The sequence below is a fragment of the Oncorhynchus tshawytscha genome, linkage group LG33, assembly GCF_018296145.1.
Source record: "Oncorhynchus tshawytscha isolate Ot180627B linkage group LG33, Otsh_v2.0, whole genome shotgun sequence".
Lineage (NCBI taxonomy): Eukaryota > Metazoa > Chordata > Actinopteri > Salmoniformes > Salmonidae > Oncorhynchus > Oncorhynchus tshawytscha.
In genome coordinates, this window is record NC_056461.1 from 36,733,051 (window position 1) to 36,969,102 (window position 236,052).

At 42.2% G+C, this 236,052-nt stretch overlaps 10 protein-coding genes and 9 non-coding genes across 27 annotated transcripts; 8 read left to right on the top strand and 11 right to left on the bottom strand.

The window, feature by feature from the left end:
• The first annotated feature begins 27,991 nt into the window (after positions 1-27,991).
• LOC112231359 (gamma-aminobutyric acid receptor subunit beta-4-like) lies at positions 27,992-76,673 on the top strand. Its single transcript, XM_024398083.1, has 10 exons — positions 27,992-29,101; positions 30,436-30,530; positions 53,488-53,555; positions 56,281-56,501; positions 63,780-63,862; positions 70,666-70,803; positions 72,061-72,213; positions 72,615-72,871; positions 73,501-73,590; positions 73,949-76,673. The coding sequence occupies exons 1-10, from the start codon at positions 29,022-29,024 to the stop codon at positions 74,300-74,302; spliced, it is 1,539 nt and encodes a 512-aa protein (XP_024253851.1). The 5' UTR covers positions 27,992-29,021; the 3' UTR covers positions 74,303-76,673.
• Positions 76,674-88,534: 11,861 nt separating this feature from the next.
• LOC112231360 (V-set and immunoglobulin domain-containing protein 1) lies at positions 88,535-93,136 on the top strand. The gene is made up of 7 exons (XM_024398084.2): positions 88,535-88,766; positions 88,890-89,053; positions 90,346-90,553; positions 91,492-91,650; positions 91,743-91,859; positions 91,965-92,100; positions 92,201-93,136. Exons 1-7 carry the CDS (start codon positions 88,724-88,726, stop codon positions 92,349-92,351), a joined length of 978 nt encoding a protein of 325 aa, XP_024253852.1. The 5' UTR covers positions 88,535-88,723; the 3' UTR covers positions 92,352-93,136.
• A 1,502-nt stretch (positions 93,137-94,638) lies between these two features.
• Positions 94,639-97,261, bottom strand: LOC112230615 (probable G-protein coupled receptor 34). Its single transcript, XM_024396889.2, has 2 exons — positions 97,119-97,261; positions 94,639-96,867 (listed from the first exon to the last, which is right to left on the bottom strand). The coding sequence occupies exon 2, from the start codon at positions 96,778-96,780 to the stop codon at positions 95,782-95,784; it is 999 nt and encodes a 332-aa protein (XP_024252657.1). The 5' UTR covers positions 96,781-96,867; positions 97,119-97,261; the 3' UTR covers positions 94,639-95,781.
• A 22,048-nt stretch (positions 97,262-119,309) lies between these two features.
• Positions 119,310-136,019, top strand: LOC112231362 (55 kDa erythrocyte membrane protein). The gene is made up of 12 exons (XM_024398086.2): positions 119,310-119,732; positions 131,074-131,202; positions 131,355-131,433; positions 131,610-131,695; positions 131,840-131,908; positions 133,251-133,447; positions 133,980-134,083; positions 134,191-134,271; positions 134,387-134,467; positions 134,561-134,763; positions 134,874-134,948; positions 135,128-136,019. The coding sequence occupies exons 1-12, from the start codon at positions 119,610-119,612 to the stop codon at positions 135,302-135,304; spliced, it is 1,404 nt and encodes a 467-aa protein (XP_024253854.1). The 5' UTR covers positions 119,310-119,609; the 3' UTR covers positions 135,305-136,019.
• A 269-nt stretch (positions 136,020-136,288) lies between these two features.
• Positions 136,289-143,760, bottom strand: LOC112231361 (H/ACA ribonucleoprotein complex subunit DKC1). The gene is made up of 15 exons (XM_024398085.2): positions 143,612-143,760; positions 142,494-142,552; positions 142,288-142,374; positions 141,843-141,934; positions 140,050-140,234; positions 139,872-139,936; positions 139,361-139,487; positions 139,131-139,261; positions 138,710-138,853; positions 138,478-138,598; positions 138,161-138,279; positions 137,849-137,952; positions 137,463-137,502; positions 137,166-137,318; positions 136,289-136,741 (listed from the first exon to the last, which is right to left on the bottom strand). Exons 1-15 carry the CDS (start codon positions 143,625-143,627, stop codon positions 136,682-136,684), a joined length of 1,503 nt encoding a protein of 500 aa, XP_024253853.1. The 5' UTR covers positions 143,628-143,760; the 3' UTR covers positions 136,289-136,681.
• On the bottom strand, positions 138,351-138,428 carry LOC112231510. Its single transcript, XR_002950471.1, has one exon. It is a non-coding gene; the product is annotated as a small nucleolar RNA SNORD83 (small nucleolar RNA).
• Positions 138,941-139,073, bottom strand: LOC112231516. The gene has a single exon (XR_002950476.1). It is a non-coding gene; the product is annotated as a small nucleolar RNA SNORA36 family (small nucleolar RNA).
• LOC112231522 lies at positions 139,560-139,744 on the bottom strand. The gene has a single exon (XR_002950482.1). It is a non-coding gene; the product is annotated as a small nucleolar RNA SNORD17 (small nucleolar RNA).
• On the bottom strand, positions 141,716-141,795 carry LOC112231511. The gene has a single exon (XR_002950472.1). It is a non-coding gene; the product is annotated as a small nucleolar RNA SNORD83 (small nucleolar RNA).
• Positions 142,021-142,233, bottom strand: LOC112231521. Its single transcript, XR_002950481.1, has one exon. It is a non-coding gene; the product is annotated as a small nucleolar RNA SNORD17 (small nucleolar RNA).
• Positions 143,761-144,227: 467 nt separating the features above from the next.
• On the bottom strand, positions 144,228-154,313 carry LOC112231363 (trimethyllysine dioxygenase, mitochondrial). 4 transcript variants are annotated; one of them, XM_042311353.1, is made up of 9 exons: positions 154,177-154,313; positions 153,971-154,069; positions 153,619-153,796; positions 149,478-149,654; positions 148,514-148,793; positions 147,602-147,721; positions 145,450-145,686; positions 144,982-145,120; positions 144,228-144,878 (listed from the first exon to the last, which is right to left on the bottom strand). In XM_042311353.1, exons 3-9 carry the CDS (start codon positions 153,788-153,790, stop codon positions 144,747-144,749), a joined length of 1,257 nt encoding a protein of 418 aa, XP_042167287.1. In that variant the 5' UTR covers positions 153,791-153,796; positions 153,971-154,069; positions 154,177-154,313; the 3' UTR covers positions 144,228-144,746. The 4 variants fall into 4 exon arrangements, with proteins under 4 accessions (XP_042167287.1, XP_042167288.1, XP_042167289.1 ...); XM_042311354.1 differs by having other exon boundaries at positions 153,619-153,793; positions 154,177-154,285; XM_042311355.1 differs by having other exon boundaries at positions 149,478-149,963; positions 153,619-153,793; positions 154,177-154,283.
• Positions 154,314-159,587: 5,274 nt separating this feature from the next.
• LOC112231364 (lysine-rich arabinogalactan protein 19) lies at positions 159,588-172,998 on the top strand. Of its 4 annotated transcripts, XM_042311312.1 has the most exons (8): positions 159,588-159,884; positions 160,101-160,162; positions 160,415-160,495; positions 168,027-169,855; positions 170,362-170,419; positions 170,673-170,705; positions 171,693-171,850; positions 172,043-172,998. In XM_042311312.1, exons 4-8 carry the CDS (start codon positions 169,802-169,804, stop codon positions 172,745-172,747), a joined length of 1,008 nt encoding a protein of 335 aa, XP_042167246.1. In that variant the 5' UTR covers positions 159,588-159,884; positions 160,101-160,162; positions 160,415-160,495; positions 168,027-169,801; the 3' UTR covers positions 172,748-172,998. The 4 variants fall into 4 exon arrangements, with proteins under 4 accessions (XP_042167246.1, XP_024253862.1, XP_024253863.1 ...); XM_024398094.2 differs by lacking the exons at positions 159,588-159,884; positions 160,101-160,162; positions 160,415-160,495 and adding an exon at positions 161,650-162,612; XM_024398095.2 differs by lacking the exons at positions 159,588-159,884; positions 160,101-160,162; positions 160,415-160,495; positions 168,027-169,855 and adding an exon at positions 161,750-162,612.
• Positions 172,999-173,204: 206 nt separating this feature from the next.
• Positions 173,205-173,286, top strand: trnal-uag. The gene has a single exon. It is a non-coding gene; the product is annotated as a tRNA-Leu (tRNA).
• Positions 173,287-173,751: 465 nt separating this feature from the next.
• trnat-agu lies at positions 173,752-173,825 on the bottom strand. The gene has a single exon. It is a non-coding gene; the product is annotated as a tRNA-Thr (tRNA).
• A 357-nt stretch (positions 173,826-174,182) lies between these two features.
• On the bottom strand, positions 174,183-174,264 carry trnas-gcu. The gene has a single exon. It is a non-coding gene; the product is annotated as a tRNA-Ser (tRNA).
• A 356-nt stretch (positions 174,265-174,620) lies between these two features.
• Positions 174,621-174,754, bottom strand: LOC112231509. The gene has a single exon (XR_002950470.1). It is a non-coding gene; the product is annotated as a U8 small nucleolar RNA (small nucleolar RNA).
• A 10,161-nt stretch (positions 174,755-184,915) lies between these two features.
• LOC112231365 (vesicle-associated membrane protein 2) lies at positions 184,916-195,776 on the top strand. The gene is made up of 5 exons (XM_024398096.2): positions 184,916-185,236; positions 190,321-190,423; positions 190,671-190,829; positions 191,010-191,061; positions 191,251-195,776. Coding segments are annotated over exons 1-5 (333 nt in total). The 5' UTR covers positions 184,916-185,234; the 3' UTR covers positions 191,268-195,776.
• A 6,672-nt stretch (positions 195,777-202,448) lies between these two features.
• On the top strand, positions 202,449-212,157 carry LOC112231366 (period circadian protein homolog 1). Of its 3 annotated transcripts, none has more exons than XM_024398097.2 (17): positions 202,451-202,629; positions 203,678-204,309; positions 204,442-204,695; positions 204,808-204,929; positions 205,054-205,255; positions 205,370-205,750; positions 205,865-206,018; positions 206,172-206,412; positions 206,582-206,696; positions 206,847-207,116; positions 207,215-207,373; positions 207,481-207,789; positions 207,934-209,054; positions 209,157-209,322; positions 210,076-210,253; positions 210,491-210,641; positions 210,806-212,157. In XM_024398097.2, the coding sequence occupies exons 2-17, from the start codon at positions 203,981-203,983 to the stop codon at positions 211,121-211,123; spliced, it is 4,470 nt and encodes a 1,489-aa protein (XP_024253865.1). In that variant the 5' UTR covers positions 202,451-202,629; positions 203,678-203,980; the 3' UTR covers positions 211,124-212,157. The 3 variants fall into 3 exon arrangements, 2 of the variants coding, with proteins under 2 accessions (XP_024253865.1, XP_024253866.1); XM_024398098.2 differs by having other exon boundaries at positions 202,453-202,629; positions 204,475-204,695; XR_002950437.2 differs by lacking the exon at positions 210,806-212,157 and having other exon boundaries at positions 202,449-202,629; positions 207,934-209,044; positions 210,491-210,632.
• Positions 212,158-221,647: 9,490 nt separating this feature from the next.
• LOC112231369 (procollagen C-endopeptidase enhancer 2) lies at positions 221,648-226,785 on the top strand. Its single transcript, XM_024398099.2, has 9 exons — positions 221,648-221,854; positions 223,540-223,648; positions 223,748-224,006; positions 224,158-224,282; positions 224,465-224,601; positions 225,057-225,433; positions 225,537-225,614; positions 225,984-226,154; positions 226,307-226,785. Exons 1-9 carry the CDS (start codon positions 221,751-221,753, stop codon positions 226,435-226,437), a joined length of 1,491 nt encoding a protein of 496 aa, XP_024253867.1. The 5' UTR covers positions 221,648-221,750; the 3' UTR covers positions 226,438-226,785.
• The last annotated feature ends 9,267 nt before the right edge of the window (positions 226,786-236,052 follow it).

The window sequence follows — 236,052 nt, forward strand, 5'->3', positions numbered from 1 at the left end:
CTCTGTAACCTAGAGGGCAACTAGGGGAACCTAGTTCGTCCTGTCTGTCTGTCTCTATCTGTCTCTGTCTGTCTGTCTGTCTGTCTGTCTGTCTGTCTGTCTGTCTGTATTTCTTTCTCTGTCTGTATGTCTCTCTCTGTCTGTATGTCTCTCTGTCTCTGTCTGTATGTCTCTCTGTCTCTCTCTGTCTGTATGTCTCTCTGTCTCTCTCTGTCTGTATGTCTCTCTCTGTCTGTATGTCTCTCTCTGTCTGTATGTCTCTCTCTGTCTGTATGTCTCTCTCTGTCTGCATGTCTCTCTCTGTCTGTGTGTCTCTCTCTGTCTGTCTATTTTGTCTCTCTGTCTCTCTCTGTCTGTCTGTATGTCTCCCTCTGTCTGTCTGTCTATTTTGTCTCTCTGTTTCTCTGTCTGTTTGTCTATTTTGTCTCTCTGTCTCTCTCTCTCTGTATGTCTCTCTCTGTCTGTCTATTTTGTCTCTCTGTATGTATGTCTCTCTCTGTCTGTCTATTTTGTCTCTCTGTCTCTTTGTCTGTATGTCTCTGTCTGTCTATTTGGTCTCTCTGTCTCGCTCTGTCTGTCTATTTTGTCTCGCTGTCTCTGTCTGTATGTCTCTGTCTGTCTATTTTCTCTCTCTCTCTCTGTCTGTATGTCTCTCTCTGTCTATTTTGTCTCTGTCTCTCTCTGTCTGTATGTCTCTCTCTGCCTGTCTATTTTGTCTCTCTGTATGTATGTCTCTCTCTGTCTGTCTATTTTGTCTCTCTGTCTCTCTTTGTCTGTCTATTTTGTCTCGTTGTCTCTGTCTCTATGTCTCTCTCTGTCTGTCTATATTGTCTCTCTCTCTCTCTCTCTCTGTCTGTATGTCTCTCTCTGTCTGTCTATTTTGTCTCTCTCGGTCTGTATGTCTCTCTCTCTCTCTGTCTATTTTGTCTCTGTCTCTCTTTGCCTGTATGTCTCTCTCTGTCTGTATGTCTCTCTCTCTCTCTGTGTCTCTCTCTGTCTGTATGTATCTTTGTCTGTATGTCTCTCTCTCCCTCTGTTTCTCTCTCTCTCTCTGTCTGTCTATTTTGTCTCTGTCTCTCTCTGTCTGTACGTCTCTCTCTGTCTGTCTATTTTGTCTCTCTGTCTCTAGTCTGTGTGACTCTTTCATTCTCTCTGTCTCTAGTCTGTCTGTCTCTTTCATTCTCTCTGTCTCTAGTCTGTCTGTCTCTTTCCTTCTCTCCGTCTCTAGTCTGTCTGTCTCTTTCATTTTCTCTGTCTCTAGTCTGTGTGTCTATTTCGTTCTCTCTGTCTCTAGTCTGTGTCTCTTTCGTTCTCTCTGTCTCTAGTCTGTCTGTCTCTTTCGTTCTCTCTGTCTCTAGTCTGTCTGTCTCTTTCGTTCTCTCTGTCTCTAGTCTGTCTGTCTCTTTCATTCTCTCTGCCTCTAGTCTGTCTGTCTCTTTCATTCTCTCTGCCTCTAGTCTGTGTGTCTCTTTCACTCTCTCTGTCTCTAGTCTGTGTGTCTCTTTCGTTCTCTCTGTCTCTAGTCTGTGTGTCTCTGCTTGCTTTGCTTCTACATACTCTATTATTTCCTTTTCATGTAGTTTTGATGACCCTTGAGTGGGCTCTCATCTCCACACTGCTTTATATGTGAGTAGTTCCCCCTGGGTCTTACAGGCATGCAGAATACTGAGCCCATTTAGGTTGACAGATTAGTATACATTTAGTTTGACACCACAGGAGAAGGGTTTGTGTTGCCTGCAGTGAGTACTGCTGTATCCTGGGTTGTTTTATTCTGTGTAAAAGAATGCCCTGCTAACAGGAAGAGGAAGGTCCAAACCATGACCCGGCAGGACCTGCCTATGGGTTCAGAACCCATGCCTCTGAAAATATTAGATGAATCATATATATGGGAGTTTATATACCAAGTAAAGCAGAAATAAGCCCAGGGGAAAGTGCTGCTACTAATTTAGTGGCCACTGAAGGCTGCATTACGGAAGAATGCATAATCAGGCTTCAAGAGCGCTTAATTCAACACTGACCAACTTTGAAAGGAATCTCTCTATCTCTCTCTTTCTCTGTACATGTGTGTGGGGGTTATTTATTTATCTGTACAGTGTGTCCTCATTTCAGGAATAAGTATTTTCACATGAGTTCTACCGCATTTCCAATTGTGTAGATGCAGTAGCAGAAATCTAAACTTAATGTGTGCTGTTTACATGTGATAAATAATTTCCCATCTCTGTGTTGCCATCTATAAAAGTGTAGCGCAGCTGCTCTGAGACAGCTCAGGTCCCTCGGCTGAACCCCTCCCCCTGTTCTTTCCTCCTGGAATGGGCACCGCAGCTGTTCCTGTTGGGGAAACCGGGTGGTTTGGACCACCAGGGCCAGAACTAAGTCTACAGGAATGTGGCTAAAACTACAAGGCCTAAGGCAGCAGGCATGAATATGTACTTAGACTAAAGTGGTGGCCATCTTGTTTAGGCAGTTGTGGGATGCACCTTCACAATAGGCTACTTACTATAAGTGGTGGAGATTCAGCTCCAGACCAGGGCAAGGCATTCCCTCTACTGTCCCATGTGTCTATACTAAACATAGATTTGACCAATGCATGCTTTCCAAAATGTAAAGAGATCCTATTTTTACTCCAACTTCAGATTAGACATTTATGATACAATGTTTTTTAAAGTATTACAATCCCGTGGGCCAGTTAAAAGCAGAAAGCCTCTCAGTCCAAATTCTTGTTAAATAATAGATGGTGCCATTCATGCGGGGATGATATTCCAAATCAGTGATTCCTATCTGCAACATATTGTCATTTGATTCCATAACAGTATCACCTGAATGCAATCTGAGTGAAGGCTGGCTCCCAAATGAGTCTTTAATTGACTCAAACTGGAGCTTCCTGAGGATGTCAAAGCAGAGGGAACGAGGAGCCCTTGGATTCATCATCCAGGACCTGATGCCTTGTTATAGTAATGACTTAACGAGACAGCTAAACAAAGAGCATACAGCGACCAATGTTTCAACGCTTCACTGAACACGGAACGGTCAGGCACAGAGTGGTCAAATTCAACCTACTGCTTCACTTCACCACTGTTGTTTATTCTGGCAACAAATTCGAACATTTCATATCACAAGACTATATCGTTTATTTCTACCATGGCATTGTTGAATACTCGTTTCTGATTGGCTTGAAGGGCAGTCTAGAGTGTGCACCTAGTTCTATGTTTGAGCTCCTTTTGAAAGCAAAGGTTGAATTTAAAACATTATTGCCATTGTTGAATTAGATTTTTGTAATAGCAAGCTTGGACTGATGTGTTGGTTAGCTAAACTAGCAAGTCTGTTTGAATGGTTACCACGGCAACTACTGTAGCTATGTAGTCAAATTGCTGCTACCTTCATGTACTTCAGTGGATGTTGAACACATTTCTACCTGCAAATGAACACATTTTAGCGGCAAATGTGTTAAATTATAGCCATGGTATAAAAGGGATAAGCAAATCGAGGCTCTATGCGTTCTCAGGAAAAGAATGCGGACTGCGTGGAAGGTCAGTTCCTCTCCGTTGAGCAACCGCTCATTATTTTCTAGAGAACTCACAGCTCCTCGTTGACTATCCCTTGCATACAGTATACTGTATAGACCCCCGAGTTTGCCTGTGTCCTTTTACTCTTTCGACATCCTCATCCTCTTCCTCTAATCTTGTCCAAGAGTCCAATCCCTCATGCCAAACATTTGGAAATGACTTTCACCTACAGTCAAAACATGGGAAACCACGTGTCATTTCCCACATACAGTGCCTTGCGAAAGTATTTGGCCCCCTTGAACTTTGCGACCTTTTGCCACATTTCAGGCTTCAAACATAAAGATATAAAACTGTATTTTTTTGTGAAGAATCAACAACAAGTGGGACACAATCATGAAGTGGAACGACATTTATTGGATATTTCAAACTTTTTTAACAAATCAAAAACTGAAAAATTGGGCGTGCAAAATTATTCAGCCCCCTTAAGTTAATACTTTGTAGCGTCACCTTTTGCTGCGAGTACAGCTGTAAGTCGCTTGGGGTATGTCTCTATCAGTTTTGCACATCGAGAGACTGACATTTTTTCCCATTCCTCCTTGCAAAACAGCTCGAGCTCAGTGAGGTTGGATGGAGAGCATTTGTGAACAGCAGTTTTCAGTTCTTTCCACAGATTCTCGATTGGATTCAGGTCTGGACTTTGACTTGGCCATTCTAACACCTGGATATGTTTTATTTTTGAACCATTCCATTGTAGATTTTGCTTTATGTTTTGGATCATTGTCTTGTTGGAAGACAAATCTCCGTCCCAGTCTCAGGTCTTTTGCAGACTCCATCAGGTTTTCTTCCAGAATGGTCCTGTATTTGGCTCCATCCATCTTCCCATCAATTTTAACCATCTTCCCTGTCCCTGCTGAAGAAAAGCAGGCCCAAACCATGATGCTGCCACCACCATGTTTGACAGTGGGGATGGTGTGGTCAGGGTGATGAGCTGTGTTGCTTTTACGCCAAACATAACGTTTTGCATTGTTGCCAAAAAGTTCAATTTTGGTTTCATCTGACCAGAGCACCTTCTTCCACATGTTTGGTGTGTCTCCCAGGTATCTTTATGAACTGGCTTTCTTCTTGCCACTCTTCCATAAAGGCCAGATTTGTGCAATATACGACTTATAGTTGTCCTATGGACAGAGTCTCCCACCTCAGCTGTAGATCTCTGCAGTTCATCCAGAGTGATCATGGGCCTCTTGGCTGCATCTCTGATCAGTCTTCTCCTTGTATGAGCTGAACGTTTAGAGGGACGGCCAGGTCTTGGTAGATTTGCAGTGGTCTGATACTCCTTCCATTTCAATATTATCGTTTGCACAGTGCTCCTTGGGATGTTTAAAGCTTGTGAAATCTTTTTGTATCCAAATCCAGCTTTAAACTTCTTCACAACAGTATCTCGGACCTGCCTGGTGTGTTCCTTGTTCTTCATGATGCTCTCTGCGCTTTTAACGGACCTCTGAGACTATCACAGTGCAGGTGCATTTATACGGAGACTTGATTACACACAGGTGGATTGTATTTATCATCATTAGTCATTTAGGTCAACATTGGATCATTCAGAGATCCTCACTGAACTTCTGGAGAGAGTTTGCTGCACTGAAAGTAAAGGGGCTGAATAATTTTGCACGCCCAATTTTTCAGTTTTTGATTTGTTAAAAAAGTTTGAAATATCCAATAAATGTCGTTCCACTTCATGATTGTGTCCCACTTGTTGTTGATTCTTCACAAAAAAATACAGTTTTATATCTTTATGTTTGAAGCCTGAAATGTGGCAAAAGGTCTCAAACTTCAAGGGGGCCGAATACTTTCGCAAGGCACTGTACCTGTGTGATGTGAACAGTGACCAAATAATCTTCTCCTGATCCTAACGTAGGCCTCCCCTTTCTATTTTCATAACAATATTATGCAGAGTGATTTTCCTTGGGGACTTTAATTGACCTTAGGCAAGGTCCCGGAGTCCCCGGACAAAGCAGCAGTAAGATGAATGCGTCAGAATGCTCCATGGGCCAGTGTGTGTCGAGGACACTCAGAGGACTCTACATGCTGAGTCCGTACATCAGAACTCCTCGCCACGGCCTCACACACACACACACACACACACACAAGGCGGAGCCTGAAATGGTGTCACTGTCACTCTGACCTGGCAGGGCCTCCGGTGCTGCTCTGCTGGGGTACCTGCCTCATCCACTCTGTCTCCTGACTTGAACAAAAGACATGGTGGACATTTCCCTCACCTTGAAGTTGATGCTGGATGGTGGAAAAATCTAAAAACCTTTATTGTTTACTGCATGAAGGGGTTCCCAGTTCTCGCATGGGGGAGGATCACTAACTGAAATTTAGCTAGTCAGAAATGATAGTAAAAACATCACAGAACAACAACACAGTATGAAATGTAGGGGGGGGGGTCTCCCTGACTTCTGCTAAAACAACACAGAGCCCGCCCTGTATTCCTCCAATAATCATTGAAAATCACACCTTTGGAAATACATAGATTAATTAAGAAATTCCGTCTGAGTCATTGTGTTTGGCATTATGAGAGTGTTGTTATTGGTATACCAAACAGTTCCAGTAGGGTCTCAATCCCATCACCATGGCATTATGTAAACACTTTACGGTCACATTTGGAAAGCTGTTCATTTGATTGAGTAGGAATATGTCGCTCATTCCCATTATTTGTTTTTCTCTGCACTTGAGGGCTGTTTCAAGGAAGATGGGATCCTTCCAACATTTTTTAAAATAAATACTTTCTCTCTCCTCATCGATATGCTAGCTGTACCCAACACAGACTGTGATTGTTTTGTGTAATCCATCCTTGCTCTGCATGGCCTGTCAAATGAATGAATCATCAGTCATCAGGTATTATGGGAGAAGAGCAGGCCTGTTTAACTGCCCACTCCCCCCCAATCTATCAGTGTATTGATTCAACTGCAATGAACGTGGTCAATGAAGCATAGACAGTACAGTAGATAGACCAGGTTAAAATCACATCTGTCTGAATTCATTTAGGAGCCTCCCTGACAAAAGAAACATTGTATCAGTGGCTCTGACCGTTCCACTGTCCACCTAGATTAGCTGTGGCAGATAGCCCCTACCCCTCCATCTCACACCCCCACCCCCACATCCACAGCGCCACAGAGAAATGTGAAAAGCATGTCATCCCTGAGTAACATCTCCAAATACAGCTAAGCTCACTGTGGGGGCAGATGCATGGATCAAAATACATGGCTGTGTTTTCCTACATGACTCTATCAAGATGCTCAGGATTAGTTGTTTTACATGCTTTATATTCTGATCTTGTGCAACAATGGACCTGCTTACTTTCCCAAAGAGCTTGTAGACATGGTGACCCGCATTACTATAAAGCAAAGTTATTGTGAATTACTTTTGGAGACAACATTATATTTGAGACCATTGGTGTCAATCATCCTGATTTAACCGTATAATGTCAGATTTACATTGAACAGTAAAGAACTGCACACACTGCACCCCTGCCAACAAAACAGAGACCTTGTAAACACAGAGGGTATAAATGTTTACGTTCATCCGCCCTTGTTATAAAATACCAGGCCTCAAATCTAGTCTTACAGCACATTTGCTGGACAACAATATGTACATCATTTTTCAATATGCTGTCCTTCATCTACCGACAAATAAGTCCAGATGGATATTTTATGATGATGGCAATTTACAACAGCCTTCCTGGAAGAAAATTGAATAATATCCTGATCTACGATTTCTGGCGAGGTCATAACAAATTATTAGATTACTTTTGTGTCGGGGTAACCTTGCTGAGCTGTAAATGTACAAGGTGATTCACTACTAAACAAAAACCAGGCTGCGTTTAGTAAACAGCTAATATGGTGGTGTCTGTTTGAAATGTATGGCTGGGACAATTAAGTCTCCTCTCCCCCGTTTCATGGTTTATTCCAATACAAATGATCTTGTCCTAAGTCATTTAGCAAACACTAAAATCAGAATGTGAATTATGGGGGGCCAAGGGGGGTCTCAGACCCCCTGAATGAGACATGAGTCCCCATAAATGCAACAAAGTCAAACTTTAGGGGGGGGGGTCTCTAAATAATGCTAATTATTTAGACACCCCCACCTCTGTGTTATGTTTATTTGTTTTTAGATCCATGTTGCTGCACTTGTCATCTCAGGACAGTCCCGTGACTCAGCCCTTTTCAGGTGGCACCAACTTTTATTTCTACAAAAAAGATCATTTTGTCAGCAAGACGCATCAATTAATTCAGGCTACAAGAGTGCAGACTCTAAGACTATCGCTGAATTACGCTTGTTGGTGTTTTGTAACAGGTGTCTCTTTCCATTCATCAGGTGCACAGTGCACTGTTTGGTTGCTGGAATTATTTTGGAGTGGATGAACATGAGCAGGTAGTCTACTATTTGAAGTATTTTTTTAACGTAGTTTGTTTGACAATCAGATGACAACATCCTGACTGGCTGTGATCGGGGCAAATTAAAAGGCCATTCAAAAAAATACTATAATGCACGTTATTTTTTGGGTGCAAGCGCAAAATTGATACCCCCTGAATGTTATGTTATAATTCGCACTCTGGATATATACTGTACGATGGTGATTGTAATTCTTGTTAACCTCTGTGACCTCTTGATGGCTGCCCTGAGGGAAGACCCTGCGTAGCACAACAGAAGTCTGATCAGGTGATGCATGCTGGTCTTGGTTGCATGTATGACGATGCAATTTCCCTCTCCTACACAATCATAACCTGAAGGCACAGGGAGGTTTTCTACTGTAGCACTGTCAACCGTCAAATGTTGACGATGTTCATTGTACGGAGAAGCGATCTTACCCCCACCTTCCCCTACCGACCATCACCTGGTTGTCCCATAAAGGTTTCCATACATGAAACACACTCATACATCATTATGACAGTACGAGCCGCTGTATGGTCTTTACAACCTACAGTAGACTGTCAGCTCTCTACAGACTAATAGGAGGAGCCTTGGGTCCCCCTTGTTTCTCTGGACCTTGTGATAAACACTAGCCATTATCATATCATACACTCTTAGAAACAAAGGGGCTATCTAGATTCTTAAAGGGTTCTTCCCCATAGGACCCTTTACACAGAGGGTTCTACATGGAACCAAAAAGGGTGTTCCTATGGGGACCGCCGAAGAACTCTTTTGGAACCCTTTTCTCTAATAGTGTGGCCTACTGTACCTGCCAAACAATGTCACAGAGCATCTCTCTCATTTGATGCAATGCTCTGTTTACAGCACCTCCACGATAAGCCACAATAGTAACCTAATCTTGTAACACGGGGCAGCAATGAGCGATCTCGTCAATTAGAAATTCCCACATGAGGATGGGATCCCAAAAGGAACTCTAGCGAATGATTAACCCATTGTGACCTGCCTGCAGCTCTGTAATTACGCCTTCCTAGAGTTCTCTCCTAATGTGTGTCGGAGGCAGATGCTGAAATCCATCCCTTCCTAATTAACCTTGGCTGACACGGCTCAGAAACAGATGTAATGGACGCGCTAGCCTGGGCTCAAGTCATGAATCGACTGATCCGCAGTGAAATTGTGACATTTCTTTGCTGATTGCAATCAATATTTGATACTTTCTTTCTAAAGAAAGAGAGATGAACAATATTTATGATAGCGACATATTGTGTGTAATTTATCTGTGTGCTTGCGTGGATGCATGTCTGTGTTCATGTACACCATGTATTCTCACCTCCTCATTTTGACATAGCAGGCTTTATTGACACAAAGAATCAGGTGGAAGGTTAGGAATGTGGTGGGATGTTAGGAATGTGGTTGAATGTTAGCAAACTGGAGGAAGGCTAGGAATGTGGTGGAATTTTTTATTTTTTATTTTTTATCCTTTATTTAACCAGGTAGGCCAGTTGAGAACAAGTTCTCATTTACAACTGCGACCTGGCCAAGATAAAGCAAAGCAGTGTGACAAAAACAACAACACAGAGTTACACATGGGATAAACAAACGTAGAGTCAATAACACAATAGAAAAATCTATGTACAGTGTGTGCAAATGTAGAAGAGTTGGGAGGTAAGGCAATAAGGCAATAAATAGGCCAATAATTACAATTTAGCATTAACACTGGAGTGATAGATGTGCAGATGATGATGTGCAAGTAGAGATACTAGGGTGCAAAAGAGCAAGAGGATAAGTAACAATATGGGAATGAGGTTGTTGGGTGTGCTATTTACAGATTGGCTGTGTACAGGTACAGTGATTGGTAAGCTGCCCTGACAGCTGATGCTTGAAGTTAGTGAGGGAGATATGAGTCTCCAGCTTTTTGCAATTCGTTCCAGTCATTGGCAGCAGAGAACTGGAAGGAAAGGCGGCCAAAGGAAGTGTTGGCTTTGGGGATGACCAGTGAAATATACCTGCTGGACAGCGTGCTATGGGTGGGTGTTGCTATGGTGACCAGTGAGCTGAGATAAGGTGGGGCTTTACCTACCAAAGACTTATAGATGACCTGGAGCCAGTGGGTTTGGCAATGACTATGTAGTGAGGCCAGCCAACGAGAGCATACAGGTCGAGTGGTGGGTAGTATGAGGGGCTTTGGTGACAAAACAGATGGCACTGTGATAGACTACATCCAGTTTGCTGAGTAGAGTGTTGGAGGCTATTTTGTAAATTACATCGCCAAAGTCAAGGATCGGTAGGATAGTCAGTTTTACGAGGGTATGTTTGGCAGCATGAGTGAAGAAGGCTTTGTTGCGAAATAGGAAGCTGATTCTAGATTTAATATTGGATTGGACACCTAGGTATTTGGACCAGACACCTAGGTATTTGTAGTTGTCCACATATTATAAGTCAGAACTGTCCAGAGTAGTGATGCTAGTTGGGCGGGAGGGTGCGGGCAGCAATCGACTGAAGAGCATGCATGTAGTTTTACTAGCATTTAAAAGCAGTTGGAGGCCACGGAAGGAGTGTTGTATGGCATTGAAGCTCGTTTGGAGGTTTGTTCGCACAGTGTCCAAAGAAGGGCCAGATGTATACAGAATGGTGTCATCTGCGTAGAGGTGGATCAGAGAATCACCAGCAGCAAGAGCGACATCATTGATACATACAGAGAAAAGAGTTGGCCCAAGAATTGAACCCTGTGGCACCCCCATAGAGACTGCCAGAGGTCCGGACAACAGGCCCTACGATTTAACACACTCTATCTGAGAAGTAGTTGGTGAAACAAGCGAGGCAGTCATTTGAGAAGCTAAGGCTATTAAGTCTGCCGATAAGAATGCGGTGATTGACGAAAGCCTTGGCCAGGTCAATGAAGACGGCTGCACAGTACTGTCTTTTATCGATGGCGGTTATGATATCCTTTAGTACCTTGAGCGTGGCTGAGGTGCACCCATGACCAGCTCGGAAACCAGATTGCGTAGTGGAGAAGGTACGGTGGGATTCGAAATGGTTTGTTAACTTGGCTTTCGAAGATTTTAGAAAGGCAGGGCAGAATGGATATACAGTAGTTCTATAACAGTTTGGGTCTAGAGTGTCTCCCCCTTTGAAGAGGGGGGTGACCGCGGTGGCTTTCCAATCTTTGGGAATCTCAGACGATACAAAAGTGAGGTTGAACAGGCTAGTAATAGGGGTTGCAACAATTTCGGAAAGTGAGGGTCCAGATTGTCTAGCCCAGCTGATATGTAGGGATCCAGATTTTGCAGCTCTTTCAGAACATCAGCTGTCTGGATTTGGGTGAAGGAGAAGCGGGGAGTGGGCTTGGGAAAGTAGTTGCAGGGGGTGCTGTGATGTTGGCCGGTGTAGTGGTGGCCAGGTGGAAAGCATGGCCAGCCGTAGAAAAATGCTTATTGAAATGATTGATTATCGTGGATTTATCGGTGGTGACAGTGTTTCCTAGCCTCAGTGCAGTGGGCAGCTGGGATGAGGTGCTCTTATTCTCTGTGGACTTTACAGTGTCCCAAAACTTTTTGGAATTAGTGCTACAGGATGCAAATTTCTGTTTGAAAAAGCTAGCCTTAGCTTTCCTAAATGACTGAGTATATTGGTTCCTGACTTCCCTGAAAAGTTGCATATTGCGGGGGCTATTCGATGCTAATGCAGAACGACACAGGATGTTTTTGTGCTGGGGTGAACCAAGGGCTATATCTGTTCTTAGTTCTACATTTTTTTGAGTGGGGCATGCTTATTTAAGATGGTGAGGAAAGCACTTTTGAAGAGCAACCAGGCATCCTCTACTGACGAGATGAGGTCAATATCCTTCCAGGATACCCAGGCCAGGTCGATTAGAAAGGCCTGCTCGATGAAGTGTTTTAGGGAGTGTTTGACGGTGATGAGGGGTGGTCGTTCGACCGCGGACCCATAACAGACGCAGGCAATGAGGCAGTGATCGCTGAGATCCTGGTTGAAGACAGCAGAGGTGTATTTAGAGGGCAAGTTGGTCAGTATGATATATATGAGGGTGCCCATGGTTATGGATTTAGGGTTGTACCTGGTAGGTTCATTGATAATTTGTGTGAGATTGAGAGCATCTGTCTTAGATTGTAGGACGGCCTGGATGTTAAGCATGTCCCAGTTTAGGTCACCTAACAATACAAACTCTGAAGATAGATGGGGGCAATCAAATCACATATGGTGTCCAGCGTACAGCTGGGGGCTGAAGGGGGTCTATAACAAGCGGCAATGGTGAGAGACTTCTTTCTGGAAAGGTGGATTTTTAAAAGTAGAAGCTTGAATTGTTTGGGTACAGGCCAATTGGTAAAAGAGGTATTGTAGCCCACGAATTGGCTGATGGACCTCTTCGGCTAGCCAGGAGATGGGCCTAGAACCAGGCTAGCTCCAGGCTAACTGGTGCTTGCTTCGGGACAGAGACGTTAACCAGGAGTAGCCACTCAGATAGCAGCTAGCTAGCTGTGATGATCGGGTGTAATGGTCCAGAGCTTGCGGTAGGAATCCGGAGACGTGGTAGAGAAAAAGCAGTCTGATATGCTCTGGGTTGATATCACGCTGTGCAGACTAGCAGCAATTGACCAGGCTGAGGCTGGCTGATGTCCGAGTTAATGGTGATGACCGCTAGCAGTAGCTAACTGACTACTAGCTAGTAGCTAGTTAGCTGGCTAGCTTCTGATGGGGGTTCCGGTTCTAAAGTATAAAAAATAGCAAATCCCTACCACATTGGTTGAGGCGGGTTGCAGGAGAGTATGTTCAGTCCGTAGATGGAAATTGAGATTAAAAATATAAAAAATATATACGAAATATATGCAAAGGAAAACGATATATACACGGGACGGGACAAGACAAAACAGCTACGCCATCAACTGCTACGCCACAGTTAGGAATGTGGTGTGAGGTCAGGAAAGTGGAGTACGGTTAGGATTGTGGAGGAAGGTTAGGAATGTGGTGGAATGTTAGGAATGTTAGCAAAGGGGAGGAAGGTTAGGAATGTGGTGGAATGTTAGGAAAGTGGAGGAATGTTAGGAATGTGGTGGAATGTTAGGAATGTGGTGGAATGTTAGGAAAGTGGAGGAATGTTAGGAATGTGGTGGAATGTTAGGAATGTGATGAATGTTAGGAATGTTAGGAATGTGGTGGGATGTTAGGAAAGTTGAGGAAGGTTAGGAATGTGGTGGAATGTTAGGAAAGTTGAGGAAGGTTAGGAATGTTAGGAATGTTAGGAATGTGGTGGAATGTTAGGAAAGTGGGGGAATGTTAGGAATGTGGTGGAATGTCAGGAAAGTGGAGGAATGTTAGGAAAGTGGAGGAATGTTAGGAAAGTGGAGGAATGTTAGGAATGTGGTGGAATGTTAGGAAAGTGGGGGAATGTTAGGAATGTTAGGAATGTGGTGGAATGTTAGGAAAGTTGAGGAAGGTTAGGAATGTGGTGGAAGGTTAGGAATGTGGGTAATGTCAGGAATGTGGTGGAATGTTAGGAAAGTGGAGGAATGTGGTGGAATGTTATGAACGTGGTTGGGCCACAGAGGGAATTCCGTGGGTCAGGGTTAGAATAGGGGATAGCAAGGATCGGACCCTAACCCCAACCCCTTCAGTCCTCACTTATGGACAGAAAGCCCTGTCTCATGGAGTTCTGCAATTCACCAGAGGGATGGGTTTTTACACAGAACACACTGTGCTCTGTCCCCTCACCCACAAACCCATGCTTTGCCAGACAGTACCAGTCCATATGGACCTAAAAAAGCTTTTCAATTAATTTCAAAAGATTTATGAATCCAAATACATTTATATTGCTGTAAGTACTATACCAACGTTGAATGCTGAAAAATAATATAGGGCCAGATTTGCAGATTGAAGCATAAAAGTCCATTTGGGAAGCACTAGATATGATTAACATAAACATATATAAACATATATATGATTATGATTAACATTAACATAAACATAACATTAACATAAAGTTGAAAACATGTGTTCTTCTGCCTAGAAAGGGTACCAGGTGAGATGGTTATGTGCAGGTCTGATTCCTGTCTCTCATCTCCATTGTACAGTCCTCATCTTTCTTTGTATTTACTTGATGTGATCTATGGCACAGGAAACACACATTCAAGACTTTCAAAATCCACTCAGGACTGTCAACTCTGGACTCTTTTTTAATTCAGATGAGATTTATGTAGCCACTATTGTTTATTTATAATGGAACCCTTAGGAGTATCCATCAAAGTAAAGAATAACAAAAAAAATGTGTGTGTGTGTGTGTGTGTGTGTGTGTGTGTGTGTGTGTGTGTGTGTGTGTGTGTGTGTGTGTGTGTGTGTGTGTGTGTGTGTGTGTGTGTGTGTGTGTGTGTGTGTGTGTGTGTGTGTGTGTGTGTGTGTGCGTGTGTGTGCCCATCTCTCCGCCCCTCTTCACTCACTCTGACTGCCAGGCACATTCCCTAACGTCTCCCTCATAGCCCATGAATTCATTTATCTATCAAGTATTCTGTTATTATTGGCCATGTGTATGAACGCTGTAATTCCACAGCCTATAGTATGCCCACAGAATATAGAACAAAGCATTATGTCCCACCTACTTCTCCACTGCCTGGACCTCGTATTGTGAATGCACTTTGGGTATCTCCATGGTTATCCCCACATACAGCTACAGTCGCAGTCGCACACCTCTGAATCTGAAAGAGACAGAAATGGAGAGGGGGTAGGAGGGGGGAGGTAGTCACTCATGTGGCTGATGCCTCTGAGTTTTTTTTCTTCTTAAATGCAGTTATGTCTGCTGGAAAGCCTATGCTCACTGAATTTTAAAATACCTCCAGCACCATTGTTTTTTTCCTCCTGTGTGTACCGAATACAAGCTGCAAGCAGTCAGCAGCTGTTTCCATGGCAATATCTATCTGTGAGAGGAATTCATTAACCCTTTCTTGCAAGAATACAGTTAGGCAAACAATAGGCAGCGAAGGTTCTCTATTTACAGAAGCCTTCTCACATTTGATATATTCTAGTACATTTGATACATTCTAGTACATTTGATACATTCTAGAACATTTGATACATTCTAGAACATTTGATACATTCTAGTACATTTGATACATTCTAGAACATTTGATACATTCTAGAACATTTGATACATTCTAGAACATTTGATACATTCTAGAACATTTGATACATTCTAGTACATTTGATACATTCTAGTACATTTGATACATTCTAGAACATTTGATACATTCTAGAACATTTGATACATTCTAGAACATTTGATACATTCTAGTACATTTGATACATTCTAGAACATTTGATACATGCTTAATTTTTGGACATGACACATTGCTGACTTCCTTTGATTTCATCAATTTACATTATATTAGCATATAAACACCTTGATGAATTTGTTCAAAATCAAGCTTGAGCTGGAATGAGAGTATGATAACTATCTTTAGTCTAAATGTGATTGAAAGGAAATCCATTAGAATTGTCTTTATTTAACATGGCTGATCCATCCCTTGTGAAATGTGTATCAAGACCAACAGTGTGTTAAACATGCCAGCTGTGAACAGAGGGTTAAGAGGATGTCCAGATGTAGCTCATTGCCCCTTTAAGTCAGGTTCACATCACAGTTAGAGCTCAGCATGTATACTAAACAAAGGGCTGGCTGAAATTCAGCTTGTCAACGAGAGCGAGAGGAGAGAGACTGAGAGAGGAGAGAGACTGAGAGAGAGAGAGGAGAGAGACTGAGAGAGAGAGGAAAGAGACAGAGAGAGAACTGAAAGAGACAGAGAGAGAACTGAGAGAGAGGAGAGACAGAGAGAGAGGGAGAGAGACAGAGAGAGAGAGAGGAGAGAGACTGAAAGATAGAGAGAGGAGAGAGACTGAGAGATAGAGGGAGATAGAGAGAGAGACTTAGAGAGAGTGGGAGAGAGACAGAGAGAGGGGAGACTGAGAGAGAGAGGATAGAGACAGAGAAAGAGAGGGAGAAAGAGAGAGGAGAGAGACTGAGAGATAGAGGGAGATAGAGAGAGGGAGAGAGACAGAGAGAGGGGAGAGAGACTGAGAGTAAAAGCCCTTAAATTGAATTGAATTGAGAGAAGAGAGAAACAGAGAGAGAGAGGAGTGAGACAGAGAGAGAGGGGAGAGAGACTGAGAGAGAGGATAGAGACAGAGAAAGAGAGGGAGAAAGAGAGAGGAGAGAGACTGAGAGATAGGGGGAGATAGAGAGAGAGACTTAGAGAGAGTGGGAGAGAAAAATGTTTCCACAGAAATCACAGGCACACACACAGATAGGTATGTACCCACACACACACACACACACACACACACACACACACACACACACACACACACACACACACACACACACACACACACACACACACACACACACACCTGTCACTTCACTGATGATTGTGCAGCAGTCCCCTGCCTGTTCATCTGGGTCAATAGCCAGTCAGGTGTGTGTGTGTGTGTGTGTGTGTGTGTGTGTGTGTGTGTGTACACATGAGATTTGGCACTTGAGCCTGTTTGCATGTGTGTGAAGTAACTTAACATTACTTGAGTTTGTACTTATACCATTGTGCAAAAAATGTGCTCTATCGACACCACTTTGAATTCTCTGAACGTGGTTAAATAATGATGGACCATTGCAAAGATTTTCCTTCTGTTTGCCCTTTACAAACACTTAATTATGTATGTATTTTGACTTAATAGGTGGCAGGTCTGTATAATGAAAGGTTAATAAATTGATAGGGAACGAGTTGAGTAAAGGGAAGACCCCACAGACATACCATTCTGCACGTTTGCATTGTCTTACTCATTCTCTGTCACTAACAAGAATGAAGTGTTAGGCTGTCCCAGCTCATTTCTGGAGTAGGTCACATGCCACGTGATGCTGTGAGATGTGCAGTGTCCTGGTACAGAGGACAGCTGAGTGTTTGAGGCCAGGTAGTGAGATGCTTGGAGGGAGCTGGGCCTGTGGTCAGGCAGGTATGGGGAAGTACAGGTGGACTAAATGGTGTCTGGAGGGAGCTGGGCCTGTGGTCAGGCAGGTATGGGGAAGTACAGGTGGACTAAATGGTGTCTGGAGGGAGCTGGGCCTGTGGTCAGGCAGGTATGGGGAAGTACAGGTGGACTAAATGGTGTCTGGAGGGAGCTGGGCATGTATGGGGGTTATTGATCACATCACAATAATAACATTCAGGGTTACTGAGTATGGCTGGGAGGGACGCACAGAGACATTTTGGTGTTTTTTTGGCAGTTACACTTGTAACTGCTATTTCCTGCAATTTTGAGAAAAGATTTGCCTTATATGATAACAAGTAAACAAAAAAAATTCAATAAAACATTGGTGTAGGGAAGAGTGAGTAGTGCCAACACCAGCATCAGCACATGCTGTAGGTATTCTGTGTGCCTGACATATACTGTATGTTTCTTCAGTGACAACGTTGTAATGTATTGGCCTCATTGCTGTTCCAGTATTTGTAAGGACAAAATGTTACACAATCAAAAAGTATATAAAAATATCATTTTTAATGACTGCATGTTTTTTGTGCTCCCATTTGGAGCCTATTGAAAATAGTTAGATAGCATGGTAGTTGAATAAATTAATTAGATAGCATGGTAGTTGAATAAATTAATTAAATAGCATGGTAGTTGAATAAATTAATTAAATAGCATGGTAGTTGAATAAATTAATTAGATAGCATGGTAGTTGAATAAATGATTAGATAGCATGGTAGTTGAATAAATTGATTAGATAGCATGGTAGTTGAATAAATTGATTAGATAGCATGGTAGTTGAATAAATTGATTAGATAGCATGGTAGTTGAATAAATGATTAGATAGCATGGTAGTTGAATAAATTGATTAGATAGCATGGTAGTTGAATAAATTGATTAGATAGCATGGTAGTTGAATAAATTGATTAGATAGCATGGTAGTTGAATAAATTGATTAGATAGCATGGTAGTTGAATAATTGATTAGATAGCATGGTAGTTGAATAAATTGATTAGATAGCATGGTAGTTGAATAAATTGATTAGATAGCATGGTAGTTGAATAAATTGATTAGATAGCATGGTAGTTGAATAAATTGATTAGATAGCATGGTAGTTGAATAAATTGATTAGATAGCATGGTAGTTGAATAAATGATTAGATAGCATGGTAGTTGAATAAACTAAGGAGTCAGATAGCATGGTAGTTGAATAAACTAATGAGTGCGATAGCATTTTTTTAACCTTTATTTAACTAGGCAAGTCAGTTAAGAACAAATTCTTATTTTCAATGACGGCCTAGGAACAGTGGGTTAACTGCCTGTTCAGGGGCAGAACGACAGATTTGTACCTTGTCAGCTCGAGGATTTGAGCTTGCAACCTTCCGGTTACTAGTCCAACACTCTAACCACTAGGCTACCCTGCCGCCCCATGATAATTGAACAAACAAATGAGTTAGTTACCATGGTAGTTGCACAAACAAATGCGGTGAGATCTGAAGGCCTCATAACGCAAGATTGGCTGCACCCAGCGTTTTTATTTGTTGTTCTCCCTGGCGATTTCCTTCATTACCCTTTCTGCTCACTTTTTCAAAACTTGCTCATCCATTTGGTTCCGATTTACTGTATTTTACTTTCATCTGCCCCTTAACACACAGACACACACATACACTCTCTCTCTCTCTCTCTCTCTCTCTCTCTCTCTCTCTCTCTCTCTCCAACATTAGCCTGACATAGTGACAGTAACAGCGTACCGACTATAACTATATGTGGCCTAAATGGCTGTGTTAAATGTTTGTCAACGCAGCTTTTAATGGCAGTGGATCTACGTGGATGGGAACCCCCAATCGAGTGACATTGTTTGGCTCACTAAGACTATTCACAGTACTGTACATGACACTTGATGTACAAGTAGCATCTCATAGCATGTATTAAATAACACTGTTCAAATACACTGTGGAAATGTGTCACTGTGGTCATATATTTTGAATTGTAATGTTATTATTCAGACTCAGTCCTCAAAAGGTATTTCATTTTGCAGCAGTCAAAGTACATACAGACAAGATCAAGTCGAAAGTAATTTCTCTCTATCATTTTGCTTCAGTTCCTCTTTATTCACACTAAACATTTTGCCGTACCATTGCATTTATAGCACTCAAACTAATGACCCGATTCTAAACCTCTTCAAAGCAGGTTTTAAGGTCACAGCTACAATGAAGTCCCCTTTAGAGCAGACCCCTATGGGGGGATTCAGCTGGCTGTGGCTGTCACAGGGTTGGCCTACAGTACACCACATTGTTTATTATTGGCCTTTACGATGTCTGTTCTGTCTAAATAAAGTCAACTGAACCCCTCATGTCCCATCAGGCCTTGCAACAGGGACCAGGGAGAGACTAGCGGGGTCAGTGAGTGCATGTGGAAACTCATCAGTGAGATAATACCCTGAGCAGAAAGCCCAGAGCATACATCAATTATACAACCATTGATTTTCACATTACTCTCTTTCTTCCGCCCAGGCGCTAGTTGTCAAGTGTGACTTGAGAAAAATCTGTGTTTTTCAATCCCTGTTTCAATCCCTGTTGCTCCATAGAGGTCTACTGGAATTCTCTGTTCCTTATGGAGGAGAGAAAACTGTAAGACAAATGACAGTCTAACCCTGGAGAGATGGACTAGAGCCCTTTACACAACAATGTGACCCTGCCTATTCCTCTATCGCGCCGATGTAACCCTGCCTATTCCTCTATCGCGCCAATGTCACCCTGACTATCACTCTATCAGGTCAATGTAACCCTGCCTATTCCTCTATCAGGTCAATGTCACCATGCCTATTCCTCTATCAGGCCACTGTCACCCTGCCTATCCAACTATCAGGCCAATGTCACCCTGACTATCACTCTACCAGGTCAATGTCACCCTGCCTATCACTCTATCAGGCCAATGTCACCCTGCCTATCACTCTATGTATCCCTCTATCAGGTCAATGTCACCCTGCCTATCACCCTATGTATCCCTCTATTGGGCCAATGTCACCCTGCCTATCACTCTATGTATCCCTCTATCAGGCCAATGTCACCCTGCCTATCACTCTATGTATCCCTCTATCAGGCCAATGTCACCCTGCCTATCACTCTATGTATCCCTCTATCAGGCCAATGTCACCCTGCCTATCACTCTATGTATCCCTCTATCAGGTCAATGTCACCCTGCCTATCACTCTATGTATCCCTCTATCAGGCCAATGTCACCCAATGTATCCCTCGGGCCAATGTCACCCTGCCTATCCCTCTATGTATCCCTCTATCAGGTCAATGTCACCCTGCCTATCACTCTATCAGGTCAATGTCACCCTGCCTATCGCTCTATCAGGTCAATGTCACCCTGCCTATCACTCTATCAGGTCAATGTCACCCTGCCTATCACTCTATCAGGTCAATGTCACCCTGCCTATCACTCTATCAGGTCAATGTCACCCTGCCTATTCCTCTATCAGGCCACTGTCACCATGCCTATCACTCTACCAGGTCAATGTCACCCTGCCTATCACTCTATCAGGCCAATGTCACCCTGCCTATCACTCTATGTATCCCTCTATCAGGTCAATGTCACCCTGCCTATCACTCTATGTATCCCTCTATCAGGCCAATGTCACCCTGCCTATCACTCTATGCATCCCTCTATCGGGTCAATGTCACCCTGCGTATCACTCTATCAGGTCAATGTCACCCTGCCTATCAGTCTATGTTTCCCTCTATCAGGCCAATGTCACCCTGCCTATCACTCTATGTATCCCTCTATCAGGTCAATGTCACCCTGCCTATCACTCTATGTATCCCTCTATCAGGCCAATGTCACCCTGCCTATCACTCTATGTATCCCTCTATCAGGCCAATGTCACCCTGCCTATCACCCTATGTATCCCTCTATTGGGCCAATGTCACCCTGCCTATCACTCTATGTATCCCTCTATCAGGCCAATGTCACCCTGCCTATCACTCTATGCATCCCTCTATCGGGCCAATGTCACCCTGCCTATCACTCTATCAGGTCAATGTCACCCTGCCTATCACTCTATGCATCCCTCTATCAGGTCAATGTCACCCTGCCTATCACTCTATCAGGTCAATGTCACCCTGCCTATCACTCTATGTATCCCTCTATCGGGCCAATGTCACCCTGCCTATCACTCTATCAGGTCAATGTCACCCTGCCTATCACTCTATGTATCCCACTATCGGGCCAATGTCACCCTGCCTATCACTCTATCAGGCCAATGTCACCCTCCTATCACTCTATGTATCCCTCTATCAGGCCAATGTCACCCTGCCTATCACTCTATGTATCTATCGGGCCAATGTATCCTCTATCAGGCCAATGTCACCCTGCCTATCACTCTATGTATCCCTCTATCAGGCCAATGTCACCCTGCCTATCACTCTATGTATCCCTCTATCAGGCCAATGTCACCCTGCCTATCACTCTATGTATCCCTCTATCAGGTCAATGTCACCCTGCCTATCACTCTATGTATCCCTCTATCAGGCCAATGTCACCCTGCCTATCACTCTATGTATCCCTCTATCGGGCCAATGTCACCCTGCCTATCCCTCTATGTATCCCTCTATCAGGTCAATGTCACCCTGCCTATCGCTCTATCAGGTCAATGTCACCCTGCCTATCACTCTATCAGGTCAATGTCACCCTGCCTATCACTCTATCAGGTCAATGTCACCCTGCCTATCACTCTATCAGGTCAATGTCACCCTGCCTATTCCTCTATCAGGCCACTGTCACCCTGCCTATCACTCTACCAGGTCAATGTCACCCTGCCTATCACTCTATCAGGCCAATGTCACCCTGCCTATCACTCTATGTATCCCTCTATCAGGTCAATGTCACCCTGCCTATCACTCTATGTATCCCTCTATCAGGCCAATGTCACCCTGCCTATCACTCTATGCATCCCTCTATCGGGTCAATGTCACCCTGCGTATCACTCTATCAGGTCAATGTCACCCTGCCTATCAGTCTATGTTTCCCTCTATCAGGCCAATGTCACCCTGCCTATCACTCTATGTATCCCTCTATCAGGCCAATGTCACCCTGCCTATCACTCTATGTATCCCTCTATCAGGTCAATGTCACCCTGCCTATCACTCTATGTATCCCTCTATCAGGCCAATGTCACCCTGCCTATCACTCTATGTATCCCTCTATCAGGCCAATGTCACCCTGCCTATCACCCTATGTATCCCTCTATTGGGCCAATGTCACCCTGCCTATCACTCTATGTATCCCTCTATCAGGCCAATGTCACCCTGCCTATCACTCTATGCATCCCTCTATTGGGCCAATGTCACCCTGCCTATCACTCTATGCATCCCTCTATCGGGCCAATGTCACCCTGCCTATCCCTCTATCAGGTCAATGTCACCCTGCCTATCACTCTATCAGGTCAATGTCACCCTGCCTATCACTCTATGTATCCCTCTATCGGGCCAATGTCACCCTGCCTATCACTCTATCAGGTCAATGTCACCCTGCCTATCACTCTATGTATCCCACTATCGGGCCAATGTCACCCTGCCTATCGCTCTATCAGGTCAATGTCACCCTGACTATCACTCTATCAGGTCAATGTCACCCTGACTATCCCTCTATCAGGCCAATGTGACCCTGCCAAAACAGATGTATCACAGGAATCATTGAGTAGCTTGAAAGAGAAGATGAACACAAGTTAATCTGTGCTGTTTGTTGGAAAGAGAAGAAAATTATAGCTTTTTAGCTAATCAAAGACAGCCTGTAGAAATGTCCCCTATTTTTTTATCAAGCATGATCGAGGGACCTCTCTGTAAGGAATGAGATGTAGTAGCATGTAGATGTTGCCTAGTTTGAAGGCACAGTGCAGTCAAAATGTGGTTTTGTATTATGTTATGTATCATACTGTACAGTGTTATTTCCTCATAGTTGCTGGTTAAAAATACAATTTAGTTTACACAGGACCTTCTAATCAGCAGGTTTTGCATGGGTGGTGTTTTGGCTTGCCAGGTTTTGGCTTGCCAGGCTTTGGCTTGCCAGGTGACATACCACTAGGCGGTATAAGTTAATAGATCAATAACAAAGAGATAACGTCTCGTTTTCAGGTTACTATCCCTCCTGTTATTCCTCTCCAATTAGGTTCCTCACTCAGACCACACCCAGACAGAGTGCTAGCAAAATTCTTAATGAGAAATTGTTTTTACTAGAAAGTTATTTTTCTTGCAATTTGACCATTTTAATGTAAAACTATTAGAAACTATTTGATATTAACATGAAAATGGCTGCATTGGGCCTTTAAAAAATTATGGAGGAATTGTATTCCCTATTCTTTACAATTCAAAAGCTTAACGTTGGAAAGCAATTGAGATGACACAGGCTAGAAAACAGATCAAAGTTCATGGGAAGCCTTCCCCTTCGTTCTTCTTGCTTCTTCCTTCCTGATTAGGCGTTCCTGTATATACAGTGGGGCAAAAAAGTATTTAGTCAGCCACGAATTGTGCAAGTTCTCCCACTTAAAAAGATGAGAGAGGCCTGTAATTTTCATCATAGGTACACTTCAACAAAAAATCACATTGTAGGATTTTTAATGAATTTATTTGCAAATTATGGTGGAAAATAAGTATTTGGTCAATAACAAAAGTTGATCTCAATACTTTGTTATATACCCTTTGTTGGCAACGACAGAGGTCAAACGTTTTCTGTAAGTCTTCACAAGGTTTTCACACACTGTTGCTGGTATTTTGGCCCATTCCTCCATGCAGATCTCCTCTAGAGCAGTGATGTTTTGGGGCTGTTGCTGGGCAACACGGACTTTCAACTCCCTCCAAAGATTTTCTATGGGGTTGAGATCTGGAGACTGGCTAGGCCACTCCAGGACCTTGAAATGCTTCTTACGAAGCCACTCCTTTGTTGCCCGGGCGGTGTGTTTGGGATCATTGTCATGCTGAAAGACCCAGCCACGTTACATCTTCAATGCCCTTGCTGATGGAAGGAGGTTTTCACTCAAAATCTCACAATACATGGCCCCATTCATTCTTTCCTTTACACGGATCAGTCGTCCTGGTCCCTTTGCAGAAAAACAGCCCCAAAGCATGATGTTTCCACCCCCATGCTTCACAGTAAGTATGGTGTTCTTTGGATGCAACTCAGCATTCTTTGTCCTCCAAACACGACGAGTTGAGTTTTTACCAAAAAGTTATATTTTGGTTTCATCTGACCATACGACATTCTCCCAATCTTCTTCTGGATCATCCAAATGCTCTCTAGGAAACTTCAGACGGGCCTGGACATGTACTGGCTTAAGCAGGGGGACACGTCTGGCACTGCAGGATTCGAGTCCCTGGCGGCGTAATGTATTACTGATGGTAGGCTTTGTTACTTTGGTCCCAGCTCTTTGCAGATCATTCACTAGGTCCCCCTGTGTGGTTCTGGGATTTTTGCTCACCATTCTTGTGATCATTTTGACCCCACGGGGTGAGATCTTGCGTGGAGCCCCAGATCGAGGGAGATTATCAGTGGTCTTGTATGTCTTCCATTTCCTAATAATTGCTCCCACGGTTGATTTCTTCAAACCAAGCTGCTTACCTATTGCAGATTCAGTCTTCCCAGTCTGGTGCAGGTCTACAATTTTGTTTCTGGTGTCCTTTGACAGCTCTTTGGTCTTGGCCATAGTGGAGTTTGGAGTGTGACTGTTTGAGGTTGTGGACAGGTGTCTTTTATACTGATAACAAGTTCAAACAGGTGCCATTAATACAGGTAACAAGTGGAGGACAGAGGAGCCTCTTAAAGAAGAAGTTACAGGTCTGTGAGAGCCAGAAATCTTGCTTGTTTGTAGGTGACCAAATACTTATTTTCCACCATAATTTGCAAATAAATTCATTAAAAGTCCTACAATGTGATTTTCTGGATTTTTTTTCTCTCATTTTGTCTGTCATAGTTGAAGTGTACCGATGATGAAAATTACAGGCCTCTCTCATCTTTTTAAGTGGGAGAACTTGCACAATTGGTGGCTGACTAAATACTTTTTTGCCCCACTGTTTTTCCAGGGATTCTTGGCTGGGCTTAGACGTCGCTGTCCATTATCTTGTGGTGCTGAACTTCGGGAGTCCCATTGTGGCACTGTCCATGGTGCTGAATCTCTGATCGCCGCCATAAATTGCTTTTTCCCTTTAGCACCATCAGACCTTTTTCTCTTGTGACAAAGTCACCACCGCTAACCCCACAGAAACATTGCAATTTAATAGTTTATAGATTAACACACCATAGTAAAGGAGATGTTGAGAGAGAAGTGCAACATGGTTTTATGTATGTTATTATGCCTAGGCTAAATTTAAAGTGCAATTAGCAAAACACAGAGACAAGAATATTACGTTCATTCCTCTCTCCACAGGGTGGTAAAATCAGAAAACCGCACATAATCTACCTACAGTAGTTAGGTGATTCCACAGCTTCAATATTTCATTAAGATGCTGTTTGTGTTGTTTTGGTGTGATTTGAATGTTTGGAACGGATGAATAACAAGAGAAAAAGAGAGAGCAAGTACCTGGAAGGCCACAATGCATTAAAAATGTGATACTATTTATATCGGAGGACTGGGGTGACCCAGTAACTCACATGCCTTATGCAACATGTGAGAGAAGGAGAAAACGAGCAGAGAGCATACATATCTCGAGGCTTGGATGGCCCTACCAGGTGCTGTGGTCAGGTGACCCCGCAGCCCAGGGTTCCAGCCTGCATGGATGTGCTTGCGGGAAAAGACAAGTGGACAGAAGCGTTGGTTTTGTGTCCCCCAGAGACGTTGCCCAGGGGGATCCGTCTGCCACATTGTGTGAGATGCTCTCTCGCTCTTTCCACATACTAGCGCTCCAGCGATGCTGACCCTCAACCTTCCTCTGCCACAGCACACAACCCAGCCTGCTGAAGACCTGTTAAGGGTTGTCTGAAAGGACATAAAAGGAAAATCAATTTAAATGAATTTTAAATAGTTCTTTTCCACCTTTTCATTTTTTTGTTGGTTCAGGAACAATATAATTTTCAATGAACTAATCATCTCCTTGCAAGATATCATGGCATAGTGTGTAACAAAGTGACAAGGATATTTTCTTTTTAACGCATATAGTCTACTATATGCCAACCCTAACCATATACCAGCACATACAGTAGTAAGAAACTCATAGGCCTAAATGTAATAAAACACTTGTTGAAAATGTTTGACATAAAAATGTTTGAGATTCAACAACCAAAATGTGTGATGTTTACAAAGTGAAAGTGTGTTGCCAACAATGCATTTCAGTGATGCATGTCTAAACAGCAGGCCTGACTTTGTTCATTGGGTCAGGAAAAATAAGTACCTTGCCTTCTTTCGCTCTCTCTCTCTTTTTTTTCTTCAAGAGTGCCTCTTAAGTTGATATTTTTACAATCATATAGGAAAATTAATTAGTTAAATGGAATTATAAACAATATACATATTCAAGATCTTGGTCTCTTCAAGACTGTATAGCTGAATTAAATTGTTCATGCAACAAATCTAATTAACTTTTAAAATGTAAATGTAGAGGCTGAAATGAAAAGTTACTGAAATGTTTCCAGATGTATTGCCATGGATTAAGGCGGCCTAAGTGTATAAAGGCTTGCTGCTAATTAAGATCTGCGTCAGCTATTGACACATCTGACAATGCGCAGTTCACCACAGGAGGCTGCTGAGGGGAGGACGGCTCATAATAATGTCCGGAATGGAAGAAATGGAATAGCATCAAACCATGTGTTTGATGTATTTGATACCCTTCCACCCATTCTGCTCCAGTCATTAGCACGAGCTCATTCTCCCCAATGAAGGTGCCACCAGCCTCCTGTGCTGTCCACTAATATTGTTTAGCTGTTTTAACATTTGTACTTGATCATCACCAATCAAGTTGATGATGCCGAGAAAGCCCAAATAGTTGCTGGTTTGACCTCAACATCCATCCATCACCACTGACAGAGTGTCTCGCTAGCATAGATCTTCAATACGAACTCTTGTCCTACTTGGTGTGCACATAAGTTACGGTACGTTTGTTCTATTATTTTTGTTCTATTTCAAAGCTCCCCCCATGTATTACACCATGTTACTGTCATAATGATGAGGTGAGATGGGGAGTTGCAAACTGTTTGGTAGCCATAACAGGGGAGGCCAACTAGTTTCATTATTGTGCAATCAAATAACAAGTTTGTCTCTGTTAAAACACTGACAAAACACAAAAGTGTGGTGAGGTTTGAAAACAAGCTGAGACAGAAAGGTGACAAACTGTAGCCATCGCAGCGAGTTTAGTCATCTCTGAAATGCAGGGGGGGCCAAATAGGTGAATTACTGCACAGTGGGAAAACAAGTTTGTCTCTGTTAAAACACTGACAAAGAGAACAAGATGTAATTAAATGAAAATATCATTCACAAGGTATTCCTGACCCATCACATCACTGAACCTTAATTGTTAGTTCAGAAATATGTTAACATTTGGAAGTATGGTTCACACAGGGGCCTATACATCAGTCAAAGTCACCCTCTCTGTCCCAGAGACCACAGGGTAGTGGCAGAGGTCCTTTAAATGAGCCTTTGCACATAGCCTTCAAAACACCACAACTGCATCAGTGGTTGCTGGGTTGCTTAGCAACTGGACAGCACATAAGATCCCTGCAGAAAGCCTACTCTTCTATATAAAATACATATTGTCTGATTGAAGCATGTGATGTGCATATGAGTAATGATATGATTATCATTCAAATAAATACTTTATACAATTGTTTCATGCTATTAAAAGTATTGATGCTCAAGGGGCTGCACGAGTGTGTATGTGTGTGTGTTTCCTTCAGTGAGTAGCCTATGAGTGTTGCTGTGTGTTCAAATATGTGGTAAAGTGGTATAAATGTATGAAAACGCATCGGGACACACTCGCAGCATTCTAATGTGTTGCAGGGGGAATATAATCATATGGGAATCATATCTCTTCATTCATTGGCGATTCAGTGGATAGGCTGCTGCTGAAATTTCTCCTTCGATTTCAGATTTGTTTTATTTCAGTAAACATGAGGATTTTATACAATGCACTAGGAAGAACTTATTTCCCACGAAATAGTGTAGGCTACAAGGGAATTTCAACACTTGTTTTCACCAACAATACTCTTGTGGGTGTTTCTCGATCTGTGTCATTATTTGCTTAGCGCTTCGAGGAGAAGATGAGCGAAACATGTTAAGGTATTCAATCGAGAGATAAGGTTGGAGAACGGAAATGACTGGGCTTTTCAATAGGTTATCCTATTTGACATTAAATCCGATGTTGTGATACATGCATTGGCCGATATATATGACGGGTCATCCATATTTCTCTGGATCTAATGTTTTCACCAGAGGGGTGATATAGCCTGCTCTGACGTCTGCATTAGATATTGCCCAATGCATTTGTTTCTTCTTCAGTGACTTTGAGTTGAGAGAAGCAACTACATCATCATCAACAAAAAGGGAATGAAGATTTCATTTGTCATTTTTTTACCCTCCGCTGCCCCTCACCCCCTAACGTTTACAGCTAAAACAAATCCTTAAACACATCATAGCCTACATTGTGGAACAATCTATATAGCCGGAGCAACGCTGGGACCATGTTTATTCCGCAGGTTTGGACTGGGAAATTGCAACTGCCAATTTAATCAACAAGGCGCTGCTGTTCTTTATAAATCGTCTCTCATTTTTGCCGGAATTTTTAGTTTTTAAGGAAGACGACTTGTTATCACTTTTTGAAAGTCTTCTGTAGGCAGTTTTGAGCAAGATGTCGGATCTTCTGGTGTTGGTTGAGGGGGTCTGTGACCTGCACGGATTTCCATAGCTTGGGAAAACAGCTGGGACCAATTACGAGGTTTAAACACACGCATGTTTTTTTTTACATGACCAAATGTATCATATATATTTTTTCAGCAATTTATTTGAATTGCTTTTTTAAAACTTTATTTTCACAATTTTCTTTGGACCACAGGCGGTTGGATTATTGAAACTATATAAGGATTTGTGGAAATGTTGGGTCCTCAAGAAGATAAATTATGTGGAATTTTCTCTGCTTTGGCGGCTCTGTCCTTCGTTTGCTTTGCTCAAAGGTAAGAGAGCATTCTAAGATGTATTTCCATAAGAGCAAAGGCTTATCATAAAGCTGTTTTTCTAAGCACCGACATTAAGGCGACATTACTCATATTGCACTTATACGAAATCCTTTTCTGCGGCGCACGCGCTTGTGTGTGGGAGCAAGAGGTGCGCGTGCATGCTGTCTATTGTAAAATGCACTCCTTGATCCAAATTGTAAATAGCGGCTAATTGGCTGGGGCGAGTATCAATCCTATTAAATATATAGTCATACTGAACATACCCGATAATTAGGCAGTATTAAGGCTGGATCTATTAAATTAGCCATATCATTGATCAATCAGCATGACTAGCTGTGGATGTTGCCAGAGGAATGTAAGCCACGTCCTTACCTTCATTTAAGACATGAATATTAACTATAGACTGTATAGGCCTACTACCAATTCATAATTGATCAGCAGGAGAAAATCAAACCAAAACGCCTGTCACTCATTTAAAGTAGGTCATCATCACTTCAACACATAAGGTGTTTTTAAATTAGATGAAACCTTTTAAATTAAATATTCACACTACTCTTCAGTCCTTCAATATTGCGTATTTTGAGCACCTGTAACCGCCCTATGGGAGATGGTGAAGTAGGCTTAGCTATAGATGGACGATTTCTTGACCAATATAGGCTTTGTCATGTTCAGTGTAAATGAAGACATACATGTAGGCCGATAAAAATAAGGTCTATATTCACCACGTTACCATGGTATATTCCCAGCTGGGCTACAATGCATTATTTTTTAAAGAGACTGATAACATTCTCACGCTAATCAAGTAGAGTGGGCCCCAAACTGGGTTTTCCATTTTGCCATTTCGATTTCATAGAGGCCTTTCGTGACAGGAAATATACGGGAAGTTCGCATTAATTACACTTCACACGCGCATACAAGCATCGACAAAATCTGCTCTTTGATTTCATACTTGTTATTGCCTAATGAATCATGTGGTTAATTACATTGTTATTCAGTGTTAACAACTAACATATCAGGCCTTTCGTTTAATTAGAGCTATTATCTCAAAATACTTCTGTTTTCTCATGGTCCTACTGACACTGACATGCATTTAGATAGGATAGAGGTGAATAAGAGTGGAATCTTTAGCATGCTAGGTGTCGCCTAATTCAGTTCCCTTCAAGACAACAGGCTTACCAATTATAAATGTTGAAATCATCTTTTAGGTTTGGTATTGAATATTGAGCACGTTGAAGGCTGCAAGTGTATTTTGAAACTGGCTAACTGAGCTTCAAGTTGAATTTCCACTCAAGGCTCCTGACAGGGTCTTAAACTGTGATGTCTTTCCTCAGCACCTCCACTGGACAAACTGGAATATCTGTGGCCAAGGCCACAGTGGACAAGTTGCTGAAGGGGTATGACATCCGTCTAAGGCCTGATTTTGGAGGTATGTGCGATATACTGTACCTGCCCTGTGCTGGGCTTGAAACTGAAACCCCACTCCCCCTTCATCAACAATGTAGGCTATTGGTCATTATTTTCCTGAATCCAGTTGAAATGTTAGCCTTCGGAACAGCAAAGGCAGATGCTTTGAGGTGACTGCAACCATCTCATTGCTATGCATCTATTCATCACCACATGTGGAAGATGGATACTTCTCTAGAAGTGGGGCACACGCATAGAGAACCAGTCTAACACTATGTTTCTTGGCATGGAGCTATATTGAAGGATTGTGAACCAAGGGTTGCCCATGTACACAAAGTCTTTGGAATAGAAAATTACAACAAACTTCAGAAAGAGGCTTTGATGCAGCTTGTGCCAAGAGCAATTAATAGTAGGGTCTAGTATACTGTTATAACCATAGCGAACAACATAATGGGTTGAAACACTAGTCTCTCTCTCTCTCTCTCTCTCTCTCTCTGTCTCTCTCTCTCTCTCTCTCTCATTCTCTCTCTCTCTCTCTCTCTCTCTCTCATTTAGCCTGCTGGTCATTAGTGGGAGCAGAACCTTTGAATGATGCTTAGCTTAATGGTCTACACTTGAGATCACCATAAAAACAGTGCAGGAAGCTTTTTCTCATCCAGCTCTGTCCCTGCTTTGCAGCCCTAGTCAGTTCCTATTGCTCCTCCACACTGCAGCACACTAAGTTGTTAGTCTGAGTGTCCCGGGCAGGCAGTGGCAGTGCCTCTTCCTCCAGCCACGGCTGCCTCAGGCCAGGGAGCTGTAGTCCATCACATCCTGATAACTCCATCATCAGTCAGCCACTTCTCTCCTGACACAACTGCTGATCAACTTCAGCTCCGGAGAGCCAAAAGAACTTGGCCTGCCTTTTAACTGGTTCCCCATGCTGGACTCTGACAGTGTGTCTATTGTGCTGTAAATCTGAACCAGAATAGAGAACTCCCAGCCTGAACCAGAACAGAGAACTCCCAGTCCGAACCAGAACAGAGAACTCCCAGCCCAAACCAGAACAGAGAACTCCCAGTCCGAACCAGAATAGAGAACTCCCAGTCCGAACCAGAACAGAGAACTCCCAGTCCGAACCAGAACAGAGAACTCCCAGTCCGAACCAGAACAGAGAACTCCCAGCCCAAACCAGAATAGAGGAAATTGGCTTAGAACACTATCCTTGTTGAAGATAGAGCCTGTAGTTTAAACGGTTGCCCAGGGTGCTGCCGTGGGAACCAGTTGATATGTGGTGGCCTTAACTTGGTAGCTCCGCATGAAAAGCCCAGGCGGCACTCACTCCACACAGCCCCCTGTCCTCTCTCCTCTTCATTGATCTCTGAGCCAAACTGGAATTCAACTGACAGAGCCCTAAAATGGTCAACACAGCCCAACGCCAGGCTTTCACACACTATCCCCCCACCGCCACCCCAACAACCACCTCCCTCCACTACTAGGGGGATCATATCAATGGGATTTCATTCTCTGTGCTTTTGTTTAAGGACAAACTAGTAAACCTTTACGTTGTAGCTTGAATGATAACTGAAGGGGTGAAGGGCTACTGTGACTTTTCTCTACCTGTATCTGGGTCCAATTTTGCAGATTATTTACATACAGTCCAGAGTACGATTAGCAAGGTAAGCAAAATGGTGAGACCACAGTATGCTAAGATAGTATTATGACACAGCCTAGAAGGTCGTCATTGTAAATAAGAATTTGTTCTTGACCGACTTGCCTAGTTAAGTAAATAAAACAATTGTACCCCTTTATTTTTTTTGTGTAGATGATTGGCTTTGGCTCTTACTTCTCAACAAATAGCCCATGGATGTTGTGTACTGTCTGACTGAGAAAGAGCCTTTGCAAAGCAGAATGCAAACCACCCTGGTGCTCTGTTGATTCTGATTATGCATTGAGGTAACTAGACAGTGCTTGATGATGATGATGATGATGATGATGATGGCCATGGTGGTAAGGTCAGTGGTTGGTTTATAGATGGCATTCAATTCATTGTATTGCTATATTTCTATACATTTTTCTTGATTTGGCTTTGACTAATATTACTTGACAATATAGGAAGAAATATTTAGAGAAGGAAATGAAATAAAGCGATAGAGAGAGTTTATGATGGTAATCATCTCTTGTCTCTGTCCCTTAGAGTAGAAAGTGAAGTCCATTTTAGAAATGTTGTTCATTTGTGTTGTTTCAAGCCTCTTCATTGCCTTTTTAAAATGCTACCAAGTCCATGGGCTATTTGTTTTCACTCAACCGTAAATGCTGTTGTGTAGTCAATATGCAAATGTGGGCCATTGTCAACTGCTGTTTTACATTTAGACAAGAATCTCTTAAATCATAAAGTACACTGCTATCTCTAATTGAACACATGTTTTTATGCACTTATGGACAGATATTGTATGGATTTATATAAAATTCCCACCATAAAAATGAAATGGAATCAGCTATTGTCTCAGCCATGCTGCCACTAAAGTGATTACCTTCTATAAAGGCTTGATTTACAACCTCTATTATCATGTCAGCTTTCAACAACCTTGATTTTTATGAGATTGTGGTTTCTCATTTGTAGCCAGGCCTTTCAACAAAGACTCCCACACACGGGCGGTCTCATGATGACAGAGACCATTTAAGGTAATCTCATACAGAACATATCCCAAAGTTTAATTAGTAAAACTGAAAAGGGAAGCAGTTGCCTGGATACCCAACATGTCACACCCAAGGCCAGGATACACAAAGTGGGATTTTCACCCCTTTAGTTTTGTGGTTTGAAAATAGGGTCTGTGAGAAAGGTGTGGTGTGGTTTCCACAGTGACTAATGTGTTGCACTTTAATATGTTTTAATTTCAACGATGTGAGGACACGTCACCATCCCTCTGTCACTGTAGGGAAGTCACAGCGCTGGGAGCATGTGGACAGTACTAAAGCCCCTCTCACATAAATGCTCTCCCTTTTTCTTGCTCTCCTTTTCTCTCTCTCTCTCTCTCACTCTCTCTCTCTCTCTCTCTCTCTCTCTCTCTCTCTCTCTCACACACACACACACAGAACAAACAGTCTAATTCTAACCCTTTTCATCCACATCTTAGTCACCATACCATCTCGTTCCCTGTCTCACATAAATACATGCATGCATACACACTCCCTCATACACACTCCTGACCACTCTCTCCGTCACACACACGTCACTCATGCAGGGAAGCACACACATGCATACACATACGCACACATGCACACAGACACATACAGACAAATGCATATACACACACGCACACTCCCGTACACACACACAAGCAAGCTCTGACTGAATGAGAGGCTGCCTATCCCTTTGCATCAGAGGATAATTTTGTACGGAGATCTCCTTCCTAGTCGGCTACCACCAAGATTAGAATCTAAAGTGTACATCCCAGATGGCTATATCTCACTTTTCAGTCAACCTTAACCAGGGGGATAGAATGCTACTGTAGCTGCTGAAGTTCAGTACATGTTGTCTTTTGGTGGTTTTAAAATATGTTATGATAAGACACACAATGCAAGTTCAATACTGTTAGGAAGCCAGGACTTCTGACAAACCATTAGGACTGTAGTATTTTTTAAATGTTGTGATCTTCATTGAGGACAGGACAAAAAAATAAAACAATCATTCAAAATCCATCCAAATTCGAAGCTTGACATTGTCTCATGGTCAATAATAACATGATGACCACTTATTAGTTCATTACAATAATGTTGTCTTAAAAAAATTCCAAACCAGGTTGTCCAGTCTGCCAAACCATCATGTGATCACAGTGGTCAGGTGGTGATATCAGGAAATAAGTGCTGAATAATTAAGGCGATGGTTACATAGGGAGAGCCCATAGAAATGACACCATGAACTGAAAACCGCTAATTACATTATCTTTGAGCTGCTCACCATTGGGAGTTTTAAGTGGCCTCAACGGACTGTGTGAAATCTAATAAAAACCAGTGGTCTGTAAATGTACCAGTAAGTGTTTTTCTCTATGTTAGCTACATCCTCTACCATTTGAGCGCCATTGGCAGTTACTTTTAAAAGCTTTGTAGAGTAATTTACAGGCATTTTTGTATCTCACTCTGTTTACATGTCCATCTTCAATATCATTATGTATGTAGACAGCCTTCTGTGTAACTGCATATAGGAATGGATATGGTATTTCTCTACCGTAGCATGTTTTGTCAACTTGATTCTGCTGCAGGGTTTAGCTGGAGATTGTTGAACAGCTTAGTCTGTTGTAGTAATATGTGTGTGTTTATAGAAATGTGTTGTCGTACTATACTTCATGCTTCCATATACTGTAGATAACTGTGTACTATTATCTCAAGGTTGAATGAAGAACTTAAACAAGGTGGACCATACGCATTTGTTTTACGTGTCAATTTCCATTGCAGGACCTATATATAAGTGGAATGGACCTGCGTGTCTCAGACAAATGGCAGCCTGAGGGGAGCGGAACTCATTAGAGATGTGACTTAACAGCCCTAGCCACAGACAGGGGCGGCCAGGCCACAGAACAACACTGACCCAGGGCTTCTGGGTCCTCCTGGTCCCTTCCCACCATGCATCTGTAACACAGATGAGACACCTTTATAAAGCATGAGTCATTTATTAGGCATTATAAAGCACATGGATGTATTCGTATTTTATTAATATTTATTGTGCATTATACATGCCAAATGCAACCTATATAGCATTTATATTATAAAAAAGTACAAATATGGAGGGTATTGTGTAATGCTGTCATAGTCAAGGAGATGACTGCTACAATGAGACCTGTTTTGTAGTATGAGGGCATCACACATTGTTCTCTATCCTCTGGGGATTGTTCTTTCATGGGTTGACTAAACCACAATACCTGTTCTCCCAATACTGTATTTCCAAGAAGTCATTTTCTTTATCACTTTGCTAAATGCTAGTTGACCTCTCAGTGAATACTCGATTTTGTTAAAGACCATGCTGCTATGCTGCCACACATGGAATTTATAGGTTGCTTTGAGATAAATTCTCTCTCTCATGTTGTGTTATCTCTTTCTGTTGCGAATCTCTGTTTAGACTGCTAGTTTGTTATCTACAGCTGTGTAATGATGCTGTTGGATGTCCTGGCTGCTGCTCTCTCCTGTCTGTGGGCCGTGTTGGTGCTTGGCTGTGGATGGGGGACGGGGAGACCGGAGCATGGCTTTGCCTCTGCCTGTGTCTCTCTTGTCTCTCCTACCGTCATTGATTTTGGTAGGTGTGCAGTGTTCTGGATCTTACAGATCGGAATTCAGTGTAATGATCTCTCACAAGAATTGCAAAACAAAAAGCGAAGCCCCGGCCGAGTCAGTGCCAAGCGACGAGAGTGCCCAGCTTAGCAGTCCCCTTCGTCCCACACCCCTCCCCCCAAGAGAACGTACTTTAAATCTAGCTGTCATCACCGCTCGTCTAGGCTTCCACCGCTAACAAAGCTTGAAATGGAGGTGACATATCACTGGTGCTGTGAACATGCCCCTCTCACCCCTGGGCCCAGAGCTAGGCATCCCTGTGTGTGTGTGTGCATGCGTGCGTGCGTGCGTGTGTGTGTGTGTGCCTTCATATATGAGAGCAGACATTGGAATGAAGGTTATATAAAATGGAGTAGCATTGTCTTTAGACAAATAATGACAAGATGGCATGAAAGACTCTGCTATTTAGTGGAAGTTCAGTGCAGAGGCCCAAGGGGTTACTATGTCGTATTTGTCAGCATGCCCACCCTTAGTTTTCATCCCTACAACTGAAAGGTTGTGGGGATGACACGCTCTCTTCCTGTGTAGGTGCCTCTGTTGCCTGGCTGGCCTTCCTGTGGAGCCAGATTCACAAGCTGCCATGTAACAAACCTTCTTTGATGACTCCCCTAAGCATGTACTGGGGGTTGGTCTCAGTCTACTGTAAAGCTCCTGTACTGGGGGTTGGTCTAAGTCTACTGTAAAGCTCCTGTACTGGGGGTTGGTCTAAGTCTACTGTAAAGCTCCTGTACTGGGGGTTGGTCTAAGTCTACTGTAAAGCTCCTGTACTGGGAGTTGGTCTAAGTCTACTGTAAAGCTCCTGTACTGGGGGTTGGTCTAAGTCTACTGTAAAGCTCCTGTACTGGGGGTTGGTCTAAGTCTACTGTAAAGCTCCTGTACTGGGGGTTGGTCTAAGTCTACTGTAAAGCTCCTGTACTGGGGGTTGGTCTAAGTCTACTGTAAAGCTCCTGTACTGGGGGTTGGTCTAAGTCTACTGTAAAGCTCCTGTACTGGGGGTTGGTCTAAGTCTACTGTAAAGCTCCTGTACTGGGGGTTGGTCTAAGTGTACTGTAAAGCTCCTGTACTGGGGGTTGGTCTAAGTCTACTGTAAAGCTCCTGTCCTGGGGGTGGTCTCAGTCTACTGTAAATCTCCTGTCCTCGGGGTTGTCTCAGTCTACTGTAAAGCTCCTGTCCTGGGTGGTGGTCTCAGTCTACTGTAAAGCTCCTGTCCTGGGGGTTGGTCTCAGTCTACTGTAAAGCTCCTGTCCTGGGGGTAGGTCTCAGTCTACTGTAAAGCTCCTGTCCTGGGGGTGGTCTCAGTCTACTGTAAAGCTCCTGTCCTGGGGGTGGTCTCAGTCTACTGAAAAGCTCCTGTCCTGGGGGTTGGTCTCAGTCTACTGTAAAGCTCCTGTCCTGGGGGTTGGTCTCAGTCTACTGTAAAGCTCCTGTGCTGGGGGGTGGACTCAGTCTACTGTAAAGCTCCTGTCCTGGGGGTGGTCTCAGTCTACTGTAAAGCTCCTGTCCTGGGGGTGGTCCCAGTCTACTGTAAAGCTCCTGTCCTGGGGGTGGTCCCAATCGACTGTAAAGCTCCTGAATTGTGGGTTGGTCCCAGTCATTGTAAAGCTCCTGTCCTGGGGGTGGTCCCAATCGACTGTAAAGCTCCTGTCCTGGGGGTTGGTCTAAGTCTACTGTAAATCTCCTGTCCTGGGGTTGGTCTCAGTCTACTGTAAAGCTCCTGAATTGTGGGTTGGTCCCAGTCATTGTAAAGCTCCTGTCCTGGGGGTGGTCCCAATCGACTGTAAAGCTCCTGTACTGGGGGTTGGTCTAAGTCTACTGTAAAGCTCCTGTACTGGGGTTGGTCTAAGTCTACTGTAAAGCTCCTGTACTGGGGGTTGGTCTAAGTCTACTGTAAAGCTCCTGTACTGGGGGTTGGTCTAAGTGTACTGTAAAGCTCCTGTACTGGGGGTTGGTCTAAGTCTACTGTAAAGCTCCTGTCCTGGGGGTGGTCTCAGTCTACTGTAAATCTCCTGTCCTCGGGGTTGTCTCAGTCTACTGTAAAGCTCCTGTCCTGGGTGGTGGTCTCAGTCTACTGTAAAGCTCCTGTCCTGGGGGTTGGTCTCAGTCTACTGTAAAGCTCCTGTCCTGGGGGTAGGTCTCAGTCTACTGTAAAGCTCCTGTCCTGGGGGTGGTCTCAGTCTACTGTAAAGCTCCTGTCCTGGGGGTGGTCTCAGTCTACTGAAAAGCTCCTGTCCTGGGGGTTGGTCTCAGTCTACTGTAAAGCTCCTGTCCTGGGGTTGGTCTCAGTCTACTGTAAAGCTCCTGTGCTGGGGGTGGACTCAGTCTACTGTAAAGCTCCTGTCCTGGGGGTGGTCTCAGTCTACTGTAAAGCTCCTGTCCTGGGGGTGGTCCCAGTCTACTGTAAAGCTCCTGTCCTGGGGGTGGTCCCAATCGACTGTAAAGCTCCTGAATTGTGGGTTGGTCCCAGTCATTGTAAAGCTCCTGTCCTGGGGGTGGTCCCAATCGACTGTAAAGCTCCTGTCCTGGGGGTTGGTCTAAGTCTACTGTAAATCTCCTGTCCTGGGGGTTGGTCTCAGTCTACTGTAAAGCTCCTGAATTGTGGGTTGGTCCCAGTCATTGTAAAGCTCCTGTCCTGGGGGTGGTCCCAATCGACTGTAAAGCTCCTGTCCTGGGGGTTGGTCTCAATCTATTATAAGCCCCTGAATTGGGGGTGGTCCCAGTCTACTGTAAAGCTCCTGTCCTGGGGGTTGGTCTAAGTCTACTGTAAATGTCCTGTCCTGGGGGTTGGTCTCAGTCTACTGTAAAGCTCCTGTCCTGGGGGATGGTCCCAGTCTACTGTAAAGCTCCTGTCCTGGGGGGTGGTCCCAGTCTACTGTAAAGCTCCTGTCCTGGTGGGTAGTCCCAATCTACTGTAAAGCTCCTGAATTGGGGGTTGGTCTCAGTCTACTGTAAAGCCCCTGAATTGGGGGGTGGTCCCAGTCTACTGTAAAGCTCCTGTCCTGGGGGTTGGTCTCAGTCTACTGTAAAGCTCCTGAATTGTGGGTTGGTCCCAGTCATTGTAAAGCTCCTGTCCTGGGGGTGGTCCCAGTCCCTGTAAAGCTCCTGAATTGGGGGTTGGTCCCAGTCATTGTAAAGCTCCTGTCCTGGGGGTGGTCTCAGTCTACTGTAAATCTCCTGTCCTGGGGGTGGTCCCAGTCTACTGTAAAGTTCCTGTCCTGGGGGTTGGTCTCAGTCTACTGTAAAGCTCCTGAATTGTGGGTTGGTCCCAGTCATTGTAAAGCTCCTGTCCTGGGGGTGGTCCCAATCGACTGTAAAGCTCCTGTCCTGGGGGTTGGTCTCAGTCTACCATAAGCCCCTGAATTGGGGGTGGTCCCAGTCTACTGTAAAGCTCCTGTCCTGGGGGTTGGTCTAAGTCTACTGTAAATCTCCTGTCCTGGGGGTTGGTCTCAGTCTACTGTAAAGCTCCTGTCCTGGGGGATGGTCCCAGTCTACTGTAAAGCTCCTGTCCTGGGGGTGGTCCCAGTCTACTGTAAAATTCCTGTCCTGGGGGTTGGTCTCAGTCTACTCTAAAGCTCCTGAATTGGGGGTTGGTCTCAGTCTACTGTAAAGCTCCTGCCTGTGGGTTGGTCCCAGTCTACTGTAAAGCTCCTGCCTGTGGGTTGGTCCCAGTCTACTGTAAAGCTCCTGCCTGTGGGTTGGTCCCAGTCTACTGTAAAGCTCCTGCCTGTGGGTTGGTCTCAGTCTACTGTAAAGCTCCTGCCTGTGGGTTGGTCTCTGTCTACTGTAAAGCTCCTGGACATTAGTGTTATTGGTTCCAGTCCAAGGACCAGTTCCAGGATCCTGTACAGTGTGGAGCGCAGTGAGGGCCTCCAGCCATGTGGAGCAGGAGTCTGAGACGCATCATTCAGCCGTAACTATAAGCACCTGGGCTCCCACTATGGGTGACCCAGGCACACACTCCAACACTCTAACACTCTCAGTGCCAGTTCACCCCACGGCCATGGCATCAGAGACGGCCACCAGTCAGTCCCCCTCCTCCACACGCAACCCTCTTTTTACTGATCTCATTCCCCATTGAGCCCAAATGAGTCCCAGCTGCAGCCTGATCTCATTCCCCATTGAGCCCAAATGAGTCCCAGCTGCAGCCTGATCTCATTTGTAATGGCAGAGCAGTAAATGTAGTAATGAAACAGCACAGTCATTGCAGTGACATTGATGCTCAGTACAGTACAGTATTTATGTACATCTCACTGACCTAATGCAAAAGTTGTTGATGAGATTCAATCGTGTCTTCCATCTGAGAGGGCGAGGACTAGCTATCATAATAGCTGCTGTTCATCTTCTTTGCTATATTATCTGTAACAGTATCCAATAAAACACTCCCCCTCAAGTCTGTTTATGAAAGCAGAATTGCTCACACAGAACATTTACTCTTTACATATAGTGTGTACAGAGAGTGATTCCCATGCTTTGCAGTGTGTCCATTATAAACATGACTCGTATTTAATGCATACGAGCCCATCCGTACGAACTTCATATATCGGCAACAGCCCTTAAATGTTTTATACACATTTTCCCATGATGCTCCGATCTAAATTTCACCCAACACCTCTAGCATGTTGAAGGCAATCTGTTCTTGGTGTGTCTCCGCATGTTAAATGATGGGCCGACTGTAACAGTGCAGAATGAATTCCCATTCAGCACAAAACAGGAGTGAGTTGTCAGAACAGCAGGATGGACGTTTGTGGTGTGCAGGATTGATATCTATCCTGATGAAGAGAGAACAGCAAATGATTTATTGCAGAGGGAGTAGAAGGTGAAAAGGGGTGTGGGGGCAGGGATGGGGGCATGGGTGGGGATCAGGGATGGGGAGCAGGGATGGGGGCAGGGTGTGGAGGTCAGGGATGGGGCCAGGGTGTGAGGTGCATGGATGGGGAGCAGGGATGGGGCCAGGGTGTGGGGGCAGGGATGGGGGGCAGGGTGTGGGGGCAGGGTGTGGGGGCAGGGATAGGGGCAGGGTGTGAGGGATGGCATGCAGGCGATGAGAGTTGCTTCATCTTCAAATTCAGCAACTTTGAACTGGAGAGAGAAAAAAAGCGCTGATGGAAATTACACCCAAATGCATCCCAGCGGACTGCGAAGTACAGAAACCAAAAGTCGCACACTGTCAAGGCATCTTGCACGCAGGGCATTTTTCCCCTTTTCGACTCCCCTCCTCATGCCCCCAGTGATTGATGGGAGATGTGTACTTGAGCGGGCCGGGAGGGACCGGCCAAGGGTGGGATGCAGCTATCCAATTGTTTAGATAGATAAACAAGGAAAGAAATGTCATTTACGGCACCCAGAGATTGATGCCACCAGCCCCAATGCCAGGAAGCATGTTAAAATCCCATCTCATTACTGAAACTCAGCTTTCTGGAGTCATTGGATAGTTTTGTTGGATGGGGCCGGTGTCCTTCTGCATGCTCTGTCTCTCTTTCTCTCTCTCTCTGTCTCTCTTTCTCTCTCTCTCTCTCTCTCTCTCTCTCTCTCTCTCTCTCTCTCTCTCTCTCTCTCTCTCTCTCATGTACTCTGTCTTCACTGTGCCCTCTATGTCTGATGTCACTATATAACTAGTGGAATGATCTCCCTTCATCCATCCACAATCATGTCAACTCAGAAGGCTATTTCATTAGCATTAGTTATGTTAATTGTATGTCTGATCTCTGTGGCTCTGATGAGACAATGTAGCATTTTGGTTTACTAATGCAGTCATTGGTCTGCTTTCCCAGACCCAGATTAAAGTACAGATGCAGGATCTTAATTTGGCCTGTTTCACACAGCCGGAAAATAATCCTGCAGCAACAGGAAATGTGAATTATTGTGTGGATTATTATTGATGTACATTTTTGTAGAGGTTGATACATTTTTGGTTTTTAGGCAAATCAAGTCTGAAATTTGTAAGCTTTTGGAAACCTCGAAAGCACTACAAATGTGCATTTCCTGCCATGCAGAACATTTCCCGAAACAACAGGGTAATCTAATTAAGATCCTACACCTGTAGCTTGCAGATCAGGGGCTTCTCAACGACAGGTGTGTTGGTGATGGAGGTTCTGTTACCATAAGTGGTAGAGGAAAGCAGTGAACATTGTATGAGCGAGAGTCATTTGAAGACATGTATTCCAGCGTGTAAATAGGAATACATTGAGAACTCCACGTATGTAGCACAAGTGTCATTACCAATATACCTCTGCTTTCACTACTGCATCGACTGTCACTACTGCTACTACTAATAATATTAACCAATATACCTCTGCTTTCACTACTGCATCGACTGTCACTACTGCTACTACTACTAATATTAACCAATATACCTCTGCTTTCACTACTGCATCGACTGTCACTACTGCTACTACTAATAATATTAACCAATATACCTCTGCTTTCACTACTGCATCGACTGTCACTACTGCTACTACTAATAATATTAACCAATATACCCTGATAATAACCACAATGAAAAAAGACGATGTGGACTAATTATATACGATCCCGTTGTTCGTCTCCACAGGGCTCTTGATAGTGTGGCTGTTTCTGATGACTATTAAAAGCGTAACGAGCCAACCCTTAATTATGACTCATAGCTTCCAGCTACACATGTTGGAAATGAAATCTATTGATGATGACAAATATCAGGTATGATGGATATTCAATCCCTTGGCCTATGTCTCGGGGAGAGTATGCATCAGTGGAGGCTGCTGAGGGGAGGACGGCTAATAGTAATGGCTGGAATGGAGTGAAAAGAATGGCATCAAACTCATCAAACACGTGGTTTCCATGGTTTCCATGTGGTTGATACCTTTCCATTGACTCCGTTCCAGCCATTACTATGAGCCATTCCTCCCCTCAGCAGCCTCCACTGGTAAGCATGTCGGCACACAACTATAAAGGCATACATTTGATGCATATAAAGCATTGTATGGCAACACAGCATGCAGGTTTATTGGTTTATTGTCTCAAGAAGGAGCTTTTATGACAGCAGTGGCGTTGAACACAAAAGTGAGTGCAAATTCAACACAATGTATGTAAAGCACCGTGCTTCCCTTGTACTGTTATAGTGAGAATGCTTCGCAGTTGCCATGGAACCCTCTGTTGCTAAGCAATGAGTCAATTATTCGTTTTTATATCAGAGGCAGAGTGGTATTTTTTGTGCAATGGCGTTATCCAGCAAATGTGTTTTCAGTGTTCAATTGACTGCATTCATGGAATAACATGATCGACACAAACCTCACAAGTAAATGCAATTACACCAGAGTAACATGAAATGGGCACAAAGCCAAAGTGCAACAACATCAACATCCTGATCATCTAGAAAGACTACTACTGCAGACACCACCTGACAAATAGCAGTGAGATGACATCTTTCAAAGTGATCCCCTATGTAAAGTTGTATTCCTTGTAAGGCATTATACAACACAGTGCTTTTCTGGTGATCAACAGCAAAACAGATGGTAGAAAGGTAGAATCCAGTAGAAGGCACTTCATGGTGTGTACTGTATGTGTACTGTATGTGTACTGTATGTGTATGTACCCATGGGCTCTCTGAAAGTGGGGGTGCCAACAAAAAAAAAATATATATATATATACAGTAATTATTTATATATTTTTAACAATTTCTTTCAATTCTACACTGTTTCTTCACACGGAATTTATATTTATGGTTTTGTCACAATCATTATTGCACACAAGGCCAGAAATTATTTTGCACATTTATCTATATTTCAACAGTGCGCAACAATGCCTAATTTATCATAACCATTACAGATAACAAATCCTAATTGCTAAATTGCCCCATATACAGTATATTCACTCAATAAAAAATGAGTGTAATTTAAGATTGATCCATTGAAACTGTAATATCAACTGGTGATATTATGGAACACAGTCTTCAAACAGGCAGTGGATCTTGCTTAAAGCCTATGTCTGTGCAATGGCATAGCCTTGTATTGTTCATTTTGCAGACAAGACGCTCTTATTTCCTGAGCCCCTATCACAGTCAAGACACTCCTATTTTTTTTATTAAAAAACGTGATGTAATATAACAGAATAAAATATAACAGAATATTTCAACGTTGCTAGTGGCGAGTGATGCGCACCTCACGAGTCTGGAACAGTTATTCCCAAAGAGTGATCATTTGAAACGTGGCTCAATTTGTTGAGTTGAAAGACCATTTTTTCAATGTTATTTTCCATATACAGACATTTGATTTAGTTTATTCTGCCTATTCCTTGGAATTGTCTAAATGGACAATTCCAAATTGGACACTGCATGATGATGAGTTATGGCCACCACATCTGTTTGGTGACTAGGCCTCATGATTCTGATGAAAATAAGCTCTATGTCGTCATCAAACTAATGTTTTTTCATATATTCAGTGAACTTTGCGAACTGCTAGTGTCTATGTTTAGGAGGGTTATAGTCTAGCCCTAGGCTAACCAATTCTAAATGGCACTAGTAGTTCGCAAAGTAGCCTTAGCGGAAAATAGACGGGATCCAATCATTCCTTCAATAATAATTACTTCAATCAACAAGTCCATTTAGCATTTGTCATGAACTGTAGTCATTTGGCAAGGAATGTAGTTGTCTATCCCATCAGTCAGATATGTTTATATCACCATTTATTTCTGTAGGCCTAATGGAAGCTTGTGTATCCCATCAGTCAGATATGTTTATATCGCCATTTATTTCTGTAGGCCTAATGGGAGCTTGTGTATCCCATCAGTCAGATATGTTTATATCGCCATTTATTTCTGTAGGCCTAATGGGAGCTTGTGTATCCCATCAGTCAGATATGTTTATATCGCCATTTATTTCTGTAGGCCTAATGGGAGCTTGTGTATCCCATCAGTCAGATATGTTTATATATTTATTTCTGTAGGCCTAATGGGAGCATTTATCACCATTTATTTCTGTAGGCCTAATGGGAGCTTGTGTATCCCATCAGTCAGATATGCCATTTATTTCTGTAGGCCTAATGGGAGCTTGTGTATCCCATCAGTCAGATATGTTTATATCACCATTTATTTCTGTATGTATCCCATATTTCTGTAGGCCTAATGCTTGTTATCCCATCAGTCAGATATGTTTATATCGCCATTTATTTCTGTAGGCCTAATGGGAGCTTGTGTATCCCATCAGTCAGATATGTTTATATCGCCATTTATTTCTGTAGGCCTAATGGGAGCTTGTGTGTGCACTCGTTGTAGAGGGAGCGGTCAGAATGCAATTGAGTGAGTGAGACACAGAGGAGAAAGGGAATTTAGGGAGCAGTACTGCTTGACGCTTGGCTTGGCTTGGTTTCTTTTTTGTTGTGCCCCGCAAATGCACATATCGACCTACAAATGGAGTCAAAGCAAATTAACGTTGTGAGCGTATTCAGGGCGTAGTGGGAGGTGTGGGCTTTGTACTGACACGTTTAGGTCCTGACGTTCTAATTTCTTATCACCAACATGCATTCCAGCTTCACCACTGGCCCCAGCCCTACTTAGATAATTAGGATCATAAATCTTACCTGAGCTACTGCAAAACCATCACTTTTTTCTAGCATGCAGATATACTGTACCTATTGAAAGTGATTCCTTCTCCGTCCCCATCCTCCTACTGTTATGCAATTTGAGATCATTATTATCGTCTTTACCTGTATGACAGAAAACACTGCCACATCAGGGATAAAAACATACTGAGAAGGGATTGTTGGCCCTGAAGAGGGAGCCAGTCTAAACGGCCCCATCCACCTGAGGTATTCCAGGGACGAGCCCTCTGTTTAACCCTTTACACTCCTACCCATATGCAGGTTGAAAATTTTAGATTTGGGCACTGACAATATCCTAAATTGGAACGTCGTGGCTGTACAGTATCATCCTAAACATGATGTCAGAGCTCTGGCTCTGCGCTTCACAGCTCTGTATGGGTTTTGACTGACAGCTGTTCTGAACTTGAGCACCGCGCACGACAAGAAGTTGCCCCCATCCCTCCCGTGAGTCCAAATGTGCACTTCACATTTCCAAATCATGAAACTCATGTCATATACAGTGTCAACTATTATTGATCACTATTGTTGATGTACAGTTTAGTTACAAGATGACATGGCGTCATAGTCTAGGTTGTTCTGAACAGAATGAGACTGAAGCAAATTTTCCGTTGTACACGGACCTGAATGCATTCATATCTATGGGCACCAAAACTATGATCTGTTGCTCTGAATTGCCTTGTGAAAGACTAACATTGTAAGATCATATTTTATAACTTCAAATCAAATCTTGTTAGTCACATGCGCCGAACACAACCGTACAGTGAAATGCTTACTTACGAGCCTCTAACCAACAATGCAGTTTTTTTTAAAGAAGGAAAAAATAGGATCCCCAATCAGAGACAACGATAAACAGCTGTCTCTGATTGGGAACAAATTCAGGCCACCATAGACCTACATTTACCTAGACAATACCAAAACCCCATAGATATGGAAAAAACCCTAGACAAACAAAAAACACATACCACCCTCATCACACCCTGACCTAACCAAAATAATAAAGAAAACAAAGATAACTAAGGTCAGGGCGTGACAGTAGGTAGAGTTATTAAAGTGACTTAGCTCGTCATGTTGGCAATAGAACAAGCTTTCAAATCATGCCCACCTGACCCAGATTGCGATTTATAATGGACCATTTTTGGATTGCGTAAACAACAACAGTAATTATGTGATGGTGGGGATGCAGGGTTGTGTTTCAAATGAAACAACTATAAGTGTGCTTGCTCTAGTTTCTCAACAGCACAGTTGCTCCAAAAAACACTTTATAGTTGAAGACTCTACTTTTAGTCATAAAAGTGCATTGCAATTACTTAGAAACTGTGTGGCCACAATCCATTTGATTTGTCTTATGCGGCACCTACCCCATATTTTCCGGGAATAGTCTCATCAAGTTATCGAATGTATCCAGAGTCTTTTGATATTTTGTTATCGACAAATGTGGCAAAATGTATCCCACATGTAAAATGCAAATAAAATCAACAGTGTAATGTTTGGATTGAGTCTTGTGTCAGGTGAACTGTTGTGTCCTCACCTTTAGTCTAAGACTTTTCCCATTATCTCCAAACTCTTTCCTTTCAATTGCTACCGTGGTTATGCATATGTTTTGCACATTTCTTCCATAAGAAACATTTCAATTTAGCCCTATCCATAGAGGTCAATTCCCACGAGAGTAAAGGGTTAATAAAGCCCAGGCACTCCATGATGCCACCTGCTTCACCTTTGGCATTTAAATATGGACACAGATGATGGGGCCATCAGGCTGCTGAGTGTAAAAATTGAGGAAAATAACTGAAGTTTTGAGGAAGCAGTGGATCTGCTCAGAGAAGCCCAAGAGCACAACATAAGCAGAGAGAGTAGAGGCAAAATGTCAAACAGAGAAAGGCAGAGAGGTGTGAAGAATCTGTATGCTATGGCTTGGAGGGGTCTACAATGCAGCAGCTCCATTGACAAACAAACAGGTTTTTCTCATTCACTGGTGCTGTCCATAGATGATTCCTGTTCGGTGGCAGACACAGGAATTTAGTGCTAATATTTTCTTCCTGTTTTATCATTGTATGTTAGTGAACTGCAGATGTGTTATAGAAATATGCTTTTTTTCAATGTTGCTGACAGGATTGGTAAATATTTTAATGTTGTTGTCTGTGTCTGCCTTCGCATCGATACTAACCTCAGGGGTGACGAATTTAAACTGAGTTACAGGCTGTGCACTTACTATGCTTCTTGCCATAGGGATATCCATTCTTCTTCTGTTCAAGATTTAAATTAAAACTATGGCCAAGTGGTAGAATTTGTTTGGTTCCTCAGAGGGCTGTGCCCTCCTTGGCAGGGGGAATGTGCTGAGTTCAGAGGGGAGAGAGGAGACTGGCAGACAATCAAAGATCAGGAGATAAAGTGCCTGGATTCTGGACGCGGAGTTGGATTCAAGCCTGACTTTTTTTAAAGGCTCTTTTCTATACTCCACATTCCTTTAATGTGCCACGACAATACCCAGCAAGTTATGAGACTCAGCTGGAAGTAGTCCCTACTCTGGGAGATCAGGTCAGAGTTTGATGTCGGCGAGCAGCATCAGGTCACAGCAGTCAGTGGCTTAGATGCAGCTTATTGGGAAAGCAGTGGAAAGTGCTGACACACTCTGATGGGATAATTGCTAATAGTAGTTTGGGTTTGGCTCTGGACATTGCTATATCCCCATCTCACTCACACACACACATTAGCACACACAGACACACAAGCATGCACAAATGGATGCGCACACCCACACACTAACATATAATTATCTGATTTAATATCCTGCTTGTTCTATTTTCAGTTACCACATTTTCTGAAATGTGTTCCAATGAGAACACGTGAATTGATAAAAGCAGACATATCTGAGCCTCTCAGGCTGCTGTTGCTGAAGCGATATTTCCTTACAGCTCGCAAAAGTGCATCTGCAGGTAAGTGCTTTTCTTTTGAGAAAGCCACAGTGGCAAAGTGGATCCCTCTGTTTCATTGAAGCAGGGTACAACATATGCAGTAAGAGAGAGAGAGATCCTGGTGCTTTCTGTTTACAACCAGCGAACGAATGTACTTTGACATCTCTGGGGGAAATTGTTACTGGTTGCCTTCACAAAGCGCAATGGAAGATGGCCCCACATTTTCCGATTTTTTTTTTTTTCTCAGAAAGAGATGGGTCAGGGAATATGACAAAGCTGCAGGGCATTGAAGAGAGATGTGGACTGCCTTGTCATGGCAGCTGGAGTTGGAGGAGAGGGGGAAAGAAAATAGGATTACAAAAAAAGAGGAGAGATGTGCACTCCAAGTCAAGTGCTATGCTGGTTAATATTTCAGTGCCAGTATTTTGAGAAACATGGTAATTGTCAGATCGTTCGTGAGTAGGCTGGACTGGGAGTCATCTGCAGATTATTTGAAGGAAGGAAAGAGAGTACACATAAACAACAATAAGGGATTTTTAACAGACTCTGAAAATCACTGTTTTCAAGATTCATTTCACTCCCTTGAAAAATTAGCACAAATTGAAAGGCAATGAATTGAATGGCATTCTGAGATGCAGTTACAGTAGCAATATTCTTAGGCACATCTTTCCCACAGTCCTCTCTGTTTCTTTGTCTGGGTGTTGTTTCTCTGGAGGGAAGATGGAACACCTTTTGCTGGATGGGTCTCCTTTGCCTGGCGTAGTTTGAGAGATTATTTTGTTCAATGCCCAACATTGCAGCACTTGTCCTGTTGTGTGTAAACCCCCTCTGAAATATTAATGCAACTAAAAAAACATTGCTGTTGGTGGCAAGCCAGCCATTTCAAAAGCCCGCAGGGAGCTTGTTTCTCATAAGCAAATCTGTGACTCTGTGAGCAAAACACACCTGATGAAGTAGACAAGGCCCAGGTAACTGTTCAAGCAACTCTCCCAAGCACTGGTCTGTGGGAAAAAAATCATTAGTGCAGATTTTTTATTTTATCAAAGAATGAATTTACTGGACCATATTGGCTACTTTGGAAGCTCTAACGATAACGAAGATCATTGAAACAGATGTTGAAGTAAAAAAAAAAATGCTTCAATTGATTGTTTAGGTCCTTACTGTAACAGCTTATCTGCCTATTTGTAAGTGCAAGGTACATGACATGTACATAGCTACACACACGAGCTGTAGGCCTCTTTTACTTACATCACTCTTTGCTCAAGGAAATAGTAGTTTACCTAAATCATACTGTTGTAATAACTTGCATTGAACCCAGTGGTTGAGATGGTTCTTCCCTGGTCACTACTAGAAAAAAGGGGAAGCTTTGGAGAAGTCCCGCAACAAAAGGTTGGATGTTACTCCCTTTTTTTTACTGTTTTTTTTCTGCGTGCATCTGGTCATTATTTTTGTGCTTACACTTCATTCTCCTTCACCTGATCATCATGATTCAGTGGTCTGCTAATTGGGAAATGGATAATTAATTCATTTTGAGGGTGACACATTTCCCTTGTGCAGAGATTTTGGATTTTTACAGATCAAGGAGGGAACATTTGGGGTGAGGGGGGGTGTCCTTGCTTTGAGCTCCAAAGTTGAATTATCGGCAGTTGTCATGAACGTGAAAAACCTACAGTATGAAATAGCCCAACTTCTAGAACGTTTAAAATGCTTTTTTTAATTTACATTTTTTACATGTGTAGGTCTATCCATTTTAATGTCAGGTTACAGATTTAGCTACATTATTTTTCTAACACCTACTTACACCTACTGTATGCAGATAAACGGTATCCTCATGTATGTTCATTGATTAAGCAGATGCTCCTATCCAGAGATAGTCACAAGTGAAGTGACATTCAGAATATATTTTTAGTGTTAGTACTGTCAGTATGTTTCTGCAGTTTTCCAGAACAGTTGCCTGCACATGCCCTCATCTTCTAGACAGAGAGCTCCTAAAGTACAATTTAATCATTTAGCAGACTCACTTATCCAGAGAAATTAGGGTTAAGTGCCTTGCTTAAGCATACATTGACAGACGTTTCACCTAGTCAGCTCTGGGATTTGAACCAGTGACCTTTTGGCCCAAAGCTCTTAACTGCTAGGCTATCTGCCACCTGTGGCACATTGACCATGCCACTATTTCAGCATCACTCTTTGACACAACCTATGAACCTTTTAGATGGTGCATAAAACAGTATATGGACAGGTGAATTTATGTTAAATATGCACACATTTTCAAATCTATTATTAATTGAACACAAGATTATACACAAGATGCACACTCTTCTTGCGCCCTGCAGTCACATGTTCAGCACAGCACTTCTTAAAACCAAAGATTCAACATTAGCTTTGACGAATACACAATGACAACTGCTATTTCTTATGGGAGCAAAGGTCTCTCAACCTGTTTCTTCTAATATCCTTGATTTTTAACGAAGGTTAAAGCACTCCCCGGGGCAAGGCTCTGTACAGGGCTGACTAACTCCTCACTACTAAGACAAAGGCCAAATTGAGTAAATGAGTCATACACAGTAGTTGAGTACACAGTACAGTGCCTTGCGAAAGTATTCGGCCCCCTTGAACTTTGCGACCTTTTGCCACATTTCAGGCTTCAAACATAAAGATATAAAACTGTATTTTTTTGTGAAGAATCAACAACAAGTGGGACACAATCATGAAGTGGAACGACATTTATTGGATATTTCAAACTTTTTTAACAAATCAAAAACTGAAAAATTGGGCGTGCAAAATTATTCAGCCCCTTTACTTTCAGTGCAGCAAACTCTCTCCAGAAGTTCAGTGAGGATCTCTGAATGATCCAATGTTGACCTAAATGACTAATGATGATAAATACAATCCACCTGTGTGTAATCAAGTCTCCGTATAAATGCACCTGCACTGTGATAGTCTCAGAGGTCCGTTAAAAGCGCAGAGAGCATCATGAAGAACAAGGAACACACCAGGCAGGTCCGAGATACTGTTGTGAAGAAGTTTAAAGCCGGATTTGGTACAAAAAGATTTCCCAAGCTTTAAACATCCCAAGGAGCACTGTGCAAGCGATAATATTGAAATGGAAGGAGTATCAGACCACTGCAAATCTACCAAGACCTGGCCGTCCCTCTAAACTTTCAGCTCATACAAGGAGAAGACTGATCAGAGATGCAGCCAAGAGGCCCATGATCACTCTGGATGAACTGCAGAGATCTACAGCTGAGGTGGGAGACTCTGTCCATAGGACAACTATCAGTCGTATATTGCACAAATCTGGCCTTTATGGAAGAGTGGCAAGAAGAAAGCCATTTCTTAAAGATATCCATAAAAAGTGTCGTTTAAAGTTTGCCACAAGCCACCTGGGAGACACACCAAACATGTGGAAGAAGGTGCTCTGGTCAGACGAAACCAAAATTGAACTTTTTGGCAGCAATGCAAAACATTATGTTTGGCTTAAAAGCAACACAGCCCATCACCCTGAACACACCATCACCCTGAACACACCATCCCCACTGTCAAACATGGTGGTGGCAGCATCATGGTTTGGGCCTGCTTTTCTTCAGCAGGAACAGGGAAGATGGTTAAAATTGATGGGAAGATGGATGGAGCCAAATACAGGACCATTCTGGAAGAAAACCTGATGGAGTCTGCAAAAGACCTGAGACTGGGACGGAGATTTGTCTTCCAACAAGACAATGATCCAAAACATAAAGCAAAATCTACAATGGAATGGTTCAAAAATAAACATATCCAGGTGTTAGAATGGCCAAGTCAAAGTCCAGACCTGAATCCAATCGAGAATCTGTGGAAAGAACTGAAAACTGCTGTTCACAAATGCTCTCCATCCAACCTCACTGAGCTCGAGCTGTTTTGCAAGGAGGAATGGGAAAAATTTCAGTCTCTCGATGTGCAAAACTGATAGAGACATACCCCAAGCGACTTACAGCTGTAATCGCAGCAAAAGGTGGCGCTACAAAGTATTAACTTAAGGGGGCTGAATAATTTTGCACGCCCAATTTTTCAGTTTTTGATTTGTTAAAAAAGTTTGAAATATCCAATAAATGTCGTTCCACTTCATGATTGTGTCCCACTTGTTGTTGATTCTTCACAAAAAAATACAGTTTCATATCTTTATGTTTGAAGCCTGAAATGTGGCAAAAGTTCGCAAAGTTCAAGGGGGCCGAATACTTTCGCAAGGCACTGTATATGTGGATAATTGTAAGCCTTGTTTTTTGACCTCCCATTTACTATGACTAGGCCCACAGGTGCACACACATAATGCTGTTTTAAGTTGTTATTTTAACCGACTCAACACAGATCTACAGTCCGTTATAGAATCCAGGCCACTTTATACTGAAGGCCAGTTATATCTGAATGTAACTAAAACTGAAGGAACATTTTCCTTTAATTATTCTCTTTGACATTGCTGAATATCAACACACTTTGACATCCCTTTCACTTTAATGTTTCAGTTTCTTGTAAGGAGAAAGCAGTAGGATGAGATAATACGATTACATGATTTGAGGGGGGCGAGAATATTGAGCGTGAAATTAGCATGGTGTACCTGAATGTCATATAGATTCAAATTTTATGAAGATTAAAGAAAGATTTAGTCCGATTTTATATGGCTGTTTAAACACAGTGACCCAAAGAGACACTCTTTCCGCCCAAAAATTGGATGTTACAATTAATTTGCCTCTTCTGCATTTTAGTCTTTTTGTGCCACTTTATTCTGCCGCCCTTTTGGTCACTTTGCACATACTGTATGAGAAAGGTAAATGGGTTCAAGGTTCAAGTAATGCTGGTCTGTTTCCTTCATGCTTTCCTCTTGTGTCCCCTCTTGTCTATCTCGCTACAATCAATGGCCTACTCATGCTCATATGAGGCTTGTTCCCACAGTTTTCAGAGAATGTTTGATTCAGTGATACTCTCTCCCACATCAGAAATGTCCAGTTCTAGTTTCATGCATAATGCATCCCCCCCCAAAAGAGTTCTATCATGGTTCATGCAGTAATGTCATGATAATTCAATGAGATAACCCACCATGTGAAGAGAATTTGTTTTCCTACGTTATTTTTAAAACAGAGGCCAAAAGTGTATTTCTGGCTCAGTGTAAATAATCTGTGTGAGTTTGTGTGTGACTGCACGGCCTCCTGTGTTCCCCCAGGTGCCCCAGTCATCGTAGGAATGAGCATCAACATCGCTAGCATTGACTCCATCTCAGAAGTGAACATGGTGAGTTACAAAACCCCTTCTCTTACAGTAGCAAAGTCTATACAGTACATCCACTCAATGTGTCAATTCTTATTTATAAGGGTACTGTAATGAATACTCAGGGAGAAAGAGGTGTAGATTCACACGCAGAGCATGGCAGATGTTTATTTGGCCTTCGCAGAAGGCAGGAATCGTGGTCACAGGCAGGCAATGGTCAAACACAGGTAGGCAGTCAAAAACAAACAATACCTTACAACCATATAAACCGAAATAACTGAACTAAATAGGGAGCTGATGAGACCAGGTGAGAAGCGAACGCAGGTGAAATCAATGAACAAAAATGAAAGAGAGGCCTATGTTCTAGAACACAAAGAAACAGGGCTATGTTCTAGAACACAAAGAAACAGGGCTATGTTCTAGAACACAAAGAAACAGGGCTACGTTCTAGAACACAAAGAAACAGGACACAAGGTTGACTAAGAAAAGAAAAGCTGAACCTTACAGGTACTTAGTTGCAAACACTCAAATTGAACTAATTAAATGAACCTTGGACCCTTTCTTGATTTCTTGATTGTTCACAAAATAATATAATAATATAATCTGACCACATAAAGATGATCTAACAATGTGCAAGAGACTATAGTCGAGTTACAGTAATATCAAGAAAGGGTTCAAGGGTCTTTGAGTGTTTGCAACGCAATACCATTTCAATCAGTCATATTTGCCCTTGCCAACATTAGATAACCATAGACATGTTGTGCATCTGTTTTGCTTGATTATATTACGCGTTAACTTGTGTTCATTAGAGAGCGGTGAGAAATCAGGCACAGTCTTGTGCATCCTTAAAGAAGACAATATGGCTGGTGTCTCAGCAATGACATCATTCTGTCGCTCTCCTCTCCGTTGTATTTAAAAATATATAATTGTATTTAGTGTGGCACAGTCACACTCAGAGTTCACTCCACCCACAAGCCAGAAGGGCTTTGCTGTTGGGTTTTGGGTTTGTTATCCCTACAACATTGTTATTTGGGGTCACTAGAGGATTTTCATCCAGTTTCAACAGCAGATATCATCTTTAATTTGTTAGAGGTAGTCACTAATGTATCTAGCTGTTTTCTTTATTTTTAAGCACATGCAAGTGAGGCCCTTTGATTTATTCATCTTGAAGTTATTGTAGAGATTCATGTTGTACTCCTGTGTTTTGAAAGACACAGCGAGTTTTAGCTTATGCTGTATGTTATTTTGGTTTCCCTGGACATTTGAGAAGGCAGCATCAAGTGCAAAGCTGAAAAGGTTGAACAAACTTCTGGTGAACAAAGACAGATCAAAAACATTTGTCAACTTGGAAAACTCTTGATAATCTCAACATGTGTGTTATGTCTAACACCATAACTTGTCTATTTTAGCTGTTAATTTGTGTACTTTGTCAGCAAGCCAACATAGTCATAGCAAAAGAATAACAAATTCCACCCCAAAAATTGCAATCAGACCAAAGCCATGTAAAAACAAATATTTCATGAAAAAAACCATTTCATTTAATTATATTTTTTTCAGGATGCTGCAAATATATATATTTTTTATGGAAAATATGGACTAGCCTTTTCATAGGGTAAGACTGAGAGAATGTAGGTCATGTCCAGCTGAATAACCACTCAGATTAGCTCTCAGTCCGCTTATAATATGTGACGTACATTATGGTTCACTTGTATTTTAAGACAATTATATTGAGATTTCGGGACACTGAGGTTCCCAGAATAATTGGCAGCATTTATCATGCAGAATTCAGAAGGACTGTACTGTCATCGGAGGACGTATTAATCTTAACGTGGCCTTTAAATCACTTCCCTGTATGTCTTTCCTTTCATTATGGGTCCATTGTATCCTAGAAAATCACTGATAGTGCTTTCTGATGTTCTGTGCACATAATGAGTATGATAATACATGTAATAGTACTATGTGTATGGAGTTGGATAGGGCAAGTACAGTAGAGGTAACTTGTACTTCCCATAGTTGGAGCTTGGAGTTGGATAGGGCAAGTACAGTAGAGGTAACTTGTACTTCCCATAGTTGGAGCTTGTTTGATAGGGCAAGTACAGTAGAGGTAACTTGTACTTCCCATGCTTGAGTTGGATAGGGCAAGTACAGTAGAGGTAACTTGTACTTCCCATAGTCGGAGCTTGGAGTTGGATAGGGCAAGTACAGTAGAGGTAACTTGTACTTCCCATAGTTGGAGCTTGGAGTTGGATAGGGCAAGTACAGTAGAGGTAACTTGTACTTCCCATAGTCGGAGCTTGGAGTTGGATAGGGCAAGTACAGTAGAGGTAACTTGTACTTCCCATAGTTGGAGCTTGGAGTTGGATAGGGCAAGTACAGTAGAGGTAACTTGTACTTCCCATAGTCGGAGCTTGGAGTTGGATAGGGCAAGTACAGTAGAGGTAACTTGTACTTCCCATGCTTGGAGTTGGATAGGGCAAGTACAGTAGAGGTAACTTGTACTTCCCATAGTTGGAGCTTGGAGTTGGATAGGGCAAGTACAGTAGAGGTAACTTGTACTTCCCATAGTCGGAGCTTGGAGTTGGATAGGGCAAGTACAGTAGAGGTAACTTGTACTTCCCATAGTTGGAGCTTGGAGTTGGATAGGGCAAGTACAGTAGAGGTAACTTGTACTTTGCATAGTTGGAGCTTTTGTTCATGCATAACAACTAGTTCTTCTCAATCTGACAGTGCTGTCTCCCCTTTTTCACAGGATTATACCATCACAATGTATTTCCAGCAAAGTTGGCGAGACAAGCGTTTGGCATACGCTGAGCTGCCCCTCAACCTGACTCTGGATAACCGCGTGGCGGACCAGCTGTGGCTCCCAGACACCTACTTCCTTAACGACAAGAAGTCCTTCCTGCATGGCGTGACAGTGAAGAACCGTATGATTCGACTGCATCCTGATGGCACTGTGTTATATGGACTCAGGTACAGCTAACTTTCATTGGAATTCTACTGTACCTAAAGTGGTTAAAGCCTGGCCTGTAAGACAGGACTGGAAGAGACCTTGGGAACAGTGAGGCATGGGAGGAAATAGATCTCTGTTTAAATAGTACCACGACCCTCCTGCCTTTTAACGTTCCTTCCTTCCGAGAAATAAACAGTCGAGAATCACTGATGAAAACACAACTAACTTGAATTATTTTTGCTGAATTGCTGAAACCAGAATATAGCCTGCCTTGACAATGACATGACATGCTGATACCTGACATACTGTATACAGTCTGGTCCATAAAGATGAGCAAAAAATACTGTATAAAATAAATTATACAAATACTGAGCGATATTGTATGCTCAAAGAATTGGGATATTATTTTATACTAATACAATTGCTCAGAGAAAGGGATTGTGTTTAACAAGTAATACAACAAAATCTAAAAAAGATAAGGGGGAAAAATGATTGCTACCCGTTTACAGTACTCTAGCGTTCTTCCCTTGTGAGGATAACGGCACTGAGCCTTTTTCTAAAATGTGTTAGGAGATTGGAGAACACGTTGGGAGGGATCTTAGACCATTCTGCCGTACAGAATCTTTCCAGATCCTTGATATCCTTTGTCTGCTCTCTTACTGTAGGTATGAGGTACTTTTTTGTATGTGCTTCTGTTTTTCATGTCATCTGACCATAGCACTGCCTGGAGTTTAGTAAATGCCATTGGCACTTGGATTGGAGCCGGTGCAATGGTCAGACGAAATGTAAATGTAGCTCTTTGGCCACACACACCAGCGGTGTATTTGGTGTTAAAAACAGAAGCATACGCAGAAAGTATCTCATACCTGCGGTAAAATATGGTGGTGGATCTTTGATGTTATGGTTTTTTTTTTCTACTAGTGCTGGATCCCTTGTTAAGGTCAATGTCATCATTAACTTTGCCAAATACCAGGGCATTTTAGCCCAAAACCTGGTTGACTCTGCAAGGAGCCTGAGACACTTGGCTGCAAGCCAATCTTCCAGCGGATCTTCCAGCAAGACAATAACACCAAGCTGTAATCAAAATGGTTCATTGAACACAAAATCAACATTTTTCAATGGCCATATTATTCTCCGGACATGAACCCCATTGAAAACCTGTGGTTAGAATTGAAGAGGGCAGTTCATAAGCACAGGATATTAAGGATTCTGTACGGCAGAATGGTCTAAGATCCCTCCCAACGTGTTCTCCAATCTCCTAACACATTTTAGAAAAAGGCTCAGTGTCGTTATCCTCACAAGGGAAGAACGCTAGAGTACTGTAAACGGGTAGCAATCATTTTTCCCCCTTATCTTTTATTAGATATTTTTGTATTACTTGTTAAACAAAATCCCGTTCTCTGAGCAATTGTATTAGTATAAATAATATAATATCCCCCTTTTTGAGCATACAATATAGCTCAGTATTGTATACTTTATTTTCTACAGTATTTTTTGCACATCTTTATCAAGGGTGTCAATAATTATGGGCCTGACTGTACATATGGTGCACATGTTTGGGTTTTTAAATCAATGAATTTCCATTAACTCTATTTCTGGTGCATCATTTGTCTCTGGTGAATGGAGGCCTTGGAGGACAAGACAGAGAGTCCGTGCTCTTTGGGTTATGTAATGCTGATGTTTGTTGATTTGTTCCACAGGGCAGTCCCATTTTGAAATGTTTCAAAGCTAAAATCAAATTCAGCTGCAAATGTTAATTATAGGAAGCTTACAGCTAAATGCGCAGATGCTGCTGAAATGGCAACATGACTATGTTTTGCCACTGCTATTACCTCATTCCACTCCACAATCAGTAGAGATGGCTTTTAGCTCTTGTCGTGTGCTTTCCTTGTCTAGAATATTAAATATATCTTAGCTAAGCCTCTGGGAAAAGATGTTGTTATTTTCAAGAATGGTGGACCTTGCACATGCCCATTGATATGATATATAATGATAGCATTATCAGTGTCTGTAAGATATGGCAGTCGCCTCCATTCCCACATGAACAAATAGTATAGCATACAATGGTATACATACTCTAGCATTCACTTTTTGTTTTTGCAGACTTTACTGAAGTCAGCAAAAACACTGTAGTGGATACTGTAGTATTTACTGTAGTATAGTTTAGTATTTACAGTTAACTATTGTATAAATACTGTAGTAAAAGAACTGTAGTATATATTGTAGTAATTAATGTAGTGTTTATGCGGAATGTACTATACTATAGTATTTACTGTAGTGTTTCTGCGGACTGGGGTATAATATTGGATTTACTGTATAGTCTTTTGGCAGACATCACTATAGTATTTGCTATAGTGTTTTAGTTACATTATCTTTGACATAGAAGTGGAGGCTTTCTCCTTTTTGGAAACTTACTGAAGAAATACTAAAAGAGGTAATTTTCCATAACCTGCAGGTAGGAAGGTATGAAGGTAGGTAGGACTGGGGTCTGAACGGATAGTTCAGAGCTTCTGCTCTTTTCTATAACCTGTAACAAACACAATCTATACTTGGCATGTAGGATTCTCACTTATGTGTGGCACAAATTGGTATATTGAGGAGTGGGATGGGCAGGCTATATGCAAATTAAATACTGTACTATATACAGTGTCTTCAGAAAGTATTCACACCCCTTGATTTATTCCCAAAAAATGTGTGTTACAAGGTGGGATGAAAATGTATTTAATAGTAATTCTCTGTCACTGAACTACACAAAATAATCTGTACTGCCAAAGTGGAAGAAGAATTCTAACATAAAATTTAAATAAAAACACTAATATATCTTGATTACATAAGTATTCACCCTCTGAGTTAATACATGTTCGAATCACCTTTGGCAGCGATTACAGCTGTGAGTATTTCTGGGTAAGTCTCTAAGAGCTTTACGCCCCTGGATTGTACAATATTTGGAACATTATTCTTTTTAAAATTCTTCATGCTCTGTCAAGTTGGTTGTTGATCATTGCTAGACAGCCATTTTCATGTCTGCCATAGATTTTCAAGCCGATTTAAGTCAAACTGCAACTAGGCCACTCAGGAACATTCAATTACATTTTGGTAAGCAACTCCAGTGTATATTTAGCCTTGTGTTTTAGGTTATTGTCCTGCTAAAAGTTGAATTTGTCTGTAGGAAAGCAGAGTGAACCAGGCATTTCCTCTAGGATTGTGCCTGTGCTTAGCTCTATTCTGTTTCTTTTTAGCCCCCCAGAAACTCCCTAGTCCTTGCCGATGACAAGCATACCCATAACATGATGCAGCCATCACCATTCTTAAAAATATGACGAGTGGTGCTCAGCGATGTATTGTGTTGGATTTGCCCCAAACATAATGTTTTGTAATCAGAACATCAACTTTTCAGTACATAAAGTTAATTTCTTTGCCATATCTTTTTGCAGTTTTACTTTAGTGCCTTATTGCAAGCAGGATGCATGTTTTGGAATATTTCCTTATTTTCAATCTGTCTTTTTTTTAACCTTTATTTAACCAGGCAAGTCAGTTAAGAACAAATTCTTATTTTCAATGACGGCTGAGGAACAGTGGGTTAACTGCCTGTTCGGGGGAAGAATGACAGATTTGTACCTTGTCAGCTCGGGGGGTTGAACTTGTAACCTTCCGGTTGCTAGTCCACCGCTCTAGCCACTAGGCTACCCTGCCACCCCATTCAGGCTAGTATTGTGGGCTAGTACAGTGTTGTTGCTAATCAGTTATCTCCAATCACAGCCATTAAAGTCTGTACCTGATTTAAAGTCACCATTGGCTTCATTCATGGAGAAATCCCTGAGTGGTTTCATTCCTCTCCGGGAAGTTAGGAAGGACGCCTGTATCTTTGTAGTGACTGAGTGTATTGATTGTATGAATACACCATCCAAATTGTAATTAATGACTTCGCCATATTCAATGTCTGCTTTTTTACCCATCCACCAAAAGGTTCTTTGCAAGGCATTGGAAAAACTCTCTGGTCTTTGTGGTTGAATCTGTGTTTGAAATTCAGTGCTCGACTGAGTGACCTTGCAGATCTGTGGGGTACAGAGATGAGGTAGTCATTCAAAAATCATGTTAAACACTGTTGCTGCACACTGAGTGAGACCATGCAACTTATTATTGACTCGTTAAGCACATTTTTACTCCTGAACTTATTTAGGCTTGCCATAACAAAGAGGTTGAATACTTATTGACTCAAGACATTTCCGCTTATCATTTTTTATGAATTTGTGTAAAAAAAAATATATATATATATATATATTATGTATATATAATTCCACTTTGACATTATTGGGTATTGCGTGTAGCCCAGTGACAATTTAAATCTAAATTGAATTAATTCTACATTCAGACTGTAGCACAACAAAATGTGGAAAAAGTCAAGGGGTCTGAAGGCACTGTACTATAGTAATTACTGTTGTGTTTTTGCGGAGTATAGTGTTTTTGCAGACATTTCTGTAGTATTTACTGTCGTGTTTTTGCGGAGTATAGCGTTTTTGCAGACATTTCTGTATTATTTCCTGTACTGTTTTTGTGGTCTGTAGTGTTTACTATAGTATTCTACAGTTTACTACATAATTCTATAGTAAGTACTGTTTGTATTCTATATAAAACTGTAGTATTTTTTTAATGTGGGGACTTTCGTATTAATGAGAGAGTTTGATGATGTTTGGAAGTGAGAGGGGGAACTAATGGGCTGGTAGATGCTTACTTAATATGTCTCTTGGTGGAATCAGTTGTGGGTGCAGGGGAGCGAGGGATGGAGGGGTGGAAGTGGTAGCAGCTTCTCCTGCTGCCCAGAGGGAGTTGGTGAAAAGGTGGAGGAATGAATTGAGGAAAGAATCATAAAGTGAGGACAGAATCCTGTGTAGAGTACAGAGGGACTATAGGGCAGTGCTGTTCAAAGCTGGGGTCATGGGGATTGCCACATTTTAAATTCAAATCAACAAAATAAATGGGGTGGGGTGGGGAGGTATTAAGAGTACAGATTATTTTATGGGACAATATACAAACTTTTTTTGAGAAAGATCATTTGAAAAATAAAGTGTTATTGAGGAAATGTATTTATTGGTTCTCTTAATTTTGATAAGCGTGATGAACATGTAATGAATTAGATCTGGGGTGGGGTGAGCCTCTATGATTTATCGTAAAGACCATGACCCCTTTCACAGGAAGACGTAAAAAAGCCTACTTTCTTGTTAATTTGATTGATTGACATGTGAGCTTCTTTTACAGTATAAACCTGGACTGTTTTCAGCAGGCACGACACAGGGACACAACAATGTTTTTATTGTGCAACAGAACGAATGTAGTAGTCACTATTGTACTGCACGAGACAAACAAATATAGCACACCACTTATTCCTGGCTATTTTGTTTTGCTGGGATGTGAGGAGGAGGAGGAGGTGGCGCACTTCCCATCCAGAATTCTGTGCCCCAGAAAAAGGCAACAAAAAACCTTATAATCCCTCATCACCACAATGTCCCAGTTTCATCAATGAACGAGCCCAGACAGTGAGTCTGCAGTGAGGTTCTCACAGGGACCCACCCAGATGACTGGGGGGCTGCTGGGGGGAGAGGAGCATCTTGGGGCCCTTTCAAAGCAACACAGCAGCCGGAGCCCCAGGGGCCACAGGCTTTGTTTCTTCACCCAACATGTTGCAACTTTGCTTTACAGGAGTCATGTACAGTAAAGCTGTGAGATAGAAAACAATATGCAGTGCAGAGTGAAATGCCCTTCGTCTATGATATAGCCGGAGGGGAGTGATGATGAGGTTATGGTGTGTTGGGCCTTGGGGAGAGTCAGAATACCTTTGCTACGGCATCATGCCTTAACACAACAAAGTGAAGATAGTCAAAAAGTATGTCATCGCAAAAGGTGACTTACTGTATGGAACTGTGTTCTGTTTTCATCATGGTTGTATAGCCCCTGCAGAAAACACTCCACATTGTTTTTCTTTTGCACTCTATACACTTGTGTTTGACAGTAGTTGTAGTGGCTTGTATTAGCCTGCGCACTACAAACCTCTTGCTATATGCTGAATTGTCCAGCAACCTAGAAGACGGCATGGATTTAGGCATCTTAAATTATGGATCCAAAATGTAAAATAGGCTGTTGTAAAGGGTGAACTTCCACACCACTCTCCCTCGCCTCCTAAAACACACAAACTGTGTACCTATCATACTCTCTCTGTGAATGGGCAGTCCATCTAACGCACAGGGGTGATGAGTTGTAACTCAGTTACTTTTTCCATTCAGGCAAAACAGTGACCTCCGTATTTCATTTAAACCAGAAGCCTGAAAACAGGCGAAAGCTCGTATGATTTAACAGAGCAGATGTAATTATTAAAATGTGCTGCACTGGTAAATATATCACACACAAATCATCTGTAACCCGTGGGATTTTCCTAGGCTTCTGGATTTATTGGAATTGAATTTAATGAATATATTTATATATAGCAGTCAATCACAATTTAGTGTGAGATTAAAGCACATACTCAATGCACAGGTGCTAACATTTTACAAAAAATTTCAGCTGATTCAATGTATCCCAGGGGAATAAAACAAGCTTGCTATATTTGACTTTCTGCATTTGGTTGTTGGCTTTGGAGCTTGAATGAATTAGATGTTTACATGAAACACTTAGGATGTACCTATGGTTTTGTTTGAAGTTAGTGGTTTAACAGTTTGAATTCATTCATTGTGTTTCTTCTATGGGTGGAAGTGTAAATATGAAGCTAATATCTCCAGTGCATGAGGTTGCTGTCACAACATAGATTAGGGCTTTCATAAGACCTATGTGAGCACAAAAATGCTACTCACTGAGACACATTCGTTTTGTATTACAACTTCTCTCTATTTGGAATCCACTTGCCTCAGTCAGAACACATTCCCAACAACCTCACCTTCTGCTATTTCATTCATTGAAAATTCATAAAGAGCTGACCACGGCTATTATGGAAGGTCTCAAACAGTTGGCCAGATTATGAGAAACGAACCCACATGTATCTTTCTCTCCTTCCCCCTTCTTTTCTCATCCCTCGCTCCTAAGAAATAGACCTTGGACAGGTCTGTATGCAACACTAGACTGCCAATGATTGCATTTCCTTTTTTCACTTTTTTCAATACGAGACAACTGCCTAACATTACTCATTTAAAGATTCACATCGTGCAGTCAAGGCTAAGCTACAATTTCTTAAAGGTTACCAAGGTAACAGCGGTTCTCTCTACCCCCCTTTTCTCTCACACTCTATGTCTCTGCTCTTCTTTTTTTTCCAGAATAACCACCACAGCAGCTTGCATGATGGACTTGAGGAGGTACCCGCTCGACGAACAGAACTGCACCCTGGAAATCGAAAGCTGTAGGTGGACTTAATACAAACGTCTTCACCCCCATTCCTCCCCACTCTGGCTAAGTAACACCCCCTCCCCCTCTCACAACTGTCTGCCTGGGCTTCTCAGGGATCTCAGCAGGAATGTCACCCTGCCACTTCCACTGGATAGCACAGCTAGGGACAGCCCATGATCCCAGACAGTTAGTGTTTCATTTTTTACATCTCAAGTCTCTCTATACATTTCAAATAAAAGCCAACCTTTAGACCTGTCATACGGTACTGTATGTCTCTAGTAGCCTATTGAATTTAATGTTGTTTACTTCATGTTGTTTCTGTCAATATTTACAAAACATATTTGCAATTTAACCTTTTGCAGTATAGGTTGCAGATGTGTAATTCACATATTTTCTGAAACAAAGTCTTACAATGCATTTTAACTGCATTATAATGTGTTATGCCTGCAGGCTTGAGGTGTTACTGAGAGATGAAACCCAAGTAATTCGACCAGAATTCTCCATACAGTCTAACTTCACCCTCTAGTTTAGACTCCCTGGTGATTCTGATGTAGCTTAGACTCCCTTGTGATTCTGATGTAGCTTAGACTCCCTGGTGATTCTGATGTAGCTTAGACTCCCTGGTGATTCTGATGTAGCTTAGACTCCCTGGTGATTCTGATGTAGCTTAGACTCCCTGGTGATTCTGATGTAGCTTAGACTCCCGGGTGATTCTGATGTAGCTTAGACTCCCTGGTGATTCTGATGTAGCTTAGACTCCCGGGTGATTCTGATGTAGCTTAGACTCCCTGGTGATTCTGATGTACCTTAGACTCCCGGGTGATTCTGATGTAGCTTAGACTCCCGGGTGATTCTGATGTAGCTTTGACTCCCAGGTGATTCTGATGTAGCTTTTCTGGTGTAGTTTTCATTCAATAGGGTTTTCAGTACAATTATCTTAAGCCATCCCTTTAAATACGGTGTACCTTTTAATTAGAATTTTGTCAACAAACTCACTAGAATACACCTAATATGATCTACTAATGCTAGCGACCCTCAGGAACAACGACACAGACATGCCAGAGGAAAGAAAGGTAAACGGAATGGAATGATACAAAATGTTGGCAACAAATTGAAGGAAACTAACACTAAAGTGACAGTTATAAATGTATGTGGGTATTACTTACGGTGACTCCCGATAGTGGCTGATATTAAACATGATACAAATTGTACAGAAGCCTGTAGCTTGGGTCTCCAAATTTCATCCACGCAAATTATGAGGGCATACAATTAAAATTCAGGATAACGGTACAGCTGTTTATAGCTTACTACACTGTGGTAAAGGGTCCACAATAAATGCCATGTTGATATGATTTTGAGTATGCTTCTAAATATGTGGTACATTCAATTGATTGGACATGATCTGGAAAGGCACACACCTGTTTATATAAAGTACCACATTTGACAGTGCATGTCAGAGCAAAAACCAAGCCACGAGGTTGAAGGAATTGTCCGTAGAGCTCAGAGACAGGATTGTGTCGAGGCACAGATCTGGGGAATGGTACCAAAAAATGTCTGCAGCATTGAAGGTCCCCAAGAACACATTAGCCTCCAAGGCTCTTCCTAGAGCTGGCCGCCCAAGCAATCGGGGGAGAATGGCCTTGGTCAGGGAGGTGACCAAAAATCCGATGGTCACTCTGACAGAGCTTTAGAGTTCCTCTGTGAAGATGGTTGTCCTTCTGGAAGTTTCTCCCATCTCTGCAGCTCTCCACCAATCAGACCGTTATTGTAGAGTGGCCAGACAGAAGCCACTCCTCAGTAAAAGGCACATGTCAGCCCACTTGGAGTTTGTCAAAAGGCACCTAAAGACTCTCAGACCATGAGAAACAAGATTCTCTGAAGCATCACGTCTGGAAGAAACCTGGCACCATCCCTATGGTGAAGCATCATGCTGTGGGGATGTTTTTCAGTGGCAGGGACTGAGAGACTAGTCAGGATAGAGGCAAAGATGAAAGGAGAAAAGTACAGATATATCCTTGATGAAAACCTGCTCCAGAGTGCTCAGGACCTCATACTGGGGCAAAGGTTCACCTTCCAACAGAACAACGACCCTAAGCGCACAGCCAAGACAACGCAGGAGTGGCTTCAGGACAAGTCTCTGAATGTCCTTGAGTGGCCCAACTTGATCCCGATCGAACATCTCTGGAGAGACCTGAGAATAGCTGTGCAGCAACGCTCCCCATCCAACCTGACAGAGCTTGGCACGATGTGCAGAGAAGAATGGGAGAAACTCCCCAAATACAGGTGTGCAAAGCTTGTAGCGTCCTACCCAAGAAGACTCGATGCTGTAATCGCTGCCTAAGGTGCTTGAGCAAAGTACTGAGTAAAGGGTCTGAATTCTTATTTAAATGTTTTATTTCCGTTTTTTATTGGTAATAAATGTGCAAACATTTCTAAAAACCTATTTTTTCTTTTCCATTCTGGAGTATTGTGTGTAGATTGATGAGGGGAAAAAACTATTTCATCAATTTTAGAATAACTTGACAAAATGTGGAAAAAGTCAAGGGGTCTGAATACTTCTGAATGCACTGTAAATCTATCTCATACTTCTCACTTTGATTCCACTGGCATTGTGATGGAGACACTGGTGGACTCACCATAGGCAGTAGAGCCAATTGCCTCAAGCTTCACATCATCAAGGGGCCTAATGGGGCCCCTTGATGATACTGTGTATATTGATGATGTGTGTGTGTGTGTGTGTGTGTGTGTGTGTGTGTGTGTGTGTGTGTGTGTGTGTGTGTGTGTGTGTGTGTGTGTGTGTGTGTGTGTGTGTGTGTGTGTGTGTGTGTGTGTGTGTGTGTGTGTGTGTGTATGTATATATATATCACACACACACTGCTCAAAAAAATAAAGGGAACACTAAAATAACACATCCTAGATCTGAATGAATGAAATATTCTTATTAAATACTTTTTTCTTTACATAGTTGAATGTGCTGACAACAAAATCACACAAATTATCAATGGAAATCAAATGTATCAACCCATGGAGGTCTGGATTTGGAGTCACACTCAAAATTAAAGTGGAAAACCACACTACAGGCTGATCCAACTTTGATGGAATGTCCTTAAAACAAGTCAAAAGGAGGCTCAGTAGTGTGTGTGGCCTCCACGTGCCTGTATGACCTCCCTACAATGCCTGGGCATACTCCTGATGAGGTGGCAGATGGTCTCCTGTGGGATCTCCTCCCAGACCTGGACTAAAGCATCCGCCAACTCCTGGACAGTCTGTGGTGCAACGTGGCGTTGGTGGATGGAGCGAGACATGATGTCCCAGATGTGCTCAATTGGATTCAGGTCTGGGGAATGGGCGGTCCATAGCATCAATGCCTTCCTCTTGCAGGAACTGCTGACACACTCCAGCCACATGAGGTCTAGCATTGTCTTGCATTAGGAGGAACCCAGGGCCAACCGCACCAGCATATGGTCTCACAAGGGGTCTGAGGATCTCATCTCGGTATCTAAGGGCAGTCAGGCTACCTCTGGCGAGCACATGGAGGGCTGTGCGGCTCCCCAAAGAAATGCCACCCCACACCATGACTGACCCACCGCCAAACCGGTCATGCTGGAGGATGTTGCAGGCAGCAGAACGTTCTCCACGGCGTCTCCAGACTCTGTCACGTCTGTCACATGCTCAGTGTGAACCTGCTTTCATCTGTGAAGAGCACAGGGCGCCAGTGGCGAATTTGCCAATCTTGGTGTTCTCTGGCAAATGCCAAATGTCCTGCACGGTGTTGGGCTGTAAGCACACCCCCCACCTGTTGACGTTGGGCCCTCATACCACCCTCGTGGAGTCTGTTTCTGACTGTTTGAGCAGACACATGCACATTTGTGGCCTGCTGGAGGTCATTTTGCAGGGCTCTGGCAGTGCTCCTCCTGCTCCTCCTTGCACAAAGGCGGCGGTAGCGGTCCTGCTGCTGGGTTGTTGCCCTCCTACGGCCTCCTCCACGTCTCCTGATGTACTGGCCTGTCTCCTGGTAGCACCTCCATGCTCTGGACACTACGTTGACAGACACAGCAAACCTTCTTGCCACAGCTCACATTGATGTGCCATCCTGGATAAGCTGCACTACCTGAGCCACTTGTGTGGGTTGTAGACTCCGTCTCATGCTACCACTAGAGTGAAAGCACCGCCAGCATTCAAAAGTGACCAAAACATCAGCCAGGAAACATAGGAACTGAGAAGTGGTCTGTGGTCACCACCTGCAGAACCACTCCTTTATTGAGGGTGTCTTGCTAATTGCCTATAATTTCCACCTGTTGTCTATTCCATTTGCACAACAGCATGTGACATTTATTGTCAATCAGTGTTGCTTCCTAAGTGGACAGTTTGATTTCAAAGAAGTGTGATTGACTTGGAGTTACATTGTGTTGTTTAAGTGTTCCCTTTGTTTTTTGAGCAGTGTATATATAAAATGTTCAAAGTACTTCTCCGCTTCAGGCCCCCCCCCCATGCTCTGTTCGAGGCATAATAATTCAAATAAATCCACGTCAGTCTGTCTCTTGAAGCTAGAGATATCTGTTTTGCATGGGCTGCGTCTCAATCCACCACATCCACAAATGTCAGCCTTCCAAATCTCCGGTGGAAGGTGGCAGAGCTACAACGGTGATTGTCATACCAGGAGACATCTCAAAAATCAGTCTTCTCATGGTAACATCTGTAGCGTCCAAACGGTCTTGAAATTGATATGACCACTCTATGGAAAGATGGGACTCTCACGGACACGATGAAGGTAATCCGTTACTGGGCCAAAAAATGAATGGAAGTGAATAGGGTATTTCCACGTCAAAATTCTACAGGTTATTCCACAGTAACAAAAAAGAAAACATTCAAATCTGAGCTTTTTTGTATCTCTCAGATATAGGACACAGTTCAAAACATACTTCCTTTTGATTAAATGTTTTACTGTCGGTTTTTCCCTGGATTCATCTGTTATTCAGTGTGTTTCTATGGGCTAATCTGACCATAACTCTATCCCCCTGATTCCTGCTTACAATGAAAAACTCAAACAGGAAGTACCAGTGACTTACTCAATACAGAAGTGGACCGATGAAGCAAATGCCTAGCTACAGGATTGTTTCGCTTGCACAAACTGGAATATATTCTGTGATTCATCCGATGGTATTGAGGAGTTTACCACATGAATATGTGCTTCGACGACGTTGTCCCCACAGTGACCGTACACATCCCAACCAGAAGCCATGGATTACAGGCAACATCCACACTGTGCTAAAGAGCTGACGCTTTCAAGGAGTGGGACACTAATCCGGACGATTATAAGAAATCCCGCTACGGCCTCCAACAAACAGGAAAAGCGTCAATACATGACGACTAAGATCGAATCCTACTACGCCAGCTCTGATGCTCATTGGATGTGGCAGGGTTTGCAAACTATCACGGATTAGGGAAACCCGGATTAAGCTGCCCAGTGATGAGGCTACCAGACAAGCTAAATGCCTTTTATGCTCGCTTTGAGGCTAGCAACTATGAACCATGCATGAGAGCACCAGCTGTTCCAGATGACTGTGTGATCACGCTCTCAGTAGCCAATGTGAGTTAGACCTTTAGGTTTAGCATTCACAAGGCTGCAGTGCCAGACAAATGCGCTGACCTCCGAGCATGCGCTGACCAGCTGGCAAGTTTCTTCATTTGCATTTTCAACCTCTCCCTGACCCAATCTCTAATACCTACATGATTCAAGCAGACCATCATAGTCCCTGTGCCCAAGAATGCCAAGGTAACCTGTCTAAATTACTATTGCCCTGTAGCACTTTGTAGCCATAAAATGCTTTGAAAGGCAAGGGTGGGCAACAAAACATGTGCCACGCTAACCCTCAACACGCAGGCCCGTCAGGGGTACGTGCTTAGTCCCCTCCTGTACCCCCTGTTTACCCAAGACTGTGTGGCCTCAAACGAATACATCACCATTGTTAAGTTTGCCGACGACACGACGGTGTGTAGGCCTGATCACCAACAACAATGAGACCGCCTACAGGGAGGAAGTCAGAGACCTGGGAGTGTGGTGCCAGGACAACAACCTCTTCCTCAACGTCAGCAAGATGAAAGAGCTGATCATGGAATATAGGAAACGGAGACTGCTGAACAGTTAATCACATGGCTACCCTGACTATTTGCATTGACCCCCTTTTTATTTGCACTGACTCTCTTGCACCAGCTCTATGCACAATCACAGGACTACCCACACACTCACAACATATTACACTAACACTCCAACACACACACACACACTACATACGCTCACACAAAACACACACACACATGCACATTGACGCCACACACACACTCACACATAGACACACTTTTTATTATCTATCCTGATTACCTAGTCACTTTTACCTCTACCTACATGTACATATTATCTCAATTACCTCAACTACCTTGTAACACTGCACATTGACTTGGTACCGGTGCTCCTTGTATGTAGCCCTGTGTTTATTTTGTGTTACTATTTCATTTTTTATTTTTAGCTAATTATTCTTGCTTTTCATCTCTGCATTGTTGGGAACGGGCTCATAAGTAAGCCTTTCAAAGTAAAGTCTATACCTGTTCTATTCGGCACATGTGACTAATACATTTTGATTTGTTGTCATACAGTTTAGCTAAGTGGGTGACCATGTTACCAAGGGACTGAAGGCTTATTCTCCTCTGCTTTGGTCCATTCTGCTTCCCTAATGTCAAAGGTGAGATATTCTACCAGTACTGAACCTGTTCATTCTCCTCAAATCCCCTCCACCCATTCTCTGTAACCTGAGACAGATGGGTACACCACAGACGACATTGTTTTCTACTGGCACGGAGGTGACACTGCGGTGACGGGGGTGGATAAGCTGGAGCTTCCTCAGTTCTCCATCGTAGCACTTCGCCTGGTGTCCAGGGAGGTCAGGTTTACCACAGGTAAGGCCTCCACACCTCATATCTGTGCTGAAGGGGTAGTAATGCCATAACAATACATTCTAAGAAATATGCAGAAATACATTTTAATGGTCCTGTATGTACATGTTAGTTATTTTTCAATTTAACAATGATAGAATGTAGGCTTGCTTGTAGGATTAGTTAAACTGTCAGTCCAGTTCCACTCACTGTTTTGTGTTATTAATGTTATTCCAATGGGTAGCACTTCCAACTAGCTGCTTAACACTTCAGAGAACGTTTCCTGCAGAATATTTAAAGTAATCTCCATGTGACAGTTAACTTGAGTTAATTTAGTAGTCTAGTCTTTAAGTAGTCTTGCCCTTGTGTGTGCACTTTGTTTATTTATATTCACGAGGTATAGCAGAAAGGAATAAAATATGTATGCCCGGATATTGATTCATTAAAAGATTTACCAGACCAGGGAGATGAAAGGGTCATTTTTCATTGTGTGTAGCACACAGTCGATTGCCTTTTAAATTAAAACCATCATGACTATCTTAGGCCCTTTCTCTCATTTTGATAAAGTGGTCATACAAACTCCCTTGAGGGAATTAGTTATGCATTCATAGCGGTAAACATTTCTCTCTAGCTGAAGTAGGGGAAAGTCAAAGCCACAGGGGAATCTATCTTTCTCATTAACAACTTGTTGTTGAGCTTGTTTGAATAATCAATAGATTCGATGCAACCAATTAATGTCTCATCATAACGAGCTGACATTTTTCTCTGCAACATGCATTAATGTTAAGCGCCATAGGTTCACCCCACTAGCTACATCAGTCTCATGTGGGTTCCTCCTCCTCACTTAAGTAGTGAGAAGACATGCTCTCCAATTACGGGCCTTTTTAAATCCCCTTTTGGTGATATTTAGAGGACAGAGAAAGTGCTAAACAGAGAAAAACACAGCAGCTCTCCATGACAATTCTCAGAGGGATGCTGGAGCTGCCTGCTGAGATGGGGGGCTTGCAGAAAAATCTGCTGTGCTTGCGACTTTCTGCCATGTTTAATTGGAATCGAACTTGTCCCTGGAAAGGAATCCATTGCTTTGGGGAAATGAAGTGCTCAGTCTGAACGAATGGAGAAATGACTACCCCGCGCATTGTCAAAGTGCAGACTTTGGAACTCATAAATTGTGCCAGTGGTTCATCCTTTTCTGCACTGATGTGTTTCCTCTGCCCCTCTCAATCACTCCATCACTCCATCACTCCATCCTCTCTCCTTCTCTCTTGTTCTCTGGGAAAGGTTCCTATCCCAGGCTGTCGTTAAGTTTCAGGATTAAAAGGAACATAGGCTACTTCATCCTGCAGACATACATGCCCTCCATCCTGATCACCATCCTCTCCTGGGTCTCCTTCTGGATCAACTACGATGCCTCTGCAGCTCGGGTGGCACTGGGTAAGACTCCATCTCCACTGCAGTGTTTCAGCAACACAATGTATTCTCAGTAAACACAGAGGGCAAGGTTGTCTTCAACGTTTCTCACAAGTTTGCTCTAACATGTTGCCGTACAAAATGCTACGCAAAGCACAATTTTGAATCGCCATAAACAGATTAGTGACCATCTCCCACTTACAAAAAGTAGCCATTACTACCACTCATAATTTTCACTTTCCATTAAAACCAGAAAGCTATAAATCTACCCAGCAGGAGCAACTTGTCAAACAATGTTTAGAGGCGCACAAACTTCCCACTCAAAATCATTACCTTGCACTTTGGACCAAATATTTTAATGTAATGGTGAGGGCTACTGATTTATATCTAATAATAATGTATTTATGTTTGTTTGCAATTTCCAGGTGTTACAACGGTGCTCACCATGACAACCATTAACACACACCTTAGGGAGACACTCCCAAAGATCCCGTACGTGAAAGCCATCGACGTCTACCTCATGGGCTGTTTTGTGTTTGTGTTCCTGGCCCTGCTCGAATATGCCTTCGTAAACTACGTGTTCTTTGGCCGGGGCCCCCAGCAACAGAAGAAAATCCACGAGCGGCTGAACAAAACCAACAACGAGCGCCCGCGATACGAAGAGAAGCGCCTGAGGGAACAGGTTTGCATCTTTAGCTTCCTTCTTTCTCTCTGTATCAGAATCAGAATCCTAGCGTAAAACAATCATTGTTTGTTTTTTGGAGAATCCCTAGCACAGACATCACAAGACTGCAAAATACGCATTCCTTTATATTGGTTTGACGTAAGACAGTACTTTCACAAACCTGAAGATGCCACCTCCACCAGATACATATACAACAGCCATCCTCCATTGCTTTTTCTCCAGCACTGACTCTTTGATTTTAATGAACATTGTTTTTTGGCATTGAGATATACTGTAGCTGTTCATTTAACTACATTCCCATTCTCCTCTCAGGTTGTTGTCTTTGTTTTGGCTGTGGACTTGATTCAGTCTGTGCTGTCCTGGGAGTTGCATTTTTACCAACATTCACCCATTTTTGACAAATGTTAATGGGTATGCAGGCAGAAACATTAGTATTCAGGGGAAAATGATAAAACGGTCCGACTGAATGAAGCCCCTTGTCTCTGTGTCTGAAATATGACATGCCATGCTTATGCAAAGTTGTTCTTGTTAACCTTATGTTTATGCATCCTGTATTTTTAAGATGTGCTTAATTGTCAGTGTTTTATAGGCGTTTAATGTTGATTTTTTTTTTTTTTCATTGCAAGGACTCCATTGCCACGCCGTTTCAAACCAACACCCTCAGGTCATATACACAGAGAAGAAATCTGTACCTCGAGGAGCAAAGAAAAGTTGGGGTACATGCATTTAGAAATCATATGAGCTGTGGGACTGCAGCCTAATAGAGGTCTGATAAAATGGTTGATAGAGTGATGGCAATTAATTTGTGTCAATTTACTCTCAGTGAAAAAGCACCGTAAGGCATCAGCTATAAGGGAGAAAATGGGAAAAGTGCATAAATTCAGAATTCTTTAAAGAGGCATGAAAAGATTACATTTCCTTCCACATCATCATTACATTTGCTTTAGCTTGAAAATTGGAAATGAAAATGAAATGGGTGGGTGCGTGTAGATTATTATTAGGGCAGTTTGGGGTAATGTCACCGTGTTCTGCTTCTCCTTGACATTCTCCCTCTCCCCTCCTCTGTCCTCCAAGGTGGATGCTTATGGGAACATCCTGCTCACCACATTGGAGATGAATAATGAGGTGATGCCGTCAGATGTGGGAAGTAGTGTCAGTGACTCCCGGAATTCAGTGATGTCATTCGACAGCTCCGGGGTCCAGTTCAGGAAGCCCATGGCTCCCCGCGATGGCTTCAGCCACCACTCACTGGACCGCAGCGCCATGCGCAGCAGGGCCAACTGTCGGCTACGACGGCGCTCCTCCAAGCTCAAGCTGAAAATCCCTAATCTGGCAGATGTCAGCACCATTGACAAATGGTCCCGGGTCCTTTTCCCCATCATGTTTGGATTTTTCAACCTAATCTACTGGTTGTACTATGTGAATTGATGTGCATCCCACTAGGAATCATGGGCCATATTTTGAGAGCACATTAAATTGGCTTTGATACAGTTGAAAATATGTATACACATGTACAAGTTGATACATATGTATATGCATATTTCTATATATTATATTTCTATATACACGTGTGTGTGTGTAAATCTGAAGGACTTTTCTCCTGTATAAAGCATTATTACAATGACTTGAATGTTTAAGAATAATTGCAAGAGAAACATTTCAAGCCTTTGAAATTTCTCCTGAAACAAACAAACAAATTAACTAACTAACTAACAACCATCAAATCCCTTTGGGGGATTTTGGAACTAAAGACTGCATGATATTTTTGCTAAAAAGAAAGCGAAAGCTCTTGAGAGAAGAGATGTCTCAGAGTCTCATTGGCTTTTTATTGATACTCTGTAATCAGCGTCCTCTACTGCAGCTCATCAAATCAGAGGTGGATTGTGTGTTCAGGCATCGGCAGAGTCCCTTATATCCAGCTTTACCCCCCCCCCCATCTCCCATGGATAACATGCAGGAATTCTCCACTTCTACTCTGTACAGCAACCTTGTTTGGATTATGTGTCGTTCCTTGGATTCTTTCGAGTGACATTGTTCTCTTTATGGGACATCAGCTCTGGTACAATGCTGGTCTACATTGGGGCCCATCAGGATGGGATGTTAGATCACTGTGTTCCTGTCCAGAGTCAGTGCAAACTTATCTTAATTTCTCTTCTCATGTTTGTTTTTAGAGCAGTTCTTTGGGGTGTTTTCATTATGGTTACAAATATGATGATTATTGTAATTTTTTTTTTTTTACTTTAAAATATTGTGTTTTTGGGAGAGTGTCACTTGTTCTAGAGTTAGCGCATTATTATAAAAAGACTCACAGGTTTGAATTACTCATTTTGTTTGAGAAATAGACATATACAGTACATTTTGTCATCCAGTATCCTCAAGGACATAGTTGGAAAATATAATTGTACTCTTTTTTTAACTTCCTGTGCTTGATTCATCTGTAGATACAGTATTCATTGCCTCATATCCAGATTTGTGTTCTGTAAGGAAGGAAAGACAACTATAGTGAATTATTTAAAGTTATTCCACTATAAAGATGTGAGAAAAAATACTGTGCATTATTAAAAAGATATCGCCATTGTTTATTTGTTTGATATTGAAATCAACATTTCATCGCATTGTGTGACCTGTTGTTGAACTACTCTCACTGTAAAAAAAAAAAAAAGAAAAAAAATCACCCTTAGAATGTTGGGTACTGATATTATAGTTCCTATGAAACATGCCTGTCTTAAATTCAAATTGACTCTATTTATTTAAGGGTTGTAGCAGGGGGGCGGGATTTGCAAAAAAACTCAACCTCTCACACTCGGTACCTCTGAAAACACTGCAGACCCACCCACCCTTCAAATGTCACGGAGGATCAAACCCAGAAGATCAGAAACATCATTAGAATCTGAAGAAAGGGTTTTAAGTTTCTAGAGGCAAGACAAGATGTGATAAATAGCCATGAACTAAAGAGACAACCAAAAAGGCCTATAATCCCCATTACATTTTTTGATTTTGCTCTTAAAGTCACTCATTTCCATAGGCTCAGATCCACTAACCAATGATATGTCCACTGCAGGGTTGATGCCATGTTGATCCAAACTGTAACTTTACAGGAGAAAAACAATACCTTTTTTTTCATTATTTGGTTCTGTCTAGAGTGAAGAGGAGAGCAAATGCATTCATACATTAAAACAGGCATTTACAGACTATCTCCATGTTCAAACTAGTATCGCCTTGATTCAACAATGCAATGAAGTGCAGTGCATTTGATATTCATGCTAGGGAATGACAAATTCCTTTAAGATTCCTCCAAGATTTAAATGAAGAGAGCAGAAGACACATTTCCGTTGTTGGCTGTAACTATGGACATTAAAGTTGTATTGTAAATGTGGTTATGACTGAAACATCTAGAGCATTGTTGAATCAGAACCGACTGGGTTTTGCTGATAGTCAAATGGCACTGGATGACCGAGGGAAGCAAAGTCACAGATCAGATACAGAGGTAGCCAAAAAAAAGAGATGGGGGCTCCTTTGGACATTCCAGAGGATAGGAGAGGAGAAAATGTTGAGAGCATCACAGTTAGTGCCTTGCACATTGCAGTGACTAATCTCCTCAGAGCTCACTGATGGGCTCCCCTAAGTTCCAAGAGCTTCTCTCTCCAACGTCTCCATCCCCTGGCCGGGCTGGCACCAGACAGGCAGGATACGGACCTCTAATTGGGAGCGCCAAGCCCCATGGAAGGCTAGCACAGGACAGGATGCACCACGGGGCCGAGAGAGAGTGAGAGATGCAGAAAATACAGAAAAATAGAGCGCGTACAGATGTAGGATCTTCATTTGAGTCTGTTTGCTACAGCAGGAAAAAAAATCCTGCAGCAATAGGAAATGTGAATTATAATGTGGATTATAATTAATGGACATTTTTGTAGGGGTTGATACATTTTTCAGAAGGGAAAATCAAGTCTGAAATTTCTAAATTGAAATGACAAACTTCAGGAGACTTTTTAAACCTCAAATACACTACACACACTGCAGGAAAGTTCTCATGCAACAAAGTGATCAAATTAAGATCCTACATCTGTAGTATGGAGCAGAGACGAGATCTTGGATCTTGACACTTTTCACCCCAGTAAGTTGGATGCATAGAATTAGGAATTATAAAAAATGTAATAGGATCTATATGGTTGGATGCCACTCCAATATTCTACCTGTCACAGTGGTAGTTGTGCCACCGATGACGATTAGCCTCTGCAACACATTTGAGAGAAAGTAACCAGAGTTTGCACTAAATCTAACCTGCAGTGCCAGGTTATACTACAGCAGAAAATGAAGCAGTACAGGGACTAAAGGTTAAAAAGGGGAGTTTCTGTTTAATCTAAAGCAGAATCAGTGGATGATACTAATCTGTAGGAGGCCGAAGTATGACGTCACTCGCCGTTACTCAGGAACCTGGCGTCAGATTTGAAGGAGCTTCTGCACCCTATTGATCTATGTCAGATTAGTCTACATAATACTTCATAAACATGACATAACTGTTGTTGTAACCATACATCTCCTTTTGGCAAACGACCCCTGTGGTGTCACATATAAGGATGTAGGTTTGATAGTGTCGTTAGGATTCCCATGAATGGTTTTAACATGGATTGTGTCATGGTTAAGATGGCATTGTATAGGCTTTAGCCTTCAGAATTCAGAATGAACCCAGTGCCATGTTGCATTTACTGTAAGATATTGTTCACTTTGTCCTTAATTTCTCATTTGGAGACATCGAAAGATCTGATCATATCGTCAGAGTAGCCTCAGATGTCCAAACAGATCTTAGACAGGAAGCATCTAGATCTGGCACCATCTTGCAGTTTTTGTTATTTTGTTATTGTCCACAGCCTGTAGATAAAATGTTGAGCTCTATTGATTTTCATCTCTCAGTGGTCAATACGAGCACTACACATTTCTCCCACCTATTGTGTGTTAAGGGCTGGATGGATGGAGCCCACTGGATATCAAACGTCATGCTATACTGGACACAAATATAGACCCAACATGCAACAATTTCTAAGATTTTACTGAGTTACATTCATATAAGTATATCAGTCAATTGAAATAAATGCATTAAGCCCTATTCTATCTACTGGAAATACAGATATACATCTGTTAGACACAGATACCTTAAAAAAGGATCTCGTCACGGTATCTCTGTGCATTCAAATTGCCATCTGTAAAATGCAATTGTGTTCATTGTCCATAGCTTATGCCTGCCCATACTATAACCCCACCGCCACTATGGGGCACTCTGTTCACAATGTTAACATCAGCAAACCGCTCGCCCAAAAAACGACACACACGTGGTCTGCATTTGTGAGGCCAGTTGGACCTACTGCCAAATTCTCTAAAACAACGTTGGAGGCGGCTTATGGTAGAGAAATAAACATTCAATTCTCTGGCAACAGCTCTGGTGGACATTCCTGCAGGCAGCATGCCAATTGCATGCTCCCTCAAAACTTGAGACATCTGTGGCATTGTGTTGTGTAACAAAACTGCACATTTTAGAGTGGCCTTTTATTGTCCCCAGCACAAGGTGCACCTGTGTAATGATCATGCTGTTAAATCAGCTTCTTGATATGCTACACCTGTCAGGTTGATGGATTATCTTGGCAAAAAATAAATGCTCACTAAAAGGGATGTAAACAAATTTGTGCACAACATTTGAGGGAAATATGTTTTTTGTGCGTATGGAACATTTCTGGGATCTTTTATTTCAGTTCATGAAATGTGTTATTTCAGCTCATGAAAAATGGGACTAACACTTTACATGTTACGTTTATATTTTTGTTCAGTGTAGATAAACCTCCCCACCCCCAATTGGCCAAGTAAGTCATTTTGTGAAAATGTTCAATGGCAATACAATGAATTCAATTGTTTAAAGTGCCAAACAAGTCTTACAAAAGCATACTATACAAAGCTTTGAAAAATAAGAAGAAAATACATAAAGCTATCCACCTCAACAAACAATTTAGGGGAAGATGTACTAGCTTAGCATTTGCATTTAAACGGCATAGTGAACATATCAAGTAAAGGTAGAAGATTTTGCCCTTTTGATTGCAAATAATCCAAATAATCCATTTGATCTGAATTTCACTTAAATGCACTAGATAGCTCATGCATTTCTTTTTTTTCACACATAACGACAGGTATTCCTTCCTGTAACATACAGTAAAACATGTTTTGAATTTGACAGAAAATAACTAATGATTGGTCCGTATGGAAACCCTTGCATGCTTGCCGTAAATATCCTCATTACATTGAACTCACACCTACTATCTGTAAACCACGTGCATGGTGGAAAACACATTTTCCGTGTGATGATTTATTTTGCTTATGCCACATCTATTTTGTTGACACATTAATGTACAAGGAGTAGTGGAGGTAAAAAGAAACTGTTGAACTCATTCCAATGGGAATTCTCTTGCCTCTTGTGTATATGTGTAATTACATGTGAATTGTACTGTAAATATGTTATCTTCGCTTAATATTTCTTAATGCATGAACAAAAACAAAACAGGGACGTTCATAAAAGCAGCTAGCTTCACTGCTAATGGCATGGACAGCTTCTATAGCATTGGCATATTTCTGCAAACAAAACCTAAAAAAAAAAGTACATTTTAAGAAGAGAATATAAAGGTTTTGTTTTGCATGACCTATGTTTGGAAAGGTTCATTTTCATATGTTTCTATTCCACACTGTTCATCAGCTTCATTCTCACAGCCAGGAAAGGAAGGACCCCAGTGTTTACATGCTCTAGTTGCACTTGTTTCACAGCCAGCTTGACAAAACACTGTAAAGCAAACTATACATTCAATACTGGAGAAAAACTCAAAAATAGAATGTACATTATATGATTCATGGTCAACATGAATAATATGTACCTATCTATCATTTTTACTTAATGTGTAGCACATACAATTTGGAATCGATACACCAAGTACAAACTGTAGTTTTATCAAGTTTAGCTTTAGCACTAACATCAATCACCCTCCAGCTACAAAGGATGTAAAGGAAGCTCACCAGTAGCATCTGAATTTAAGCCATGGGATTGCATGCTGAGTGGGTATTCCCAGCCGTTTCTCTTAAATGAGTTGCCTCTGGACTGGGGGGTTCTGGTCTGCTGCTGATTATGATGATACTTGCAGGAGGTTGTGCTGAGTCCCAATTATACATCAGTACACCTCCCTCTTTCAAGGAGATTTTACCAGGGAAAACATACTTGCAAAACAGATAGCTAGGGGAAAAATTCTGTAAAAAATTGGCTAAACAAATTTAAAGGCCAACGACCCTTATCTATTTTAAAGATTTTAATCAGTATTATTATTGTTATTTTTTTATATATTTTTTTTGTAATTGGCTGTATTTTGTTGCATTTTGGATTGTTATTATTACTGTAGTTGTGGTTTTCTCATAAAAAGGAAATGTATTTCTACTTGCAACCTGCCCTGGAAGTAAAATGCATTTAGTTTTTGTACTGTAATTGTTTTGTTCTCATTGAGCTCTTTATTTTGGTCAGTTATCTAATGAGGTGTTTTATTTCATTTGGGGTATTTTTCTAACATTTCTATAATATAATGAAGTCGTATTTCCTTTTTTTGTCTATGCCAATTAATGTTATAGTGTCAATCAGCTTTTTTAGGTGTTTGAGCAAAATACAAGGTGTTAAAAGTATGTGGTATAAAAATGGTTATCATTCAAACAACTGACTTTTGACTAATAAAGGCTTATACAGTAAAGAATGACAATGTCTTTTCATTTGCCCTTTGAGGACTAATATCTATTGTTTAATTTACATTTTGATGAATTTATTTTATTGTGTTAGTCCCCAAAAGGTAAATAAAATTCTCAGTTGCAAAAAAAATCGATTGAAAAATGTAATAAGTTTACCGTTGCATTTCCAAGCTGTCGTGGGAGGTTTCACCTGTTTGTTGGTGTGTTGCTTTCTCATAAGGGCTGTTGGGATATGAAGACAGACTTGAGGACAAGTAAAAGAAAAGACAAGGGAGATTTTAATTAGATTACAACCATGACACATTAATGAGAGGATACCTCCATTCATGGCCTATTTCCTGAATAAAGACACAAAGTGACTCCTACTGAGAAGTGTGATGTTTGCCCCTTATTCAACTCAAGCCATAGCACTGCTTAACCCTCATACCCAATGTTGGCCAAACATCAAACTCTGTGTGAAGAGAGGTGGAGACTTTAAGGTAGACACCTAGCACTAACTGTTGTCTCTGATCCTTAAGATCATTTTGTGTTCTCTGGTTCATTTTCCAAATCAAGTTTTATTCGTCACATGCGCTGAAGACAACAGTGAAATGCTTACTTACAAAGGCCTTAACCAAAAATGCTTTAAGAAGTTAAGAAGGAAAATATAAAAATATGTAATATAAAATAAAAGTTACAAGTAATTAAACAGCAGCAAAGTCCTGTTCCCTGTGTTGGTGTATCTGGAGTGGTGAAGGTATTTTGAGAGATTGTTGAGGACAAAGAGCATGTGGCCAGTGTCTTGTGAAGCTAGCACATTGATACTTACATGAGACAAAGATTCTCATTCACAAACACACAGAGCCTCTAAACTTTGAAAATGGCCCCAGTAGAGGAGAAGCACTCAGAGGATTGGAGTGCATTGCTCTGTTAAGAATATGGATGCAGAGCCATTGAACTAGATCGGCAAAATGTGCCCTCCATTTCCATGTTCTATTGTCAGCACTCCATATAAAAACATCAAATATTGAAAGGGTGCATTAACATGGGCCAGAAATTGATGACTGCTCCACTGAGGGAAACAACGCAGAAAAGGGTCAGAAAGCAGAGGATGCTTTAGCTTCATGGCTTACACTTTCTACTGCAGTGATGTATTTTGATCTATTGTGTCATAACCAAAGCTAACCATAACCCTGCACGGTCTGGGGTTGAGTGGTAATATCCCATTTTTACAAGATGCTATGTAAAAAACTATTGTTCTACCATTGGTGGACACACATACACAGAGCATACAAAACATTAAGAACACCAGCTCGTTCCATGACACAGACTGACCAGGTGAATCCAGGTGAAAATGTATGATCCCTTGTTGATGTCACTTGTTAAATCCACTTCAATCAATGTAGATGAATGGGAGGAGATGGGTTAAAGACAGATTTTTAAGCCTTGAGACAATTGTGACATGGATTGTGTATGTGTGCCATTCAGAGGGTGAATGGGCAAGACAAAAAATGTAAGTGCATTTGAATGGGATATGGTAGTAGGTGCCAGGCGCACCGGTTTGTGTCAAGAAGTGCAACGCTGCTGGGTTTTTCACGCTCAACAGTTTCTCATGTGTATAAAGAATGGTCCACCACCCAAAGGACATCCAGCCAACTTGACACTACTGTTGGTAGCATTGGAATTGACATGGGCCAGCATCCCTGTGGAACGCTTTCAACACCTTATCGAGTCCATGCCCTGACGAATGCAACTCAATATTAGGAAGGTGTTCCTAATGTTTGGTATACTCAGTGTATAGTAGTATACATGATGACAATATCATGACAATGGATTAGAAACTGTGCTCATCATTGGCCTGACACTATCATGCAATCATATGTGATGAATGGAGCTGTTTGCTTAAAATGTAAAGCTCGGGCAGACTGGCCATCTGGCATTTCGGACAAATGCCAAATGGGCTGGTCTGTGTTTAGCCCAGTGGGCCTGTCAAACGTTATTTTCTTCCCCACAAAATTATAATTATCTGGCTGATGATGTGGACTTTGAGGAGTGTTGAGGTGTCGAGGCTTCAACAAAAAAATGGTCCGGTGTGTTAGAAATGCCAGGGCCGAGTTTTGTTCCCAGTCTACCCCTGATGTAAAGCACACCTGCATTGTTGTAAAGCACAAATCACAATTTGCTTGAAATAGCCACCGAGCATCATCTATTCAAGTATCTCATGGAGACAGATCTTTGCTGTCCTTTGACTTATAAATAGACTTGGAAAACTGCTCCAGGGAATGACATATCTTGTTAGAGGCCAGAAATATTCAAGACTTCCAAAGGACTCATCATGCTTCTCTGGAATGTGCTATAGTAGTTGGAGAGAAAATTACGACTTCATATCTACAGTCGTATCCCCAACTCCCAATTATTGATAACACACGTTGGTAACTATGGTCTTTCAAATAACCTTCGTATCAAATTAGAGATCAAAATGTTCTCAGTAAAAACCTATTTTCTAACTTGTTACTTTATGAATACATGTCCTTGTTGCTTTTTCCTTTGGAGAATCAATGTTCTGATTTCGGCCGTGGTGTATCTTGTCTCTCAGAGGGAGAGGTCACTTCACTCAGGAATGTCCATCCATTTTGAAATGTTTTGCCTTTGGAGTTCCTGTTTTGGGGTTGAGCAGAGAGAGCGGAGAAATGAGGGGGTGTGGAGACGGAATGTGTCAAATAAAATATTAAGACACAGCTCTTTTATCCAATACAATGTGACCATCGCTGCACTGTTGGATCTATGTGTTTCTCTTCCCATTTCCCTAGCTCTCTCTCTCTCTCTTCCTCTCTCTCTCTCTCTATTTCTCTATATCTCTCTCCTTTTCTCATGCTCTCTTCCTTATTTATTCAGCATATATAAAGAGACCTCTACAAATACACTTGGAATAGCAGAGATGGGAAAAAGACAAGAAAGGTTGACTCTGTCTCTGTTTATGTTCCTCTTCTTTTATCTTGCTTCAAACTAAATAACTACAACAATCCCAGTAGAACAGTATTGCACCCTGCAGTTGACAGCAATGCAGGACGATATTTCAGTGGCATTGCATTTGGCTTTCAGTGGGGGGGGGGGTTATTTTTAACAATCTAGTGAGAGTTTGTACATGGTTGTGTGTAGTTGTGTGTTGTCACGAATGTGAATTTGCAATGTGTCTTGTCTCTATTTTGTATAGATGGTATTTTCAGTGGCTGTGGGGACAGTGTGAAGTCATGCTAAATGTCTGGCCTGTTTTCCCCAGGCTGCTGGGAAGATGGGAGGAGGGGCAAGGAGTGAGCCATGTTGAGGACAGAGAGGCACTCTTGTCTCTGTTGTCATCGCTCGCTTCAAGCTCCCCGCACCTCCATCTCCCAAATGGCCTTCCCTCTCACTCATCATTCGGTAGCTAACACTGCTCTCTGCTGGTAGATTATCTAACTACACCGCCGCTAAATCAAATCTCTTACCAGCCGCTCTAGATGAACAACAACAGCAGCCAAAATCAACGTCTTTGTTACCTAATCAAATCTAATATGAGATGATTATAAGTAATTATGGGCAGACCTGCACACTGTGTCCTCCAGGCTACTATTCTCATCAAAGCACAGTAAGAGTCAGGCACTTCTGCTCTCTGCGTTTCAGGGAGCCAGCATAGTTTATCATATCACTAAACATTGACACTTAGTTGATTGGGATCATTTTAAGAGACCATAAAAATCAATGAGTGCAAGAGAGCAGTTTCAAATATGAACAAGGGCCACGTTGGAATTTAAGACAACGTCACGACTCCTGAAAGAGTTAAGGGCCTCTTTTTATGGCGTGATTAGTGGACAGAGAGAGAGAGGAGAGGTCACAAGCAGAGTTTTAATAGATAGCTTTATTAAACTAGCCAAACAGGGCCTCTCCCAGCGTTTCTTGGGGTGTAGGACCAGCGTGCAGGGGTCTTCCTCTGGATCCACATTGGCTGGTACCACTGGTAAGGACATCTTCACAGCCAGGCTCGGCATGACCGTAGGACTGCCTCTGTAACCACTCAGACTGGTCACCAAGTCGTAAATATTACCACAATCTTTCTCCGCTTCCAGCACTGATTGGGCAAGGCCCCGGGCTCTCTTCAGGATTCGGTGACTGAAACACATAGCTATTTTGATCTGCTATACCCTATTTGGTATGAATGCCCATGTCATTTACATTAAGCTCTGTCAGATGTGTGGCTCAACTAAGTATCTGTGAGTAGTTTTCATGTGAGGCTGTTGTCTTTGGAATGTTTCCTCTTCATTATCATACTAACCGTGGCGTCTTTTGATTGATGACCTGTCAATCACCGTATACCCAGGCACGAATGCATAGGAGAGGTTCTTGATTCCTTGGACGGGCTGGGAGGGCCCTGCAGGTAACATGGTAACTGGGCCCAGTAGTCTCTGGCTGGGAGGCCCCAGAAGTTTCTAGCTGAGAGGGGCCTGCAGTCTCTAGCTTGTAAGGCCCTGCAACCTCTGTGGGGAAATTGTGAATAACAACTCAGAGTATCCGAATTCCTTGCATTTGAGAATTTGGGATTCTCTCAGATTCCATTGGATTCCTGACCATGGTCTGAAAAGAAAAAGAAAGATGATAAGAATAGAGAAGTCAGACAACAGATGGGGCAAAATATTTTTGAAGGATGCAGCTCTGAGTTCTTTGATTTTATTGTTGACAAACAGTTATTGTAATCATAACAGGGATCCAGTCTTTGTTGGGCATTAAAAAGTTACCTCCAACAAGAACATTAAAAACCAACAACAATAACATTGTCTTCGTTCCTCACTCTCTCCATGCCTTTGCAGGTAATCATACTGTATGGCACATTCAGTGCAAAGCACCGTGTATGCATACTCCTGAGTTTCAGTTGTCATAGACTAGAGGAGGAGCTAGCAGGGCCACACCAGTAAGACCCTTGAGATGTCAATGATTAACCTTTTTGTTTTGTTTTCGTTCAGCGTACCTACTGTGTGTGTTTAGTCATGCCGTTTAATAAGGTTTTATTCACGATGGTCAGAATCCATTTTCATACAACCCAGCAGAACTGTAACATGGTAACATAGTAACATGGTAACTGTAACATAGTAACATGGTAACATGGTAACTGTAGCATGGTAACTGTAACATGGTAACATGGTAACTGTAACATAGTAACATGGTAACATGGTAACTGTAACATAGTAACATGGTAACCGTAACATAGTAACGTGTTAACTGTAACATAGTAACATGGTAACTGTAACATAGTAACGTGGTAACTGTAACACAGTAACATGGTAACTGTAACATAGTAACATGGTAATATGGTAACTGTAACATAGTAACATGGTAAATGTAACATAGTGACATAGTAACTGTAACATAGTAACATGGTAACATGGTAACAGTAACATAGTAACATGATAACATGGTAACTGTAACATAGTAACATGGTAACATAGTAAAATGGCAACTGTAACAGGGTAACATGGTAACTGTAACATAGTAAGATGGTAACATGGTAACATGGTAACTGTAACATAGTAACATGGTAACTGTGACATGGTAACTGTAACATAGTAACATGGTAGCAAGGTAACTGTAACATAGTAACATGGTAACATAGTAACATGGTAACTGTAACATAGTAACTGTAACATAGTAACATGGTAACAAGGTAACTGTAATATAGTACCATGATAACATAGTAACATGGTAACTGTAACATAGTAACATGGTAATATGGTAACTGTAACATAGTAACATGGTAAATGTAACATAGTGACATAGTAACTGTAACATAGTAACATGGTAACATGGTAACAGTAACATAGTAACATGATAACATGGTAACTGTAACATAGTAACATGGTAACATAGTAAAATGGTAACTGTAACAGGGTAACATGGTAACTGTAACATAGTAAGATGGTAACATGGTAACATGGTAACTGTAACATAGTAACATGGTAACTGTGACATGGTAACTGTAACATAGTAACATGGTAGCAAGGTAACTGTAACATAGTAACATGGTAACATAGTAACATGGTAACTGTAACATAGTAACTGTAACATAGTAACATGGTAACAAGGTAACTGTAATATAGTACCATGATAACATAGTAACATGGTAACTGTAACATAGTAACATGGTAACAAGGTAACTGTAATATAGTAACATGATAACATAGTAACATGGTAACTGTAACATAGTAACATAGTAACATGGTAACTGTAACATAGTAACATAGTAACATAGTAACATGGTAACTGTAACATAGTAACATAGTAACATAGTAACATGGTAACTGTAACATAGTAACATGGTAACTGTAACATAGTAACATGGTAACATGGTAACTGTAACATAGTAACATAGTAACATGGTAACTGTAACATAGTAACATGATAACATGGTAACTGTAACATAGTAACATGGTAACTGTAACATAGTAACATAAATGTAACATAGTGACATAGTAACTGTAACATAGTAACATGGTAACATGGTAACAGTAACATAGTAACATGATAACATGGTAACTGTAACATAGTAACATGGTAACATAGTAAAATGGTAACTGTAACAGGGTAACATAGTAACATAAGATGGTAACATGGTAACATGGTAACTGTAACATAGTAACATGGTACTGTGACATGGTAACTGTAACATAGTAACATGGTAGCAAGGTAACTGTAACATAGTAACATGGTAACATAGTAACATGGTAACTGTAACATAGTAACTGTAACATAGTAACATGGTAACTGTAACATAGTAACATGGTAACATGGTAACTGTAACATAGTAACATAGTAACATGGTAACTGTAACATAGTAACATGATAACATGGTAACTGTAACATAGTAACATGGTAACTGTAACATAGTAACATAGTAAAATTTTAACTGTAACATGGACACACTTTGCTCTAACATTTCTGGTGCTGTTTATGATGGTCATTTTCATACATCCTGATGATGGTCATGGTATGACACCTTGACAGACGTATATGAACTCTGTGCCTAATGAGCTGATTCCCTCCCACTCCCTCTACATCCACCTCCATTCTTCACATCACCCTCTACATCCCCATTCCCCTTTTTCACTGCTGATCAACATTTTCCACATCGTTCATTTCTTATGTCACTTTATTATAATTATTCACAATTAACCCTTTTGGGGTTCCATGTAGAACCCTCTGTATGAAGGGTTCTTTATGGATCCCAAAAGGGTTCTCCTATGGGGACAGCTGAATAACCCTTTTAGGTTCTAGATAGCACCTTTTTTTCTAAGAGTGTACCGCCGTGTCGAGCTCTTAGCATGAGCAGAGTGACGGGCGAAACTGGCATTAAGAACTCAGTGCCAACGGCGGGGAGTAAACTCCCCAGAGATAAGCAGTGTATTGTAGTGCTCTGGCTCACTCCCTCTCAGGGCAGGAGATAAAGGCCAGGTGGAGATTACATTACATTCATTCCTTTGTCAGAAGCCCTGACCCAGAATGACTTACAAGGTACATTTAGAGCATATAAGAGGGAGAGATGAGCATCAGCCCAAGTACTGAATAATTGTCAATGTCACTAGTGGACCACTGCAATAAGGTTAACAGACTAAAAGGAGAAAACAGAACAAATATATACTGTACTGTACTGTGTAGAGTACAACTGATAGTGTAAAGTGCAAAAATATACACTTAATTGTGACCTATATTCTTTAGCACAGATATCATGGCCTCCCTGTAAGTCTAGAGATTGAAGTAGGAACAAATGGCGCTAATTTGGAAATGCAAATGCACATTTTGAAAAATAAAAGTCGGAGAGTATTCCCGCCCAGTCTAGGTGATATGGCAAACAAGGCTGTGCACACACCTTGAACACCCCCATGATGTCTACAGGCACAAAATTAGCCTGTACACTACCACAGAGTCCCCACAAGCTTGTACAGTACGCGCTACATAGGCGTTGCCCATTACAACTTAGTTGATAGGTAAGAACTTGAAAAGGTGAGGGATTTTGAGGTAGTGTGAGCAATACCACTCCTGACTGGCTTATTGAAGGAGACAGAAATACGCACCAACATTTCCTTTAAAATGTACTCCACACTGAAAATGTTGCTGCTGCTCGGCATGATGGGTGAGTTACATGTTCATGTATTATGAAAGAAATAATAATAATGATGTTTCAGTAATCTGATATTAAAGAATAACATTCAAACCGAATAAAAGTACAGAAATATATTTATTAACCCTTTTTTAGGTAGTGGGCATTTAATCACAGTGACGGTTCCCCAGAAGTTTGAGAACGTGACAAAGGGTGAAAGTGCTCTTCTCCAGTGCACCTTTGTTACCACTGAGCAGAAAACCAGTGACCTCATCATCCAGTGGAATTTTCTTTCCAAAACCTCCATGGTGCCACAGCAGGTACGTAGACTGATGGTGCTTTGTGGTTTTCTTCACTCTGTCTTATGTTGCCACATTGTCACACTCCCTGGGGAGTGTGGGTTCTTCAAAGTGTTTTCCTATGGGGACAGCCAAAGAAACCTTTAAGATTATAGATATAACCTTTTTTTTCTAAGAGGGAAGAATTGGTGCTTCGGTATTTTAATAAAAGGCAAGTAGGCTACTAGTTCAATATGGCGGCAGCTCTTGAGTTCCCATTTTGTGAAACACCCTGTTAAGACAACAAAGAGCCCAGTCACCAGAGCACCAGTGGCTCCCTGCCCTCCAAACACACACTACAAGTGAATTATTCGATATGGTGTCGAATAAGGGTTCTTTGGCTTGTAACCATAGCAGAACCATTTTTGGTGGTATATGGAATATTTTTTGGAAGGTTCTATAAAGAACCATGCTTATAAGTTTTTAAATGGAACATGTATGGTGCTATAAATAACTATTTCCTAAGGTTTTACTAAGAACCTTTACAAAGTTCTATATATCCCCAAAAAAGGCTTCTGCTATGGTTACAACCCTTTTTGAGGCTATATAGAACCCTTTTTTAAGGTTCTTTATAGAACCCTTTTTTAAGGTTCTTTATAGAACCCTTTTTTAAGGTTCTTTATAGAACCTTTACGGAGAATTGTTCTATAAAGAACTTTTCTCAATCTCAAATGTTCTTTGTAGAACCATACAGGGGTTTTAGTTGTGGTTAAAAAGCCATATTATGTTTTTAAATAGGTTTTATTATTGTGTTCATTAACTAATTGAATCAGGTGTGCTAGCTCTGGAACAGCTGGAGATCCCTGAGTAGAAAATGTAGAACTACTGACTTAATCTACCATTCTCAATTCACACATGACCATACATGAGTCTTTTAATAGACACTGTTACTGACCATAGTCACAAAGTGTAGTAGCGTAACACAGCAGATTAGATGAACTGGTTGCACAAAAAGAGCTGTGCTCAAAACACGCCCCAAAATATTTGAATGAGCCACAGCCCCTACATTTTAATTATCACATAAAGAGGAAAGAGCCCTTTTTTGAACTGCAAAGAACCATTGAAGGGCTCAAAGTATGGTCAGTATGGTTCCACATAGAACCATCACCCTTCCCAAAGAAACCTTGAGGAAACCTCATTTTTATGTGTGCAGAAGCCGTCTCTGAAATATCAACACGAAATCTGTCAATCGGTGCACAAATTGTGTTTTTGGTAAGAAGTGGTTTTCCAGTGGATTTATGTAGGCTCTAAGACATTCTGCTGTTACCTTTTAGGTGTATTACTCTCAGTCAGGAGAGGGCGTGATTTCCAAACCATATGAAGGCAGGTTGAAGCCTTCCAGCTCTCCAGCTTCTACCAACAATGCCTCAATAACAATAAGCAACATGAAAGTGTCCGATGCAGGGGCCTACACCTGCGAAGTCCGCAACTTCCCTGATGTCAGTGGGAAGACTGAGGCAACTATCATTGTCAACATTCTTGGTAAGTTCTGTTTTAGGTAAGTCACATATAATAATGAAATAGTAACGTATATCCTTCTTCCTATGTTAGTGTCAACACAACACACAACCAGACCTATGAAGCAGTGATCCTGTTTTTCCTGATCTGAGTTTTGTGATCATTGAATTACATGCCGTCTGTGATTCCATTCATTCACAGAGTTACCAGGACAACCTTGCTGGCCTCAGTATCCACAGTGGTTTCCATGGGAACTGGAGCAGACTAGTATCTTCATTGTCAGTGTCAGAAATTAGAACAGAAACACCGGAGTACAAGACCACCTCCCGACATGTCTCGTACTCCTCAGGAATAGAATGGAGAAACACATGACTCTATTTTCGATTGAATTAATGATTCCCAGTTCGATAAAGCAGAGGGGTTGTAGTGAAGCATTATGGGGAAGGTAGTACACTGTATTCTGTCCTAACATGGACATGGTCTTTTATTTTTTATTGTTTATACATTTGATTGTACCAATCCACAATGGCTGCTCATCTTACAAATAATATACTTGCCTATAATTGGTCATATCTGTTGTATAAATGTGTCATTTTAGTCACCGTAAACACTGCAAGTACCATGATGTACAACGTCACCATTGTAACCATAGCAAAGCATTAGAGACACTCAGGGGGATGACATTACGTTTGCTAGACTGCTCATGTTTGATTGAATATATCACTGTAATGACTGGTATCAAGCACTGGCATTCAGTGTTCTGCATTCCAACGTCAAATGTACCTACTACTAGACCAAATAGCTAGCTACTGGTCCACGGCAAGTGTTGATTTTTTATGTCTAACTTGGCTGTACCCTTTGGAAACTTTCTCTGATTACCGGTAGTTGGATCAACTGGGTCCAGATTGCAGCATATTACATAAAGTTAACACATGCTCTCTCTCTATCACATGGTCTGTAAGAGATGCCCTCTGTGCCGTTCTGTGCTGTCCATGGTGATGTGGAGTCTGGTCACCTGGTTACCCTCACCTGCCACAGTGAGCAGGGAAGCCCCACCCCCTCCTATACCTGGACAAGACTGGACCAGGACAAGACCAATAAACCTGTGCTGGGGTACACCGGTGGGTTGTCATACTGTTCCTCCTTTCTCCATCACTCCTTTGTGCTCTGATTCATTTTTGCTCGACTTTTTATTCTTTCTTTTTCTTTTCAGATCCGAATATAGGATCCTTGTATATTAGAAACATATCCCAGTTTGAGTTTGGAGAGTACCAGTGCAGTGCCTCTAATGATGTGGGATCTGCCACTTGCACTGTGGAGCTCAATCATGGTACGGGTAACATATGTGATGTTGTTTTTCCTTGTTTATATGATCTGCACACTGCTGTAGACACACTGCTGTAACTAATCTTACCAATAACCCGCCCTTTAACAGAGCTAGGTGATGGGGCCATTGCTGGTGCAGTCATTGGAGCACTTCTTGGAGCTCTCCTAATCATCCTTATTGTCTTGTACATGACACACTCCATGAAGAAGCAGAAATACAAGGATATCAAGGAAACAGAGATGCAGTGAGTGGTTATGATTTGGGCTGCACTATGAACTCATTGACAATAATACAATTGAAATGTGTGGTGCAGTGTTTCACCTATAGTTCCTCTCCCCCTCCAGGGCCAAACCTAAGAGTTCGACCACGGTGGCGTATGAAGGCGTCCCTACCATGGGGAGTAGCCACCAGGCCTTTGTAACCTCCGAGGGGGTTCCCATGGCAACACATAGCCATGTCCATGCTGACGCTGATGGAGAAGAGGCCGAGGCTTAGGAGAAGCCTGACACACACGTCTGGGGTGACATTACTGTCTGGGGTGACATCACTGTCTGGGGTGACATCACTGATCTGGGGTGACATCACTGATCTGGGGTGACATCACTGTCTGGGGTGACATCACTGTCTGGGGTGACATCACTGTCTGGGGTGACATCACTGTCTGGGGTGACATCACTGATCTGAAAAACACTGCTGCACTGAAGGTTACCAATGCCTGTGTGTTTGGAGAGTGAATCCATAGCATTTTTGATTTTGTTTCTGCGTTTGTGTTTTTGTATAATGTGTGTTTTATTGACACATTTAAATAATGCTTCGTATTTGTTTTGTCATTTTAAGAAACTTAAAGTTATTGTATTCCGAATATCTTTCTTTCACACGCAAAAAATACTAATCACTCTACAGCCTGATTAATTCTAATATGTGGTAATCCATCCATTCCCTGACTAGATTTCATGATCTATTGCCAATTGCATATTCATTGTGACATTCTAACCAATAATGACTCATCCAGGTTTTCTGGAAAAAATAAAGAATTTTGCATAAACTGTTTCATTACTAATGTGGATATTCACATGCTTTGGAATGACTTGGGGTAAATCCTGAGCCTGAGGAGAGCTCTATACTGTATGTTTGGGCTGTAAGGACTGTGATGACTCCCTTCCAGGCACCCTGAGGAGAGCAACATGAGATGAGCACAGCCAATCAGAGGTGGACTCCGCCATTTGACCTTAACGCCTCGCTGCTGTCTCCAATAAATACATTTCTAAGAAATAAAACTAGAATGGTGCTCTTTGTTAATGTTGGGTTAACCTTTTTTTAATTTTAGAGAGATGGAGAGAGCTGTGTGAGTGCGGAGTCCATCTGATCCCGAAGTACGATTCAGATAAGCATGAAAACAGAGAAGGTTAGTGGACCTATGTCTCTGGTGTGGACAGATTAATACTCCAGAGAATTGGTCCGAACAGTAATGAAAAAAATGATGGTAAAATATTATGCCACATGCTGATTCAAAGACCGTATGAATGACCAGTAGGGGGAGCTGAAAGTCCAGAACTGGTGTTACTGTTAACAAAAACACAAGAAACAACCAAGATTAGTGCTGTGACTGATTTAACAGAAGATAAGAATGGGTTTTAATTTACGGGTTATATTATATACAAATGACAGAAAATAAGATTGTCATTAGATATTGTACTCCATAGTCAACTCATCCGAAATGCAAATATCCTAAATATGCACCAATCAGTATTTATCCAAGATTTGAAATGTCTTTGTTCTCTGTAATGAAAAGCTGCTGATCATCTGGCAGAATGTGAATGTCTGGCTTTGAACAGCAGGTATATCACTCTTTCCTCTGCTCCTCCATTTCAACTGGTGAGTCTCTGTGATCAATCAATGCTGTCAGTCGAAGCCAAGCTTTTTGAGCAGTAGGTAATAAAACAAACTAATTCAAGCCATAATTGACTTGATAAATCAGTGAATAACAGAGTGAATCCTAACAGTGATTGGATAAAACTACTTAAAACGTAGATAATGTATTGCCTCTACTATACAGACTACTCACATACTTACTTAAATTGATCAGTACTCTCTTATCATTTAATATCAATGTACTTTAATATAAATGTTTTGAAAGCAAGAGAACAATGATTCCATAATAATTACAGAATCTCCAAGTGTTTTCTGAGGAGATAATCCATCATGAACATCAAATTAAGTTTAATTCCAAAACTCTACAGTGGGGAGAACAAGTATTTGATACAATGCTGATTTTGCAGGTTTTCCTACTTACAAAGCATGTAGAGGACTGTAATTTTTTATCATAGGTACACTTCAACTGTGAGAGATGGAATCTAAAACAAAAATCCAGAAAATAACATTGTATGATTTATAAGTAATTAATTTGCATTTTAATCTGCAAAATCAGCAGTGTATCAAATACTTGTTCTCCCCACTGTATATAGCCATTTTCAGGACTGTTGGTAAATTAGCTTTTATTGTTTAAAGAAATTCTGAAAGAGATCGGTGTGTTTTTTTCCCTATCCAGTCATTACATGGGGTTGTTCAATGACAGATATGTTTTTGTTTTAAATCTGTCACTTGATGGTTCCATTTCAGTGAGACAACTAATCATAATAGAAAAATGTCCACCTCGCTGTCAGAGAAATAAGTAGTACTGCTAGGTTTTACACAGTAACAAATATTAACTTTTTAAAAATAAATATACAAATTATACATTTGTGCCATCAACATTAAAATGATGAAATACAATACTATGAGATCTGTATGTAAAACCTTTATTTTTCCTTCTCTTTTCCCACTAGCACTGAATTTGATGATAAATATTTGTTGAGGGAAAATGTACTTGATACGAATGTGATGTGTTGTTGTCTCACCTAGCTGTCTTAAGATAAACGCAGTCATTGTAAGTCGCTTTGGAGAAAAGCATCTGCTAAATTACTAGAATGTAAATGAAATGTTAGTCATTTAGTAGATGCTCTTATCCAGAGCGACTTACAGTGAATGCATTAATCTTAAGATAGCTAGATGAGACAACCACATATCACAATCAAATATACATGATTCAAACATTCCATTACAGCTAAACAATGGATTTTTAGCGTTTTGGAAGGAAAAAAAACATTTAAATACATACAAAAAAAATCTGAGAACGATAATATTTTACACAGACATGAAGGTGCACCTAAGCAGTCGTTCTGATGAAAAACACAAACGTGAGAAATTGGTGGATATAGAGTTTTGGAAAGAAACTCTTCAAATGAAAGCAACGTTGGTGAACTTAACTAATGCAATTGTAAAAGACAAATACCTTCACGGCTCTCTATCGTGTGAAAATAGAAATGTACTGATCACATGTCAGAAAAAAACATCATTTTTAAAAGCACACAAGACTGACACAAGCCTTTGTCAGTGTACTTCATTTAATGAATACATTTTCCGACAGCATAGGGTCGGAAAATCATAGGGTGAGTATGTAGGTCATTTACATGAAATGAAACAGCATACTCATCTTGGGGAATCCTTGTGCGTAAGACATTTAAAAGGTCATGTTGTATATTGCCCTTTTAACCATGAGAACATAAGGTCACCCTCCATAAGTGTGAGTAACATACTCAAACAAAAAAGATTGCACAAATTCTCATTTAAAAAAAAAACATTCTTACTGGACCAAAAATTATACAAAGTCCAGTAAGAACTTGATAACAAGAGTTCATATTTATATGTATATCTATATATTTCATAATGTACATTCAATAATATCCTTCTATTCTTATTTTATAGTCAATAGTATTAACAGTATTAACGCCTATTATACATGATCTTTTTCAGTTAATCCAACTTGTCCATTATCCAAATGAATTTGTGCAAAATGTTAAAACTCCCTGCCTTAGATACTGTAGCTCTATATCTCTGTAATAGATCGGTTAATACTGATGCGTCTGCGGTTAACAGCGTACATGGTCTTGAACTGCCCCTGCAGGGCAAAGAGGATGGTCCTCCTGTAGGTACAGGACATTAAGTAGTAGATGATGGGGTCCAGACAGCTGTTGAGGGCAGACAGGAGCAGAGTGAGCTCGTTGAGGATGTGGAGAACCTGCTTACTGCCCAGGGCCTGGATCACATCCATTTGGGCCAGCACGTAGGGCACTCTCACCAGGTGGTATGGCAGGAAGCAGAGTGTGAAGATTACCGGCACCACAAAGGTCTTCAGGATCACCCTGCTCTTCCTCTGCTGGGCCTTGGGGTCCCGGTTGCCTAAAGACATCTTTCTCAGCTTGGTGGTTATCCGAGCATAGAAGCAGATAAAGAGGAGGAAGATAGCATAAAAGAAGGCCACCACGGTGAGGTTGGCCAGGCCCCCCAGGAGTCCTTTGTGGTGGAAGTGGAAGCAGATCCTATCACAGGGGCGCTCCTTGTCTTTCCTTAGGGAAAAAAGAGACATGGCCAGGACAAGACCTGCCCACACGGAGAAGGACGCCCGGTGGCTCCACCGCACCTTGTGGATTCTCAGGACCCACACAGGCTTGATGATCTTCAGGTAGCGATCCAGACTGATCAGGCTGAGGAACAGGATGCTGGCATACATGTTGACGTAGAAGAAGACGCCCAGTACCTTGCAGAGGTAAAAGGGGCCCGGGCTGTTGTGGTAGTAGACCCGCAGGGGAAGACACATCACCAGCAGGAAGTCAGCCATGGCCAGGTGGTTCATGTACACAGCCATGGACGAGTCAGAGTGTTTCCTCAGGAAGAACACAAATATGGTCATGATGTTGCTGACCAGGCCGAAGAAGCAGATTATTGAGTAGAGAATTGGTAAGGCAGGAGAGAGGATGCTGTCATGGACCTCACAGGAGGTGCCGTTCACATCAAGCCCACTGGAGTTGTCTCCTAGGTGCCTCATCGTCCCACTAACAGGGTGGTATTCAATCTAGTCCCACTGGCCGAGACACAAGCTGAATCACTTGGACGACGCACTCTGATCAATCACCTAAAGAAAGGCAAAGGTGTAACTAAAACCCATGCATTTCAAGGACAGCATTTTATAAACACCATGCATACGTGGATTTTCTTTCAATGGAAGGAAACAAATGTTGATCAAATCATTTGATCAAATCAAATCAAATGTTAAAAGTGATGAAAGTTGCAATATTTGTAAAATAAATGCTGTGTTGATTGAAGTCTGAAATAAACTACTATCAAGCCATATTATTACAACAGGAAATTGAAGTGACAACTTACCTGGGTAGCTGCTCTGCCCTCCGCTCCGCTCCACTCTCAGTCTCAGACTGAAATGAATTAGTTCCTGTCCATGAGCAGTGCTTTCGACAAAACTAAGTCCCATCAAGGAAATACTGAAGTGAGTCAACCATCAAATATCCCCTGTCGCGGTAGCTTCTGTGACTTCCTCTATCGCACAGCTTTCAGCAAAGGGAAAATGGCACAAATGTTTCTGAGTGCCCTGCCTTGACGTTGACATAGCTAGATGTGGAGGAGTAATACTTGAAGAAAAAACAACATTGTCTTGACATCATTGTTTTGGGGACAATAAGAGGTTATGATATTCTGCTCCTGGGTCTGCGGAGTACAATCATTTTGCAGCAGATTCCTTTGCTTGTCATATGTGAATATGATTATTAAATAATATTACACATTATTGGAATACAGGTCATGTTTCACCAAGGGAAATACTACATTTACAGAAGTATGACAAGGTACAACGAATTACCATAATCAATTTACCTCTATTGAGAACACTATGGTTCATATTCCATCAGCACAACTACCTCTTCTTATGTAACTTATTCATAAAGAACAGTGATTTTGTATGTTGTTGAGGAACACAAGAAGAGCATACTGGAAGTTCTAACTTCTGCTCAAGAAATGATTGAACTATCATATGTCATATTTAAATCTCCACAGGACTGGCCACCCCTCAGAGCCTGGTTCTTCTCTAAGTTTCTTCCTAGTTTCCTGCCTTCTAGGGAGTTTTTCCGAGACACTCTGCTTCCACATCTGCATTGCTTGCTCTGGGATTTTATGCTGGGTATTTGATGTAAAAAAGGCTTTATTTAGGACAATTTTATTTGACTGATTTTGAGTTGGGCCTCACAATTCAAAGATTGTGTCAGCTTTTTCAAAGACCGTGACATGATGACTTGATATCTGCCTTATTCAGGCAATAGTATGTCCTATCAAGCATCACTAACAATGAATGACCAATGGCACACAACTATTTATGAATAGGAGGAACAAAAATATTACTTCCTATGCTTATTAAATACTATAACAGTCTCAATAGTAAATCTGATCATGTAAGGGGAAGTTGGAGATTTGTGTGAATATTTGGATGCTTCAAGTGACTTCCTACTTCATGAACATTTCATCAAGATATCATGAGAGACTAAACTATGAATCTTCAGTGTCTTGTTACAGGATGTAGCAGCATGCTGTTTTCTAGATACAGAGTCTCACTTCCCGTCAAGACAAAACCTCAGACCCTTCACCACACTAACCTGATAGAAGATATAGCTGGACCTGCAGTGACCATCCTATGTTGCCTAGTTAAGTAAAGGTTAAATAAAAAATATATCCGGCTAGAAGGGATACAGCTTTCGTCAGATTAACGTCAAAAGCAGATTTTTTTTGCATTTTAGCTAACCATAACCCGAACACTTTTCCTAACCTTAACATAATTATCCTAACCTGCTATGTTCATTTTCCTAACCTGCTGAGTAAATTCTCCTAATCTGTTACGAAATGTCAAATCTGACAAAAGCTCAAATTTCTATAGCAGTGTTTCCCAACTCCGATCCATGACTACCCCCAACAGTAAATGTTTTGTTGTGGCCCCGAACAAGCACACCTGATTCTACTTGTTGACAACTAATCATCAAGCCCGTGACATGTTGAATCAGGTGCTGTTGTCCGGGGCTACAACAAAAATGTGTGCTGTTGGGGGTACTGGAGAACTGGAGTTGGAACATACTGTCTTATAGGATCCAAGGTGATGTCCACATGCTGCCATCCCTCCAGTGTAGTCTGATTAATCCAGATGTAATACACAATTAATTGGTTTATACAGCCTGAAACGAATACCTCCAGAATCGTGTAAATGTTCTTTAAAAGCCAGAATGTTGAATAAAATGACATTTAAAATGACTCTTATGCTTGTCTGTGCAGTTTGTCCTTCAGCTGATTAGTCAGACTACCTCCAGAGTAGCGACTGACCCGAGTGGCGCAGCAGTCTAAGGCACTGCATCTCAGTGCTAAGAGGTGTCACTAGAGTCCCTGGTTTGAATCCAGGCTGTATCACATCTGACTGTGATTGGAAATACCATAGGGTATGCAACACAATTGGCCGGGTTTGGCTGGGGTAGGCCATCATTGTAAAAAAAAAGAATTTGTTCTTAACTGACTTGCCTAGTTAAACAAATAAAAAATACAGACAGCAGGCCAACAACCTTTGTGGTGGGTTTGATTCTGCTGATGGTGCATCACTTTACGTGCCGGGTCATGACAGACAGATTTCCTGTTCAAGAGGATGTTAAATGGAAGTTTTCAGGGTTTTTTATTTGTGGTATAGCAGCTTGAACCTTAAACTGGATTAGCAAACCACATATTGAAAAACAAACATGTAAAACAGGAAAGTACATGCCCTAGCAGTCTGCAAAAGCACACAAAAAAACGAAACAACAACAGCCCACTTTTTGTTATCTTTAAGTCTGGTTTCAACACCCTCACCACCCACATGCTAAAACTCCCCGAGTCACCTAACGCCAAATTCAGTCATCAGATAAGTCTATGTTATCTATAGTGCCTTGCAACTTTCCTTCTCAGTGTATTTACAAGAGGTGAAACTACTTCATACACCAGTATGTTTTCAGCAGTTTCTCTTCTCAGTGGTCTTCTGGAATTCCGGAAACATACTTTAGGCATCTGGAAGCATTTATCATTTGTCATCTGATAGAATGGACTGTGGTCAGGGAAGTATCTAAATTCGGTGGGGGGACCTCAGTCGGCAACTCAACAACTGTTGAAAGCTAGAATAGTATAATACACAAAATGCAATTTCTAAACTTGGTTGCGCATCAGCAGTTTTCCTCGTTATATATCAGTCACTGATAGTCATTCAATTAGTCCATCAGTTAAAGGTAGACTCAGCGATATTACGTCGATGCAGAAATTAAAAAACATAGTGGGTAAAGCGTGAGGCTCAACTTCTCCACTGTTTTGGCCCCGTGGCAACAGCAGATACTGTGTGTGACAGTGTGAGAGTGACGTCTTGCATCTCACTCATCTCAATATCTGCGGTCCTGCTCGTTGCAATGTCATTTCTCGGAGTCTACATTTAAACATTTTTAGATTGATAAATTAGCCTAGTTAGTCTAGCCAACTATCTAAACGTGTAGTAATCATGGTCGAATTACCGATCAGGCACGCAGGGCAGGTGCCCAGCGGACATCCATTGATTTTGTTAGTCACTCTCACTCAGATATCATATTAACATGACATAAGTGATGGCAAAATGTGTAGAATTGCAAGGAATTCACTGTAAAACTGCAACAAAAAAAGTTATGCAAAGCAAAAATACCTCACTAAAACTCAGACCCTGTCTACAGACCTACGACTGTGACTGGGGATTCAACCTGTTTACACCTTGGTCTACACTGACACACCCACAGAGGATGGCATTGGGACTGTTTGAGTGGTACCAAATAAATACACTGTCTATTATTTTAGTCTAGTGTAGTCTAGTGGCCACCAATCTTTTTAAGATACACCTACCCGAGGTAAAACAAAACACAACCATGTTTTTTCACATCTCTAATGTCTCCTATGTATGAAATACATGGTTGTGTAAAAAATATTTGACTGCAAAGTGGTTAAATTGATAGATATTGTGACACACCCCCTAAACTAAAAAAAAAACAGAATAATGCCTGGCTGGAGGGGGGATGGGCCACATAAAGAAGTGTAACCCAATATTGTAAGCTCTGATCTTGATAAAATGTGGAATTCAAGTAGTCAGTTGTCTGCACTAAATACACAAACAAACAGCATCAGGATATCTTAATGCATCTTGGAATTACAGTCCTGTAGACACAGAGATACAAAACGCAGAAATTTCAACCATTAATATTTATGATGAATGTAAGCTTTACTTTTTGGTGGCTAATTAATAGGCAGGTCAGATTTGCTGTCTTTCAGTGCTGTTTGGTCCTGCCTGACAAAAATACACTGTAATTTGATGTTGTGGCTATTGTAATCGGGTCTAAGGAAAACAAGTGGGCTCAGACATCAGAATTACCTTTTTGGGGCTCCAAGGTTCCTTGAAGGGTTTTCTATCTTTAGCCGCTACTCCTGTAATTTAGTCAGGGGGCCAGCACAGATTATCTTTGGGGCCACCCTGCCTCAAATCCAATACGGCATCTAAAATGCAATATGGCTGCCATAATACCATTTGATGGAAGTCAAATAACATGTAAATATGAATTTTATTGATGAATTGTGTACAACACTCATGCCCTTAAAGACTGTTTTGGTGTAAATACAATATGGCCAACATAATTACACTCAGACACCTTCGCATGCATATAAATTGCCCTGGTTATTTAGTATTGTCATCCACTGAAGTCGGCTCCTCTCCTTGTTCGTTTGGCGTTCGGCGGTCCGGTTTCTAGCCACCATTTTTCATGTATCCATTTGTTTTGTCTTGTTCCCTGCACACCTGGTTTTCATTCCCCAATCAATTCATATGTATTTATTCCTCTGTTCCCCATCATGTCTTTGTGTAGGATTGTTTGTGTTACGTGTATTTTGATTTTGTGGATATTGTTACGCGCGTTACTTTTTGTCTATGTTCCGTGTTTTGGGCACATTTTTACGTTATTTTGTGCTGTCATAATGACAGGAATAAAAAGTGCGCCTGTTCACTACACTCTGCTCTCCTGCACCTGACTTCGCCTCCGATACACACTCCTAACAGGATCCTACACCTAACCATGGAGTCAGCAGGAACAGGTACCCCGGTCAGAGGAGTCGACGAAACCGGCTATGCTACATCATCTCGGTGCCATGATGGATCGCGTTGTCCAGACCATGGACCGCTGGGAGAGACAGGAAGTCTCTCCAGCGCCTCGACCAGCTCAAGTGGAATATGTCTCTCCCTTCCCAGTGAGTATGATGGGACGGCCGCACAGTTCCAACTGGACCTATACCTGGCCACTGTTCACCCAGCTCCCTCAGGAAGGGAGAGAGTATCCGTCCTCGTCTCATGCCTCTCGGGGAGAGCTCTGGAGTGGGCAAACGCCGTGTAGGGAGAGGAAGACACGGCGTTGGACCACTTCGAGGAGTCTACCTGTCTTTGACCATCCGCCTGAAGGTAGAGCGGCGGGTGAACGACTCTTCCATTTGAGGCAGGGGATGGGGCAGGATTTCGCGCTGGAGTTCCGGACCTTGGCTGCCGGTGCAGGATGGAACGACATGGCCCTTATCGACCACTATCGATGCAGCTTACGTGAGGATGTCCGACGGGAGTTGGCCTGCAGGGATGCCACCACCTTTGACCAACTGGTGGATATGTCCATCCGGTTGGATAACCTGCTAGTCATCCGTGGATGTCCTGAGGGGGCTCTGTCAGTTCCATCTCCCAGCACTCCTGCTCCGGTGCCCATGGAGTTGGGAGGGGCTGCAAGTAGGGAGGCTGGAGGAGGGGCCTTCACATGCACCATCTGTGGCCGCAGAGGGCACACTGCCAGTCGGTGCCGGGTTGGTCCCTCTGGGAGTCGAGGCAGCAGGCAGGGCACTCTGACGTCACACCAGGTGAGTATGCACCATCCTCTGTTGTCCACCTGTTTGTTTACCTGTTCTGGATAGTCGACCATTAGGGTCCGGGCTAATCGGAGAGGCCATCCTCTCCCTGGCCATGGAGACGCAGGGGGTTCACGATGAGAGAATCAGTCTCTTTGTCATTGACTCTCCTGCATTTCCCGTGATACTAGGCCTTCCCTGGTTGGCTCGTCATAACCCCACCATTTCCTGGCAACAGAGGGCTCTCACGGGGTGGTCGCGAGAGTGCTTGGGGAGGTGTGTTGGGGTTTCCGTTGGTGCTACCACGGTGGAAAGTCCAGACCAGGTCTCCACTGTGCGCATTCCCCCAGAATATGCTGATTTGGCTTTCGCCTTCTGTAAGAAGAAGGCGACTCAATTACCACTCCATCGCCATGGGGATTGTGCGATAAATCTCCTGGTAGACGCTGCACTTTCTAGGAGACAAGTGTATCCCCTGTCGCAAGCGGAGACGGTGGCTATAGAGACGTATGTCTCCGAATCCCTGCATCAGGGGTACATTCGGTCCGCCACTGCACCCGCTTCCTCGAGTTTCTTTTTTGTGAAGAAGAAGGTTGGAGGTCTGCGTCCGTGCATTGATTATAAAGGTCTCAATCAAATCACGGTGAGGTACAGTTACGATTGAGTCAATGCACGGGGCGCACTTCTTCACTAAACTGGATCTCAGGAGTGTGTACAATCTTGTGCGTATCCAACAGGGAGACGAGTGGAAGACGGCGTTTAGTACCACCTCAGGGCATTATGAGTACCTTGCCATTCCGTACGGGTTGATGAATGCTCCATCAGTCTTCCAATCCTTTGTAGACAACAATTTCAGGGACCTGCATGGGCAGGGTGTAGTGGTGTATATCGATGACATTCTGATATACTCCGCTACACGCACCGAGCTTGTGTCCTTGGTGCGCAAGGTACTTGGACGACTGTTGGAGCATGACCTGTATGTCAAGGCTGATAAATGCCTGTTCTTCCAGCAGTCCGTCTCCTTCCTAGGGTATCGCATTTCCATATCAGGGGTGGAGATGGAGAGTGACCGCATAGCAGCCGTACATAATTGGCCAACTCCCACCACAGTAAAGGAGGTGCAGCGATTTTTAGCGTTTGCCAATTACTACCGGAGATTTGTCAGGGGTTTTGGCCAGGTGGTTGCTCCCATTACCTCACTACTGAAGGGGTGTCCTGTACGTCTGTAGTGATTGGGAGAGGCTGACAGGGCTTTTGGGCAGCTGAGAGCTCTGTTTACCTCGGCTCCTGTGCTGGCCCATCCGGATCCCTCTTTGGCATTCGTAGTGGAGGTGGACGCGTCAGAGGCTGGGATCGAAGCCGTGCTCTCTCAGCGCTCGGGCACGCCACCGAAGCTCCGCCCCTGTGCTTTCTTCTCGAAGAAGCTCAGCCCGGCGGAGCGGAACTATAATGTGGGGGACCGGGATCTGTTGGCTGTGGTTAAGGCTTTGAAGGCGTGGAGACATTGGCTTGAGGGGGCTAAACACCCTTTCCTCATCTGGACTGACCACCACAACCTGGAGTACATCCGGGTAGCTAGGAGACTGAATCCTTGTCAAGTTTGTTGGGCCATGTTCTTTACCCGTTTTGTGTGTTACCCTGTCCTACAGACCAGGTTCCCAGAATGTTTAGGCAGGCGCATTGTCCCAGCTGTATGACACAGAGGAGCGGCCCATGGATCAGTCTCCCATTCACCCTGCCTCCTGCCTGGTAGCGCCGGTCGTGTGGGAGCTGGACGCAGGCGTTGAGCGGGCATTGCGTACTGAACCCGCTCCACTCCAGTGTCCCGTCGGACTTCAGTACGTTCCGTCTGCTGTCCGTGAACAGTTGATCTATTGGGCCCACACATCACCCTCCTCTGATCATCCGGGGATCGGTCGGACGGTGCGCTGTCTGTCTGAGAAGTACTGGTGGCCCAACTTGGCTCGGGACGTGAGGGTTTATGTTTCCTCCTGCTCGGTGTGCGCCCAGTGTAAGGCTCCTAGACACCTGGCCAGAGTTAAGCTACATCCCTTACCCGTTCCACAACGGCCTTGGTCACAACCTGTCGGTTGATTTTCTAACGGATCTTCCTCGCTCACAGGGTAACACCACGATCTTGGTCGTTGTGGATTGTTTCTCTAAGTTCTGTCGTCTCCTCCCTCTGCCCAGTCTCCCTACAGCCCTACAAACTGCAGAGGCCCTGTTTACACACGTCTTCCGGCACTACGGGGTGCCTGAGGATATAGTTTCTGATCGGGGTCCCCAGTTCACGTCTAGGGTCTGGAGGGTGTTTATGGAACGCCTGGGGGTCTCGGTCAGCCTCACCTCAGGTTTTCACCCCAGGTGGAGAGAGTTAACCAGGATGTGGGTAGGTTTCTGCGGTCTTTCTGCCAGGACCGGCCGGGGGAGTGGGCGGCTTTCATCCCCTGCGCAGAGATGGCCCAAAACTCCCTCCACCACTCCTTTTCAATGTGTACTAGGTTACCGTTCCATCAGAGCCAGATTGAAGCACCTGCAGTGGACGAATGTTTTCGGCACTCGAAAAGTGACGAAAACACGTGACGAAAACACCATGTGCGCCTGCAACGGGCCATCAGGTGGCAGAAGGCGAGCGCCGACCACCACCGCAGTGTATGCACCGGGGGATCAGGTCTGGCTCTCGACCCGAAACCTACCCCTTTGCCTGCCCTGCCGGAAGCCTGGTCCGCGGTTTTTGGGGGCATTTAAATTCCTGAGGAGTCTGAACGAGGTTTGTTATAGGTTACAGCTCCCTCCTGATTACCGTTTTAACCCCTCGTTCCATGTGCCTCAGGCTTGTCCGCTCCAGCAGTCTGAGGTGCGGGAGGTTCCTCCACCCACTCTGGACAACGAGGGGGCCCCGGCGTATACTGTGGAAGCCATTATGGACTCAAGGCGTCGGGCCAGGGGCCTTCAGTACCTCGTGGAGTGGGAGGGGTACGGTCTGGAGGAGAGATGCTGGGTGCCGGTGGAGGACATCCTGGACTCTTCCTTACTGCAGGAATTTCACCGTCTCCACCCGCATCGTCCTGCGCCTCATCCTTCGGGTCGTCCCCGAGGCCGGTGTCAGCACCCTGCTGGAGCCGTGTGTCAAGGGAGAGGGGGGGTACTGTCACAACTTCCACCAAAGTTGGTGCCTCTCCTTGTTCGGGCGGCGTTCAGCGGTCGACGTCACCGGCTTTCTAGCCTCCACCGATCTACATTTCTTTTTCCATTTGTTTTGTCTGTATTGTACACACCTGGTTCCCATTACGTTTGAATTATTTCCCTATTTAACCCTCTGGAGCCATCATGGTTTTGTGCGTGTTTATTGTTGTCAGTTGTCTCGTTTATTTTCGTTATCCTTGTTGGAAGATTGTTTGTGAGTAAATTTACTATTATTACTCATCTCTGTGTCCTGCGCCTGACTCTGCCTTACCCACATCACCTAGACTCTGACAATGCCATAATTGAATAGATCATGCTAAACGAGGTTGAAATGTTGTTATATAAAATCAACAAAAGACAATCATTTGTTAATTTGTCAAAAATCTGTTGAAATCCCACTGGATATATTTGACTTTAGAATTGCATTGGGGGCATACTAATTTCACTGTACAGCCTTACCTAAGAATTATGGATCAATGACATGGGGTATCAGTCTACTCAGTGACACCCAGAGAACATTAGCATTGTAGCTCTTATTGCGGGACTCTGAAACAACTGTGAATTGAGCCATATATATTGTCAACCTACTATGTGTATTGAACACTATTCAAGAGAAAAAAACAATACTGAGTGGATGTTTTGGAGTCTGATAACTCTTGAGAAGGACAATGGGAAAAAATATATTTGGTATTGAGTGGACTGATACCCCATTTCATTGATCCCCAATAAAAACTGTACAGTGCAATATGAATGTCAATACACACAATAGGCTGACTGGGGAGGTAATATTTGCATAAACTCTTCACAGTTGTGTTCTATGAGTGTCACCTAGTAGACTGATACCCCATTTCATTGCTTCACATTCCAACCTTGTTTAACATTATCTAGTCTAAATATGACATGATTCCACCAATTGTAACCTTCTGCATCACTTTCAAAGAGTTCCTTTTATTTTGAAGGCAAACCGTAAATTCCACTATTGTGCCTAATCCTTATTGTGGCTAGCTTCACAACACATTACCCGGTCCGGTCGTGCCTCACTAGCCAGATGAAGCTAGCTGGCTGCTTATAACGTTAGCTTTGGGCAACAGGGTTAAGTTGCTGGATAGCTATTTATTTTCATGAACTGAAGTTCAATGTCAATAAGCGAACAACAAGTGGCTACCTAGCCAATACTACGCACAAGGATTCCTAAATCATTGCTAAGAATAATGAAAATGACTGCAGTTTCTAATGGTCATTTTTTTCAGGCTGGTAGTATTGGCGCTAGCTAGGTACCAAGCTAAAGCTAGCTAGCTACGAATGAGTTCTGTCATTTCAGTCACCCATGCAGGCTTTTCCAGCTCTGGGCTGCTCTGCCGCAAAGCCCGCAAAGAGGTTCTGTCTCCCTGCACCCCCACCAAAGCACCAGCTGAAGCCCCAGCCCACACCAGCTCCCTCTCCAAAGCAATCTCCAAGTCTATCTGCGATGACTCAGGATGTATGCGCTGGATCTGTATGCGCAGCTCTGTAGGAGAGAGCACCTGTATGAACTGGTCCCGTGCTAGCTTGCTCTGCACGGAGGGGGGCATGTGAGCATATGCCCGCCGAGACAGGCTCTCAATGTCATTAGCTAGTACCCGTAGAGGCTCTCCAGGCTGCCTGTGTCTATTACTCAGTTCGGAGCGCAGCAGCCCGGGACACACTGTCCATAGCGTCTCCTCAGTGCTCCCAATAAAGCACAATAATCATGTCTGTCCTCGGGGCTAATCAATATCAAACAGGCCAGAGCATCATCCGTGAGGCTGCATCATCCGTCACTCTAACGTCCTCCCTCAAGCAGCCTCTGGGCTCCGACACCCTGGCGATCTCCTCAGCCAGATCCTCCGACATCCATGCACACGCACCTTCTTGGCCATAATCGTCCCCTACCTCCACCTTCACTTTCGGATTCCCTCAAAACATTTCAACCCCCGTTCTCACCTACGGTAGCTAGCCACAGAAGCCACCTACCTAGCTGACTAACTTTTAACAACGTTTTTACTTCTGACACCAATGTAATGACCTAGATCATAAAGGAACAATTGTCCAGACTGAGGCTTGAGTTTATGAATTGACGGTTTATGAACCCAACTTTACACAGGCTACTGTTTGGCCGTAGCCCACGCCAAATAAATGAAGGATACCCCACAAACCAACTGTGACCTCTTGTGAAGCCCAGACATAAGAGAGAGAACAATGGCTAAACCTGGTCTTAACTTCCAATGCTCCATCCCCCTGCCCAACCCCCCTCCACGCCACTCATCAGAACATTCCAGGCATTCCCGTGATTGGCAGATAGCAGGTTGATTGGCATGTTGGACACCACGAACACTGGTACAACTCAAATATTTGACGTGTATCTTTTTTGACTGGCAAAGACCAAACGGCGTTCCATATTTCAACTCCTAATTGACCTGTGCTTGGAGTTTTTAATGTTGAATGTTGCAAAAAGTCCTGCCATTACTCACGTTCTAAATATTCCTTTGGAAGTCGGGTAGGATGATTATGATCCCAATATTTACTGTGGTTAGTTGGCTGTGGTCGGGCAGGAGATAAGGAGAGTGACAAAACCAGTAAGGGCAACCTCAGGTTAACTAGAGATTACTTAGATCGTAGGTCATAGAGTACGACTAAGAACCATTGTGAGGGACGTAGCACAGCTCCACACACATACATTTGAAGATGATCCCTGGGCTTTGTAAAGGGGTTGCAGAAGTGGTGGAGCCTATCAAGCAGCCACCATACATGATGACATACAGCATCTTTGTTTATGTTTGTGTCATGCCCTGATCTGTTTCACCTGTCCTTTTGCTTGTTTCTACCCCACTCCAGGTGTCGCCCATCTTCCCCACTTATCCCCTGGGTATTTATACCTGTGTTTTCTGTCTGTCTGTGCGGGTTTGTCTTGTTTGTTCAAGTCAACCAGCTCCTGTTTTCCCCAGTCTCTCTTTTTGTCCTCCTCCTGGTTTTGACCTTTGCCTGTCCTGACTCTAAGCCCGCCTGCCTGACCACTTTGCCTGACCCTGAGCCTGCCTGCCTGCCATCCTGTACCTTTGGCGCTACTCTTGATTATCGACCCCTGCCTGCCTTGATCTGTCGTTTGCCTGCCCCTGTTGTTGCAATAAACATTGTTACTTCAACACAGTCTGCACTTGGGTCTTACCTGAAACCTGATAGTACGAACTGGCCATGACTGACCCAGCAGACTTGGACCAGCTCTGCAATGCCATCTCCTCCTAAGGAGCCATCATTAGTAGACACAAGGAGTTGCTTTGCGGTTTGATGGAAGGGTTCCAGGACATGGCTGAACATCACAACCTAGCATTGGCCACATTGCGGGAGCAATTCTGTGGGTTGCCTACCAGGCAGCCTACCACGATGGTAACCTCCCAGCCCCTCAGTAACCCGGCTGCTAGCAGCGCCGTGACCCCGGTTTCCCAGGAACCCTGCTTACCTCCCCCGGAGTGCTACAATGGTGATTCCAGAACCTGCCGGGCCTTTATCTCCCAGTGCTCCCTCGTTTTCGAGCTGCAGCCTTCTTCGTTCCCCTCGGACTGCTCATATATTGCGTACATTACTACGCTGATGTCCGGGAGGGCACTCGCCAGGGCATGGCGGCGTGGGAGCAAAAATTCACCGTCTGTCTCAGTCTGGAGCCTGGGATTTGTGGCGGAGGTGAGAAAAGTTTTCGAGGCTCCGGTGTCCGGGAGAGAGGCTGCCCAGAGGTTACTCCAGCTTCGGCAGGACACCCTCAGTGTGGCAGACTATGCGGTGGAGTTCTGCATGCTAGCAGCGGAGGGTATCTGAAACCCGGAAGCGCTGTTTGACACGTTCCTGTGCGGATTATCGGAGGAGGTAAAGGATGAGCTGGCAGCCCGAGAACTACCGTCGGATCTCGACTCACTCATCGGTTTAACCATCCGGATCGATGGTCGGCTACGGGAACGTAGGAGGGAGAAGAGTTCCGATTGCAGTCCCAATCGCTCACTAAGGGATCCCACCTTGCATCTGAGAGGATCCGAGCTTATCCGAATCCCACCAAGAGCCTCCGGAGACTGCCGATTCACCTCTTCCTGAGCCGATGCAGCTCGGCAGGGCTAGGCTTCCGGATGAGATTGACATTGGAGACGTGTGTTGGTTCACTATGATGAACACATTATCTTGTGGTTGCATCCTCCCCATACACCATAACGTCACCAAATGAACATGTACGGCAACTCCAAGGCAGGCTGGAGAGGTACAATTCCTATGACATGTGATGGCCCAGTAAATTGATGGTTGTGTTACACCATAATGTCAACAAGTCAACATACAGCAACTCCAGGACAGACAGCCAGGTTGGTGGACAAGATTTTTAAAATGTTTTAAAAATGTGCCATTTCAACCCAAACATCAGAAGAGTGCACCGAAACATCCCAATGTGCATCACAAATTCAGTGAGGCAACGGAAGGTCATGTTGGATTCAGGCAGCCGTTTTGGACTAGCATTGAGTCAAAGCTTAATGAGACACAAGTTATACCACAGTCAGTATGCCACAAGTTGTAGAGCTAGGGAGAGGGTGTCCTAGGGAGAGGGTGTCCAGAGTTCTCTTTCCTTTCGTTGGAGCCTCCGAGTTGCCTCATTGATCCATAAAGAGGCTTGTGACTTGGAATACTAGGTGTTTAAATGCCAAGCTGTCTGCTGCCTTTTCTATATTCAGATAATCCCAGCTAATATCAAATGTTAGAGAAGTAAAACTTTAGAGAAGGCTCCCATTAGGTCATTAACTAACGTTTTCATAGGAATGTTCCTGTGATGTGCAAGGAATGTTTCCAAGAGACCATTCCCTTAATGTCAAATAGAACTTACCCAGAACGTGGTTACCATGTTCTCAGAATTTAAGATATGAATGTTTTAGGCACATTTCTTGGGACTGTTGCAAGAAAATTAATGTGTCCAGTTTTCTGAGGGTTAGAATATTCCACCAACTTCCCACCAAACGTACACTGATCACTCATTTAATATACTACTTTCAGAAATGTAAGACCTTTCTGTATAGTTGTCTAATGTTGGTGGGGCATGTTAACCTGTTTTAATGACAGTACTGAATCACTATGATCAATAAAATCATTTTCTTCAGTGTACTTCTAACAGAGCTGAGATGTATTTAAAAGTGCATTCACCCTTTTTCTTACGCCTATCAATTAGTTTCATCTACATAAGTGCCTATAGAGGAGGGGTTCAGGTATCTTCTGGACAGTGCCTAACTATAGTGGCCCAATAAGCAAATGCCCTAAAGATATATTTGATTGGGATCGTGGTTGGGGCATTTGAAATTGGTGCTGGTGGTCTGGGTTCAAGACCCAGTAGGGTAGTCACCCTACTCTGCCCTTAACCAGCACAAAAACATCCTGTGGCGTATTGCATTAGTATCGAATAGCCCTCGCGATATGCAACTTTTCAAGGAAGTTAGGAACCAATATACACAGGCAGTTAGGAAAGCAAAAGCTAGCTTTTTCAAACATAAATTTGCATCCTGTAGCACAAACTCCCAAAAGTTCTGGGACACTGTAAAGTCCATGGAGAATAAGAGCACCTCCTCCCAGCTGCCCACTGCACTGAGGCTAGGCAGCACTGTTACCACCGATAAATCCGCGATAATTGAGAATTTCAATAAGCATTTTTCTATGGCTGGCCATGCTTTCCACCTGGCTACCCCTACCCCGGTCAACAGCCCTGCACCCCCCACAGCAACTTGCCCAAGCCTCCCCTTTTCTCCTTCACCCAAATCCAGATAGCTGATGCTCTGAAAGAGCTGCAAAATCTGGACCCCTACAAATCAGCCGGGCTAGACAATCTGGACCCTCTCTTTCTAAAATTATCCGCTGAAATTGTTGCAACCCTTATTACTAGCCTGTTCAACCTCTCTTTCGTATCGTCTGAGATCCCCAAAGATTGGAAAGCTGCCACGGCCATCCCCCTCTTCAAAGGGGGTGACACTCTAGACCCAAACTGCTACAGACCTATATCTATCCTATCCTTTCTAAGGTCTTCGAAAGCCAAGTTACCAAACAGATCACCGACCATTTCGGTTACCACCCTCTGCGCTAGGTAATCTGGTTTCTGAGCTGGTCATGGGTGCACCTCAGCCACGCTCAAGGTCCTAAATGATATCATAACCGCCATCGATAAGAGACAATACTGTGCAGCTGTATTCATCGACTTGGCCAAGGCTTTCGACTCTGTCAATCACCACATTCTTATCGGCAGACTCAACAGCCTTGGTTTCTCAAATGATTGCCTCGCCTGATTCACCAACTACTTCTCAGACAGAGTTCAGTGTGTCAATTCATCAGGCCTGTTGTCCAGACCTCTGGCAGTCTCTATGGGGGTGCCACAGGGTTCAATCCTTGGGCCCACTCTTTTCTCTGTATACATCAATGATGTCGCTCTTGCTGCTGGTGATTCTCTGATTCACCTCTACGCAGATGACACCATTCTGTATACTTCTGGGCCTTCTTTGGACACTGTGTTAACTAACCTCCAGGCGAGCTTCAATGCCATACAACTCTCCTTTCCTCATGGACTCCCAACTGCTCTTAAATGCAAGTAAAACTTAATGCATGCTCTTCAACCGATCGCTGCCCACACCTGCCCGACCGTCCAGCATCACTACTCTGGACGGTTCTGACTTAGAATATGTAGACAACTACAAATACCTAGATGTTTGGTTAGACTGTAAACTCCCCTTCCAGACTTACATTAAGAATCTCCAATCCAAAATGAAATCTAGAATCAGCTTCCTATTTCGCAACAAAGCATCCTTCACTCATGCTGCCAAGCATACCCTTGTAAAACTGACTATCCTACCGATCCTTGACTTTGGCGATGTCATTTACAAAATCCAACACTTTACTCAGCAAATTGGATGCAGTCTATCACAGTGCCATCCGTTTTGTCACCAAAGCCCCATATACTACCCACCACTGCGACCTGTATGCTCTCATTGGCTGGCCCTCGCTTCATATTTGTCGCCATCTCAGGTCACTGGTCACCATAGCAGCACCCACCCGTAGCACGCGCTCCAGCAGGTATATTTCACTGATCATCCCCAAAGCCAATTCCTCCTTCAGCCGCCTTTCCTTCCAGTTCTCTGCTAATGACTGGAACAATGTGCAAAAATCACTGAAACTGGAGACTCATATCTCCCTCACTAGCTTTAAGCACCAGCTGTCAGAGCAGCTCACAGATCACTGCACCTGTACATAGCCCATCTGTAAATAGCCCATCCAACTACCTCATCCCCATACTGTTATTTATTTTACTGTAAATATACTATTTCTATGGTATTATTGACTGTATGTTTGTTTGTTTATTGTTTATGTGTTTATGTGTTGTTGTTTGTGTCGCACTGCTTTACTTTATCATGGCCAGGTTGCAGTTGTAAATGAGAACTTGTTCTCAACTATCCTACCTGGTTAAATAAAGGTGAAATACTTTTTTTTAAACTTTCACATTCTTAGCAATATATAGTAATGCCCTTATTTGGCAACAGTTACAACACGCCGATCTGATCTAATTCAAATCAGTTTGTTCTACATTGTATATGTGGTGTAGATTTAAAAAAGACAATAGAGTTCTCTTTGAGATGCTCAGCTATATAGAATGAATAAATACTGATCATTTATGAGGTGGAAATGTAGTCATAATTCATGCTCAAGGGGAAATCCGTCCGATTCCCGTCTTTCAATAAGAAACTCATTTTAATTTGATCCGATAGGTGTGTTACAAATGTTGCCAAATAATGACACTAAAATATTTTGTTAAGTGTGAGAGTAGGGTGATTCCCCTAGCGCAGAGTTCCCCAACGGGTGACCCAAGGGCCAAATTTGGGCTGTGGGTCATTTTATTTGCACCCCAAAGTTTTCTGAGCCCCTCCCAAAAAAGTGCTTACTGTTTATACTTTATTGTCGGACATACAATACTTTAAAAACAACAGCAAATCAGCTCCAAGTGATTTTACTTTTAGAAATCTGTTCCAACGTATTCCCACGCATAATAGAGAGATACACTGAGTATACCAAACATTAGGACACCTCCCCCTTTTGCTCTCAGAACAGCCTCAATTTGTCAGGGGAGGGACTCTACAAAGTGTTCCACAGGGATGCTGGCCCATGTTGACTCCAATGCTTCCCACAGTTGTGTCAAGTGGGCTGGATGTCCTTTGGGCGGTGGACCATTCTTGATACACATGGGAAACAGAGTGAAAAACCCAGCAGCGTTGCAGTTCTTGCCACAACCAACCAGGCATTGTACTGCACGTTTTGAGTTTAGGGGGTGTGTCACAATATCTATCAATTTAACCACTTTTTCAGTGAAATATTTTTCCACAACCATCCATGTTATAAAGGAGAGACATTACATATGATAAAAAAATCATAGTTGTGTTTTGTTTTACCTTGACTACGGGTATATCAAAAACTAAAAGGCCTTTTTTAGGATTGGCCACTGGCCTATTTTATGTGGTGGTCACTGTGACAGTGGGTGCATTAATGTAATTAAACCACAGGATGGCAGACAAGGCTTAATTACCAAGAACAATCAGATATGAAATATGGTGACAGGGCTTTTCTCAAATCAAAATCGAATCCAATTTTATATGTCACGAGCTTCGTGAACAACAGGTGTAGACTAACAGTGAAATGCTTACTTCTCAACAACGCAGAGAGAAAACATTTGAAATAATATAATAATAATAACACTAGGTATAAATACAAGAGTAACGATAACTTGGCTATATACACAGTCGATGTGCAGGGGTATGAGGTAATTGAGGTAGACATGTACATATAGGTAGGGATAAAGTGACTCGGCAACAGGATAGATGATTAACAGTAGCAGTAGCGTGTGTGAGGAGTCAAAAGAGTTAGTGCAAAAAGGGTCAGTGCAGGTAATTGGTTAACTATTTAGCAGTCTTATGGCTTGGAGGTTGAAACTGATCAGGGTTCTGTTGGTTCCAGACATGGTGCATAGATACCGCTTGCTGTGTGGTAACAGAGAAAACACTCTATCACTTAGGTGGCTGGAATCTTTGACAATTTATAGGGCCTTCCTCTGACACAGCCTGGTATAGAGGATCTGGGAGACAGGGTGCTCTGACCAATGATGTAATGGGCCGTACGTATTACCCTCTGTAGCGCCTTGTGGTTGGATGCCAAGCAGTTGCCATACCAAACGGTGATGCAGTCAGTCAAGATGCTCTCAATGGTACAGCTGTAGAACTTTTTGAGTATCTGAGGCCCCATGACAAATCTTTTCAGCCTCCTGAGCGGGAAGTGGCGTTGTCATGCCTTCATCACTGCTGTGTTAGTGTGTGGACCATGATAATTCCTTAGTGATGTGGACACTGAGGAACTTGAAGCTTTCGACCCGCTCCACTACACCCCCAACAATCTGGATGGGGATGTGCTCGGCTCTCCATTTCCTGTAGTCCACGATCAGCTCCTTTGTCTTGCTGACGTTGAGGGGAGGATGTTGTTCTAGCACCACACTGCCAGATCACTGACCTCCTCCCTATAGCCTCTCAAATAGGCTTACTTTGGTAAACTCATGAAATCCTTGGTAATGTTTCATAACACACTTACTGAGTTATTTATCATAGGGTCTATTTATCACACTATTTATTAACATAGGCAGCCGATACTGGGCGCTAGATCTGCACTTGTCACGCCCTGACCTTAGTATTCTATGTTTTCTTTATTGTTTTGGTTAGGTCAGGGTGTGACATGGGTGATGTATGTGTTTTTGTACTGTCAAGGGGTTTTGTAGGTTTATGGGGTCGTTTACTATCTAGGTGTTTATGTATGCTTATGGTTGCCTAGATTGGTTCTCAATTAGAGGCAGCTGTTTATCGTTGTCTCTAATTGGGAACCATATTCAGGCAGCCATCTTCTTTGGGTATTTTGTGGGTTATTGTCTATGTCTATGTATATTTGCCTGTGGCTGCACTAGAATTATTATAGCTTCACTTTCGGTTTGTTGTTTTGTATAGTTTGTTAAGTGTTCTTCGTCTTCAATAAAAGTATGTATTCATCTTACGCTGTGCCTTGGGGTAGGCTTAGGGTATGCAACATTTTAGGTTGTCCTAAAATCTGAAAATGGTGGTGGAAATGGTGTTTTATTAAGATGGCTTGCCATTAAAGCTAGTTAAGGAAAAATATGCCTTTGCATCTTAAATGGAGGATGCTGTACGAGTGTGTTACGGGCTAATCAATAATAGAAGACAGTGCAGATCTAGCTTCCACTATCGGTTGTCCCTAACTTTTTATTAGTGTGGGGCACATTTGTGTAGACTAACCTACGCTTTTTCATACCCTAGGCATATTTATAATTTTCTAACCTCAAATTACATAAGCAGCTGCTTCAAATTGGCTGTTTTCACCAGTAGCATATACCATGGTTATTAGGCCTAGGCTATATGATGCAAATGTTTTGAAGGTCCCAAACAATCATTCTGAATCCCATGTAAAATAATATTTAGAGTGACTAAAATATCACTCATAATATTTTGGAGGGATCGAAATACTGAACTTTTTTTTCATGTATGGCTAACTAAGGGGAAGTTTGAAAAGACAAGCTGAGTGGGCGGGGAGCTTAAAGGAATGAGCTTACGTTGACTGACAGTTCTTTGAAAAGCCTGCAGTGCCTTCAGAAAGTATTCATTTGTCCATTATTCCTTTCAAAATTCTTGAAGCTCTGTTAAATTTGTCACGAATCCCGCTTCCTGAGTCTGTGTTTGCCTGTGTTTCTGTCCTGGAGTGTGTTTCCGGTGTCCTGGAACGCACCCTGTCTGGTTGCCGGGCGAATTAGCTTGTTGGGAGATCATGTTCACCCGCACCTGTATCCCATCAGTAATCTGCACACCTGTCCTGATCATCACCTCTCCCCTTCAAAAGCTCTGACATGACATCCATTCCCTGCCGGATCGTTAGCCATGAACAGTATGTTGTGCCCACGAACCAGCCTCCAGTTTATAGAGTTTGTTTTGTTTTATTGTTTTGTACGTCTTGCTTGCCTTTAACTTACCGCCGTTTGTTTTGTCTACAGCCATTCACCTGGAACCCATACCCCATCCATGTCTGCTCGTCGCCAGTGTGTTGTTATCCATTGGATCTGCCTATCCACTCCCATCAACCCACCTCCGCTGCCCGCTCCTCCACCCGGAACTATCTACCTCCACGTTCTCATTAATTAATAAATACTCACCATCTTCTTACTCACCTTGTCCTGGTCTGCTTCTGGGTCCAATTCTGGTAAACCCTGACAGTTAAATTGGTTGTTGATCATGGCTAGACAAACATTTTCAGGTCTTGCCATAGATTTTCAAGTAGATTTAAGTCAAAACTTTAACTTGGTCACTCAGGAACATTCACTGTCTTCTTGGAAAGCAGCTTCAGTGTAGATTTGGCCTTGTGTTTTAGGTTATTGTCCTGCTGAAAGATTAATTCATCTCCTTGTGTAATGGGTGCGTGTTGGTGGCAGGGAAGTCAGCTGAAGGAGAACCAACTTGGTATAAACGGAGTTGTTCAATAAGTGCTGACAACTCGAGAAAACAAAATATATAAAATAACAAAAGTGGGTACAAAACCTATCGCACACCAACACAACTTACACATCACATACAATCAAACAATCTCTGACAAGGACATGAGGGAAAACAGAGGGTTAAATACACAACATGTAATTGATGGGATTGGAACCAGTTGTGAAGGAAGACAAGACAATACCAATGAAAAACGGATCAGTGCTGGCTAGAAGGTTGGTGACGTTGACCACTGAACACCGCCCGAACAAGGAGAGGGACCGACTTCGGCAGAAGTCGTGACACCTAGTGTCTGGTGAAAAGCAGCTTTCCTGTGCCTAGCTCCATTCTGTTTATTTTTTTATCCTGAAAAACTCCCCGGGACTTAAAGATTACAAGCATATCCATAACATGATGTAGCCACCACTATGCTTGAAAATATGGAGAGTGGTACTCAGTAATGTGTTGTATTGAATTTGCACCCAACCATAACACTTTGTATTCAGGACATAAAGTTAATTGCTTTGCCACATTTTTTGCAGTATTACTTCAATGCCTTGTTGCAAACATGTTTTGGAATATTATATTCTGTACAAGCTTCCTTCTTTTCACTCTGTCAATTAAGTTAGTATTGTAGAGGGACTGCAATGTTGTAGATCCATCCTCAGTTTTCTCCTATCACAGCAATTAAACTCTGTAAATGTTTTAAAGGCACCATTGGCCTCATAGTGAAATCGCTGAATGGTTTCCTTCCTCTCCAGCTGAGTTAGGAAGGACACCTGTATCTTTGTAGTGACTGGGTGTATTGATACACCATCTAAAGTGTAATTAATAACATCACCATGCTCAAAGGGATATTCAATGTCTGCTTTTTTTGACCCATCTACCAAAAGGTGCCCTTCTTTGCGAGGCATTGGAAAACCTCCCTGGTCTTTGTGGTTGAATCTGTGTTTGACTGAGGGACCTTACAGATAATTGTATATAATAATAATATAATTATATATATAAGATAATTGTATGTGTGGGGTAGAGATGAAGTAGTGATTAAAAAATATGTTTGCCATAAGAAAGGGGTTGAATCATTTTGAAAAACATAATTCCACTTTCAAATGATGAGTATTGTTATTATTATTATGAGTATTGTGTGTAGGCCAGTGACAAAAATGTTCAACTTAATCCATTTAAAATTCAGGCTGTAACACAACAAAATGTGTAAAAGGTCAAGGGGGTTGAATACTTTCTGAAGGCACCATAACAAGAAATGTGGATGCAGTAAAGCAGTATTGCAGTAAAATCACCTCAAGCAAATGTGGTGATACACAAAGCAATTCAAAAAACTCTGAAATTGCATCAATTATGTAATTTTGTTTTGCAATGATGTCACCTTAATCCTTTAATAATCATGCCTCCTCCACATGGGGAGGGGACCAGTAACTTTATGATCAAACTTTATCAATGTAGTAGCAACATTTTTCCTACTTTGGTCATCATACTTTGATCTGGTTTAATCCAAATATCTTCTAATTTCATGAAAAACATGATTTTGACTGTTATTTACCTTAAACTTTCTTTCATGAGCATTATTGGCTTCAGTCTTTTGCCTTGCAACATTGGCGCACTTGTACAGTTTTTCAGTGTATGTGACTGGCTGTCTGCTATGGTGTCTGCAGACACTGCGTCGAGATTAGAAGAAAACACCATTTCTGAGGGGTATCCTCTCGGCTGAAGTGGTCTTTGCTGGTGTTCGACATTTCCCAGGTGTTTCATATAGCAGTCCGATGTAAAAAAAAAAAAAAAAAATGACGCTGTAATACCGCCTTTATGCATGAAGGTAGCCTCTCGTAGCGTATTCCCCTCTGCCCTCAGCAGCACGTAAGAGCTCTACCACTGAGGAAGCTGCATTGAGCCAGCCTTCTTTAGCACCGGAATGTTTTCTTGCTTTGTCAGCTGTGTCCTTGCAGCCTATAATGCAATATAGCTACCTCCGTATTGATCAAAACCACGGACTTTAAACTAGAACAGCAATTGATCAGACCGCCAGGGTTCGTTATCACTCATTTCCCCTGGCCCAGCTACACCTAGGACCAGCCTATTGCGGACCTTGAACAAGGGCGCTTCACGTTCACTTTTATCTTTTTGCTAACCGGTAAAGATGACTTTAAAATCCAATAAAAACGAACCTGCTGTCATACTTGAGCGGGTCAACAGCGCTCGAACAGCCCTCTCCGACCTGTACCTGGAGCAGCTCCTCCAAAATAAACCAAATCCGGAAAAGGTAAGCGATTTACTCTACAATCCATTCATACCATTGCCATAATAATATAATTATATAAAATGTCTTAATCAAATCAGCAGTAGGCCTATACGCCTATATGGAAGGCTGTATGTAGCCTACATTCATTCCTTGGTGATGTTGTAAAGCAATACAGATATGTCCATCAACTTCATTGCATCAGTTCAAGACGCAGGGGTAAGAGGATGCGCAGGTCAGCGCTGATACAACCCGGTTTAAGACGATCATCTTGGTGTTCATGTGCTTTTTGTGTTTTTCATATACATGATTAAATATAGGTTTAATGCTATATTCTTCACATTTTGCCATGAGGATGAGAGACCATTTTGTAGTTTGAAAGCTAATTCCCTGCTACTCTACACATTTTGGCATGAGGCTGAGAGAACATTTTGCGTTTTTTAAGTAACTGTTCAGTGAATATTCTGTTAACTCATTCTCAAATAATGTTGTTAGGAAAACGGCTAACTTCTTGCATTTCAACACATTTTGCCATGGAGCAGAGAGAAAAATGTGCAGTTTTATTGCTCATCTCATGCTGTTCTACACATTTCGCCATGAGGATGAGAGAACATTTTGCAGATTTAAAGCAAATGTCCTCCTACTCTACACATTTGGCCATGAAGCTAAGAGAACATTTTGCGGTTTTAAAGTAACTGTCCGGTGAATATCTTGTTAACTCATACCCAAATAATGACCCATCCTATATTCATATTTGTGGCCAAAGCATAAATTGTAGAAAAAAAACACTTAAATAAACCCATCTCAAGCAGACCATTTAAAAAAATGCTTGTTATTTCCTCATAGAGGATGGCGTCATCCTCCTGAGGAAGTTGAGCTGGCCAGTCAGCGGTCTACTCGCATGAATATTTTGAATGGCCGGTATAAACCCACACCATTATGGTGTTGGAGTACACCCACACCATTCCATAACAGAAAAGCTGCTTTTAACATAATTAATTACCTTTTTTTGGAAGGAAAACTGTAATTAATTATAGGCATATTTCATAAAAATCTGGAAACACTGGACAGGCACTTTAAAGGTCGACTTTGGGAAAAAACGCAAGGGTAACAGTTTTAAACTATATTTTTTTAATACATTTTTTATTTCACCTTTATTTACAGGTAGGCCAGTTGAGAACAAGTTCTCATTTACAACTGTGACCTGGCCATGATAAAGCAAAGCAGTGCCACAAAAACAACAACACATAGTTACACATAAACAAACGTACAGTCATATAACTGACAAATGCGCCTTCATACCAGGTAACATAATGCAACAACAAAAAAAGGTGATGAATAAGATATTTGGCTACAGATCTTATCGATCTCTACAGCTTCCATCCAAAAACAAATGCTGTGAAATGACGTCAACACATACTGGAGGAGTTACTGGCTAGCTACAAGTGGCTAGCTTAGCTAGCAAACTAGCTACATCGGTCGCGGTGCGCATTACCAGAATTACACATCACTGAACCACCAAAGGCACACTCCATTTCTGTTTTGAAATTGAGAAGTAGGAGTTGGACCGGGGGGGTTGTCAACTTGACCTGAATATTGGGGCGGGACATGTGGCAACTTCACCTATGTCAAGCACATGTTCAAAGTTTCAGTCTAGGTCACTCCCAAGACATTACTGCATCATGAAAAATGCAGTGCTTGTCAAATCCCATCTTAATTTGCACCAGACAAGTCATAATAAGTAGGATTCAGTTCTGCTATTTCTCTAACAAGGAACAGAAACCACACACCAGGCACACAGAGGAAACAGGTTAACTGTTTCACAGCAATAGGGAAGACACATGTGATGTCTACATAATGGATAGTTGTATCCTTTAGAAGAGGGGACTGACATTGGTACTCATAGACAGTATAGGCCTACTACTGTTTTTAACTCTTCTTTCCACTTGTTTATACATGTACATATGTAGACCATGTACAGCATCTCAATTCAACAATGTGTTATGCTCCTATAATAAGCTGCAATTAAGCTGCAAGTTTTCCAAACTGAGACACCTGCTCTGGATGTTTTAATATGGATTTTCATCTGTCTTCTTAATTATTTGTGATAGACTTCCACGTGTCTCTTAAGGGTCTTACAGCAGTAGTATGATCCCATTCCAACCACACAATTCACCATGGACCTTTGACCCCACAGGTGAGGACTTAATGTTATCAGCCTCTTGATGAGGCACTACTGTAGTAGATTAGCCAGGCAGATTGTTAATCCCGTCAGTCCCCTAGATCAGGTTAACATTCTCAAGTCCTTGTCTTTGTTTGCTTGCTTGAGTGAAATGCAGAGCCAGGTGTACCTATTCAATGCAGGCAGGAGGTTAACGAACAAGCCCCTCTTCTCCTTTGTCTGTCTCAAGGGGGGATTTCTTGGCATGTGATGATTGGACAATAGGCCTGGTCAGGGTCAGAGGATTAGGGTTAGGGTGCATGGTAGAGCTGGCCGATAGGGACATGTGATGATTGGACAATAGGCCTGGTCAGGGTCAGAGGATTAGGGTTAGGGTGCATGGTAGAGCTGGCCGATAGGGACATGTGATGATTGGACAATAGGCCTGGTCAGGGTCAGAGGATTAGGGTTAGGGTGCATGGTAGAGCTGGCCGATAGGGACATGTGATGATTGGACAATAGGCCTGGTCAGGGTCAGAGGATTAGGGTTAGGGTGCATGGTAGAGCTGGCCGATAGGGACAAAAATCCATATCGCGATTAATTGCCTGAATTGATGCAATACTGATCAATATAAGGATACATGTATTACATTAATGTGCACCCCATTAATGTGCTACTACTAGTTTGATGGTTGTAGCCATCAGTTGTCCTATTAACAATCACCCATATTCGCAAACTCTAGTGCCCTGTAGGGCCCCTACTGTCTGGAGTTTGATGGGATTTACTTGAGGAATGGGTCACCCCTCTATTTTAGGCTCCTGAGTGGCGCAGCGGTCTAAGGCACTGCATCTCAGTGCTAGAGGCGTCACTACAGACCCTGGTTCGAGCCTTGGTTCGATCACAAGCAGTATCACAACTGTCCGTGATTGGGCGGTGCAAAATTGGCCCAGCGTTGTCCGGGTTAGGGAAGGGTTTGGAGGTAAAATAAGAATTTGTTCTTAACTGACTTGCCTAGTTAAATAAAGGTTAAATAAAAACATTTTAAAATGGACGTTTATTGTCCGCGTACACAGTTTAGCAGGTGTTGTAGCAGGTGCAGCGAAATGCTTATGTTACTAGCTCCTAACAATGCAATAAAATCCAGTGTATGAATAAATATGCTGTGTGTATAAACAGTGTAATTAAAATACAATGTACAGTAGTAGAAATATTCTGATGATCTACGTCGGGATACAATATTTAAATATGCAGTGTGAAACGGGAAATGACCTGTGGTTCAATGTCTCTATAACATAGGTCCCAGTGGCTCACTCTGCTTGATCAGTGAAGGAGGAGCAAACGAGGGAGGGAGAAAGTCAGCCAATCAAGTTGGAAAGAAGTCATGATACTTCCAAAAAGGAAAACATGTCCTCTGATTGATACGTAAAACAAAGTATGTCTGAAAGTGACATTGAAGTAGAAACTTCAACATTGTGAAACATTGAGTGCTGAGAAGGGAAGCCTTGCATGGACTCTTTCCCTGACATCATGTGTAATAACCTAGTGCAGAGCCTCATGTTAAAGTGTACCTCAACGAGAAGCTGAAATCTATTGTGAAATCTGGAATATCGTAGAGATGAGTGCTGGTGTCTCGTTGTTTGCATGTATGTGTGTGTGTCCAACATTGACTTTATTTTTCCGTCTTTGTGATGCTTGCCTTGGACTGCAAGTGTGTATTTTGCGTCTGTAGCTGAAAGCAACTCTAGCCAAATCGATTAGAGTGCAGTATGTTTGTAAGGCTTCCTGTGTGTGTTACCCGCCTGACGTGTGCAGACTCAGCCTGCTCCTGCCTGCCACACACTGAGTCATGTTTCACTAGAGACTAGCCTAATCATCCAGGCTAAAGAACTGCAGCTTTCTATAAATAGACACATAGCCACGTCTGCCTAACACACAATGTCTCCCATCCTAAACCCCTGTGTCATTGGTGCAGTTTAACCCTATCAGTCCCGAGACCCCAGCAAAAATCGTCTTTTCATTTATCTGACTTTCATTTATCTGCATGTCCAGCCCTTATATTTAATAATCATTTTGGAGATGCTTATATTTGTCCTGTTATAGACAAGTGTGTAATGGATATGTGTTTTTTCCCATATCCCAACTCCCCCTGAGACACCCGCAGAGAGTGTGGTCACGGCCAGGGTCGCCATTGTACAACAATTAGGATTAATTGCCATGCTCAAGGGCACAGCAACAGATTTATCACCTTGTTGGCTCCGGTATTCAAACCAGCAACCTTTCAGTTACTGGCCCAACGTGCTAACCTTGAGGCTACATGCCAATGAAGTCCTTTTCAGGAGAACCATGGCTGCAAGTAGAACACAAAACAATTTGACATAAACAGTTGCAGTCATGAGTATTATTGACAAATGTAAATAAATCAAAAATAGGTCCGCCAAAGCAAAAACCTGATAAAAATGAATTTATATGAATGCTGTAAGTATATAAATTGTTTGCTCAATGGGAAATGAATATCCAACTAGTTCGTGACAACTGTTTGGAGTTTGTGACAGCAACTATGTGAGCTTATTGCAAAATTAGAGATACTATTTCCTGGGACTTCCTATGATCTTCTATAGAAGAACCCCTTACTTTCTAACGACTCTTGTGTAGCTTGTGAGCATCATAGAGCAGAACAAGTGCAGGTTCGTCAGCCTCAGCTTTTCATAGTGACAGTAGCTTTTAATAGTTCGTAGCTCAAACCATTCGGGACTCTACAGACTTTTTGTACAAAGTACGGGCCCCTTCGGGATCCGTCCTTGTCTCACAAACACCACTCTAGCTCAGCCCCCGTAATCACACAGACAAATGTTTGGTATCTACAGATGCAGAATAAATAGACAAATCCAATGGTACAACAAGTTAGAAGTCCAAAACGCGCAGGCGTTACAGTGGGACTCATTGGATTAAACAGGGACAGACAGACACTAGAACATTGTGAATGTGCTTGTGTTACATCCCCTCATTTAAACAAAAAACATGACCCCATGAACAATGTGGCTCTCTGATTTCATATCAAACTTTGCTGGCCTTGTTATCCCTCAAACATGATTACAGAGACATTAGATCCAGTTTCCACCTTAAACTATTTGTCTAGCAGTATTGTGCTGTTCCTGTTTCACTGGAACACTTATTCTTTCAAATGGTGTATTCACACTCATCTTCAACACTGGATTATATTATGGGAACCACAGACAAATGGAAGAACACACAACACTGAGCCTTATAGCTGTCTTGTAAAAAAACATGTCCCTGTTGTTTTTTATACCCCTCCCCCACTTCTCCCTTTTCCCTTTTCAATAACCAAGCTTCCTTCAGGAAGAGGAAGCGAGAAACCCCACTCACTGTTTTCTTTTCTCTGTTTTTTTCTGCTTCAATTAAAGTCAATGAACTTAGTAGACCAGACCTAGCTGCTATTGCATTGGTGTCTATGGGAGACACACCCAGTTAAGTATACCGGAACAGACCATTTTCTTCAATGGTAAATGGCCTGAGTGAACTATCTTCATTTGTGAACATGTTTACTTACATTGATCCGTACATACTTTGCGTCGGTCACTGGTGCACGACTACAACTCCCAGAGGCCTCTGTTCACACAATGAGATCAGGGGTCAGCACCAATGACTCACTTGTACAAAAAAAACAAGGATTCAAGACAGCTTGTTTTTCTTTGACTCAGAGATCACGTGACCCCCCTCTGACACGGCTCAGTGCAGTGGAAGTAGGAAGCCACAGAAGAACAGAGTGTTTTTCTTCTGGGAGACTGTGAGTGCCAAGGAACTGCCCAGTTGAATCCACCCAGGCACGTTGGAGCCTGTAACTGTTTTTTCAGATAGCGTATCAAACTATGTTGCATTCCTGACTCCTTGACTAGTTCAGCAATATGAGATAAAGGGGGTTATTGAGAATAGTTAGTCTCCAACTTTAGGAGGGATAATACAATGAGTAGCTGTAATATTTTAATAATGCTATATTCAAACTTTGATACCTGCACGAGGAGGACTACGCAATGTGTTTACTGTTAAACTGCCAATACCTACAGTGGGTGCCTGCCTAATTTCACTGTAACAGCATAACGAATTCCATATTTCACATTAGGTAGTAACAGGACTCTTTTGGCATGAGGCACTGTTTGGCCTTGTCACCGGGATATGGTGCCACTCATTTATTATGTTAAAATAAAAGAAGATACTTTAGCTTTAACTGGACTGTTTTGATAGCTCACTTGGTAAATTAGTTTTCAAACTTTATTGGGTATTGAAAGTCTGTAAGCTCTCCTTTTATGTCTCACTTTAGACGCACACCTTTTTGATTCTTGTTTGTAACTATGGAAATGGGATCTTGTAAAAAAAAATGTTTTTAAACTTGGTCCTCACTTCAGAAGTTCCAAAAAACACTTCAGGAAAACTGGAGCTTGTCAATTATACAAAGGTGATCTTAAAATCCTAGCCCAGTGGACAGACAGTTCATTGACTATGGGAGGTAAAAGTGGGAACCATGTGTGCCTTGGTCATCATTAACACAACATTGGAAAGTAAAATGTTTTTGCAACTTTGTAATTTCAGCTTATTCAATAAATTACAGTGCTGTGTGTTCTCCTGCTATTCTCGGCTGTTTTCTGCTATTACATATATTAATTATCCAGATGATACCAGTTGACCTTTAGACCAAAGTCTGACGGTTTCCTTTAGACATGTGACTTCCCTCTCAGTCCAACCAGGGTCAGCACTTCACAGGAGGATTTATTGGAGGCTGAGTGAGCCCTCCCTGTCTCTTTATGACTCAGTTCTGTGTGCTAAACAATATGAGTAATGTAATGAACGTTCAAGGCTTCAACCTGTTTGTCTGTATGATGGTGAAACTGTTAAGCCCCAGGTGTCTCCTACAGGACTGGTCCGTCTTAGTGGATAAGCAGCATCCTGCGCTCTATGCACTCTTTAGTGCATTCTATGCCCTTGTGTGGGGATGTCTTTTCATCAGAGTTTATCGAGGGGTGCAGTCCAGAGAGCTCTACTACATTGATGACAGGGACTGTTTCTACTCTCCTATTACTGGTGTCCTGTAAATATCTGTATTATGTTGCAAATTAAACAACATGTTTACTTACATTGACCATAACACACCTCTTAGCTTTCCTTGAACGCTGCAGGCTAGTCCACATGGTGTTAAAGTGTGTGTGTGTGAGACCTTGTTCTGTTCCGTCTCAGACAAACGGTGAAGGGAAGAGGAGGGGGAATCCTGACTCTGCATGACTCATGTTAAGAGGAACCACCCGCTTTCATATGTTCTCATGTTCTGAGCAAGGAACTGAAACGTTAGCTTTCTTACATAGCACATATTGCACTTTTACTTTCTTCTCCAACACTTTGTTTTTGCATTATTTAAACCAAATTGAACATGTTTCATTATTTACTTGAGGCTAAATTGATTTTATTGATGTATTATATTAAGTTAAAATATGTGTTCATTCAGTATTGTTGTAATTATCATTATTACAAATACACCACAATGCATTTTTTTAAATCGGCCGATTAATCGGTATCGGCTTTTTTGGCCCTCCAATAATCGGTATCGGCGTTGAAAAATCATAATCGGTCGACCTCTGGTACATAGTGAGAGACGGTTCATAGTGAGAGAGGTTCCAAAGTGAGAGAGGGTACTTAGTGAGGGAGGGTCCAAAGTGAGAGAGGGTACATAGTGAGAGAAGGTACATAGTGGGAGAGGGTACATAGTAAAAGAGGGTACATATTGAGAGATGGTCCATAGTGAGAGAGGATCTGTAGTGAGAGAGGGTACATAGGGGGAAATGGTAAATAGTGAGAAAGGGTACATAGTGAGTGAGGGCCCATAGTGAGAGAGGCTAGATAGTGAGAGAGGTCCCATAGTGAGAGAGAGTACATAGTGAGAGAGATGGTTCATAGTGAGAGAGGGTACATAGTGAGAGAGGGTACACAGTGAGAGTGTCCAAAGTGAGAGAGGGTACATAGGGCGAGAAGGTACATGGTGAGAAAGGGTCCGTAGTGAGAGCGGGTACATAGCGAGAGAGGGTACAAATAGTGAAAGAGGGCCCATAGTGCGAGAGGGTACACAGTGAGAGAAGTTCCAAAGTGAGAGAGGGTACATAGTGTGGGTTGGTACATAGTGAGAAAGTGTTCATAGTGAGACAGGGTCCCAAGTGAGAGAGGGTACATAACGAGAGAGGGTCCATAGTGAGAGAGGGTCCATAGTGAAAGAGGGTACATAGTGTGAGAACGGGTACATAGTGAGAGAGGGTACATCTAGTGAGAGAGGGCCCATAGTGAGAGAGGGTTCATAGTGAGAGAGAGTCCATTGTGAGAGAGGGGACATAGTGAAGGGGGGTACACAGTGAGAGAATGTACATATTGAGAGAGGGTACATCGTGAGAGAGGGTACATAGTGAGAAGGGTACATATTGAGAGGGTACACAGTGAGAGGGTCCATATGAGAGAGGGTACATATTGAGAGAGGGTACATCGTAGTGAGAGAGGGTACATAGTGAGAGAGGGTACATAGTGAGAGAGGGTACATAGTGAGAGAGGGTACGTAGTGAGAGAGGGTCCATAGTGAGAGAGGGTACATATTGAGAGAGGGTACGTAGTGAGAGAGGGTACATAGGGAGAGAGGGTACATAGTGAGTGAGGGCCCATAGTGAGAGAGAGTCCAAATTGAGAGAGGGTACATAGTGAGAGAGGGTCAATTGTGAGAGAGGGCCCATAGTGCGAGGGGGTACACAGTGAGATAATGTACATAGTGAGAGAGGGTACATATGGAGAGGGGGTACGTAGTGAGAGAGGGTACATGGTGAGTGAGGGCCCATAGTGAGATAGGGTACATAGTGAGAGAGTGTACATAGTGAGAGAGGGTTCATATTGAGAGAGGTTACGTAGTGAGAGAGGGTACATGGTGAGTGAGGGCCCATAGTGAGAGAGGGTCCGTAGTGAGGGAGGGTACATACTGTGAGAAGGTACGTGGTGAGAGATGGTACATAGTGAAAGACAGTCCATAGTGAAAGAGGGTACATAGTGAGAGAGGGCACATAGTGAGAGAGGGTAAATAGTGAGAGAGGGTAAATAGTGAGAGAGGGTAAATAGTGAGAGAGGGTAAATAGTGAGAGAGGGTAAATAGTGAGAGAGGGTAAATAGTGAGAGAGGGTAAATAGTGAGAGAGGGTAAATAGTGAGAGAGGGTAAATAGTGAGAGAGGGTCCATGGTGAGAGAGGGTCCATGGTGAGAGAGGGTACATAGTGAGAGATGGTATATATAGTGAGAGAGGGTCCAATGTGAGAGAGGGTACATTCAGTTACAAGGAACAAGGAGAGACTAAAACAAATAAGATAAAGGAAATGCCTTTGTGAAATTATGATGATGGAAGTAACAGGTCATTGCCATTGGAGTTGTTAATCATTTTTATGGCCTTGTAGTTTTCTCTCAAAGACATCATCGCCACCTCCCGTTCCTTTAGCCAGTGGATCTGACTAGACTAGACAAAACTACTGGCGTATTGATTTCCATTCATATAAAAAACTATGACAGATTCCCCCTTCTTATAGGCTTAATTATGTTTATGTGAGCGGATCACTGTGGAAACAAAGCTGTCAGAGTCACTGATCATTCATTTGTGTCAGCATTGTGTGGTCAAACACATTGAACACATTCTTAACCTATCTAAAAAGAAAAGTTGTTTCTGTTTGCATGGTTGACGAAGTCACCTTGTGATTTCTCTGAACTAATGTTATTACTTTCCATGTCCCTATACAGCCTGAGATCGCTAACAGTAAAGGAACACTAGCAGTTATCTATGAAAAGATAATCAAACGTATCTATGTTAGATAACAAACTTTTGCCGCCTTAGCTGGCAGCATGTTCCTACAGGGAGTATAGGAGACTTCATTCCATTATTGCACAATAATGCTGGTAAGTAACCTTTGTCACCCTGGGGTCCATGTACAGAACAGTCAGGGGCTAGATTAGTATGATGGCCATCCACGTGAGTGGTTTTACTAATCCCTGGCAGGGCTAGCAATGTGATAATGCCCATGTGGCCGTGGCCGGGGGCAGAGAAAGGGATTTAGTTCATGTGATAAAAGCATGTGTAATGGAGGGACATGCAGACAGCAGAACAGGCCAAATCCCACAGGAGGTCCCACTTCAATTATTGCTGTGTGGAATTAAGGAAAGACTCCAATCTGGACTAAAAGAGTCTCATGGTGTACATTTGGATCCATGTTTTGAATTTGCTGCTGTGGTATTTCATGGTCATAAAAAGGTCATTAACATAGTGTACTTTTGGTGTACTTAAGCATTTGGCATTGGATTCAATCAAACCTGGTTGAAATGGAACGGTTGGAGTGGAGGGATCACCAGTAAAGGCCACATTCCTTTGAGTGACATTACACACCGTTCAGTGTTCTCACAGCCAGACAGCGGTCAAATAGTCAAGGTTGTTATTTGTGGATGTAATGTATGTCTTCAACTTTACGAGCGATTTGTTTTTTCATATCAATACTTTTCTTCTTATCACGATTTCACTCAGGCGTAGCCATGACAACCTTTTGTGTACCAGAGTAGCGGGCATGGGTTGTCCCTGCCTAATGAGCTGGTGAAAATGTGGAGTTAATTTTCAACCTCGAACAGATGCTGAAACTGCAAATTAAACATGGCTGTTGGGGTGCAGACGAAAAAAGCTTTTAATAACGCCACTGGAAATGCCAGTGTTCTAATTATGTGACATCAGATGATCAGGACGTTTAGCTCATTGTAACAATGTATTTATTTATTCCTAGTCCACAACATTTTACAAATTGTAGCTGTACTGCTGCAACTGGGAATTATTTATCATTTTGAGTTGTTTGGGTGCTTGGCACGAGATAGTAAAAACATTTTTCATGATTGCACTGCCCCACAATTTATAAAAGAAATAGGGCCAACCATTGACACATAGTAACCTTCCAAACTTGGATGTTTTGGACAGATTATGACATTTTGCCAAGATGATAATCCAAAATGGCATTTTGTATAGGAGGAGTGCATTCCAGTTGTGTGCACAGTGGGTTTTTCACCCCAGTTTTTCACCCCAGTAAGCCATGTTAATGAATCCATCTCCTATGCCTATTGATGTTAAGTGTTGACATGTTTTTCCGTAGGGGCTTATGCCAGCCCATGAGACAACGGGAGCTGAAGTATACACCAACGGCAGTGCGGGTCACATGAACGGAACTGAGCCAACCAGGATGCGTGAGGTGGCGTTTGAAAAAAATCCCTCAGAGCCCATGGTAAACCATTCAGATGCCAATTCCTCTCTTTTTTTCTCCCTCAGTCCCTTTCTGGCTATCTCTCGCCGTCATTTCCCTCGTCTCTCGTCTCTATCTCTCAGTGACTCAATCTGTCATCTTGAGGAAAGATTGTCATGTGTTTTTGCCTTTAGGGGGTGACTCTAAAATTGAATGGAAAACAGAAGTGCACTGTGGCCAGAATATTACATGGGGGCATGATACACAGACAAGGTACAGAACTCAACCACACTGACTGACATACTGAAGTGATTGTAATGAATTTGTATTAGAAAAGCAACAGTATTCCCATACTTGTAAAGCAAATAGATATTAGTTATTTGCCTGATAACACTCTTTGGTCATACTGATCCTCTGTACTGTGCTGATCATTTATTGTCCATCTCCAGGTTATCTAAACGAAGGGGATGAAATAGCAGAGATCAATGGAAAGAGTGTGGCCAACCAATCTGTCGACCAGCTGCAAAAGATCCTGGCAAGTCGCTACCATCTCTGTTTTAACACAAACTGTACTGAAGAGCATTCTGCCCCTGAGAGAATGGGTGACATGTTGTAATCTCACAATCCTAGTTTTGATAGTGTGGAGTGTAAGTAAAATGGTCGTCATCCTCCATTACAGAAAGATACCAACGGAGTAGTCACAATGAAAATCATCCCCAACCAACCAAGGTGCTCTCCTGTGTGTGAGGTAAGCCAATAAATGACCCATTGGATCTGCACATTTTCCCCTTTATGAATGGACTAATTTTATCATTTTTATGCACCCTGACATCTAATTTCAACTGCATGCATGATCAAAGAAATGGTTACTATTCAAGCAGGGTTACACTCTTTTGTTGTACTAGTTCTGCCATGATATCCCAAATGATTTCATCAGAGAAATACACCAGGTATAGTACATAGTGTAATAGTATACCCTTTAGTTGACAAGGGGTTGACAGTCATTACAGAGGGCATCAGTCAATTTATTTAGTCATCTATTGGTGACTCATAACCTACTCTGGTCAAGTGTCATATCGTCATCTACATACTGTTCCTATTATATTTTGACCATATCAGCAAATTACTGGATTATTCACTAACACCATTGTAATAAGACAAATAAACATGGTTCCGCGGTGTTATGGTTCTTTCTCTACGATACCATGCTTGAAGCGTAACCACAGTTTTGATACGGTACCATCCTGCACCTCCAATCATGTCTTCTCCCAAATTCTCTGGATTAAATTGAGTTTGTTCTTTTGTCAGGCGAACCCTACCCTTAAGACAATGAAAGACACAGATGACTATGCAACCATTAGATTCCACTAATGGTCTAATATACAGATCAGCAGTCATGTTAGACTGGCGAACTGAACTGAAACACGTTGGCAGTGCTCAGCGTTTCACTCTGCCATCTGCTGGTCACATTATGCAATCATATCTCCCCCATCAATCTGCCTCTCAACCTAGAATAATTCAACATTTAGAGGAAATGAGTTTCATTTATGAATGTGAAGTAATTGGAAAACAGTGTTATAGCATGCATGTTTGTCAAATCCATAACAGAAGCATGTCCATTGTCCAGGCATTATAATAACTGCATGAATAGTGTTGTCAGTGATGAGAGTCTAATTCTAAGCCCTTTGGCAATTGATATATTAGTAGCATGTCCTAAACTATATTGTAAATATATACAAAACAATAAACTTTTACAAACCAAATCCCTCCTGTGGATGCTGCTAGATCCTCTGTGGGTTGCATCATAGAGCATACCACAGGAAGGATGAATACATATTACTCACTAACATCTAGGATGCTGTTTAGACAGGTACATTTAATCTGAGCCACAGTACTATCTCCTGAGTTAATTCAGAATAATATACAATTTTGCACCATATGCTGGAAACTGCAGTGCTACACTTCATTGCAACAACCATATCAACCACAATGCACAGATGGCGAACATGATTTCCCAGTTTCCAGACAAGGCATTGTGTCATTTCAGCCATCTCTATGTGTGCAGCAGTTCTGTGTTACTTCCTCCACAGATGTACATGAGGGCTCAGGTTGACTACGACCCTGCCAAAGATGACCTCATCCCATGCAAAGAGGCAGGGCTGAAGTTCAAAACGGGTGACATCATTCATATCATTAACAAGCAGGACCCACATTGGTGGCAAGGCAGGGTGGACACCTCTACTGCCGATTTCGCTGGACTCATCCCCTCCCCAGAACTTCAAGAATGGTAATGGTACACAAAGTAGTACACCCACTCTGATTACCTGTAAAAAAAGCTTTTGCCTGAACGTTGCTTTAAGCACTGAAATTGACATGCATATTATTAATGTTAGCTCTCTGTGTACATCCTAGGGCCAACCGTGCTGCCCTGTTCTGAGCCAATTGCAATTTTCCTAAGTCCCTCTTTGTGGCACGTGACCACATGACTAAACAGTAGTTCAGGTGTGACGAAACTAGGGCCAGTAGGACCTGCCTTGTTGATAGTGCTGTTAAGAAGGCAGTGACACTTTATTATGGACAGACTTCTCCCCATCTTAGCTGCTGTTGTATTAATATGTTTAAGCACTGAAATCCCTAGAATCCTAATTTAGTTTGAGTGAGTCAGTGACTGACATAACAAGATAAAAACTGCTGATGCACAACTAGAATTAGAAAATGCACCTTGTGTATTCTACTACTCTAACTCTCAACATTAAGTTGAGACCCGCTCTAAAATATTCACTGTGTGAGTAACCCCCAGTCTCTCCTCTCTGCTCTAGGCGGATGGCAAGTAAAAGCAAGGCCACAGAGGGCACCCAATCCTGCAGCCCCTTTGGAAAGAAGAAAAAGTGCAAAGACAAGTATCTGGCCAAGCACAGCTCTAGTAAGACTTGCCATTTGTTTATACCCAATACAATCTTGAGAACTACCTATACTAACTAGTAGTTAGATCCCTAAACCACCAATTTATATTATTTTCTCCCTTGTTAGTCTTTGACCAGTTGGACGTGATTTCCTATGAAGAGGTTGTTCGGCTCCCTGCCTTCAGCAGAAAAACCTTGGTGCTTATTGGTAAGCCCCATATATGACCATCATAAGCGAGACCTGCCTGCCTCAACCCTAATTTTAAACCCAATATTTGAGATTGTCACACTAAAAGTGGTTAGATGAACCTCTCTCTGTGCAGGTGCACCGGGTGTAGGAAGGAGCCATATCAAAAGCCTGTTGCTGACCAAATACCCAGGGAAGTTTGCCTACCCAGCACCACGTAAGGCCTTTACTTTTAATGGTCTTCTATCTGGTTTAAGAGCAATTGGTTTTCCAAAACCCACCATTAACTGTGGCTCAATCCAAACAACAGACACCACCAGACCCCCACGTAAGGACGAGGAGAACGGGCAGGAGTACTACTTCATCTCCAACGACACCATGACCAAGTGCATCACTGGGAATGAGCTGTTGGAGTATGGCAGCTTCCAGGGGTTCATGTTTGGAACCAAAATAGAGACTATCCAGAAGATCCATGAGCAAGGAAAAATCGCTGTGCTAGATGTTGAACCACAGGTAGCCATAGAAATAACTATTTACACAAACCCAAGGTTAGCAGAGCAAGGTATTTGTTTCAGGTGTCAGATGAATAACAAGATGGTTTGGCTTCTTTTCTTGTTATGCAGACATTGAAACTCTTGCGGACAGCAGACTTTGCACCTCTGGTGGTTTTCATTGCACCCACCAACTCAGCTACTCAGGTACGCTACTGCTCATTTCTTACATCCAGGAATGAAGGTGATTTCAGTTAAGGACCATTTGCAATATGGCTCTCTCCAACCAATCACACTAAGGCATCAACATTTTCAGTCTGTAATGAGATGCTGAACCCCTCAGGAGTGTGACTTTGTAGTCTGATAACTTGTACCTTCCCTTGTAGTCAGAAGCGGTGCAGTTGATCCAGAAGGAGTCAGATGCCATCCTCTCCAGCTACAGCCACTTCTTTGATGTGCAGCTGGTTAACAATGATGTTGATGAGAGTGTGAAAGGAGTGGAGGAAGGGATGGAGCAAGCCACCTCCACCCCACAATGGGTGCCTGTTTCATGGGTCTACTGACCTGTGTACCCCTGAACAACCATCATATTTAACAAAAACTGGTGCAATATCACACCCCACAAAACCTGGGCCAATATCCACAAAGTGTCTCTGCATGCTGATCTAGGATAAGCTGCCTTTTAGATCAGAATGGGAAAAGATTATGGCCAGACTAGTAACCGAAAGGTTGCAAGATCAAATCCCCGAGCTGACAAGGTCCAAAAAAAATATATTGTTCTGCCCCCTGAACAAGGCAATTAACCCACTATTCCTAAACCGTCATTGAAAATAATTTCCTAACTGACTTGCCTAGTTAAAGATAAAAGATCAGCACTCCTACTCTGAGGGGCTTTGTGAATACAGACCCTGGTCACTCATACACCATTCTTTGCATAGCAGCTAATCACTATGTAATTGTAACTAAGTTTCACACAGAAGCAAAACAAAAGAGCAATAGATATTGTATTTCAGAGAAAGTATAATGAACCCAACCAAGGGAATCATTTAGATGTTTGTAAAACCTTAGTGAATCAGGCTTTTTAGGTGCCAAGTGATTGGTACCACACGACTGCAGATAGGATTGTTAGTGTATTAACAATTAAAGTGGACCACTACTGTGAAGGCAATGCCACTACCTGAGCAGTATCCTTAACTCTAGTTTCATAGTCATGAGATTTTGCGTAGCTGTATTAATAGACATGGTAATGTATTAAAATACAAGGAGACATGTTCTACATGAAATTGTCAAGTCTGTCATGTTAAGTGAACAATTTTTTTGACCTCAGTACTGGTCTCAACTCAGAAATATATACATGTCATGTAAGGCACTCTCAAACAATTAAACCCCCACCCACCCCATATTACTGATTGAAGTTTCACTCACTTGGTGTGAAAGGTAGGCCCGAATAAGAAATGACATGAATTATTCACTCCATTACACTAGAAAATAGCCTCAGATCCTAGCAACTGGGTAGAAAAACACCAAGGCAGTTACAAAAAAGAATATTCATTTCAAATGACAATTTATGATCACAGCTGGTTTCTGTATTTACAATACAATATAAAATAAAACCGATCGCATGTAGAGGTACACAAATACTGCTGTCAACACAGGGAGTACTTAAAACATTTAAAAACTAAATGTCACTGCCATGAGTACAAAAATATGGTCATACCGTGGCGGTTGAGATGGCAACCATTAACCGCATGATCACAAGCCTTACCTAGTCCAAGCCCCTTATGATTATCCATGTGCGGCCATTCTGGACAGACTTGATTAACATAAAAGGTTTAAAACTCTGGGTTCTTGCTATGCCTGCTGCCTCTTCAGCGCCCGGTAAATATCACCAGGCACTCATTCTATGGTCCTTTTCATTGTCCGTGTGCTTCATAAGCTTTTCACTCTGCTTCTGCTTCCTTCTTTTTCTTCTTCTTCTTCTTCTTGGCACTCTCACCAACCTGTGCATAAGAAGAAGAGATGTGTTATTCCTTTGGCTTATGTTTTAAAGCAATTCAAGTGTCCTAAGTGAAAATGCCCTCTACAGTTTGAGGCATGTTGGGTGTAGCTGTAGTGATTTTGCTAACAAAATAGGCATAGAAGATAAGATGTAAGGAACCAACATGACCAAATGCGCATGCTAGAAAAACACCCGCAATAATGTAGCAGACTGACTCCCTCTGAAGACAACAAGTAGGTTGGAAAGGGATAACTTTCTGCATGGGATATATAAACATTCCAGTGCAAGCACCAGTGATAGGGAAGGCACTCCATTAACTGGATGTATATTAGAAAAATACTGCTGAAAACCACAACATGTCTCTCCCTGTGACCAGAGCCACAAGGTCATACTGCTGTCCATTCAGACCAGCAGCAGAAACACACCTCTCCGTCTGTCTCTGCTGCTGGCTCCGTATCAGCTTCTAGTTTCTGCTTCTTTTCCTTCTTTTTCTTCTTCTTCTCTTTCTTCTCTTCTCCCGACGGAGTGGAAGGAGCAGAGGGTGCTGCTGCATCACTGTCACTGTCTTTGCGCTTCCTCTGAAAGACAGAGACAATGTTTAGTCCATCTCATTGTGCGCATAAGTTCATACATGGAATAAACTATACCTTCTCTGGAGTGTGTCCCAATACTGATCAATATCAAATCAATCAATGCCAGAGTATCAACTCAGGTAAGCATACCTTTGCTTCACCATTTCCGTCAGCCTTTGATTTGGACGCACTGAAAAGGAGAAGGCAACATGTCACGCTTTGTATGAGACTCATTCCTTAAGACCGAGTAACAAAATGCACCTACACGCACAAACTACTAAACAACTGTTGACAAACATTTGGATTGCAAGTTACCACACGAGTGGAAATGAGTAGCTATGAATGTTCACACAGCTCAGCTGCCAGCCAGGCAGAATGCATTACCAGATCTCTGCTGAGCTACGAGAGTTGATGTTGCAGACTGACTCCCTCAGAGACCACAGGGCAGACCAGAAAGGGATAACTGTCTGCTGACTAGAATCACAACATGCATACCAAACTGCTCCATCAAGGCCCCTACCAGACTGGTTTCACACCTGTAATCTACGTAGCCCTCCTTCCAGTTCGATGGAGTGCTGCCGTTGGCTTTGCCATGTTTGTCCAGCAGACCCTTCTGGATCATCATCTTCTTCTGGCTGGCCTGTTCATTACAAATCAGAGTTTGAATCTTCCTGATACAGGACTAAAAGCATAAGCATAAACTGTGGCTCACACACCAGGGTCTTGGGTTTGAGTCCCACGGGGGACCAGTATGCACTCACCACTGTAAGTTACTCTGGATAAGAGCAGCTGCTAAAAAGACAAATGTAAATGAGTAGACAACCAATAGTTTGCACAAGAGACATTACCTTTGGGCCTAAGCCCCACTTGCGGGGATAGGTGTCTCGTTCCATGATGACTCTCTTGATCTTGGCCACCACCCCATGGTCACATGTGGAGATCACTGCAGTCGTCATGAGGGCAGTAGCTGGAAAATTGAAAGGAAAAAAACTTGAGATGGGAACATAGATACGCATACGGAGAAATTTGGTTTTTCAAAGCCATCAGTCAAGGGTGATAGATAATAGGTCATCTTTGCACATAGTGCTAATGCCATCTACGAGATCATCATGTGGCCTTTTGAAAAACCACCTGCTTTGCAGAACAGCATACTTCTATTGCTCACCTATACAAATGGCCTCTCCTTTGGTCGTTATAACCACAATATCCTGGTTGATCTCAATGCCATCCTCATATCGCAGGACACCAGGCAGCATGATCTTTGCGCCATAGCAGATCGCATTCACCTGGGGAGAAAATCATACAACTCATTCAAAGACGTGTTCAGTCCTCTACACAGGGTCACGCTTGGAAAATGACAGTGACGGTCAATTAAGAGTCAGAAAACAAAAACTCACTGCACTGTCTTTCATGACCAGACGCTTGTGAGATATTAGAAGCTTTTCCAGTGGGTAGATGACTCTGCGAAGGTACGTCTCGTCCTTGTTGTGGTCATACTGCCATTGAGCATCTAGCACATCGTGCATGGTCACCAAATTGTCCTGCCGAGAACACATTCCAACATCGAATGAGTTCAAAATACATGACACATTAAGCAGAACATAGGCCTAAGTATCAACATTCCCATAATATGTTGGCTAGAGTGGAATCAAGTGGCTGGCATGTCCACTTTCTATTCAGAGCCACTCTATGCCATTTCTGTGCCAAAGAATAATTACCAGGACTGGGGAGAGGCCCAGAACCGAACTCAACACTTTGGACCTTACAATCTAACCAGACAAAACACAGCCAAAGGAGTATGAGAGGTACGAGACTCACCCTCTCTCCCAGAACACCAGAGCGAACTCTCCTCAGCTCCTGCATCTGACCACCAACACCCAGGAGGAGCCCCAGGTGGACACACAGAGTCCTGATGTAGGTCCCAGCCTCACAGCTCACCCAGAAAATACCTGCAACAAACAATACGGTTAGATTAGCATCTCTAAAACAGCAGTACTGACAAAGATTTTTAACCTCCGCATAGGGAAATAAATATTTGGATTCCTCACCTAATCTCCTCTCTGGGTCATACTCAATGAGTTTGCTTTCATAAACGGTCCTAACTCTCAACTGCCGCTTAACAGCTGCGATGAGTGGTGGTCGCTGGAACAAAGCTCCTGTAAGGGTTTCAATACCCTAAAGAAAAAAGTGCAGGATTACCCACGATGTCCCACAACACTGGTATAACACCAATTTATTTACTAATGTGTGATCAGGTGTGTCAACTCGTCTTTGTTATCGCAGGGCCCTCCAGTCCTGCCCCTTTCTCCACCACAAGCTGCCCCAGTAGAACACTGAGGTGGCAAGAGTGGCTAAAACAGGCATGAGCACCACAGAGAAAGTAGGACCCTAGCAAGCACTCAGAGAATGGATAAACACGATCATCATCTCACATCCATGTCAAGAGGCAGTAACTACGTATTAAAAAAGCAGTCACCAATTTATTGGCATACGTTTACAGTTAAATTACAAACTCTGAACCATGCTAAGAGTAAAAACTGCATTAACAAGAGAACTCACCCTAGCAAGTGTGTGCTCATTCTCAATAGCATTGTGCAGCCGAACAATTCCCACATACTCTTTGCCTGAAACAGACGGCAGAAGAGTAGTAAGTAGAGGCCAATCTTAATGTGTTTACATCACCATCAGGAAGTAAACATTCAGAGCAGGAAGGGGTTGGGCATACAAAGGATCTCACCTGCACTCTGCTGGGACTTGACCAGTCGTGTGGCTCTGTCCACACACACAATGAGGCAGCCTGTCACCTTGGGGTCCAGGGTGCCACTGTGGCCAGTCTTCTCCACTCGCAGGATACGTCGGATCCAGGCCACCACCTCATGAGAGGAGGGATTGGCAGGCTTATCCAAGTTGATGAAGCCAGTCCTGAAAGTCACATGGATCGAGATGGGGTTTAGTGGGGAACCAAATGAAATCAGACAACGCTTCAATATTTTAAAAGGGCATCAGTTGTAGAGCCTAGAGATCGGACGATTATGATTATTCAACACCGATACCGATCATTGGAGGACCAAAAAAAGCTGATATTGAATAATTTGCTGATTTTTATATACATTTGTAATAATGACAATTACAATACTGAATGAACACTTATTTTAACCTAAATATAATACATAAATAAAATCTACTTAGTCTCAAATAAATAATGAAACATGTTTGATTTGGCTTAAATAATGCAAAACTGTGTTTGATAAGTAAAAGTACAATATGTGCCATCTAACAAAGCTAAGGTTTAAGATCCTCGCTCAGAACATGAGCATATGAAGGCCGGTGGTTCAATATTCCCAGTCAAGAAGTTTTAGGTTGTAGTTATGACACATCGACTATTTCTCTCTATACCACTTATATTTCATATACCTTTGACTATTGGAATTTCCTATAGGCACTATAGTATTGCCAGCCTAATCTCAGGAGTTGAAAGGCTTGAAGTCAAACAGCGCTGTGCCTCAAGCATTGCTAAGAGCTGCTGGCAAAACGCAGTAAAGTGCTGTTTGAATGAATGCTCACGAGCCTGCTGCTGCCAACCACCGCTCAGTCAGACTGCTCTATCAAATCATAAACTTAATTACAATATAATAAACACAGAAATATGAGCCTTTGCGCATTATGGTAAAATCCGGAAACTATCATTTCGAAAACAAAATGTTTATTCTTTCAGTGAAATACGGAACTGTTCCGTATTTTATCGAACAGCCGACAACTCCAAGTCTAAATATTGCTGTTCCGTTGCACAACCTTCAAAGTTATGTAAAAATCTGGCAAATTAATTACGGTCTTCACAGTTCACAACAAGCCGGGTAGCACAAACTGTTGCATATACCCCGACTCTGCTTGCACTGAGCGCAAGAGAAGTGACAAATTCTCTAGTTAATATTGCCTGCTAACACTAATTTCTTTTAACTAAAAACACAGGTAAAAAATAAATAAAAATAATAAATAAAAAACACTTCTGTGTGTTGATGTTAAGTAAGGCGAGGGGTTTATGGTTAGGTACATTTGTGAAACGATTGTGTTTTTTTTCGCAAATGCACTTTTGTCAAATCACCCGTCAATGATAATCAATGCGGTACCTGTTCATTTATATGGAGCGCAGGACAAGCTAGTTGACCTAGTAATATTATCAACCATGTGTATTTAACTAGTGATTATGTTAAGATTGATTGTTTTTTTTACAAGATAAGTTTAATGCTAGCTAGCAACTTACCGTGGCTCCTTGCAGCCACAAGGTCCTTTTGACGCTGCACTCGCAGTTTCCTCGTGGACCGCAATGTAATCGGCATCCAAAAAAGACGATTACCGACCGTTATAACTTGAAATAGGCCGTAATTAAAATCGACCTCTAGTGGAGCCATCAGACAAGGGTGATAGATAAGGAGTCATCTTTGCATATAGTGCTAGTGCAATCTATTTACATTCATCATGTGGCTCCATAACGGTTTTTACAAGACTGAGACAAAAAAGACCAAAAGTTACCTGACATAATCCTGAATGTTCCTCTTCAGAGGGTTGGAGCCATTTGGCAAGGGTGTGTAGTGAGCTGTCCTGATGTTGAGTTTGTCAAAATTCTGCATGACAAAATTAGTCAAGGGGGGAGATGATAGAATTAAGAATTTACCTTAAAAATAACCAAATGTAACTGCATGTAGGGGATGTGATCAGGAGTTTACGCTCGTCTTAGTTGTGGCCGGTCCCTTAACCATTGCACCAGCACACCTGCCCCCAACGCAGTTAACCCCAGTAGAACACTGGGGCAAAAGCATAGAGTCAAGCTGCTGAACCCCCTGAGTCAAGAACAGACACAGGGGGCTGCAAGGCCAGGGCCCAGCAGCACTCAGCGAATGGATAAACAAGTTCATCATTTCAAAAATAACATCCTGCTTTTACAGATAGATGACAGGACAAGAGTAGGCAAACTCACTTTTAGCAGCAAAGGCCATTGAGATGTGTCCAGACTAGCAACTCTGGACTCTGGTTTGATGAGGAAATCTCCACTCTCCTGAATATCCTGTACCCCAAAAATTAGGAATTTAGGAAAAATGTACCCAGACGTTTATACCATTTGAATCTAACAGTGAACAAAGCTTGTAGCAACTGGTGCATCAGTCAATTACTGTAAGGACTTACCCCAACGTCATCAACAGCAACTGTCTTTTCCTTCTTCTTCTGCTTTTTCGCAGAGTTCACTTGAAAGAAAAAAAAACAAATGGATAATATTACTTGCCAGCAACAAACGTCTTTTGTTCCCTGACGTTTCCATACAGGATGATTCCCCTTAGTTTTCAACAGAAGTGCATTGTCGAGAAGAAACTTGTGCATAGTGTATGCACTTCGTTGGATGTATACCCATGCACATCCCGTAAATACGACTAATACAACTAAACCCAATCGGAGGCTGGAGTTTACCCGGCTAATTGATAGATAGCTAAGAACTGTCTCACCAGCATACCAACACTCGATTTGGCAACGCGCTCCCACGTGGCAGACACGACGGGCACGTGGTACTTTGTGTGAATGTGCCTTCACGGGTAAATTTTACCCAATTATGTACGGTGTCCGCAGTTACAGAAACGTGTATAACGACACATTTACAACTCAGATATTGCAAGTAAGCAAGTTAACTTAGTCGTTAATTAATATTAATGAATTCGCGGTACCGTTTCAGACCACGTGGCCACCATGCTTTCAGCGTCTGGATGAAACCTTTAGTTGCGTGTGATTATTAACAAAATGGCGTAACGCTAGCTAGGATAAAGTTCCGAGGCTGCCGTTGAGCACGACTGTTACACAACATCGTGTACTTTGTTGATAGTTAGCTAACTTCGTCATTAGTTACTTGCCACCTAGATGTGTACAGTAGCCAACTAACGGTATTTAGTAACTACGTTACCTATGACGACTTAGTGGTTAAAGTTAGCTAGGCATCTTACCATCAGAATTCAGCACTATTGCAATTCCATGATCCGGGAGTATGCGCATGTAATTTAAACTAGATACATCAATTAAAATACTACTATAAGTATAGCTAGTTTGATAACCACATGGTTTACGATGGGTCATGCGAAGTTAATGGGAACGTGGCCGCCTGTTTGATCATGCCTCAATGTTGGGTGCAGTGCTGCTAGTAGTATTTCACAATTTCCTAGTAAATAAACATATACAACAAAGACCTAAAATTCCACAGCAGTTGTAGCTAGCTACTTTGAAATAAGATTGTACTGTTAGACTGTGCAAGGGCTACTTACTTTGTACGTCCGCCATCTTCGGTCTGCTGTGCAACTGACTTGAGACAACGTGTGTGTTCAATGGAATCCCGGATGGCGCTCAGTACGCATGACTTTTAAAGAAAAGGCCCTAGCGCCTCGCGATAGTTCATTCCAAATCCAACCAAACGAGAAAAAGTAGGTCGAACAGTGAGCGTCGCTCGAGCGGTGTATGGTATGGTAATATGGTAGTATGTGTAATTCTATGCGCTCGAGAGACAACATAAAATAAATGTTCTGTTAACATGCTACCTTTATATATACACGGTCTATGCATGACAGTCAGACCAAATAACTAATCTGGGGCGCGTTCAGCAGGATTTGACGTTTTGGAACGTTCAACTTCTGATAGCCTAATTCAATGTAGATCAAACATGCCTCTGACTAAGGAATACTAAGGAATCACATCGGCTCTATTCATGGGTTTGCTATCTGCGACGTTCGAGAACATTTTGCCAAGTTAACATTGCTCTGTACTTTCCTTTTAATTAATGCTGGATATGGCTTCATCGGAGATATGTATAACCAACTCCCTTGTTTTGTCTGGGCTTGACAAAAAAAAATGGTTAAGTCACCCAATATAAATCAGGAAAAAAGGTGCTGAAAAATCACCCAATTTATTTCATTTAGTAAACAAGGCAACATTTCCTAATACATTCATAAACAAATTACTAGCAAAAGTACTTCAGAAATACTAGAAACTAATCCCTAAAACAAAGCCAAAAATGTAGTTAAACACCTCAATATGTTAAGTTCCAGTTCAAAAGATGATTGTTGTGACAAGAGCATAATGCATGTCAACAAATCTTAAATCCCAAACAGATCACAGTCCATTTTCTTGACTTCAACAAGTCTAACAATATCTCATGTAAAATATTTCTGGGTGGAGAATATTTCTAAAGTACAGTACAATTTAGTTCCGCATTAACAATATGTAACTGCATTCATGCAGTGGAAATACTTGATTTCACTCAGTAAATGCTCATACAAAAACAATTTGATTCTACAAGACTTTTCGATCTCCTTAAACATGTATGACTGATTGGGTGATGGTGCTTTATTTCTAAAGGACTTTGGTGTTGGCTGGAAAGGTTGAAGACCCAGGGTGACTCTTCACTTAGGCGTGCAGACCCAAGGAGCGGGCAGTGTTCAGGAAGTCGTCTCTGGTCAGGTAGCAGCCACACAGTTGCCGCAGGCCTGTGAAGGACTCCCGGCCATGCAGGACACGCCAGTTATCAATGAAGACAACCTTACAGAAAGAGGGAACCCCCAATGTCAATATCTAGCTCAACTGATCAAGTAGTGCTAAATCCTTTGTCTCGATCAATGAAAAGGCAACTATTTTTCCTTACCTTTCCAGGCTTCAGTTTGATCCACAATTCATTCTCCGGCTTCCTCAGCTCTGTGGTCAACTCTCTGTGAGCCACATACCATCGCTTGACAATGTCATGGGGGATTGTGTTTATGACTGCACGGTCGTAGTTATTGTATCTGTAAGACACGCAACCAAACAGAAGGTGATACCATATTAATACTCAATATCAGATCATATAATTCATAACATTGATCTCAAAGGAGCTGGAATAACACAAGTTTCGCTGCGTATGAGCGCCAGATCCTGAGCCTTCTACTAAGAACCTTCCAAAGTGAGTTAATTTGTATTGATGGGTGTATAATTTTTCAAACGCATACAACATTGTAAGTTAATAGGTAACCAAGGCTGGTTAATGTAAGGTTGTACGGCCAATGACGGAAGATATGTTTAAAGCAAGACATTCAGGGAGACATACACATCTCAAATTACAACAGACTGGTCATACCGGATCATGTACACCTCATTGTTCCAGGGATACACGTTGAGCACAGGGCCAATGCCGATCATGTGGTTATGGTGGTCGCTGACATTTTCAATGTACTCGTGCTTGATAGGAACCTGTGCTAGCAGCTCAAAGTTCTCAGGCGTCTTCTGGAGCACTTTCTCAGCAGAATAGAATCCATCTACAAGTAGTGTTCTTCCTCCTGTTCCCTCATGCCTAAGGCAATGGAACACTTGGATCCTGCAAGTCAAAGTCAATGGCATCAAAGTAAGTCACATGTTATTATGAAATGCCCAGTAGGTGGCTATTGCCCTGTCATTTTGATGGGAGGCCAAGGGAGAGCTTAGTTTCATGTTGTACTACAGCTTATTTTATCAAGATGTCTGTGGCATAGCAATGTGCGTCTGGCTTGTGTCTTATCAGTTGAAGAGATTCTCCGGTACTTTTGTATACTTTTTAGCCAGTAGTTCAGAAAGTAGCGCTCACAAGCCAAAAGTGGTCCCAGAAAATGGCCTACCATATCACATATGTGCACCACATCATTGCTCTCGCTCTGCTGTGTGTGCGTGCATCTTTGTAGTGGTCACTCAAATGGCAAAGGGCTAAATCTCATTGGCTAGAACTCAAATCGCTAGTAGCTGGCCCACGTGGGGGAAAAAGCAGGGAAATTGACTTCCAGAAAACAGTCCCTTTCAAACTAGGGATTTCGTGGCTAATTGAGATAAGACAGTAATGTATATATGAACTCCACATTGACACATTCAGCCCAAAGTGGGAGGTTTTAAAAATACATACAAGTCGCCAAAGCTCTGGAGCATGTCTTTAAAAAGCTAATGCTGGATCTGTTGTTACAACTGTCAATTTTTGTAACATCACTGTAATAGCCTAACACAATAACCTATATACATACACTGCCTTCAGAAAGTATTCAGACCCTTTGACGTTTTCCAGGTTACAGCCTCATTTTAAAATAGATTAAATTGTCCCCCCCTCCCCAGCTACTTTCAGGTCTCTCCAGAGATGTTTGATCGGGTTCAAGTCGGGGCTCTGGCTTGGCCACTCATGGATATTCAGAGATTTGTCCTGAAACCATTCCTAAGTTGTCTTGGTTGTGTGCTTAGTGTCGTTGTCCTGCTGGAAGGTGAACCTTCGCCCCAGTCTGAGGTCCTGGGCAGGTTGTCATCAAGGATCTCTCTGTACTTTTCTCCGTTCACCTTTCCCTTGATCCTGACGAGTTTCACTGTCCCTGAAAAACACTCCCACAGCATGATGCTGCCACCGCCATGCTTCACCATGGGGATGGTGCCAAGTTTCCTCCAGATGTGAAACTTGGCATTCAGGCCAAAGAGTGGAATCTTGGTTTCATCAGACCAGAGAATCTTGTTTCTCAAACTCCAAACGGACTGTCATGTACCTTTTACTGAGGAGTGGCTTCTGTCTGGCCACTCTATCATAAAGGTCTAATTGGTGGAGTGCTGTAGAGATGGTTGTCCTTCTAGAAGGTTCTCCTATCTCCACAGAGGAACTCTAGAGCTCTGTCAGTGACCACCGGGTTCTTGGTCACCTCCCTGACCAAGGGCCTTCTCCGATTGCTCAATTTGGCCGAGCAGCCAGCTCTGGGAAGAGTCTTGGTGGTTCCAAACTTCTTCCATTTAAGAATAATGGAGGCCACTATTCTTGGGGACTTCAAAGCTGCAGAAGTGTTTTGTGACCCTTCCCCAGATCATTGACTCGCCACAATCCTGTCTTGGAGCTCTACGGACAATTCCTTCTACCTCGTGGCTTTGTTTTTGCGCTGACATGAACTGTCAACTGTGGGACCGTATATAGACAGGTGTGTGCCTTTCCAAATCATGTCCAATCAATTAAATTTACCACAGGTGGACTCCAATCAAGTTGTAGAAACATCTTAAAGATTATCAATTGGAAACAGGATGCACATGAGCTCAATTTTGCATCTCCTAGCAAAGGGTCTGAATACTTATGTAAATAAGGTAGGTTTTTATTTTTTAAATACATGTGTATTTATCTGAGGAATCTCAACCTAACCAATAGACAGATCAACATGTGTACTGCCTTGCTACTTTGACCTGACATGATTACTCCAATATAGTTCAAATAACACCCATCTGTGTGTGAACATCTAAATACATACCCACATGGCTCCTGGAAGTATGTGGTGTCTGTATGACGGTCCAGTGCCAGTTTGGTGTAGGCAGTGTCTCCTCGGGAGAAATCGGATGTGAAGTTCCACATCTTGCCATACATAGTCTCCCTAGTAGGAAACAAAAATGAAAACAAAGAGTCAAAAGTGATACCTAAAACATTATACAGTACACTAACAATTCAAACAAGATAATGGCAACTGTGATCCAAATAGTGAGTGACATTTTGTTTCTTTGGGGTGTCAGGAGGGCGGCAATTACTTCTGATAACCAAATATACTCACTGGACTAGAATAAGAAAATGCCCTCATCTGGCAACCACGAGCAATGCATTTCTTATAACACGCTGCTTCCTCCCTCCATTCACCCCAAAGTAGAGTCCAGTACAAAGAGGGATTAGTGCGCTTGCTCAGGCGTTTGAAACTTCAAAACCACACCACCTGCAGAGTCCTTAATGAACAGACCTGGTGGATTAATGAGGGCAAAGTACCTCTCCTTTCTCACTACACTGGCAGAGGAGACACTGTCAAAGTGCAACAATGCCCATTCTTTTGACAATTCTACCCTCCATTCCAACTGCAGAGAGCAGTCTGTTGTGCATGTTAACTTGACAAACGTATCAAAGTTGATGTTAAGGAAACCAAAAACCTTCTCTGTAGCACTGTTACTTTGCAAAACAAAGAGTGTAAACAAGTCAACCCTGAGAAATATCAAGCTTCTTTAATGCCCTCCAAAAATAGATATCTGGGGTGTTTATTCTTAATCCTTATTAAATAATCCCCCACTCTAAAACCATGCATCTTGTGTATGCATTGTGGTGGGTGGTATGCCATTACCTTTAAGCCCCCTCAACCCCACTTCTCATTCCCTACCCCAGGCAATCACAGAGGGGCTTACTATACCTGATGAGGCTGACCCTCTGGGTAAGAGTCTCTGTGGCCTCAACAGTCGGCGGGACGCCCTCCACAAAAGCAATGCCATACAGCAGAAAGCGCCCAAGGAACTTTTTCAGTTCATCATCACAGCTCATAAACTTGTCCCAGTTAGCAGAGGGCACCTTGGCACTGGTATAGATGTCAGAGTTCCAGATGATGTGTGGCTGCATGGCACTCTGCTTCTGTCCCTCATAGCTGTTCTGAGCAAGCCAGCTCAGGTTGTACCTTGTCACATGACCATCAGGCCCTGAGGTAAACAAAAAGACAATTCCATCTATTATAGATTCAATAACTGTTAAAAAGAATGGATGAGTAACAATAGGTGCATAGATCACAGTTCTGCCATAAAGAAAATGGGATTGCGGTCCACCATTGAAAATGATCAAATGATAGGCTTAACTACTGGCATGGATTTAGAGTTCTTGACAATATCAAACTGACCTAGATTCAGTACAACCCCAAGAACACCATCCCAATCCTAAGTGAGAACGGTTAGAGTTTAACCAATGCCTTGTGAAAAGATGTACCATTGTACAAACATGTAATTCAAATAAAGCATATGGCAGCAATATCAGCAGTACATTACAACCTTTTTTGAAGAGTCAAAGGTCTCCCCAAAATATGCTTGTTTTTAAGAAGATAACTATCTCAGGTTTGGCAGTGGAGAAGATCATTTTTAGGCTAGGCTACTCCATAATGTAGGCTTCCAACAGGGTCTAAAAGGGAAAAGAACAAGCTCAATTCTTCACTTTGGTTCCAAAGAAAACTGTTTCTCATGCCAAAACCACCTGTAGCTATTCATTTGGAGAATTATTATTATTTGTATTAATCAAAACAAAGAAAGCCACCTACTGTATGTGATGTGAGAAACTGGGTAGATAATATTTTCCATTCCTCAGTTGGGAAAATACATCTTCAAACCAAGACTTACATGTGAGGAAGATATTCTCATCATCCACCCTGGTGTTGGCAGGACGTATGTTTAGCTCCACATTTGCTGTATCCAGGTTCCTCTGGTTGGTCTTGCTGTTGAAGCAGGAGGCAGAGTGGCAATGATCCCGTAGCCACACATAGGCAAAGTGCATCACAAGCCCTCCATAGTTGAGCTCTGCCAAATCAAAATGTCAGATTTACAAGTACATATTAGCCTATAATGTAAAAACTGGCCAATTCACGTGTGAAGTGCCAGTTCCAGACTAGGATTTAATATGTAAAATATATATACACAAACACACAATAATGATACATTATGATGTCAAAGCCTATAGGAGGGTATATTAAAAACAAGAAAAGGAACAGGAAGGCTGTTGGTATCTGGCACTGTGGGTCCTGCATGAAGACTGTTGCTGTAGGCGCCTGGACATACAACACGACGTCTGCAGTCACAGTGAAGTCGGCCATCAGGAGACTGAAGGAGCTGAAAGACCAGCAGACTGTTACTGGAGGATCAGACTCTCACTGTTGTGTACAGTTTGACCTGGACACTGTGTCGAACATCTACCACAATAAAAAGCAGTCTAGAGCGAGAAAAAAAATGTAAATAAAAAAAAACAAGAAAAGGAACATTCCTCATTGAGACCTGCTGAGGCAAGAGTGCCCAAGTGGTCCATAAGTTATTTTTCCCCCATCTCCTCCTCACATTGTGGTTGCGAATGGAGCTCTTATACTCAAAAATCCTTGTCTTAAGTTCACGTTTGGTCTTTCTTATCCACATAATAAAAATTCACAAGAACAGTTAAGGAGATACAACATATTTTGCTTTACAGGTTATTCTACCAAACCTTTATCCGCTCACCCGAGTGGGGATGGATTAGAGAGAGTTCCCGTTGATCATGGCATAACAGTGAACGCAGTTGTGACAAGGGAAATTGCCATCAGGAAGGACAGACATGAAATGTGATGCTTTTTTCTTATGCCAATCATTCTCTTATCTTCATCATTGTAATGACATGTTTGAATAATACAGGGCTAGAATAAGATGAAGACGGCGTTTGCTTCACTTTATGAAGATTAGATTAGATAGTCTATCGCCATCGCGCATTCTCCCCACTGGGCAAAAACTGGTTGAATCAATGTTGCTTCCATGTCATTTCAACCAAAACAATAATATACTTTATATATATATATATATATATAAGTATATTAAAGTTTTTCTATTGGGTTCAGGTTTGGAGACTGGCTAGGCCACTCCAGGACCTTGAGTGGCTCTGTAAGAAGCATCCCCTTAGTTGCCGTGGCTGTGTGTTTCGGGTCGTTGTCATGCTGGAAGACCCAGCCACAACCCATCTTCAATGCTCTTACTGAGGGAAGGAGGTTGTTGGCCAAGATCTCGCGATACATGGCCTCATCCATCCTCCCCTCAATATGGTGCAGTCGTCCTGTCCCCTTTGCAGAAAAGCATCCCCAAAGAATGATGTTTCCACCTCCATGCTTCACGGTTGGGATGGTGTTCTTGGGGTTGTACTCATCCTTCTTCCTCCAAACACAGCGAGTGGAGTTCAGACCAAAAAGCACAATTTTTGTCTCATCAGACCACATGACCTTCTCCCATTCCTCCTCTGGATCATCCAGATGGTCATTGGCAAACTTCAGACGGGCCTGGACATGCGCTGGCTTGAGCAGGGGGACCTTGCGTGCGCTGCAGGATTTTAATCCATGACGGCGTAGTGTGTTACTAATGGTTCTTTGAGACTGCGGTCCCAGCTCTCTTCAGGTCATTGACTAGGTCTTGCCATGTAGTTCTGGGCTGATCTCTCACCTTCCTCATGATCATTGATGCCCCACAAGGTGAGATCTTGCATGGAGCCCCAGACCAAGGGTAATTGACCGTCATCTTGAACTTCCATTTTCTAATAATTGCGCCAACAGTTGTTGCCTTCTCACCAAGCTGCTTGCTTATTGTCCTGTAGCCCATCCTAGCCTTGTGCAAGTCTACAATTTTATCTCTGATGTCCTTACTCAGCTCTCTGGTCTTGGCCATTGTGGAGAGGTTGGAGTCTGTTTGATTGAGTATGTGGACAGGTGTCTTTTATACAGGTAACGAGTTCAAACAGGTGCAGTTAATACAGGTAATGAGTGGAGAGCAGGAGGGCTTCTTAAAGAAAAACTAACAGGTCTGTGAGAGCTGGAATTCTTACTAGTTGGTAGGTGATCAAATACTTATGTCATGCAATAAAATGCAAATGAATTACTTAAAAATCATACAATGTGATTTTCTGGAGTTTTGTTTTAGATTCCGTCTCTCACAGTTGAAGAGTACCTATGATAAATATTACAGACCTCTACATGCTTTGTAAGTAGGAAAACCTGCAAAATCAGCAGTGTATCAAATACTTGTTCTCCCCACTGTATATATATGATGACTTTGAATCAATGTGGAATTGAATCAATGTTTTACCCAACTTTTAACCTAAATCCAATGAAACTGACATGTTTTGTTGATTTCACATTAGTTGACTACTCAACCAAATGTCAGTTCAATGTCTAGTTTTGATTTACGTCTGTGCCCAGTGGGTCTCTTCTTTCAAAAACTCTGAGTTCCTTTGGCTGCTGTATTTAAACATTCAAATGGACTATTCCAGGGTTCCCCAACTAGCGGCCCGAATTTGTCCCACGGTCGGTTTTATTTGCCCCCCCCCAGAGTGTGCAAAGCTGTCATCAAGGCAAAGGGTGGCTACTTTGAAAAATCTCAAATATATTTGGATTTGTTTAAAACCTTTGGTTAATACATGATTCCATATGTGTTATTCTATAGTTTTTATGTCTTCACTATTATTCTACAATGTGAAAATAGTCAAAATAAAGAACCATTGAATGTGTCCAAACATACTGTATATATTTTTTTTAATATAAAAACATTTGGGACATAAGACTGTAAAAAGAAATCAGCGATAAGTGATTTTAATTTAGGAAACCTGTTCAAATATTTCCACTGATCGGTTCTGACTTGAAAATATGAAATATCCTTATTCATGTCACTGAGGGAATGGGGGGGAATGTAGAATGTTCACATTCTGTCAGAACATGTTATTGTTAGACATCAGGTATTCTACTGGAAGGAGAAGGGCCACAGTCTGGTACAAGTCAACAGGACAGCAGAATTTGGGCTGAGTTTGGGTCAAATGAATTGAGACAGAACATGCATCACTAAAGTCATGTCTAGCAACAGAGGTGCATTGGCTGTTCAGATGTGTAAGGAAGAGACTCAGCATAGAAGGAAGGGTTATACCAGTGCTTGTGTGAATATGTCTTTTCAGCTGTGTGACCCATTGGGTGAATAAACATTTCATAGTTGTCCGTCAGGTTCTTAATAACAGGTTAAAAACTAACACCACGCATAACAGAGATGTCATTGTATACAAATGTAAGCAAGGTTTGAAATGATGTTTTAGTCAAATAAATATGTTTGGGCTTCTTGAGGTCAATTTACAGTCTACAAATGATTTGTAATCATGTTTCGGTCCCTGACAATCCTCTTAAGAAAAAAATATTGTCCCACGGCTGAATCCAGTTGCTGATCCCTGCCTGGTCCATTAGTCTAAGAAATAACGCCCGCCGCCAAAAAAGTCAACAATCTAGTCTAGATCTAGTCTAGTCTAGTGTTCAGGGGCGGCAGGTAGCCTAGTGGTTAGAGCGTTGAACTGAAAGGTTGCTGGATCGAAACCCCGAGCTGGCAAGGTAAAAATCTGTCGTTCTGCTCCTGAACAAGGCAGTTAACCCACTGTTCCCTGGCAGGCCTTCATTGTAAATAAGAATTTGTTCTTAACTGACTTGCCTAGTTAAATAAAAAGGTTTAAAAAAATTAAATGACTCCACAAGCGCTTGAGAGGCCAGCGGAGAGCAAGTGTGCAAAAGTGAAGTTACATGCTTATGAATATACATACAGCATATTTAAGGTCCCTCAGTCAAGTATTGAACTTCAAGCACCGATTCAACTACAAAGACCAGGGAGCATTTCAAAAGCCTCAAAGAAGGGCAGAGACATATGGAGCTGTATTCAAAAAGAGACTATAGAGCAAATAAAATGTTCATTTAGAGTTTGGTAAAGGGCTGATACAACGAGTAATACTTACCAAGGCTGTCTTCCTGAAGCTGCCAGTGACAACTCGTCGATTGTGGAACAGTATGCAGCCAATGTCTCACTTCAATCTGGGTTCGTATGAATCCAGAGACCAAAGGAGCCCGTGCTTTCGATATGGGTTGCAAATAGCCATTTAAACGGCAAAACATCCGAGCCAAAGACATTGTCTGCTAATGGAAAATCAAATGTAGATGGAACACTGTTCATGGACAAATTCCGAACACAACTGTAGGAGTTATTTGATTGAGTCTGACATTGACTCCGCACAAATGATAATTTCCCCATCTTAATTGCTGTGATTAATAACAATTCAGCTTCTGTTGATCTTATCATGCAATACTCACACAACGGAGCTCGTGTGGATTCCAGTCAGTTGTGTTTATGTAGCTAGCAGCACTAATTACTGTGACCTGGAATGAAGACTTCTTGGACCTTCGATGAAGCTACATTGACAATCGATGAGATAAATTATTAAGCAAGTTCGTTTTTTCCAAGTCGTTTATACACTTTGCAGGCTAGCATTGCAGGATAGTAAACTTTGGACACGTACCTTGCTAACGTTGACGCTAAGAACCGCTAGTTAGCGACTACCAAAGAGGTACAGTAGCTACCAGCATAGAGGAAGAGACAAAGCGAGAGGATCCACTCTTCTTCTTCTTCTTCTTCTTCTTCTTCTTCTTCTTATTCGATATAATGGCGGTCCGCAAACCAACGTTAAAGGTATATGCCGCCACCTACTGTGCTGGAGTGTGTGGTCAATCACGGTTTTACAACATTCCTAAATCCTCCTACCTAACTCAGTACTGAGAAAATAAAAAAGAGCCTTACTAACTTCTAAGACCCTCCACCATCCCCCAAATCCCTTCCAACTGACCTCAATGACCCTAAACTTCAATCTTTCCCTCTCTTCAACATACTTACAACAATATAACAACACATGATCCACTGTTTCATCGACCATGCACTCCAGGCACAAACCATTCATATGCTTGCCAATCAAATGTAATGAAGAGTTCAATGTACAATGTCTTAAGCGGAATTGAGAGAATGGGTGTAGTAGTGGCATATTACATCATTTATGCAGCACCATACAATACATTTTTGGACTCACCTTGGCGGCAGTCCTTCGTGGGCAAATTTTGTCATCAAAATCTGCCATTCTCTGGATTTATGGTGCTTTCAAGACAACTGGGAACTCAAAACGTATTTTCCCAGTCCTAGCTCATTTTCCCGAGTTCCCAGTTGTCTTGAACTCACTTAAGTCAGATTTTGCAGTTCTGAGTTAACAGTTGTTTGGAGTACGGCACAAATCATGCTCCATTGACAGCATGGCCAATGTTGAATGTTTATCATTTTAAACTAGGAAAAGAAACCCTTAATCTTAGACTTGGGACCACACAAACACTCCACTCAATAGCAGGCTAATGATTGCTTTGCAATGCTTGCACTTAGCCACTGATTCCTTCCAAACCACTCATTGTTGAATTTGCGATTTCCAACTTGTTGTGTAATGTTTATGTCCATGGCCAGTGAGCACTGATACATTTTATCTATAAATTCTCTTCATTATTTTTCTTCATATGACAAGGATTAAAAAGGATTTGTCAGTAGATTGTCGACTTGATTCATGATGATGACTGCTAGCTAAGATTTAGAAAGTATGATGTTGACATGATCAGTCCAATCAAAGCTACTGTAGATATAAAGTGATTTGGCATCATTTTATCTGTGGCCAATGACCTTGAGCCTTCTTGGATGGGCACTTCTAATGTAACTCTATGGCAGCACCCAAGGAGCTAGAATTTTCGAGCTCTACCTTCGACTTGGCGTTGCTAATCACGGTGCAACGTTCCATATTTTTTTGCAAACTGATATGTGACACGTATTAATGCCAAAATATCATGCAAAACAGGCCAAATATGTAGAGCTCAAAACTGCCCTGAATGACGGGTCGCCACTGGTAATTGTCAACCAGTTTCCCTATATCACTGACTTCTGACCAATCTTTCATTTTCTCTACCAAGGTTAGATCAACAGGATCTGGGAGTAACCATGGAGGAACATCCTCTATCACAACAGAAGGGCCAAACTCCATCTCCCTCAAACCACTCTCATCAGCAAACTTTCCAACCAAAACCACTGCCTTGTCTACTAGTATATTCCCAACAGTCATCTAGAACAGTAGCAGTGGGATGCTCAACCTCACATCCTTTCAACCTAACCCAATAAGCTAATTACAAGTTTTTAAGCCATATATCCAAAGGCATCTCACCTGCATCCACTAGTAAGGCACATGCAGATGTTGATTTAAATGCACCAATACATGTCTTTAAAGCTGTATACTGGATCCTGTCCAGCTTCTGAAGACAAGTCTGTGCTGCTGTTCCATAAACTATACATCCATAATCAACTGTTGTCCTGATCAGAGCTCTATAAATATCCATCAACGATTGTCTGTCAGCACCCCATTCATAACCAGAGACCGAGTGCATAAGATTCACCACTTCTTTCACTTTGTTTCAACATTTATGACATGATCTTTCCATGTATATCACTCATTGAATATTTGTACTTAGAATATTTGTACTTAGAAACCCTCCCCATAGACTGTCCATACAGAAACAACTGTATATTATCAGCAACTTTTATCTTCAAGAAGAATATACAGCAAGACTTTGCCACAGACAATTTAAAACCCCAGTCAATCGACCATCTTTCAACATCCACTGTAGCTTGTTGAAAAGATTTGATCACACAAGAGACATTCCTTCCCCTCTTCCAAATAGCTCCATCATCAGCATATAGGGAAGCCCCAATACCCCTGCCTATATTTGAAAACACATCGTTTATCATAATGTTGAACAAAATAGGACTGATAGCACTGCCTTGAGGAATTTAATTGTCAACTCCATAGTCATCAGATAAAATGGATCCAATTTTAACTCAAAAAGAGCGATTAAATGAGAGGACCAAAACCCAGTTATATAATCTCCCACCAATACCAAGTCTTTCCATCTCAATCAATAGGCCTTCTCTCCACATAGTGTCATAGGCCTTTTAAATGAAAAAAACAAAAAACAGTAGCCATCACTTTTTTCATGACCTGAGTTTTTTCAACTTCATTGCTCATCTTTACTAATGCATCCAAAGTAGATCTACCTTTACTGAATCCACTTTGACATTGACTCAATAAACCTCTATGCTCCAGGAAATATGACAATCTATTGACTATCATCTTTTCACAAGTTAGAGGTCAGTGCTATTGGTCTATAACTATCAGCACCATGAAGCGTTCTTACCAGGCTTTACATAAGGTAATATTACTGCACGTTTCCAACCAGAAGGTATAACCCCCTCACTCCAAATCTTATTAAATAATCCCAGGAGAACAAGCATGACCTCATCAGGTAAATGCTTAAACATTACAGCACAACTGATCACAAAATGGGGCTGTATCTCCAAAGCCTATGAAGGCTGAACGCATCTCATTTTTGGTAAAAACAGCATCCAAAGAAGAGGCAACAGTATGTCTGATAGAGACATACCCCAAGCGACTTACAGCTGTAATTGCAGCAAAAGGTGGCGCTACAAAGTATTAACTTAAGGGGGCTGAATAATTTTGCACGCCCCATTTTTCAGTTTTTGATTTGTTAAAAAAGTTTGAAATATCCAATAAATGTCGTTCCACTTCATGATTGTGTCCCACTTGTTGTTGATTCTTCACAAAAAAATACAGTTTTATATCTTTATGTTTGAAGCCTGAAATGTGGCAAAAGGTCGCAAAGTTCAAGGGGGCCAAATACTTTCGCAAGGCACTGTACATGTCGGTAGAGTTAGTGACTATGCATAGATAATAAACAGAGAGTAGCAGCGTAAAAGAGGGGTCTGGGTATCCCTTTGATTGGCTGTTCAGGAGTCTTATGGCTTGGGGGTAGAAGCTGTTTAGAAGCCTCTTAGACCTAGACCTGGTGTTCCGGTACTACTTGCTGTGCGGTAGTAGAGAGAACAGACTATGACTAGGGTGGCTGGAGTCTTTGACAATTTGTAGGGCCTTCCTCTGACACCGCCTGGTATAGAGTTCCTGGATGGCAGGGAGCTTGGCCCCAGTGACGTACTGGGCTGTACGCACTACCCTCTGTAGTGCCTTGTGGTCGGAGGCCGTGCAGTTGCCATATCAGACAGTGATACAACCATGCTCTCGATGGTGCAGCTGTAGAACCTTTTGAGGATCTGAGGACCCATGACAAATATTTTTAGTCTCCTGAATAATAGGTTTTGTTTTGCCCTCTTCACGACTGTCTTATTGTGTTTAGACAATGATAGTGTGTTGGTGATGTGGACACCAAGGAACTTGCAGCTCTCAACCTGCTCCACTACAGCCCTGTCGATGAGAATGGGGGCGTGCTCGGTCCGCATTTTCTTTCTGAACAGTATTTTGGCTTCAACCACTATGCCCCCCTCTACATTTGATTTTATATCCTCTATGGACATAGATAGTAGAACCCCAGAAATGACCCTCCTCAACTTAGCTGAAGCTCCAGGGACATGACTTGTGATTTTCTTCCCATTGAGAGTTTTCATGTTCAGAATCTTCCCTTGCTGAACATGGTCAGAACAAAATATTATATACATATATATTATATACATTATACCATTACCAATGAACTGGGCTAATGTGACTTCCCCTATATCTTTCTTAACAGCATTGGTTAATCAAATAGGGTGTAGATGAGACCCGTGGTCGCATCAAACACGATTATAACTTTCCACTCCGACACATCATTACTTCTGTTTTTCACTTCCTTCACCCTCTTCACGTCCTCAACACTAGAAGTACCACTGCTGTCAGCAGCGCTTATGGTAGGGCCATTTTCCCCTTTTCCTTTTCACCACAGACCATCCAGGTCCATGACTTTCATCATCCCACCCATTCCATCAGAACTATCATCCATGTCACCACAGTCCAGCACTGCTGTTGCTAAAACCGCCTACCACAATGTGGAACAATGGATTATATTTTGCTTCCTTGTTTGAAGTCGAACCTGCGTGTCCAAGTTTTCTGTTACAGGCTTTTGAGTTTGCAGTTATTATGGATCCCCATTGGCAGCAGCCACTCTTCCTGGGGTCCAGCAAAATTAAGGCAGTTAATACAATTTTAAAACATTACAATATATTCACAGATTTCACAACACACTGTGTGCCCTCAGCCCCCTTCTCCACCACATATCTAAAGTAATAAATGAATGTGTATGTATAGTGCATATGTTATTGTGTGTGTGTGTGTGTGTGTGTGTGTGTGTGTGTGTGTGTGTGTGTGTGTGTGTGTGTGTGTGTGTGTGTGTGTGTGTGTGTGTGTGTGTGTGTGTGTGTGTGTGTGTCGTGTGTTGTCACTCTGGCCGAGAAAAACGTTCACTCCAGTCAAAATCGGCCCACGCGGGAATACGCCGCGATAAACAGACGACCTGCCTTCCCGCCTTTGGGGCAACGACTCCCATTTGTAGGGGAGGAGACAAGATCATCTCGTTATTATATGCAGTATCTCTGCTATCAGTCAAAACATTCCCTAGTCTTCCGGTTTTCTTCTGCCTCCCTCTGGTATACTACACTGGCATAATCCAGTTTTGGTCCAGGTTCTGAAATGTTTATTACTTAAATGTATTTGAGGCAGGGCTGATATTAAAAGGAAAAACTATTCTTGAATTTCTTAAACATTTCAGAACTGCGCCTCTAGGTTTCCACTAGTTACCACAGCCACAACGTCAAAATTGGATATATCGTAAAAATTGATCAAAGCACAAATTCGAATTTTGGTCTTAATTTAAGAGTTAGGAGTTAGGGTTAGGTATAAGGTTAGGTTAAAATCACATTTTAAGAAGATAAATTGTAGAAATGGGCGGGGTTTATGACTGCTGGCTGTGACCCCTCTAATTAGATTAGCATTACTTGGGGCCAACCAAGTGGCGCAGTGGTCTAAAGCACTGCCACTAGAGATTCTGGTTTCGAGTCCAGGCTCTGTCGCAACCAGCTGTGTTGTCCGGGTTCGGGGAGGGTTTGGCGGGCAGGCAGGGATGTCCTTGGCCCATCACGCACTGCCGGCAGCAGTGCCCGCTGACCCGGTCGCCAGGTGTACGGTGATTCCTCCAACGGCTGGATTCCGGATTAAGTGCTGTTTGGTTGGGTTGTGTTCCGGAGGACGCACGGCTCTCGACCTTCGCCTCTCCGAAGTCCATACAGGAGTTGCAGCGATAAAACAAGACTGTAACTACCAATTCTATACCACGAAATTGGGGAGAAAAAGGAGTAAAATAAATATGTATACTAGATTAGCATTACTTGTCGAATACATTGCACGCTTTCGCTCTACTATAGGCCTAATGGTAAACAAATGATCTGCGAAAATAGTCTTAATTGAATAGTGGGCGAGTGAGGGTAGCCTATGTTGGAGTCATCATTCTCATTGACTGTTTCCCACAGGTATGAAGCGCGCACGAAAGAACACGAGGCCAAAATCAGGCTTATAAAGCTATTTTTCATGAGTAAGTAACATATAGAAACCATTATTGTCCTATATCCTATTATCTCACACAACAAACACTTGGTATGCCCAAGAAAGATTCACAAAATAAATGTTTAAGTGCCCCACAATGTAATTTTGCAAATGAGAGAGGTGCCAGAGGTACTTAGTATTTTAAGGGACTGCAATTAACTGACTTATCTCATATCAAAACATATAAGATCTCCTAATCCTGTGTTAACATCAGACCTTAGACACTATTCTTTCCCCGTAGGAATGGCCGAAGAAACTCTTTTTTTAGGACTACTAAACTGGCGAGCTGTATAGAGGATACAATATTGGGAATGTTTGAATGGTAAGGCTGAAGCACCCGACTGCAGACTACAGTCGAGGAGTGAAATCGGGGAGTGAAATGCATATGCTACAGCCGAAAGTCGGACACTGATGTGTTTTTTTTTCAACAGCAAGGCTCAGTGCTGCCATTGTTGATATACGTTTTTCTTAGTAATGTCATAATCAACATGTCTCCAACCCCCATATCACACACTCCCAAACTGTAAATATACAGTGCCCTCGTAATTATTGGGACAGTAAAGCATTTCTTCTTTTGGTTCTATACTTCAAAAATGTTGGTTTGAAATCAAACAATGACTATGGGGTTAAAGAGAAGACCATCAGGTTTATTGTGGGGGTATTTCCATCCATATTGGGTGAACCGTTTAGAAATAACACCACTTTTTGTACATAGTCCCCCCCCATTTTAGGGGAGCAAAAGTATTGTGACAAACTCACAAATGTGTTTCAGTAAAGTAGTAAAAAGTGAAGTATTTGTTCCCATATTCATAGTACGCAATGACTACATCAAGCTTGTGACTCCACAAATATGTTGCATTCATTTACTGTTTGTTTTGGTTGTGTTTCAGATGATTTTGTGCCCAATAGAAATGGTCATTTTGGCATATATAAGAAAATTATGTTTCTAAACACTCCTACATGAATGTGTAATGAATACTCAGGGAGAAAAAGGTGTAGATTCACATGCAGAGGGCAGCAGGTGTTTATTACACATTCGCAGAAAGCAGGCAATGGCCATACACAGGCAGGCGAATCAAAACTAGGACTGAATGCTGTAACTGGGTCTCACAAACGCGCTAGGAAAAGGTTTAGTAGAGTCAAAACGAACAATACCTCACAAAGGCACAAACAGAATGAATCGAACTAATAAGGAGCTGATGAGACCAGGTGAGTAACTAACACAGGTGAAATCAATTAACAAAAATGAAAGACAGGGCTAAGTTCAAGAACACAAAGAAACAGAACACAAGGTTGACTAAGAAAATAAATACAGAACCTTACAGAATGTGGATGCCACCATGACTACGGATAGTCCTAAATTCATTTTGAATAATGATGAGTGAGAAAGTTATAGATGCCCAAATACCCCCCCATTCAGGATTATCCATAATCACGGTAGCATCCACTTTAATGTAGAAGTGTTTCTTATTTACAATAAAAGTGACTCCAAAAGGACATAATTTACCATTATCTTCACAAAATAATGTGAAACTCAACCAAAACAAAGAGCACAAACTTGATGAGGTCATTACGGACTACATATATGAGACCAAATACTACTTTAATAGACATACCTTTGTCCCAATACATTTGAACCTCTAAAATGGGTTAAGAACATTATTTGGGAATGATATATTGTTATTAGGGGATGACCCGCGAGGGATAAAATTGATTTTAAAAAGTACAATCGAAGTGTTGTACGTAGTTAGTGACCCTATGCGTCACTCTGAGGAAGTTCGATTAAGTGCACCGTGACATTAATCAAATCCCCTCAAGATCCATCCTGTACGTGCGGGCAGGGATCTCTGCGGACGACTCACTGCTCGCCCTGGGGTGTAATTCATCACGCTAATTCTGTTGCAAAACGTTTTGTCTGTTGGTTTTGCAACGGAAACATTATACCATTTACTTTAGGAACCAAACGGAAGCAAACAACGTCGGACGGAACCGGGAGGGGTTTACCTGCATTTGACCCAATATAAACTATCGTTTCCGTTTGAAGTAAACGGTTTCTGTTGCCAAATGTTTGGCAACGGAATCTGAGTAATGAATACATTCCTGTTTTGCAACATGGAAAAAGCATGTTGAAGACTTTCATATTTTTGCAAGTAAAAATGTATTGTTTCGTTGATAAAGTATGGAAGTTTCACTAGAGCAACATGTTTTGAGATGTCTGAAAGGTCAAAAACATTTAGAGTGCAGGTACTAGCTATTTGATGAGCGGAAGAAAATACGAATATCGCTATGGTTGTGAAGCCATGTGCTTCTTTGTTTACCAAAACAGCGGCTGTTGGAGCGATTGTGTGAATGGTTCTGTGAAGAACGTGGAATTTGGGCTTGTAAAGAAGTGAGCCGCACAAACGGCGACAAAGTCTGCGTTTTTAAGTCAAGTTAAAGGTTAGTAACGAATTGTTTTTGGTTTGGCATGCGCGCCTATTTTCGATTGTTTTTGTTGCCTCGATGTTGCTTTGATCATCAAACTAAATTGTTTGCATGCTCAAGTCTTTAGACAATTTGAGCTATGGAGCTTGTCCACAACTTGGTTGTATCATGCGTGTAAACCTAAACGCGCCACTATCCATCTGGCTAACGTTAGCTAGCTAGCTACACAACAAAGGGATCTCTGAGCTAGGAGGGTAACGTTAAATAGCTACCCCTGAAGAAAGTGGCACAAATGTTAGCTGAATTTGTAAGGACAAATCTCAATAATCCCAACGTTTGTTTAGGTCTGAAAGTGCATCACCAGGTTGATTTCATCTAGCAAAAATTACCTAACGCTAGCTATATTGTTTTATCTGTCATGTGTAATCTATTACCTCATTTTAGAAGTGTACTTTCACAATCAGTGTGTTGGCAAATAATTGACTGCTCACTGAAACCTATTTATTCGAAACCAGCTAGCTTTTCTGAAATATATATACTGGCGCTCTAATAAGGTTGCATAGCGCATACATTTATTACTACATGACTGTCAGGTAGATATATGCGAGAGGGAGGGGAGGGTCACGTGTGTGAAACGCTTGTTTTACAATCAACCTCTAACCAACCCCCCACCCCAATTAGTTCAAGCCAGGGTCATGGCTACAACATTTTTTTTACAATGAATGTTTTATTATTAAGGTTCTTTGAGATTGTGGTCTCATTAAATGCTATTCAGACCTAAACATGCCCAATGTTGTGGATACAATATTATTTCCCCAGTACCTGCACCTGGCCTGGAGCAGTCTATTTCAATCTGTGGGACATACAGTGCTTTCAGAAAGTATTCACACCCCTTGATTTTTTTCCACATTTTGTCTGTCATAGTTGAAGTGTACCTATGATGAAAATTACAGGCCTCTCTCATCTTTTTAAGTGGGAGAACTTGCACAATTGGTGGCTGACTAAATACATTTTTTGCCTCACTGTATCTTGTAATTGAACAAAATAGTAAGGTGGCCAATAACTGGGGACCATATGCCAATAATATGGGATTTGGGGGGTGGTAAACCGCTTATCAAAAAGCTTATAGTAGTAATGTTATTTCCACTGAAATTCATGACATAAAAAATCACAAAACATTGATGGCTTGATCACAAGATCACAACACTATTGAAGGTAATGTATTTCTTAAACGCTGTTGAATATGCCGATGATACGTGGTGCTACGCTAGCTAAAGTTAGGCTCTGTGTGTTTAGGTTGCTAAATAAATAGATACATAAATATATATGCTAGCCTATTAGCCACATGAATGACTTGTGATCATGGCCTTTGCTAGTTTCATTGTATTGACAATCCCAGGCTTAGTTACATTTGTCCGTTTTTGTCCAAAATATTGAGTCATTGAAACCGTGCATCCCAAATAGGTGAAGGCAGCAAACAATGTATCAGGCCAGCTGTGATTTACAACCCGACAGGAATATTTTTTGGACTACCAAGAAATGTATTGGTGAATTATATTAATCATGCATTGAACTGCATCCATCTATTCTGCCAACAGTGCCCTACTGTACGTCATGGAATTTTTAGTCAAATATAATGTATTTTTAAAACCTCTTATGAAGTTGGTTTTGTAGCATCAACTGGGAATTGGATATTGTTGACTGGTATTATGATTGTCTGTTTTGTTTTATTGCTGAAATGTAGTTAAAACACTTTCAGTTCCTCTTTAAAGGCACCATTCGCCTCATGGTGAAATCCTTGAATGGTTTTCTTCCTCTCTGGCAACTAAAGGAAGGACGCCTGTATCTTTGTAGTGACTGGGTGTATTGATACATCATCCAAAGTGTAATTAATAACTAAACAATGCTCAAAGGGATATTGAATGTAGGCTTTTTTTTTTTTTTTACCCATCTACCAATCGGTGCCCTTCTTTGCGAGGCATTGGAAAACCTCCCTAGTCTTTGTGGTTGATTCTGTGTTTGAAAATCACTGCTCGACTGAAGGACCTTACAATTATCTGTATGTGGGGTACAGAGATGAGGTAGACATTCAAAAATCATGTTAAACAATATTTATTGTACTCCACAATACTTATTAAACACTATCATGCAACTTATTGTGTGACTTGTTAAAACCTCTTAGTGGTCCCTTAACGCGCCAATCCCGTTAGCGGGATAGATTTGACAACATCCGGTGAAATTGCAGAGCACCAAATTCAAACTACGGAAATATTAATATTCAACATTCATGAAAATATAAGTGTAATACATCAAAATAAAGCTTAACTCCTTGTTAATCTAGCCGCAGTGTCAGATTTCAAAAAGGCTTTATGGCGAAAGCACACCATGTGATTATCTGAGGACAGCGCCCCGCAAACAAACACATGAAAATCATTTTCAACCAGGCAGGTGTGACACAAAAGTCAGAAATAACGATATAATAAATGCCTTACCTTTGAATATGATCTTTTTGCAATCCAAAATGTCTCAGTGACACAATGAATGGTCGTTTTGTTGGATAAATTCCTTCTTTATATCCCCAAAAGGTCCATTTATTTAGCGCGTTTGATTCAGAAATACACCGGTTCCAACTCGCCCAACATGACTACAAAGTATCTAATAACTTACCTATAAACTTGGTCGAAACATTTCAAACAACGTTCCTAATCCAACCTCAGGTATCCTAAAATGTAAATAATCAATAAAATTTAAGACGGGATAATCTGTTTCCAATACCGAAGAAAAATAACATGGAGCACGCTCCTGTTCACGCGCATCAAAATACTAGAGACCTTCCGAGTGACACGTACAAAGAACAGCACTACTTCTTCATTTCTCAAAAGAAAAACATCAACCAATTTCTAAAGACTGTTGACATCTAGTGGAAGCCATATGAACTGCAATCTGGGTCCTAATAAATTAGGTTTCCCATAGAAATTCATTGGAAAACACAATGACCTCAAAAAAATGTTTCCCTGGATGGATTGTGCTCGGGGTTTTGCCTGCCAAATCAGTTATGTTATACTCACAGACATTATTCTAACAGTTTTAGAAACTTCAGAGTGTTTTCTATCCAAATCTACTAATTATATGCATATCCTAGCTTATGGGCCTGAGTAACAGGCACTTTACTTTGGGCACGCTTTTCATCCAGACGTGAAAATACTGCCCCCTATCCCTAAGAAGTAAGCACATTTCTACTCCTGAATGTATGTAGGCTTGCCATAACAAAGGGGTTCAATACTTATTCACTCAAGACATTTCAAAAAACATAATTCCACGTTGACATTATTGGGTATTGTGTGTAGGCCAGTGACGACAAAATCTCAATTTTATCCATATTAAATTCACAACAATACGTTTTCCACAATACGTGGAAAAAGTCAAGGGGTGTGAGTGAATACTTTCTGAAGGCCCTGTATCTGCCAACTTGATGCATGGGTTCAGATCCCTAGGATTGGTTCAAATTGACCATCCGTAAGGGTTGTGGACTGTGGAAAATTGGAAGAGTCTATACATAAAACATTTCCTTTAATCTTTTTAACACTTCACCCCCTAATTACATTTCATTGAATGAATGTGTGGAGACCCCTGATGCTTCACAAGATTTACTGAGAATGTTCTGTGTGTTGGTGCTTTGTGGGGAGCTTGTCTACTGTGTAATAAAGTGCTTACAGTGCAGGTAATGGTTATTCCCTATACCTACCTCAATGTGAGCACTTCTGTCACAAAGCAGATGTCCTATCTGCTAAACTCTGACGTGGTCATCCAACAAGAAGTCTACTTCATTCTATTTGCCCAATTACATATTTTCTGGAATTGATGGCATCCATTGAACTAGTTCATTATGCCCCTTGGTGTCCAAAGTGCTATTTGTGCAAGTAGATAAACTCATCAGACCTACTGCAAAACCAGCATTTTCTGACTCATAAGGTGTACCACTCAGCCAGTTCCACCAGAGGGTAAGAATTCCTTAGTCACAGTTGCCGCAAATAACATTGCCAGGGATCTCTAGTGTGAACATCCCAGCAGTCATTTCTGTTTAGTCTAATTTGTTGGAATTTAGTGCAACTAGTTGCTGATCATATGCTATGCTTCTATGTGGTTTTACATTCTAAATAGGGCCACTAAGACTAGCTTGTGTTGAGAGGCGGAGTCGTGGGCAATTGCCAGCAATCTTAAGGGGCATTGCACTTGTCTCGGTCTGACAGCACTGGCCTAGCGCGACCACTGGAGCGGAACTACAGCTGTTGTTTACGAAGCATGTGACAAACATGGGAAGGGACAGCGCAAACAGGCCCGTAAACTCATACAGATAGGAGTTTAGTGGAAGATTGGAAGATCACATGACAAACACTACACAAGGTATTAGAAATGTGAAGTGTATGTTTGGATGAAGAAGTGAGAAATAAAGTGTTTGTTCAGACCCTATCCATCTTGCATTGAGACTCTGTCTAGTTGTAGTTTACCACCCCAGGTGTTGTCGAAGTATGACGTGAACTCGACTGTAGCTGGAAGGTATTTTGTAATAATACAGCTTTGAACGTTGACTCGTAAATCAAAGTAGCACTTATTATTACGTTGACAACTAACCAAAGTTTTCGCAATACCAATCTATTCCCTTGTTCTTGAGGAGGATAGCAGTCTCCTTGCTACAACATCCCAACTTGTAAGGCCAGTGACGAATAACATATTTTGAACTTAATTCCATATTGATGTTTATATCTATCAATCAAATCTAAAAAAGGGCTTTTAATATACATCAGCAGTCACAAAGTGCTTTACAGATACCCAGCCTAAAACCCCAAATACTATTGCCCACAGTGTTTTATCCCTAATGTGAAGCATTGTAGAGGTATCAAAGACACACGACTGGAAAAGACTACCTTTTAACAGTATTATCACAAAAGTATATATTAGTAATCTCCACTGTCTGCCATATAATGGTAGTATGTTGTCTTAATATACGCCCCAAACATTTCCTTGGAATGGTTGTTTTTTGAAGGGGGTGGGGGATATACTGGTTAGGACAGGTTGGCCATGAAAGTGGTTTATAATCCTCTGCTGTATCATTACAGGATATTATATATGATTATTATGGTGAGAATGTTTCTTGTCAGGTTCTCCCCACTGTTTCAGTGCATATCTCAGATTCCTACCCCACCCCCCTCACACCTGTTTTAAGCACCTCTCTGAGACGCCTCCGCCTCCTTAAAGTGCGTCTCTTGCCTGTTCAGGGGGCCTCTGCCACGACTACAACCCAGATGAAGTCCCTTACTGACATATTGCCACCCCTCAGTCCCGCTTTTCCATTCATGTAAAAATACATTTTTTAAGAATAATTTCTATAGGTTTACAAATAGGCCTAATACTAATTTTATGTGTTTTAGATTGTAGTGACTGTGTTATCAAAGTAAAGAAGTAAACAAGGAGGCCCCTTGCCACGGCGCCTGTCTGGTTTATGAAGGGTAGTGATTCACTGCTTTCTCAATTCCCGGTGGAGAACATGATGACAAGGTACCTGTATTTTCCTTAAAGATCACAGCGGTACAATGCTTTTCTGTGATATTTGTCTCCCTCAGGGTGATCGTAAAGTAGCGCAATGTCATTTCTGACAGCAATTTGACAGAAGCTTGCTGTGTGTGTGTGTGTATCCTTCTATGCTCATTTCTCTCATGTAGACTCCTTTCTACCAATGCCCCAGGGCAGTGATTGGGGACACTGCCCTGTGTAGGGTGCTGTCTTTCGGGTCGGAGGTTAAACGGATGTCCTGACTCTCTGTGGTCACTAAAGAGCCCATGGCACTTATCGTAAGAGTAAGGGTGTGAACCCCGGTGTTCTGGCTAAATTCCCCAAAGGAAGGGTAAAAAAGAAACATAACCTAGAGCCATAGAATTTGACTGTCTGACCGTGCAAACTGTTACTGATGATATATATGGGTGCTATGTGGTTATGTTCGATGTACTGTTAGCCTGTCTTAAATATTTACTTGACCATCAAAGAAACGCAGGTGTTGTCATTTCTAGTCACAAGGTGGTAAAGAGAGGTTTTGATATAATTTTTAAGCAGTATTTACTGAAACAGAAGTCAACCGTACCCCCAACCAAATGTTTAATTTGCCAAGTAACAGAAGTTAAAACGGAAAACTCCATCTGTTTTGTGAGAAAGGGTTACTTTTGCCGTTCAACCAGGTTTCGTCAGGAAAATAGCTGTTGTGTATTACCCCCTTTGGAGTCCAACACACATCTGAACAGAGCTTAAAGGACCAGTGCAGTCAAAAACACGATTTTCTTGTGTGTTAAAAATATTTTCATACTATGAGGTTGCAATAATATGTGAAATTGTGAAAATAATGATAAATCCCTGTTGTTTGAGCTGTTTGAAAAGACTGTCTGAAATGTCATGGTGGAAGGGAGTCTTGGCCTTCCATGGTGACATCACCATGCGGCAAATGAGTTAATAGACCAAATAGAAAGATGGTTCCAACCCTCTCTGCTAATAACAGCTCATTTTCCGTTTCTCCCTCCCCACTCAGAACACTCCCTGACAGTCCTACCAAAATTCTTGCTTGAGAAATTGCTTGCTAAGAAGCTGTTTTTGTTTGTTTTAAATTAAAATGGTCAAAAAGAATCACAGTAAGATACTTAATTCTTACCCAGAAATGATTTGATATTGAGATAAAAATGGCTGTATTCAACCTTTTTGAAAAACTTGGGAAAGTTTTCTGTATTGGGAAATGTATGAACAAATTTGACCTACATGCATGCGTCAGGTGATGAGGTTCATGCCATACCATACTGGTAGTGATATGACATAAAGGGGTGGCCAACAATGTATTTGTGAGTTGAGATCTTCTTCTGAGTATTTCTAACAGGACCATATGCTGCTGGAGTGGGGCCATAACATCAAGGAACCCTGCCTCCCCATGCACGTTTTCAGCCTTCAGCGGGTGCCTGGATGTCACCATTGTACAGCGCGTTGGATTTCATTTGAAGTTTGACTTTATTACACTTGTGTACGCACTTATAATAGTGCTTAATGAGCGCTTTAATCATTTCCACATATCAAGAAGAAAATGATGGTGGAGGTGCAAGGGGTGGAGTTACTTGGGGTCAATATCCAATGGAAAGCACCCAAATTATGAGTGGTGTTGAGTACAGTATTTATGAACTGTAAAGTTGTCTGGCTGATACTAGACTGTGAAGAGATCCAAGTACAGGTAAGTAAGAATATGATTTGCAGATGATGTACTTAATATGATAAATACTTTGATCATTAGGGTGGTCAAGAGGCCTGGCTAGGTTAATTCAATTCATATATTTATCATTATTGGGAAAGGTTGATTTGCGTACCTAAAACAGCCTTTTCTGTAGTGAAGTGGGAAAATCTTTATATTCCAGTTTAGGCTCCTGTGTAATGTAATTAATCTGTTATAAGGACAACAATGATGATTGAAGTGATTCATGGGGTAAATTAAAATCTTGTTGTGAAGTCATCTAGATTAGCTATTTTATGCAGGTAGTACAGGCTAATGTTGACGTAGTTTCAAATATGAGATGAACTGGAGCATTGTGAATTGTCAGTTTATCTCTGATCATCCTGGCACATGCAGCTGGTCTGTATGCCAGTACAACTCTACTGGGTGAGCATGTTAGTGTGTTCTATAATCAAAACAATTCAAGCTGTATTTTACGCCAGTCATGCTTCTTCCTGTGTGTTCTCCAGGGCGCAAGGATGATTGTTCAGGTTCTCCTGACGGGGACACTATGCTGCCTACTGCCAGGTCTGTTTCCACATTAAACCAACATTTATGCCTGGATGGCAACTAAATATAGCCTATGGAATGGGGTATTATCTTTCTATTGCAAAAGTAAGATTCTTTCAGTAGATGCAAGTGATAATGCAAAGAGATTTTTATGAAATAGAAAATGTTATATTGTTTTCATAAAGTTCTGAGTGCAGATATTTCCGGAGCAAAAGCCACCTCTCCTCCTCTGACCCTGTTTGTTTCCTCTACCCCTGATCCCTCTCTGCAGGTTTGCTGGATGCTACACCTCTGAAGGCTAGAGGTAATGAGTCGTTCCACCAATTGTGTGCATTTTGAGAAGTGTAACTTGGTCAAAAAACTTTTGATTGGAACGTTCTGTCATAATGAGCACATATTCAACTTAATTTAAAAAACACATTTTCCCATCTCAAAAGGTTGAAAGACTTAGTGCCTTTTAAGTGCTAAATAAAGTAGCCATTGACTGCAAGCTGCACAAAAAAAATGAAATTGTTAAAACATTTCTAGCCTGTCTATCTATGGGTAACAGGGTTGATGTGTTTTAAGCTTGACACCCTCAGTTTTCCACCACAAAACACCAGAAAATGGCCAAAACAGCTCACCTGCATTTACACTATGATTTGACTATTAGATGTTCAAAGTTTCTTTTGAAAAAATAAGAAAATGTTTCACCATATTAAAACGAGAGTTCAGTTTACAAAACAGGGTTGACCTTATAAAATGAGGGAAAAACGTAAATGAACACTAATCACATGAAATGAATAATAATCTTCAGAAATAACTTTGTCAAAGCAAAAAAATAACTAGGGCTTTACAAAGATGGTGAAACTTTGGGGATTAAATGGGTTAAAATCTTCCTAGAAGTAACACAGGGTTGATGGAGGGATGTCAAAATGCTAAATGCTTTTTCGTATTCAAAATCAGATTTATTGAATTCTCCATGTGGTCTATATTAAAATGCACTTCATTTAATATAGCAGGCGTTTAAAATTCGATATATTTTTCTACTTAAAATATCAAAGGGATGCAAAAGGCACTCATTTCGTGGAATGACCCTAATATTAGAAAATACAACATCGGTACATGCTTGTTTTACTGGGTAGCCTACTCTTTGATTTGTGTGTGTGTGTGTGTGTGTGTGTGTGTGTGTGTGTGAGAGAGAGAGATTGTTCACGCGTGTGAGAAAGAAAGAGGTTTTCTAATTATTTTGCTTAAATGTTTTGTCTCCATCCACCCTCTCTCTCACCATGATTCCTGTCATTAAATGCAGCTGTAGGGGAGGTCAGCATCGACTCTGCCCAGGCTCATGGCTTCCTGTCTCAGTCACGCTCCAAACGGAACGTCAACCCGGACCCCAAGTGGCACCGCGGCACGCCTGATTTCCAGTCCTACTACAAATTCTACAACAGCATAGGCCATATTGAAGGAGTGAGTAAAGGGATCACATCATGAGAGAGATTTATTTTAATTTTATTGCAGCATTATAATGAATCTTAAACCATATTTAATTCAGGTTCTTGTCATCTGTCCATCCCTCAACCAATCTGATTACTTATTTTCTCTTTCCCTCCCTCTCATTCTCAAATCCTGTGTGGATCTCTCTCTCTCCATTTCTCCCAGCTGTATGAGATTGACAAGATCAGGATACTGTATCAGCAGATGCGTCACCTGGAGCAGGTCTACGGGCCAGACGCCTCCAGCTACCAGAATGCCCTGGGTGTGATAACCCCTCCACCTACCACCGCAGCTCCTACCACCACCACCACAGTGCCTCCTACCACTCAGCCCCCTCCTACTACACCAGCATCACTTTCTCTAACTGAGGCTGATGTCCTTTATCTGTGTAACCCCAAAGACCCCCTTTGTAAAGCTCACATCGTTTACCTGCCTGCAGGGGCCATCCCAGTCCTCTGTGACCCACGCTACAACCCTACCTGCAAACCCCAAACCGGCAAGGTGGTCATAGCCGCTGCCGGACCTGCGGAGCCAGCTGTTGAATCACCTCCCCCACCTCCACCCCCTCCTAAGAAGTCTCTCCCACCTCCTTCTCCCATTGTCATTAAAGGGATGGAGTATGACTGCGACCCTTACTGGGACCCTGACTGCCTGATCGATCACCCACCTCGCTCTGTCCAGGTGACTGAGCCACCACCACCACCCCCTACTTTCCCACTTGTTGTGGTGGCCCCTGTTGAGGAGGAGGAGGAGGAAGAAGAAGAAGAAATGGCCACCGAGGAGACAGTAGCACCTTCTGACCCTTATGATTGGGGACGTGACCTTTTTGACCCTTACCACTATTCCGACCCAGCACCTGACCCCCAGTAGACAGTTTTTTGTTTTGTTTATCTAAGCACAAACATAACACATTAGTACTGCAATACAACAGAAGGTCATTTACCAAATACAGGTCAGACTGTGAGCAATGTATAATATATTGTATTCAACGTGTGTGTCTGTTATCAATTAATATTAACAAAAATTAAGTGTCACGTCCCATTTGAAATTGTTTGTGGTAAAAGGTCGCCCTCCAGCGGTGAGAACTGAAACTATAAATTAAACGATCTATCTTGACAGTCTGTTTTGTAGATTTACAATGTGTAGGAATAGTACCACTTTTTTGTGTGTGCAATTTTAGATTTTAGATTTGGATGCTGTTTCTACAAACTAATGCTAGCTAGAGTAATTAGCAGGACAATGAAGCAACACAAAAATGATTACCCTATCATGTAGCTAGCTGACTATGACTTGTGTTTTGAAAAACATTCCTCCTAAGTTTCTGTAAGGTAGCGTGGCCGAGCGGTCTAAGGCGCTGGATTTAGGCTCCAGTCTCTCAGGAGGCGTGGGTTCGAATCCCACCGCTGCCATTTGAGTTTTTAGGCCAGGTCACCCGTGATTCAAGTCATTACTCGACCGCCATTACATGTCCGAGGACATCGGGAGATTGGTGTTAGCAGTGTGTTATTTTGAGTAGGTTTTGTTTTTGCTGGGGTAAGCAGCTGTTTCCGGTTGTATGTTCGAATCCAGTGATAGAAAGTCGTTTTTTAATATTTTTGTTTTAAACCTAAATCTTAACCCTTACTTACCTTAACCATTCGGAGTTAATGCCTAAACTTAACCTTAAAAATCCGGAGTTAGTGCCTAAATTTAACCTTAAACACTTCGAAATTTGACGTTTGAGAATCATAGATGAACATCTAATTCTGTGAGAGTTTGTTCGTTCAGTAACATGTAAACATGGTGGAATACATATAACAGCGACTGTAGGAATATAACTAGTGTATACTTCAAAGCACCTAAAAATGACTAATTTAGCAACAGAATGTTGTAAAAGGCACCGCTGAGATTCGAACTCAGGATCTCCTGTTTACTAGACAGGCGCTTTAACCAACTAAGCCACGGCACCACTGGTAAAAAAAAGAAGCAAAATGTTCTTTGTACGCTGTCCATCTATTTAAATTTTACGACATTATAGCGTAATTCAGTCTATATTTATTAATATAATGTTATTTATTACAGGTCACGAAATAAAGTAGCCGTCTGCATTTCAATTGTATCGCTATGACCCAGTCCTGTAACTGCCGTAGTCAAATATAGAAAATGTACCTGATTTATAAAGGTTTTGAGGCCTACATTGAATTACATTGCAATTTCCCTAAATACTCGTTTAGAAATTGAGCTATACGTAACATTAACAAATGCAATGTGAAACGAAAACAAACTACAATTCCAGATCTCACATCCAGGACAAAATCTCTTCCACCGACGAGGATGGGATTCGAACCCACGCGTGCAGAGCACAATGGATTAGCAGTCCATCGCCTTAACCACTCGGCCACCTCGTCAGCACATACATGTATTGCATATTGTTTATCAATATCTCACAAATGACATTATTTTTGCCTTCTGACGAATTTGAGATGTCAGTACTATTTCCCATAACTTAATTCTCCAAACCTGCTGCGTAAATTACAACCTGCTACAAAAAAAAGTCACTAGCCGTTTCGAAATGGCGTGTTTTTAGGGAATCTTATCTGTGTGCATGGGCGGAAGTCATCAAGTTTTCAAATCAGTTCGCTAGAATTGGCTAGATGTACCGGGCACTGCGTTAGTATTTATTTATTATAAACTATTGCGAAAAATAACAACCGTTTTAGAACTTGTGACTTTAATTTAACAAAACGTCTTACGTCGTCAATTAATCAGAATAGAATCCTCGGAGTGTTGCGTTTCTCCGAGGACCAGGTGAGAATAATCATTTCTCATCTATCTCCATTCATCACGTTCTGATACTTCATTTCTGAAGTAACAGGTAAGGATATACCTCACTGACGATGGATTGACAACATGGCAGCGATGGTCAAGTATGCGTGGCAAGTCATTTTAGGTCATGGTTACATGGTTAAAACATTTTGTTTTAGACGATATTGATATATTTCGAATTTTAAGTCCACGTCAGCACCATCCAAAAGTTTATATTTTGTATGCCTATCGTTATATATACGCACATGTCATGAAACATCAAGATCCTCTGCTTATTTGATGAAAATGCTTTGCGGCCAATATTAGCATAATCTCAGCACCACCAGCCTTCCTATTGGTGCTTACTCCAGTTCGTTTATTTGTTTTTTAAATGTAGCATTTGTTCTATCATATAAAGTACAACCATTTATTTCTACAAGCAAACCTTATGCGGGGAACTTCGTCCTAATTACTGTGCTATTTCGCTGAATAAATACAAAAGATAAAACACGAAATAAATTAGCTCTCGCGAGACTGCTACTCCAGCACTGATCCCGTTTACTGGTGATGGCAAAGGTGCTCTGATGCTGTACGCAGCAGAAATGTACAAACACAACATCAAACTCGCAAGACTGTGCTCCCATGGAAATGTATCTTGCACTTGCTTATCGTGACAGTGACCGAAAGAAACACACTTCGAAAACAGATTCAACAGTTGGACCCAGAAAGCAGTTTTAGCAGCAGCCAGTGTATTTCAATATGAATTTACTGATGAATTAAAGTTACAGATAATGTTTTCCTTCATGTTTTAATTCCTATCTGCTCCTAGCCTATATCACTCCCTGTCACCATGCCACATAAGGTATTACACTACACATACTTGGGGAGTAGCGCCACTACATATAATTCAACTAATAATTCAGCTACATTTTGTAGTGGCTTGATGGTAGTTTAACTAAATTCAAATCTTTGCAGTGTTTTCAGTAGTTAATTACAAGTGAACAAAAATACACACGCAACATGCAACAATTTCAAAGATATTACAGAGTTACAGTTCATATAAGGAAATCAGTCAATTTAAATAAATAAATTAGGCCCTAATCTATGGATTTCACATGACTGGGAATACAGATATGCGTATGTTGGTCACAGATACCTTTAAATAATAAAAAAGGTAGGGGTGTGGATCAGAAAACCAGTTAGTATCTGGTGTGGCCACCATTTACCTTATGCAGCGCGACACATCTCCTTCGTATAGATGTTCAATGGCTGTGCAAAGTTGCTGGATATTGGCGGGAACTGGAACACGCTGTCATGCATGTTGATCCAGAGCATGCCAAACATGCTCAATTGGTGACATGTCTGGTGAGTATGCAGGCCATGGAAGAACTGGGACATTTTCAGCTTCCAGGAACTGTGTACACATCCTAGCGACATGGGGCTGTGCATTATCATGCTGTAACATGAGGTGAAGGCGACGGATGAATGGCACAACAATGGGCCTCAGGATCTATTACTGTATCTCTGTGCATTGAAATTGCCATAGATAAAATGCAATTGTGTTTGTTGTCCCTAGTTTATGCCTGCCGATACCATAACCCCACCACCATTGGGAACTCTGTTCACAACGTTGACATCAGCTTACTCCTCGCCCCCACACGACGCCATACACCCTGTCTGCCATCTGCACGGTACAGTTGAAACCGGGATTCATCCGTGAAGAGCACACTTCTTCAGCATGCCAGTGGCCATCGAAAGTGAGCATTTGCCCACTGAAGTTGGTTATGACGCCAAACTGCAGTCAGGTCAAACCCCTGGTGAGGACGACGAGCACACAAATGAGCTTCCCTGAGACGTTTACTGACAGTTTGTGCAGAAATGATCTGGTTGTGCAAACACACAGTTTCATCAGCTGTCTGGGTGGCTGGTCTCAGACGATCACGCTGGTGAAGAAGGCGAGATCCTTGGCTGGCGTGGTCACATGTGGTCTGCGGTTGTGAGGCCGGTTGGACGTACTGCCAAATTCTCTAAAACAGCATTTGAGGTGGCTTATGGTAGAGAAATTAACATTTAATTATCTGGCATCAGCTTTGGTGGAAATTCCTGCAGTCAGCCTGCCAATTTCACGCTCCCTCAAAACTTGAGCCATATGTGGCATTGTGTTGTGTGACAAAACTACACATTTTGTGCAGGAGTATTCATTGATCTGGCCAAGGCTTTCGACTCTGTCAATCACCACATCCTCATCGGCAGACTCGACAGCCTTGGTTTCTCAAATGATTGCCTCGCCTGGTTCACCAACTACTTCTCTGATAGAGTTCAGTGTGTCAAATCGGAGGGTCTGCTGTCCGGACCTCTGGCAGTCTCTATGGGGGTGCCACAGGGTTCAATTCTTAGACCGACTCTCTCCTCTGTATACATCAATGAGGTCGCTCTTGCTGCTGGTGAGTCTCTGATCCACCTCTACGCAGACGATACCATTCTGTATACTTCTGGCCCTTCTATGGACACTGTGTTAACAACCCTCCAGGCAAGCTTCAATGCCATACAACTCTCCTTCCGTGGCCTCCAATTGCTCTTAAATACAAGTAAAACTAAATGCATGCTCTTCAACCAATTGCTACCTGCACCTGCCCGCCTGTCCAACATCACTACTCTGGACAGCTCTGACTTAGAATACGTGGACAACTACAAATACTTAGGTGTCTGGTTAGACTGTAAACTCTCCTTCCAGACCCATATCAAACATCTCCAATCCAAAGTTAAATCTAGAATTGGCTTCCTATTTCGCAACAAAGCATCCTTCACTCATGCTGCCAAACATACCCTTGTAAAACTGACCATCCTACCAATCCTCGACTTTGGCGATGTCATTTACAAAATAGCCTCCAATACCCTACTCAACAAATTGGATGCAGTCTATCACAGTGCAATCCGTTTTGTCACCAAAGCCCCATATACTACCCACCAGTGCGACCTGTACGCTCTCGTTGGCTGGCCCTCGCTTCATACTCGTCGCCAAACCCACTGGCTCCATGTCATCTACAAGACCCTGCTAGGTAAAGTCTAGTCACCCCCCCCTTTATCTCAGCTCGCTGGTCACCATAGAATCTCCCACTTGTAGCACACGCTCCATTCTTGATATGCCACGCCTGTCAGGAGGATGAATTATCAAAGGAGAAATGCTCACTAACAGGGATGCAAACAAATTTGTGCACAAAATTTGAGTGAAATAAGCTTTTTGTGCATATGGAACATTTCTGGGATCAGCTCATGAAACATGGGACCAACATTTTATGTGTTGCGTTTATATTTTTGTTCAGTGGACTTTTTTGCCATGTAGTGGTTTAGCAAACTACTGGATATTGTTAATTCTGGCAGCTATTTTAGATTTAGTTTTAGTATTAGTTTAGTATTAGCTTGAGTATTTTATATTTAGTTTTAGTCTTAGATTTAGTCTTAAAATACCTTTAAGTCTTAGTCACATTTTAGTAATTTCATCCTTCGTAACATTTTTATTATCAGTCGACTAAAAGTCTGGTCATTTTTTGTCTAGTTTTAGTCAGTCATTATAGTCAAATAATAGTCTGTGCATTTTCTTTCAATTAAATAATATTTACCTTTATCTTCCATCTTGTGCACAGATAGCCTTGTCCAACTAGGCCTACCATCCCCTCGTATACCTTAGCTGGCAACATTGTTATTATGGCAGATTTGAACCAATGCCAGCCTTAATTAACCATGTATAGGCTATATAGCCTTGGCTGCAGGTTAAACAATTTACAGCTCTGATTTTCTCCCCATCATATCCCTCGGAGTATGGTAAATAACAGTGCTTTCACTACTAGTATTCAGCAAATAGCATTCGTTTTTCCAATTGAACAAAGAAAAACAACCGCAACTCACATTTATGGATCACGAGAGCAGCAACATAGATAAATGAATAACAGCGGACATGGCAAATAGAGCTTCTGATGTGATTAGAGCAAAATTGGCCTATATGAAAACAAAGATGGTCAAAAACATGATTGTTTCTTATTTTGGTAAATTACAATTGACGTTTCCTGGCTGCGCATATCAATTCAAAAGAGAGAGAGGATTGACTGATGTGACCGCTTGCACAATTGAAGGGCATTTTACCCACCAATGAGAAGATTTCACAAAATATTCTGCAAAGGCATGCATTTATGATTGGACAAAGCAGATTAAAAGGAGCTTCATGTCAAATTGAATGTCCATTAGTCTCATGTGGATTTCTCATCTTGTTACATTTTCGTCAAACAAAAATTAAAATAAATTGTTATAGTTATCGTTTCTTTCAGGGCATCTGGTCTCGTTATTGTCATTAGTTTTCGTCAGGAAAAATAGGTTGTTGACTAATATCTTTCATCACAGTTATTGTTGACAAAATTAATACTGCTACTGGAACTACCCACTACAATTTTAGCAAAAATAAATGCTTTTTTGCAACAACAAAAAAAGGAACCAACTAATAGCACACCCTGCACATTAACGTTTATATGTTTAAGGGTTATGCAGGTTGATAACGATATCAACCAAATTATATTGTATCAGACTTTCCAAACAACATTCCCAGCGAATGAGAAAACAGTCATGGTATTTAGTTTAAGAGAGTGAACAAGATTTTAAAAATACAACATTGGAGGTAATTTGAATGAGAGCCAAATTGAGAACGACCGATAATCTGTCGGGTTGATCTTTTTGGTAGCCCTTTGCTAGTCTATCAACTATCTAGACTATCAGTGCAGCCGATGTCCCTTTACAGCGCGAGAGCACCATGCCTCTTGTGTCAAACTGCTGCAAGGTACAGCCGGCACCACTCATTTCTAACGAGCCTGTCATGAGGAAACTCTGTGTTGCAACTGCTAGCTCCTCACTCATGCTGCATATAATTTGATAACACACTACAGTAATGTGACACGCATGTAGACATTTTAATACTGTTAATGAATTTACTGTTTGGCAAACAGTGTTGGGGAACCTACTCTGAAAATATAGTTTACCAAGTTACCAATTACTTAACACTGGAAGAAGTAAAACTAAACGAAAGCTACCATTAAGAAAAATATAGTTTACTTAACTAAAGTTAATTTGTAAAAGTTGTTCATTACATCCAAAAATGGTCATATGTAAATCTCAAATGTCATAGACTACAAATTGTAAGAACATATCACTTTGTATGTTGGGTCATATGGGTTATATGTTAACAGAATGTCATTTAGCCTATTATACACAAAAAAGATGTTTCAAACACGAATTAGGTAGGTCTGATGCCCCAAAAAAGAAAGGAAATCATTGCCTACTACACCCATATTTCTTTGTCTTTTTGTTTAAAGTATTGTGTAGTTCCAGTAATTAGCTACACTGCTACATGGCAAAAAAGTCATTATCAACTGAAGACACTACCAAGATTTCACTACCAAGATTTCAATTTAGTTTATTACTACCAAGCTACTGCAAAATATAGTTCAATTACTTGTTGAACTATACGTACTGTAGTTCACTACTCCTCAACAATGTCGGCAAAACAATTTCCATCCAGGCTACAACACTTTACAAAGCAAGAAGATACCAGGAGATTCCTAGCCCTCTAGAGTTTCTTCTCAATGATGAATGTATGGAGCGATCGATAGAGCAGTGGAAATAAGTTCAGAGTGAGTCATCAGTCAACCCCATCACTGTGTTTAATGTACTGTATTTAGCCAGAGTTAAGTCATTGCATTTACCTTTTCAACTAAGTTGCTGTCTGATGAAAACCAGATTTAGAGCAATATCTCATGGTACCCAGCCTTATATACAGCTGAAGTCGAGTGATGGTGGCACCCACCTGGACACTCAGTTGGACACCCAGTTGGACATGCACGGCTAGTTACCATTTTTAACAAGACATAGCTAACCAATTATGTATATATAAATAATTGTAGCTAGCTAGCGAGCTAGTTAGTTAGCCTAACAGTACGCTAGCCATGTTTGTGCCATTTACATTAGCAAACTAACCTCACTGACAAGGTTCATAGGTTCCAGTAGGCAAGATATCAATAAGCTGTGTAAACTAGTGGTGATACACTACATGACCAAAAGTATGTGGACACCTGCTTGTCGAGCATGTCACTCATTTGCTGCTATAACAGCCTCTACTCTTCTGAGAAGGCTTTCCTCTAGATATTGGAACATTGCTATGCAGACTTGCTTCCATTCAGCCACAAGAGCATTAGTGAGGTTGGGCACTGATGTTGGGCAATTAGGCCTGGCTCACAGGCGGCGTTCAAATTAATCCCAAAGGTGTTTGATGGGGTTGAGTTCAGGGCTCTGTGTGCAGGCCAGTTAAGTTCTTCCACACCAATCGGGTCAAACCATTTCTGTATAGACCTCGCTTTGTGCACTGGGGCATCGTCATACTGGAACAGGAAAGGACCTTCCCCAAACTGTTTCAACAAAGTTGAAAGCACAGAATTGTCTAGAATGTCGTTGTATGTTGTGCGTTAAGATTTGCCTTCACTGGAACTAAGGGCCCTAGCCCAAACCATGAAAAACAGCCACAGACCATTATTCCTCCTCCACCAAACTATACGGTTGGCACTATGCTTTCGGCCAGGTAGCGTTCTCCTGGCATCCGCTAAACCCAGATATGTCCATTGGACTGCCAAATGGTGAAGCGTGACTCATCACTCCAGAGAACACATTTCCACTGCTCCAGAGTCCAATAGCGCCAAGCTTTACACCACGCCAGCCGACACTTGGCATTGTGCATGGTGAGGCTTGTGTGCGGCTGCTCTGCCATGGAATCACATTTAATGAAGCTTCCAACAAACAGTGCTTGTGCTGACATTGCTTCCAGATGCAGTTTGGAACTTGGTAGTGAGTGTTGCAACCGAGGACAGATGATTTTTATGCGATACGTGCTTCAGCACTCGCGGCTGAGCCGTTGTTGCTTCTAAAGGTTTCCACTTCACAATAACAGCACTTACAGTTGACGGGGCAGCTCCAGCAGGGCAGAAATTTTACAAACAGACTTGTTGGAAAGGTGGCATCCTATGACTGTGCCACGTTGAAAGTCACTGAGCTCTTTTCAGTAAGGCCATTATACAGCCATTGTTTGTCTATGGAGATTACAAGGCTGTTTGCTCGATTTTATACACCTGTCAGCAACGGGTATGGCTGAAATAGTCGAATCCACTAATTTGAAGGGGTGTCCACATACTTTTGTATATATAGTGTAGGATGGTAATGTAGGATAGGGTGCTATAAAGGCCACTGGCTGGTATATGGAGCCAGATAGCTGCCAAAAGGTTGAACGTACGTATTGTTAGGATCGTAAGAAAATCCATACGTAAATTGTCAGGATCATAAGAAAAGCCACTTGTGAAAATGTCACCTGTGAACATCAACAGAAAAAGCATACATGACTAGCTAGCTTCGACTAGCTACGTTTGTTTCATGTCCAAGGCAGATGCCTCATTACTGACAATAGTTTGTGCGTATAAAAAAGGTCTGTAACCAAGTAAAGGGAGGCGTAAAGTAAGAATTGAATGTGTAAATGTTCATTCATAGTTGTAACATAGGGTTTGTACATTTACAGATCTAATTTTACATTTACATTTCATGTTTCATGCATGACTTTTCATACAATCTTAACAATTTACTTATGGATTTTCTTACGATCTTAACGATACATATGTTCAACCTTTTGGCCGCTATCTCGCTCCATACTGGTAACCAGTCAAAATTCTTGACTGTCAGCAGCATCCTTCAATCTGGAGTCTTCATTAGTGACTCAAACACAATATAGCAGTGTATGTGAAATGTATTGCCAATATATTACGATGTAGTTATTAGTATTAGCGTCTCACAATAAATGTTTGTGTTATCTGGCCATACTTTTTTCCAGCTAGCTAACTTGGCCTATAATTTTTATTTTTTATTGTTAACTTCAGGGCTCCCGAGTGGCGCAGTGGTCTAAGGCACTGTATCTCAGTGCTAGAGGTGTCACTACAGACACCCTGGTTAGAATCAAGGCTGTATGTAGGCTGTCATTGTAAATAAGTATTTGTTCTTAACTGACTTGCCTAGGTAAACGTAATAAAATACATTTTAAAAATGAGTCAAAGCGCATCGTTAATGTCAAAAGGGCACCCTTGTGCTCAAAGGAAGTGTGGCTCTGGATAAGGAGGACACTAGTGTAGTGAGTGCCTACATTTTTCATACTTGTCCCCCATGGGAATCGAACCCACAACCCTGGCATTTCAACTCTGGTCTGCTAAAATGACGACAACAACAAAAACAGAGTGGTGCACATGTCCTTCCACATTTGGAAGCCTGACTTCTTTGATGAAAAAAATTAAATGCTTGACATAAAATTGTGAATATCAGACAAATAGTACAGCAGCAATTTCTTCAGAGCATCATGAAACGATCTGAAAACAACAGCCAACTCAGAACTGGGGTTGAATCTATGTAGCCTATACCTGTATGCTTACAAAGGCAACCAGTCCAGGCAACAACTAATCTCCAATCACAACCATGGGTAAATAAACATGACAATATAAATAATGTTCTATGTATACCATTCCCAAGGTAGGATATGATCATAAACTTATATATTAATCTATAATATTAGAATTATTGAGGATAATGTTAGCTGTATAAAGTAATGTGGTTTCACTTATTGTCCAGAGTACATATTTGTTGCATGACATTACGTTAAAAGGGCTAATGATACTAAATACGATGTAACATAACGGATGTAGCTAGCTAGTGGAATGTATTATTTTATTTGAATAAACTGGGTGTTTCGAGCCCTGAATGCTGATTGGCTGACAGCCGTGGTATATCAGACTGTATACCACGGGTATGACAAAACAGTTATTTTACTGTTCTAATTACATTGGTAACCAGTTTATAATAGCAATAAGGCACCTCAGGGGTATGTGGTACTCCGCGTTGCATCGTGCGTAAAGAACAGCCCTTAGCCGTGGTATGTTGGCCATATTTTTTTATTTATCTAGGCAAGTCAGTTAAGACCCACTTGGGTTTTATTGCTTAAATATACAATATCAATCAAAAGTTTGGACACACCAACTCATTCCAGGGTTTTTCTTTATTTTTTGCTATTTTCTAAATTGTAGAATAATAGTGAAGACATCAAAACTATCAAATAACACATATGGAATCATGTAGTAACCAAAAAAGTGTTTAACAAATCCAAATATATTTTTAGATTTTAGATTCTTCAAAGTAGCCACCCTTTGCCTGGATGACAGCTTTGCACACTCTTGCACACTCTAGCTCATTTTCGTTTACATCGTTTATACACATAAAAACGTCATAAAATCATAAAACAGCATTCGAGTATTACATTTAAAAAAAAATTAAGTACATGTTGTTAAAAACAATAGAAATAACCATGAATAAAAGTAATTTTTCTTGTAAAAAACATCCAATTCTGTAAAAGCCTTTAAAATGTGTACAAATGATTTAACAAAAGTAAAACAGTTTTAAGACATGAAAAACATGTTAAAAAGTAACTTTGTTTAAAGGCTGTCTTCGGTCCTTTTGATACTTAAGTATATTTAAAACAAATAACTTTTTGACTTTTACTCAAGTAGTATTTTATTGGGAGACTTTCACTTTTACCTGAGTCATTTTCTATTAAGGTATCTTCACTCAAGTATGAAAATTGGTTACTTTTTCCACCACTGTAGACTATGGAAGTGTTGCCAGGCATTAATATCAGGTTAATATCTGATTTGCCTAGTTAAATAAAGGTTAAATTTAAAAATTAAAAATATCCAACCTGTAGACGCCACAGTAGTTAACCCTAGTTAAATAAAGGTAAAAAATAAATAAAAAATATCCAACCTTTATACACCACGGTAGTTAAATCTCAATTCTCGGGATTAACCTGCTGGTTTCAATGAGGCTGGAGTTTCATCCCACCCCTTTACAAGGAACGCCATTTTGTTGACGTTCCATCCACCTTTAATGAGGTCCACCCTCAAAATGACAATAGGCCACTCTGCCTTTTCAACTAATACATTATGGTTTTCAATGAGACATAGTTTCCTAACCATTAAGATTTTATGGATTTTAAAACTGATCAACCCCTGGTAAACCTTGACCGTATATGGGCACACCATATGTCTTCCATTCCTTTGGCTGACCACCCCTTTAAACCTGCGGCTCCCTTGATGACGAATGACGTCATCAAGCCATTTTCGTTCCCCTAATCCAAGTGTCTGTTTATTACATGTTCATTACAGTACTGACACAGAGGAGTCTAGCTGTAGCTCAGTTATAATAAAACGATATTGGCGAGGTGCGGCATAAAAGAAGCACACGAACGGAGAAAAGGGGAACATTTACAAGGGGAAATAAACACATATTGGTGGTAAACATTATCACTCCCTCCTATATAAAACGCCAGAAGAGGGAATCAATTGAGAGGGAGCGAGAGGAAAAAGAGCGCTGAAGGCAGCCCACTCAATAGCCACTTATTAGGCGAATAGCCTACATTCCAGTCGGATTTGCGTACATTAATAAACCATCATAAGAAATGTGAGTATCACCCTGTTGCCTAACCTACTGGTGACATGTATTTTCTTTGTTTGCTTGTCTAATGTGACTGTATCATTCCATGGTCGGTGGGCAGCAGGGTGCAAGCCTATTTGTTGTTCAGAAATGGTTTTAGAAAGCCAATTAAATTAACAATTGTCTCCAAGGCATATATGGCATTTGAATCATGCGTCAGGGTTAAAGACCACTATAATTGCATTATCATTGTGTTGATGAACTATATTTACTATTTGATGTTTATTTATCAACATTTACTGACAACACATTATAACACACATAGGTTAAATGGGATATATCCAACATTAGCCTATAGGCTATTCCATAGGCGTCGAATAACGGTTACTCATTGGCCCCTGTTGTCAGCCATATTTCTTTACAAAATATTTCAGTCACGTTGGCTATTTATAATTAGGTATATTTATTCACATTTAAAATATGTATTTTCTTATCATTGGAATTGGACATGCACGCGTTTTCTCCGGGTTGAACTGGTTTGATTTGAATGGGTTGACGTCCGTTTATTCGTCTGTAGGCTGAATCTGAATATCCATTTGTAAAATTAAATTGGAATTGAAAGTAGAAAACCTACACATTTCTAATTTGGTTATTTGGATTGGTTTCTGCTATTCCTTTCAAGACAAATGAATGGATACTGCTCAAAAGACACTTATTATGAGCAACTTCGACCTAAAAACATATTTTATTTAATTCAACATGTTTAACATCTTATTAGAGAAGCAACACATCCATATTATCTTGGATGTAATGGGTGTAGTGGTGACTATTATTAGCCATTTTATGGGTTTAGCCTACTTGATATTGCTAATCAACGGTGGGGGTGGGGGTAACTGACGCTCATATCTGTCGATTGTCGCGCGATTTAAGTATTTTATTTGAGGACTCGAGGCTACACTGGGGATGTGACCGTTTTCTGATCCTTTCCTTGACAAGCTATAGCCCTACTATGTTCACTCGTCTGTATTTTTTGTTTTTTTTTGCGACTGCTAGGTTACAGGACGCAGGTGTTTCATTGCCAGGGAAGATGGCCGTGTTAGTCTTTTCTCTGTTGATTCGTGCATACAAACAAGGTGTTGAAACAGACTACCGGTACATCTCGTTGAGGCCAGGCAACAAATGTCAATGTTACATCTTCAAACATGCTGTTGATAAACACATGTAGCCATACCATTGGTTATGCATGTATCCTATTTTCTCACTGTAACGCCCCCGATAAATTGGTGGTGACATTGCTTTCAGACGAAACTCAGGACCACCCTCACCTTTTCAACAAACATGAAACCCCCTCTCTTTATGCTAACTGAAATGGGAGAAATGTTGGGGAACCATGCAACGCCCGTGCCAATCCTACGTTTCAACACTGGACAGCGCTGCCTTTCGTTGTTTTCCCACGGTGCTGAAACCGATTTACAGGCTAGTCCACTTTGTGACTATGGTGTGTGTGAGCGCTGTCTCGTAATGGATGACAGACTATTTGTAAATGCTTCATTTGAATGTTTATGTCAATCGGTCATTTAAAGTGAAGAAAGACGTGTATTTAGGCCTACTAGTTAATGTAGTTGCCTATTAATAACAAAATGCTAATTGTCGTGTGCGTGTGTGTAGAATGATCAAGCAGAGCATGACAGCTGTTTTTCAAAGGGAATATGAACTGTTAACTGGCTGATATGCTGATTTGCTTGACAAGGGACGTTTTTTCCATCATATTGGTTGAGGACGTTGCCAATGTGAGTTAGGCCTGCACTGTAAATAAAACTGTAATTAATATAGTAATTTTAGGTATTATCAGTAAAACAACTCTGAAACCTTTTACTGCAGCATATTGTAAATTATGGAGTCTTGTGGGGAAATGGCTCTATTTCGATTCGTACTGTAAATCCATCCCACAGAATACAGTACCGTACTGTATCTTTAGACTGACAAAAACCTTTGACCACTAGTTTGATGCATGGTATTGTTGTTTCTGGCTCATTAACATATTTTGAGGCATATTTGCTGCACCTGCTAGTGAGAATGTTGTGCCAATTTAACTTCTATTTGGTTTTAGAGCCAGCCCCATCAATTTAAACGGAATAGTGGAGAGATTGGAGTGGCAGCAAGTCTTAAACCTTAAATGGTTGAGCGTTTTGACAAGTTCTTTTGCTCTGTTTTGCCCTGTAGTCACTGCCAATTTAGAAGCCTCTGTTAAGGCCTTTAGAAGTGCAAGTGATATAAAACCCCAAATATTCATTAAAATGATGTAATGTGTGAACACTTTACCTAGCAGTAAACCTGCTTGCTCCAATCCGTTGTAATAACAGAAAAATACTGTGAAATACAAACCCCTCCCCTCAATGAATTAATCAATGAATTCATTCCAATCACGGTAGCATTTACTTTTCTACAGTATAATACAGTAAAATGTACGGCACTGTACTGTGTGTCATTACACAGTACTTGATTTGATACCATATGTATATTACTTACAGTAGGTGTACTTTAATATGATATACAGACTTTTAATTGCCACCAAGCTGCCTGTACTACTGTCAAATTCATGGTAACCCCTTTACAGCGTGGTCTTGCCCTGGATTTCCCCCAAGGCTGCTGTCGTCACTCCATTAGTCTTATTTCCGAGGCTAGCTTACACAATACATTTTGTCGTTCACATTGAATATTTTCCCCGTCACTGTGCACACAATCCACCCTCTGCTTTTATCTCGAGTCCCTGAGAAAACAATGGTTGTTGTAGGCAATGATCTACAAAACACACAGGGTGAGTTGCCAATAACCGTCCTCATCCATCGTTCATCTCGCTTTTCCTCGCGGCGCAGTGACGATGGTCCCTTCTGCAGTGAAGGTGAAAGAGACTGGGCAGGATTTGGCCTGTAAACAAGATGAGAAAGAACACGAACAACCTAGACATCACTAACATAATGGAGGCTCCCAGTAAAATACATACGATTTGGGTAGCATAATCATTCATGTGGCAAAATGGCACAAGCCAGAAAATTAATGTTTCCAGGCAGGGCTTGCTTTGGACTGATAAAGCCAGGCAAACGAAAACATCAGGAGTGTACAGAAGGATTTGTAACCACATGGAGATTAGCTGTGTGTGACGGACTTAAAGGTGACCTTTATACTGAGTTTTGTCTCACTCTGCTGGAGGAAGAGGGTCACTACCGACAGGAGGCAGCCTCAAGATGTAGTTGAGAAACAAGATTGAAAGCGGTTCATACTCAACGCGGTGTATTCATTTTTTCCCACTTATCCCTATAATACCCCTATGATTATACAATAATAAAAAGGCTACAGAGACTTCAAATTAAATAACATTGAGTTTGATACTCACTCTCACATACAGTTAGAGCTATTATGAAAATTACTACTTCCCTAAAGCCATTTAGTTTACAGTGTATGACCCCTGCTTGGGGGTGCAGTTACAGTTACACAACTATTGCGCTACTTGGGTGCTGGAAATACTGGCGAGACACAATACACGCCATCATCACACCGAAACAAAAAAAAGTTACCGTTTAAGTCGGAAGTTTACATACACTTAAGTTGGAGTCATTAAAACTTGTTTTTCAACCACTCCACTAATTTCTTGTTAACAAACTATAGTTTTGGAAAGTCAATTAGGACATCTACTTTGTGCATGACACAAATAATTTTTTCAACAATTGTTTTGACAGATTATTTCAATTACAATTCACTGTATCGCAATTCCAGTGGGTCAGAAGTTTACATACACTAAGTTGACTGTGCCTTTAAACAGCTTGGAAAATTCCAGAAAATAATGTCATGGCTTTAAAAGCTTCTGATAGGCTAATTGAGATCATTTGAGTCAATTGGAGGTGTACCTGTCAATGTATTTCAGGGCCTACTTTCAAACTCAGTGCCTCTTTGCTTGACATCATGGGAAAATCAAAAGAAATCAGCCAAGAACTCAGAAAACAATTGTAGACCTCCACAAGTCTGGTTCATCCTTGGGAGCAATTTCCAAATGCCTGAAGGTACCACATTCATCTGTACAAAGAATAGTATGCAAGTATAAACACAATAGGACCACGCAGCCATCATACCGCTCAGGAAGGAGATGTGTTCTGTCTCCTAGAGATGAATGTACTTTGGTGCGAAAAGTGCAAATCAATCCCAGAACAACAGCAAAGCACCTTGTGAATATGCTGGAGGAAACAGGTACAAAAGTATCTATACCCACAGTAAAATGAGTCCTATATCGACATAAACTGAAAGGCCGCTCCGCAAGGAAGATGCCACTGCTCCAAAACCGCCATAAAAAAGCATTTTTAGAGAAATGTCCTCTGGTCTGACGAAACAAAAATATAACTGTTTGGCCATAATGACCATCGTTATGTTTGGAGGAAAAAGGGGGAAGCTTGCAAGCCGAAGAACACCATCCCAACCGTGAAGCACGGGGGTGGCAGCATCATGTTGTGGGGGTGCTTTTCTGCAGGAGAGACTGGTGCACTTCACAAAATAGAAACAGAGAATGTGATGGTTTGGATTCATTCAGAACCTCACTGAATGTGCTTCAGTAGTGGGTGTTATGAATACAGTGGAAAAGAGTTGTAAGCACAGCTGATTCTTATCATTGTATTTCATGCTTGGTGGATCATTTTATCTAGGCCCTTGGATCCTGGTGTTGGATGTTACTGTTCAGTATTTATAAACCATTCAGCCTGTTGAGGCTCATTAAAGAGAGATATCCTGCCTAACTTTCCCATCATCCAGTCAAGCTGTTGACTTGATCCAAACCTATAAGGTTGAGATTCAGCCTCAGTGAGTACTGTGATGGTGGATAATTCCAAGCAATCTGGAGGCGAAAGAAACGCACACCTGTTTAGGCGAGGTGCTGGCTAGCGGAGTAGAAGACTTGAAAAAGAAAAGGATAATTCCAAGCAGCCATGATTTGATAGTAATTTTTTTGACTTTTATGTACCAAAAGGATTGGTTTGCCTATTTAGTAGATGCATGCATTACTACATGTTCATTCGTACATCATTGAAGGTGAATAGACTGACTGACGAGTTGTGTTTGATTGACAGGTCTGCCCCAGCTGCTGCCGGCGCCCCCGCAGATGGAGCGGCACCCCCTCCCAACCTCACCAGCAACCGCCGCCTGCAACAGACACAGGCTCAGGTGGATGAGGTGAGGAACATGCAGACACACTCACCTTGTATTACACACGTACTGACCCACAGAAATATCTTTACATTGCTCACATGCTGTGAATAGTCACAAGCTGACATGAACTGGATGAATGCGTGTCCAACACACTAATGTAAACAATACATTACTCTATGTGACACTGTGGAGAACACACACAGCCACTCAGTCTGAGATGATTGAGTGATTCACCCTGTCCGCTTTCGGCCCATGTTTCTTCCCTCCCCAGGTGGTGGATATCATGCGTGTAAATGTGGATAAGGTTCTGGAGCGTGATCAGAAGCTGTCAGAGCTGGATGATCGGGCCGATGCTCTGCAGGCTGGAGCCTCACAGTTCGAGACCAGCGCTGCAAAACTCAAGAACAAGTATTGGTGGAAGAATGCCAAGGTAAGGGTATAGACTGGGATAGATAGTACATTAATTCATGATAATAGTAATTTTCTTTGAGGCTTTTCAGACTCATGATAAAACATAATTAAATGAATTAAAAGTATACTTTGTGATTAACCTCATGTTTCATCCCCCCTGATTTACTGCCTCTCCATGTCCAAACTCTGCTTCCTCTAGATGATGATTATCCTGGGGCTGATATGTGCGATTGTCCTCATTGTCCTCATCGGTAAGGTTCACACCCACACTCTTCCTGCCATGGCAGTTTGAATGAAGATATACTCTCTGCTTCAAAATTATATATATATATATCTCTCTCTCTCTCTCTCTCTCTCTCTCTCTCTCTCTCTCTCTCTCTCTCTCTCTCTCTCTCTCTCTCTCTCTCTCTCTTTCTCTCTCTCTAATTATCTCTCTCCAGTCTACTTCAGCACCTAAGATGAGTGGCTCCTACCCCAGTCTGCAGTCAAGACTGCCCGCTTCCTTGCAACAGAAAATCCTTTAAATTGACGAGGAAATGATCCACTAACGTTGAATTCATTAAATTGCTCCTAAATAGTCTCAATATGACCCTGCCCTGAACGCCCTGACCCCCTCAACCCCTGCTTCCACCGCCTCACCTCTGGACTCCTGTCAGTCTATGTCCTGTAAATCTGTGGACCTGCCTCCTTTGTAAATACTTCCTGCTTTTCTAATCTGTCGTTCATACTCAGACTCCAATACTTGTTGTGATTGTTACCGATGACAACAACAGAAAAGGAAAATGATGACCCTGGTGATAATTGTTATATACCAGACATATATATAGTTCTTTGTAGAGTTTTATTCTGATATAATGTTTTTGTAGGTTGTGTGTGGATGTGCGTTTTGTATTTTTTAATTTTTGTATTAATTTGACTTGTGCTTCAGATTTGAACTACTGCCTATTAATCAGAGTGTATATCTTGCACATTCTCTCTCACTGTCTCTGCCTGCCTCTGGCTTTCTCTGTCTTGCTCTGTCTCACATAGAGTATAGGTGCATCTTTGCACAGTGACATAGTCTCCTTTAACCGAGGTACTTCATTAATATTCCCATCCTCTTCTCCCATCTTTTGCTTCTCCATCACTTTCTCTCTTCTATACCATGTAGCCATACTGTCTCTTCAGAATCCTTTCACCCTTTCTCTTGTTTTTGTTTCTGTTTCCCTGTCTGTTGTTTCCTAGTCATATACCTTCTCTTTTTAAACTACCATTAGAATTGGACCAATGTCTGTAGATGTTTTTTATTTTACTTGGTGTCTTATTTCGAGAACATTCCTTGACGGCAGTCTAGTACAAATGCTGTCACTGTAGCACATGTATGTGTGAGTATCTTTGAAAACAGAAAATAGATAGCCTGTATAAAGTAACCGTAAATATTAGCGTAGAGATCAATATAACAAGCCAGAGTGGGGAAAATAACAATATTGATAGAAAGGAGGGCTGACTAGTTTTTGTTTGGTGGATCATAATTTGAACCTGATTCAATTGTTCATTTCAGCAACATCAAAATTGCATAACGTTGCTGTGACAATGGACCAATCCTACAGAGATGACATTACTAACTAAATAATCACAATGACACAGTAAAGCCTTAGTCTCTAATCAAAACGTATCACCTTAATGGTCAAAATGTTCCCACCAACTCTTTATTTTGTGTAGGGGGAATGGCTGACTGAAAACGGTTAGGTGGTGTGAAATGCACAAAGAACTTTCATATTGATGGCGCTGTCTGACTGGTCAACAGAATGACCGCTGTCTGACTGGTCAACAGAATGACCGCTGTCTGACTGGTCAACAGAATGACCGCTGTCTGACTGGTCAACAGAATGACCGGCAGAGAGAGAACCTCTTGTAGCAAAACCTCACCTATTGATGAGCACATACACAGACAACTCAGCCTTATTTGAAAGTGAAGGTACAAGTATTAAGATAGATGAAGCAACTGGCATAGACAAACAGTAGTAGAACAAGAGGATCTAGAGAAAGGGACTAACTTGGGTCATGGGTACCAGCTTCATCGACAGATTCAGAGTTGCTGTAAAACTTAAGTGAACATTCCTAGAAATGTCATGAAAAACGTCTTAGCATTCCAGCACACAAGATAGAGTGAGCGTTTAGCTAGTGCTGTGGTTCTCTCTCTTTCTTTCATTTCTCCCTAGTTACTGCCTTTTTCTTTTTTAAACATAGTAATAGAGTATATTTTATATAGCATATTTTTGTGTTTGTGTGAAGCAGACAGGTAAAGAGGAGACTGAACTCAAGCAGGGCTTCACTAACTGCTGTGAGCAGTGAGCTCCTCTCTACCTTTTTGCGTGTATGTGTCTTTTTGCGGTTTACCTCTGTAAGATAAACACTGCCAAGAAACTAGGGAGAGGCTTTTATTTTCTGTTATTTTCTCATTGGTGCCCTTAATGGTATGGTCTTAGTGGATTGCTCTTGCATGGTTACCTCTTGTCCCATGTCCCCGTAAAGGCCTACCTGTTGCTAGTGCTATCGATCTGCCAGCTCTGTTAGCCTACGTTATGAGTAGTAACAGAAAGACCCCTGGAACTGTGGGATATATAGTTGTTCCCATAGGTTATGTCACTTCAACATGACCTCTTCCCCTCTGTTCCACCGGATCTGCATACTTCCTACATCCTCCTGTTTCACCTCCGTCCCCAGCTCCCCCCTCACTGATTCAGGATCCTACACTGTGAATGTGTGTGTGAGTGTGTGTTGGTGAAACACTGCCGCCCTGGGAATATCCCTAGTTTATTTTGACAGATTAGGCCACTTACACCTCACCGATGTGGGCAAGCTGTTTCCATGACAACTGAATTCGATGAGCAGAGAGGTGAGGTAACATATTAGCCCACTGACTCTTTCAGACTGGTCAAGTTTGCCATTTTTCCAGGTATGCTGAAGGAATATTAACTGGCAGAGCCCCCCCCCCAACCACCCATCACTTTACGAATAAACGACACAGATATTCCCTTGCTCTTTCTCTCGCCCCCCTCACTCTCTCTTTCTTTCTCCTCTCTCTCTCTCTCTCTCTCTCTCTCTCTCTCTCTCTTATCACACACATGTTAATAGGAATGGCCTTATCCATTATCTCCCTGTGAAGCATATCCCCCACCCTCCCCCTTTAATCCACTTAAGTAGAGCAAACTAATTCAGAGGGAAATTACCAAAGACCAGGTCTTCTTGCTTATGCTGCCAACTGCCATCAAAAACAAGTAGAGGAACACAACATATTTTACCCGGGTCACTTTAACAGCAATAGTACTGGTACCTGTTTTTGAAAGCATACCCTTAACCCAAAATACCTAGTCACATGACCTTTTAACCCTTTCAGATCTTAGTCAACATGTCATACCCGGCAAATAGATGGTGACATTATGTGCTATTTGAAGATATGCAAGAGAAACCAAACCTAAGTAAAATGTGCTTCATCCCCCTCCCCCGTCATAAAACTACTTTAATCTGTACCAAGTCTTTAGACATATGCTCCTATAACTACTAATAGCACAACTTATCTTTTGTGTGTCTCTGTCGTGCTGACAACAATTTAAAGATTAAAAAAAAATATGAACGTTATCTAATAGCTGTTTAACAAAACAAACAAAACATGTATAGAAACAAGTCTGTATTGTCTGGTGTTGTAGTGTGGGGGTGTATTTGGGGGAAGGGGGGTCCTATTTCCTCAGGTCAGGGATTATAACAGTTCATGAAAATCTACAATGTGAAAACGAAAAACTACATGAAGCTATATAAACATTTGAATAGCAAATAATCACAATTTTGAAGGTGACAAAAATTTGAGGGCTGCCTTCGAGTTATTATTGTCTCGGTGGATTGGAGTGACATGACACGATGGGTCGGGGTAGGACTACTGTGTTGTTCACAAATCCAAGTGTTGACCTAAGAGTGCTCAGTAAATTTAGATACAAAAATAGACAACTTTATGTTCTGTGAGTGCTCATTTTCTGTTGCTTTTTTTCTCTGTGAGGATGGGTCTGTGCAACTTTTAATGTCCAGGCACTTTTTCCTGTTGTATTCTGGGTGCATTTTGCGGGGCTAGAATATGATGTGGATGAGAATATTGTGTTATTGCCAACCCTAAGAGGTGTTCGGTGGATTCAACATAGGAGGCAACCTTTTGAGGCACTGGACCATCACAGGTTGGCAATAAAATCACAATGCTCTAACTAAAATATGAAATTTATAATATATAATGTCGGACCCTATGTTTTCTTTGTAATTTGCATAAAGTTAGTAATAACTTAGGTATGATGTCAATGGCTTGGGTTGTGTGTACATTGGAAGAGGGGGGGAAAGATTAAATAAAGACTTGTTCTCTATGTTAATCATGTCAGACAAGTCAAGAAAATGGGATGTTACTGGAAAAATAAATTGTATTTTAACCCTCTAGTCAAATTTCCAGAATTCTTAGAATGGTGTCACGATTCGAAACAGATTCCTCTGCTGTTAATATGATTATTTTTGTTTGAGCTGTTCATTTTGGGGAGGGAATATTATTTTGTTCTTTGAGGACTGTGGTTGGGGGAAGTGACAGTCAACATTGCCTCTTTTTGCCTTGCCTTTCAGGAGGGAATAGACTGGGGGATCATGGGTAATGTGTTCTGTTCAGTCTGTTTTATTTTATTTATTGTGTTTTTGTTTTGAATGGGATTGTATATTCAACCAAGTGGATTGCAATGTACCAGAGGAAACCAATTTAAAACCAGAAGTACATAAAAAACAATTGTAGTGTAAATCTATAAATCTCTTATTATATTGATGAACATCATGGAATATATATATATATATATATATATATATATATATATATATTGGAGAACCAATCATTCTGATGACCTGTGTTTATTGTTCCGAGTTTGAAACTAATGATGAAATTAAATTAAATCTATGATAAAATGGGTCCAAATAGAATTGATTTATGTACAACTACATTGCAAACCAGATATATTTGTCATATGTCACCAAGACAGGATGGCATATCTCACTTGAATTTGAGCAAGAAAGAGATTAATCACACACCAAAAACATGAACCTAAAATAACTATAAATTGTCTTCACAAAATATTTTAGCAGACAGCCATCGCGTAGCTTTCATGGAATGTATGAATCACACACATAATCTCTCACCAATTTAGGGTTTCATCATCCTGGAGAGAAGATGTGGATTATACAATTATATTTAGGCTAGCTAGGGTTACTATGGGAAGGTGTCCATCTATGCTAGTAAAGACAACATTTGTTGAGTGTTCAGATCACCAACATTGTGAATCCACTCCAAAAAGCAGGAACCAAAGGCCAGGTCAGAAGAACACTGTGTGTGAACTGTACACTCAGATGAAGTTGTATGTACAGTTGAAGTCGGAGGATTACATACACCTTAACCAAATCCATTTAAACTCAGTTTTTCACAATTCCTGACATTTAATCCAAGTAAGAATTCCCTGTCTTTGGTCAGTTAGGATCACCACTTTATTTTAAGAATGTGAAATGTCAGAATAATAGTAGAGAGAATAATTTATTTAAGATTTTATTTATTTCATCATATCTCAATTAGTATTTGGTAGCATTGCCTTTAAATTGTTTAACTTGGGTCAAACGTTTTGGGGAGCCTTCCACAAGCTTCCCACAATAAGTTGGGGGAATTTTGGCCCATTCCTCCTGACAGAGCTTGTGTAACTGAGTCAGGTTTGTAAGGCCTACTTGCTCGCACATGTTTTTTCAGTTCTGCCCACTAGGATTGAGGTCAGGGCTTTGTGATGGCCACTCCAATACCTTGACTTTGTTGTCCTTAAGCCATTTTGCCACAACTTTGGAAGTGTGCTTGGGGTCATTGTCCATTTGGAAGACCCATTTGTGACCAAGCTTTAACTTCCTGACTGATGTCTTGAGATGTTGCTTCAATATATTCACATCATTTTCCCCATCCTCATGATGCCATCTATTTTGTGAACTGCTTCACCTGCAGCAAAGCACCCCCACAACATGATGCTGCCACCCCCGTGCTTCATGTTCTTCAGCTTGCCAGCCTCCCCCTTTTTCCTCTGAACATAACGACGGTCATTATGGCCAAACAGTTATATTTTTGTTTTATCAGACCAGAGGACATTTCTCCAAAAAGCACGATCTTTGTCTGGCTTTTTTATGGTAGTTTTGGAGCAGTGGCTTCTTCCTTGTGGAGCGGCCTTTCAGGTTATATCGATATATGACTCATTTTACTGTGGATATAGATACTTTTGTACCTGTTTCCTCCAGCATCTTCACAAGGTCCTTTACTGTTGTTCTGGGATTGATTTGCACTTTTTGCACCAAAGTACGTTCATATTTAGGAGACAGGAAGCGTCTCCTTCCTGAGCGGTATGACGGCTGCGTGGTCCCATGGAGTTTATACTTGCATACTATTGTTTGTACAGTTGAACATGGTACCTTCAGGCGTTTGGAAATTGCTCCCAAGGATGAACCAGACTACTGGAGGTGTACTATTTTTTTTCTGAGGTCTTGGCTGATTTCTTTTAATTTTCCCATGATGTCAAGCAAAGAGGCACTGAGTTTTAAGGTAGGCCTTGAAATACATCCACAGGTACACCTCCAATTGACTCAAATGATGTCAATGAGCCTATCAGAAGCTTCTAAAGCCATGACATAATTTTGGTTTTGGTTGCTAAAATTCTGAAAGTTCGCTTCATTTCAGTTTACGTGACAAAACAAGCAAATGTAGAAAATCAATGTACCATCTAAACCACTGTTATTTTTTTGCATTTTGTGTAAGTTATTTATTTATTTATTGTGTACACAATGCTGCTGCTACTGTCTCTTATGACCAAAATAACTTCTGGACATCAGAAAAACGATTACTCACCGTGAACTGGAAGAAACTGTTTCCTTTAATGAGTCCGACAAGAAGGATATCCTGCTTTCACTGGAACAAGCCCAGATCCACGCCTTTTTCGTAAAAAAAAGATGCCAGGAAAGGGGGCGCAGTTCGGGGATCCTTCTGAGAATCCGGAGGCGAGCGAGCAAATTCCCAATGCCTTCCATTCTTCGTGCTAACGTGCAATCTTTAGAGAATAAAATTGATGACCTACTATTAAGATTGTCCTACCAACGGGACATTAAAAACTGTAACATCTGTAACATCATATGTTTCACAGAGACGTGGCTGAACGAAGAAACGGACAATATAGAGCTGGCGGGATTTTCCATGCACCGGTAGAACAGAGACACTACCTCTGGTAAGACGAGGGGTGGGGGTGTGTGTCTTTTTGTCAATAACAGCTGGTGGGCGATGTCTAATATTTAAAAAGTCTTGAGGTATTGCTCGCCTGAGGTAGAGTACATAATGAGAAGCTGTAGACCATACTATCTACCAAGAGAGTTCTCGTCTGCATTACTCATAGCCTTCTATTTACCACCACAAAGCGAAGTTGGCACTAAGACCGTTCTCAACCAACTCTATAAGGCCATATACAAAGAAGCATATGCAGAAATGGTGTGGCAGGGGACTTTAATGCAGGCAAATTTAAATCAGTTTTACCAAATTTTGTGCAACCAGGGAAAAGCCAGGGGGAAAAAAATCCTAGACCATCTTTACTCCACACACAGAGATGCATACAAAGCTCTCCCCCACCCTCCATTTGGCAAATCTGAAATCCTCCTGATTCCTGCTTACAAGCAAAAACTAAAGCAGGAAGTACCAGTGGCTCAATACGGAAGTGGTCAGATGACGAGGATGCTACACTACAGGACTGTTTTGCTAGCAGAGACTGGAATATGTTCTGGGATTCATCCAATGGCATTGAGGACTACATCACCTCAGTCATCGGTTTCATCAATTAGTGCATCGATGACGTCGTCCCCACAGTGACTGTACGTACATATCCCAACCAGATGCCATGGATTACAGGCAACATCCGCATCGAGCTAAAGGCTAGAGCTGCTGTTTTCAAGGAGCGGGAGACTAATCCGGACTCTTATAAGAAATCCTGCTATGCCCTCAGATGAACCCTCAAACGAGCAAAGCGTCAATACAGGATTAAGATTGAATCCTACTACACTGGCTCTGACGCTCGTCGGATGTGGCAGGGTTTGAAAACTATTACGGACTACAAAGGGAAACCCAGACGCGAGCTGCCCAGTGACGCGAGCCTACCAGACGAGCTAAATGCCTTTTATGCTCGCTTCGAGGCAAGCAACACTAAAGCATGCATGAGAGCACCAGCTGTTCCAGATGACTGTGTGATAATGCTCTCGGGTAGCCGATGTGAACAAAACCTTTAAACAGGTCAACATTCACAAACCCGCTGGGCCAGACGGATTACCAGGACGTGTACTCAAAGCATGCGTGGACCAACTGTCAAGTGTCTTCACTGACATTTTCAACCTCTCCCTGACCGAGTCTGTAATACCTACATGTTTCAAGCAGACCACCATAGTACCTGTGCCCAAGGAAGTGAAGGTAACCTGCCTAAATGATTACCGCCCCGTGACACTCACGTCGGTAGCCATGAAGTGCTTTGAAAGGCTGGTCATGGCTCACATCAACAGCATCCTCCCGGACACCCTAGACCCACTCCAATTCGCATACCACCTCAATCGCACTCCACACTGCCCTTTCCCACTTGGACAAAAGGAACACCTATGTGAGAATGCTGTTCATACAGCTCAGCGTTCAACACCAGAGTGCCCACGAAGCTTATCACTAAGCTAAGGACTCTGGGACTAAACACCTCCCTCTGCAACTGGATCCTAGACTTCCTGATGGGCCACACCCAGGTGGTAAGAGACGGCAACAATACGTCTGCCGCGCTGATCCTTAACAGTGGGGCCCCTCAGGGGTGTGCACTTAGTCTCCTCCTGTATTCCCTGTTCACCCACGACTATGTGGCCAAGCACGACTCCAACGCCATCATTAAGTTTGCTGACAACCCACGACAACGATGAGATGGCCTATAGGGAGGAGGTTGGAGAACTGGCAGAGTGGTGCCAGGACAACAACCTCTCCCTCAATGTGAGCAAGACAAAGAAGCTGATCGTGGACTACAGAAAAAAGGCGGGCCGATCAGGCCCCTATTAACATTGAATGGGCTGTAGTGGAGTTGTTCGAGAGTTTCAAGTTCCTTGGTGTCCACATCACCAATGAACTATCATGGTCCAAACATACCAAGACAGTCGTGAAGAGGGCACAACAAAACCTTTTCCCCCTCAGGAGACTGAAAAGATTTTTGCATGGGTCTCCAGATCCTCAAAAGGTTCTACAGCTGCACCATCGAGAACATCCTGAACGGTTGCATCACCACCTGGTATGGCAACTACTCGGCATCTAACCGTAAGGCACTACAGAGGGTAGTGTGAATGGCCCAGTACATCACTGGGGCCAAGCTTCCAGCCATCCAGGACATATATAATAGGCGGTGTCAGAGGAAAGCCCATAAAATTGTCAGAGACTCCAGTAACCCAAGTCATAGACTGTTTCCCTGCTACCACACGGCAAGCAGTACTGGAGCACCAATTCTAGGACCAAAAGGCACCTCATCAGCTTCTACCCTCAAGCCATTAGACTGCTGAACAATTCATAAAAATCGCCCCTTGTATCGCCCCTTGTACACTGTTGCTACTCGCTGTTTGTTTGTTACCTCGTCATAGTCACTTCGCCCCAACCTACATGTACAGATTACCTCAACTAGCCTGTACCCCTGCACACTGACTCGGTACCGGTGCCCCCTGTATATAGCCTCGTTATTGTTATTCTTATTGTTTTACTTTTTATTGTTACTTTTTATTTGAGCCTACTTGGTAAATATTTTCGTCTTCTTGAACTGCACTGTTGGTTAAGAGCTTGTAAGTAAGCATTTCACGGTAAAGTCTACACGTATTCAGCGCATGTGGCAAATAAAGTTTGATTTGATTTGTTTTGAAGCATAGAAATAACACACATAGAACATAGTGGGTTCACAAGTGGCGCAGCGGTCTAAGGCATGGCATCTCATTTCTAAGAGGCATCACTACAGTTGCTGATTCAAATCCAGGCTGTATCACATCCAGCCATGATAGGGAGTCCCATAGGGCAGCACACAATTGGCCCAGAGTCATCTGGGTTTGGCTGGGTAGGTTGTCATTGTAAATAAGAATTTGTTAGTAACTGACTTGCCAAGATAAAGGAAGGTAAAACATTAAAAGAACAGATCAACTGTTTCCTAGACTTTGTTTCAATGAGAATGACAGATATATAACTCAGGTAGGGTTGCCCCAAAAGCTACATATTGCAGCTTTTAGATTTTTTTTGCAACAGAATCTGCTGAATGAATACACCCCAGGTAGGCAGGTCCAAAAAGTCAGTAGCACCACCCAGTGGATGTTTACCATAACAATTACTTCATTGAATTGTGAATGCATGTCACCCCATGTGTCACCCCCCATAGCTGCACCACATGACACATGTTGTTGGTGTTACTGCCCGAGATGAAATTATATTTCATTTTAATGCCCAAAGGGAAATGTAAACAATATAAATAATTAAGATATCATAAGGATCTAGAAATAATTAGAATCTGAAAACAATTAAAAGGGATGGGACTGAATGAATTATGGCTTTTGAAGCTAGAATCCTTAGTTGCTACATCAATTTTTGGACTTATAAATGAATGATACCCATTGATTCTTGATGAATATAATGTATAAATGCGTCATGAGCTTAGCTCAACTGTCATACCCCATCAGAACCAAATATATATGAGCTTGTTTTACTCCAATGTTTATAAACAATGTACATGTAAACAAACACTGTATAACCTCAACACATGGTTAAAACTATTTTATGGATTTAATGGATGGTCAGTCCTTGCCTCCATAGCTCTGTCTATGAATTTGAGAGTGGTTATATTTCTCCAGGCCCATCCCACAGCTTTTTTTTTTTTTTTACCAAAACAGAGGCAGGGTTTAATACCTCTGTGTTAACGGTTCAATTAAGGACATTATTTTAATAGTAGGCCAGTGTTATCAGGGGGGTGGGGGTTCCTCCTCTGGCAGTAGTGTAGACTTTTGGTGAGGAAATTATTTATGTCTGTGCAAAGGCTTGTCATACTGCTGCAGTAGAATTTGTAAGCTCATTTAGTCGGCCTTTGGATAACGAACAGTATGTCTGGAATTGAGTTCAAATGTGTCTTACCAATTTCCATGCATTGTTTCCTTTATTATTACCTGGTTAGTATGGGGAAACAATTTGATATAAAGAAACCCCTACAATGGTTCACATGCATGTGTTGTGGTTAAGTAAAGTACACAAGGAAAGGATGGGGTGAGGAAATGTCGCCAATTCAGAGTATTGATGGAGGCACGTTGCCAACAAACGTTCTAGCATGCTTTTGGAACCGACAGGGCACCGCTGGGGCAACGTGATAGAAAAGCATAGCAGAGCCCCGTGCAGCCAAGGACACCGCCCTACTCAACCAATGAATGCATTCGCCAGGCCTGGGACACTGCACTAGGGCGGAGTCAGTGTTAGTTGAGGACCAATCACTGCAACACATGGGAGCAAGCACGTGTTATTTTCCGTGTTCCCTCCCAGTCATATAAAGCGAATGTGCAGTTCTCTACACATTCTGTGTAGTTATAGGCGATCCACATTGAGTTGTTTCGCTAAAGATGTCATTCTAGGTTTCTGCAATTTCAATACTTTTAAGCCTAACTTTACAGAATACATTGTTGAAGACATTAAAACAAAAAATACCACGGAGCGTACTTTTTCTTCATGGAAAAAGGTGAGAATGTCAACTTTGATCAAAACCTTGCTACCTAGCTAGCTAACTGGTAAAAAAAATAACGCTACTTTGCTAGCTATATTATTAGCAGTACAAGAAATAGTTCCTACATGGCTAACTTAGCTAGCATTAAAATATATATATATATATATATGATCAAGCTATCTGCAACAGCATTGACATTGGCTAGTGTAGCTAACATTGTTGTGGCATGCTGGCAAGAGTACTGACACGTTAAAGGAAGTTATGTTGTATATCGATACACATTTCAATATACGGTCAGATATCGAGGTACAATTTAATGTTGTTTTGGTCAATTCGTGTTCCCTACAAGTGAGACCCATCTTTTGCCAGACTTGTGTCAGGTAGAATAAATGCATGAGCGCATGCGGGTCGTGCCATAAGCCAGTCGAGTTGAGGCACGTTGCCTTCGCTGTCGTCAACACAAACATCCCCCACCGGGGTCATCATGCCCACGTTGTCTTCTGTCGTCAACAATAATATCTCCCAACGGTGTCTTCCTGCTACTTACAGTAAACCCTCAAGACATGCCAGATAGGGAAATGGGCTGTGAAGTTAGTTTACCCTATGTCACCTGATATCGTCGGTTAACTGTTCTTCGAAGTGATGAAATGATTTATTATGGTCAATGGAATATATGGAGAGCAAGTTTTTTGAGCCCCCAAAAATGAATGTGAGGTTGTTGGAAAAAGGATAGTTCCCCTAGCTAGCTATATTATTTGAATGTCTTAATAGATTGACATTAGGCTATGTACAACTTTTTGAGTATGTTTAGAGCCTAACGTGATTATTTTTGCAATTAGTTAAATATTTACTAAGAAAGTCCCTACTTGGATGCTTATATGATTTAAAACCAAGCCATTTAGTTATGTACATTTGTAGTTTGGGTGAACACTAACTTTTACAGCAGTGTCATTATATGAATGTTTAATTGCAGATGAGATGTAACACTGTCTTTACACAGATGTATGACTCATGATGTTATGTTACTCACCACTCATAAATTGGGAATTGTTTCTTCCATCAGGTATTCTGTCAAAACCATTTCGCACGCTGACTGTGCACATGAGGAAGAGCAAAGTGATAAAGGTTTCACCCATCTTCTCTTCAATTGGCTTATCAGATTCATAAGCTTAGAATTTACAAAAAAAATACAATCTCAAGATCAAATGAGACACAGTAGTTTATCTTCTGGCTCATTTTTACTTGACCAAACCATGACTCTATCTAAGTCTAGTAGACCCACCTAGTAGCAGTATTAGTGTCACAGTTCTTTGTTTTGACATCATTTTTGTCAAACAGCAATAGTAAATCACTCATACTGGTTATTATGAGTGATGAGAATGCATATACCACTTCTGTAAATGACACTAGTGGAGTAGGTGTAGAAGAAAATGTGGTGGGACTGAAGGCGGGCTGCCAGTCCCCTGAGTCTGGACTGAGTCAGACTGGCAGCTCTGGTAGCTCCAATGGAAAGAGAATTCGGTCTGGGGGCAAGTCCTCCCCCAAGTCCTCAAACTCCGATGACACCGATGCCCACTCGAGTGGGAACGACTCAGCCGAACGAGAGGTGGAAGGTCACATAGGACGTGAGACATCAACCTGCAGCAGCTCCCATAACGGGAAGGACTCTGCCATGGAGACAACAGAGAGCAAAAGGTAACACATTTAACAGAATTCATATTTGAAACACCACAACCATTTTCAGATGGTAGGAAGTAGACATCGCTTATAATACTATAAAAGTGTCTGCTCAGCGGTGGTAATAACATGTTATTTTGCCCCTGTCAGCGCCAACTCCCACAGCTCTTCCCCTCCCAACAGCTCTATGGTCTACAGCCTGCTGAGTGGCAGCTCGGAGCAGGACCACCCGTCCACCAGCGGATGCAGCAGTGACCAGCCAGCCCGGCTGCAGACCCAGAGAGAGATGCTCAAGGCTCTGAAGGAGCTAAAGATCCGCATGCCTGCAGACCACTGGGCGAAAGGCCGCTCCAGCACCCTGGCCTCCCTGCAGTATGCTCTCAACTGTGTCAAACAAGTCCGAGGTAAGATGCTGCTTTTTGAGCCTGCCTTTTGCTAGATGTACTGTATACTGTGTGGCTTTAGCATGAAATAGCTAGCTTACTATCTATATACTATTTATACATGTGTGTTTAGCGAATCAGGAGTATTATCACCAGTGGAGTGTGGAAGAGAGCCACGGTTGCAGTCTGGACCTCTCTTCCTTCACCACAGAGGAACTGGACAACATTACTTCTGAATACACACTCCAGAACACGGTAGGAACTACAGCACAATCTTCATCTACTAGAACCAGACCAACAGCTCTCAAACAGACTAAAAGCTATTAAACCCAACAAACCATTGTTCTAACCTCCCTTGTTTCTTCTCTCTCCTGTACAGGACACGTTCTCAGTGGGAGTGTCCTTCCTCTCTGGGAAGTTGGTGTACATCTCCCCTCAGGCCTCTCCCATGCTGCGCACTAAGCCTAATCGACTCCAGGGGACACTCTTCTCTGAGCTGTTGGCCCCCCAGGACGTCAGCACTTTCTACAGCAGCACTGCTCCCTGCCGCCTGCCCCCCTGGGCCTCCTGTACTGGTTCCAGTAAGTCTCCTACAGAAGTCCTTTAATTTAGCTCTGAATTCAAATGGAAATGGTTGATCACATTTTTGCATGTCTATGTGATGTTAATGTACCCCCCCCCCCGATCTCGCTCAGTGACCTCCCCTGTGGACTGCACCCAGGAGAAATCCATGTTCTGCCGTATCAGTAGTGGGAGGGACAGTGAGGGGGAAGTGCGATACTACCCCTTCCGTATGACCCCCTACCAGCTAACCCTACGGGACTCCGACATGTCCCAGCCACAGCCCTGCTGCCTGCTCATCGCTGAGAAGGTGCACTCAGGATACGAAGCTCCCCGCATCCCAGCGGACAAGAGGATTTTTAACACTAGCCACACCCCCGGCTGTCTCTTTCAGGAAGTGGATGAAAGAGCTGTGCCGTTGCTAGGCTACCTGCCCCAGGACCTGGTTGGGACTCCTGTCCTCATGTACCTCCACCCTGATGACAGGCCTGTCATGGTGGCCATACACAAGAAGAGTGAGTACTCCTGTCCAACAGTCATGCCTTATATATTCTGTAAGGATTTAGAAACCAGCAAATAGATGACTGGTTATGTAGTAATAGTTTTAACATCTTTGGTTCTCCGCTCAGTTCTCCAGTCAGCGGGGCAGCCCTTTGAACACTCGCCCTTGCGTATGTGTGCCCGGAACGGGGAGTATCTCACCATAGATACCAGCTGGTCCTCCTTCGTCAACCCCTGGAGCCGCAAAGTGGCCTTCATCGTGGGTCGACACAAAGTCAGAACGTGAGTAGTCCACCTCTCTGCTACGTCAATGACCTTCACAAGCTTGCAATAGCCACATTTTAACTGAACTGTAACCTGTTTGTGTAGTTATCAAGCAGTACATATTACATTGTTCTAAACCCCATTCCCTTGTCCTTCTCCCCTCATCTGCAGGAGTCCCCTGAACGAAGATGTGTTTACCCCTAGTATGGAGGTGGAGGTGCGGGCCATGTCTCCAGAGATCCCCAGGCTCAGTGAGCAAATCCACCGTGTGCTGGTGCAGCCTGTCCACAGTGGTGTCTCCCAGGGCTACTGCAGCTCCCATGGATCCCAGCCACACAGGCCCAGCCCGGGCTCCTCAGGCAGCAGCAGCCCCTCCACTAAGGGGATCATCCAGATGACTATCCAGAGACCAGTGAGTACTAATACAATCACAGATGTTTTACGCAGATTTTAACAAGGTACTTTATAACTTGTGGTTACAAAATAGTAACAAACAACATTATTTTAATTAGTGGAATTGACTCAGAAGAAAGTCGAGGTGTCATCGTCTAACTCTTTACCCTCTCTTATCTGTCCTACAGCAGCAGATGACATTCCAGCAGATGTGTAAGGACGTCCACATGGTGAAGACCAATGGTCAGCAGGTCTTCATCGAGTCCCGTAACCGCCCACCGCTCCGCAAACACGCCAGCGCTGGTAAACACTTGACTTTGTAGTCATATTTGTAGTAAAATGTCTTGTCACGGTGTGCTCTAAAATGTATGGAACGTTTTCATTACAAAAGTATAACCACAAGGGTCGAGATGAAAATGAAATTCTAACAGTACTTCCCTTTCCTCTTCTCAGGAGACCTCGTGACGCCAGAGAATTTAAACAAAGACTTGGGACCTATTGGCGCTCTGGGGCCAACTAAAACCCTGGCCTCCGTGCAGTCAAGGAAAGATCCGTCAGCCAACTACTCCTACCAGCAGATCAACTGTCTGGACAGCATCGTACGCTACCTGGAGAGCTGTAACGTTCCCAACACAGTGAAGAGGAAATGTGGCTCCTCCTCCTGCACCACATCATCAACGTCAGACGATGACAAGCAGAGGGAGTTGTCTGGAACAGCTAAAGGTATACAATACAGATCCTATTGAAATCCTATTATGTATTTTTATGCCTCTTTTAAGGTCTGCAGGTATTTTGGACCAAATATCTGTGTTTCCCTACAGATTTCGAAGGGTCACAGGGTAAGGAAGGGTCTAAAGGGGGGCCACAGATGAGTCCTCTGGCGCTGCACTGCAAGGCTGAAAGTGTGGTCTCTCTCACGTCCCAATGCAGCTTCAGCAGCACCATCGTCCATGTAGGGGACAAGAAGCCCCCAGAGTCAGGTAGGACACATCCCTGTTATCTGACTGGCTGTCTGACTGGCTGTTATTTACCTCCCTCTGTCTCTTCTCTCTAGTCTCAAATATAGTGTCAACCTTATTCCCTGCAGATATTATCATGATGATGGAGGAGACACCACCCACCACCACCGCCCCAGCCATTAACAACGCCATCACCACGCCAGTGACCCCCCGTCCCTCAACCTTTCCCAGCCCAGCAACACCCAGCCCTGCCCAGCCTGAGAGGGATAGCCGCAGGTTGGCTGGATGCTCAGGCAGCCTGGGTCTGACCAAGGAGGTGCTGTCTGCCCACACCCAGCAGGAGGAACAGGTGTTCCTGAGCCGGTTCAGGGACCTGGGACAGCTCCGCATGCTGGACCCCGGTCCTCCTCTGAGAGGACACACCACCACACCCAAAGGTAAGATGGACACTTCAAGTGGAGATTTAGTTTCTATTGTGTCTGAAAGATGATGTGGATGAGAATCCATTGTTTTTCCATGCAGCTCACCCGTGTGTGTGTGTGTGTGTGTGTGTGTGTGTGTGTGTGTGTGTGTGTGTGTCAGAGTGCACACCTCGAAGGACTACCCAACAGGTGGTAACGGACGGAGGAGGGGCCGGGGGGCAAAGAAGCCGAAGCACCAGCAGGAGGGCTCCCAGCACGGGGGCCGTCCCAAGACAGGCTCAGGGATGAACAGAAGTTCCAGAAGGGAAGGGCAGGGGCACCAAGGCCCCATGTTCCCCATGGGTCAACCCCTAATGAGACAGGGACCTCTGACCTCGTCCTCTTCCTGGCCCACCTCTGTGGCCAGCCTCCCTCCTGCCGTGTCCCAGTACCCTCCAGGAGTCCTGCCCTTCTTCCCCCTCTACCCCAACGTGCAACAACAACAACTCCTGGCCCACACCGGGGTGAACCCCAATGCCATGCAGATGGGTTACCCCAGCCCCCAGCCAGGCTTCCAGTACCCCCTGCATGCCAATCAGATTTCCATGCCAATGGCTCCCCCGATGATGGTTGTTCTGCCCAACTACATGTTCCCTCAACTCAATGGAGGTGTGCCACAGCTCAACCAGCTCAATACAGCCATGCCTCAGTATAACACAGCCATGCCTCACCTTAACCCCAGTATCCCTGGTATGGCACAACTTAACCAGGCACTACCGCAGTTCAACCAGGCTGTCCCACTACCACAACTCAATCCTGTCTTGGCTCAATTCAACCCTTCTGTGACGCAGATGAATGGCATGCCTCAAGCTCAACACAACCCGTCACAGGTCAACCCTGCATTACAGGTCAATCCTGCTTTGTCGATGATCCCACAACATTTTCACAATCCCAACCCAACATTACCTTTCCCAAATCCTATTCCGGTGCCCGGGCTTCCTTGCTTTGCCTTACCCAGGATTGATCCCACTTTTGTCCCACGTGGCAACTCCCGCTCCAGCACCCCTCAGTCCACATGCCAATCCCCCCTGGAGGGGACCAACACGCCCCTCTTCCAGTCACGATGCTCCTCCCCCCTCAACTTGCTGCAGCTGGAGGAGTTGCCAGGCAACAGGCAGGAGGGCATGTCAACAGGGGCGCAGCAGACCCCACCCCCACCTGGCTCGTCATCTCAGGTCGGAGGTCAAGGCTCTGTTAACCGCAACAGCAACATGAAGGGTGATGCCAAAGAGTACGATAATGTGGGTTTTAAACTATTTAAACAAAATGTAATTCTGAAAAGGTTTTGAGTCTAGTGAGTTCTTGTCATTAACCGCTGTCTCTCCTGTGTTCCCTTGCTCCAGGCTGATGTTGATAACCAGGACGCCATGTCCACCTCCAGTGACCTGCTGGACCTTCTGCTGCAAGAGGATGCCTGCTCGGGCACCGGCTCGGCTGCCTCTGGCTCCGGGTCCTCTGGCTCCGGGTCCTCTGGCTCTAATGGATGCAGCACCTCAGGGAGTGACAGAAGTGAGTTTAACCTCTACAGGATCGGTCAGTCCCCCGCGGGACGGTTGAGCTAACGTAGGCTAATGTGATTAGCATGAGGTTGTAAGTAACAAGAAAATTTCTCAGGACATAGACATCTGATGTTGTCAGAAAGCTTAAATTCTTGTTAATCTAACTTCACTGTCCGATTTACAGTAGCTATTACAGTGAAAGAATAACATGCTATTGTTTGAGGAGAGTGCACAATTATGAATTTGAGAATGTATTTATTAACCAATTAGGCACATTTTGGGCAGCCTTGATACAAAATTTTGAATAGAAATGCAAAGGTTCATTGGATTAGTATAACACTTTGCACATACACTGCTGCAATCTAGTGGCCAAAATCAAAATTGCACCTGGGCTGGAATAATACATTATGGCCTTTCTCTTGCATTTCAAAGGTGATGGTACAAAGAAAAAAACGTGTTTTTTTTCTTTGTATTATCTTTTACCAGATCTAATGTGTTATATTCTCCTACATTATTTGAAAATGTCCACAAACTTTTTAGTGTTTCCTTTCAAATGGTATCAATAATATGCATATCCTTGTTTCAGGGCCTGAGATACCCAAATCTAACTGCCTGTATGTCATTTTCAGTGAAAATTGATCCTTAAAGAGGTTTTAACACCGGCCAGATGTTTTTTTCTTAGCACTGTGATGGTCAAGGATATTTGTATATAATGACTGATAGTTTCAGAACATAACTGAACATGTTTATTTTTCAACCACAGGAAGCAGCAACACCAGCAAGTACTTTGGCAGCGTTGACTCATCGGAGAACGACCATAAGCAGGCAGCAGGCGGGGCTGAAGAGGCCCAGCTCATGAAGTATGTCCTTCAGAACCCTATCTGGCTCCTCATGGCCAACACAGATGACAAGGTTATGATGACGTACCAAATGCCCACCAGGTAAGAAATCGTCGTAGTCATGGCAATTGCAGTCATAACCTTAACCCGTCATGATTAGTAATTAATGCTACAGCTATTTAATTGTATTTATGATTGATGTGCATGGAATGCAAGTAGTACATTTGTGTATTATTTATTAATGCAGACTGAAAAATAGAAGCTCTCCACACACCATTATGCGGCTAATACAACATTTTAGACTATGGCTTATCTATGGACATGTGTATGATTTTACAGGGACAGGGAGACTGTTCTAAGGCAAGATCGTATGGTACTGAGGGCGGTGCAGAAACAGCAGCCGCACTTCACTGAGGAGCAGAAGCGAGAGCTGATCCAGGTCCACCCCTGGATGGGCACTGGACGCCTGCCACAGGCCATCAACAACCCTGTAAGTCAGCACACAGACACATACTGGAGCTAGTAGCTACACCCTGTCTCTCTGACCCCAAAGATTCACAGGAATCAGTATAGATGACAGTGGAGAGTAATACAAAAAGAATGTACTTGTAAAATATGTGTTTATTCATCTCTTGTCCCTTTGCTTGTGTTTAGACTTGTACCGGGTGCAGTTCTCCTCCAGCTACCTCCGCCCCCCGGACCTTTGATGTGGAGCTGCAGGACATGGATCTGACTGGGGTCCTCCAGCTACAGGAAGAGGCTACCGCACACACAGAGACACATGTTACCATGGCAACAGGCACTTCCATCTCTCCACCACAAGCCCCCCAGACAGAGACTAAGGGGGGTGAGGCTGAGAGGCAAGGGGAGCAGGAAGGAAACTGTAAGGACACCAGAGTGAAGGAGTTGGAGGTAACATCCTCATCATCTGTAACAGAGAAAGGGGACTCTGTGGCTGTAAACGGCAACTGAGGACTTCTATATGGCCAATGACTATAAACCACAATGCATTGGGACAAACGGGGGCCAAGCTCACGGTCGTTGTGTTGGAACAAAGAAGTGAAAATAAGGAGTCAAAGAATACCTGTTCCTGTCTAAACACATGGAGAATGTAGCTCAATGTATATTGCGTCTAAGAAGATGTAATTATTTGATGTATTTCAAATGTAAACTGGAAAGAGAAGCCCTTGGTAAATATTTAATTGGCATGTTTGGTGCCTGGTCCGCTGGACTGAAGACATGTTCCATTTGTAGTTCACTGCTTTGGGGTTTTTCTCCCCTGTAGTGACAATTTGGTAGTTTACAAGTTATTGTGTGTATCAACACAATGTAATTTAATAGTCCAATGTCCATATTGGAAAATTATGTCAAATCAGTCATAAAAAAAATGAAATCCAAAATTCATGTTGAAAAATATATTTGGTAGAATTCTTTTTAATATTTTCAAAGTAAGTTATTGTACAGTGTATTTATTACAGTATACCAACCAAGAGCAGGCATACTACAGATTTTTGTGGGCTGTAATGTAATGTTCTGAATGGCTCATTTTATTGTAATATTATTTTACACTGCAATGCTTGTAACAAGATGTCACATTTTAAGCATTATTGGGCAAACATCCTGACTATTTTGTCTCCTCCAGAGAAATACACATTTTCTAAAGACCATGTTATTTGTTTGCATCGTTATGGGTATTTCTGTACAAAAAGGTATCTTTGATTTGTCAGGAGTAGAGATGGGTGTTCCCATGGTAACAGACCCAATGGAGCCAGTCTTGTTGATTGGACCATACAGTGATGTGAGAGCGTGGGGAGGAAAGGAGCAGGGGCTAACTGAGCTTTACAAGAGCAGGCCTTGATCATACAGAGTTGGTGAATGCCAATATGTTCTGCTGCCTCTTATTCCCCCACTATTTCTCCATTTCATTAGTGTAAATAAAATGATAGTCACTATTATTACATCTCTTTGGAGGATTTTGTTATGTAATATAAAAAAATGAAATATAATTGGGTTCTGTTTTTTTTGTCTCTTTTGTGCAGGATGTGAGTGTAGCTAAAATCTAGTCATGTGTTCTGCCTTCTCTGCCACTAGATGGTGTTGTGACAGATTTGTTTTAGGCTCATTTCAAGGGCAGCATCCTGATGGGTGATACAAAATGGACTTTCTGAAGTTGGCCACAGTGGTTGATCTAGGTATTTGAACACATTGAAGTAATTTAAAGATGCCACCAACATATCCCTAAGAATGCTGTTGGTTTATTATCCACCACCCAGGTCCTCCACAGCTTGTTAGAGGGGGCAGCCCTGACCCTCGCAGCAGGCCACACTCCAATGTGCCAGTCCTCAGTAGTATTGACATGGGTAAAAATAATTCCTGGAATCTTCCACTCCAAATCCACAGGTTAGGTGCAACAGGAAGTGGGACTTAGAGTAGATTAGAGCAGCTTGGGTCTTAGGTCAGATAAACCCAGTGTGGTGGCTGTGAGGGGCTCCACTAGGACTAACAAATGGCTAAAAGACCTCGCTTCTTAAATCAAATCGTCTGTATTCTCCCTTTCTGGAATTGCAAAACGAAGTGCAAAGTGTTTCTGAACATTACACTGTCTTTTCCATGTGCAGGAAGGGACTGAGAACTGCTGGACACTGGCCCAGTGAGCGAGGAGGCAGAGGGACTTTTCTTATACTGGCACTCACTTCCACCCACGGATGGACTCATGGTCAAATGGTTAGGGCATTGTGCCCATCAACTGTGCTTTCAACAGATGCCAGACTGTTCACCATTGGGCTAAAGAACAGAGACACAAATGATTGTCTATTTCGTTGTTAGCCTAGTAGTAGAGTCCTCTAGAAAACTTTACCTATACGCTAGAATGCACTCATGTTAATCTCTCTTGAAAGCCATAAATATCAAGCCATGTATTTTAATATTTGCTTCGTCGGCTATTATCTGTTATGTGGTATTCAAACATTTTCAGCGTGGAGCCCTTTTTTTTTCCCACCAGAATTTCAATCGTATTTTTTCCTCCCAAGAATTTCTTGCAACCCACCCCAAACCTAATGACACAGCCTTAAAATCTGTACATTTAGATTTTTACGTGCACAAATAACCTTCAATTCATTGCATTTATATCTCTTATCAAAATGAAAAGAAACCAATAAATACATCAAATTTATTATTTCAAATTGTCTCTCAAAAACGTTGTACAGTGCCTTCAGAAATAATTCATACCCCTTGAATTATTACACATTTTGTTATAGCCTGAAATCAAAATACATTAAATATATTTTTTCTCACCCATCTACGCACAAAAAGAAAACATTTTTCTTTTAACTTTTGCAAATTGATTGAAAATTAAATATGGAAATATCACATTTACATAAGTATTCACACCACTATTCAATATTTTGTAGAAGAACCTTTGGCAGCTCTGAGTATTTCTGGGTAAGTCTCTTAAGAGCTTTCCACACCTGGATTGTGCAACATTTGCCCATTCTTCAAGTTCTATAAAATTGGTTATTGATCATTGCTAGACAACCATTTTCAGGTCACGCCATAGATTTTCAAGTAGGCCACTCGTGAACATTCACTGTCTTCTTGTTAAGCGACTCGTGTAGATTTGGCCTTGTGTTGTAGGTTATCGTCCTGCTAAAAGGTTAATTAACCTCCCAGTGTCTGGTGGAAAGTAGACAGAACCAGGTTTTCCTCTAGGATTTTTCTCTGTACTTAACTCCATTTTTTTTAATCCTGAAAAACTCCCCAGTCCTTAACAATTACAAGCATACCCATAACATGATGCAGCCACCACTTTGCTTGAAAATATGGAGAGTAGTACTCAGTAATGTGTTGTATTGTATTTTCCCCCAAAATAACAATGTGTTTATGACAAAAAGTGAATTGTTTTGCAACAGAATCCATGTTGTAGACCAGTGGCCAGTGACAAAAATATACATTTAATTCAAATCAAATCAAATCAAATTTTATTTGTCACATACACATGGTTAGCAGATGTTAATGCGAGTGTAGCGAAATGCTTGTGCTTCTAGTTCCGACAATGCAGTAATAACGAGTAAGTAATCTAACTAACAATTCCAAAAAAAAAAAAAAAAAACTACTGTCATACACAGTGTAAGGGGATAAAGAATATGTACATAAGGATATATGAATGAGTGATGGTACAGAGCAGCATAGGCAAGATACAGTAGATGATATCGAGTACAGTATATACATATGAGATAAGTATGTAAACCAAGTGGCATAGTTAAAGTGGCTAGTGATACATGTATTACATAAGGATGCAGTCGATGATATAGAGTACAGTATCAACGTATGCATATGAGATGAACAATGTAGGGTAAGTAACATTATATAAGGTAGCATTGTTTAAAGTGGCTAGTGATATATTTACATCATTTCCCATCAATTCCCATGATTAAAGTGGCTGGAGTAGAGTCAGTGTCATTGACAGTGTGTTGGCAGTAGCCACTCAATGTTAGTGGTGGCTGTTTAACAGTCTGATGGCCTTGAGATAGAAGCTGTTTTTCAGTCTCTCGGTCCCAGCTTTGATGCACCTGTACTGACCTCACCTTCTGGATGGCAGCGGGGTGAACAGGCAGTGGCTCGGGTGGTTGATGTCCTTGATGATCTTTATGGCCTTCCTGTAGCATCGGGTGGTGTAGGTGTCCTGGAGGGCAGGTAGTTTGCCCCCGGTGATGCGTTGTGCAGACCTCACTACCCTCTGGAGAGCCTTACGGTTGAGGGCGGTGCAGTTGCCATACCAGGCGGTGATACAGCCCGCCAGGATGCTCTCGATTGTGCATCTGTAGAAGTTTGTGAGTGCTTTTGGTGACAAGCCGAATTTCTTCAGCCTCCTGAGGTTGAAGAGGCTGCTGCGCCTTCCTCACGATGCTGTCTGTGTGAGTGGACCAATTCAGTTTGTCTGTGATGTGTATGCCGAGGAACTTAAAACTTGCTACCCTCTCCACTACTGTTCCATCGATGTGGATGGGGGTGTTCCTCTGCTGTTTCCTGAAGTCCACAATCATCTCCTTAGTTTTGTTGACGTTGAGTGTGAGGTTATTTTCCTGACACCACACTCCGAGGGCCCTCACCTCCTCCCTGTAGGCCGTCTCGTCGTTGTTGGTAATCAAGCCTACCACTGTTGTGTCGTCCGCAAACTTGATGATTGAGTTGGAGGCGTGCATGGCCACGCAGTCGTGGGTGAACAGGGAGTACAGGAGAGGGCTCAGAACGCACCCTTGTGGGGCCCCAGTGTTGAGGATCAGCGGGGAGGAGATGTTGTTGCCTACCCTCACCACCTGGGGGCGGCCCGTCAGGAAGTCCAGTACCCAGTTGCACAGGGCGGGGTCGAGACCCAGGGTCTCGAGCTTGATGACGAGCTTGGAGGGTACTATGGTGTTGAATGCCGAGCTGTAGTCGATGAACAGCATTCTCACATAGGTATTCCTCTTGTCCAGATGGGTTAGGGCAGTGTGCAGTGTGGTTGAGATTGCATCGTCTGTGGACCTATTTGGGCGGTAAGCAAATTGGAGTGGGTCAAGGGTGTCAGGTAGGGTGGAGGTGATATGGTCCTTGACTAGTCTCTCAAAGCACTTCATGATGACGGATGTGAGTGCTACGGGCGGTAGTCGTTTAGCTCAGTTACCTTAGCTTTCTTGGGAACAGGAACAATGGTGGCCCTCTTGAAGCATGTGGGAACAGCAGACTGGTATAGGGATTGATTGAATATGTCCGTAAACACACCGGCCAGCTGGTCTGCGCATGCTCTGAGGGCGCGGCTGGGGATGCCGTCTGGGCCTGCAGCCTTGCGAGGGTTAACACGTTTAAATGTCTTACTCACTTCGGCTGCAGTGAAGGAGAGACCGCATGTTTCCGTTGCAGGCCGTGTCAGTGGCACTGTATTGTCCTCAAAGCGGGCAAAAAAGTTATTTAGTCTGCCTGGGAGCAAGACATCCTGGTCCGTGACTGGGCTGGGTTTCTTCCTGTAGTCCGTGATTGACTGTAGACCCTGCCACATACCTCTTGTGTCTGAGCCGTTGAATTGAGATTCTACTTTGTCTCTGTACTGGCGCTTAGCTTGTTTGATAGCCTTGTGGAGGGAATAGCTGCACTGTTTGTATTCAGTCATGTTACCAGACACCTTGCCCTGATTAAAAGCAGTGGTTCGTGCCTTCAGTTTCACACGAATGCTGCCATCAATCCACGGTTTCTGGTTAGGGAATGTTTTAATCGTTGCTATGGGAACGACATCTTCAACGCACGTTCTAATGAACTCGCACACCGTATCAGCGTATTCGTCAATGTTGTTGTCTGACGCAATACGAAACATCTCCCAGTCCACGTAATTCATTTGAATTTCATGCTGTAATAAAAACAAAATGTGTTATTCTAAAAATGATTACATAAAAAATGTTTATCATCAATCTTCACAGAATACCCCACAATGACAAAGTGAAAACAGGTTTTTAGACATTTTTGCAAATGTATTAAACAGAAATACCTTATTTACATAAGTATTCAGACCCTTTGCTATGATAATCTGTTTCCATTGATCATCCTTGAGATGTTTCTACAACTGTGGTAAATTCAATTGATTGGGCATAATTTGGAAAGGCACACACCTGTAATACGGTCCCACAGTTGACAGTGAATATCAGAGACAACGATAGACAGCTGCCTCTGATTGGGAACCACACTCGGCCAGAAACAAAGAAATAAAAAACATAGAATGCCCACCCAAATCACACCCTGACCTAACCCAAATAGAGACATAAAAAGGCTCTTTAAGGGCGTGACACTGCAGCATTGAAGGTCCACAAGAATATAGTAGCCTTCATCATTCTTAAATGGAAGATGTTTGGAACCACCAAGACTCTTCCTAGAGCTGGCTGCCCGACCAAACTGAGCAATTGGTGGAGAAGGGCCTTGGTCAGGGAGGTGACCGAGAACCTGATAGTCACTGTGACAGAGCTCCAGAGTTCCTCTGTGGAGATAGGAGCACCTTACCAGAAGGACAACCATCTCTGCAGCACTCCACCAATCAGGCTTTTATTGTAGAGTAGCCAGACGGAAGCCACTCCTCAGTAAAAGGGACATGACAGCCCACTTGGAGTCAGCCAAAAGCACCTAAAGGACTCTCAGACCATGGTCTGAGGAAACAAAGATTGAACTCTTTGGCCTGAATGCCAAAAGTCACGTCTGGAGGAAAGTGACTGGGTGACTAGTCAAGATCGAGGGAAAGATGAAATGAGCAAAGTACAGAAAGATCCTTGATGAAAACCTGCTTTAGAGCGCTCAGGACCTCAGACTGGGGAGAAAGTTCACCTTCCAACAGGAAAACAGTAAAACAGTAAAAAATAAGTAAAAAATTCCCTGTCTTAGGTCAGTTAGGATCACTACTTTATTTTAAGAATGTGAAATGTCAGAATAATAGTAGAGAGTATGATTTATTTCAGCTTTTATTTCTTTCATCACGTTCCCAGGGGGTCAGAAGTTTACATACACTCAATTAGTATTTTGTAGTGTTGCCTTTAAATTGTTTAACTTGGGTCAAACGTTTCGGGTAGCCTTCCACAAGCTTCCCATAATAAGTTGGGAGAATTTTGGCCCATTCCTCCTGACAAAGCTGGTGTAACTGTGTCCGGTTTGTAGGCCTCCTTGCTCGCACACACTTTTTCAGTTCTGCCCACAAATTTTCTATGGGATTGAGGTCAGGGCTTTGTGATGGCCACTCCAATACCTTGACCTTGTTGTCCTTAAGCCATTTTGCCACAACTTTGGAAGTATGCTTGGGGTCATTGTCCATTTGGAAGACCATTTGCGACCAAGCTTTAACTTCCTGACTGATGTCTTGAGATGTTGCTTCAATATATCCACATCATTTTCCTACCTCATGATGCCATCTGCAGCAAAGCACCCCACAACATGATGCTGCCACTCCCGTGCTTTCATCTCTAGGAGACAGAACACATCTCCTTCCTGAGCGGTATGACGGCTGCGTGATCCCATGGTGTTTATACTTGTGTACTATTGTTTGTACAGATGAACGTGGTACATTCAGGCGTTTAGAAATTGCTCTCAAGGATGAACCAGACTTGTGGAGGTCTACAATTTTTCTTAGGTCTTTCTTATTTCTTTGGATTATCCCATGATGTCAAGCAAAGAGGCACTGAGTTTGAAGATAGGCCTTGAAATACATCCACAGGTACACCTCCAATTGACTCAAATTATGTAAATTTGCCTATCAAAAACTTCTATTGCCATGACATCATTTTCTGGAATTTTCCAAGCTGTTTAAAGGCACAGTCAACTTAGTGTATGTAAACTTTTGACCCACTGGAATTGTGATAGTGAATTATAAGTGAGATAATCTGTCTGTAAACAATTGTTGTAAAAATGACTTGTGTTCTGCACAAAGTAGATGTCCTAACCGACTTGCCAAAACTGTAGTTTGTTAACAAGGAAGTTCTGGAGTGATTGAAAAACAGGTTTTAATGACTCCAACCTAAGTGTATGTAAACTTCCGACTTCAACTGTATATATATATTTTACATTTTGAGGTTTATGACCCCAACTTTGAATACCACTGAAGTAGTGTATGGATTTCCCCATGAGACCTGAGTTGGCTGGAAACAAAAGAATGTGGTGAAGAATGTTGGGCAGAATGGTTGCTGGTTCGAATCCCGAGCCAACTAGGTGAAAAATCTGTCAATGAGCCCTTGAGCAAAGCACTTAACCCTAATTGCTTCTGGATAAGAGCGTCTGCTAAAATGTCAATATCTATTTTTTTTAAATTCTGCGTCTCAAGTTCATTGCTCCCTCAGTGTCTATGATCCAAATCTAAACACAATACTTCCCATAAGACATGTGGTCACCTGGCCTAATGGCTGTTTATATCCATAATGTTCACCCTCCTTCTCATGATTATGGACACCACACTGTCTACTTTAGTGTCCGTTTACTGTTTCTCTTTGCCTTGGACATTTCTCTGAATAACCTGATGCACCCATTACTCCGTATGCTTGGATATTTTTACATCTTTATTGCAAGAGTAAATATTTGTGAGGGATTTTATATTCTTTGTGTGTGTGTGTGCATGTAGTGGACACTGATCTTTTTTAAGCAGGAGCGAATGCTTTGGCGTGAAACCACCAGGAGAGAGAAGAGATTCGGATTTCTTAATTTCTAGCTTTTTTTGTACTTTTTGAATTATGTGTGTATTGTTATCGTATTGCTAGATATTACTGCACTGTTAGAACTAGAAGCACAAGTATTTCATAGCACCTGCGATAATGTCTGCAAATATGTGTACACGACCAGTACACTTTGATGTTTTTTGATTCTTCTGGGAACAGCAGTTGCAGTTTGTCACCCTCCTCACTCATTCTTCATGGAAGGCTGTTGTCACTCCCATTTCATGCATCTCTCTCTATCGTTCCTTGACACATCTCTTATTGAATATCCTTTTCCCCAGCAATTAGTTCCAGAGATGTTTTGAGTGTGCAGGGGGGATTGAAATAAACATGACTCAATCTACACCATAAATACTTGGCACTGTTGAGTATCCCTTGGTTGTAGTGGCATTTAAACTATCTCATTCTCCCGCCCCCTTCATTCTATCGCCTCAGTTCATGTCTTGTTCTCTGCTCCAAGAACCTTACTTTCCATCCATCCAGCCCCCCTCCCCCACCACAGACCCATAATGCCCCATTGCAGGGATGTGTGTCTATCGTGACGGACTGTTCTGGAATCCTGGCAGAAACAGAGGTCTACACCCTTGGACTCCAGCCAGGTGTTTGGGTTACTCATACTGTACTCCTACAGTCCAGCAGCCCTTAAACACAGACACCTTCCGCCCCCCAAGCGGACTCACTCTGCAAGTCACCACATTCCTGCGCTCTCTGACTCTCAGAGGAGGCTGGTGGGAGGACGGCTCAGAGGACTATAGGAGGACGGCTCAATATAATGGCTGGAATGGAATAAATGGAATGGTGTCCAACATGTGGTTTCCAGACTGTTTGAGACTCTTCCATTTATTCCATTCCAGCCATTACAATGAGCTCCTCCCACTTGCCTCCACTGCTGCCTCACATGCAGATGTAGTATCTTAATTTGAGCCAGTTTGCATCAGCAGGAAAATAATCCTGCGGCAACAGGATATTTGAATTTTTAATTACAAACTTTAAAAGCCTTTTTAAACCTTAAATACACTACAAATTAGCATTTCCTGTAGTGCAGGAACATTCTCAGCAACAAAAGAGGTGTCAAATTAAGCTCCTACATCTGTACAACATTCAGCAGACACTGACTTGGGAGTCCAAGGCAAGCTAATGAGCAGCTGTTCCATAGCATTGTTGATAAGAGGGCACATCATAACATTATAATTACAGAACCATAACAACATTTCAAGCAGACCCCTGGCTCTAGCTAGCTTATATAAATCAATCAGTAAGTCATGAATCCATGTTAAAAGGAGAGATCATCTGTCTATGACTACGGGATGTGAATATATAGACATATGTCAATGCCCCTCCTCTGGGCTCCCCTGTGCTTTGATCATGGTTCTACTGCTCTGTCCCCCTGAATGAGGCTGTTTTTATGGTCTGTATGAAACGGCATTCCCTCTACAGGCCCCAGCCGAGCAATGTGGGTTAAAGGGCCATCATGGAAAACACTCCCCCAGCTCTCTCTGGAGTGTTGTGCCCTATCTCGATGCATTGTGGGGCAGATAAAGCCGCTCTAACTGGGAGTCTGTCTGTATGTGGAGCTCTAGGGGGCTGGGGGGCCCTCTAGGGGGCTGCAGATACTGTAGCTTTACATTCTTCCGACTTTGGGAATGTTGCTTAGATAAAGCTGTTCTAATTGTCAATGATAGTCATGAATATCAAAAATGTCATGATTTTGATAAAGAACCATTGATCTAAATACATCAGTCAAGGTACAATAAAAGGTTATTTGGCTGTCCCCATAGGATAACCCTTTTTGGTTCCAGATAGAACCATTTTGGTTCCAGGTAGAATCTTTTCCACAGAGGGTTTTACATGGAATCCAAAATGGTTCTATCTAGAACCAAAATGGGTTCTAACTGTAACCCGAAAGGGTTCTCCTATGGAGACAGTGGAAGAACCCTTTTGGAACCATTTTTTCGAAGAGTGTAGTGGTCACTGGTCAGCTGGCAGTACTGGTATGTAAAGAGAAGTGACCTTGGTTGTAAAGGTGCAGTTCTTTATTGCCTTTGAATAAATCCGTTGCACAAACATTTGTACAGCCATTGTGGGAAGTTAGTCTCTGTTGCTCTCTTTTAGTTCTCTCTTTCCTTTGTGCCCCCCCTCTATGTTTCATTGAGGCAAATGTTAACATTGAGACAGCATCTGGTTCTAATTAAACAGTCCCCTCCCCCTTGCGCTGTCTCCCCCATCATGACTCCTTCTAGTTCCTTCTACCCTCTTAGCATCTCTCTCTCTCTCTTTCTCTCTCTCTCTCTCTTCCTGTGGCTCCCTCCCCACGTCCTCCATCTCTCCCCACATTTTGCTCCCGTCACTTTCTTCTGGTTTGCCCTCTTACTGTGTCTGCTTTCGGCATCATGAAGTGTGAGGATTGTATCTGGGGTCTTTCTGTTCTCCTGGCTCTCTGTTTAGGATGGGCACAGGGCCAGAGCCAGAGCCAACCAGGGACTAACTACACCAGGTAGGGAATCTGGGTGTATGAGGTTGTTGGTGTGTGTGTGATGTCTGTTTGCAAGAAGCTTTACAGTGATGGCTCCATTTGGGCAATATCTATAAGGATGTACTTTACAGTATTTATATGGTTCACAATATACCATAGCCGTTTCTAGAGAGTGCACAGAGTACTTTTGTTAGTGTGCCATGTTCAGATTTCACGCAGTGTGCTTGGAACTCTCTATCTGAGCTTCCTGCATGTGTATATTTGCTTGGGGGTATGGCAGTGTTGTTGTGGTTGTGACTGACTGGTCCATGATGTTGATGTGGTTGAGCTCCCCCAGATGTTAATGCTTTGGGGTCTGTCTGTATGTGCCTGTGTGGGGTTGGATCAGGACTGCCCTGACTGGACACCTAGGCTCTCATCAGCTGGCCTCTCTCTCTGCTGGGGTTCTGCATGTCTGAGCTCCGATAATGTGAACGTTCTCAATGAGCTCCAGATTCGGTCTGTATTGGCTAGAACCCTGGAAAAGTTATTTGGTCCTCAGATTGGAATAATGATAATTGACTGATTTTCTTAACAAGAGGCCAATGAGAACAACGTTTGTTTCGTTTCTTGTTGAGAATGTCTTTATTTAGCTTTTTTGACACTCCATAAAAGGGATGACATGTTTTGCTTCAGCCCAGTTGACAAGACCCAGCTGTTAGAAGTGCACCCAGCAGCTCTGTCTTCTGTACAGACAGTCTCCAATGTGTCTGTCCCCATGACTTTCTGTGAAGCCTCTGGCATAAAATAATATATTTATCCATGAAAGTATTCTGGCAATAGGCTAGCTTTGGGATTTTTCCGTTGTATAAAGCAAGCTTTGTGTTATTTTGAAAAAGGAGTTTGAATTACATATTGGAGCAGACTTGGACCTTCCCGGGGTTAGAAACTGGGACAAGCAGAAGGGAGAAATTAAAGCACACATTTAAGGGGAGGTCTCCTTGAGGAAGCTTCAGTCAAGGACACCATAAACCCCACTAACTTAGTCCCCATCCTGTCAACCCCCATCCCCCAGTCAAGGACACCATAACCCCCACTATCTTTGTCCAGTCCCCATCCTGTCTACCCCCCCCCACACACACACACACTCCCAACTCTCATGAAACCAGTGTGCCAAGGGGAAACATTATCATTGGGGTGTCTCAGGGATTTAGAGATTTTCTGTTGAGGAAGTGAGTCACAATACATGTACGTCAGGATGTGTGTGTGTGTATGATTGTCTGTCTGTCTGTCTGTCTGTCTGTCTGTCTGTCTGTCTGTCTGTCTGTCTGTCTGTCTGTCTGTCTGTCTGTCTGTCTGTCTGTCTGTCTGTCTGTCTGTCTGTCTGTCTGTCTGTCTGTCTGTCTGTCTGTCTGTCTGTCTGTCTGTCTGTCTGTCTGTCTGTCTGTCTGTCTGTCTGTCTGTCTGTCTGTCTGTCTGTCTGTCTGTCTGTCTGTCTGTCTGTCTGTCTGTCTGTCTGTCTGTCTGTCTGTCTGTCTGTCTGTCTGTCTGTCTGTCTGTCTGTCTGTCTGTCTGTCTGTCTGTCTGTGTGTGTGTGTGTGTGTGTGTGCGTGCGTGTGTACATGCACAAGAGTCGCAAACTCAAGGTTAATGTATTATATACAGCATATGATAAACGCTGGCTAATGCTTACCACAACACTGGGTTCCCACCCTGCTCTCTCTCAGGCCTGTGTTTCACTGTGGAGGAGACATGGCTGCAGACTCAGGCTTTGTGGGCAGTGAAGGATTTCCAAGCTACTACAAACCCAACAGCAAATGTACCTGGCGTATTACAGTGAGTCACTAACCCTGCACTACATATCACTCCTCTATTACTCTGAATGTTGCCTACAGACTGACTTAAAGCCTTTTCTGTCCTCTCTCTGAACTCCAGGTCCCAGAAGGCAATGTGGTCATGCTCTCCTTCCGCATCTTCGACATGGAGGCTGACGCCATGTGTCGTTATGATTACCTGGATGTGTACAACGGCCACTCCAACATGGTGCAGAAACTGGGGAGGTTCTGTGGAACGTTCAGGCCGGGTACTCTCATCTCCACCACCAACACCATGATGCTGGAGATGGTGTCTGACTCTGAGACTGGAGGGAGGGGCTTCCTTGCTTACTTCAATGGAGGAAAACCACATGTGGATGGTGAGCTTTACAGTATAACTTGGGCTCTTTTCTAAGGAACAACACATTTCTAATTTCCCATGTCCATTAGCTCACTGTAACAAAGGATAATACCAATGTCAAATCCTGTATTCACTTGATTATTTATTGATCTGTTTATGAATCATTTCAGATCACCAATTCTGTGGAGGCAAGATGACAAAAGCCCAGGGTGAAGTAAAAACACCTAACTGGCCTGAGAAGAATTACCCAGCTGGCATCAGCTGCTCCTGGCTCGTCACAGTAGAGCCTGACCAGGTCATTCCTTCCCCACGATGCTCAGATTTTCATGCTCCTTATTCTGCATGGACTTCTGAAAATTATGCTGTCATTGTGTTGCACAAACCACAGAACCGAATGCATAAATATATTGGAGATTCAAGCGACGTTCATAGTGAGTAACGTATTTGTCATTCTGTTTATTTCTGTCTGTGGGTTAGGTGATTGAGGTGAAGTTTGATAAGTTTGATTTGGAGTCAGACAGTTACTGCCGCTTTGACTATGTTGCCTTCTTCAACGGTGGAGAGAAAGATGACTCTCGACGCATTGGAAAATACTGTGGAGACGTCAGCCCCCAGTGAGTGGTACAAGAATGTACTCTGTTTGTGTGTTTGTCTGACTTCCTGTGTTTACGCTTACATTTATCTGTGGTCTAAGTCTGTGATGATATACAGATGTTGGATCTTAATTTGATCACCCTGTCGCAGGAGAACTTTCCTTCAATGCAGTGAATTTGAGGTGTAAAAAGGCCCCTGAAGTTTATAATTTACTCTTTGAAATTTCAGACTTGATGTTAACTTAATTAAGAAAAATGTATCAACCTCTACAAAAAATGTTTATTAATTTGAATCCACATAATAATTCACCTTTCCTGTTATTTCAGGATTATTTTGCTGCTGTAGAAACTGGCTAAAATTAAGATCCTACACCAGTATGTCTGTTTGTTTTTGTCACTTCCTTTAGCTGCGAGCATACATCTCACTGTACTCCACTCTGATCCAATCCTCCCTCTGTATCACTCTCCGCCCACAGAACCATTGTGACCAATGGGAACGTGCTCCTTGTGCAGTTTGTGTCTGACCTCAGCGTGACATCCGATGGCTTCATGGCCAGTTACACCAGCGTCCCCCGTGGATCCAGAACCCCCACAGTAGACAACACAGGATCAGGACCTCGTATAGAGTCAGTCCCCAGGAGGCCTGCAGTCAAACCCATCCTACCTGAGAGAACAGTCATCATAACCACCACCACCAAGCCACCCACTACAGACAGATACCAGGCCCCCTCAACCCCACAGCCCAAGGAGCCCACTGTCAAACCCAAACCAGTCAAACCAGTCAGGACCCGCCCACCAAATAAGCCAGGCCCAGACAGGACCAGAGTGACTAGACCAGACGGAAAGAGGCCAGGTAAGAGAAGCTGAAGCACTGGTTAGCAAGAGCTGAGTTTATATAGACATAAGTCTGTGTGTTTGTGTGACCTATGTGTGCTCACAATGTTTGTATTTTCTAGTTCCCCTGAACCCACTGTGTGCAAAGGCATGTAAGAGGGATGGAAACATCAAGAGCAGTTTCTGTGCCAGCGAATTTGGTGAGTTCCACTAGACGGCAGCATCATTGCCAAATAAAAAATATATTTTGTTTGATTATTGGATCGAGAGAGTTAGAAGAGAGAGAGAATGCTGAAAGGGCAGTGGATCAGATTTGAACCCATGCTGGCAGCAGTACATGGAACATGTGCTCCAGCAGGAGTAGCTTAGACCCCTAGACCACTCCAGACTGCTGGATAGAAGAAAAAAAAATCAAGCTTAACAATCTGTACCATCATTACACAGCAATTCTGAGTTCACAGCAAGTTCCCTGCATTTCTTAGGCAATTAAACACAGCAGTCACACCATATACAGTACATTAACACAGCTACACCATTGCACATCTAATCTATCTATCTCGCTCTTTCAGTGATCACGGGTAAGGTGACAGCGCTGACCCCTGGTCCTCAGGGCAGTGTCTATATCGGTGTGTCTCTCATCAAGGCCTACAAGGCTGGCCGGCTGACTATCACCCAGGCTGGAGAGAACATGTCTGTCAAACTGGTGTCAACCTGCAAGAAGTGTCCTGTCATCCGCAGAGGTACCCTATTTTTCTTCCCAGTCAATCTGACTAGCATGTACAATATTTTGCACGCACAAATACATACATACTGCTGACTTTCAATTCTGTTGTGTCATCATAGACAGTATTGCTGGAATGCCTAGTACATTTATTTCTAATCTATTTCTCAGGAATGCCCTACATCTTGATGGGCCATGTGGATGAGGATGGGCGTGGCACAATGGCTCCTGGGGCTTTCACTGCCCTATACAAGGCCCCATATCACAAACTGCTGACCAATATCAACAACCAACCATGCTAACCTCACACCCCAGTCCACCAATCAGGGGCCAGGAAATCCAGACTCACACATGGATACCTTGACAACCAAGGTTATGGTGCCAAAAAATTATCTTTATCCCCGAGAAGTCCTTACCGAAACGGAATGGTCTTGTTTTTTCACTTAATGTTTGATGACGCTAATTTAATTTCTGAAAACTCCTTTCATGGGTGTCACTGCTTCAGATTAAATGACAAGCATCACACAGCAACAGTTTTACCCACCTCATAATAGGGCTATATATGGTATTATTTTTGTAGTTTTATACACATGCAAATGTCAGGCCTTAAATGTGTAATTTATGTTTCTAAATAAAGGATTTATAACACATGGTGTTGGTTGTAAATATTTATTACATTGACTTTATATTATTTACAGCAACACAATGATGGTATGCCACCTAGTGGTCAGATTTACAATAGCGTAGACCTTCCAATGACAAAAAACAGGTGCCACTACCCTCTCAAAGCATTAGTATACACAGTTGCTTGCTACAATTCACAGTCATTTAGGACTAGATTCAATCAGATCAAGCGTTAACTGAAAATAGACACCTGCAAAGATGCGGTAAAGAGGTCAATGGAATGCAGACAGTGGGGGACAGAAGAAGGACCTGGAATTGGCGCACATTAAACAGATCTGATCAAACAAAGTGGATATTCGTATAGATTGAAATATACTTATAAACAATAGTCTAATGTAGGCTAATATTGCTGGGGGGTAATAAAGAGATTCAGGATCTTTCTCTCATGCGTTTCCATAGCAATTCTATTGTTTTGGTCAAGTTCCAAGACCTCTTTACAGCATCTATAACGGATGTTTTGGCTGTGTTTTAGGTGGAACGGCATTGGAGCCTTCAAATCGGTGAGCAGATAATGTAATAATGTAGAATGGCGCAGGAGGAGTTGACTGCCGTTTTACGGGCTCCTAACCAATTGTGTGTGTTTTTTCACGTTATTTGTAACTTATTTTGTACGTAATGTTTCTGCCAACCGTCTCTTATGACCGAAAAGTGCTTCTGGATATCAGAACAGCAATTACTCACCTCGTACTTGACGAAGATTTTTTCTTTAGCGAGTCGGACGCAAAGGATTTACTTCAGACACCGGACAAGGCCCAAATCCCTGTCATTCACATAAAGAAGAGACGGAGATATAGGGGTCGTAGGTCGGGGTGCCTGATAAGAATCCGCGGGGAGTGGGTAACATGCCTCTAACATCAGTCCTATTAGCCAACATGTAATCATTGCATAATAAACTGGATGAGCTCCGATCCGTGCATCGGCAAAAGATTGAACAACTACCTCCGGTAAGACAAGGGGTGGCGGTCTGTGTCTATTTATAAATAACAGCTGGTGCACAAAATCTACTATTAAGGAAGTCTCGCCTGAGGTAGAGTATCTCATGATAAGCTGTAGACCACACTATTTACCAAGAGAGTTTTCATCTATATTTTTTGTAGCTGTCTATTTACCACCACAAACCGATGCTGGCACTAAGACCGCACTCAACGAGCTGTATAAGGTCATAAGCAAACAAGAAAATGCTCATCCAGTGGCGGCGCTCTGTGTCCGGAGACTTTAATGCAGAGAAACTTAAATCCGTTTCACCTTATTTCTACCAGCATGTTAAATGTGCAACAAGAGGGGAACAAAACTCTAGACCACCTATACTCCACAAACAGAGATGCGTACAAAGCTCTCCCTTACCCTTCATTTGGCAAATCTGACTGTAACGCTATCCTACTCATTCCTGCATACAATCAAAAACTAAAGCAGGAAGTACCAGTGATTTGCTCAATACGGAAATGGTCAGATGACACAGATGCTAAGCTACAGGACTGTTTTGCTAGCACAGACTGGAATATGTTCTGGGATTCTTCAGATGGCATTGAGGAGTACACCACATCAGTCACTGGCTTCATCAATAAGTGCATCGATGATGTCATCCCCATAGTGACTGTACGTACATACCCCAACCAGAAGCCATGGATTACAGGCAACATGCGCACTGAGCTAAAGGGTAAAGCTGCCTCTTACAAGGAGCGAGACTCTAACTCGGACGCTTGTAAGAAATCCTGCTATGCCCTCTGACGAACCATCAAACAAGCAAAGTGTCAATACAGGACTAAGATTGACCAACTGGCAAGTGTCTGCACTGACCAACTGGAAAGTGTCTTCACTGATATTTTCAACCTCCCCTAACCGAGTCTGTAATACCAACATGTTTCAAGCAGACCATCATAGTCCCTGTGCCCAAGAACACCAAGGTAACCTGCCTAAATGACCATCGACCCTTAGCACTCACGTCTGTAGTCATGAAGTGCGACCACAAGACACTACAGAGGGTAGTGCGTATGGCCCAGTACATCACTGGAGCCACACTTCCTGCCATTCAGGACCTCTATACCAGGCGGTGTCAGAGGAAGGCCCTAAAAATTGCCAAAGACTTGAGCCACTCTGCTACCATGCGGCTGGCGGTACCGAAGCACCAAGTCTAGGTACGAAAGGCTTCTTAACAGCTTCTACCCCCAAGCTATAAGACTCCTAAACAGCTAACCAAATGGCTACCCAGACTATTTGCAAATTGCTACCCCCCCCATTTTTACGCTGCTGCAACTCTCTGTTTATTATCTATGCATAGTTATCTATGAGTAGTTTACCTCTACCTACACGTACAGTACCAGACAAAAGTTTGTTCACACCTACTCATTCCAGGGGTTTTCTTTATTTTTTTACTATTTTCTACATTGTAGAATAATAGTGAAGACATCAAAACTATGAAATAAAACATATGGAATCATGTGGTAACTAAAAAATTGTTAAACAAATGTAACTATATTTTATATTTGAGATTCTTCAAAGTAGCCACTCTTTGCTTTGATGACAGCTTTGCACACTCTTTCTCTATGGAAAGGTGAGACTCTTTGAACATGTACATGTTGGCTGTTTTGCACTAGGCTGCAACCTGGTCTCAGAGCATTTTGTATTATTCTGTACGTAAAGCCGAGACACTCCATTTAGTATGATACTGTATGTTACATTCGTATGGTATGTATTAATTTGTGGATGTCCATCATCCATTTCATACTATATGTTCCGAATTTGCAAAACATATTATATGTTACGAATTACGAATTTGTTGTTGCTAACGTTAGTTGGGTGGCTAACGCTAACATTAGCTAGCTGGCTAATGTTAGCTAGGCTAGGGGATTAGGGTTAAGGTTAGGAGTTAAGTTAAATGGTTAAGGTTAGGGTTAGTGTTAGGGGAAGGGTTAGCTAACATGCTAAATAGCTGCGTAGTAGCTAAAAAAGTAAGTAGTTGCAAAGTTGCTAATTAGCTAAAATTGTCCATGATGAGATTCAAACACACAACCTGGGTTGCTAGACATTCGCGTTATATGACCAACCACTCTCATTTAATTTTTGCCTTAAGTAACCTTTTGTCTTATGTAATCATACCAAACATAACATATCATTACTAATTTGAGTGTCATGAATATGTTAGGTCTATGAGACCAGGTTGTGCTCTAGGACAACTTCAAGCCTCACAAGACTAGTCTGAAGGTATCCCTGTACCAGTTTTAAAAAACAATGGAAGTATACTGTATATGGAAGTAGTTTAGTGCCCAAAAATGGGTTAAATATGGGTTAAAAAAAACTAGAAATAATTTCCTTATCTTTCTTTTAGCTCTCAGATATAGGACCTACCCTTTAAAACAAACTTCCTTTTGATTTATTTTTTTACTCTCTGTTTATCCATGTATGAAACTGTGTTTCTATGGACTTATACCAGTAAGTCAAATTCACTGCTTCATCCACAAAAAATGTACACCTAAAGCATCCTAAAATTCAAAATCAAATAGCTAAACTATCCTTGGTTTAAGGATTAAAAACCAAGGAGACCAGTCATATTATCCATGGCTGCAGTTACAGTATACTGCCAACATAATGCTATGATGATGTGTGTTAACATAATGTCTGCATAATGACATTGCACACATCATAACTGTTTTAACCACATTTGAGACAGTTCACAGTTACAATTGGGTTGACCATTTATTGTAAACACTGGTTGCTGTTGTCACGTCTACTCCCACTCCCACACTTGACATCGCCGCTGGAACTGTGCTATCGACCTGCTTTCAGACTCTGTGCCTCAGCGCAGTCGCGTCTACCCCTGACATCCTGATCTACAAGGCCACCTTGGAGGATCACATTGCCCACGTTCGGGTAGTTCTGTGATGCCTCCTGGAGAAGTGCCAGTTCCATCAGACCGCTGTCTCCTTCCTGGGATACCGGATCAGCCCGCAGGGAGTGGTTATGGAGGAGAGGAAGGTCGAGGCAGCCAGGTCATTGCCAGTCCAAACCACCATAAAAGGACTACAACGATTTTCTACTACCGCTTCATTAAAAAAACTTCAGCTGCATTGCCTCTCCTCTCACCTCTCTCCTCAAGGGTGGCCCCTGTCATTTGTTGTGGAGTCCTGCAGCTGATGAGGCCTTCCGCCTACTTGAAGGGGCATTTTACCTATGCTGCCCTTCGTGGTGGAGGTGGACGCCTCAGAAGTGGGGCGTCCGTCCACCGGAGGGTCAATGAGGTAACATACCGATTACAGCTTCCCACTAACTACCGGATCTCACCCTCTTTTCACGTTTCCCTCTTCAGGCCTGTAGGTCCTGGTCCCCTGGCTGATACCGTCTCCCACGACAAACCTCCGTCTCCCCTGGACATTGAGAGAAGCCCCGCCTATGCCGTCAGATCCCTCCTGGACTCCCAACGCCGTGGGGGTCGGCTCCAGTACCTGGTTGACTGGGAGGGGTATGGTCCAGATGAGCGGTGTTGGGTTCTGGTGGATGACATTCTAGATCCCAACATCATCCGAGATTTCCACCTTCGCCATCCAAAACTGCCCGCTCCTCGCCCTGTTGGCCGTCCCCCAGGCCGGCATCGTCCTGCAGCTGGAGCCGTGCGTCATGGGGGTGGGGGGGTACTGTCACATCTTCTCCCGCTCTGGCGCTCTATGTCGTCGGTCAATTAACCACCTGTCCTGGCAACCCATCATTATGCACACCTGGCAACCATCATTAGGCACAGCTGTGCCCCATCATTAGGCTCACCCTGACTTCATCACTACCCTTTATCTAGCACGTCGTTGTATTACCCATCAGTCAGTATTGTTATTGTTTTCTTGTTCAGACGCTACTCCTTTTGTATTTTTTTGGGATTCACTCTATGCTCTTCACCGACTGCACCTGCTTCCTGACTCCCTGCGTCTTCGTTACAGCTGTTATAATTTGCCATGATGATGAAACAGGTAAATGTATAAAACAGGCAATTGGATCAGAAAGTTATTTGATTTCCATGTTTATTAAGATCTGTAGTACACCTCACAGCTAGTCTGGGTACCAGAGACAGCAATCAGGCTAACTTAGGCTCTGAGACACCTGCTTCATGTTAGTTATGACTATAGTGTTACCAAATATACTGAATAGATGCTTATCTCTAAAGGTTTGATACATACCATGTTACGGGTGTGCCAATTACCATTGCTTATTGCCTTTTGTTTTACAGTAGTTTGTTTTACTGTAGTTTGTTTTCTAGTAGTATTTCTCCAGGGAAGTAACCAAGATCTCCTCTCTTTCTTCTTACCGTTATATCTGATATGCATTACGTAAATAACCCTTTGCCATTCTCGTATGTAAAACACGTGTCTTGGTGCCAAGACACTGGTTAAAGTGTTAATCTTTAACCAGTGTTTACAGTCTGTCTGCCATAAAGGCCTGCTTGTTAAGTACATCCCCAGTGTTAACAACATACACAGTCTTACTCTGAAAACGTTTGAAAGGATGCGATAGGATAACAGAGATCATGTGCCGAACGAGAAACACACATTAGAAAGGGTTACATAATCAAACGGCAAAAACATTTATTTGCAGCTATCCATAACTATTTAAAAAGTCACTTGTCACATTACTAGCAATGTAGCATTAGTCTTTTGTTGATTATTTCATAGCAACAATACAAATAGAATATAAAGTGTCAGTAATCATTGACAGTTATTATTACATTCATCGTATAGCTGTGTATTAGTTATGGCCAGTCTACAACCCTGGTTTCTAGATGGGATTTTACAGAAAATGGACCATTACAAAACATGCCCCCAAAAATATGCAAAACCATTAGGTGTATAGCAGACACACGTACACAACTTTGACCCTAGAACAATAAATAAAGTGACAAATGATAAAATGACAGGAAAACAAGAAGAATGCACTTCAAGGTAATAGCGTAAACAAAGATTCTCAACCCCTATCTAAAAGTGTTTTGTCCCATCCGTCAAATATGTTGTAATGTCTATCAGATAGTTCTCAGTAGTGCTTCTCAGCCTCCATCTTTAGTCAAGCACTTATCTCAAACCTTCAGCTGAACTAAGCTCCTCAAATACAAACAAGAACAGTTTTCTGACCATTTTATGTTTGACCATCATTTTAGTATTCTTCTGTCCAGACACAATCATTGAAGAACTGGGATACTGTCTGTTGTAAGACAAAGATGCTTCTGAGCAGACAGTCTTTGAGGGGTGTTTTTGCAGCAGGGGTTGGAGGTTGGGGGCTCAGTAGGTGGTGTCTATAATGTTGCCCTCCATCTGATGTCTGTAGGCCACTCTTGCCTTGTGGGAAAAGTAGACAACTCCTCCTCCAGCACCATCACTGGCATAGGTTGACTGGGCAAACTGGGGCTCTGTCTCAATGGATGGAACTGGAAGGGAGGAGAGAGGACATAATTAAAAACCCATTAACTTTACATTAATACTGACATTAATCTATCTTGGTAAGTCACATCCCCATATTGTACTACTACTGATGTTGATGAACTGTCAAAGGGTTTTCAGTCCAACATTACATTCCAAATAAAATAGTGTTTCGCTTTTGAAAATAGTGCCTCTGAAAAAATCTAAACAAAAAAGCATCCCACTCTAGCAAAAACTGTAGCCTACCCTCTTTAGGGAGGCAGTCTCTGCCCTTGACCTTGTCTTTACACCTCTTGTACCAGGGAAAACACTGGAGAACCTTCACACCCATTGGTGCAGCAGCTAGAGGAGCCAGTCTGAAAAGAGAGAACAAGGATTCTGTTATTTAAAAGAAGCATTAACACTAGGTACTCCATAACTCAGCAGGATATGATCAAGAACTTGAACAATCATATTGCATTATGTGCTCGGTTTCTCACAAAATAAATGACGTGCCTTGTTCAGAGAATGTAAGAGCTACTCATCCCTCTTCTGAATTACACCAGCAAAATTGAGTTATTATCCATTTCTAAAACTGACACACTCCAAATGTGCAATTGTGGTTTGGGTGTAGGACTATCATTTTTCTGTTTGAGAGAGAGAGACAGTAGCTAAAGGGTATTTTCTTCCTTGTCCTTAATGTTTGGGACCCTGGAGGCAGGCGGTGAACCATTTAGATTATTACTTCCAGCTATGACAGAAGATCAAATAGATGCATGTTAAAAACAGGCACTTCATCAAAGGGAGCTTTTAAATGATGTAAGTTACATATTCACAATCAGTGACCCAAATCTCTGTCTGGCTTTGTGCTGGAGACACAGGCCAAAAAAGTCCCATCTAACAGACATAATCTATCCAGTGCCTACTTATACAGTCTCATTCTACTTTTCTGTTTACATTATGCAACTATGTTGTGACAGCAAGAAGTCAATGTCACAGAGCAAATATTGAGTCTACGCATCTTCTTATGAAAGGTGATTTGCAATAGTAAAGTTAATTTGTATCCTAAGCTTCAGGTCTGCTTAGGTCAGTGTTTCTGGCTGTTATACGCTTAACATGTCTCTAGGGAATTGTGAGAACAAACCAACAAACTCATCTAATCTCCTTTACAGTATAGGACTTCTATGTCACCTGCTAGGTAAAAGGTAACCCCAGACATGGTAAGCCCAGACATGGTAACCCCAGTCATGGTAACCCCAGTCATGGTGACTCATACATGCCCAACTAAGCTGTTATTGCATGTGTAAAAAATGCAGTCCTGTTCCTCTCCTCGCTACCTAATTTCCCCTCACAGTCCCTTCAGTTTCCCTTAAGTCCCGTTAGTTTGGCTGCTCAGTCTACCTAAGATATCGCTTACCCATCATAGCCCTGCAATTCCCTTGGAAATGCGCATCTGGACACCGCACCCACCCGCTCAGTGTTATTGTCATCAGAAGGGAGAAGACCAATGTTTCTGAGGACTTGTTGTTGTCCACAGTAACACAAATGTCTGAATGTTGTGCGTGCATCGAAATGTAAGCTGTAGGGGGGTTATTGGGGTTTTTACATGCTGTGTAACAATAGGTAATTACCACTAATTACTTACTGTTACTTTGATAGCTTTTACACACATGTTCTACAGTATGGCTGTTACTATTCTTTAATGTCAGAGTCGCCAATACTACTTTGCCTATTGTTTATCGTATGTAGTATTATTCCATACTGTTAGTGCTATTGCATTGGTTGCACAAGTACTTTTGTAGAAGTGGTTTAATTGTTGTATTGGTAAGCAGTCTTTTGCATGCACACGCTACCACAGCGTTTTCCATAGTAGCCTGTATTAAGGTGTTTTATTGTGTTGCCATGGGTGAGCTTCTAGAGTCATCTTAGACAGTTCTTGGAGCTTGCTCATGCGCAGAATAATTTAGGACCCTGTGGCGCCAGGGCAGAACTGATAAGGTTGCAGATTTGCACACGAGGCTGGAGAGAGAGAGGGTGCTATAAATTTTGACCCTTTGTCAATCCAAATAATTGGCTTCTCTCTCTCCAAGAGGAGACTGTTTAAGTTTATGTTTATATTGATGCTGTGTTTATTGGCCTTTATAGACATGTTATAAGTCTAATGCCATTTGCCATTTACTCATGTACATACAGTGCCTTCGGAAAGTATTCAGACCCCTTGACTTTTTCCACATTTTGTTATGTTACAGCCTTATTCTAAAATGGATTCAATTGTTTTTTTCTCTCATAAATCTACACACAATACCACATAATGGCAAAGCAAAAACATTTTAAAATAAATTCCTGCTAATTTACAATAATAAAAAAATGTAATATCACATTTACATAAGTATTGAGACCCTTTACTCAGTACTTTGTTGAAGCACCTTTGGCAGGGATTACAGCCTCGTGTCTTCTTGGGTATGACGCTGCAAGCTTGGCACACATGTATTTGGGGAGTTTCTCCCATTCTTCTCTGCAGATCCTCTCAAGCTCTGTCAGGTTAGATGGGGAATGTTGCTGCACAGCTATTTTCAGGTCTCTCCAGAGATGTTAGAACGGGTTCAAGTCCGGGCTCTGGCTGGGCCACTCAAGGACATTCCGAGACTTGTCCCGAAGCCACTCCTGCGTTGTCTTGGTTGTATGCTTAGGGTCTTGTCCTGTTGGAAGGTGAACCTTTGTCTCAGTCTGAGGTCCTGAGCACTATGGAGCAGGTTTTCATCAAGGATCTCTCTGTACTTTGCTCTGTTTATCTTTGCGTCAATCCTGACTAGTCTCCCAGTCCCTGCCGCTGAAAAACATCCCCACAGCATGATGCTGCAACCA

Bases quoted from the DNA above. Each gene is read 5' to 3' on its own strand.
- LOC112231365 (XM_024398096.2), top strand. The intron at 190,424-190,670 runs GTGAGGAACATG...TTCCCTCCCCAG, and splicing joins CACAGGCTCAGGTGGATGAG to GTGGTGGATATCATGCGTGT. The intron at 190,830-191,009 runs GTAAGGGTATAG...TGCTTCCTCTAG, and splicing joins ATTGGTGGAAGAATGCCAAG to ATGATGATTATCCTGGGGCT.
- LOC112231360 (XM_024398084.2), top strand. From the start codon at position 88,724: ATGTACTCCACACTGAAAATGTTGCTGCTGCTCGGCATGATGG. The intron at 90,554-91,491 runs GTAAGTTCTGTT...ATGGTCTGTAAG, and splicing joins TATCATTGTCAACATTCTTG to AGATGCCCTCTGTGCCGTTC. The intron at 92,101-92,200 runs GTGAGTGGTTAT...CTCCCCCTCCAG, and splicing joins ATCAAGGAAACAGAGATGCA to GGCCAAACCTAAGAGTTCGA.
- LOC112231363 (XM_042311353.1), bottom strand. From the start codon at position 153,790: ATGTCTTTGGCTCGGATGTTTTGCCGTTTAAATGGCTATTTGCAACCC. The intron at 149,655-153,618 runs GTAAGTATTACT...TTGATTTGGCAG, and splicing joins GCTTCAGGAAGACAGCCTTG to AGCTCAACTATGGAGGGCTT. The intron at 147,722-148,513 runs GTATAGTAAGCC...GTTTCCTACTAG, and splicing joins CAGAGGGTCAGCCTCATCAG to GGAGACTATGTATGGCAAGA.
- LOC112230615 (XM_024396889.2), bottom strand. From the start codon at position 96,780: ATGAGGCACCTAGGAGACAACTCCAGTGGGCTTGATGTGAACGGCACC.
- LOC112231359 (XM_024398083.1), top strand. From the start codon at position 29,022: ATGTTGGGTCCTCAAGAAGATAAATTATGTGGAATTTTCTCTGCTTTG. The intron at 63,863-70,665 runs GTAGGTGGACTT...AACCTGAGACAG, and splicing joins CACCCTGGAAATCGAAAGCT to ATGGGTACACCACAGACGAC. The intron at 70,804-72,060 runs GTAAGGCCTCCA...TCTCTGGGAAAG, and splicing joins GGAGGTCAGGTTTACCACAG to GTTCCTATCCCAGGCTGTCG.
- LOC112231366 (XM_024398097.2), top strand. From the start codon at position 203,981: ATGAGTGATGAGAATGCATATACCACTTCTGTAAATGACACTAGTGGA. The intron at 210,254-210,490 runs GTAAGAAATCGT...ATGATTTTACAG, and splicing joins ACGTACCAAATGCCCACCAG to GGACAGGGAGACTGTTCTAA. The intron at 210,642-210,805 runs GTAAGTCAGCAC...GCTTGTGTTTAG, and splicing joins CACAGGCCATCAACAACCCT to ACTTGTACCGGGTGCAGTTC.
- LOC112231369 (XM_024398099.2), top strand. From the start codon at position 221,751: ATGAAGTGTGAGGATTGTATCTGGGGTCTTTCTGTTCTCCTGGCTCTC. The intron at 224,007-224,157 runs GTGAGCTTTACA...GAATCATTTCAG, and splicing joins AGGAAAACCACATGTGGATG to ATCACCAATTCTGTGGAGGC. The intron at 225,615-225,983 runs GTGAGTTCCACT...TCGCTCTTTCAG, and splicing joins TTTCTGTGCCAGCGAATTTG to TGATCACGGGTAAGGTGACA.
- LOC112231362 (XM_024398086.2), top strand. From the start codon at position 119,610: ATGACTTTAAAATCCAATAAAAACGAACCTGCTGTCATACTTGAGCGG. The intron at 119,733-131,073 runs GTAAGCGATTTA...GTTTTTCCGTAG, and splicing joins ATAAACCAAATCCGGAAAAG to GGGCTTATGCCAGCCCATGA. The intron at 133,448-133,979 runs GTAATGGTACAC...TCTCTGCTCTAG, and splicing joins TCCCCAGAACTTCAAGAATG to GCGGATGGCAAGTAAAAGCA.
- LOC112231361 (XM_024398085.2), bottom strand. The intron at 138,280-138,477 runs GTGAGCAATAGA...TCAATTTTCCAG, and splicing joins AGGAGAGGCCATTTGTATAG to CTACTGCCCTCATGACGACT. The intron at 136,742-137,165 runs GTGTGTTTCTGC...TCTTATGCACAG, and splicing joins CAGCAGAGACAGACGGAGAG to GTTGGTGAGAGTGCCAAGAA.
- LOC112231364 (XM_042311312.1), top strand. From the start codon at position 169,802: ATGAACTGTAAAGTTGTCTGGCTGATACTAGACTGTGAAGAGATCCAA. The intron at 170,706-171,692 runs GTAATGAGTCGT...CATTAAATGCAG, and splicing joins TACACCTCTGAAGGCTAGAG to CTGTAGGGGAGGTCAGCATC. The intron at 171,851-172,042 runs GTGAGTAAAGGG...CATTTCTCCCAG, and splicing joins GCATAGGCCATATTGAAGGA to CTGTATGAGATTGACAAGAT.